The sequence below is a fragment of the Anomaloglossus baeobatrachus genome, chromosome 4 (assembly GCF_048569485.1).
Source record: "Anomaloglossus baeobatrachus isolate aAnoBae1 chromosome 4, aAnoBae1.hap1, whole genome shotgun sequence".
Taxonomy (NCBI): Eukaryota; Metazoa; Chordata; class Amphibia; order Anura; family Aromobatidae; genus Anomaloglossus; species Anomaloglossus baeobatrachus.
In genome coordinates this window covers 514,625,710-514,881,074 of record NC_134356.1, presented here as the reverse complement: position 1 = coordinate 514,881,074, position 255,365 = coordinate 514,625,710, and the positions used below count along the sequence as shown (strand labels likewise).

Below are 255,365 nucleotides of genomic sequence, written 5' to 3'. Positions count from 1 at the left end.
TGTCGGACGTTTCCAGACAGAATAAACATAGAGTTGTTTATATTACGGTAGAAGCGGGGGTAAGAGCTCCCGGTAGGGCGAAGTCCCCTTGCAAGATTACAGTGCACTGAAGGAAAAACCGCCACGCCTATGAAGCAAGTAGGTCACGCCGACTAACCTGGAAGCAGCCCATACATTCTAGGCTCAACCCATCAGAAAGCACTGCATGTCCAGGAACAGGGCCCGGCCCGGGAGTGTGACGTCAGGACCACGTGATTAGCCACATGTGTGGGAGGAGTCTGAATATGAATGGCGGATAGTGTATGTCACCGGGAAGAGGGAGATCTACTGGGTGTAATGTCTGTCACGTCTGGGTAGTACGGGTGTGTGTGTCACGTCTGGGTAGTACGGGGGGGTGTGTGTCACGTCTGGGTAGTACGGGGGTGTGTGTGTCACGTCTGGGTAGTACGGGGGGGTGTGTGTCACGTCTGGGTAGTACGGGGGTGTGTGTGTCACGTCTGGGTAGTGCGGGGGTGTGTGTGTCACGTCTGGGTAGTGCGGGGGTGTGTGTGTCACGTCTGGGTAGTACGGGGGTGTGTGTGTCACGTCTGGGTAGTACGGGGGTGTGTGTGTCACGTCTGGGTAGTACGGGGGTGTGTGTGTCACGTCTGGGTAGTACGGGGGTGTGTGTGTCACGTCTGGGTAGTACGGGGGTGTGTGTGTCACGTCTGGGTAGTACGGGGGGGTGTGTGTCACGTCTGGGTAGTACGGGGGTGTGTGTGTCACGTCTGGGTAGTACGGGGGTGTGTGTGTCACGTCTGGGTAGTACGGGGGTGTGTGTGTCACGTCTGGGTAGTACGGGGGTGTGTGTGTCACGTCTGGGTAGTACGGGGGTGTGTGTGTCACGTCTGGGTAGTACGGGGGTGTGTGTGTCACGTCTGGGTAGTACGGGGGTGTATATTATGCACTACGCTTGTGTCAGTCACAAAGTATCTTCCTATATATTAGGCAGAATTTGCTGATATATTATTGCCATGCAGTTATTAAAGAGGTTATCCGGCTTTTTTTTTTTAATTTACCTATTGGGCTCCATACGGCCATGTAAGTAGATACCAACTACAGTGCAACCTTGGTTTAAGAGCATAATCCGTTCTGGGAGTGTGCTTGGAAACCAAGTTACTCGTCTAGCAAAACAAGATTTCCCATAGGAAGTAATGCAAGCTCAGACAATTTGTTCCACAACTTGTTCAATGTCCCATCCTGGTCCCCTATTGTGCCATTCCACATATGCACAAAAACACACATTATGCTCACCTTACCGTCCGCTCCCTCGCCGGCCTCCTGGTTCTTGTAGTCCGCCGGTACAGGATGTGTATCGGGTAACCATCGCAACACAACCGATGCTGGACCTGCTGCTGCCAGAGCGCTGACGTCAAAGGCATGAGCCGCTTGCCTCTGATTGGCCAGCGCGCTGCCTTTGAGTAGCAGTTGACAGCAGAAGTTCCTCCATCATCGCGATAGTTACCTGATACACATCCTATACCGGCGGACTGCAAGAACCAGGAGTCAGGCGAGGGAACGGAAGGTAAGGTGAGCATAATATGTGTGTGTGCGTGTTTGTGTGGACTGCAAGAGCGGGTCAGAGCGCGGTAAAAGTACGGAACCGGAAGTGTGTGCGGTGAGTATTTGCACACCAAGTTACTCGTAAACCGAGGTTCCACTGTACCTACCTGCCCTGCTGTCAGCCCCTCTCCCCCGGCTCACAGTGGTCATGTGACTGCCCCTGCCAGGATTTTGCTACTTCCTGTGATGCATGTGAGCAAGAGCTTATCCCCCGCCTTGTTGATCGGCATCACAGCTGATGTCATTTTGATTGACAGTCTACTTCCCACTGCCTAACTCAGCACAGGCACTCTGGGTCAGTCAGTGCTAGGTACAGTGCAGCTTATGAATAGTAATAAGCTGGCATAAGAGAACAGTGACGTCACCTGCGGGCAGTACTGATCTCCTACATTGCCATATAGTGACACTGCTGCCAGCTTATTACTATACATAAGCAACCGGCAGTCCGGACACTGCGCTCCTCACACTGCGCTCCTCACACTGCGCTCCTCACACTGCGCTCCTCACACTGCGCAGGTGAGAGGCCGCACGTGAGAAGACTGTGGATGGTGGTGAGAGCGCATAGGGGAAGAGAGAGCGAACGGGGAGAGACCGTGCAATGCGGGGAGAAACCACACGGTAGAGTGACTGCACAGGGGGGAAAGAGACCGGAGAGTGGAGAGACCGCACAGGGGGAAAGGACCGCACATGGGGAGAGAGAGCATATGGGGGTGAGAGACCACGCGGTGGACGGCACAGGGGGAGAGAGATCGCACGGTGAAGGGACCGCACAAGGGGAGAAGACAGTGTGGGGGGTGAGAGAGCGCACAGGGGGACTGGAAGGAAAGAGTGTGTTAGAAAAAGGTGTACAAGAAACCGGGATAACTGCAGCCTTGATAGGATTGTTAAGAATGCCATTGAAAAATTTGAGGGAGATTCACAAGGAGTGAACTGCTGCTGGAGCCAGTGCTTCAAGAGCCACAACACACAGATGTATCCAAGACATGGGCTACAACTGTCACATTCTTTGTGTCAAGCCACTCATGACCAATAGACAACGTCAGAAGCGTCTTACCTGGGCCAAGGAGAAAAAGAACTGGACTTTTAAGGGGGCTTTACACGCTGCGATATCGTTAGTGAATTATCGTCGGGGTCACGGTGTTTGTGACGCACATCCGGCTTCATTAACGATTTCGCAGTGTGTGATACCTACGAGCGACCTTAAATGATCGCAAAATAGGTCAAAATCGTTTGCCGTGGACAGGTCGTCCTGAAACCAAAAATCATTGTCTGCTTATTAGTGATGTTGTTCCTCTTTCCTGCGGCACCAAACATTGCTGTGTGTGACGCCGCAGGAGCGACGAACATCTCCTTACCTGCGTCCCAACTTCAATGCAGAAGGAAGGAGGTGGGCGGGATGTTATGTCCCACTCATCTCCGCCCCTCCGCTTCTATTGGACGCCTGCCGTGGGACGTCACTGTGATGCCGCACGATCCGCCCCCTTAGAAAGGAGGCGGTTCGCTGGCCAGAGCGACGTCACAGGCAGGGCTGTGGAGTCGGAGTCGGAGTCGTGGAGTTGGAGTCGGAGCTCATTTTGGTGGAGTCGGAGTCGGAGTCGGTATAAAATGCACCGACTCCGACTCCTAAAATATATAATAAATTGGGGACAGGAGTGCAATGCAGAATGTGCTGAATATTTTACTAAATAATAACATTTAGTATAATGCTTATATTTAAGTGAAACATTTATTGTAGTACATGAATATGTGTATGTGAACATCAGACATTTAATTGTTTTTATGATACAATAATCAAGATATTTGGACAGAACATAAAATATTTATTGGAATACAACTTTAGAACACAAAAAACTAATAAATTGTAAATATGTAATATATATATATATATATATATATATATATATATATATATATATATATATATATATATACACACAGTGTATATACACACACAAGATATATATGTAATCTACTGTATATTACATAGTGTATTACATATTTACAATTTTACAGTTTTTTGTGTTTTAAAGTTGTATTCCAATAAATATATTTTATGTTCTATCCAAATATCTTGATTATTGTATCATAAAAATTATTAAATGTCTGATGTTCACATACACATATTCATGTACTACAATAAATTTTTCACCTAACTATAAGCAATATATGTAGGAGCCGGAGTCGGAGCCGGAGCCGGAGTCGGAGCCGGAGTCGGTGCAAGAGAATTTGAGGAGTCGGAGTCGGAGTCGGAGTCGAAGGTTTGGCTTACCGACTCCACAGCCCTGGTCACAGGGCAGGTAAGTCCGTGTGACGGGGACTAACGAGGTTGTGCGCCACAGGCAGAGATTTGCCTGTGTCGCACAACCGACGGGTGGCGGGTACTATTGCTTGCGATCTCGCTAGCGAGATCGCAGTGTGTAAAGTACCCTTTAGTCAATGGTCCAAGGTGTTTTCAGATGAAAGTATATTTTGCATTTCATTTGGAAATTAAGGTCCCACAGTGTGAAGGAAGAGTGGAGAGGCCACAATCCAAGCTGCTTCAGGTCTAGTGTGAAGTTTCCACAATCAGTGATGGTTTGGGGAGCATGTCATCTGCTGGGGTACGTCCACTGTTTTTATCAAGATCAAAGTCAGCGCCGCTGTCTACCAGGATATTTTAGAGCACTTCATGCTTCCTTCTGCCGACAAGCTTTTTGGAGATGGAAATTTCATTTTCCAGCCGGACTTGGCACCTGTCCACACTGCCAAAAGTACCAATACCTGGTTTAATAACCACAGTATCACTGTGCTTGGTTGACCAGCAATCTCGCCTGACCTAAACCCCATGGAGAATCTATGGGATATTGTCAAGAGGAAGATAAGAGACACCAGACCCAACAATGCAGACGAGCTGAAGGCTACTATCTTTTTGGCAGCTTATATCGGAACACTTTATTGGTGGGTATATGGTCCCATTCAGGGACATTTGCTTTATGTACTGATTCCTTTGTGCATTCAGCACTATACTACAGGGGATAGACAATATATATGTCATCTGTATAAAGGGGGCTTTACACGCTACGACATCGCTAATGCGAACTCGTTGGGGTCACGGAATTGGTGACGCACATCCGGCCGCATTAGCGATGCCGTTGCGTGTGACACCGATGAGCGATTTTGTATCGTTGCAAAAACGTGCAAAATCGCTCATCGGTGACATGGGGGTCCATTCTCAAAAATCGTTACTGCAGCAGTAACGAGGTTGTTCCTCGTTCCTGCGGCAGCACACATCGCTCCGTGTGACACCGCAGGAACGAGGAAGCTCTCCTTACCTGCCTCCCGGCCGCTATGCGGGAGGAAGGAGGTGGGCGGGATGTTACGTCCCGCTCAGCTCCGCCCCTCCGCTGCTATTGGGCGGCCGCTCAGTGACGTCGCTGTGACGCCGCACGGAGGCGGTTCGCCGGTCACAGCGACGTCGCCGGGCAGGTAAGTATGTGTGACGGGTCTGGGCGATGTTGTGCGGCACGGGCAGCGATTTGCCCGTGTCGCGCAACAGATGGGGGCAGGTACCCACACTAGCGATATCGGGACCGATATCGCAGTGTGTAAAGCCCGCTTAAGGCTTCTTCCACACTTCCGCCGGCTTGAGGAATTACGGCAACCGTTGCAGGAAACCGTTTATTCCTCATAGGCTTCTATTAAGGGCGGATTGCAACGGATGGTCTTGCCTTGCATCCGCCCCGCGGCGCATTAGTTGTTTTGTCAGTGACCGTCAGTGCCCGTCACGTGGAAGAAACGCTGAATGTAGCATTTTTTGTTACTGTAAAAAAACGGACTACGCAGGATTCCGTTGGGATCCGTTACGAAGCATAATGCATGTCTATGGTGCTGGATTCGTTCGCCATGTGTTTGGCGACGGATTCCAGTACAGGATTCCATCACGTTCTACTGAGCATGCTCACCATGTACAGCAGAACATTCTAAATCGTTTAAAAGCACTCCTGGTCTTTCTCTGTCGGTCGGTCTCTCTCGGTCTCTATCTCTCTGTTGGTCTATCTCTCTCTCTGTCAATGTCGGTCTCTCCCTCTCTCATACTCACCGATCACCGTCGAAGCACTGCACAGCTGTCACACTGCTCTGGCAGCTTCTCCACTTTTGAAAATGCCGACCGCTCATTATTCCATCTATTATTCACTGCTTTCCCCTGCCCACCGGCGCCTATGATTTGTTGCAGTCAGACACGCCCCCACGCTGTGTGACAGCTGTCTCACTGCAACCAATCACAGCTGCCGGTGGGTGGGTCTATATCGTGCAGTACAATAAATAAATAATAAAACGGCGTGCGGTACCCCCCAATTTTGATACCAGCCATAAAGCCACACGGCTGAAGGCTGGTATTCTCAGAATGGGGATCCCCATGTTATGGGGAACCCCCCAGCCTAATAATATCAGCCAGCAGCCGCCCGGATTTGCCGCATCCATTAGATGCGACAATCCCGGGACTCTACCCGGCTCATCCCGAATTGCCCTGGTGCGGTGGCAATCGAGGTTATAAGGATTTAATGGCAGCAGCCATTAACACACAACGCATTGTGACGGATGCCATTCAACGCAAGTATGAAAGCCTAAGAGATAACTGTTTTCTCTCATACACCTTTTATCCATATCCCCTGTTTTAGGAATCAGCTTTTCATCTGATATCTTCTTTAATGATATTAATTTATGTGCCGATTCCTTTGTGCACTTGTCACTTTACTATAAGGCATTGATTATGTGTATATCGTCCTTATGAAAAATAATTATTCTAGTTACATATGTCCACTTATATCCCCGGTTATAGGACTCATTTTACTGTATAACACCTTTCTTTTTTTTTTTTAAATCAGATAAATTTTTATTGCATTTTAAAATTTTCATAAACATAACAACAAATTGTGAGGGTAGTCCTCACACATACCCCCTCCCCTCCCCCACCCTCTACCGGTCGACAGTCTCACCCCTCCACTCTCTGCATCCCTCTTTATTCATATAATGACCTGCCCTCCTTATTTCTCAGCCACTGCGATCTTTCCTTTCCTACCTATAGTCTAAATATCCTATCTTTCATTAGATCAGATGACGCTAATCCTGGAAAGTCCAGCCACCTGCTCCAGATCTTCTCATATTGAGTTCTCCTTCCCCTTTTAATATAAACATTTTTCTCCATATAAATAATATAATTCACTTTTTCAACAAATTCCTTACGTGTCGGTGCTTTTTCAGATAGCCAATACAAGGCAATTAGTTTCCTTGCTGCATACAACAATCGTGCCACTGCCTGCCAGTTTCTCTTGTTCATCCCCCCCCACTTCATCCACATAGCCCAGCACACACACCAGCGGGTTTCCCACTTCATCCACATAGCCCAGCACACACCCCAGCGGGTTTCTGGGTAGGTCCACTTGCATCACTAATTGAATTAAATTTAACACTGTGATCCAGAACCCTTGTAAACACGAGCATTCCCACAACATGTACATGATCCCTGCTTCCTCCACAGTACATTTTGGACACTTGGAATCTGTTCTCACTCCCACTTTCTTCGTCCACACGGGGGTTCTATATACTCTGTATATAACATATAATTGCGATAGCCGTTTTGCCTCGCTCAGAGATATTTTGATGACATATTGCAAAATAGACTCCCATTTCCCCTCCCCAATTTCTCCCAAATCTTCCACCCACCTTGCATATGCCCCAATTTGTTGCCTCCCAACCGACATGGACAGAAGTCCCCCTTAGACCTTCGATATACATCCTGCCGTCCCTCTCTGCGTCCCTAATATATTAATTACACTATCTGATTGTATAACAATTGGTGTTATTCTGTTCTGTGATTCAAATGCGTGACGTAGCTGCAGGTATTTATAAAACATACTATGTCCCAGTGGGAAGTCTTTTAGCAGTACTTCAAAAGTCTTAAATATGTTTCCATCCATCACTTGGGAGAGGTACCAGATACCAATTCTCCTCCATTGCCCAAATTCTTTAAGGGATAAAAATTCCGGAATGTTGGGGTTGTCCCACATGGGGGTATATCTAGTGAACTCGGTTACCTGTCTCATCTGTTTGATCTTACCCCATACTTTATCTATCAACTGTATAGTAGGATATAATGCAGAGTGTGGACGAAACTTTCCCGCCTCCAGACTTGCCAGCAGAGGACCTTTTCCGATCACATACTGTAATATTTTCCCCGCCGAGGTCTCCAAACCTGTCACACCCCACCCCACCATGTGTTGGCTCTGGGCAGCTAAGTAATAGCACCAAGGATTAGGTAGAGCCAGTCCCCCTTCGTCTTTTGGTTTCTGTAAATATTCTAACCTCATCCGTGGGCGCTTCCTTCCCCAGATTAAGCCTCGGAAAATAGAATTTATTTTATAAAACCTATTTTGTGGTAGCCATACCGGGGCATTATGGAGCACATAGAGCAGTTGGGGCATTAGTATCATTTTAGCTAAGTTGACGCTCCCCATCACCGAAAGGTACAGTTTGGACCAGGCTAGAATCTTTTGTTTGAACTTAAGTAAAAGGGGGGTGAGATTAAGACGTTCAGTCAGTTTATTGGATATCATAATTCCCAGATATTTAAACTTTGACACCACCTGAACCGGAGCACAAGTCACCACTACATTGTAAGGCATTTCATCTAGTGGCATCAAAACCGATTTGTCCCAATTTATCGTGAGCCCTGATATCCTTCCAAAGTTAGATATGACCCTCATTACCGCCTCCAAGGAACTCCCTGCATCTGCCAGAAACAATAATAAATTGTCCGCATATAAGGCCACTTTCTCCTCCAGACTCCCATATCGGTAACCCACTACACCAGGATTCCGCCGCATTACCGCCGCCAGTGGTTCGATAGCGATAGAAAACAGGGGGGACAGTGGGTACCCCTGCCTTGTGCCCCTATAGAGAGAAAATCTATCTGACATGCTGCCATTTGCCCTAATTCTTGCCGTAGTAGCAGAGTACAACAGCTGCACCCACCTAATATACACTTCCCCAAACCCCATTGATCGTATCGTAGCCCATAGGTACCCCCACTCTACACTGTCAAAAGCTTTGGCCGCATCTAGGGAGAGAAGAGAGAATAACCCGCCTCCCCTTATTTTCTGCCGGTATCTGCATATTCAGGTACAGTCTCCTAAGGTTAGTTGCCGTGGATTTGTTGGGCATAAACCCTGCTTGATCTGGGTGTATTAGTGATGTAATGACTTTGGTGAGCCTATTTGCAAGAATCTTAGCCAGGAGCTTTACATCTACCAATAATAGTGAAATCGGTCTGTAAGAGGCTGGCAAACCCGGGTCTTTGTCTTCTTTAGGGAGTACCACAATTATTGCCTCCTGCATAGACGGCATAAGCTCTCCTCTTTCCAGACATGAATTATATACCTTAAGAAGCACCGGCAGTAAAACCTCCCTATGTTGCTTATATACTTCAGCCGGAAACCCATCTACCCCCGGCGCCTTATTATTCGCCATATCACTCAGAGCTAGCTCTAACTCCTCTAAGTCAAATGGCTCATCTAGTAACTCTCTAGATTCCCTTGAGAAGACTGGCACCTGAGCTCTGCCTAGAAATTCATTCACCTCCCCCGCCTCCGGGTGCACCTTGACTGAGTATAGATCAGAGTAGAATGTTTCTAGTACTTTTAGGATCCCCGAGGTGTCCGTGACAACTGCCCCATCTACTGACTGTAACCGTGCAATATATGTCGATTCCCTCTGTGCCGCAGCTATCAATGATAATAGTTGACCCGCCCGTTCTCCATTCTCAAAGGACTGCATGGTTTGGACCATTTTCTTTCTCTCCGCTGCCTGTATGGTCAATCTATTAACCATCTTTTGAGCTGCCTTCATCCTAGCTTTTGCCGCCGGCGTGGGGTCTGATATTAAAGCATCTTCCGCCTCCCCCAATTCCTGAAACGCAAGCTGATTCTGCCTTCTTGCCTCCGACTTTACCTTAGATATACCCCTTATATACAATCCCCTCAAGTACGCCTTCATTGCCTCACATGATACGTATATATAGCCTGGGTCTCAGCTTCCCATACACGGTAAGTTGTTAACTGCATGAGAGGACACACACAAGCTAGGGACCCCAACGTAGAGAAATACTTTGGCGTAGTGTTGGGACTCTATTGCATTGATCAATTCAGTAGCTAAATTTCTCTTTGTTCATATGTTCATGGCAGTAATGCAGGTTCCATTTTTCACATTTCATTCTCACATATAGCTATTTAATTTTTCATGTCAGTATTCACACAGCAGTTTCTGCTATTACATGTATTCCCCTTGCATAGTCACTGGTGTGCATACCTTATCTCCATATACTTCATTGCCTCCCAAACCATTCCAAGAGATGCTGATTCTTCATTGAACCTAAGGCGGGCTTTGCACGTTGCGACATCGCAAGCCGATGCTGCGATGTCGCACGCGATAGTCCCCGCCCCCGTCGCAGGTACAATATCTTGTGAAAGCTGGCGTAGCGAAAATTATCGCTATGCCGGCTTCACATGCACTCACCTGCCCTGCGACCGGCGCTCTGGCCGGCGACCCGCCTCCTTATTAAGGGGGCGGGTCGTGCGGCGTCACACGGCAGGTGGCCAATAGGAGCGGAGGGGCGGAGATGAGCAGGATGTAAACATCCCGCCCACCTCCTTCCTTCCGCATAACCTACGGAAGCCGCGGTGATGCCGGTAGGAGATGTTCCTCGCTCCTGCGGCTTCACACACAGCGATGTGCGCTGCCGCCGGGTCGAGGAACAACATCGGACCGTCGCGTCAGCGTAATTAATTATGGATTACGCCGACTCTGCACCGATGATACGATTACGACGCTTTTGCGCTCGTTAATCGTATCATTGAACCTTTACACACTACGACGTTGCATGCGATGCCGGAAGTACGTCATTTTCAATTTGACCCCACCGACATCGCACCTGCGATGTCGTAGTGTGCAAAGCCCGCCTAAGGTTAAACTTAAACTATCACTAATACCCCCCCCCTTCTTCCACTAATTGTAACCAAAAGGGATTTAATTTCCATAAGGGTCTATTTTGGTTTTGTTGTTCCCCCAGGTCTATTGCTACACACAGGGGCGAATTATCTGATACCGTCCTGGGGAAGTATTTAGTACCCACTACCAAACCTTGCATTGCTTCATTGCCCAAGGACAGATCAATACGCGACAGGGATGAGAACGTAGCCGAATAACAGGAGTATTGATACACTTCTGGATGCCGAATCTTCCACAGGTCAATCAGCGCCGTTTCTTTAAGTAAATTACCGAATAGTCTACAGTTACCCCCCATTTTTCGTACCTCATGTCTCCCTTTGTCCCAATGTGAATTCGGATTATTAGTAAAATCTCCCATTATCATAAAGGGAACCCCCGGAAAGTCTGCCAATAAATTTATCAAACTGTGAAGTAGTTTGCTGCAATATGGCGGAGGTATGTATAGGGATATAATTACTACGGCTCTTGTCCCCAGCCTACAGGAAAGACATACATACCGCCCATCTTTATCTACGATGACCTTTAGAAATTCAAACCGTGCGCCTGAGCGGACTAGTATACTGGCCCCTCTGGAGTATGCAGAATATGTAGAATGATACCCCACCCTGAGCCACCTTCTATCCAGTAGATGCAGCTTCTCCGGTGTCATGTGTGTTTCCTGCAAGCAAATTAGGTCAGGTTTTTCTGTGCGTAAAAATTGAAATACTGCTTGCCTTTTGATGCTAGAGGCTAAGCCCCTAACATTCCAACTAATTAGCTTAATGTGTCCCGCTATATGATTAATTGACAAATTCTCGTTCCCCCAGAGCGCCTTAATAGGCCAAATGAGACTGTCGACCGGCCCACCCTCCCCCTACCCCCCCAATATAAACACCCCCCACAACAATAAATATAGTAACACATCGTTGCCACCAGTCCCCTTTGTATCAGGGACGAAGGGCATATGTTTGCCTTGGCAAGTCTGCCAGATACCGTGTCCATCTTTTGTCGTGTTTCCTCTTTTACGACGGACAGGGTCCTATCAACCATCAATAACACCAGAACCAGGACCTCCAGAAGGAGGGGTGGACCCCGCCTGTTTGTCGTGCACGGTATCCGGCTGTCCATCTCATCAGTATTGCAGTCCTGCCATATTCTCGCAATGCCCCTTTTTTTAATATTAAGGGGGAAGAACGAAAGCAAGTTACGGGAAAGAAGGGAAAAAAAGGGGGAGAAAGAAAGGGGGAGGGGAAGTGGGTAAAACAAAGAAGAGAAAGAGAAAAGTAGTATAAGAAGAAGACAGAGGGTGGAATAAGAGGAGCGAGAGGGGAGAAAAAGAAAAACAAAAAAAAGAGGGGGGGGAGAATAAAAATTAATTCAGTATTTATGCATTGCGAGTCCAGTATGAGTTGGAAAGTCCCTTTCCATAGCCAGGATTCCATTTCCTCCCATCCTCAGTGGTGTTTGCAGACCCCTTTCCTCTAGAGTTCATTAAATGTAGATTTAAATTTAGATTGCCGAGGTAAACAAAAAAAAAAAAAATGTTTTTTAAAATTTTCAAACAGGAACTCCTCCCCGGCAACCATAGCATAGTATTTTTCCTCTACACCACTGCGTGCGATGAGAGGTAGGGTGTCCCCAAAAGTCAGTCTCTAGCTTCCTTCCCCTTCACGACCCTCCCGCCGCAAGCGTTGTTCATTGCTATCCAGCCATCTTAGCGCTTCCTTAGTATCCAGGAAAAAGTGCACTATTCCTCCAGCTACCACTCTGAGTTTCGCTGGGTACATCATGGAGTATACCAGGTTCAGTTGTCTCAGCCTTCTCTTGATGTCAATGAACTTGGCTCTTTGCTTTTGCACTTCTATGGAGTAATCTGGAAAAATGGATATCTTGGAGCCATTGATGATCAGGTCCGGGTGTCCTCTGGCATACTTCAGGATATTATCCCTGTCTCTGTAGTGCAGTATTTTGGCCAGGACAGGTCGCGGTGGGTGTCCAGGAGGCAGGGGGTGGGTGGGAACCCTATGGGCTCTTTCCACTGCATATAGAGGGGTGAGATGCTCAGATCCAATTTTACTTTTCAGCCATTCCTCAAAAAATTCAGTTGGGGATGTACCTTCCACTTTCTCTGGAATGCCAATTATTCTCAGGTTGTTACGCCTTGATCTATTTTCAAGGTCATCCGTTTTTGCTAGGAGTGCTGCTATTTGCTGTGCTGCACGCTGCCCGTCTCTGTCAGATCCTGCCATGCGGTCCTCCATGATACTGACTCTCTGCTCAACTTCTCCTGTTCTCTCTTTCACTTCATGAAGCTTGTGCCGCATGGATGCCATGTCTTCTCTCAGGCTCCCCAGCTGCTGGGTCACCTCAGTAATAGATGCTCTGCATAGCATTACTGCTGTGAGGATGTCTCTCAGTGTGGGCTCTTCAGGGATATTCTGTGTCAGCTCCCCTAGCTGTGCTGCCTGAGATCTGTGATTTGTCTCTGCCATGCAGGCCTGAGCTCCCTCGTTGCTCTCACCCCTCCCTCCTCCTGCACTCAGCACCATGCTGTCTGCAAGTCCCATATTCATCTGCAGCTCACCTCTCACTGTCTCTCTGTGATGGGCACCGTTCTCCTACCTGGAAAAACGCTCCAGCCGTGTTGCAGCCTGTCTTCTGGTCTCCTCAGCGTCTGCACCATTATCTTTTCTATGCTCCATGCTGCCCACGGCACCATCTTGATTCTGCTCCTCCACTTCTCCCACCTGCTTTTTCGGCCCCCTCCTTGTCATATCTATGCCAGTAAGCAATGCAATCAGGTCAGGGGGAGTCAGAGGGTCGTCCAGCTGCAGCCTGTGACTTCTGAGAGTGTTTTTTGGTTTTTTTCCCTAGGGATTTTCTAGATGCTTGGCAGGAGCTACAGGATCTGCTTCCACTCACATACTGAGCTAGCCACATCCATATAACACCTTTCTTATTAATATATATTGTGATATCTATAATTTATACCCACCAATTTTTTGTTTCTGTACCATCATGTAGTATGCTTTCACCGATGTCTCTTTTTGTATATTTTAACGTTGCTTATTTTATGTGTTATATCACCCCCTTTCTGTTAATAAAAACATGTGAACACATTTGAACTCCTTCTCCTGTTCTCATATTTAAATTATGAAGTTTGTGTATGCGGTGAAGTGACCCTAGTGTGGCACTCATCTGCAACTATGGTTTACATGGTTATATGGAGATTTGATTGATTATTAACAGAAATAAACACATGAAAATAGATCACTCTGTTTGTAATGACTCTATATAATATATGCATTTCTTTTTTGTATTGAATTACTGAAAAAAATTAACTTTTTGATGATATTCCAATTTATTGAGATGCACTTGTGCATGTATATATAATGTATATAATTACTCTATAGTATACTGTACAGCTCTGGCAAAAAAAAAAATAAGAGACCACTGCAAAATTGTCAGTTTTTCTGATTTTTCTCTTTATAGGTATATTTTACAGTAAAATATGTAAATTGTTCTTTTATTCTGTAAACTACTGACATATCTCTGAATTTCCAAGGAATAAATTTTGTATTTATTTTCTGAAAATGAGAAATGGTCAAAATAACAAAAAAAATGCATTGCTTTCAGACCTCAAATAATGCAAAGAAAACAAGTTCATAATCATTTAGAAATAACAATACTAATGTTTTAACTCAGGAAGAGTTCAGAAATCAATGATTTGTGGAATAACCATGATTTTTAATCACAGCTTTCATGCGTCTTGGCATGCTTTTCACCAGTCTTTCACACTGCTTTTTGGTGACCTTATGCCACTCCTCTTGCAACAATGTAAGCAGTTCTTCTTTGTTTGATGGCTTGTGACTAATCCATATTCCTCTTGATTACATTCCAGAGGTTATCAGTGGGGTTCCGAAATCAGGGGCGGGATAACATGCTAACTGGACAGACTAGTCGGGAAACCGCCATAGTGATTTGTCACAGCCCCTCATTAGCATCTCATAACCGATCTTTAGAACTACTTTTTCTAAAGATCTCTTTATCTACACTGTGTGCAGAATTATTAAGCAAATGAGTATTTTGATCCCATGGTAATTTTTATACATGTTGTTCTACTCCAAGCTGTATAGGCTTGAGAGCCAACTACCAAGTAAGTAAATCAGGTGATGTGCATCTCTGTAATGAGCAGGAGTGTGGTGTAATGACATCAACACCCTATATAAGGTGTGCTTAATTATTAGACAACTTCCTTTCCTTTGGCAAAATGGGTCAGAAGAGAGATTTGATGGGCTCTGAAAAGTCCAAAATTTGAGATGTCTTGCAGAGGGATGCAGTAGTCTTGTAATTGCCAAACTTTGGAAGTGTGATCACAGAATAATCAAGCATTTCATGGCAAATAGCCAAGAGGGTCGCAAGAAGCGTGTTGGGCAAAAAAGGCACTTGAGGAAAATCAAGCGTGAAGCTGCCAAGATACCATTTGCCACAAGTTTGGTCATATTTCAGAGTTGCAACATTACTGGACTAGCAAAAAGCACAAGGCGTGCCATACTCAGGGACATGGCCAAGGTAAGGAAGGCTGAAAAACGACCACCTTTGAACAAAAAAACATAAGATAAAACGTCAAGACTGGGCCAAGAAATGTGTTAAGACTGATTTTTCAAAGATTTTATGGACTGATGAAATGAGAGTGACTCTTAATGGGCCAGATGGATGGGCCAGAGGCTGGATCAGTAAAGGGCAGAGAGCTCCACTCCGACTCAGACTCCAGCAAGGTGGAGGTAGGGCACTAGTATGGGCTGGTATCATCAAAGATGAAATTGTGGGACCTTTTTGGGTTGAGAATGGAGTGAAACTCAATTCCCAGACCTACTGCCAGTTTCTGGAAGACAACTTCTTCAAGCATTGGTACAGGAAGAAGTCAGTATCGTTCAAGAAAAACATGATTTTCATGCTGGTCAATGCTCCATCACATGCATCCAACTACTGCACAGCGCGGCTGGCCAGTAAAGGTCTAAAAGATAAAAAAAATAATGACATGGCCCCCTTGTTCACCTGATCTGAACCCCATAGAGAACCTGTGGTCCCTCATAAAATGTGAAATCTACAGGGAGGGAAAACAGTACACCTCTTAGAACAGTGTCTGGGAGGCTGTGGTGGCTGCTGCATGCAATGTTGATCGTAAACAGATCAAGCAACTGATAGAATCTATGGATGGTCGGCTGTTGAGTGTCATCATAAAGAAAGGTGGCTATATTGGTCACTAATTTTTTGGGGTTTTGTTTTTGCATGTCAGAAATGTTTATTTCTAAATTTTGTGCAGTTATATTGGTTTACCTGGTGAAAATAAACAAGTGAGATGGGAATATATTTGGTTTTTATTAAGTTGCCTAATAATTCTGCACAGTAATCGTTACCTGCACAAACATATATCCTCCTAAGATAGCCAAATCTAAAAAAACCCATTCCAATTTTCAAAAATATTAAGCTTTGATATTTATAATTCTTTTGGGTTGATTGAGAACATAGTTGTTGATCGATAAAAAAAATCCTCTAGAATACAATTTGCCTAATAATTCTGCACACGGTGTATGCTACTAGATACAGGAAAAGTTTGGCAAGGATTACAGATATGCACCCAGAATTGGTCATGGTTCTGGGTGGACTGGGGACTTGACAGGTTCCCTTTAAAGTTCTATAATCTTTACATATTGCTAAACTAAAAAATGATATGAAATAATAATTTACTCTGTTGCTAATAGGTCCCCAAACTGCAATTCTGGGATGCAAAAGTCTTGGTTGACAATATTGTCTTAGGTATAATGTATGTTTCTTTATCAATTTCAGCCATGAACATGGCCAAGTCATAAGTAGAAAAGTATTCCCAAATCCACTTTTCCAACAGACATAGATGCCGATTCGTGACAGCTTTTATGCTAGACTGGAGTAGCAGTTTTGGCTTGGTGCACGGAGGCTCACGCCATACAGATAAGGCACCAAATTTAATAAGTGTCTTGCGCCTCTTAATGAATTTTGGTGTCTTCTCTCCCATCATGACTGTCGCAGCCCATGTGTGCACTTTACCAGTATTGATGATTCTCCCCATTGTCTCTAAAATAACTGATTCAAAACAAAATTGTAACAGATCCTATATTGCATAACTAGGAGAACTTTTCAAAATTATAGTCCACTAAAGGAAGTCAAACTAATAGAAAAAGGCAATAAGCTCTAGTATTAAGGAACATAAAGGCTAGCTTTACATATGATGCTCTGGTTAACTATATGTGTGGGTAGATTGATATCTACTGTGTATGAAAACACATGTAGGTGGCATGAATAGTTTTCTAAACATTTGAACAAATTAGTTCGTTAAATGCAGAGGGGTTTAAGTCTGCACCCTTAGACTTCTTTTTAGTTATCTTTCCACTTGTTTTGATGTATTTATCCTTATTATGGATGACCTGGATGTATTGGTCAGTGCTGCTGTTTTGCTGGTCACTGCTAGATGCATTAGATACCGAGTCAGACTCTGTAAGGCAATGTTCACGTTTGTGCTTTGATTTGACTTTTCGGTGGCGTTCCACAAAGTGTTCATCAATATCATAGTTCTTCATATTCATTTTCTTGCGGTGATGTGGTGGTTTGTCTGAGTCAAACTGAAATCCTCCTTCCCAGGATTTATACTGCATTCGTGCCAACTCTCTGCCTGATAAAATCTGACTGTCAGTACGGTCTCCAATGTAAAAACGAGGAGTATGACGGAGATCGGATAATGAACGGGGCCGGTTGGATCTACGGATCAAATCTCTCTGAAGTTCATCCTCTTCTTCCTCACTAAGGTGTGGTGAGTAGGATCTTCTAGGAGACTGAACAACATATTTCCTGACATTTCTTGGGTATAGCTCCACTATGTCACCAGACTCACTCATTCGGAAGTGTCTTGGAAGCCTAGTTGTTGAACGTAGGAGTTTCTTTCGAGACTCGTGCTCATTAACAAGAAAATACCTTGTGTGTGGACGAAGAGAGACAACACTTGGGGCACTAGATCCATGATTCTCAGATGTTACATGTCTAATTCCTTTTCTGAACAAAGGCTCTGATAAGGCATCTTCACTTTTCTTCTTGGTGACTACTGGATTGTAGTTTTTAATTCTGCAGGCATCATTCGAGCTTCCTAGTTTTACACTTGGCGGTCTGTAAATAAAACAACAATTATTCATGAGCATAGTTGGGTTCTTCCAACAACTATCTAAAACATTTATTCTACCTAATTTTGTGTAGAACATGGATAAGTTTCCAAGTGTTCTGACAGCTTAGCATTAACATTTTCAGCAATATTTTTGTAGTGTTTCTCCTCTGTGGAGTCAGACTAGATGGACAAGCCTTAAATACCCATATACATCAAAGAGCCTGAGTGTGCATTAATCTGTCACTTTTTCATCAGTTATCCCTTTTCAAAGTCAGTTTAGCAGGGCCAATACCCAAGGAATGAGCGTTCATAGGAACTCATGTTATCGGTCCATCTAAACAGGTTGTTAAACGCATAATAAACAAGCACAGTACTTGTTCATTAGCTGCAATTAATTTTAAGCTTGCTTAATGTCATTGTTATCGCCAGCACATTGTCCTGTGTAAATAAGAGATGCACTGCCCATAACACAATGTTATATGTAGTGATGGGCGATGGTCAGGATCGGGAGCCTCGCCCGATCGTTTTGTAAAGATCGAGATTGAGATAACGTGAATGTGCGTCAGATCACCGAACTCGAGCTTTACAGTTATGGGAAGGGGCGTAGAGGGGCTATAAAATAAAGAATATAGTTAATAATAAACATTTTCATTATACTTACAGGTCCCGCGATGAGTCCTGCAGACTCTGTCTCCCTGCTGCTTCTGCTTCCGAGTCCGATCATTGCTGTACTCTGTACAGAGTGAGAAGCAGGCTGACGGTGAGGGGATGATTCAAGTTAATAGGACCTTCCATAACGTCATAGCCATGTGACTAGTCTGGTGTGAATGTTGTACAGACATTGGCTTACAGACTGGTCACATGGCTATGATGTCATTGAAGGTCCTATTAAGTGAATCATCTCACTGTCAGCCTGCTTCTCACTCTGTATAGAGCGATGTAGCATAGCTGACAATGCTCTCTCTGCTTCTCTCTCTGTAGAGCCGCTTGTTACAGAGTGATGAAGCAGAGCTGACATTGCTCTACCTGTGGACTATGTCGGACTAAGGAGTTTTTTTTATAATAAAGATGGAGTCTCTAAATTTTTTTTGTTTTATTTCTAATAAAAAAAATGTTTCTGTGTTGTGTGTTTATTTTTTACTGTTTATTAGAAATTCATGGTGACCATGTCTAATTTGGCGTTACACCATGAATTTCGGGCTTAGTACCATCTGAGAATACAAAGCTGGTATTAACTCCTTTATTACCCAGCGTGCCTCCTGCTGTATTTTGATCGCCAATCAGGTAAAGCCAGGCAGTTGGGGGCAGGGATTCTCGGCAATCCGCAGCCACCCCTGGAAATGGCACATTGTGTCTTAGCGCCATTTCCAGGCGCTTTCCCCGCAACTCGTCCAGTAGCCCGGTGGTGGTGGCACGCTGGGTAATAAAGATGTTAATACCAGCTTTGTATTCTCAGATGGTACTAAGCCCGAAATTCATGGTGTCACACCAAATTAGACATGACCACCATGAATTTCTAGTAAACAGTAAAAAAACAACACAACAACACAAGTTTTTTATTAGAAATAAAACAAAAAAAAAATTTAGAGACTCCATCTTTATTAGAAAAAAATCCTTAGTCCGACGTAGTTCACAGGGACAGCAATGTCAACTTCATCACTCTGTACAAACAGCGTCTATACAAAGTGAGAAGCAGAAGGAGCCATGTCAGCTCTGATACATTGTTCTGTACACAAGCTGACAGTGAGGGTATGATTGCTCTTGCATCTCGCATTGCATCACTCCGCACGGTCTGACACTCTCAGGACAGAAGCACCTCAGCTGCATGGAAATACATGCAGCCGACCGCTGCTGTCAGGAGATTGTGCACTCTGATGTGATGCGACACTCGCACAGTGACAATCAAAGTTCAGTTAACAGGACCTTTGATGACTTCATAATCATGCGACCAGTCTATAAGCCAATCTCTGTACAACATTCACACCAGACTGGTCACATCGCTATGACGTCATGGAAGATACTTTAGGCATTGGTGCTTACCGGGGGGCACAGCAAAGATCGGATGCAGAAGTAGAAGCGGCCGAGAGACAGAGTCTGCAAGATTCGTTGCGGGACCTGCAAGTATGATCATAAATGTTTTTTTAATAATGTGCTTTTTTTTGCAGCCCCTGGACCCAATCTGTAACACGAGCTTCCCAGGAAAGCTCGTGATCTGGATCATGTACACGATCACTATGTGGTCGGTACGATCCCTGATCATTACAGTGTGGGATCGCCCATCACTAGTTATATGCACAAAGAACGATTTTTCAATGCACGTAGAATTGTGGTTGGTCTCTCTGAACACATACTTAAAGTGAACCTGTCAGGTCCCAAATGCACACAGAACCACAAGCAGTTCTGGATGCATGTTTCTAATCCCTGCCTAACAGTCCCTGTATATACTAACATACATAAAGAGATCTTTATAAAAGTATTTCAAAAGATCGGTTATGAGATGCTAATTAGGGCTGTGACTAGTTGCAGGGGCATTAGTTCCCTGGTTAGTCCACCCTCTTAGCTTGTTATCACACCCCTGTGGGCGTGATAACCTGCTTTACAATGCCCAGCGTCATGGTAGCGCGATACAATGCTGTGCTTGCACGCGGCTTTGTACTCATTAACATTGAGTTCCTCTGATGCTTCAAAGAAGTTCAATGCCCATGATCGGAAGTCACCCGCACGTTCAGGCATGCGCACTACTTAGAAGCTGGGTGTATGTGTCCCATCTTCAGAGCGGAGTAGTGCGCATGACCGGAAGTGCGAATGACTTCAGATAATGGGCAGTGAACCTCTTTGAAGCCAGGGTGCATGCATCCAGCGTCAAAGAAGCTCAATGCTAAATACTTTATATCATGTTGCCATGACACTGGGCATTGTAAAGCAGGTTATCACGCCCACAGGGTGGGCCAACAAGCCAGGGGAAATAACGCTCCAGTGAGTAGTCACAGCCCTCATTAGCGTCTCATAACCGATCTTTGGAAATAATTTTCTAAAGATCTGTTCATGTATGCTACTTTATTCTGGGACAGTTAGGCAGGAATTCTAGATGTGCACCCAGAACTGCTCATAGTTTTGGGTGCACTTGGGATTTGACAGGTTCCCTTTATATGAACATTGATTAGCTTACATGAAGCTGATCGATGGTTGTTTAATGGCTGGCAATATGTGATGCAAAACCTTCGCCTTTGGCCACTTTTGGGAGATATTAACTTCTGCTTACCAAGAGCACTCCATAAGGCCTGATGTTTTTTATAATTTTCAAGTTAAAAGCAAACAAAAACCCATTGAGTTCAACCAAGAACCCAACATGTTAATGCAGAGAAAGGAAGGGCCACAAGAGGCAGATGCTAGTTGCTCCATATCAGAGGGAACATTCCTTCCTAACATCAAAAATCACTTCAGTCTAGTGCCGCTAATCAATGTCCCATCTCCAAGATCCAGTACTGATAACCTGTAACATTATATTTTTTAAGAAGTCCTCTAAGCCATCCTTGAAGTTATTTAGTGGAGATGTTCTGATTTAGGCTAGGTTCGCACACTGCGTCTTTTTGACGCTGCGTTTTTGTGCGTTTTTGGCCGCTAAAAACGCACAAAAACGCACCTGCGTCGAAAAAACGCATAAAAAAAGCGTTTTTGCCGCGATTTGGTGTGTTTTTGGCTGCGTTTTGCTGCGTTTTTGATCTCTGCGTTTTGCTGCGTTTTTCCAAAGCATTGCATGGGGGGAAAACGCAGAAAAATGCAGGAAAGAACTGACATGTCCATTTTTTTTTTTAACTCAAAAACGCAGGTAAAAAAAACAGATGTGTGCGGACAGCAAAAATGAAAACTCATAGACTTTGCTGGGGAAGCAAAGTCCTGCAGTTTTGAGGCCAAAAACGCACCCGAAAAACGCACAAAAATGCCGCGAAAAACGCACTGTGCGCACATTAGTCTCATAGACATCACAATTTCGCTATCGTCAAAGTCCATTGTAACGAGATAAACAATGTTATCCATTTCACTTGTCAGTGGTTAATTGTTTTGGCTCATGTATGATTTATAATGAATTGAAGCATTTTTCTACAAGAGTCTGACATGCTCGTAAATTTTAGCATCCAGTTGCAGTGGAGGTGAACATTAATACACTTACACTTCGGTGATATCCGAAGTACTTGGCTAATAAACTCTTCTACAGTACATATTCATTAATGATCGCATTAATCTGTAATGTACACATGCTATACCTGCTTGAAATGTTCTCAGGGTGCTGTTGTTTTGCTCTGGACACAGAAGGGCTCAGGTTTACAGTGGGAATTTGGGGAACCACAACACGGGGGGCAGATTGACTTATAGTCTGTATTCGACTGTGTTTGCTCCCTGGGGATTCGAAGTTGACCACACTGCCATTCTTCCTTGGAGTTGACGAGTGTACAGATGACTCTTGGCTGATTATGTCACTGTCTTGTTCTCGCTTTTTATCTACTCCATCTTTCTTCTGAAACCGGGCTGAGAGCACAAAACCATAGCAATTACATAGGAAGGACACCACAAAAAAAGTTAATCAATATGAGATTCAATATGCAATGGGATTAAGGTTTGATGAAAGTAAAATATTGGATTAATCTATTTATAACAAATATAAAACTCAACAGGCATAAAGGATTGTTTTGTTTGACTTTAGAAGTCAGTGGTGCCACCATGACACCATGTCCACTGACGAGAAGGATCTGAAGCAAAGTCAGTTTATTTAGTACTAGAAATGAGAAAATTGATTTGTAGGACCTTGGTTTAGGGCCCTGGTCAGCACTTATTGGCCATTGGACTTAGGCCCTGAAAACCACCTCCTACCTGCTGTCAGGGAACAGATGATGGCAGGTAGGGAGCGATTCGCAGTGCTCCTGTCCAATGGCCATTGACTACTCACTTAGCCGCCAGACAAGGATCCTGCAAATAGATTTGCTCATCTCTATTTAGTATCAATTTAGCACAGAAGATGTGCTTACTGGTGCTCTGTTGCTTCTTGAACGTGTTTTGATGGCCTGTATTGTAGCTTAGGTAGTGCTTTTTTATGTGAGAAAAGTAGCAGCAATCACTGCTATATGTATCTGTACCTTTTTTCCCCTAAATGTTTGCCTTTTTCTATATAATTTAGCCCCAGTAACATTTTGTTACAGCTCTGCTTCAAATATAGTAAGGACCACGGGGGAACACTATTCTCCTTAAGGAGACTTTGCAAGCCAGTCTGGCTGCCAGGTAAGGGGACTTATAGCTGCAATGCCCCTCTGGGAAATATTCAAATTGTCTCTCCAGTAAAGGAGACAAACTCTAGCACAGCGCCACCTATTGGAAGTAGCGATCCTAAAAGTCACAAGTGGATTTTCGACAATCCTTTGCAATATGACTCAGGATATATAAGCCAGATCAGAATCCCAATTTGCAGACACGGTGTTTCGGGGTGCTTGCCCCTCGTCAGTGCAAAGTATGGGGGTGTCTGATCTGGCTCATGAGAAAGCTATGTGGGGACCACGGGGGAACACTATTCTCCTTAAGGAGACTTTGCAAGCCAGTCTGGCTGCCAGGTAAGGGGACTTATAGCTGCAATGCCCCTCTGGGAAATATTCAAATTGTCTCTCCAGTAAAGGAGACAAACTCTAGCACAGCGCCACCTATTGGAAGTAGCGATCCTAAAAGTCACAAGTGGATTTTCGACAATCCTTTGCAATATGACTCAGGATATATAAGCCAGATCAGAATCCCAATTTGCAGACACGGTGTTTCGGGGTGCTTGCCCCTCGTCAGTGCAAAGTATGGGGGTGTCTGATCTGGCTCATGAGAAAGCTATGTGGGGACCACGGGGGAACACTATTCTCCTTAAGGAGACTTTGCAAGCCAGTCTGGCTGCCAGGTAAGGGGACTTATAGCTGCAATGCCCCTCTGGGAAATATTCAAATTGTCTCTCCAGTAAAGGAGACAAACTCTAGCACAGCGCCACCTATTGGAAGTAGCGATCCTAAAAGTCACAAGTGGATTTTCGACAATCCTTTGCAATATGACTCAGGATATATAAGCCAGATCAGAATCCCAATTTGCAGACACGGTGTTTCGGGGTGCTTGCCCCTCGTCAGTGCAAAGTATGGGGGTGTCTGATCTGGCTCATGAGAAAGCTATGTGGGGACCACGGGGGAACACTATTCTCCTTAAGGAGACTTTGCAAGCCAGTCTGGCTGCCAGGTAAGGGGACTTATAGCTGCAATGCCCCTCTGGGAAATATTCAAATTGTCTCTCCAGTAAAGGAGACAAACTCTAGCACAGCGCCACCTATTGGAAGTAGCGATCCTAAAAGTCACAAGTGGATTTTCGACAATCCTTTGCAATATGACTCAGGATATATAAGCCAGATCAGAATCCCAATTTGCAGACACGGTGTTTCGGGGTGCTTGCCCCTCGTCAGTGCAAAGTATGGGGGTGTCTGATCTGGCTCATGAGAAAGCTATGTGGGGACCACGGGGGAACACTATTCTCCTTAAGGAGACTTTGCAAGCCAGTCTGGCTGCCAGGTAAGGGGACTTATAGCTGCAATGCCCCTCTGGGAAATATTCAAATTGTCTCTCCAGTAAAGGAGACAAACTCTAGCACAGCGCCACCTATTGGAAGTAGCGATCCTAAAAGTCACAAGTGGATTTTCGACAATCCTTTGCAATATGACTCAGGATATATAAGCCAGATCAGAATCCCAATTTGCAGACACGGTGTTTCGGGGTGCTTGCCCCTCGTCAGTGCAAAGTATGGGGGTGTCTGATCTGGCTCATGAGAAAGCTATGTGGGGACCACGGGGGAACACTATTCTCCTTAAGGAGACTTTGCAAGCCAGTCTGGCTGCCAGGTAAGGGGACTTATAGCTGCAATGCCCCTCTGGGAAATATTCAAATTGTCTCTCCAGTAAAGGAGACAAACTCTAGCACAGCGCCACCTATTGGAAGTAGCGATCCTAAAAGTCACAAGTGGATTTTCGACAATCCTTTGCAATATGACTCAGGATATATAAGCCAGATCAGAATCCCAATTTGCAGACACGGTGTTTCGGGGTGCTTGCCCCTCGTCAGTGCAAAGTATGGGGGTGTCTGATCTGGCTCATGAGAAAGCTATGTGGGGACCACGGGGGAACACTATTCTCCTTAAGGAGACTTTGCAAGCCAGTCTGGCTGCCAGGTAAGGGGACTTATAGCTGCAATGCCCCTCTGGGAAATATTCAAATTGTCTCTCCAGTAAAGGAGACAAACTCTAGCACAGCGCCACCTATTGGAAGTAGCGATCCTAAAAGTCACAAGTGGATTTTCGACAATCCTTTGCAATATGACTCAGGATATATAAGCCAGATCAGAATCCCAATTTGCAGACACGGTGTTTCGGGGTGCTTGCCCCTCGTCAGTGCAAAGTATGGGGGTGTCTGATCTGGCTCATGAGAAAGCTATGTGGGGACCACGGGGGAACACTATTCTCCTTAAGGAGACTTTGCAAGCCAGTCTGGCTGCCAGGTAAGGGGACTTATAGCTGCAATGCCCCTCTGGGAAATATTCAAATTGTCTCTCCAGTAAAGGAGACAAACTCTAGCACAGCGCCACCTATTGGAAGTAGCGATCCTAAAAGTCACAAGTGGATTTTCGACAATCCTTTGCAATATGACTCAGGATATATAAGCCAGATCAGAATCCCAATTTGCAGACACGGTGTTTCGGGGTGCTTGCCCCTCGTCAGTGCAAAGTATGGGGGTGTCTGATCTGGCTCATGAGAAAGCTATGTGGGGACCACGGGGGAACACTATTCTCCTTAAGGAGACTTTGCAAGCCAGTCTGGCTGCCAGGTAAGGGGACTTATAGCTGCAATGCCCCTCTGGGAAATATTCAAATTGTCTCTCCAGTAAAGGAGACAAACTCTAGCACAGCGCCACCTATTGGAAGTAGCGATCCTAAAAGTCACAAGTGGATTTTCGACAATCCTTTGCAATATGACTCAGGATATATAAGCCAGATCAGAATCCCAATTTGCAGACACGGTGTTTCGGGGTGCTTGCCCCTCGTCAGTGCAAAGTATGGGGGTGTCTGATCTGGCTCATGAGAAAGCTATGTGGGGACCACGGGGGAACACTATTCTCCTTAAGGAGACTTTGCAAGCCAGTCTGGCTGCCAGGTAAGGGGACTTATAGCTGCAATGCCCCTCTGGGAAATATTCAAATTGTCTCTCCAGTAAAGGAGACAAACTCTAGCACAGCGCCACCTATTGGAAGTAGCGATCCTAAAAGTCACAAGTGGATTTTCGACAATCCTTTGCAATATGACTCAGGATATATAAGCCAGATCAGAATCCCAATTTGCAGACACGGTGTTTCGGGGTGCTTGCCCCTCGTCAGTGCAAAGTATGGGGGTGTCTGATCTGGCTCATGAGAAAGCTATGTGGGGACCACGGGGGAACACTATTCTCCTTAAGGAGACTTTGCAAGCCAGTCTGGCTGCCAGGTAAGGGGACTTATAGCTGCAATGCCCCTCTGGGAAATATTCAAATTGTCTCTCCAGTAAAGGAGACAAACTCTAGCACAGCGCCACCTATTGGAAGTAGCGATCCTAAAAGTCACAAGTGGATTTTCGACAATCCTTTGCAATATGACTCAGGATATATAAGCCAGATCAGAATCCCAATTTGCAGACACGGTGTTTCGGGGTGCTTGCCCCTCGTCAGTGCAAAGTATGGGGGTGTCTGATCTGGCTCATGAGAAAGCTATGTGGGGACCACGGGGGAACACTATTCTCCTTAAGGAGACTTTGCAAGCCAGTCTGGCTGCCAGGTAAGGGGACTTATAGCTGCAATGCCCCTCTGGGAAATATTCAAATTGTCTCTCCAGTAAAGGAGACAAACTCTAGCACAGCGCCACCTATTGGAAGTAGCGATCCTAAAAGTCACAAGTGGATTTTCGACAATCCTTTGCAATATGACTCAGGATATATAAGCCAGATCAGAATCCCAATTTGCAGACACGGTGTTTCGGGGTGCTTGCCCCTCGTCAGTGCAAAGTATGGGGGTGTCTGATCTGGCTCATGAGAAAGCTATGTGGGGACCACGGGGGAACACTATTCTCCTTAAGGAGACTTTGCAAGCCAGTCTGGCTGCCAGGTAAGGGGACTTATAGCTGCAATGCCCCTCTGGGAAATATTCAAATTGTCTCTCCAGTAAAGGAGACAAACTCTAGCACAGCGCCACCTATTGGAAGTAGCGATCCTAAAAGTCACAAGTGGATTTTCGACAATCCTTTGCAATATGACTCAGGATATATAAGCCAGATCAGAATCCCAATTTGCAGACACGGTGTTTCGGGGTGCTTGCCCCTCGTCAGTGCAAAGTATGGGGGTGTCTGATCTGGCTCATGAGAAAGCTATGTGGGGACCACGGGGGAACACTATTCTCCTTAAGGAGACTTTGCAAGCCAGTCTGGCTGCCAGGTAAGGGGACTTATAGCTGCAATGCCCCTCTGGGAAATATTCAAATTGTCTCTCCAGTAAAGGAGACAAACTCTAGCACAGCGCCACCTATTGGAAGTAGCGATCCTAAAAGTCACAAGTGGATTTTCGACAATCCTTTGCAATATGACTCAGGATATATAAGCCAGATCAGAATCCCAATTTGCAGACACGGTGTTTCGGGGTGCTTGCCCCTCGTCAGTGCAAAGTATGGGGGTGTCTGATCTGGCTCATGAGAAAGCTATGTGGGGACCACGGGGGAACACTATTCTCCTTAAGGAGACTTTGCAAGCCAGTCTGGCTGCCAGGTAAGGGGACTTATAGCTGCAATGCCCCTCTGGGAAATATTCAAATTGTCTCTCCAGTAAAGGAGACAAACTCTAGCACAGCGCCACCTATTGGAAGTAGCGATCCTAAAAGTCACAAGTGGATTTTCGACAATCCTTTGCAATATGACTCAGGATATATAAGCCAGATCAGAATCCCAATTTGCAGACACGGTGTTTCGGGGTGCTTGCCCCTCGTCAGTGCAAAGTATGGGGGTGTCTGATCTGGCTCATGAGAAAGCTATGTGGGGACCACGGGGGAACACTATTCTCCTTAAGGAGACTTTGCAAGCCAGTCTGGCTGCCAGGTAAGGGGACTTATAGCTGCAATGCCCCTCTGGGAAATATTCAAATTGTCTCTCCAGTAAAGGAGACAAACTCTAGCACAGCGCCACCTATTGGAAGTAGCGATCCTAAAAGTCACAAGTGGATTTTCGACAATCCTTTGCAATATGACTCAGGATATATAAGCCAGATCAGAATCCCAATTTGCAGACACGGTGTTTCGGGGTGCTTGCCCCTCGTCAGTGCAAAGTATGGGGGTGTCTGATCTGGCTCATGAGAAAGCTATGTGGGGACCACGGGGGAACACTATTCTCCTTAAGGAGACTTTGCAAGCCAGTCTGGCTGCCAGGTAAGGGGACTTATAGCTGCAATGCCCCTCTGGGAAATATTCAAATTGTCTCTCCAGTAAAGGAGACAAACTCTAGCACAGCGCCACCTATTGGAAGTAGCGATCCTAAAAGTCACAAGTGGATTTTCGACAATCCTTTGCAATATGACTCAGGATATATAAGCCAGATCAGAATCCCAATTTGCAGACACGGTGTTTCGGGGTGCTTGCCCCTCGTCAGTGCAAAGTATGGGGGTGTCTGATCTGGCTCATGAGAAAGCTATGTGGGGACCACGGGGGAACACTATTCTCCTTAAGGAGACTTTGCAAGCCAGTCTGGCTGCCAGGTAAGGGGACTTATAGCTGCAATGCCCCTCTGGGAAATATTCAAATTGTCTCTCCGGTAAAGGAGACAAACTCTAGCACAGCGCCACCTATTGGAAGTAGCGATCCTAAAAGTCACAAGTGGATTTTCGACAATCCTTTGCAATATGACTCAGGATATATAAGCCAGATCAGAATCCCAATTTGCAGACACGGTGTTTCGGGGTGCTTGCCCCTCGTCAGTGCAAAGTATGGGGGTGTCTGATCTGGCTCATGAGAAAGCTATGTGGGGACCACGGGGGAACACTATTCTCCTTAAGGAGACTTTGCAAGCCAGTCTGGCTGCCAGGTAAGGGGACTTATAGCTGCAATGCCCCTCTGGGAAATATTCAAATTGTCTCTCCGGTAAAGGAGACAAACTCTAGCACAGCGCCACCTATTGGAAGTAGCGATCCTAAAAGTCACAAGTGGATTTTCGACAATCCTTTGCAATATGACTCAGGATATATAAGCCAGATCAGAATCCCAATTTGCAGACACGGTGTTTCGGGGTGCTTGCCCCTCGTCAGTGCAAAGTATGGGGGTGTCTGATCTGGCTCATGAGAAAGCTATGTGGGGACCACGGGGGAACACTATTCTCCTTAAGGAGACTTTGCAAGCCAGTCTGGCTGCCAGGTAAGGGGACTTATAGCTGCAATGCCCCTCTGGGAAATATTCAAATTGTCTCTCCAGTAAAGGAGACAAACTCTAGCACAGCGCCACCTATTGGAAGTAGCGATCCTAAAAGTCACAAGTGGATTTTCGACAATCCTTTGCAATATGACTCAGGATATATAAGCCAGATCAGAATCCCAATTTGCAGACACGGTGTTTCGGGGTGCTTGCCCCTCGTCAGTGCAAAGTATGGGGGTGTCTGATCTGGCTCATGAGAAAGCTATGTGGGGACCACGGGGGAACACTATTCTCCTTAAGGAGACTTTGCAAGCCAGTCTGGCTGCCAGGTAAGGGGACTTATAGCTGCAATGCCCCTCTGGGAAATATTCAAATTGTCTCTCCAGTAAAGGAGACAAACTCTAGCACAGCGCCACCTATTGGAAGTAGCGATCCTAAAAGTCACAAGTGGATTTTCGACAATCCTTTGCAATATGACTCAGGATATATAAGCCAGATCAGAATCCCAATTTGCAGACACGGTGTTTCGGGGTGCTTGCCCCTCGTCAGTGCAAAGTATGGGGGTGTCTGATCTGGCTCATGAGAAAGCTATGTGGGGACCACGGGGGAACACTATTCTCCTTAAGGAGACTTTGCAAGCCAGTCTGGCTGCCAGGTAAGGGGACTTATAGCTGCAATGCCCCTCTGGGAAATATTCAAATTGTCTCTCCAGTAAAGGAGACAAACTCTAGCACAGCGCCACCTATTGGAAGTAGCGATCCTAAAAGTCACAAGTGGATTTTCGACAATCCTTTGCAATATGACTCAGGATATATAAGCCAGATCAGAATCCCAATTTGCAGACACGGTGTTTCGGGGTGCTTGCCCCTCGTCAGTGCAAAGTATGGGGGTGTCTGATCTGGCTCATGAGAAAGCTATGTGGGGACCACGGGGGAACACTATTCTCCTTAAGGAGACTTTGCAAGCCAGTCTGGCTGCCAGGTAAGGGGACTTATAGCTGCAATGCCCCTCTGGGAAATATTCAAATTGTCTCTCCAGTAAAGGAGACAAACTCTAGCACAGCACCACCTATTGGAAGTAGCGATCCTAAAAGTCACAAGTGGATTTTCGACAATCCTTTGCAATATGACTCAGGATATATAAGCCAGATCAGAATCCCAATTTGCAGACACGGTGTTTCGGGGTGCTTGCCCCTCGTCAGTGCAAAGTATGGGGGTGTCTGATCTGGCTCATGAGAAAGCTATGTGGGGACCACGGGGGAACACTATTCTCCTTAAGGAGACTTTGCAAGCCAGTCTGGCTGCCAGGTAAGGGGACTTATAGCTGCAATGCCCCTCTGGGAAATATTCAAATTGTCTCTCCAGTAAAGGAGACAAACTCTAGCACAGCGCCACCTATTGGAAGTAGCGATCCTAAAAGTCACAAGTGGATTTTCGACAATCCTTTGCAATATGACACCGAAACACCGTGTCTGCAAATTGGGATTCTGATCTGGCTTATATATCCTGAGTCATATTGCAAAGGATTGTCGAAAATCCACTTGTGACTTTTAGGATCGCTACTTCCAATAGGTGGCGCTGTGCTAGAGTTTGTCTCCTTTACTGGAGAGACAATTCAAATATAGTATTAATTCTGAGCAGTGCTTTTTTTGCGGTGGTACGCGCCGGTACGGCATACCGGAAAATCTGAAGAGCGCCTCTGGCTCTGTCCACATGGTTAATTTGTAAACTATTCAAATTAGCCATGTGGAGTGGAGGCACAAGTCAGAGGCGTCTCTAGGGGGCGCTGTCGGGCTGCCTGATGCGGCGGCATGGAAGTCTGCTGGGTGGGAGCCGCTATTATCTGATCGTGGCTGTCATGCTGACAGCCGCACTCATAGAAAGTGCAGCACGCGGCTCCCACCTCACGCGAGGACAATTGGAGCGGTGACGCCGGCACTGACTTACGAATCAGAGCAACGGCTTTTATGTGATCAGGTCAGCTGATCAGACTGCTGACCCGGAAGCCAGCGCTGCAGCGCGGAGGTGGCAGCGAAACGCTGTTAAGTGCTCCACTGAGGAGCTGAAGACATGGACGGAGGAACATTATGGGGTAAGAGGGGAGTATTTATGAAACAGTATGGGGAGAGAGGGTGGGGGAGGGAACTATCTGTGGACACACTATGGGGGGACAGAGGGTGGGGAGGGGGAAATATGTATATACACAGTATAGGTGGGGGAGGGAACTATCTGTGGACAGAGTATGGGGAGAGAGAGGATGAGGTTTCATGCATGGGGAGAGAAATGATGAGGGGTGATGCATGGGGACAGAGAGGATGAGGTTTCATGCATGGGGAGAGAGAGGATGAGGTTTTATGCATGGGGAGAGAGAGGACGTGGTTTCATGTATGGGGAGAGAGAGGATGAGGTTTCATGTATGGGGAGAGAGAGGATGAGATGTAATGTGTTGGGAGAGAGAGGATGAGGTTTTATGTATGGGGAGAGAGAGGATGAGGTTTCATGTATGGGGAGAGAGAGGATGAGGTTTCATGCATGGGGAGAGAAAGGATGAGGTTCCATGCATGGGGAGAAAGAGGATGAGGTTCCATGTATGGGGAGAGAGAGGATGAGGTTTCATGCATGGGGAGAGAGAGGATGAGGTGTCATGCATGGGGAGAGAGAGGATGAGGTGTCATGCATGGGGAGAGAGAGGATGAGGTTTCATGCATGGGGAGAGAGAGGATGAGGTTTTATGCATGGGGAGAGAGAGGATGAGGTTTCATGCATGGGGAGAGAAATGATGAGGGGTGATGCATGGGGAGAGAAGATGACGTTTCATGCATGGGGACAGAGGACGTGGAGCGAACTGGAAAGAAATTTTGAGGACACAGAATAAAGAGTGACATGGTATGAGGAGCAAGTGGGCAGGATGGGGAGTGAGGAGGAAAAGTATATAGACACACAGGAGGTAGTGAGGAGACAGGAAGGGATGAGAAGAATGTGAGGGGCACAGAATAAAGACTGGGTAGTGGGGGTGGGGTGGTATGGAGAGGGGGCAGAATGGGAGGACAGTGTGAGGCCATAGCGAGGAGGGGGAGTGTGATGAAGGCACAGTATAAAGACTGGGCAGTATAAGGGGACACAGTGTAAAGGACACTGTAAACAGTAGACTAAGTTTGGAAAGAAGGAATATGGAGGGCATGTACCATAAGAGGGACAGTGTGGGTCATATTTTGTGCAGAGAATACTGTGAGGGGCCATTATTTATTCTGGGGCACAGTGTAGGGCACATATTTTTAAGTAGAAGTATTTTAATCATTCTGCTACTTTTAGGGGCATCGTGATGGGATGTGCTGCAGAAGACCGAAGAAGATGGAAATCTGCGGAGACGAGATGTGAATGTGAAAAGTCATCATTGCGTCAGGACAAGATAAAGAATAGAAAGAAATGACTAGAGACAACATCATCTATAAGGTACCTGAATGTAAATATTTATTTGTGATATTATGTCCCATCATTAGGCCTTGGTCCCACTTGCGCATTGCTTCTGATGTGAGCGCAATGGGACCCCCACTGAACAGCTGATTATGGTGCAGGTGCATATTTCTGGATCTGCTCCGTCCTCTGATGGTGTCCGCGGCTGGGTAATCCACATCCACCTCATTGATTTTAATAGGAACCTGCTGCCACTATCAGAAGATGGAGCAGATCCAGAACTGAGCACTTCCATCACCGACACCTAGAGTAGGGAATTGGCGGGGTTGCCAGGTGCCGGACCCTGACTAGTCAGACATTGGTGACCTATCCTAAGGAAAGGTCATTAATGTTAAAGTAGTGGACAATCTCTTTAATAAAGTCTTGCGCCGTCTGACAAGTTAAGGGTTACTATCTTTTTATTTATGTTGTTAGCAGCATTAAAGGGGTTGTCCAAATTTGTGATGAGTCTGCAGTCACTCCTTGTGTCACTCTGTGACTGCAGCCTTCTGAATTCTCACAGTGTGCACTCTGCACGCTGTCAGGATTCTCTGGTGCCGGCAGTGACAGTGGGAGGTTATGAAGCTGCAAGTATGCGATTTACATAGACGTGGTCATATGCTGAACAGACATGCTCAATGAAAATGAATTGACTGAGGCTGGAACATCAAATCAGAATGTGGCCAGAAGTGTACAAATCTCATACTTGTGCTCACATGATCGTCCACTCTCTCCACTGGCACCGGCACACCCCGCCGCAGCCCCGCTCCTCAATGTTGGCAGGCAGCGTGACTAATGGCACCCCCCCGCTCCTCGCCTCAGAGATGCATGTCAGCAAATATTTTTTTTTACAAAAAAAGCACTGATTTTGAGTAAATTAATGTGTTATAGTTTTATTTTTCATTAAAATTGAAAAATTCCAATTTCCGAGGCCTTCTATTAAAATTTAATTATTTAATTATTAACTATCCACCTGCCTCCTTTTATGTTGGTGACATTATTAAATTTCTTAAAACATATTAGAATGGAGTGTATTACATAGGGTTTGAAGTGCAGTATAGGAGGGCAACCAATAAACAGTGTGGTGAAGGGGGATGTTCTTCTGTGTCACACTGTTTTCATCCACCACTACTGACACTGCTAGCAGCTGATCGGTGTGGGTGATGGGTATCACCCCACTACTATCTTATATTGTTAATTTATCATGAGGATATTGTGTTAAAGGGAATCTGTCATATGAAAAAACACTATAAAACTGCACATATGAAGTTAATCTGCAGATTAATAGCATTTTGAACCTTCCTAGCCCCTGCACTTAGAGCTCTGCTGCCGGGAGGAAATTAACTTTTTTCCTCCTGACAACATTTGGCTTCCAGTCATAGGGGAGGCACCAGTGCGTTTTCAGTCACTTCTCAGTGTATAGTGAGCAGCTGCTGTAACCGTACCCCCGGCACTGACTGACAGCTAGTCCTGCATTAGAACAGGGTGGATTTTTTTTCTTGTTCCTCTTCATATTTTTTTCTTCTTCGTGTACTTCTTTTGGTTCTTATTCTTGTTAATCTTCTTTTTGTTGTTGTTGTGATTTTTGTTGTTGTTCTTCTTCCTGTTCGTCATTTGCCGGTTCTCTATTAATAACATTGTTGTTCCTTGCCATGAAATTCTGAGCTACGTTTCAAATCATCATAATCAAAGTAATAAAGACATGGAGGTATGTTCTAATGAAGATTTGTGAATAAATACAAGGTCCTCAACGTCTATCTTTGCAGAACACTTATTACAACTTGCATCAACCACATTATCTTGAAGGAGTTTTCTAGTTTTGGAAAAATCTCTCTTCTGCACCTACTTGTTTAAAAAAAAAAAAAAAAAATCTCTCTTCACTCACCCTCCTTGGGTCCAGCACTGAATTTCCGGCAATGCTCCCAGTATCTGTTGCTGTCTGCAGTGCTGATGTCATGTCAACAGCACTGCAGCCAGTAACTGGGCTCAGTGGTTCTGGCTGAGTTGATAGCACAAGCCGCTCAGACTTGCTGTTCTCAGTTATTGGCCCCAAAGCTGACAGCGCTGCAGGTGATAACAGTCCTTGGGAACAGAAGTAAAGATTGAGCACTTGACCTGGGGAGGATGAGTGCAGTGCAATTTTGTTTTTTTTAAACAAACTGCATCCGGAGAAAAGGTGTTCTCTAAATACAGAAAATTCCTTTATATTTATAAACCGATAGATAGTAATTAAAAATGATGTGAACATTTTATTGTCAATCATATGAGTGCAGATGTGGCACAATTTTGGATAGAAAATCAAGAGTTACATAGATAGTTGTTGTTATTAGCATTAACAATATGTACTGTATATGTAGAAAGTCAACTTTTTTTTAAAACCTACCTACAGCCATTTGAAACACTTTTTTCTTGTCTTCGGTTCTTTCCTGTACAAAAAAAAAATGTGTGGTGAAAAAAAGTCTCAGTACAGAATATGTCATTATGGCTCGGATTACTCACTGGAATCTACTTACAGTTTGGATCTGCGCTCTTAGCTGATTATTGGTGAATTTTAATGACCTTGCAATACTCTGAAGGTAATAAATCAGCATACTGTGAAAGAAAAAATACACAAATACAAAATATAATTATTCACAATGAGTGCACTTAAAGGGGTAAGAAATTATGTATGAGCAGGAGAAACGGTAATAGTAGGATGCACCTAGCCAAGGGGACCAAACCAGTGCAGTATGTAGGCTTATATCATCAATAAGATTGAATTAATTTTTTAAGCCTACATCTTCAAAAATCCCTAATTGTGCGATTATTTTCTGGACCTTACCAGTGTTCAAGACAGAGTAGTCTGCTATTATTGTAAGGGTTTTTAATAAAAAGATGCTTGTGCTGACGACATTAACTTTAATGGGGTACTCTGGGGGGATAAAAAAAGTACTTTCATGGACATACCTTCATAAACTATAAAGCGAACATCCATAGTGTTTGTAATCCTAAGAAAACCTACTACCTATTAAAGCGTACCTATCACCAGGATTTTCCTATATAAGCTAAAACCAGTGCTATACTGGCGCTATCAGGCTGATTCTATGCATACAGTGCCTTGTGAAAGTATTTGGCCCCCTTGAATTTGTCAACCTTGACCCACATTTCAGGCTTCAAACAAAGAAAAAAAATGTAAATTAATGGTGAAGAATCAACAAGTGGGACACAATTGTGAAGTTGAACGAAATTTATTGTTTATTTTAAACATTTTTAAAAAATTTAAAACTGAAAAGTGTGGCGTACAATATTATTCGTCCCCTTTACTTTCAGTGCAGCAAACTCACTTCAGAAGTTCATTGAGGATCTCTGAATGATCCAATGTTGTCCTAAATGACTGATGATGATAAATATAAGCCTCCTGTGTGTAAGGAAGTCTCTGTATAAATGCACCTGCTCTGTGATACTCTTAGTGTTCTGTTTAAAGCACAGATAGCATCATGAAGACCAAGGAACACAACATGCAGGTCTGTGATACTGTTGTGGAGACGTTTAAAGCCAGATTTGGTTACAAAAAGACATACACACATCAGGCTCTGCACCGCATACACACATCGGGCTCTGCACTGCATATACACAGGGCTGTGCACCGCATACACATAGGGCTGTGCACCGCATACACAAATCGGGCTCTGCACCGCATACACACATCGGGCTCTGCACCGCATACACACATCAGGCTCTGCACCGCATACACACATCAGGCTCTGCACCGCATACACACATCAGGCTCTGCACCGCACACGCATATCGGGCTCTGCACCGCATACACACATCAGGCTCTGCACCGCATACACACATCAGGCTCTGCACTGCATACACACATCAGGCTCTGTACCGCATACACACATCAGGCTCTACACTGCATACACACACGGTGCTCTGCACCGACCCCCCCATAGGGAACACATGTAGGGAGTACATACTCACCCGTCCTCGGTCCCCCCCACTCCTGCACGTTCGCGCGCTGTCTGTGCTCTGGCCATATCAGTACAGTAGTGACGTCACCGCTGTGCTGAAGAGAGCACAGACAGCCGGGCAGTGATGAGAAGCAGCGGTGCGCTCCCTCTCATCAGCGCTTTCAAATATACCGGCATCTGTGATCTGTGATGCCGGTACATTTGAATGTGTGATCCTGAGCAGGGGGTCCGGTGCTGGCGCTGACACGACGGAAGCCGCCGCCAGGCCCCGCCCCCAGGTCACGGGTCCCACAGAAGTGCGGGGGAATGTGTGGGAGGGTGCAGGGTAGGGGGCGGGGACTCCACGCACTGTAGAGCCCAGCAGGGAGGCGACATGCTGTTTCCAGATTTGCATGTCAACATGGCCCTGCCCATGTTGACATGAAATGACCGGAATCAGCAATATCGCGGCAGGAGCGATCACGTGACCACTCTGAGCCGGGGGAGAGGGGCTTACAGCAGGACAGGTAAGTGGTCACTATCTACTTACCTGCCCCAATGTAGCCCAATAGGGTAATAATGAAAAAAACTCAAAATAAGCCGGATACCCCTTTAACAGGGACTGGGAAGATGGTTAAAATTGATGGGAAGATGGATGGAGCCAAATACAGGACCATTCTTAAAGAAAACCTGTTGGAGTCTGCAAAAGACCTGAGACTGGGAGGGAGATTTGTCTTCCAACAAGACAATGATCCCAAACATAAAGCATAATCTACAATTGAATGGTTCACAAATAAACGTATCCAGGTGTTAGAATGGCCAAGTCAGAGTCCAGACCTGAATCCAATCGAGAATCTGTGGAAAGAGCTGAAAACTGCTGTCCACAAACGCTCTCCATCCAACCTCACTCGGCTCAAGCTATTTGCAAAGGAAGAATGAGCAAGAATTTCAGTCTCTCGATGTGCAAAACTAATAGAGACATACCCCAAGCGACTTGCAGCTGTAATCACAGCAAAAGGTGGCACTACAAAGTATTAACTTAAAGGGGACGAATAATATTGCACGCCCCAATTTTCAGTTTTTTATTTTTTAAAAATGTTTAAAATAAACAATAAATTTTGTTCAACTTCACAATTGTGTCCCACTTGTTGATTCTTCACCATTAATTTTAATTTTTTTTCTTTATGTTTTGAAGCCTGAAATGTGTGTCAAGGTTGACAAATTCAAGGGGGCCGAATATTTTTTGCAAGGCACTGTACCTTTAGTTGTCATCTAGGATGTATAGATTTTGAAACACAAGCAACTAAAGTTTGTAAAAATGAGCAGCATTTTGAATGACAGCAGCTGCCAATCAGCTGATAGTGATTCTCGTCTCCCTGCCTGTCGTCCTCCCCCTGTTATTCATGCAAATTCTATCATAGAATCGTGTTACTAAGTGACTAGAAGGATCTGTGCCGATGTCATACCCATGTGACCAGAAGGGGCGAGGCCTCAGCTAACATAGCTGATACCAGAATACAACATTTTTTTTTTCTGTTGGCTGAGGCCCCATCCCTTCTGGTCACATAGGTATGACATCAGCACAGGTCCTTCTAGTGACTTAGTAAAATGATTCTATAATAGAATTAGCATAAATAAAAGGGGGAGGAACAACAGGCAGGGGGGCAGGAACCACTATGAATACTCTCCCCTGCTATTAGCTGATCGGCAGCTGCTGTAATTCAAAAAGCTGCTCATTTTACAAACTTTACTTGCTTGTGTTTCAAAATCTATACATCCTAGCTGACAACTAAAGGTATGTATAAATTCAGCATGATAATGCCAGTATAGCACTAGCATATAGGAAAATCCTGGTGATTGGTGCACTTTAATTGTGACAATAGATGTGCTCATTGGTGCTCCCCCTCCTTTCTGGTACAGTACATCACAGACCAGGGTTTGGCCTGTTCCTGGTTGTGACGTAAGGTCCCTGAAGGGATCCATGCCTCTACTTATTTCACATCTTTATATATTACAGTCATAGCTTCCTCGACGCTAGTTACTAGTGAGAAAGTAAGGAGGTGCCATTGTGGCACCCCTGAGGGTCCAGTCGCCACAGAGGTACTGCACCTCAGCCAGAGATGTGGTATCTCATTCCCAGATAAGGGAAATTAACTGTGAGTAAAAGAACTTGTGACTGCATTCCAGTGTTGCCCAGTTATTGTCTGTGCCTCCAGCCCTGCACCCCGCCTTTACGTCCCAACACCATTTTCAGCCCTGGGGCTCAGCTCTACCCATGGAGGCAACCACCATGCCATCCAGCAATTCCATTGGTGCCCTTAATGATTGTCCAATTTATCAAGAATGGCTTTGTATATACCAATTTTAATAAAAAGTTGTAAGTTCCCCTTGAAAAAAAAAAAAGGGTTGGATAAGGTTCTCCTACCAACTAACCCGGCTGCTTTCATTTCCATAGGAAATTGTTTACCAAAAAAGGAGGGATCAGTGTGTGAAAATATCCAAATACATTTAAAAGATAATCCCATATCTGAAAAGAGCAAGCTACTAAAGTGCTATGAAACCTCAGTATAAGGATTACTGTACATGCTAGCAAAAAAAAGGGAGTAAATGTTAGAAAATGAATACTTGATGTACATGCTGGAGCCATAATCCACCCATCACTAGTTCTTAAAGCTCTTTCCTTTCAGTAGTTCTGTAATAGGGTTCAATGCCAGCTCTTTCCTCACCCATGTAGTGACTCCTTGCCTCTTTAGCTTTCCACAAAATACATCTTTAGCCAATATCGGTTTACGAACTATTTTTGAATAATGTCATCATTAGGACCATGGCCCAAAGATTACTTACAAGAGGAGAAGCAGAGCTGGAAGCACCACCACGGGGCTACTGACATAGCTCATGACCTTGTTGAACCAGACTGGAAAATCGGCTTGAATGGTTTCTGAAATGATGTCATAAATCTTCTCTTGTCCACTGTTGAGATAATTGTTGCAGAGATTTTTATGTGTAAATGAACGAAAACAATATAAGGCCTTGGTGCATATTTTCCATAAAAAATTGTTATTTTACTCTTTTGTGCATAAGATTAAAAATGACACAGGAAAAATATATTATTGACCTGAAAATGTATTATCCCAGATTATAAAACTAAATTTTCCTTCCAAAAATTTGGGAGGAAAATGGGGGATGTGTCTTCTAAGCTGAATGTAGCTTATTGAGGGATGGTGGAGAGGGGTCATGGGAGGCAGGAGCGATGCTGCGGGCTGTGCACTGCTCTCTGGGTGGTGCTGATGCTGGGTTGTGCTCACTGCAGGCGGTGAGGCAGGGTCCATCCTGAAAATGTTGGTGGTGCGGGCTTGAAATAATGGCCTCCGGATTCTGTGCATGCCCAGATTGCGCTCTCGGCTTAAGATCTCATCTGCGCATGCACCACCTCTGGTCCATTGATTTCCCAGCAAAGAATGTAAGGATAATGGTTCCCAGAAATGGCGTGTGCGCAGATAAAATCTTGGCTCATCTTTGAGCTGAAAGCGCAATCTGTGCACGGAAGCCATTTCTTTGAAGCCCACATCGCCGACAGTATTTGGATGCTCCTGCCTCACAGCCCCCACAGCGAGCATCTGGGACACTCACCACACTGCCTGCAGCCTCGCCCTATGCCACCACCGCTTTTGCCTCCTGTGACCTCACTCCACCACCGCTGCTGCCCTCCCCCTTTGGTAAGACACCACCAAATTATAAAACAAACCCCATGTTTTTTTATTCTTTTTTTTCCTCTAAATTTGGGGTGTCTCTTATAATCCGGTGCATTTTATAAAATGAAAAATACGGTACTTAAGCTCACAAATTGGCCAATTCTTGACAGCCTAACAGCCAGGGACAAGGCGTACCTCTTTGTTGGGACCCTAAACTTATACGCCTCTTCCCAGGCTGAAAGCCTACAATTTTAAAGGCAGGCAGGATCTATCCTATAAGCTTTCAGCCAGAGTAGAGGCATATACAGTGCCTACAAGTAGTATTCAACCCCCTGCAGATTTAGCAGGTTTACACATTCGGAATTAACTTGGCATTGTGACATTTGGACCGTAGATCAGCCTGGAAGTGTGAAATGCACTGCAGCAAAAAAGAATGTTGTTTTTTTGTTTTTTTTTTTTAAACTGTGAAAAGTTTATTCAGAGGGTCATTTATTATTCAACCCCTCAAACCACCAGAATTCTGTTTGGTTCCCCTAAAGTATTAAGAAGTATTTCAGGCACAAATAACAATAAGCTTCACATGTTTGGATTAATTATCTCTTTTTCCAGCCTTTTCTGACTAATTATGACCCTCCCCAAACTTGTGAACAGCACTCATACTTGGTCAACATGGGAAAGACAAAGGAGCATTCCAAGGCCATCAGAGACAAGATCGTGGAGGGTCACAAGGCTGGCAGGGGGTACAAAACCCTTTCCAAGGAGTTGGGCCTACCTGTCTCCACTGTTGGGAGCATCATCTGGAAGTGGAAGGCTTATGGAACTACTGTTAGCCTTCCACGGCCTGGACAGCCTTTGAAAGTTTCCACCCGTGCCGAGGCCAGGCTTGTCCGAAGAGTCAAGGTTAACCCAAGGTCAACAAGGAAGGAGCTCCGGGAAGATCTCATGGCAATGGGGACATTGGTTTCAGTCAATACCATAAGTAACGTACTCCACCGCAATGGTCTCCGTTCCAGATTAGCCCGTAAGGTACCTTTACTTTCAAAGCGTCACGTCAAGGCTCGTTTACAGTTTGCTCATGATCACTTGGAGGACTCTGAGACAGACTGGTTCAAGGTTCTCTGGTCTGATGAGACCAAGATCGAGATCTTTGGTGCCAACCACACACGTGACGTTTGGAGACTGGATGGCACTGCATACGACCCCAAGAATACCATCCCTACAGTCAAGCATGGTGGTGGCAGCATCATGCTGTGGGGCTGTTTCTCAGCCAAGGGGCCTGGCCATCTGGTCCGCATCCATGGGAAGATGGATAGCACGGCCTACCTAGAGATTTTAGCCAAGAACCTCCGCTCCTCCATCAAGGATCTTAAGATGGGTCGTCAGTTCATCTTCCAACAAGACAACGACCCAAAGCACACAGCCAAGAAAACCAAGGCCTGGTTCAAGAGGGAAAAAAATCAAGGTGTTGCAGTGGCCTAGTCAGTCTCCTGACCTTAACCCAATTGAAAACTTGTGGAAGGAGCTCAAGATTAAAGTCCACATGAGACACCCAAAGAACCTAGATAACTTGGAGAAGATCTGCATGGAGGAGTGGGCCAAGATAACTCCAGAGACCTGTGCCGGCCTGATCAGGTCTTATAAAAGACGATTATTAGCTGTAATTGCAAACAAGGGTTATTCCACAAAATATTAAACCTAGGGGTTGAATAATAATTGACCCACACTTTTATGTTGAAAATGTATTAAAATTTAACTGAGCAACATAAGTTGTTGGTTTGTAAGATTTATGCATCTGTTAATAAATCCTGCTCTTGTTTGAAGTTTGCAGGCTCTAACTTATTTGCATCTTATCAAACCTGCTAAATCTGCAGGGGGTTGAACACTACTTGTAGGCACTGTAAGGTTAAGGATCCCACAAAAGGGTACACCTTGTCACTAGCTGTTGGTTTTTCAAGAATTGGCCAATTTGTGCTCTAAGTACCTCATTTTTTAAGTTAATTTCTATAGCAGTAATTCAATTCCAATGTCATATATTTAATGTTTACATATTATTGCATTTCAGACTGCTACTCTATTTTTTTTGTTATATTGACTAGTTGTCTCAGCTTGCACCTCTTCACACTTGCCTTATTCTTGGAAGTGCTGGTCAGTTTTTTGATATCTGTAGCCAGTGGCGTAACTAGAGTTGGATGGGCCCCGGTGCAAAGTTTAGACCTGGGCCCCCCCTCCACATACACAGACACTTGGGGTAAGGCATACCTCCCAACTTTTAAAGAAGGAAAAGAAGGACAAAGTTTGCGGCGCGCGTAGCGCGCCGCGGCAAATTTTTAGGCCACGCCCCCTAACCACACCCATTTCACAGTCACGCCCATATCCACTCCCCATCCACACCCATTCAGCATGGACACGCAGGCAGCCGGCGGGCCTCCAGCATGGACACGCAGGCAGCCGGCGGGCCTCCAGCATGGACACGCAGGCAGCCGGCGGGCCTCCAGCATGGACACGCAGGCAGCCGGCGGGCCTCCAGCATGGACACGCAGGGAGCCACAGTGAGGCGGCCGGTCGCCCACACAGTGAGGTGGCCGGTCGCCTTCACAGACAGGCGGCAGGGGGGCGCCCGCACAGACAGGCGGCAGGGGGGCGCCCGCACAGACAGGCGGCAGGGGGGCGCCCGCACAGACAGGCGGCCGGGGGGCGCCCACACAGACAGGCAGCCGGGGGGCGCCCGCACAGACAGGCGGCCGGGGGGCGCCCGCACAGAAAGGCGGCCGGCCGACCGCACAGACAGGCGGCCGGCCGACCGCACAGAGAGGCTCCGGCCGGGGGTGAGGGGGGGGGAGGGAGGGAAATCAGCGCTGGGGAGATTTTACTGTACCAGCAGCAGCACAGGCAGCGCTCCTCTCTGTTATGCCACGTCTACTGGGATGGTAGGAGGGAAAAGCAGGGAGGCGGAGAGAGAGTGGGTGGGCGGAGCCCGGGAGCCGGCCGTCCCGATCGTGGCAACGGGACAAACAACGTAAAGCGTGAAAGTCCCGCTGTATCCGGGACGGTTGGGAGGTATGGGGTAAGGGATAATGACACTGACACTCGGGGTACAGGATAATGACGCTGACACTTGGCTCTCACCCACAGCACCCTGAAATCCCTCTATCAGCACCCAGCTTTCCTATGTTCTGATATTTATCTTGTCCTCAGCACCCAGCTTTCCCATATCAGAGCATGAGAAAGCTGGGTGTTGAGAGATGTATATCAGAACATGGGAAAGCTGGGTGCTGAGAGATGTATAGCAGAACATGGGAAAGCTGGGTGCTGAGAGATGTATAGCAGAGCATGGGAAAGCTGGGTACTGAGAGATGTACAGCAGAGCATGGGAAAGCTGGGTGCTGAGAGATGTATAGCAGAGCATGGGAAAGCTGGGTGCTGAGAGATGTATATCAGAACATGGGAAAGCTGGGTGCTGAGAGATGTATATCAGAACATGGGAAAGCTGGGTGCTGAGAGATGTATAGCAGAGCATGGGAAAGTTGGCTGCTGAGGGAAAGAGCCTTTTTCCCTCAGCACAAAACATTTCCATCCCATACTTGTATCTTTGTCCCCCCTGTATAAAGTTCTCAAAATACTATAACAGCCCCCACATAGCCTTCCAAATAATTGTATAAAGGGTCTCACATAACTCTTCATATATTAGAATGCAGATACATAGCCCTCCATATATTATAATGCACCCCCATAATCCTCCATGTATAAAGTAGCCCTTCAATTATAATGCATTTCCCATAGTTCTCCATGTATTAAAATTCACCCCATAGTACTTCATATATTATACTGCACCACATAGTCCTCCATGTTTTATAATGCACTTCCATAGTCCATGTATAAGGTAGCCTCCATAGTCCTCCATATATTATAATGCAGCCCCCATAGTCCTATATGTATTATAATCCAGCCCCATCAATTTTCATATTGTATTATGCAGCCCCATACTCCTCCATGTATAATGTACCCCTAGTCCATGTATAAGGTGTCCTTCATGTTTTTTATGCAGTCCCATAGACCTCCATGTGTCATGCAGCCAGCCACCCCAGGGCCTCCATGTGTCATGCAGCCAGGCCCCTCCAGGGCCTCCATGTGTCATGCAGCCAGGCCCTCAGGCCTCCATGTCATGCAGCCAGGACCCTCCAGGCATCCATGTGTAATGCAGCCAGGCCCCTCCAGGCCTCCATGTGTCATGCAGCCAGGCCCCTCCAGGCCTCCATGTGTCATGCAGCCAGGCCCCTCCAGGCCTCCATGTGTCATGCAGCCAGGCCCCTCCAGGCCTCCATGTGTCATGCAGCCAGGCCCCTCCAGGCCTCCATGTGTCATGCAGCCAGCCACCCCAGGGCCTCCATGTGTCATGCAGCCAGGCCCCTCCAGGGCCTCCATGTGTCATGCAGCCAGGCCCTCAGGCCTCCATGTCATGCAGCCAGGACCCTCCAGGCATCCATGTGTAATGCAGCCAGGCCCCTCCAGGCCTCCATGCGTCATGCAGCCAGGCCCCTCCAGGCCTCCATGTGTCATGCAGCCAGGCCCCTCCAGGCCTCCATGTGTCATGCAGCCAGGCCCCTCCAGGCCTCCATGTGTCATGCAGCCAGGCCCCTCCAGGCCTCCATGTGTCATGCAGCCAGGCCCCTCCAGGCCTCCATGTGTCATGCAGCCAGCCACCCCAGCGCCTCCATGTGTCATGCAGCCAGCCACCCCAGGCCCTCCATGTGTCATGCAGCCAGGCCCCCAGGCCTCCATGTCAAGCAGCCAGGACCCTCCAGGCCTCCATGTCATGCAGCCAGGCCCCTCCAGGCCTCCATGTGTCATGCAGCAAGGCCCCTCCAGGCCTCCATGTGTCATGGAGCCAGCAAAATAAAAAAACAAGTACCTCTCTTCTCCTTTTGACCCCTGCAACCACGGTAGTTATGACCCTGCACCCCCCATAGCACACACACTACACCCCCATATGTCACACACCCTGCTCACATATCTCACCCTGCCTGTACCCCAACTTACCCCTCTCAAACACTCTGCACCCCTTCACATCCTTCTGTCACAGTCTGCAGCCCTCATATGCCACTCACCCTGCACTCCCCTCCCCCTCGTGCCCCCTCTTTTCTCATTACCAGTCATCATGTGTCCATGTCTCCTTCAGGAATCCGTATCTTCTGATGCTTTCTCCCCGGCATCCTGTGTCTCCTCCCACACACTCACATGGGCGTGACATCATCGCAGGTCCTGGAAGGATGGATTTCGTCTGCTGTGCAGGAGCGCTTCTGCTCTGCCGCAGCTCAGAAACGCCTGGTGGGTCTCTCCAGGTCAGGGGGCCCCTCTGCCCCCTGCTGACACCGGGCCCCCTGACTCACAGGCCGGCCCCCTGGCGGTCGCGTAGTCGGCCACTACACAGCGCATCTCCTCTGTTACAGAGAGGAGCCGGCTGTGCAGAGCGGCTGCCGGGCCCCTAAAACCCTGCGGGCCCGGTCGCAGTGGCGACCGCTGCGACCGCGGTCGTTACGCCCCTGTCTGTAGCATATTCCTCCTGACGGGAGTTTTCAATTAAAATTGGATCCTGCCTGCCCTTAAAATTATAGGCTTTCAAACCAGGTAAAGACGTATAAGCTTAAGGTCCCAACAAAAGGGTATGCCTTGTCGCTGGCTGTTTGTTCATTGATCAAATATATCAGTAATTTCTTAGGCAAGTTTAAGACATGTAGGTTGTATAGGCACACATGTGCTCCCATATTATCCAGATCCAACCATGGGATCTGGGAGGCCGTCAGGTCGGATCCTTACATGCACAGTCAGGTGATCAGCATTTGACATAGGGGAGCATAAATGCATCCTTTATATGTTAGTTTTATATAGAGATGATAGAGTACCGTAATATTCATAATCGCTACACCCGTAATGAATACTTTGCATTATTCATGTATTCGTTACAAATAGCGAGTATAATGCATGTTAATGGGATATGCAAGTAATTTTCTGCTGGACCCAACAGAGAGGTCTGGGGGCCTGAGGAAAAGGCTGAAATGGATAGAAAAGTGATAAAAGTGAATGTGGAGTGCCTGGAGAATATGCCTGCATGCATTTCTGACTCACACATGGTTTCTCAGAATGAGGATGTCACAGTATTATGCCACTTATTCTCTCTCTGTCGCTCTCTTTCTCAGCTGCATAGTCACCAATCACGGCGTAGCGCGGCTGTCACACTGCTCCCGCTGCCTCTCTTCTTCTTTCCTACCTGCTCATTAGTCTCATTACATATTCACTGCACCCGCTCATTAGGCTCATACATATTCACTGCTTCACCCGCACACCGGTGGCTGTGATTGGTTGCAGTCAGACCTGCCCCCACGCTGAGTGACAGCTGTCCGACTTCAACCAATCACAGCCGCCGGTGGGCAGGTCTACACGGTGTGCAGAATTATTAGGCACATGAGTATTTTGATCACTGATGATAATTTTTATACATGTTGTCCTACTCCAATCTGTATAGGCTTGAGAGCCAACTACCAATTAAGTAAATCAGGTGATGTGCATCTCTTTAATGAGGAAGGGTGGGTGTAATGACATCAACACCCTATATAAAGTGTGCTTAATTATTAGGCAACTTCCTTTCCTTTGGCAAAATGGGTCAGAAGAGAGATTTGATGGGCTCTGAAAAGTCCAAAATTGTGAAATGTCTTGCAGAGGGATGCAGCAGTCTTGAAATTGCCAAACGTTTGAAGCGTGATCACAGAATAATCAAGCATTTTATGGCAAATAGCCAACAGGGTCGCAAGAAGCGTGTTAGGCACAAAAGGTTCAAAATAACTGCACATGAATTGAGGAAAATCAAGCGTGAAGCTGCCAAGATGCCATTTGCCACCAGTTTGGCCATATTTCAGAGCTGCAACGTTACTGGAGTATCAAAAAGCACAAGGCGTGCCATACTCAGGGACATGACCAAGGTAAGGAAGGCTGAAAACGACCACCTTTGAACAAGAAACCTAAGATAAAACGTCAAGACCGGGCCAAGAAATTTTTTAAGACTGATTTTTCAAAGGTTTTATGGACTGATCAAATGAGATTGACTCTTGAAGGGGCAGATGGATGGGCCAGAGGCTGGATCAGTAAAGAGCAGAGAGCTCCACTCTGACTCAGACGCTAGCAAGGTGGAGGTGAGGTACTGGTATGGACTGGTATCAAAGATGAACTTGTGGGACCTTTTCGGGTTGAGGATGGAGTGAAGCTCAACTCCCAGACCTACTGCCAGTTTCTGGAAGACAACTTCTTCAAGCAGTGGTACTGGAAGAAGTCGGTATCGTTCAAGAAAAACATGATTTTCATGCAGGGCAATGCTCCATCACATGCATCCAACTACTCCACAGTGTGGCTTGCCAGTAAAGGTGAAAAAGAGGAAAAAATAATGACATGGCCCCCTTGTTCACCTAATCTGAACCCCATAGAGAACCTGTGGTCCCTCAAAATGTGAGATCTACAGGGAGGGAAAACAGTACACCTCTCAGAACAGTGTCTGGGAGGCTGTGGTGGCTGCTGCGCGCAATGTTGATTGTAAACAGATCAAGCAAGCAACTGACAGAATCTATGGATGGTAGGCTGTTGAGTGTCATTATAAAGAAAGGTGGCTATATTGGTCACTAATCTTTTAGGGTTTTGTTTTTGCATGTCAGAAATCTTTATTTCTAAATTTTGTACAGTTATATTGGTTTATCTAATGAAAATAAACAAGTGAGATGGGAATATATTTGTTTTTTATTAAGTTGCCTAATAATTCTGCACAGTAATAGTTACCGGCACAAACAGATATCCTCCTAAAATAGCCAAATCTAAAAAAACCCACTCCAACTTCCAAAAATATTAAGCTTTGATATTTATGAGTCTTTTGGGTTGATTGAGAACATAGTTGTTGATCAATAATAAAAAAAATCCTCTAAAATAAAACTTGCCTAATAATTCTGCACACGGTGTATATCGTACAGTAAAATAAATAATTAAAAAAAAAACGACATGCGGTCCCCCCAATTTTGATACCCAGCCAAGAAAAAGCCTCACAGCTGAGAGCTGGTATTCTCAGGCTGGGGAGACCCATGTTATTGGGAGCCTCAGAACCTAAAAGTATCATCCAGCAGCCGCCCGTTAATGCCACATCCATTAGATGCGACAGTCCCGGGACTTTACCCTACTCATCTTGATTGCCCTGATGCAGTGGCATAATGAGGGGTAAATAACAGTGCACAGCTGTCATCTAGCCCAGAATTAGTGATGGGAAGTGGACTTCTATGAGACCCCCCATCACTAATCCTATAAGTAAAAAGAAATACCCATACATCGAGAGAAATCCTTTACTTGGAATAAAATACAAAACCACCCTCTTTCACCACTTTATTAACCACAAAATACCCAGGTCTGACGTAATCCACATGAGGTCCCACAACAGTCCTGACTCTGCTACATCCGAGCCTGGAGAGACCGAAAACATTTCCGATCTCTCCAGGCTGTGGGAAACACTGGTAAAAAGGACCCGGCTGGCAGCAATGACATCATTCAATTCATCAGCGGTCATACCCAGGTTCCCACGGTATGACCTCTGGTGACCTGAAGCACTCTGGCCTAAAGTGCGGGGTCATGTCCCACACCCCGCCAGTACTTTAACATTGACAGTGCCATCATGGAGGTGCGGGCTGCCCCACACTCCCCGCACAGCATTGTCAGTGTTTAACTACAGGGCCGTGTCCCACTCCCCACCAGTACTTCAACACTGACAATGCCATCTGGGGAAAGTGGTAATCACAGCCTGCAATCTGCTGTCAGCGTGGGGTGTCTCGGCAGCTCCTCCTGGCATAGCACACAGCTCTGACAGGAGGAACTGCTGAGGACCGAGGTCAGTACATACTGCGGCGAGTAGTGATCACAGCCTGCCATCTACTGTCAGCCTGGGGTGTCTCGGCAGCTCCTCCTAGCAGAGCAAACAGCTCTGCCAGGAGGAGCTGCTGGGGACTGAGGTGAGTACATGCTGCGGCAGAGCTGTTTGCTCTGCTAGGAGGAGCTGCCGAGATACCCCAGGCTGACAGCAGATGGCAGACTGTGATCACCGAGGTCGCTCGTCGTTATGACGTCAAACACAGCAATGCATGCTGACACCAACGATCAAAAAATGAACCAGGACGTTCAGGTACAATCGGCGATATCGCAGCGGGGGGGGGATCGCTGCTATGTGTCACACGTAGCGAGATCGGCAGCGAGGTCGCTGTTGCGTCACAAAACCTGTGACGTTTCAGCGATCTCGCTAACGACATCGCTATGTGTAACAGGGCCTTTAAACTAACCTTGAACTATAAATGTGCAATCATCTCTGAGTGAGAAAGTTATTCAGCATGTCAAATATGCAACAGGTAAAATAAGGAGGTGAGAACAACATTTCTGAGCACGTTGTGTATTTTTAGTGAGTGGCCATGCTTTTGAAGATGACATACCTAAAGGGTCCACAGTTAACGGATGGTTTATACCGTACGATTGCAAACACAGTTGGCAGCATGCAAAGAAAAAGCATGAAGAGAAGCATAGCCAGGTAGAAGTTGTTAGACCTGTAACGAAAGATAGACAATTTTGTGAGAGAGAGAGAGAGAGAATTATAGTTAATTATGATGCTCAAGAAATTAGTTAATTTATTTTTTATTGTGTTTTACCGCAATTTTAAAGTTTATGCTTTTTGTTAAATAAGTCTTCTAAAAACAGCAGAAATAATAGCTACATAGTCAATTACATAATTATTGAATTCTACTATGATCATGGATAAAATGTGTAATTTAAAAATTTAGATCTGAGAAGAAATATACTCTAATTACAACAGATTTACCAACTATCAGTATGTTCTTAAGGGGTTGTTCCTTAAATAAAGTACATTTTAAGGAATAGATCTTGGAATAATAATAACTTCCACAATTGAATGTGTTGAAGAAATGTTCCAGTGCGGAGATAATCTTATATATGTGCCCCTGCTGTATACTATTATTTGCTTTATCCGTCCATGTCGAGCTTATCCTGTTTACGGTGGGTACATACCACAGCTCCTGTCCATGAGGGAAACCATAAGTCAATTATGATAAGTGAGTATACAGACATATCAACTGGGGCTCACATCTGTTGCTTTTATGAGTTAATATATTTCTTTTCCTGAGGTAACACAGGAGTGAGTGTTTCTGCCAAGTCTCCAGCACTTTGAATTCATCATAAATCAAGTCAGTGACATAGGAGCTCTAGTGGCCACTGAGCTTATATGTCACGGACTTGATTTATGATGCGCTTACAGCAATCACATGATGTCTTGCTCACTGCTGGGGATGAGTCGGAGAGCACAAGGGATTGCGCATCCCAAAGGTGAGGTGGACCTACTGGACTACAGGGGGGACCCGGACCCACCCAGGCAAGAGAAGGGAAGGGCGGCATCCAGGGACTGTGGCAGTTGAGCCGGGATTAGGTGACCGCAGGACAGGAGGACAGGCAGGGTCAGAAAGGACTGGCACGTGAACACAGTACAGTTCAGGCTGGTCCCAGGACACAGGAACAGACCAGAAACTCAGGCAGGACGGATCAGGGATACTGGCTGGTCCCGGCCACGGAGACGGACAGGAACACAGGTGTGACGCCCTGGCAAAACCAGGTAGTCACAAATAGGCCCCCGCACAACACCTTCCCCCATTAGGAAACACACAGCCAACCAGAAACCCTAGTCACCCCACCTTAGGGAAAGATAGACACACCAGTGGGCAAGACTAGGCGGTTGGGACATGTCCACCCAGGGGTCCAGACAGCCCGGGATGGGAAAACAAAGCAGAGGAGTCTGAAGTTCAGTTTGGAGAGGAGTGTGGGCTGGAGCTAAGTGTAGCTCCAGCAGGAAAGTTCAAGTTGAACGGTACCAGGGTAGGAGCCCTGGTGCCACTGGCTAGGAGGCCAACAGTGGTCTCCGTCAGCAGGAGATGGGAAGACGGTTCGGCAGAACCGAGGTGGACCGGGACAGGGTTGTAGCCCACTGGTCTCGACACGGGGAACCGACCCGGAAACCGTAGCACAAAGGGGGGTACTCGGACTCTGAAGCCAGAACCGGAAACAAGTGGACTGGTTAATTCACCGATTGAGGCCAGGACTAGAGGTTCTGTCCCACCCAAAGTCCCTCATAGAAGACAACAGCCCACCGATAGGGATAAGAAGTCACCGCCAGGGCCCATAGATCCCACGGGCCAGCGTCTGTGGGCACGGCTCCTTTGGCTACATCCAGCCGGGAGCGGACTCCTGAGTTTCACGCTAGGAAGTCCACCTTACACAAAACAGTGCAGAGAAAAGGATAGAGACCACCAGCCGGGTGGGGGACCTGAATGCAATTGGCCGCGGCATCGTCCACCATCACCTTGGTTTACCAGAGACTTGTGTGGTTTATTAACCGTGAGTACACCAACACTCCCTGCGGTCGCTATCCCCTGCACAGAGACACCGGGTCCCGGGGCCACCATCCCTACCCACGGAGGGGTTAACAACTGGCTGCACAACATCTCCCCCGGGTGCCCTACAGCAGCAGCAGTGGTGCCCCATTTCACCACACACCGTGGGTGGCGTCACGAACTTACTACGGCCTAGCCCGTACATCTACGTCCTCCCATTTATTCTGCGTGTCCGCGAGACCCCCGGGTCCGGAGACCCTCAAGCCACCACCCCAGCAGGCCCGGACCCGAGCAGCACCGGCTGCTGGCACGGGGGCGGCCAGGGCCGGATTAAGGTTGGTGGGGGCCCCTGGGCAGAAAATCTGGTGGGGGCCCAATAACGTTAACATTTTAACCATAACAGTAGAGCACGAACTGTAGCATTTAGATATAAATACTGCACCTCAGTCTCACATTCCCCCTCCTCAGCATACTGTGCCCTCCATACTGTGCCCTCACACTGGCCCCCATGCTGCCCCTTCTCTATACTGCCTACCTCCTTCACTATCCAGTCACTATACTGCACCTTAGTCTTGCATTCCCCTCCGCAGCATACTGTGTCCTCCATACTGTGCCCTCACACTGGCCACCATGCTGCCCCTTCTCTATACTGCCTACCTCCTTCACTATCCAGTCACTATACTGCACCTTAGTCTTGCATTCCCCTCCGCAGCATACTGTGTCCTCCATACTGTGCCCTCACACTGGCCACCATGCTGCCCCTTCTCTATACTGCCTACCTCCTTCACTATCCAGTCACTATACTGCACCTTAGTCTTGCATTCCCCTCCGCAGCATACTGTGACCTCCATACTGTGTCCTCACACTGGCCACCATGCTGCCCCTTCTCTATACTGCCTACCTCCTTCACTATCCAGTCACCATACTGCACCTCAGTCTCACATTCCCCCTCCTCAGTATACTGTGTCCTCATACTGGCCACCATGCTGCCCCTTCTCTATGCTGCCTACCTGCTTCATTATCCAGTCACTATACTGTATCTCCGTCTCACTTTCCCCCTTCTCAGCATCCTATGCCCTCCATACTGTGCCCTCACACTGGCCACCATGCCGCCCCTTCTCTATACTGCCTACCTCCTTCACTATCCAGTCACCATACTGCACCTCAGTCTTACATTCCCCTCCGCAGCATACTGTGTCCTCCATACTGTGCCCTCACACTGCCCACCATGCTGCCCCTTCTCTATACTGCCTATCTCCTTCACTATCCAGTCACTATACTGCACCTCAGTCTCACATTCCCCCTCCTCAGCATACTGTGCCCTCCATACTGTGCCCTCACACTGGCCACCATACTGCTCCTTCTCTATACTGCACCTCAGTCTCACATTCCCTCTCCTCAGCATACTGTGTCCTCCATACTGTGCCCTCACACTGGCCACCATACTGCCCCTTCTCTATACTGCTTATCCCCCCTCCCCCACTACCCAGTCTCCATTCTATGCCCCGCACACTTTTCTTTCCCAATACTGTCCACTTACAATTTTCTCCCACCATACTTCTGCCTCACATTTTCCAATGGTGCCCCCCTGATTGCTGTGCAGGGACAAATATGCCGCATGCCCCCCAAAGGTACGCCCCTGTACAGTGTACAGGAAAATACATGACTGGTACACGCAGGGCCGGCTCCATGTTTTTGTAGGTCCTGGGCGAAAAAGTCTCAGTGGGCCCCATCCACACATAGACATGCACAGATACTGTACATACACATACAGGCATACGTACACATACAGTATATATTTAAAGACAAATTCACAAAAACACATATAAACAGACATAAATCTAGACACAGTCATACACACCGACATACATAGATGACACATAGATACGCATCACACATGCACACACAGACAAATTTTTATATTTTTATCTAATTTTTAATATTGGGAAGCCGGCAACAGCCTCATTCACCTCCCCGCTTGTCTCCATCCAGCTCCTCCTGGGCACGTGTCTGTGCCACGCTGATTGGTGGCTGACACTAACAGACATGGCCGCACAGAGAACACTAACACTGCTGTATATACATCACAAGAGAGGCTGGGGACATACACATTACTGGGGACATCCATATTACTGAGGAAAGGGGTACATAGCAATGGGGGGCATACAGCTCTAGAGGGGGGCAGTGGCTCTGAGGTGGGGGGGACAAAGAGCTCTGAGGTGGGGGATGACATGCAGCTCTGGGGATATACAGCTCTGTGGTGTAGAGGACATACAACTCTGGGGGTATAGTATTATGCAGCCCCCATATTCCTCCATATAGTGTTATGAAGCTCCCATAGTCCTCCATATAGTATTATGCAGCCCCCATGTAGCACTATGCAGCCCCCATATGGCACTATGCAGCCCCCATATGGCATTATGCAGCCCCCATATGGCATTATGCAGCCCCCATATGGCACTATGCAGCCCCCATATGGCACTATGCAGCCCCCATATGGCATCCTCACGTAGTATACATCCCCTATATAGCACAGTGCAGAGCCAGATAGCATTAGGCATCCTCACGTAGTATACAGCCCGTATATAGCAAAAAGCAGACCCAGATAGCATTAGGCATCCTCATATAGTGTACAGCCCCTATATAGCACAGTGCAGAACCAGATAGCATTAGGCACCCTCATGTAGTATACAGCCCCCATATCATTTAATGCACCCCCATGGTCGTCTGGCCACAGTGATTGTACATACTCACTTCTCCTCGTTCCCCCGCTCCTCCGGTCTCCTCAGCGTGTCCACTGCTGTCGCTTTCTCTGACCTCTCAGCAGGCGCGCAGTGATCACGTCACCACGCTCTGCTGCAGAGCTGTCAGAATGCCGACAGACACAGCGAGAATCATGAGAGAGAGCGCGCCGCTCCATCTCATCATTGCTCTCAATTGTATCGGCAGCTGCGATGCCGATACAATTGAAAGCGCGATCCTCGGCGGGGGGAGGCAGCGCGGGCACCGGGCCCCCCTTACTAGCGCTACGCCACTCCTGCCACCGCGAGTGGGCCCCCTGAAATTTGACCGGGTTTACTGTGATACAGACACCAGATGTTATAGAATATACACATTATTATATACCATCTGATGTGTGTACACAGTATATCACACTGCTCTGTACACTGGATGCGGTATACCATGTACACAGATATACAATCCTCTGCACTGATCACACCTGGGCCTACAGGACAGGATGTAACATATTCTAAATGTAATATGGGCCATATAGTGTAATGTGTGCTGCAGGCTCAGATGTGATCAGTGCAGGATTCTGTGTAGTGCTGTCTGTGCTGGAGATCAGTGTGAGTTATTGCAAGGGAGAGATGAGGCCGATGACCCGGCACTGACAGCCCGAGCTGATCTGCTGCAGTTCAGACTCCGGCAATAACTCACAATGATCCCGGGCAGAGCTGCCGCTGACACTATGGAACCGGTCTGGAGTTATCAGCGGCGTCCTGCTCCCTCCTCACTGCAGCCTCCTGCCCGGCCGGCACCATGATTAATCATACTTACCGGGATCCACTGAGACCTCCGGTCCTCCCACAAGCTCCTCTACGGCAGGAACTTAGAAGCAGCAACAGGTGCGCGGTGACGTCATCCTAGCAGACGCAGCCCACAGAGCGTGCAGTGGGCGTGTCTGCAGAAAAGTGACGGCCGGGATTGAAATTCTTTAAAGGTACAGTGCGGTCCTGAACCACACTGCGGCGTTAATAAAATGGCGCCCACACTGATGGTGGTGGGGGCCCCCTCAGAAGCTCTTGTGGTGGGGGCCCCTGGGCGGGAGCCCCGTCTGCCCCGCCTATAATCCGGCCCTGGGGGCGGCACACAGAACAACCGACTCAGGAATAGGACAGACACAGGAAGTTATCAGGCAGGGCTCCAGGCATTGAGCACAGGTCATCAGAAACTGGACATCAGTTAAGGCCCCAGACCGGGCAGAAGCCATCAGACACCAGACATCGAGTACAGCAGGCATAGACCGCAGCAGGGTGGCACAGGCACAATAAGTACAGATAGCAGAAAGGCGGTGTTGGCAACATCGGGCTTGGACCACAACAGGGCGGTGCAGGCACAGCAGTCTTGGACCGCAACAGGGTGGTGCAGGAACAGCAGGAACGCCGGACATGAGGCTTAAAACACCAAACAGAACTTTATTCACAGCAGAGTTACAAGAACAGGACACAGCAGGGTTTCAGGTACAGAAAAGAGCAGGAATTCAGGAACAGGTTACAGACTGGTACCAGGGCAACACATGGACAGGACAGGTCCGGGGCAGACATCAGAATACCAGAAATAAAGCAGTCAGGACTGAAGCTGGGTACAGGCAGACCAGATCAACATGGCAGGACCAACACAGAGCTAGATTACTAAACCTAAAGCTGTTGCTCGGCCACGCCCATCAGGGAAGGGGAACTTTTATACCAGATATCTCCCAGCCATAGGCTGGGGCCATCTTAGCAGGGTGCACACACCGCCCCAATATAAGCGAGGAAGGTGAGCATGCACGCACCCTATGCTTTAACCAGGAACCCAGCAGGGCAAGCTCAGGCCTGGGGCCTAGGGACCGAACATACGTAGATGATCAAGTAACATGAGTGGCAGTGCGGCAGAAAAGGGAACCGTGCAAGCAACCAGAAGGAAACTGCAACGGTATCCCAGCTGGATTAGGGGGGAGGAGAATGCAAGGACATTGGTGCTGGGACGCCGACATAAGTATGGAACCATAATACTGACGTTACACATGACTGGTGATACGGCAGAAATCTGTTTCTTCAGAAAGCAGCAGCTGCATGCCCTAGCTATTTCCTCTGTATACTCACTTATCATCAGTGAATAAGGCCCCTTTCACACATCAGTTTTTGCCATCAGTCACAATCCGTCGAATTTTGAACAAAAAACAGATCCAGCGACTGATGCCGTTGGATCAGTTTTTTTTCTCATTGTCTTGTATTAGCCACGGATTGCGACGGATGGCCTCACGTTTCATCTGTCGTTCGACGGATCCGTCAAAAAATGTTTGTCCGTCGGATGGAGACTAGTGCTCAGTAATGTTTTTTGTGTACGTCGAAAAATCGGACAGTGACTGATCCATCACCGTCTGTCGTTTGGTAGAATGGATGTCTATGGGTGCAGGATCCATCGTCATCCGTCAAATGACAGAATCCAGCGACGGATTCCATTTTTTTTAACTGCGCATGTTCCAATTATTATTTAGCCCCCAGCTAATCGGATCTGTGGAAAAATGGATCTGTCGCATCAGTTTAGCCACAATCTCCGGTGGATTTGTCAATTCGTCGAGAAAACAGATTGTGACTGATGACAAAAAACTGATGTGTAAAGGGGCCTTATGCTTGCACCATGACCAGGAGGTGTGAGCCCAAAAACTGGAGCTGCTCTACATGGTCGGACACAGCCATTACACAGTGCATAGCAGATATCAGGGGCACATTCATAACATTATTTTATCACTTGAACATTTTTGTTTACATATCCAATTGCAGAAATTATTATTTTTCCATGATCTCTATTAATTGAAATGTACTTTTTTCGAGCAACAAGCTGAATTTACACATCCATATTTCCTGTTTTGTGTACAAACGACAATGCCCGGACTGACCACAAGTCTTCTAACCCCAACTAAAAGTGTCATAGCCTCACTACGCTGCTAGATTGGGTCAAGACAGCCATAGTTGGTCTTGGTGTTGCGGTCCATACACGGATCGTGTAATACAGTCTTTTGAATTCAGGTTTACTTGACATAAAGTCCTCAAAAAACAACATGGCCTTCTAGTGTGACTTCATCTTCAACTGTAGGAAATGAGAGCCATACATTTGTAGCACTGAATAACCTTCCCAGGAAATGAGCTTCATTTATCTTTATAATGTAGTTGAGCGCTGCGATACTGTATTTTGCTTCTTCTTCTCACGAGCTACTTACTACTGACCTTGAAGCTCGGAAAACCTGCTGATGTGGAACATTGCATGTCAGCACTGCCCAGCTTCTTAAATACATCAGTCCTATCAATTTGAAAACATTGAAAGCAGGTAGACAAGGAGAAAAAAAGGCTCCCATCCTAGAAAATGATAAAAAATTATTAAAAACTTCAACAATTAGAAATAAACACACAAACATCATTTTCTCATTTTCCCCAGTAACCTTTTCTTTAAATCCATATTGTTCAATGCATTTGATGCTTTTCTTTTTACCATTTGTTAGAACCGAAAGTTTAAAAATAAACGTTCTCTGGTCACCAAAGTTTGAAAAATTGATTTAAGCGGTGAACACACATTTTCCTTGTTTATCGGGGTAACAGCAACATATTTACAGCGCCTGATTATCAGCATGTGAACGCAGCATAAAACACGTGAATCGTAATTACAATTGGCAAGTATAAATGTGTATTAAATTAGGGCATATATGGTATATACTTAGTGCCCAGGGTTACAAAAGCAGTAATAATAATAATGTAAGCTCAAGTAGGCACTTTGTGTGGTGAGGCACATGGCAGGCATTTTAAAGAGTGGGCAATATCAATAGTACTTTAGGTATTTTAAATGGTGGGTACATAGCTAAAACTTGTATGAAAGTTAATTTTGATGAACTGTATATGGATGGCATATGGTGACACTTAGTCGGTTAGGCTAATTTCACACATCCGGTTTGAGCCGTGCGGCTCAATCCGGCTGTGAAACCTATGCAATGGATGCGGCGAAAACACCGCATCCTTTGCATAAGTTTTTACATGCGGCCGGTCCATTTTTTTCCGGTTGCGGCACGCTACTGGGCATGCGCAGTGGAAGAAACTGCATGCGGCGGCCGGATGCGTTTTTTTATGCATCGCGCCACTTCCGGCGTCCATAGGCATGCATTGAAAAATGTGCCGCAGCGGCCGGATGCGGCGGGATGCGTTTTTTTTGCCGGAGCAAAAAACGTTGCAGGCAACGTTCCATCCGGCCGCGGCATCGGCTAAATCTGCCGCATGCGGCAAAAACCGGACTGAATGCAAGCCCATGCGGCACAATACGGCACTAATTTAAGTCTATGCAAAAAAACCCGCAACCGGCGGCAAAAAAAACAGTTGCGGTTTTTCTGCAGAGCGCCGTATTGTGCTGCAGAGCAAAAACCGGATGTGTGAAAGTAGCCTTATATTCGAAATGTACAAAGTATTCTTAATGTTAGGCAAGCAACTCGTACTTTACATGGCAAAGCAGATTCTGTATACAGGGGTATGCAGCTGCATGAGGTGATGTGGTATTCTCTTTTTTTGTACTTTGTTGCTTACAATGTTGAGGGGACTATGAAAAAAACTTGCAGAACTGGGTCCAAAAAAGTGCTGGCAGTTATTTGTCACAAGGAGATTTTTGCAGGCATCGCCAACTGTCATGGCGGCGTCAGGATCTGTGGAAACCACAGATCCTTGCACTCTGCCTGCCAACTTCTGTGAGGGCTGTGATCAGTGTAGGGAGATGTGGGCATCGATCCACAGGCTTAGACAGGCTAGCAAGAGCTAATCTGGGCTGGGCTACTAGTTTGGCTCTCCCACAGCATGTGATCAAAGAGACTATCATGTTCACTCACCTCCTATATTTACTGACTGGACTGTTTCATTAATGCCAGCTATAGTTTACCTATACTGGTCTGGTGAGGTGAGGTGATCATGACTCTTTGATGGCAGTAGTACTTTATTGCTGTGAGCGGTTGAAGTGTTAACCCTTGTTGTCTTTTTGTTGCTACCTTCCTGCTCTTGCTTTTCTCCTTAGTCTCTTATGGTTTGTTCTTGTGAGCTTGCAGTGTGTCTGGTTTTTGTTTTCCCTGTCTGTCTTATTTTGCATTTCTATCACACTCCTGCCCCTTCCTTCCCTGTGGGGTAGGGGAATGCAACAGTTTAGATCTGATCAGGAGAATAGCCAGGCACGGGACTCCAGCATTTAGTGGTAACACTAAGGTTAGGGGTAGCTTAGGGTAACCTAGCATGACGGACAGCATTAGAGCCTCCTTTTCCTGCAGTCTCATCATAACATTACTCTTTTTCATCACCCATGCAAAGTAGTGTGGCAATAAGCCAATAGAGCAAATCCCATAAATATATACTCACAACTTCAAAATATTTCTGCATTTATCACTGTACATACCATATCATCCCTTGGTTGTATACCAGATGTAAAACGTTCTCAGCAATTTTGAATTCTCCATATTCTGGCTGAATATATATAAAACATACATATAAATTCCAAAGGATCATTACATAATGTAGGTCAAAGTCTGTACAGGGTTAAATCCAAACCACAACAGGCAAATCAAATTACATCTCATTCCCTTGTTAAACAGCCAAACATAATTTAGCTAATAACTATCCAAACTCAACAGCGAGGACAGGCATGGGAAGATGAGCCCTCCACGGTACATCATCCTTGCTTGCATTACACAATTATAGAAAAACCATGTCGGTATGAATAAAATCTTATTGCCTGTGAGAGATACTGACACACCCCAGTCACATAATGCATGGACTTGTACATGACGTCGACCGCGCAATCGGATCATGGTCTCTGTATTGTGTAAATCCACAAGTTCGCAATAACCTCCTGCAATTACCATCCACATAATATAAAACGTGGCAACTGGACATCCAGTAATTAAAAAATCCATCAGATGGTAAAAAGAGTAGCAAATATATATATATATATACCCATTTCTAGAAACACTCATGAGGCCACCACAAAGTGTTTCTTGCTAATTAGAAATAATTTGTACCCATTCTCAAAATGTTTTCATTTCTTAAGTTGAATAAAATGTTATAACTTTACAAGTATTTTATATTATACTCACAAATTTGCTTTCAAGGTCCCAACAGCAACAGTCGCTCAAATACCGTACAAACAGGCCACGGAAGAAATCAATAAGGAGGATACTGGCCACTGTGAAAATCATATCAATAATGGAAAGCTTCAACATCTCCTGAAATAAAAAGCTTCAAGTCATAAATCTAAATGATCAAGACAAATTCACTAAAGTTCCCCATGTCCTAAAATAAAATTAAACTGGGTGTAAAATATAGCTGTTTTTCCAATTGATAAATATTTGCAAGATATAACTGAAAGCACATGTAGCACCCCAGGGGGTTGGGGGAAAAATAGTCGTCACCGGGCTGGTGAGGGTCAGGGGATGTCACGGGTGGCCCTGCCCGGTTTCGTGACCTTGAGGCGTACATGAAGGGAGAGGGGGAATAAGGATGATGGTGGAGGTTGTTTTCGTGACGCCACATGTGGTATGTGGCCAGGTAATTAGCCGCCGCTACTGTCGCTGTTCTCCGGGGCAGATGGTAGTAGCAGCCGAGATGTTTCTGCTCCCCACAGGTGGAGTGGGCCCCGGGGAGGATGATGATTGAAGTAGTGATGGTGGGCACCGGGACGGGAATGACAGGCGGATACAGTCTCTGTGGGTTCCAGGTGTTTTACTCACAGTTTATTAAGTAAACCAGTTGCCGCTCCCGAAGCACTGGTCACCGCTGTGATGGACCCCAGTTGATCCCGAGCAATTCAAAATCACCGACGGTGTTCCCACTGTGAGTCCTTTCTGGTCAGGGTCCCTCCAATCCCGGTGTATGTGGAATGTGGAATGGGTCGCGGGTGTTTCCGGTACTCACCGCAGACCCTGAAATCCCGTGTAGCTATAGAGAACCTGGGCTGAGCTGGATGCTCCAAGCCACGGACCCTATGGCGCTCCCAGAAGTGTGAGGTAGAAGAGAGTGGACTGAGGTCCTTAAGTGCGTCTCACCCCAAGTTGTGCCCAGGGCTAACTGACTATATGTGAAGACGCTCCTTCCCTTTTTGGCAAGTGGTGCCCGCCCCCCAGGTGGCTGTCCTGGTGACTGGGAAAGTCTCATGCTTCATAATGGCCACCCCTATCCACCCCAGGCCATCCCCCCAGTGGGAAGGCACCTAACTGTGTGTGGTTGTGAATGTGAGAATCACCAGGAATTAACCTCTCCTTACCCGGGATGAGTACTACATCTTAAAGGAGATGCAGTACCCTGTGGCGACTGAAGCCTCAGGGGCGCCACACACATACACCACCATACCCCTGCTGTACCTCCTGCTACAAAAAAAGGTTTTGAACTTGGCATTACTTGACTGTTTTTGTTTTCCCCGTTCACTGAAAAGAAGAATTACCGTGAATGTGCAGGTATTGCTCATAGCATGCTGCACATATTACCCATAAGGCCAACCTAGGGCGCAGCAGTAAGGCGGGCATATATACAGAAGAAATAACAACCAAATATTTATACATTTCTTTTTACATTTACATATTTACATCCATATAAATTTACTAAATTAAGCAGTACATTTACGTTGCCCATCTCAATTGCTCAGACACGGGGGAAGCACTGCAGTTACTACAGTTTCTTGAATCGCCGCCCCCTCTGAACACCTCCTGGATCCTGGATGCTAGACATTGTGGGAGATGTGAGTGCAGCGCCAGCTCTCTGCTTCTATCTCCACCACCTCTGCTTCTAACTGTGACAGAAGATGTCAAGAGGGAATGGAGTTAGTAGTAATGAGTGACACCAGTGCCAGGGAGAAGGAACCTATAAATATGTGCTTGGGCCAAAGGCGTAGAAATGTGTAAATCTGGCCCTGCACATGTGCTGTAGTCTTTAAATACATTTTAATAAGCGCATAACTAATTTGCCATGTAACACTGTTATTAACTAACCTGCCCTACATAGGTTTCCCAACATTCATTCTTCTGTGGTCGGATGATTGGTATGATAGACACTGTTGTCTGGTTGTCAATAAGTGCCAATGGCTTTGTCAGGTTCTGCTCAAATTCTAGAAGAAGTGTAGAGTTTGTGTCCACTCCAATAGTGGGAGTTGATATAGAAAACACAGTGACCGCTGTGGTAGCATAGAGGCGGGCAGCATCTTTGAATGTCTCATTACTGCTATTCTGAAACAAAACATGTTAAAAAGACAAGAAAAGTCACAAAATTGTACAAATAAGAAGCAATTCTGCAATACGACATAACAACATAAAGAGTAGAATATTACTTTTTAGTCTCACAAATTAGTTCCTACATTCAAATTGATAGATTTTACCTGCATATTATTACACAATAGCCAACTAGGTCATTGCTTAAAGAAAAACTGTCACTACATTCATGCTGTCCATACCACGGGCGGCATGAATCAGAGCCTGGCTGCGCGCGCACACAGTTGTCGCGGGCGGAGGAGGGGACACTGCGCTCTCCCACTGCTCGGGTCCGGCTGCTGCGGCTGCTCGGTGGTTGCTCGAGCGGTGTGCCGGATCCCGGGGACTCGAGCGGCGTTCCTCGCCCGTGAGTGAAAAGGGGGAATTGATTGTGGGGATTTGATATTGTCCGTGACGCCACCCACGGTTGTGGTGAGATTGGTGACACCACCGCTGCTCTGGACGGGGATCCCGGGAGCGATGACAGGGAGCAGCCTGGATGTTAGTTCTCCCCTCCGTGGGTAGGGGGTTGGTAGTCCCGGGGCCCGGTGATGGGGTAGGGATGGATTGCAGGCGGGTTACGGAGCCTGGCGAGGTGCAGGGTCGCGGGGGCAGCGCTGTGCCGCACGGCACGGTGGTACTCACTCAGCCAATGATGTACACAGAGTCTCCGGTAAAACAAACGGCTGGATGGACGGGTCCCACAGACGGCTGCGGTGTTTCTCCTCCCGGCAGGTTGATGGTGACTGCCTTTCCCTGCACCTGTGTAGTGTAAACGGTTCCAATGGGTTCCTACCGGTAACCCGCTCCCCAGCTTGAAGGTTGCTGAAGGAGCCCTTTTTGCCCGCAGGCTCTGGCCCTGGGACCTTTAGCCTTGGCGGTGACTGTGTTTCCCTCTCTTGGTTGGACTGTTGCCTTCAGTCGGGACTTGGCTGCTGGGAAACCCAGGAGGTTCCCTTCGCTAACGGATTTGACAAATTCACGGCGACTCCTAGCCTTGCCGGGGTCCGTAAGCCCCTGCCGGATGGTGCTGGCTTCTCTTTGCGTACCGGTCCGGTACCGCCGGGCCACCGCCCGTTCACGGTCCTTACGGCTAGCTCCAATAGGCCTCTCCTGCAGACGGTCACCATCGTCTGCCAACCTTGCTGATCCGTCCGGGACACACACCCGGACCACTTTCTGTCCGCTCCTTTTCCACTTTCCTTCCTCTCACTTTCACTTTCCAATGTCAGAGTTCCGGGATTTACAGTTTTCTTTTAAAGGATCTTGCCCTTTGTTAACATGGAGTTTTCTGTTCTGTTGCCCTACTTCCTGTTCATCTGTTTAAAAGCCCACCCCTAAGCTTAGTCGAGTTGCCTGAGTATACTGCTTCCTGTGTACTCCTGCCCTGCTGCTCTCATCTCCTGATTGCTGTTTGGATCCGGTTGAAACACCTGATACCAGCTCTGGACTTCACCTCTCATCCAACTGTGCTTGGACTCCGTCTGCCGTCTCTGGTCGGCACTTCTGCCCGGTCCCTTCCGTTCATATCCACCCTAGGACTCACATCACGTACGGACATTTTTTGGACTATATCTGTTGCCCTTTTTGTGTCCCGGCTGCTGTACATTTGGGCCTTCTGGGGCGATTGCCGGACAGCCCCTGTATAGGGGTTCGCTTCTGGCAGTCTCCCTGGGGGAGTCCAGTGCGCGGCCCTGGGAATTCCCCTTTGCTCTGAACCCGGCAGGTATTTACAGTGTTTATGTTCCACTGTGTATATTCTGTTCGGTGTACATATTGCGGTTACATATTACTGTGTATATTTTGTTCTGTTTACATATTGCGGTTACATATTATAAAACGTCTTTTGCACCAAGAACTCGTCTCTGGTTGTCATTGCCCTAACGCAATCGAAATCCTCAGTACATACAATAGTATTACACCCAACTCCACTCTTTTTCCCGCCTCCAGGACTGTGAACTCCTCGGTGGGCGGGACCATCTGCCTGGCCCACCCCCTGGTGTGGACATCAGCCCCTGGAGGAAGGCAACAAGGGTTTTTGTCTGACTTCGGTGTGCCTGACCAGGAGTGTGGGGTGTGTTGGTGTAGTGCTTGTGACGTCCTGGCTTGCCCAGGGCGGCACACACACACACACACACACATGAGACCTAGAGCTGAGCAGGGAGAAGCTGGCTAAGGGCTGCACTGGACTAGTAATATCTCACCCTATAGTCCCAAAAAAGCTCTTCAAGGTTTGTTTATCCTGAAATCCTAGAGCGTTTCAGAGAAAACTATACCTGGAATTGCAATGTGGCTCTGATTTGTGCTGCCCGTCATTTGGGCAGCATCAATGTAGTGACCGGTTCTCACTAATGATAAGATTTCCAAATATAAATAACCCTAATTACAAAAAAGTTACGTCACAGTGTAAAAGGTAAATAAAACAAGGATAAATGATTTGGAATATTTTCCATATTTTATTCACAACAGAGCACAGAACACATCAGAATTAAATAGTTAGACATTTTTACTTTTCAGTAACAAAAAAAATAAAAATTGATGGCAGCAACACATCGATAATGGTGTGATAGAGCTAACACAAGGTTGGAAGAGTAGATGGTACTACTGAAAAACAGCTGGAGGGTCAGATTTCAACTGTCACATGACTGTATATTAAGAGCAGTTAGAGAGGCAGAGTCTCTCAGAAGCAAAGAGGGTCAAAGGTTCACTAATCTCAAGAAAAAAAAAAGCGCTTGACAAAATATGGCACTCACTCAATGAATAAAAATTACGTTTTATTAGTACATAATTAAAACCATACAAAATACATAAAAATTGACACCACCATATAAACCAAGGGCCCCTTATGCACATAAGTTCCTTAAATACATAATGATATAAGTCTTGCCAGAACCAAATAGCAGAAAAAGCTCCTAATAGAGCACAAGAAAATATAGAGGAATATCTCAATACTATAAAAAAAATGCAAGGTTAGACAATGTCTACAAAACAACCATATAGACATATAGAGGTAAAGCACATCAAGCATATAATATAGATGATGTAAATTCCCACAAAAACCATATAAGGTATAGGAAAAGCCTAGCTTGTATCAAAAATAGCATAAGCATATGAGAATGAGCCAAATGTAGTACATGAATGAGAAAATGCAAATATCATTAAACAGCAAGATAAGGTGTAAAGGAGACCTGACCCAATGCGTGTCGCCTAGCACGGCTTCTTCAGGGGCAATAATGTGGTCCTCCCTCTTTTGCAGGTTTACTAATCTGTGAACTGTGTCTGAAAATTGTGGAATCATTTCACAAAAATGTTTCTCAACATAAAATTGCAAAGATTTAGAATATATCACCAACTACAATACATAATATCAGCAAAAGACTCATAAATTCTACAGAATTCCAAGTGCACAATGGACGTGGCTGATGTTCAATATAAGATGCTCATGATCTAGGAGCCTCAGGTGGTGCTGCATTAAAAACAGGCAAGATGCATACCACTGAACTGGCTCAGGAATACATCCAAAAATCATTGATTGTGAACAGTTCACCGTACAATCCATAAATTAGAGCTCTATCGTGCAAAAGAGAAGCCATGTATCAACACAATCCAGAAAGGCTGCTGTCTTCTCTAGGTCAAGGTTCATTTAAAATGGATTGAGGCAAAATGTAAAACTGTTCTGTGGTCGGATTAATCCAAATTTAATAGTATATATTTATACAATATACAATAGTTGTATTACTGCCAATAGCATGGGTGGCTTACACCTCTGAAAAGGTACTAGAAATGCTGAGCATTATATGTGTTAGAACAACATATACCGGTAGTATGCTTCCATGCAGATAATGTCTATTTCAGAGAAGGGCTTCCATGTTTCAGCAAGACAATACTAAACAAAATATTATATCTATCACATGGCTTCACAGAAGAAGAGTTTGGGTGATGAACTTGCTGCCTGCAGTCCAGTTCTTTCAGTAATAGAAAACATTTGGTGTATTATGATAGAAAAAATCCAGCGAAGAAGACCCCGGACTGATGAGCAGCTAGAATTCAATATCAGATAAGAATGGGACAACATTCTTCTCCAAAATCTTTAGCAATTGATCTTATCATTTCACAGACATTTATAGTCTCTGTTGTAAAAAAGAAGACAGGATGCTACTAGTGGTGAGCAAGAACTACCATGCCCTGTATTCGAAATGAGCCTGCCGGATGCTGGGATGGACTCGACTTGAGTACCGAGCATAATGGAAGTCAATGGGACACTGGAGCTTCCGGAAAAATGGTCTAGTTTCCCATTGACTTTCATTTTACTCTGTACATGAGTAGAGCTCAATTGAGTGTCTGACCTGCTTGTTTCGAGTACCAAGCACCTAAGCATGGTAGTGCTCACTCATCACTAGATGCTGCACAATGGTAGACATTGCTCTGCCCCAACTTTTGTGTGATGTGTTGATGCCATCAGTTTCTAAGTTAGGTGTTTTTTCCAAATGAAATGGAAAAATGTGTAACATTCACCATCTGATAGGTGTCCTACATTCTGTTGTGAATAAATATGGCTATAACAGACTTCCAAATCATTGTATTGTCTTCTTTACATCTTAAAAAGCATCACAACTTTTTGGGAATTGTGGTTGTATAAAAAGATGATGTAGCTGCCACCAACATGGCCGTCAGTGCTCTACATTTCTAGCATTGAGCCCCAAGGTGCTCTACATACTTTGCACAATGCTGACATTCTCATTCACAAAGTGAACATGCTCATTTGTCATTGATTTAATATTTTTTAAGGCCATAGAAAATATAACTGATCTGTAGCCATCTCTTGATATAAATACAGGCTCCCTGAACTGTAAAGTATATTCCGTCTATGAAGTTCTCAGGGAGATGTGAAGTTAGTTTCATGGCTCAATTTGTCTAAAAGCTTCACGTTTAACTTACTTCACTCATGCTGTTTACTTTGTCCAGTAGGGCAATGATTAAACTGTACAAGTTTCCTAGATACAAGACCAGAACCCTGAAGACAGAACAGATAAAGTGAGTTTCTGGATCGCAAGTCTCCATGATGTCAGTTTTATCTGAATTATGCTCTTCATTCTTACCTCGCCAGCTGGAATCGTAATGTTGTTCTCGGATGATACATTTCCAAGGCAGCTACAAGCTCAAATGCTGAAGGTGCAATCATGGTTATGAGTGAAACGACAACGCTCACCTGTGAAGAAGTATATAGTATCCAGATATATATATATATATATATATATATATATATATAGATAGATAGATAGATAGATAGATTTACTGCATATATATTATATCAGGCACAATATATTTACATGTAAGTGTTATTGATTCTCTTTCAAGTGTGTTGCCCTATCAGGACAATCCTTGGTTCTATGCCTTATTATGTCAGAGTCACCTGCTTAGGACCCCCATTTACAATGAAGAGCTGCCAAGTGTGGGTACCGCCTGTTCTGGTGAACACTATCGGCAAAGCATGTGTATGGCTGACCACAACTTCTCTCACAGCTGTTCATTAGAAAGCAGCTGATTTAATTCTCAGGAGTTGTAATGATGACACTTTTTTGGATGATCACTAGTGATGAGAGAGCAATACCATGCACCTGCGCTCGATACTCGTTAAGAGTAGTTGGATGCTTCAATGGGTGCAACTCGAGTACCCAACTATAATGGAAGTCAATGAGGAACTCGAGCATTTTTCCAGAAGAGTTCCCACAGTAATGCTTGAGTTCCCCATTGACTTCCATTATACTTGGTACTTAAGCCGTGCCCAACCAACATCCAACTGCTCGCATGAGTACCAAGCACCTGAGCTTGGTAGTGCTGTCTCATCACTAGTGATCGCTGATACACATACCTTCAAACTTTCACATGGCAACAACAGAAGCAGTATTTGCCTAATTTGATTAAAAAAATAATATTTTGGACCAAAAGGAATTGTTAACCAAAAAAAACTAGCAATTTTAGAAAAAAAAAAGTTTAACTATCATTCAATTAAAAACCAATCAATAAATCAGAAGGTGACTTCACAAAGCCAAACGTCTGATTGGGGGAACTGTCCATAATGTACGGAGCTTAGCCACACTATGTAGGGATGCGAGACATGTAGACTCTGGTCACAAACCAAAATATTACCTCCGAGGAAGGAAGCAAAGGAAACAATTTTACCTCATTTTTCTCCCAAAGCGATAGCTCTATTTTTGTACGTTCCAGTTTTTGAGATCTGTCTACCACAAAGTAGATAATATATATACTGCCGGCCAGTGAGAGCAGGACTAAGATGTTGGCAAGAATTCTTAGACTTATTGTGACGGCCCTAGAGGTAGAAAATGTTGTCAGGAGAAATTGTTTTCTTATTTTCTTGTGTTGCATATAATTAGAGATACAAAATGACATTATTACAAATTACCTTTATCTTAAAGTGGTTGTACAGGACAGAGATATTGATGACCAAGTCTCAGGAAAAGACATGAATGTCAGATTGGTGATATTCCGACCCCAATCACTCTCCCCAATTGTTTGTTTGCAGGTCCTGCGGCGGTTGGAAGTAACATACAGAGTGGGACACTACCTCTTAGTACACTGCATAGGGGTCATTCTCATCTACCACAGCACCTGAGAATGTCGAGTACTCTGAACAACGCTGTGGCATCCCAGCTTCAACTTTTTATTTTAAAGACACCACAGGACCTGCTACCAGCTGATTAGTAGGAGAGCCTGGTGCCGACGTCACCTCCCTCACCGACCTGATATCGATGACCTATTGTATGTATATGTCATCAATATCTAAGTCTTACACAGCCCCTTTAATAAAAATCACTATTCATATCAAACCTATGAAAATACTAAGCTACAGACCAACCCAGCTTTATATGTTCATATGTTGTATGGATTGTTACGTCCATCTGAACATATATCTGAATAGCTTATGCTAGGGTTAAATGAAATATTTGCATATTCTCATGCAAACAGCTTGTCCTAATATATTAACTGAAATCCAGTATATTCATCTCTGAGCCATTTTACTAAGTACATATTTTATTTCATATAGTGTTACCTGGTGCTTACCCTGAGCTATGGCCTATAGTGTATTCCAGAGATGAATTCACAATTGTTCTCAGTTAGTCTTTAGTGGTAAACTCTTATTATTGTCAGTGCATATGGAGCAATGAATGTGACTTTTTCATCTTAGGGCTCATGCGCACGTACCTGCTGAATATTCTGCAGCGATTTGACAGCACATGTGCGCTTCAAATCGCTGCAGAAACACTGCATAATGGATGCAGTTTTTTTGTAGAAAAAGCTGATTTTTATGCGCTATGGATGCTGCCCCCACCATAGACAGAGTGGGAGCTGCATCCATAGTGCACGGAATAATTGACATGCTGCTTTTATGAACGGCTGGGTCAAAATTTTGGCATCCAAATCGCTGCGTTCATAAAAGCAACGTGCGCACATATCATGCACAATCTACATAGATTGTTCAGGGGATGCAGGACGCATGCATTTACACTGCAGTGCTATACGCAGCGTAAATGCATGTAATTACACAATGTGCACACGAGCCCTTACTATGTAACAATATTTACCACAGGATGAAACTTCAAGTAGAGATTTGGTGTTCTACTTACAAATTCTTGCTTTTTCGCTTTTCCTGCTCTTCTAAAATTGCTTCCTTTAAAAAAAGTAAGAAAACTGAATAACCTGACTCCACAATCCATATGATCAATATAATCGTAACATCAGTGCCATCACAGACCAACCTGCCTCCTATATAAATCTTTACTATTAGTGTTTTGTGATATAGGGAACCAGTCGGCTTTCTCATGCTGCCCTAACCACAGGCAGTATAAAATACAGACAGGCTGCTTACTTTGAGCTAAATCCGATAAATGATAGCTTGAAAAATGAGTCAAGCACAGATAGAGTAGTCCTAGCACGAGGAGAGGAGTCTTCTGGGCGGAGTCTGCTTCTGACTTCTCTTCACACACCTTGGTTTAGTTGATTTCACTGTCCATATATTATACACATATGAGGAGACCCATGTCATTATCACACAATCTGTGGTTTGGGCAGTATGAAATTATTAATAGGAGCTACAGAAAGTAACAGGTAACTAATTTGTATGAGGGCCTTAAAGGGGTTATCCACTACTAGGACAACACTTCTGATTCCACGTTTCCCCAGATAAAATAATAAAGCCTATACTCACCTCCAGTACAGACGCCATTCCAGCGGTGTCCAGGATTGGCGGTGCCGGGGCTCATGGGTTGTGATGTCAAACAAGCCCCGTGTCCAATCAGCTCTGGCTTCTGTCTCACCACATATTGACACAGGAGCAATCAACAGGAAGTGAGCGGCAGCCATAGTGCTCACATTCTGTTGATTAACTCACTTTTTCCAATGACAGAACGAAGGACTCATGTGGCATCACAACCCCATGTGAGCCCTGTGTACTTAAGGTGAGGTGAGGTACTTGAGGTGAGTATTGGCTTTATTATTTTACCTCGGGGAAACATGTGGAATCAGAAGTAGAGTTGAGCGTGGTTCGTGGTTCTCCAGTTCGCAGTTCGAGTGATTTTGGGGGCTGTTCTAGATCGAACTAGAACTCGAGCTTTTTGCTAAAGCTCGATAGTTCTAGTTACATTCGAGAACGGTTCTAGCAGCAAAAAGCCAAGCTAATTACTAGCTGGCTTTCCGCTGTAATAGTATAAGTCACTCTGTGACTCACACTATTATGAAATTTCATCATATAGTGTGCGGGAACAGCGCATTCAGATCACTGCTGCTGGGATAATGGCGATCGCCATTTTTTTCCCCCTAGTCTTCCTTCCCTAAGCGCGCGCGTGTAGTGGGGCGGGCCAGCATGTCAGCCAATCCCAGACACACACACAGCTAAGTGGACTTTTAGCCAGAGAAGCAACGGCATGTGTGATAAGATGTCCATGTCACATGTCCATGCATTATAAAAACGGGTATCTGCCCGTCAGGACGCCATTATCTGCCTTCTGCGTCTGGGTGTCAGTCACCCAGTTACACACAGCGCTATACAGAATAGGGATAGAAGTTTCTTTTAGCCCTTGTAAGGGCTAATAACAGCAGGCTCAGAGCCATAGGTGACAGTCAGGTCCGCAGAAAGAGATTTTAACAGCTACAGATAAGAGCGTCTGTGTAGCTAAGCTCAGGGACTTCCTCGCTGCATTTCACCATTAGGAGGGATAGAAAGTGAGGCTTCCTTTCCTCTACACAGACCCACAACCATGCCACTGTACCCTCCAGCCCTTTGCACACTCAAGCTCATTGTTACTAAGCCATTATACTAGTAAACACTGAGGAATCTTAGTGGCATTCTAAAAGTGGCTGTTGTACTCCATTTGTGCCCCACTGGTGCCAAGCTATTTGCAGCACCACTGCATTGCACACTTAAACTCATTTTTACTAAGCTATTATACTAGCAAACACCGAGGAAACTTAGTGGCATCCTAAAAGTGGCTGTTGGACTTCCATTAGTGTCCCACTAGTGCAAATCTATTTGCAGCATCTCTGCATTGCCCACTCAAGCTCATTGTTACTAAGCCATTATACTAGCAAACACTGAGTAAACTTAGTGGCATCCCAAAAGTGGCTGTTGGACTTCCATTAGTGTCCCACTAGTGCAAATCTATTTGCACCACCTCTGCATTGCACACTCAAGCTCATTGTTACTAAACCATTATACTAGCAAACACTGAGTAAACTTAGTGGCATCCTAAAAGTGGCTGTTGGACTTCCATTAGTGTCCCACTAGTGCAAATCTATTTGCAGCACCTTTGCATTGCACACTCAAGCTCATTGTTACTAAGCCATTATAATACCAAACACTGAGGAAACTTAGTGGCATCCTAAAAGTGGCTGTTGGACTTCCATTAGTGTCCCACTAGTGCAAATCTATTTGCAGCACCGCTGCATTGCACACTCAAACTCATTGTTACTAAGCCATTATAATACCAAACGCTGAGGAAACTTAGTGGCATCCTAACAGTGGCTGTTGGACTTCCATTAGTGTCCCACTAGTGCAAATCTATTTGCAGCACCTCTGCATTGCACACTCAAGCTCATTGCTACTAAGCCATTATAATACCAAACACTGAGGAAACTTAGTGGCATCCTAAAAGTGGCTGTTGGACTTCCATTAGTGTCCCACTAGTGCAAATCTATTTGCAGCACCTCTGCATTGCACACTCAAGCTCATTTTTACTAAGCCATTATACTAGCAAACACTGAGTAAACTTAGTGGCATCCTAAAAGTGGCTGTTGGACTTCCATTAGTGTCCCACTAGTGCAAATCTATTTGCAGCACCTATGCATTGCACACTCAAGCTCATTGTTACTAAGCCATTATACTAGCAAACACTGAGGAAACTTAGTGGCATCCTAAAAGTGGCTGTTGGACTTCCATTAGTGTCCCACTAGTGCAAATCTATTTGCAGCACCTCTGCATTGCACACTCAAGCTCATTGTTACTAAGCAATTATAATACCAAACACTGAGGAAACTTAGTGGCATCCTAAAAGTGGCTGTTGGACTTCCATTAGTTTCCCACTGGTGTCAAGCTATTTCTAACACCTCTGCATGACACCCTCCTGCTCTGTTTTTAATAAGCTATAATAATAGCAAAAAATGCTGCCAGTTAGTGGCATCCAAAAAGTGGCTGTTGTACTCCATTTGTGCCCCACTGGTGCCAAGATATTTCTAGCACCTCTGCATAACACCCTCATGCACATTTTGCAACGCTATTTTTATAGCAAACTCAGGGAATTCCTTGCTGCATTTCATCATTAGGAGGGATAGAAAGTGAGGCTTCCCTTACTGTCCTGGTACACACAGAACACGGCCACTGTACCCACCTGCCCACTTTTGCCATGCTATTTAATTTGCCCAAAGAGCTGACACTTTTTCTGCCATCCAAAAATTGTCTGGAATACTAAGTTATTGTTCCTTTGCTGCCAAGCCAGGTACAACACCTGTGCATTCTACACTCCTTTGCATTTGTGGAACGCAATTGTCGCGGGCGGGGAGGAGGGTGTCAGCACACCGCGCTCACCCCTTCTGCTCGGGTCCGGCAGCTGCTCAGTGGTGGCTCGAGCGGTGGGCCGGATCCCGGGGTTTCTCGAGCGACACTCCTCGCCCGTGAGTGAAAGGGGGTGTTTGTTGGGTGAAGGGATTGTTATAGTTCGTGACGCCACCCACGGTTGTGGTGATTGCACCACCGCTGCTCAGTGTGGGGGTCCCGGGGATGGTGATGCGGAGCAGCCAGGTGTTGTGTTGCCCCTCCGTGGGTAGGGGTTGATTATCCCGGGGCCCGGTGATGAGATGTAAAGTGTAGGGCCTGGAGGGCGCAGGGACGCGGGGGCAGCGCTGTGCCTTGCGGCACTGTGGTACTCACTCAGCCTGAAACACGGACACAGTTTGTACGGTAAACCAACGGCTGGTAGGACGGTCCCACAGACGGCTGCACCTGCACTCCCGGTAGGTGACGGTGATGTCTCTCTTCCTTGCACCTGTGTTGACTGATGGTAGCGGTGGATTCCCTCCGGTTACCCGCTCCCCGGCTGCAATCTGGGCCGGAGGAGCTCTACACTTTGCCCGCAGGCGCTGGCCCTGAGAAACTTGTGCCGTGGCGGTGGCGGTGTCTCTCCAATACGGGTTGGGCTGTTGCCTTCAATCGGGACTTGGTTGTTGGGGGATCTGCGTCCCCGTCACTGACGGATTTGGCAAATCTGGCGACTCCTAGCCTTGCCGGGGTCCGAGAGGCCCCTGCCCTGGTGCTGACTGTCCTTCGGAACACTGCTCCAGACCACCGGGCACACAGCCAACGGGGTCCTTCCAGGAACTTCCAAACGGTCCCCCCTCCAGACAGTCACCGCCGTTGCTGACCTTGCTGTTCTGGCCCTCACAAAGCTGGACCCTTCAGGCTGTCCTTCTCTTCTGTCACTTTACTTGCTTTTCCTCCTTTTCCACTTCTCTACTTTCACTTTCTTAACTACTCAGCTTAGCTCCTCACTCCTGCTCCTCCCTGAGCTAACTCTCTTCCACTTCCTCCTCCTGGACTCATCTCTCTCTATCTGCCTGGTTTCTTCCTGCCTCCAGAGTTGTGAGCTCCTCGGTGGGCGGAGCCAACCGCCTGGCCCACCCCCTGGTGTGCATCATCAGACTCCTGGAGGAAGGCAACAAGGATTTTTAGGTTAGCTGTGATGTGCCTACCTGGAGTGTGGGGTGTGGTGGTGTTGTGACCTGTGTCCCCTGGCTTGCCCAAGGCGACACATTCCCCCTTAGCAAAATGCAGACCGTCCGCGGGCTGCCGTCCTACACCGGTTTTATTTTTCTGTAAAAAGGGGATAACAGGGTTAAGCAAAACATAAATACATTTTTAATCAAAAACTCTTCCCAAGACGGGAGGCACATTTACTTAAACGTTGCAACGGTGTACGGTCACGGTTTCCGCTCTCTCCCACCCAAGCAACCTGGCCCTGATGCTGCCCCTAAAACCCAGGCAGCACCCCTTGACCCACAGTCCAGCACAAGTCACCCGAGCGGGATCTGTCCTTCCCCTCCAGAGGGTGGCCACCGGTTCCTTTGGTGGCTGGGCCCTAGCCTGCTCTGCTCAGGGCCCTCCCTCCAACCTGCCTCTCCGGAGGCGGCATAGCGGAAACGGTAACGGTACCCAACATATTTACAAGCCACTTAACGTTTGTGGTGCCCTGCAAGTTCACGGGCTTGTCCATGGATAGTTCCCATGCAAATAAACTTTAAACGGTCCCCACGGGGACAACGGTGCCGGCTCCTGCCGGTTGCAAATCACAAAGCAAATCTGGTGAAGTACTCGGTATCATTTCACTTATCATTCTTTTGCAAACTTTCAAACAACAAACTCTGTGGTGGTCCCAACGGGGACGGTGCAACGGGCATCCGCTGCCCTACTCAGATTCTTCGGCTGCGGCGGACCCTTCCTCCTCCGACATGGGCTCGGTGTCAGGCCCGGAGTCACCATCAACAGCTTCCGCACCAGACGGGTAGCTTCCAACCGCCGTAGCTTCCAGGCTTGCTACTCCCTGGGCTGCAATCACAGGGGGGTGTACGCCCAACGGGCCAGGTGCTGTGCAGCATGCGAGCAAGTAGGACGGAGGCAACCTAGGAGCCAGGGTCTGACCGGGTCCCTCAGCCGCAGCGGCCGGTCCCTCCGGGACACAGGGGCGTGGGTCACTCTCCGGTTCCTCCATTCCATACACTCGCGCTACGACAACTAGCGCCTCCACCTCTGCGGCCCATTGCTCCATCAGCCCGCCGATCTGCCTCTGATAATGACGGCAAATCTCCACCGTTCGGGCCCTCAGCCATGCCGCTGTCCCGGGCACCGGCTCGGCCGCCTCCGCATAGCTCGGCGGGGCGGACATTTTCCGTTAGGGTCGATGGATCGGGGGTCCCAGTGTGTTTGTTGCGATGCCACACTTACTCGCGTCCAGCCGCCATCGCGTCCCCCTTAGCTCTTTCCGGCCCCTCCTCTCTCGGGGCGGGGTTTTGGCCTTCGCGCCTCTACTGCTCGAGAAGACGCTCGAGCGGGAACTTTTCGCGCCAAAGATGGCGGCTTCTTAAATTTTTCTGCCGGATGCCTCCGGCGGTAACAAGGCGCACCTCTACCTGACGGCAGAGCGGTAAGATCCTGTTCGTGACACCAAGTTGTCGCGGACGGGGAGGAGGGTGTCAGCACACCGCGCTCACCCCTTCTGCTCGGGTCCGGCAGCTGCTCAGTGGTGGCTCGAGCGGTGGGCCGGATCCCGGGGTTTCTCGAGCGACACTCCTCGCCCGTGAGTGAAAGGGGGTGTTTGTTGGGTGAAGGGATTGTTATAGTTCGTGACACCACCCACGGTTGTGGTGATTGCACCACCGCTGCTCAGTGTGGGGGTCCCGGGGATGGTGATGCGGAGCAGCCAGGTGTTGTGTTGCCCCTCCGTGGGTAGGGGTTGATGATCCCGGGGCCCGGTGATGAGATGTAAAGTGTAGGGCCTGGAGGGCGCAGGGACGCGGGGGCAGCGCTGTGCCTTGCGGCACTGTGGTACTCACTCAGCCTGACACACGGACACAGTTTGTACGGTAAACCAACGGCTGGTAGGACGGTCCCACAGACGGCTGCACCTGCACTCCCGGTAGGTGACGGTGATGTCTCTCTTCCTTGCACCTGTGTTGACTGATGGTAGCGGTGGATTCCCTCCGGTTACCCGCTCCCCGGCTGCAATCTGGGCCGGAGGAGCTCTACACTTTGCCCGCAGGCGCTGGCCCTGAGAAACTTGTGCCGTGGCGGTGGCGGTGTCTCTCCAATACGGGTTGGGCTGTTGCCTTCAATCGGGACTTGGTTGTTGGGGGATCTGCGTCCCCGTCACTGACGGATTTGGCAAATCTGGCGACTCCTAGCCTTGCCAGGGTCCGAGAGGCCCCTGCCCTGGTGCTGACTGTCCTTCGGAACACTGCTCCAGACCACCGGGCACACAGCCAACGGGGTCCTTCCAGGAACTTCCAAACGGTCCCCCCTCCAGACAGCCACCGTTGCTGACCTTGCTGTTCTGGCCCTCACAAAGCTGGACCCTTCAGGCTGTCCTTCTCTTCTGTCACTTTACTTGCTTTTCCTCCTTTTCCACTTCTCTACTTTCACTTTCTTAACTACTCAGCTTAGCTCCTCACTCCTGCTCCTCCCTGAGCTAACTCTCTTCCACTTCCTCCTCCTGGACTCATCTCTCTCTATCTGCCTGGTTTCTTCCTGCCTCCAGAGTTGTGAGCTCCTCGGTGGGCGGAGCCAACCGCCTGGCCCACCCCCTGGTGTGCATCATCAGACTCCTGGAGGAAGGCAACAAGGATTTGTAGGTTAGCTGTGATGTGCCTACCTGGAGTGTGGGGTGTGGTGGTGTTGTGACCTGTGTCCCCTGGCTTGCCCAGGGCGACACATTCCCCCTTAGCAAAATGCAGACCGTCCGCGGGCTGCCGTCCTACACCGGTTTTATTTTTCTGTAAAAAGGGGATAACAGGGTTAAGCAAAACATAAATACATTTTTAATCAAAAACTCTTCCCAAGACGGGAGGCACATTTACTTAAACGTTGCAACGGTGTACGGTCACGGTTTCCGCTCTCTCCCACCCAAGCAACCTGGCCCTGATGCTGCCCCTAAAACCCAGGCAGCACCCCTTGACCCACAGTCCAGCACAAGTCACCCGAGCGGGATCTGTCCTTCCCCTCCAGAGGGTGGCCACCGGTTCCTTTGGTGGCTGGGCCCTAGCCTGCTCTGCTCAGGGCCCTCCCTCCAACCTGCCTCTCCGGAGGCGGCATAGTGGAAACGGTAACGGTACCCAACATATTTACAAGCCACTTAACGTTTGTGGTGCCCTGCAAGTTCACGGGCTTGTCCATGGATAGTTCCCATGCAAATAAACTTTAAACGGTCCCCACGGGGACAACGGTGCCGGCTCCTGCCGGTTGCAAATCACAAAGCAAATCTGGTGAAGTACTCGGTATCATTTCACTTATCATTCTTTTGCAAACTTTCAAACAACAAACTCTGTGGTGGTCCCAACGGGGACGGTGCAACGGGCATCCGCTGCCCTACTCAGATTCTTCGGCTGCGGCGGACCCTTCCTCCTCCGACATGGGCTCGGTGTCAGGCCCGGAGTCACCATCAACAGCTTCCGCACCAGACGGGTAGCTTCCAACCGCCGTAGCTTCCAGGCTTGCTACTCCCTGGGCTGCAATCACAGGGGGGTGTACGCCCAACGGGCCAGGTGCTGTGCAGCATGCGAGCAAGTAGGACGGAGGCAACCTAGGAGCCAGGGTCTGACCGGGTCCCTCAGCCGCAGCGGCCGGTCCCTCCGGGACACAGGGGCGTGGGTCACTCTCCGGTTCCTCCATTCCATACACTCGCGCTACGACAACTAGCGCCTCCACCTCTGCGGCCCATTGCTCCATCAGCCCGCCGATCTGCCTCTGATAATGACGGCAAATCTCCACCGTTCGGGCCCTCAGCTATGCCGCTGTCCCGGGCACCGGCTCGGCCGCCTCCGCATAGCTCGGCGGGGCGGACATTTTCCGTTAGGGTCGATGGATCGGGGGGTCCCAGTGTGTTTGTTGCGATGCCACACTTACACGCGTCCAGCCGCCATCGCGTCCCCCTTAGCTCTTTCCGGCCCCTCCTCTCTCGGGGCGGGGTTTTGGCCTTCGCGCCTCTACTGCTCGAGAAGACGCTCGAGCGGGAACTTTTCGCGCCAAAGATGGCGGCTTCTTAAATTTTTCTGCCGGATGCCTCCGGCGGTAACAAGGCGCACCTCTACCTGACGGCAGAGCGGTAAGATCCTGTTCGTGACGCCAAGTTGTCGCGGACGGGGAGGAGGGTGTCAGCACACCGCGCTCACCCCTTCTGCTCGGGTCCGGCAGCTGCTCAGTGGTGGCTCGAGCGGTGGGCCGGATCCCGGGGTTTCTCGAGCGACACTCCTCGCCCGTGAGTGAAAGGGGGTGTTTGTTGGGTGAAGGGATTGTTATAGTTCGTGACGCCACCCACGGTTGTGGTGATTGCACCACCGCTGCTCAGTGTGGGGGTCCCGGGGATGGTGATGCGGAGCAGCCAGGTGTTGTGTTGCCCCTCCGTGGGTAGGGGTTGATGATCCCGGGGCCCGGTGATGAGATGTAAAGTGTAGGGCCTGGAGGGCGCAGTGCAGCGCTGTGCCTTGCGGCACTGTGGTACTCACTCAGCCTGACACACGGACACAGTTTGTACGGTAAACCAACGGCTGGTAGGACGGTCCCACAGACGGCTGCACCTGCACTCCCGGTAGGTGACGGTGATGTCTCTCTTCCTTGCACCTGTGTTGACTGATGGTAGCGGTGGATTCCCTCCGGTTACCCGCTCCCCGGCTGCAATCTGGGCCAGAGGAGCTCTACACTTTGCCCGCAGGCGCTGGCCCTGAGAAACTTGTGCCGTGGCGGGTGGCGGTGGCGGTGTCTCTCCAATGCGGGTTGGGCTGTTGCCTTCAATCGGGACTTGGTTGTTGGGGGATCTGCGTCCCCGTCACTGACGGATTTGGCAAATCTGGCGACTCCTAGCCTTGCCGGGGTCCGAGAGGCCCCTGCCCTGGTGCTGACTGTCCTTCGGAACACTGCTCCAGACCACCGGGCACACAGCCAACGGGGTCCTTCCAGGAACTTCCAAACGGTCCCCCCTCCAGACAGTCACCGCCGTTGCTGACCTTGCTGTTCTGGCCCTCACAAAGCTGGACCCTTCAGGCTGTCCTTCTCTTCTGTCACTTTACTTACTTTTCCTCCTTTTCCACTTCTCTACTTTCACTTTCTTAACTACTCAGCTTAGCTCCTCACTCCTGCTCCTCCCTGAGCTAACTCTCTTCCACTTCCTCCTCCTGGACTCATCTCTCTCTATCTGCCTGGTTTCTTCCTGCCTCCAGAGTTGTGAGCTCCTCGGTGGGCGGAGCCAACCGCCTGGCCCACCCCCTGGTGTGCATCATCAGACTCCTGGAGGAAGGCAACAAGGATTTGTAGGTTAGCTGTGATGTGCCTACCTGGAGTGTGGGGTGTGGTGGTGTTGTGACCTGTGTCCCCTGGCTTGCCCAGGGCGACACACAATAATTAACTGCAGGTAGTCCAGCCAATCTTTCACGAAGGTGCAGGTGTGGATATAATGTTTCCTTCATCCAATGGTGGTTCTCTCAATGTCTGACAGCTCAACAATACCATCTGTTTGCACTTAAAAAACAAGTGACGACCTGCCAACCACACTCCCGCTTACGGGTAACGGGGTGGAAGTTCAGTGTGAAAAAGCATGTGTGACTGCTGTCCCCATGGTCACAGAGGATGAAGAGCACGCAGATGCACGTGATGGGGCAGGCAGTGGTTGCACAGCCCCGCTAGGCTGCATTGTAGCACAGTGAAATTCCCTTTGCGACTTATGCTTCATTTTAAGTCTTGTATTTGGTGGGATCCACAGTATGCAGCAAAACCACGCAACATGAAAAGCACTGTTTGCAGTTGGGTTCATAAATGATTCTTTCACTTTCCCAAAACAAACAATAAGAACCATGCATTAAATTGAAATAATAGAACAATCTATTCAGTTGCCTACTGCTTGCTAAGCCCTCTGCGTAGCAGCAGTAATTGTGTGTTTGTGTGTGTTTGTGTGTGTGTGTGTGTGTGTGTGTGTGCGAAGACAACTTACTAGTGGCGCATCACAAGAGCTTCCCAGTTATCTACCTAAACATAGACAAAACACATCACCCACCCTGAATACCCTTGTTAGCTGAAGCCTCACAGATAAGGCAGATGATAACAGTGTGAATGCAAGCCACACAGCTCTGCAACACAGTCATGTAAGTATTGAAAAGCAACATTCAATGCAAACATGTGTCGCTGTCCCTCTATGATTTAAACTGTACGTGACAATTTGACAGTGCAGAGGCAGCAAGTGTGATTGTCTATATAGTCGTCCTACCCAGAACAGATATGTGTTTTCATAATAAAACAAAGTGTTGCGTGCACGCATTACTGTCTGGGCACAGCCTACCGTACCCGGGTACTGTGATGTCCAGTTGCCATAAATACATGATAAATCCTATCATGGTTAACAGTATAGACAGCACCGGAAGAATTTTGGTCTGTGGCACAGGATGCTGCTCACTGGCATTACGGTACTCCTCACCAAACTCCAAAATGTCTCCCCTCACAATTGAACGAAGTGTTTCCGCAGTTGCTCCTTCCTGTGTGTCATTCCTGAGGCAAAGTCTTAATTTTGGGCTACAGCGCATGCTCGTTTGGACTGTGCCTGAGTCATTCTGCGACCTGCGGCTCAACACACTTACACAGGGCCCTGGTGATTGACTCACTCTCGGGAGGCCACTAAAACTAACTGCACCCAACATCAGCCCCAGGTGTCCCCTTACACTGCAGTGGCGGTCCCCACTGACCGCAATACCGAGAGTGGCGTCACGAAAATACATATAAAGAAGCAACCTAAGTGTGACCAGACTCTTCCTCCACGTGGAGTCCCTGAAGGTAATGCACCAACACAACACCTGTGGGGCTTCACACTGACTGAGAAAAGCCTCTTTGCACAGGTACTTGCACTCCGTGCCGGGTCTAAGTCCTGTGTTGTGCCTAGACAGCATGCTGAAGCGGCTAGTCTTTTTTTCAGAAACTGTATTTCATGCTACTGAGCATGCTCAGGCACTTACTGCATCAGAGGCTAGGTCCGGTAATGAACTCTTTGGCCCTGCCCCTGATGTGGAGGGCCCATATAGACCACAGGGCATCAGGTGTCCTGACAATTTGGCCAGGCCACTCCTAACAGGCTTGCAGAGGCCCGCCCCTATGACTTGTCACCTCATTGTTGTTGGTCAGACGATGACTGTTGAGGTGTTTTGGCTGTGGCAGCCATGAGGTCATCATTCAAGTGGCGGTTCAAAATAGGACGCTAGTTATGCCACTCATGACGTGTCACTCTGCTTTTGTCTCCAGGAGGTGCATTGTGGTCCACCCTGGTTTGGGGCGGACCCAGGTTATAAAAGGGGCTGGAACCAACAAGAAGGTGCCCAGTCTTCTATTATGCTCCGAAAGAGCACACCTCCATGTGTTGAACCCATTGCAGCTTTAGGTCAGAGGTAGGCAGGGATAGGTCATCGATGCAGGCCGCCACCACAGTTGGTAACGCAGAACCTTTAAGAACAGCTCCTGTCCTACCAGTTCTGCTAGTGCAGCCCAGTGGCATAAACAGGCCTGCTGCTGCTGATGCGCCTGCTGTCCACAGGTGTGTCCCCTACCCACACGGACAGCGTAACCAATGGCCCCTGTGTTGTTAACAGGGAGTTCCGGGCTGGGTGGTCGTGTGGACCCTGTCACGCTAACAGGGCTCCAAGTCTCCAGATCCGAGTGGCGTCTAACTCGGTTCAGGCTACTATTTGTTTGAGAGTCAACCTGCTCTGTATCCTCCACCTAACCTTCCAGTTGCCAACCTCTCCTTTTCCATCTGTGAGCACGGTGGACAACGAATGGCGATTGGGATATCTATTTTTCTCTTTCTTTTCTTCTTAATATTTTTTATATAGCGGTAACATAGTATATACCACCTTATCCAAATCTGCCAGTCCCACCATACCAGATGTTGTTTCTTCAGCAAATGTTAATGTTGCTTAACCACCAAACCCACGGACACAAACTTTTTTCCCTTTCCAACACACTTGTTCCCCTTTCCACCAGCATCTGTCCTTTTTCAACTCAATTTGTATATGACCAAAAATGCAACTCTGCAGAGACACCGTACTCAACGCCGTCTCAGCACAGCAGCCAGCCCTCGGTCCCTCAGATGTGGACAAGTAAGACCATTTCCTCCTGTCGATGAAAAAGCGTTGAGATTCACTCTGTGCACCACTGGTGTTTAGTGGAAAAGCAGATGTAAGATTGCGTAACACCTTCTGCTGATACTCCTGCATACGTGCGTCCCTTTCTATGGCAGGAGTTATTTTGCAAAATTTTGTGTTGTACCGGGGATCTAACAGTGTGGCAACCCAGTAGTCAGCATGACTTGGAATTCGTACAATCCGAGGGTCATGTTGTAGGTAGTGCAGCAAGAAGGCGCTCATGTGTCTTGAGCATCCAGGAGGACCAAGTCCTTGGTGTGTTGGTGGCAGAGAGGTGAGAATCGTGCCTCCTTCCTCTGCCCTCTCCCCACAACCTCGCACAACCGAAATGTGAGCAAGCTCTCACTCATCTGCTGAGCCTTCCATGCCCATCGCCAGTTCGTCCTCCATTTCTTCCTGGGCTCCTGCACCTTCCTCAACTGTTTTGCTGATACTATGTGCCCTTAATAATCCCTCTCCCCCACCGTACCATGACTGCCGCCAAGGTGCCGCTGACCGTCTGGACCTTGTAGATCTTGTTATCCCTTCCGCATATGACTCCTCCAGTACTTCCTCCCTTCCTCTTGGACCAACACCTGACTCCGAATAATGCTACAGTGTGCTCCATCATGTAAATGACCAGAATTGTCACGCTGAGAATGTCATCGCCAGTGTTAAACATCTGCGTCGTCATTTGTAAACTGTGTAGAACGGCGCATATGTCCTTGATCTGACACCACTCCAGCAGCGTGATCTGCACCACCTCTGGATCAAGTTAGCCCAGGGTATATATCATAACGTATTTCAGCTGGGCTCTGCAGTGCTGCCACAGACGCTGCAACATGTGCAGATTCAATTTTCTGCGTGTCGGAACATCGCATTTCAGACGTTTAACCGCCAGACCTTAAGACTTCAGGAGCGATGAAAGTTGTTGCGCTACTGGGTGCGAACGATTGAAGTGAGCACATAGCGAGCGTGCCCGCTGTACAAGGCCATGAAGGCCGGGATGTTGTTTTAAAAATTGCTGGAGAATCAGATTAATTACGTGAGCCATACAAGTCACATGTGTCACATTGGCCTGATGAAGGCACGCTGCCATGTTTGCATCATTGCCGCACACGGCTGTTAAGTCACCACCGTAGTCCGCTACGTCAATTTGTACTCCTGTCGCAAGGTGACAACGTGTTCCTTTCGTGCATAGTTCTGATGATGGGAGAGGAGTTGACGCCAGCGGCGCAGGTGGATGCAGGTTATGCTCACCCACTGGGCTGCGTTACCTTGACATATGCAGAACCAATGGCTGAATGCAGGTGGTGGGTATCTCAGATGAAGTACCATCATTCAGCTACAACCAATGGGAAGACATAACACTCTTCTTTAAGTCCCTCCTGTCTGAAGACCACTGCCAGACATAGCTATGAACCTCTGGTTACTATTACTCAGCGTTTAGTTTTATGATTTTGTGTGCTTGTTGCCTGACTACTTTTCCTGCTTGCTGTTTAGGTACCTCGTTGGTCGATTCGCATTTCACCTCTGCTTGTTTTCTGATTAAATCCTGTCCCTCCCATTCTGTTCCTCTTCCTCAATTGTTGTTTTGACCCCGCATGACTACTATTCTCTGGAACTGCAGCCTTCCACAGGTATTGATCAACTTGGGCCCTGTGTCATTCAAAATCACTGTATAGGGGTTAAAGGGTTTCAGGGTTCTGGGGTCCAGCTTGGTGAGTGGGTTCCCTCTAGCCTATCCTTTACAGCCCGTCTGAGTGTGTCGATCCAGGCAGGCGTTACACCGTGCCCTCGACAGAAGGACATGTAGGCGGAGATACTGTTTTAAAAATTGCTGGAGATTCGGATTCAACACGTGAGCCATACAAGGCACGTGTGTCACATTGCCCTGAAGAAGGGCCGCAGACTGTTTAGCATCATTGTCACACCCGACATTCCCTGGCTGCTGGTTGAGTGGAGACAACCATTGATGAAACTCGGTCTCACTCTACAGAGCTAACTGTCCACAACTCCTCAGCGGTGTCTCACATTTCCCCTACATTTCAAAGTAAACATTTGACCGCCTGATGGCCTTGAGCTCTGCTGCCAGCATAGTAAGGAGGTGTGTGGGATTCCTTGAGCGCAGCTACAAGGAAGGGTGGCCTGACCACACAGGGTTTGGTCTGAGGTGCAGGAACAACATGAGGTCGATGAGGCAGAAGCAGTGGAGGAACTTGTACATACAGAGGAAGGATTGAAACACACAACTCGTGGGGACGGAAAGACTTGTACAGCAGACACTTCTCCATCTATCACCATAGTTACCCAGTGCCCAGTCAGCGACATGTAACGCCCCTGTCCATGCTTACTGTTCCAAGTATCTGTGGTGAAATGCACCCTGTCACACACAGAGTTTCTCAAGGAAGCGGTGATGTTGTGTGCAACCTGCTGTGTTAGCGCGGGCACCCCTTTCTTGGAGAAGGAGTGGCAAATGGCCATCGGCTCTTGGGGCACTGCAATGGGCATAAGGTCTCGAAAATCCTTGGTGACAAAAGGGTGTAAAGGCAGCCTTTCTGTAGCCAAAAAGTTTGAGATGCTGAAACTAAACCTCTTAGGCATGTCATGCACTTCGAAAATCATGTAAAAAACAGCGAGGGGACTCCGACCACAGTCTCCCTCGTTGCCACTAATTGGGCCACACACACCCCACTTGACTGTCATCAGTTGACCCCCCTTTTGAAAATGAAAAAGATGCTTTGCATGAAGCACTCTCAAAAATCCGCCTGCCTTTCACCTCCCCTGGATGCCCCAGGGGAAGAAAAGTCCTCTGAGAGCCATGACTTGTTCATCTTGGTTCTTTGAGAAACACAGCGAGGGGACTCCAAACACAGTCTCCCTCGCTTCCACTAATTGGGCCACACACACCCCACTTGACTGTCATCAGTTGACCCCCCTTTTGAAAATGAAAAAGATGCTTTGCATGAAGCACTCTCAAAAATACGCCTGCCTTTCGCCTCCCCTGGATGACCCAGGGGAAGAAAAGTCCTCTGAGAGCCATGACTTGTTCATCTTGGTTCTTTTAGAAACACAGCGAGGGGACTCCAACCACAGTCTCCCTCGTTTCCACTAATTGGGCCACACACACCCCACTTGACTGGCATCAGTTGATCCCCCTTTTCAAAATGAAAAAGATGCTTTGCATGAAGCACTCTCAAAAATACGCGTGCCTTTCGCCTCCCCTAGATGACCCAGGGGAAGAAAAGTCCTCTGAGAGCCATGTCCACATTGTCAGTGGACAGACGCGTGTGCTTATCTGTCAGCAGACCCCCAGCAGCACTGAAGACAGGTTCCGAGAGAACGCTGGCTGCAGGACATGACAAGATCCCCAAGGCGTACGTGGCGAGCTCAGGCAATTTATCCAGATTGGAAGCCTAAAATGAGCAAGGCTCAAGTTGCACAGTAATGGCATCGATGTTCCCTTGCATATACTCATATATCTGTGTCTCCTCTTTTTCCTCGTAACGCTGTTTTGTTTTCGCATGAGAATTTGTTCTTGTCACTTTCTCATGTGTTTGTGTTGTGTTGTGAGTTGTTTATCACCTTTTCGACACCTTTGAGGGTGTTTTCTAGGTGTTTTTATGTGTTTGTGATTGCCTCCCATTGTTTCCTATGCGGTTCGAGTGGTTCGCCGAACCGGTTCGCCGAACCAAACTCGAACGAGACCTCCGTTCGGCAAACCAAACTCGAGCCGAACCACGGTCTGTTCGCTCATCTCTAAGCAGAAGGAGTTGTCCTACTAGTGGACAACTCCTTTAAAGTGTAATTTTTTTTTATAAATGAATAATACACATGAAAATAAGAAGCTTTGTAATATACCTTCTTAGAGAAATCTACTTCTTTCTCCTTCTCGACGGATCATTCATTGTAAAAATTCTCAGTTCAAGGGTAAAATCTGTGTTCAGTGAATACGGCAATTTCTATTACTGAGATACAAGATGACAGTTGTTGCTCATAATGTTCTATGGGGAACTGTAACTGTACTTTGAAGAGAACTTGTGGCAGAAAGTCTGTGTCTTTCTGTAGCTTCTCCATCTCCATAGAAATTTTAAAAGCACCAACTGCCATCCCCAACCTCGATAATGAGGAAATCTGTGCTGAATACAGATTTTACCCATATAGAATGAAAGATCAGTCCAGAAGAAGAAAGAAGCTGATTTCTTTGATAAGATATGTTCATATGCATCAATATATTTTCATGTATACTATTGATTTATAATGAAGAAATTAAATAACGTTTACTCTTTAAAACTTGAAATATATAATGAGAGAACCATGATTTCACATACTAAAATCATGTATATCATGGTAATATCGGAGGAAAGAAAGATGATATTTACATCTTTACTGGGGAGATAAAACATTGTGTTTGGTATCGTGGACCTGTTGTGTTTGGTATTAGGACATGCTGAAGCGCACTTGTGCGCCAAATGGCTTTCGTTGGTAACTCCGTCCACCCGCTTCTACCTGCATCTATGTTTTTACAGGATTGTGAATAAAGGTTTTTAATGAGATGGAGAGGGCCACCTTTATTTTCTTCTTTTAACTTCATTACCCTATCACTGTTGTGTAAGGTGGAGCACCTGAATATCCCTTAACAAGTCGATATGTGTTTCTAGACCCAGATATGAGTTGTCATTCTAATGGTGCTGAACTCTACTTTTTACATATTTGGTAATTGTGTTACTCTCCGATTCCCATAGAGAACACAAAAGTGTTCATGTGTATGGGAAAGTCGGGAGAGAGAGGTTTCTGCCAAAAAAGCTATCTGCTGAGTTTGACTGACAACTATCCAAATAGCATGGTCACTATTAGGATGCATTACAGCATATTTATGCCTTTATTGATTTATCAATCCCTTTACAAGGCAATATAGAGGAATTTGCCAGATTATGGCATTAGTGTAGCAATATATAGGGAGTTAATACGTTATTTGCTGTTAATAGGATAAAGCATAACTTATTGATCACTAGGAATCCCAGAGTTTGGATCCCCAGGCATCCTAACAACAAGGCTCTGAAGATCCCCTTTTCAATTGAGCATAAGTTGAGCATGTGTACCTCTGCTCCATTCATTCTCTATTGAACAGTCATAGATAGGAGTACCGCATCCTTTTTCGAGGACCTGTCACTAAGTTAAAAGTAGACAGTTTATGCCCTTTTTTCTTTCCATCTACTACATTTGTTTTAGTCATAGTCATAGAGTCTCCCTTCAACCTTAAATCTAAGTCCATCTAGTTCAACCCGTAGCCTAAGATGTTGATCCAGAGGAAGGCAAAAAAAACCCCAATGTGTCAAATAAGCTCCAATGGGGAAAAAAATTCCTTCCTGACTCCACATACGGCAATCAGACTAGTTCCTTGGATCAACACCCTGTCATAAAATCTAATATACATAACTGGTAATATTATATTTTTCAAGAAAGGCATCCAGGCTCTGCTTAAATGTTAGTAGTGAATCACTCATTACAACATCATTTGGCAGAGAGTTCCATAGTCTCACTGCTCGTACAGTAAAGAATCCTCGTCTGTGATTATGATTAAACCTTCTTTCCTCGAGACGTAGCGGATGCTCCAGTGTTCCAGTCGCAGGCCTAGGTGTAAAGAGATCTTTGGAAAGGTCTCTGTACTGTCCCCTCATATGTTTATACATTGTGATTAGATCCCCCCTAAGCCTTTGTTTTTCCAAACTAAATAACCCCAAGTTTAATAACCTGTCTTGGTATTGCAGCCCACCCATTCCTCTAATAATCTTGGTCGCTCTTCTATCTACCTGTAAGATTATGCTATTTATAACCTTCTATACTTTTGCTATCAAGAAAAGCATCCATTCCTCTCTTAAATTCATTCAGTGAGTTGGCCATCACCACTTCCTCAGGAAGAGAGTTCCAGAGCCTCACTGCTCTTACCGTGAAGAACCCTCTTCTATGCTGATGTAGGAATTTTCTTTCCTCCAATCGAAGAGAATGCCCCCTTGTTCTTGTCATAGTCCTTGGTACAAACAGATCATGGGAGATATCTCTATATGGCCCTCTGATATACTTGTACATATTTATTAGGTCTCCCCTAAGTCTTCTCTTTTCTAGAGTAAATAGACCTAATTTTGATAACCGTTCCGTGTATTGTAATGCACCCACTCCATTTATTATGTTAGTAGCCCGCCTCTGAACCCTTTCAAGTTCAGTAATGTCTTTCTTGAGCACCGGTGCCCAAAATTGCACACAATACTCCAAGTGTGGTAAAGTGTGGTTTTCTTTTATAAAACCCTCCGCAAAGTTCCAGATATATGGGTCTTTGACTTTAGTCCACCTTACATGCTAAATATTATGGTGTTTAATAAGGAGGCGGTGCTCACGAGTTTCTCTGGCGTGTCTTTAGGCTCAGCTGCATAATTACCCTGGGAGCCCCTCCCTCGTTGTCAAAAACCTAAAAACTAACATATTGGGCACACTGATTAAAAAAGGCCAAAACGCTGGAAAGGTATGGGGATACAAAAAAGAAAAACAAACAGAGAGCTCAGGGGGCAGCGGGAATACAATAAAAGGAAAAACCTGACACTTTATAGCTGGTAGGAGGTTCCCTTTAAGTACAAAACATATTAGAGATATGACATATACTCTGTAGTATTTATGTTACATTCTAGATTTCACAAATGAGGATGAAATGATTGAAGTATGAGGTGAAGCACTCACTCTAATACTGTTCACGATCGCGGCGGTTTTGCTTTCCGAAGCCTCTGGATTCCCAATGAGATAATCCCATGCACAGAAGATTCTCCAGCAGAAGGTGTAGTTTTCATCGGATGCACTCGCCAGGCTCAGCCGTGAATTCTTTGCCATTCTGAGTAATAAATTAAACAAGTTTATCTTCCTACAGCTAGTCAGATAGAAATTATTACCTGTGGTAGTAATTACAGAGCTTAGCTACTCAAGACTACACAATGGATTTTATTTGCTGTCTCAAGCTTTTTTTTAAGGTGTACCAATTGCAATGTCTCTTTTTTCCGTTTATCTTACAACCCCACTCTGTATAAACCAGAGCCGATAGCTATCTAATCAGTAAGAAATGTTCTTCCTCAGGCTGACCCAGCCCATCCATGAATTATATGAAGCCATCCAATGTTCCTCAGTTCTGCTGTTCTCATGCTCTGTTAAATCCCTTCTTTAGGTAATTAAGAATCACGATATACACAATATTATACTGGCATAATATATCGTTGCAAATTACTTTCTTAATAGTGTGATGAAACTGTATGCAAAGACTGCCAGTCCAACAAGGAAATATGCCAATGGCAGACGATACCCAGCTCGTCCTATTTTTCTTTCCCGTCCATAGTAGCCATAAAATAGCACAGAGTATTGGAGATAACCCTGTTAGAGACAAGTATTTACATATTAACATCAAACACTTTAAAAAGGTTTCAGACACATAATATTTTTAATTCTGTATCTTAACCCCCTGTCCCCCAAACCACATTTATGGAATGGAGGTCTTTCAACAATAAATCCATGACACCTATACATCTGCTCTCAAAAATCAATGTTTTAATTTTTATGCAAATGAAGTGTTAAGTGCTCTTGGTGTGACAGAGCACTTCCTGAGCTTTTGCTTCTCCTGTTTGTTTCCACACTTAGCACCAGGTTCTTAAAGGGGTTGTCCACTGCTAGGAAACCTCCTTCTGATTCCACGTTTCCCCCAGGTATAATAAAAAAGCCTACTCATCTGCCACACCGGAGCCATTTCAGTGGTGCCTCAGTTCGCATTTCCGGGGCTCACATAAAGTTGTGATGTAACGCAAGTGTGGCGCCCCAGGACCTGGTCGCCACAACAGCATTGCCCCTCCAAAGGGTTAATGCTGAGCCTGGAGGTAATTGGGAGGTCTATTGGCCAGTAAGTTCAACATCCAACGCAGTTTCTCCCTCAGGCCAGCAGGGGGAGCTCTGAACCTGGAGTTCCAGGGAGCATTCCTTAAGTCTGACCTGAGGGAGGAGTTAGTGTTCAGTCTGTAGAGAGAAAGCAGACGCAGAGTGTGCTGTCCTGCGGACTGGGGCCTGGAGCTGGAGTAGCTTGGCCCGGTGAAGCAGGAGGAGCAGAGAGGCACAGAAGAGACTCGGACATCGGAGTCTGTGGTTGCCAGGTTGTAAAATCCTTCCCTGGTAGCCGAATCCGGAAGGCAGGAGAGCTGCAAGCCCCCTGGCCCAGAAGCAATCTGAAGGTACAGCTGCATCCCAAGGGCCCGGTGTGGACTCCAGCAGAGAAGCACCAGAGAGGGCCTGCGCAGCCTACCACACAGAAAAAGGGACAAACCACAGGTCCCAGCAGCAAGAGGGCCATTGCCAATCCAGAGAGCAGGGTCCCATAACAGTAAGGAAAGAACAGGAGTAGGCCTCATACTCATCTGGCCAAAAAGATACCTCAGTTACTTCTAGGCCGGCCGGAGCCCTCTACCACCTGTAACGGTCTCCCAGGACTAACCGTTTGCCAAGTAAAAGAGGAGAAGGTAAAGAGACTACTGTTTGTGCCTGTTTCTTTCACTGCCTGTCGGCCCTGCACCGTATTATTCACACAACATCACAACATAGACTCTCACGAGCACCAACTGTTGCCCCGGGGTACTGCTCCACCTGTGGGGAGCAGGACCATCCAAGCTGCCATACCATCAGCCCCGGAGGCCCCATACAGCAGCGGCGGCTTAATAGCCACAAACCACAGGTGGCGTCACGACAACCATAAACTTTATTCACCAGCCATATTTAATTGACACCCACCAGGGCCACGTAGTCGGGCCCCGCCACCACTGACGACCCCCGGACTTGTCCGGCCCGGCACCGGGTGTCCCATAGCCCTGGGGTGGGCGAGTCACAAGCCCCTCGTTCAATCAGCGCTGACTTCTGTCTCTCCATCTTCGGACCAAATGAGTTAATCAACAGGAAGTGAGTTCTGCGACTGCGCTTACTTCCTGTTGATTGCTCATTTGGTCCAAAGATGGTGAGAAGGAAGCCAGCGCTGATTGGATGCGCGGCTGTGGTGATGTCCCAACGTCACATGAGCAGGAATGCGAACAGTGGCACCGTTGGAACGGCACCGGTATAGGAGGCGGGTATAGGCTTTTTCATTTTACCTATGGAAAACATATGGAATCAGAAAGGGTTGTCCTAATAGTGGAGAGCCCCTTTAAAGTAGATTGATAAAGCTATCAATCAACCTAAAGAGGCTGGAGCTGGTAGGGAAACAACTTTTGGAGGCAGCAATACATGATTGCATATGGATTAAAATGCTGAATTCAACAGTAACAGAAGATACTAAAGTGTCGATGGATTTATCTTTCAAAGACCTGCATGCCCGTGCATATGGTTTCAGGGGGTTGACCTTACTGACAAATTCCATTTCATTGGCGCATATACATGAGCCACTTCATCCTAATTCCTCCTCCCTACAATTGTGTGTTGAGGAACTTGAGACCTCCAATCTAGTCATCGTGGGGGCCAAAAAGTCCACTTCACAGCAATCATCAGCTACCTATCCTGTAAATAGTTGACAAATGTTCACTGTAACATAAGTGGAATGATTTTCCTATGTTTATTTGAAGTCAAATAACATGTTATTCTATAGCTGTGACATATGAAGTATGTTTTCCATGTAAATTTTCATTGTATCGTCCCTAAATTAGATCTATCTACTGTATGTATAAAAATACACAATTTTGGAATAATTTATAACATTACAAATTTAAAATCAACATCCAATATTGCACAACATTATTATCATACTGTACTGTCTTACATTCATTTTTAGCTCTATGATGTTTGCAGTGTATCCCTGTCCTCCATGTTTTATTGCCCATGCCAAGTTAGGCAAAAATGAGGTTTTATTTAGATATTTCTCGTTGCCACCACATCACCTCTTACCAACCCACACGTGTTGTGAAATAACTCAAGTACTGTACAATGCATTCCCGTATACAGTATCTGACCACACTAATTAAAAGGGTTGTCCGGCCTTTGGCAACAACTCTGCAGTCACTCTATGTGGCAGTAGATAGGCGAATCTTTACAGTGCTCGCGGTGCTCGCTCTCAGGATTCTTTGGTGCCGCCGTCAGGAGCAGTGGACACGTGACTGCAAGCATGTGAATTGCACACATACAGTGACATGCCAACTAGATGGGGGCTTGTTTTTGGAATGTGGCGGTGGTATGAAAATCACATACTTGTGGTCACTGACAGCCTGCTCCCGCTGCCGGCACCAGAGAACCCTCACAGCATGCAGAGTGACTGCAAACTTGTAGCCTAAAGGTCCAGTCACACTAAGCAACTTACCAGCGATCCCAACAACGATAGGGATCGCTGGTAAGTTGCTAGGAGGTTGCTGGTGAGATGTCACACTGCGACGCTCCAGCGATCCCACCAGCAACCTGACCTGGCAGGGATCGCTGGAGCGTGGCTACACAAGTTGCTGGTGAGCTCACCAGCAACCAGTGACCAGCCCCCAGCGCCGCGTGGAAGATGCTGCGCTTGGTAACTAAGGTAAATATCGGGTAACCAACCCGATATTTACCTTGGTTACCACCGCACGGAGCTACACGTGCACAGAGCAGGGAGCAGCGCACACTGAGCGCTGGCTCCCTGCTCTCGTAGTTACAGCACACATCGGGTTAATTACATGATGTGTGCTGCAGCTAAATGTGCACAGAGCAGGGAGCAGCGCACACTGCTTAGCGCTGGCTCCCTGCTCTCCTAGTTACAGCACACATGGGGTTAATTTCCCGATGTGTGCTGTAGCTACATGTGCACAGAGCAGGGAGCAGCGCACAATGCTTAGCGCTGGCTCCTTGCTCTCCTAGTTACAGCACACATCGGGTTAATTAACCCGATGTGTCCTGCAGCTACATGTGCACACAGCAGGAGCCGGCAGCACAGGCAGTGAGAGCGGAGGAGGCTGGTATCAAAGGTAAATATCGGGTAACCAAGGACAGGGCTTCTTGGTTACCCGATGTTTACTGTGGTTACCAGCCTCCACAGAACCCGGCTCCTGCTGCCTGCACATTTAGTTGTTGCTGTCTCGCTGTCACACACAGCGATCTGTGCTTCACAGCGGGACAGCAACAACTAAAAAATGGCCCAGGACATTCAGCAACAACCAACGACCTCACAGCAGGGGCCAGGTTGTTGCTGGATGTCACACACAGCAACATCGCTAGCAACGTCACAAAAGTTGTTCGTTAGCAGCGATGTTGCTAGCGATGTTGCTTAGTGTGACGGGGCCTTTAAAAACGCTTTATCATGGACAAGAGGCCAATCTAGAGTTGACTCTCTCTCCAGGGATCTCATACCAGTTGCATGGGTTTCCACTATGGCCCATGCACCCTGTTATGAAACGTAAGATGACAGATGACATCTTGAAAAGTCTCATGTCTGAGATATATCTAATCCAAAAGTTAATTTAATAATGTGACATGGTGAGATTTATTTTTGCATGGACCATTCTTACTTAGAATCCATTAAGTGATGGAGGTCATTGACATTGCAGAGGCAGTGTTAACTAATGAACTGGCCACAATGTACTGGCTATAAAGTATATTGCTTAAGCAGTGATAAATAGCGTATTAACATATGAATTAGAGCCTTGCCCCAAGTGACCAGATGGTGTTCAGGTCCTGTGCTGAGGAAAATTCCTTTTCAGGGATTTTTTTGTTCACAGTGCTTCCAAATGGAGCTCCTGCTAAGATCTGTAAATGAGAAAGAAATATGTAAAGAACAATCAGAGTCAGTGACAGTTGTTTGGCTATGTTCTCATAAACGACAGATCTAGCAAAGGTTGCCTTGATCTGAGAATACACAGTGGTGAGACATCAACACAAAAAAAAGTAATCTGACACCAAACTTGACATCGGTCATGGCTTCTGCAATGTTGTCTTACCTCTTAAGGCTAGGGTGATACACAATCATTGATAGATTAGCCATTGTGCAAACTCTGTTCTGATGATGCGCAACGTTATGGAAATGAATGTGGTCACACTGCGACAATGCTGCAACAAGCAAGTTGCAAAAAATCCAAGTCTTGTTAGCGACTTGCTTGTCAATGTAAGTGTCACAATGCGGCCATATTCACTTCCATAACGTTGTAATGTAGCAGCAGCACCAAGCGACCATGAGTTGGGCAATGGCTGTCATGGCCAAAGTCGCCATGTCCCTTTAGCTTAAGTGAGGTAACCGTCTGTGACAAGTTATCAATCCGGTGCATTTTAAATCCATTTTGGGATGAGATTGTTCACAGTGCTCATTATTTGGCAATAAACACTATAATGTGGTTATTTTACAATTTGAGATGCAAAATGACGGATTTTGTGAACTTGATGTCCTTGTAATGTCAGATTCTTACCATTGCAGCATTGATTGTTTAGTTTTTCTAATCCTTTTTGTGGATATGTCTCATTACCTTCTTTTCCACTGTAAAATGTTCATGACCTTCTTACCTAACCCAAAGTAAAACATTTATATCCACATTAACAAACCTCAGAAACACAAGGACACAATTCAGCCAAAATGATCCATCCGCAGAAGGACTAAACAGTATTAAGATCTCGTCTGTCTTTTAGTGTAAAGCGCAGTGCCTCGTTCCGATGATGAATATCTCTTGTCTTTTATAGAGGTTACAAATAGTGGTCAGGAGAGAGGGTAATAAATCTGCTAGAGTTTGGGTCAGGAACATGGCTGTATATCATCAGGTAACTGATACGTCAAACCAGCATTAAATCATCTATGATTTCTTTTCCTGAGGAAGGAGACGGATGTCTCTGAAACGCGTAGGAACTGTCAAATAAAAAGGAAATCTTTTAATTTACACGCATCAGTGTTTTTTAGCGCGGCATAAACCCGGTCTTCTCTTCTACCTGTATGATACAAAATTCCTCTCCCGGGGCTGCAGCTAAACCACCGGGCACTCGCAGGCTGTCATAAGGGGTTGTGACTGGCACAACCTCACCAGGTGAGTGCTTCTTTGTCTTCTCTGTCTACCCTCATACTGGGTAAGACCCTATTGCGCTTTTTTCCCCCCTACAGTCAATGAAGGATAGCAGATGGTCAACTTTTTTCTCATCCAGATTCTGGATAAGTAAAAAGTCGCAGCATGCTGCGATTGTCAGCGAGAGACGTGTCACTCACACCCATACAAGTCTATGGGTGCGAGTGAAGCATCGGACTGCACTCGGATGACATCTTGAGTGCAGTGTGACATACGCATCAGCTAACAATGGAGGAGATTGAGAGATTACTCTCTCCCTCTCCTCTGCAGCTGTGATCTGATTGCAGGATCGATTCACAGTTGCATGACATTGGCTTACACTCATAGCAGAGCGGGAACCAAGGGTCATTAGTATATCACATCTGATGCACTCACATCAGATGCCATACACTCATGTGAATCCAGCCTTAGGCCCCCTTCACACGTCCGTGAAAATCATGCACGTTTTTCACGGACGTGTCAAAGGTGCGCACTGTCCTCCTTGTGCCGTGTTTATAGCACACGTGTATTCTCCGTGTGTTATCCGTGATAACACACGGAGATAGGGAACTTTCTGCTCACCTGTCCCTGGCATTGCTGTCCGTGGTGCTGATCTTCGGTCTCCGGTCCTGCCGACTCCCCGCTGCTCCTGCTTACGGCCCGCAGTGGAGTGAATATGCAGTGAGCATAATGAGCGGGGGTTGGAAGCAAGTGACAGCAGCAGCAGAGACAGCAGTGCTGGAGAAGGTGAGTACAGAAATTCTTTTTATTTCACAGGCACGTGTGTTTTCTCCGCTGCGTGTCACACGGATCACATTCGTGCAGTCCATGTGCAGTCTGGTTGACACTAATGATGCTGCAAAAAAAACAGGCATGTCTACGTGCTCCACACGGGCACACCTATGCTCCACACGGACACATGGTCCATGGTACAACACGCACGTGAGCACAGACCCAGTAATTTTAATGGGTATACGTGTGCCCGTGTCTCCGGCACGTGAAGAAATGGACCAAACACATACCGGAGACACAGACGTGTGAAGGAGGCCTAAGACTGTATTACATAGTCCGTAAGAGAGAAATGTGCACATTTTTCCTTTAAACATCATTACTGATATTTATGATGTTCTTTTTTTGTTTCCACATTAGTAAAACATCTACCAATTATTGTCTGTCATCATTAGTTTTTATCCATGAAAGCCATACCTCTGGTAACACTACAAAAGCTCCAGTCAAAATTGTGAGGACAATATTAATTCCAAATAACCATCGCAAAAAGATAAAATATGAGGCAACACCCGATCCAAAATGACCTGAAATAGCAAAATAAAGTGTTATATTTTTATTTCATTATATCACATTGCTACAATTCTGATTACATATACAGGAGCCTGCAGGTAGTATGTTCTCAGGCTTAGCATACTTGTATGCCCTAATGGCTATGGTATAGTATCTACTGCAAGCAATTGTGGCAAGTCCTTAGTATTTATTAGGATGTTGCCTATTGCTTTTCTATTAATTCTTATAAAAAAAAGGAAAAGTCATAATTCAAAATACTTACTCTCAATCTTCTTTATTCTCATTTCCCAGGGAATAAAGAGGACGACAAAGTTATAAGACAGGCGACTAAATTTTTTCCAAAGCTGCAGCAAAAAATAATTAATATTTAATGACTTGAATAAATGTTATGATAAAGTATCAATGGATTATGTGTTAACAATTGAATTTCTACAGATTCAATTAATAGATATAGTTTATAGACAATTTAGTTTAGGTGGTGAAAGAACAGACAATTGACCGACATAGAGGGGATCTGTATTACACTGTTCAAGGCTCCTCCAACTTCTGCTTTTTCTCCACCTGAACAGACCTTTCATTCTCAAAAATGTCAAGTCACAGGTAAAATCTATATTTCTCTGATAAGATATATTACAAAGTTGCTTATTTAAATATGTACTATTGATTTATGAGAAGTCAAGAGCATTTATAGCAATAACATATGGATATTTAAATGTATACATTTTGGCATTATTGAACCCATTTTTTGTGTTATGTCCGTCATATGATTTCATTGTGGCCCCTGGGAATTATATAACTTAATGTTCTCTTTAAGAGGTTCCCATCTCACACACCAAAAGCCCATGAATGAGGAAATTGCTTGGACTATACCAAAGAAATTCTCTCCAAAAGGAGTAGGAAACTTTTATCACAGAAAATGATGACGACTGTACAGATACTGTCACAGTATTAGAATACAGGAGATCACTGTTCAACCTGACTGCATACTGAAAATATATGTGCTCATTCAGGAAAATATAGAAGGAAAATAGTCACAGTTTTCTCGTAGCAGACAGAGATAGTACTGGCTCTAGCTGGTAAATTCCATGATACTTTGCTGATTAATCATAGAATTTATTGCAGAGCTCAAGGAGGATTTACACGCAACGACATTGCTAACGAGATGTCGTTGGGGTCACGGAATTCGTGACACACATCCGGCCTCGTTAGCGATGTCGCTGTGTGTGAAACACACGAACGACCACTAGCGATCAAAATTACTCACCTAATCGTTGATCGTTGACACATCATTCTAATCCCAAATATCGTTGCTGTTGCAGAACGCAGGTTGTTCGTCGTTCCTGCGGCAGCACACATCGCTATGTGTGACACCACAGGAACGAGGAACAACATCGTACCTGCGGCCGCCGGCAATGAGGAAGGAAGGAGGTGGGCGGGATGTTACGGTGGCTCATCTCCGCCCCTTCGCTTCTATTGGGCGGCCGCTTAGTGACACTGCACGAACCGCCTCCTTAGAAAGGAGGCAGTTTGCCGGCCACAGCGACATTGCTAAGAAGGTAAGTATGTGTGATGGGTGTTAGCGATGTTGTGCGCCATGGGCAGCGATTTGCCTGTGACGCACAACCGACGGGGGCGGGTGCTTTCACCAGCGACATCGCTAGCAATGTCGCTGTGTGTAAAATGGCCTTTAGAGGAACAAAATGCAGGATGAAAGCTAGGAATCAAAATAGAGGCTAAATAAAATAAATAGGGGGTTGTACTACATAGAAGGAAAGACCCCCATATGCATTAGACAATTGTTGGCGTAACCCATCAATATCAGTAGACAGTCTAATGGTTATGAGGGCCCACGACAGATGAATGTTGGGGGAGTTAAGTATCCAACATGCCCAGTTTTGAACTGCCGTTTCTTTTGTTATGAAGAGATAAGCTGCCACCAGAGATCTCTAGCAGCAGCTTTCTCATAAAGAACATAGGAACGCTCAGCAGAGCAAGTTCTCCTGTGTATGGGATAGTCGGTTAAACTTTATCAAACAATTTGTATTACTTTCTGGAAAATTGCTTTTAGCTAAAACAGTTGATATTCTACATACATATACAAATATTTAAAGGGAATCTGTTACCAGGATTTTGCTACTTCATCTAAGAGCAGCATAATATAGTCAAAGAGATTCTGAAACTAACCACATTTAACTTAGATTACTGGGTGCAGCTGTTCTAATTTTATCTCAGAATTGAGTGTAGTAGAGCTGGGAACTGTCTTCACCCACACCAGACTCTCAATAGCTCAATAGAGATTATGTATTGACTGTGAGGTGTCAATCACAGCAGGGGGCATGCCAGACTGCTCTGCCCATGATGAGTAAACAATAGCTCACACAGAGATAAGAAACACAGATGTTTTTTCTTTATTAACCTTTGCAGCATGCTGTCCTCTTATATTGCAAATCCTGGTGACAGATTCCCTTTGATGTGCATGGGTGCAGTTGTAGAAAAAAAAACAACTGGGATTGCTGTTTTAAGATAAGAAGAAAGTGGAAACCCAACAGACTGAATAATTATTGTAAAAATTACATAGACATTAAAGTCAGGTAACATAAAAGGGTCCAGAAATTGTATTTTGGCTAATATATGCTTTTACAAAATTGAGCATTTTGTATTAGTTTTCTTATCTAAATGCATCCTTTGAAACTTCCAAGAAATCTTGAGTATCCTGATAAGAAATTATTATACATCATTGTCATCATACTGCACTGTTAGCTGTCATTAATACCACGCAGCAGTAGGGCATACTTATTTCAGTTAGAGTATAGACCTTGGGCTTTTTAACAAATTAACCTCTGTGCCTACAGCCCATTGTATACATGACTTCTAATATAATTGCACGATAAGAAAAATGGTCTACTTGTTCTCTTAAGAAGCTTGATGAATTGTCTGCATTGTGGCCAAAAGGCCTAATTTGAGTTGATCAATACTTAATTAGCCATAATTGTTGTAATTAACCTCTTATTGAAATAACAAAACCTTCCTGGTATAGGCTGCAACATTTATAAATTAATCATTATCATTACAAGCTGTGAAATGATAATTGTAAGCTGTGCAAAAATGGCTTTGGGATTATCATCATTTAGGCCTGATTCATTATTGCATTTGCACTTGTTTTTTGTCAAGTTTTTAGTATCCTGCACCTTTTTTTTCTCTGCATTATATTAATATATTAATTTTTCCATTTTTTACTGTTTTTTGTTTTTTTTTAAATCAATGAGTACTTTGTGGGGGCATCATACTGTTTGGAGAGCCATGGGGAGGGGGGCATCACACTGGAGAGCTATGTGGGGGCCAATTACACTATTTGGAGAGCTATGTGGGGGCCATCATACTAGTTGGATGTCTATTTAGGGGGGCTATTATACTATTTTAATGGCTATTTAGCTGACTATCATATTATTTGGAGGGCTATTAAACTGTGTGGAGGGCTGTGTGGGGGGTCACTATACTGTTTGGAAGACTGTGTGGGGGGGGCTTATGCTGTGTGGGGCCATTATGCAGTCTGGAAAGCTGTGTGGGGTCCTTTATGCTATGTGGAGCCCATTATAATATTTAGAGAGCTAGTGAGGACCATTATATTGTACACTGTGTGCAGAATTATTAGGCAAATGAGTATTTTGATCACATGATAGTTTTTATACATGTTGTCCTACTCCAAGCTGTATAGGCTTGAGAGACAACTACCAATTAAGTAAATCAGGTGATGTGCATCTCTGTAATGAGGAGGGGTGTGGTGTAATAAGAGAGCCAAATCTAAAAAAAACCCCACTCCAACTTCCAAAAATATTAAGTTTTGATATTTATGAGTCTTTTGGGTTGATTGAGAACATAGTTGTTGTTCAATAATAAAAAAACATCTAAAATACAGCTTGCCTAATAATTCTGCACACAGTGTATGTGGGTCATTATAGAGTGTGTAGGGTTGCGTTCGGCTCATCATACCACGTGGAGGGTTGTGTGGGGGCCAACATACTGTGTGGATGGGTGTAGGGGCACTTATGCTGTATGGAAGCTTGTAGGGGCCACTATACTGTATGGAGGGCAACTATATTGTATAGAGGGCCAATATACTGAATTAAGGACCATCATACTATATGGAGGACTGTGTAAGGGCCATCATATTGTGTGGAGGACTGTGTGGGTGGCATCAAATTGTTTGGGGGTCACTGGTGGTATTACACTTTGCAGGGGAGTGTATCTTAGTGTTATTATCCTGTGCATGTGGAGGGAATTGTGGAGGAATTGACTGTGCGGGTGTCATACTGTGTTTGGAGGGCAAATTTGTTGGCATACTTTATGGGTGGACAAGAAAGGGGTATCTTAATGCATGGGAACACTAAGGTGCATCAATATGCTCAAACTTACTTTATAAGTGCTGCAGTTGTGAGATATGCTCTTCTGTGACCCCACTGAATATATTAAGCATTTTTTTGGTGGGGAGGGGGTCAAACTATGACTTCTGCTATTCGGCCCCATGATTTCTATGTATGTCCCTGTCCACAATCCTATGGGAATATTTTTTTAAGCCAATATGTATTTTTTGTATTACATTTCATATGAATATGTCATCAACATTGTAATTTCTAAGTCTTTTGAAGAATCATTATAGAAGAGTATGATACGTTTTATTACATATATTCCACTGAGAACTGCAGCTATCCTGTTTCTTTAAAAAGGAGGGTTCATATGAAAACTTAATAAAGGGTCCATTCTTTTTAGAATACAGGGTTTTGCATCTCTAAGGTCAGTCATATGATAGCACATCTTTTCTATACATTAATACACACATTTTCGTATTGAGTTGTGCGGTGCTTGTCATGAAAGGCTCAAAATGCAGTAAACACATAAATATACAGCAAAGATGAGCTTCTGGGATCTGGCTTGTAAGCAAACATGTGCGGTATGAATTTTCACTGCTTCAAACTCCATGGTATAAATTTTATCTATTTGTACGGGAACTCACTGTGGACTACATGTATGACTGCCAGATGGGGAAGGAGACTGACGGGACTTTATTTACAGCTTTCGGTGGAATAATAGATTGATTGGAAACTTACTGGAAACTATAATTACAGCTGAAGGGGAATGAAAGAAACAAGTGACGGCTATGTGGTGCAAGGGGTTGCGGCACTTAGGGCCCATTAAATGGTTTTTGAGAATAGTAGGTAGAAAACAGAGAAGTATGATGGAGGAATAGGGATATGTGATAAAAAACGGGCTCTGTCAGAAGACCAAGATGGTTACTTGCGAATGGATTTATTGTTTAAAAGCTAAGGAAGAGGATGTCATCCTTGAAACGCGTTGTATGAGAGTTTTAAATTATAATTTCATTCCCAAGCAACCATCTTGGGCTTCTGAAACCGCCAATTTTAAAATTGCATATCCCTATTCCTCCAGCATACAACAGTCAGGATCCAAGGCTTATTCCAGTGTTATGCCTGAAGAGCACAACTGCACCAGGTGAGCCTTTCCATAGAGCTCCACAGCACCTCAGCATTGCAGGTTCACCCATTGGAGCAACTCTGCTTTCTTGTAATGAAAACAGAGAAATGGGTGATCAGACATGAGTGAAGTAATGTAAAGGCTGCATCTGAATTACTTAACCCTTCTTCCTTTCATCAATCCCTTAATCCCCCCTTTCCTTTTACTCCCACTTTAATTCTCACCCCAAAAACAACACAAACCATATTTTTGTATTAAATAGGCCAAATTGGCTTTTATTATAACTAAAACATCCAGGTAATATAGACAAAAATACTAATGGCACTTCCAACATGCTGTTTGAACAGGTGCAAAACTGAATATGACATATAATAACAAAAAATAACAGTTGCACTCTGAAAGCATGTAAACCATGAATGTAAGAATATAGACATGCATTAATGCTAAAGGAAATCTAGGAAAATTGAGATATTTAGCATACCAAAATGGCCATTTCTATATCTGCCCAGTAGCCATGTCAATGCATATGACTAGGTACCTACTCTAATGCCTCTCTCTTGGTTAAAAACCTCTATGTGTATGGGTAAGTAGGAACCTGCTACTAGAGAATAAAATATAAAAATGGCCAACCCAGAGAGAGGCGTTAAAATAGGTACCCAGTATACAAAATATTGATGCAGTTACTGGGCAGATATACAAATGGTAATGCTAAATATTTCAATTTTTCCTAGATTTCCTTAAAGGGAACCTGTCACCACTTTTTCGGCCTTTAAGTTGCGGCCACCACCACTGGGCTCTTATATAAAGCATTCTAACATGCTGTATATAAGAGTTTAGGCCGCTCTGTAGAACATAAAAAACACTTTATAATACTAACTTAGATGGTTGCTCCAGTGCAAACCAGTCAGATAGGTGGCGCCGTTCTCTGGGACCGGCGCCTCCCCTTTTGGCCATCTTGGTCTTCCTTATTCTGAAGCTGCGGTGCATGATGCATCTATGTCATACACACGTGCCGGTCCTGCGCAGCCGCACTACAATACTTCAATCTGCTCAGAGCAGGGCAGATCAAAGTGCGCCTGCGTAGGACCTCAATGCCGGCGCGTGTGTATGATGTAGACGCGTCATGCACCGCGGCTTCAGAATAAGGAGGACCAAGATGGCTGAAAGGGGAGGAGCTGGTGTTTTTTATGTTCTACCCAGCGGCCTGGGCTCTTATATACAGCATGTTAGAATGCTGTATATAAGAGCCCAGTGGTGGTGGCCGAAGTTTATAGGCTTAAAAAGTGGTGACAGGTTCTCTTTAAGCAGTAATGTATGTCTGCAGTCTTACATTCATGGTTTGCATGGTTTAGCATGTCAGAGTGCAGCTGTCTTTTTTGTTATTCTACAGATAATATAACATTTTGGGTAGGGATGTTATTGAAGTTCCTGCTCAGTGGGGTGACAATGAGCCAATTAATAGGCCATCCCCAGCTCCCCAATATATGATGCTGCTCTTTTCCTACTCCTCCTTACAACCCCCCTTTTCTGAACTTTTCAGCCCGTTCCCCCAAATATCATTTAGGCTTTTAACCCCTGCCCTACATAGCTGAGTCATGGGATGACTTCGCCCATGGATCCTTTCTGCTATCTGCGCAAAATAGTACAGATTAAAAGTGCTGCTGAGTGGGGCACAAAGTGCTTTGTTTTCAAAGTGATGTAGAATATTGTTTTTTAGCCTTTTGGAATTGCAATTAATTAATTGGATATCCCCTATAATTGGTTTCTAGTCCTATTAATTTCAGTATGTAATGATAAAGCATTAAACACAGTTCTATTGGTGTAAGAAAATACCTGAATTATCTGCACCAGGTATATATTGCACACAGAGATGGTTGTATTATCCTATTATACAGCAGAGTTATGGCTGTCCAGCGTCTACATTACGTTTCATCTGGTCATTCATCTGTATGTCATTAACCCTTTGCTCAGATGTATATTATCTGCACAAAATGCATTTTCTAGAAGCATTTAGCAAACACACAAATTACAGCGATCTCTCCTCATACAGCAGACTTGGGAATTCCAAAGAATAACGGCTCCATAAATCAATATGGGAAAGTTAATTAATTTTTACAGAGCTATTTCACATTTTATTGCGTGACTGAAGTATTTTAATTAAACAAAGAATTAACGGAGGCCACTAACGGATCTGGAGTCGTCAGGACTGGCTTCTTTAATTTGAGAGCCGTCGTTTATTTGTACTAAGGAGCAGTCAGCTGGTTAAATTGATGGCATCTAAATTCCACATTGATGTCAGTGTAAAGTGCCTGGACCAGCACTGATAAAGCTGTGCTAAGCCTATATTCTGCGCTGTGTAACGTAGGGTCCATGCTTCATAACGTGAAGGGTTAGGCATCCTATATAATCTTCATGTAAAAGATGGCTATTATTACACCATAAATACCGAGGCCTATGCTGCACAGAGATAATGAAATCACTGCAATAAACCGATTGATGAGAGGCACAGAAATAACATTTACATCCTCTCACCAGGAGTCCATCATTATTTATGTATTTTTTATTAACTTTACAAGGTAATGTTATTTATCGCATTTGAGCCAGGAGGGTTTTTCAAGGCTTTGCTCGCATAACAAACTGTGCTTGCAGTGACAGATCCACTATTGATGGATTCTTAATGACACCGTTGACTTAAATTGGGTCCATCACATTTTCATATCATTGCCTTCAAAGATGTCAAATGCCTAAAGGAAACCTTGATGAAACATCTTAACTAGTAACGGGCGGACTTGCAGATGCCCTGGGTCAACTGGGTTTAAAAAAAAACAGTTTATGCCCAGAATTGATCCCGGATATCTGGCTGGACACCGTTCCCCATATAAGTCTATGGGGACTAAAATCTGGCGCCTTAACCCATTCAACCCCGGGAGTTTTTCCATTTTTTTTTTCCTCTCCTTCTTCTTAGAGCCGTAACTTTTTTATTTTTCTGGCAATCTTGCCATACAAGAACTTGTTTTTTGTGGGATGAGCTGTACTTTTAAATGAAACCATACGTTTTACCATGTAGTGTACTAGAAAACAGTCAAAACATTTCAAGTGTGGAAAAACTGCATAAAAAAAGTGTGATAGCAAATTCGTTTTTGGGATATTTTATTCACCATGTTCACTATATGGTAAATCTGATGTGTTGATATGATATCTCAGGTCGCTACAAATTTGTAGACACCAAACATGTATAGGTTTATGTGACGCCCTGGCCTATCAGGTCGTCACAAGGGTGCCGTGCAATCTGCCCTTCTGCATGGTACCCGCTCCTCCTTGGTTACGGGTCCTGTCAATTTGGTGTTGCTACCAACAGGTGTACATAAATCCTGAGGAACACTCTGCACCACACCCACCAATCACCCATTGGGCAGCCTGAGGGGAATAGGGCCCCTCAGATGGGGGATGGAAGAGGGAGGGCAGAGATGTCAGTAGTTGAGTTGAGTAGAGTTGAGCAGTAAGGCAGCGGTGACAGTGCAGGTCGCTCTGCGGAGCTGGGCTCCTGTACCCATCCCAGGTGCCAGACGTTGGCTTGGCCAGAAGGAGCTGGAACCCCGGTCACAGGGAGTAGTGACAGGGGGCACGGTGCTGCTACAGAGAGCAGGCCGGCTGCCTTGTGCTACAACTGGGCAGGGGCCAGGACACGACGGGGTACGTGGACCCAAGGCTGGGAAGTAGCTTCACGAAGCCCAGTAATTCACCCGATGGGAATGTAGTCTTCAGGAACCATTCCCCACCCGCACCAGAATCGGGGTACTAGGGCAACGAGGGGGATAAGACTTCCCAAAATCGTCCAAAAAATCCCAAGCGTGAACCCTGAGAGCAGGCTCACCTTGCTAGCCACGCAGGTGAATGGGACTCGAGTAGTCTTAGGCGAAAGGGATCCACCAAGTTACACACAGTGCCAAAGGACAAGGCTTCAGACCAACCAGCAACACCAAAGGGGCACGGACCCAGCGTGCTCAACCAAGAGAAGCAGAGTACTCAAGAGTTTGGTTTACCTGGTGTCAGCATCAGTGACTCTGGACTGTGTGAGTACCCGACTTCCCTTCATCCCCGACGGGTTCCCCACTCCATCCATCAACGGGCCCCGGGACACCAAACCCCCTACCCACGGAGGGGTTAAACATCCTGCTGCTCCAACATCATCACCGGGCTCCCCAACAGCCGCGGTGGTCTCTCCCATTACTACACACCGTGGGTGGCGTTACGAACATTATCCCATCGACCACCCCAAACACAAAAATCCCCCTTTTTATTTCTGAGGTAGCTGCGCGACCCCGCCTTGGATCCGGAGACCCCTCGAGCCACTGCGGATCCGGGTCCGAGCAGCCCGTCTGCTGTCGTGGGGTGGCACATTTACTTTTATGTAAGGGGTTAAAAAAATTCACAAGATTGTCCAAAAAAAGTGGCGCACTTTTTGGTGCCATTTTCCGAAACCCGTAGCATCCTCATTATTCGGGATCTAAAGCCTGCTTTACACGCTGCAATATATCTTACAATGTGTCGGCGGGGTCACTTCGTAAGTGACGCACATTCAGCATTGTAAGTTACATTGCAGTGTGTGACAGGTACGTGCGATTGCGATTGAACGTTAAAACGTTCATCGCATACACATCGTACCTGTCTCTAGAATTGCATGTCAGATTGTTCATCGTACCCGGGGTAGCACACATTGCAGTGTGTGACACCCCGGGAACGATGAACAGATCTTACCAGCGTCCTGTGGCTCCCGGCCCACAATGTGGAAGGAAGGAGGTGGGCGGGATGTTTACGTCCCGCTCAGCTCCGCCCCTCCGCCTCTATTGGCCGGCTGCCGTGTGACGTCGATGTGACGCCGAACATCCCTCCCACTCCAGGAAATGGACGTTCGCCGCCTACATCGAGGTCGTATGGATGGGTAAGTACGTGTGACGGGGGGTTACTCGTATGTGCGGCACGTTCAACAAATTGAACGTGCCACACATACGATGGGGGATTTGCAAATCGCATACGAAATCGTATGCTAAATTGCAACGTGTAAAGCAGGCTTAAGGCTCAGTGATGGCTTATTTTTTTGCATCTTGAGCTGACAGTTTAAACGGTACAATTTTTGCGCAGATGCTACGTTTTGATCTCCTGTTATTGTGTTTGCGTAAAATTTGCGGCGACCAAAAACCATAATTCTGGCATTTGGAAAATTTTTGCCGCTACGCCGTTTACCGATCAGATTAATTGATTTTATACAGTATTTTGATAGACCGTGCGTTTCTGAACGCCGCAATACCAAATATGTGTATACTATATTTTTTTTAACCCTTTAATTTTCAATGGGGGGTCATTTGAACTGTTAGATTTTTTTAAAAATTTTTAAAACTTTTTTAAAACTTTTTTTTTTAATTTCACTAGCCCCCTTAGGGGACTATAACGATCAGCAGTCTGATTGCTCTCTGCCAGCAGGGAGAGAAAGTGCCTCAGGATAGCTACAGGAGTCATCATCACATGACCCTGTGCTACAATGACAACCACCGGAAGTTGTGCTTATGGTGGCGCGCTGATACATCTCGCTGTCAGATTTTGACAGCAAGATGCAAGGGGTTAATAGGTGTGGGTGGAACACGATTCCACTCGCGTCTGGCAGGCACACATGTCAGCTGTTGAAATCAGCTGATATGTGCGCGGATCGCTGCGGACTACCCACGGCAGCACTCGGGAGTTATAGTGACACGATCCATGATGTAACCAGTACGTCATGTGTCGTTAAGAGGTTAAAATATTGGTAGAAGGGATAGGGGGATTGGAGCAGGCACGTTATACTTACCAAGTCTCCTGCACGGCTCTAAAGCTACTTCTGGGGCTGCTCATTAACCTCATACGTATACACTGCTTCCCCCTCCCACCGACAGTCCCCACGTTTGTGATTGATTGCAGTCAGACTCGCCCCCACCTTGTGTGACAACGTGTCTGACTGTTTTCAATCAGAGGTGCTGTGTGTGCATCTCTATTGCTGTAAAAAATAAATTAATTGGTGTAGGGTCCCCCCATAATATGATATCCAGTACATATAAAGCATATGGTTACAGGCTGCAGTACCCGTCGCATGCTTATCTTGGCTGTGTATCAAAATAAGAGTGACCGCATGCAGCTTTCTTTTTTAAATTATTTAAATAAATAATTTTCAAAAACTGGCATCCGGTCCTGCCCAATTTTGATACCCAGCCATGATAAAGTTAACAGCTCGGGCTGATATTCTTAAGCTGGGGAGACCCATGCTTATTGGGCCCCCCAGACTAAAAATAGCACTCTGCAGCTGCCCAGAAGTGTCACATCTACTAGATGCAACTATCCCAGAACTTTAACCGGCTCATCTCGATTGGCTTAGTGCAGTGGAAATTGCTGTAATAAAGAGTTAATAACAGCTCACAGCTGTAACTAAGTCCTAGATTAGTAATGGGAGACGTGTTATGATCCGATGTTCAATGACTACAATGAGCACAATCCACCAGAGTCGTAGGTAATAACGTACCGACCGCAAGTCCTGAACTTAACACCACACTAGAAGTAGCTGGGCAGCATACCCAGCCAGAGGACTACATAACCTACAAGGCAGAAAGTGAAAAGAAACTATCTTGCCTCAGAACAGATTTCCCCAAAGAAAATAAGCAGCCTCCCACATGTACTGACTGTGAGCGAAGATGAAAAGACATACACAGTAAGAGCAAGATGGAGCAAAGAGAGGCCACTCTGTACTAAATACAAAAGACAGGATAGGGAACTCTTGCGGTCAGTATGAAAAACCCCTATTAAAACTTCCTACACGGAATATGCAAAAAAGGAGGAGTAATCTAATACTTGCACGTTCACAATCCGTACAAGACTCTGGTGAAATTATAGGAAAAAAATAGCAATTACCCTGCTGACTAACCCTTGTTAAAATAAATAGCAAAGACTGACTAGGAAGATGAATCTTCCTTATCTGAAGGCACAAACAAAACAGGATACTAAACAAAAAAACCTTCAGAGATAATTCACAGAAGCATAAGCAAATAACACACAAAAAGTATGAAGCAAAACCATGAACTTAGCTTAGCTTGGTAGCGGGGGAGCAGAGGGACAAGAGACAGACTCCTATAGTCTCTGGAATTTCAGACAACTGGCAGAGATAAACAGCCAGCACACACCTATATCCAAAATTAAGATTTGAGCTGCAAACCAGGTGTGTAGAACTGGGGAACAGAATCTAACCACTAACCTCAGCGACCACAGGAGGGAGTCCAAGAGCGGAACTCCACCAGACAGTATCCACAACAGTACCCCCCCTTCCTTGAGGAGGGGGTACCGAACCCTCACCAGGACCTCCAGGACTATCCGGATGCGACTGATGAAAGACACGAACAAGCTCATCAGCATGAACCTCAGAGGCTAAAACCCAAGAGTTATCCTCCTGGCCATATCCCTTTTACTTCACAAGGTACTGTAGTCTACGCCTAAGAAGAAGAGAATCCAGGATCTTCTCCACCTCATACTCCAACTCACCATCGACCAACACTGGGTCAGAAGGGGCCACGACGGGAAGCACAGGCTCAAAGTCTCTCCTTAACAAGGATTTATGGAAAACATTATGGATCTTGAAAGTATTCGGAAGAGCCAAACAAAAAGAGACAGGATTAATCACCTCCACTATACGATAAGGGCCAATAAAACGAGGCTTAAACTTAGGTGAAGAAACCTGCAAAGGAATAAATCTGGAGGAAAGCCAAACCAGGTAACCCACATGAAGCCGAGAACCAACACACCGATGTCGGTTATCAAACCGCTGGGCGCTCTCCTGAGACTGAGCCAAATTACCAACCACACGGTCCCAAATCAGCTGCAAACTCTGAACCACCGAATCAACACCCAGGCAGGCAGAAGGCGCATTCTGCCCAGAGGAAAAGCGAGGATGAAATCCAAAATTGCAAAAGAAGGGGGACACCAAAGTGGCCGGACTGACCCGATTGTTAAGGGCAAACTCGGCCAAAGGAAAAAACTCGAACCAATCATCCTGATCGGCCGACACAAAACATCGCATATAGGTTTCCAAGGTCTGATTGGTTCTCTCCATCTGACTATTAGACTGGGGATGAAATGCAGATGAAAATGACAACTTAACCCCCAGCTTACTACAAAAGGACCTCCAAAACTTTGAAACAAAATGAGTCCCCCTGTCGGACACAAGATTCTCCGGAATGGCATGCAAACGCACAAACTTGCAGAAAAAACGAGGAGACCAACCCCGAGGAAGACTGCAACTTGGACAAAGGCACCAAATGTACCATCTTAGAAAACTGGTCACAAATGACCCAGATGACAGTCATCCCCCGAGAGACAGGGAGCTCAGAAATAAAATCCATGGATATATGCATCCATGGCCTCTCAGGTACAGGCAATAGCAGGAGCAACCCCAGTAGAACACGAGCAAGAAGTCTTAGCTCCCACGCAAGTCTCACAGGACTGCACAAAGGCACGCACATCACGGGACAAGGAAGGCCATCAAAATGATCTGCTAATTAGGTCCCTAATACCAAAAGTACCAGGATGACCGGCCAATGCAGAACAGTAAACCTCGGACACCACCCTCTTAAGCGGGCTTTACACGCTACGAGATCACTACAGCGATCTCGTTGGTGTCACGGATTTTGTGACTCACATCCGGCCGCTGTAGCGATCTCTTTGTGTGTGACTCCTAGGAGCGATTTTGGATCATTGCAAAAACGTCCAAAATCGCTCCTTGTTGACATGGGGGTCCATTCTCAAATATCGCTGCTGTCGCGTGGGCGAAGTTGATCCTCGTCCCTGCGGCAGCACACATCGCTACGTGTGATGCTGCAGGAACGAGGAACCTCTCCTTACCTGCCACACGCCAGCAATGAGGAAGGAAGGAGGTGGGCGGGATGTTCGTCCCGCTCATCTCCGCCCCTCCGCTTTGATTGGCCGGCCACTTACTGACGTCGCGGTGACGTCACTGTGATGCCGAACGTCCCTCCCCCTTGAGGGAGGGATTGTTTGGCAGTCACAGCAACGCCACCGACCAGGTAAGTGTGTGTGACGCTGCCGTAGCGATAATGTTCGCTGCGGTAGCAATCATCAAATATTGGCATAACGATAGGAGCGGGTGCTATCACGCTCGCCATCGCTAGCATCGGCTAGCGATGTCGCAGCGTGTAAAGCCCGCTTTAGTCCATGCCTCAGGAACAAACAATCTTCCCGCAGGACATCTCTCTGGCTTATTCGCCTGGAAGTTTTTAAGAGCCCGTCTCAAATCAGGCAAAACAGCAGAGAAAACGACTCCCTCCTTGAGGATACCAACAGGCTCAGAGGGTTCAAGAGAATCAGGGACAAAGCTCCTAGAAAGGGCCTCCGCCTTAACGTTCTTAGATCCCGGAAGATAGGACACCACAAAATCAAAGCGAGCAAAGAACAAAACCCAATGGGCCTGCCTAGAATTCAGCCTCTTCGTCAACTCAAAATAGATCAAATTCATATGATCCGTCAGGACAACAAAACGATGCCTAGCCCCTTCGAGCCAATGTTTCCACTCCTCAAAGGCCCATTTCATGGCCAGAAACTCCCGATCGCCAACATCATAATTCCGCTTGGCAGAAGAAAATTTCCGAGAGAAGAAGGCGCATGGTCTCAATTTAGAATCCTTAGGATCCCCCTGGGAACATCCCCGCCACCAATTTCAGAAGCATCAATTTCAACTTGAAAGGGGCAAGACAAATCCGGTTGACACAAAACAGGAGCTGAAGTAAAACGTCTCTTAAGCTCCCGAAAAGCAGAAACCGCCTCAGGAGTCTAGTTCTCCACATCAGCTCCTTTTCTGGTCAGGTCAGTCAGCGGTTTAACGATACTAGAAAAATTTGCAATAAATTTCCGATAGAAGTTAGCAAACCCTAAACATTTCTGGAGACCTTTGACAGAAGAGGGTTGAACCCATTTGTGAATAGCCTGAACCTTCTCCTCATCCATCTCAATGGTGAAAGAAGACAAAATGAAACCCAAAAAAGAAACCTTCTGAACCCCAAAAAGGCACTTGGACCCCTTGACAAACAAGGAATTATCGCGAAGGACCTGAAAAACCTTCCTGACCTGGTCCACATGAGAATCTCAATCCGGGGAAAAAATCAAAATGTCGTTCAGATAAACAATCAAAAAATTGTCGATAAAACAACGAAAAATATCATGCACGAAGGACTGGAAAACAGATGGGGCGTAAGTCCGAACAGCATCACGGTGTAGTAAAAATGGCCTTCGGGAGAATTGAATGCCGTTTTCCATTCATGACCCTGCTTAATACGAACCAGAATATATGCCCCCCTTAAATCAATCTTAGTGAACCAACATGCTCCCTTAATTCTGGCAAACAAGTCAGAAATCAATGGCAACGGATATTGGAATTTCACCGTAATCTTGTTCAACTGTCGATAATCAATGCAGGGTCTCAGGGAGCCATTCTTCTTAGAAATAAAAAAGAACCCCGCACCTAAAGGTGAAGAAGAAGGTCTGATGTGTCCCTTCTCCAAGGCCTTCCTAATATAAGCCCTCATAGCCTCGCCTCGTGTTCTGGCACAGACAGATTGAAAAGTCTTCCCTTAGGGAACTTACTACCTGGTATCAAGTCAATGGCACAGTCACACTCCCTATGCGGAGGAAGAGGACCAGATTTAAGCTCATCAAAAACCTCCTGAAAATCAGACAGGAACTCAGGCATCTCTGTAACAGATGCGGAAATTGTCCTCTAAGGCAAAGCATTATGTATCCCCTGACAGCCCCAACTAATAACAGACATATTTTGCCAATCCAATAGCAGATTATGAGTCTGCAGCCATGGGTACCCCAACACGACAACATCATGCAAATCTTGCAAGACAATAAAACTGACGCTCCTCAGAATGATCCGGAGCCATACGCATAGTCAAGAGCATCCAAAACTGTGGCTTATTCTTTGCCAAAGGAGTTGCATCAATCCCTCTCAAAGTGTCAGATATAATTTACAGTTATTTTTGAAACTCAAAAATTTTGACTGATCACTAGAAAACAGGTCAGGAATAGGAATGTTAGGTTCAGATACAGAAGGCTGAGTAACAAAATCTGCTATACCCTGAACTCTGGCCGCAAGCTGGTCCAAGCGAGCAGCCAAATCCTGTGCACTCATACTGAAGAAGTAATCATCAAACACCCTGATTATAAGAGGGGAAAAAAAATAAATTTCAAAACACCTTTTTTCCCTGCTTCTGTGGAACAATAATCAGTGGCCAGTTGTACTGTTATGATCCAATGTTCAATGACTACAATGAGCACAATCCACCAGAGTCATAGGTAATAACGTACCAAAAGCAAGCCCTGAACTTAACACCACACTAGAAATAGCCGGGCAGCATACCCGACAATCCTAGATGCCTCAAACCCAGACAGGTTTTCTGAGACTCGTAGTGTTCTCATTTTTAGGGATCTGGGGCTCAATGATGGCTTATTTTTTGTGCCTTGAGCTGGCGTTATCATTTTGGATAGATGGGACGTTTTGATCACCTGTTATTGCATATTAATGCAGTGTTGTAGCGACCAAAAAAACATAATTCTGGCATTTGGATGTTTTTTCTCACTACACCGTTTACCGATTAGATTAATTGATTTTATATTTTGATAGATTGGGTGTTAATGAAAGCGGTGATACCAAATATGTATATATTTTTTTATTATTACTGTTTTATTTTCAATGGGGCAAAAGGGGGGTAATTTGAACCTTTAGGTTTTGGGGTTTTTTCCAAGTTTTTTTTTTTACACTTTTCTGTTTACATTTTTTTTATTGATATTAAAAATACATCAGTCACTAGTCAAAGGCACTCAAAATCTGATTGCAGGAGGTATATTAAAACACTGTGTGTACTTTGTAAATGTAAATGTGGTCTAATAATTTTACGAATAATGTACAAGGCCCACCTTTATTGGAAAAATACTCCTCTAATATGAAATACTTTCATATAAAATTAAATTGTATAGTAAAGCACTGTAGAGTTTTATAGGTGCAAATATATAGGGTCCACTCAACATGATGTGCCATCTATATTGAGCCAGCAGAATAATTTATAATATTGCATGCAATTGTTAAAGATTTTGTAAGCAAATTAGCAAAACAAGCTGAGTTCCTTATTAAGATGTGAATAGTACTAAGCCTTCAGATTTGAAAACTGAACACACCAATTAAGAGGAACATGGAACAAACAATATATTAATGATGTCCAGTCCAGTAGAAGAAACTGGGAATGTTTCATTAAAACATGTATCATGACAAAGGTCGGATGGTCAGACAGGAGATGTAAGTGTCAACAGGGATAGTTAATTTATCCACATGTGTTTTTACCTCCAAGCATTAATTATGTGAATACATTTTACCTGTATCATGTAATATACACTGACGAGCAAAAGGGTAACAATGTTTTGAACTTTTGACTTTCAGGCTCCATATTTCACCATCCACTACAGCTTTGAGCGTGAGACTACCTTCATTTTATAGACAAACATCTTGGCTATCTCATACATAAATTTGATTTGCAACTATTTACCATATGATTAGTTATGGAGATTATTGTCATGTCACTGCATAGTTACAGTTTTGCTCCTAAAAATCTAAATTTAAATTTTAATATTTGTTATTATTTTGTAAATTCACCTTTGGCTTTAAACACAGCCTGAATCCTTCTGGGTATGCTTTCGAACAGATTCAAGCATGTCTCAACGTAAATCTAATCCCAGGTCTCTTCTACATGATCCCAATGTTGGTTCATACTGGTCAACTCACTTGGGTATGTATACAGCTTTCACTTCAACTCTACCCACAAATGTTCGATTAGGTTGAGGTCTGGAGACTGTGGGGGCCAATCTAGCATCTCTACTTCATTGTCATTGAACCATTTCTTTTACAAATCTCAATGTTTGTTTCAAGTCTTTGTTCTGCTGTAACACTATGTTGTCCTTTTCATACCCATTGTACTTGAGTATACGAAGTAAATCGTCTTGTAGGATCCTCACATATAACTCAGCATTGAGACCACCATCGATCCTGGTCAAGTATCTAATGCCTTTGGTTATGAAAAACCCCCATATCATCAGGCATCTTCCACCAAACTTGATAGTTCCTTTAATTTCTCTATCCATTAGCCACTTTTTCCATTGTTTCTTCCAAACCATTTGCACCCATCAAAGTTTCATCTCATTGCTCCAAATCACCCATTTCCAATCCTCTACTATCCACTTTTCGTACTTTGTAAACTCGAGCTGATGCTTCTTATGACAATATTGAAGTCGAGGCTTCTCCTTTTTCGGGGCACCGTTCCAGACTTGTGTAACGTGCACCTCACAGTGCTTGCATTGATGTCTGTGATATCACTATTACAAAGCATATGAGCAGCTTCCACTGCCATGTTTGCCGCAACAGAACTAATAGACCTTGTAATGAGAAAACTTGCTGAATCCAATATTTTGCCTGGACATCCACCTCTTGGATTTTGAAAGGGTGGATAGACTTTATTTCATATTCTTTCAACTGTCATGGTGCTCACATGATGCAGTTTGGCAATTTCCTCGGCCTAGAGACTGCTATCTATGCGCTGGATGACACTGTTTCTCTTTTCTTGTGAAATCTTCATGGCTGCTCCTCGATTTGAACCAGTGACATTTCACTTGAGAATCAACCTAATAAAAGACTGAGCTATTAGGAAATGTCAGATTGTAATTTGTAGTATACAGGAAGAAAGCATTTTTTCAAACACCAGGAACAAAACAGTAACAATGCATAACTAATCATATGCTAAATAGTTGCAGGTCAAATTTATGTATGAGATAGCCAAGATGATTGTCTATGAAGTGAATGTAGTCTTGTGCTCAAAGCTGTAGAGGATGGTGAGATATTGAGCTTGAAAGTCAAATGTTCAAAACATTGTTACCCTTTTGCTCGCCATTATACCAGAGGGTATCTGCTTTGTGTATTGATTTCTGTAGTAAAACATAGTACATAGCATGTTATATGATAGGATTGTGAAAATTTATTTTACTCTATAATCAAACTATCAAATATCAAATGCAATGTTAAATGGTTATTCCCACAATTACATTATTTTTCAAAAAGCATAGTACCGTAAATGCATATTTCTTGTTAATATTCAGAATAATCCCAACATAATGTTTAGTTAAAAATATGGAAGAAAGTATGGCAGAACCAGTGATGGATACAAAAATTAATTCATTCTCTATGTCTTTTTATTATTATCCATGTTTTAAAAAACAGAGAAATGTGGACATTATTGTTCTGACACGTTTCTGAGCCCTTAATCATAGATAATGTTTAAGGGCACATGGTGTAGCAGAAACGCGTCAGACAATGGTGTCCACATTATTGTGGTTTTTAACACATGAACTCTAATACAAATTGAAGAGAATTAATATTTTATCCAGCACTGGTTGTGCCGTCGTTTCTTCCAGGTTGTCATATATTTCTGTGGGTCAGCAGGTGGATGGCACCGATGCACAGCAAGACAGAGATTAGCCACTACTGTACAGTGAATGATAAATCACATGTTTATCTTTTTTGATAATGTTTATTTCTTTTACCTTTGTGTCTTCTTTTATCTCTATCTGTCCCTCAGTATATCAAGTTTCATCTCTGCTAAAACTGTAGGACTTTGCTTCTCCTTAGTGCTGCAGACCCTTCTCTCCCTCTTATGTATTTTCCACTTTTCTGATTTATCAAGCCATTATATGTTTAGAATTCCCCTTTTATGCACTGTCTTTGTACCGCCCCAGCAGCGGTCGAACCGCTCAGATCCGGATGTCACTGCTCGTGGCTCGAGGGTCTCCGGACCCGGGGGCTCAGGGTCACACCCGAAAGAAGAAGGGGGGTATTTACAGGAGAGATAAATAGTTTGTGATGCCACCCGTGGTGTGCGGTAATAGGGAGTACGACCGCTGCCATTGGGAATACCAGGGGTGATGGAGTGGGGCAGCTAGATGATGTTACCCTCCACGGGCAGGGAAAGGCCCCGGGACCCCGGATAGTGGTGTGGGGTGCAGGGTGAGCGCAGGCTCGCCTGTTGCAGGGGTTAATCAGGTACTCCCTCAGCAAGAAAGCAGACGCTGACAACGTAGAAAACCAAATCTCTGGGTGTCACTGCCCTCTTGGGGAGCTCGTCCGGGTCCCGTCCCCTGCAGTACTGCCTAGTGGTCTGTGGCCTGCGTCCTGGCACCGTATTTTCCAGTGTTCAGTTGGCCCGTCAGCTTGGAGCTTTCCGGGCCCCGCTCCCTGCTAAGGGTAGCAGAGGAGCTTGCTCTCAGGAGCTCACGCTTGGGATTTCAGTGGGCTGCTTTGCTTGGAAAGCACTATCCCCCTCGTTGCGCTAGTGCCCCCGATCTCTGAGCTTCATGGGAATAGTCCATATAGGCCCTGTTTTCCACAGGTTAATTGCCTAGTTGCTTGAAGCTTCTCCCCGACTTAGTGTCCATGTACCCCGACGTGGTTTCGGTCCCAGCCTGGCTATTGAACTGCTATTGCTGGCTATCCTTCAAGACTAGCCAAGCACCCAGTCCCAATCTCCCGCGACCGGGTCTCTGACTCCTTCTGGTCCAGACCACCATATGCGACCTAGTCTTCTTTCCCATTGGGAGCTCCAATTCACAGCTTCCTCTGAGCTACTCACAGCTTGAGGGCTACCACTGTTCTCTTTGCTCCCCTGGAGCCAACTGCTCTCTTCTCTCCCCTGGAGCTAACTGACTTGTCACCTCCCACCTCCCTGCCTGACCCCTAGGTGGGCAGCCTTATTCCAGCTTAGCAGCCCACTGGTGTGCCTGACAGGGTGTGGTGCGAGGTGTAACTAGGATTTATGGATGCTGGTGGAGGCAGTACCGCGAGAAGGGTACACAGAACCATGGGGGGTTGAGCCCTGCATGGGGAGAGAAAGATTGTGCAGAACCCTATGATGACCTGACTAGTCCAGGGCATCACATTCCCCCTTGGTTAAACATAGCTCGTCCCCGAGCTAAAGGACATCCAGAGGTTTATTTTGTTAACTGAAAAGAGAAAGATAACAAGTTTAATGAACAATTTATCTTCCCTCACAGGGGAGGCACATTACTTAAACGTTACATTTAAAACTTTTAGAGTTCATTTTTTTTAAGAACCCTGGGAATGCTACCAGTTGTAGCGGCAGTTGGTGGCTCAGCCTACTCAACTGCAGCACCTTCCTTCGACAGTCCATTCCCAATGTCCCTCTCCCTTCAACCCGCCACCCAAAACACTGCCGCTTCCTACTTGGTTCCGTGACAAGGTTGAAGTCCCGGAGGCTTAAGAGACGACTCTGGTGGGCGCATTGGGCGCAACTATATACAGTAGCACAAGTTCGTGCTGGCCGCTGCCAGTCCCGCAGCCATGGTCCATTTTAACTTTAAATAATTTGGCAGAAAATCAGGTGACTTTTCCGGATAATCAATATTTTCATTCAACATTAGCAGCATTTTCAAAACTTTACTTATTACTTTTCAGGAAAATAACAAACTAAGAAAAACAATCAAAGAAAAAACAGTATTAATACATTAGATAGCCGGGTACCGCTACCATTACTGCAGCAGACAATCGGGGTCTGCCTGCACCAGCGTCCCCTCCAGGGTACAACGCTGCATCGGGCCACAGCCCTGTGGGTCCCGGACCCAAACGGTACTTTCACTCGCAAACTCCTGATTGGCGATTCTTCTCCTACGCTGCTCCCTAGCAAGCACGTTTGCATGCAATCGCATCAGCCATCGCCAATGCCTTTCCCAGTCATGGTAGCTGATATCAGGCTTCACTTCAATCTCTGGCACTGGTTGTAAATGCACTTCTGTGGCCCCAGCAGTTGCCGAGATGCTGCGCGGCGGTGGAGCTGGTATCTTCACAGACTCCGCCTCCTTCTTAATAAATGAAGAAACCGACTGCTCCGCAGCCGGGGATGCAGAGTCCGGGTGCTCCATATCGGGGTACAGGCCCGTTGATGCGGCTGGGTCTGCTCGGGTCGGTGCTGGGATAACCGCTATCTTTCCATTTTCAAGATAAAAATGTTAACTCTGTTGTTTTCCACCAGGTGGCGCTATAGGTGGTTTCATTGCGTAGCGCAAGGATACTTTACTATACCTAGACACCACTTCTATGCCTATAGCTGTCGCCGTTCTCAAGTTAATGGCGGTGGACAGGATATGGGTGGACAGTCCACATACAGTATCTGTATATATACAGTCATATGAAAAAGTTTGGGCACCCCTATTAATGTTAACCTTTTTTCTTTATAACAATTTGGGTTTTTGCAACAGCTATTTCAGTTTCATATATCTAATAACTGGTGGACTCAGTAATATTTCTGGATTGAAATGAGGTTTATTGTACTAACAGAAAATGTGCAATCCGCATTTAAACAAAATTTGATCAGTGCCAAAGTATGGGCACCCTTATCAATTTCTTGATTTTAACACTCCTAACTACTTTCTATTGACTTGCTAGAGCACTAAATTGGTTTTGTAACCTCATTGAGCTTTGAACTTCATAGGCAGGTGTATCCAATCATGAGAAAAGGTATTTAAGGTGGCCACTTGCAAGTTGTTCTCCTATTTGAATCTCCTATGAAGAGTGGCATCATGGGCTCCTCAAAATAACTCTCAAATGATCTGAAAACAAAGATTATTCAACATAGTTGTTCAGGGGAAGGATACAAAAAGTTGTCTCAGAGATTTAAACTGTCAGTTTCCACTGTGAGGAACATAGTAAGGAAATGGAAGAACACAGGTACAGTTCTCGTTAAGCCCAGAAGTGGCAGGCCAAGAAAAATATCAGAAAGGCAGAGAAGAAGAATGGTGAGAACAGTCAAGGACAATCCACAGACCACCTCCAAAGACCTGCAGCATCATCTTGCTGCAGATGGTGTCAATGTGCATCGGTCAACAATACAGCGCACATTGCACAAGGAGAAGCTGTATGGGAGAGTGATGCAAAAGAAGCTGTTTCTGCAAACAGAGTCGCCTGAGGTATGCAAAAGCACATTTGGACAAGCCAGTTACATTTTGGAAGAAGGTCCTGTGGACTGATGAAATAAAGTTTGAGTTGTTTGGTCATACAAAAAGGCGTTATGCATGGAGGCAAAAACACACGGCATTCCAAGAAAAGCACTTACTACCCACAGTAAAATTTGGTGGCGGTTCCATCATGCTTTGGGGCTGTGTGGCCAATGCCGCCACTGGGAATCTTGTTAAAGTTGAGGGTCGCATGGATTCAACTCAGTATCAGCAGATTCTTGACAATAATGTGCAAGAATCAGTGACGAAGTTGAAGTTATGCAGGGGATGGATACTTCAGCAAGACAATGATCCAAAACACGGCTCCAAATCTACTCAGGCATTCATGCAGATGAACAATTACAATGTTCTGGAATGGCCATCCCAGTCCCCAGACCTGAATATCATTGAACATCTGTGGGATGATTTGAAGCGGGCTGTCCATGCTCGGCGACCATCAAACTTAACTAAACTGGAATTGTTTTGTAAACAGGAATGGTCAAATATACCTTCATCCAGGATCCAGTAACTCATTAAAAGCTACAAGAAGCGACTAGAGGCTGTTATTTTTGCAAAAGGAGGATCTACAAAATATTAATGTCACTTTTATGTTAAGGCGCCCATACTTTTGCACCGGTCAAATTTTGTTTAAATGCGGATTGCACATTTTCTGTTAGTACAATAAACCTCATTTCAATCCAGAAATATTACTCAGTCCACCAGTTATTAGATATATGAAACTGAAATAGCTGTTGCAAAAACCCAAATTGTTATAAAGAAAAAAGGTTAACATTATTAGGGGTGCCCAAACTTTTTCATATGACTACATATATATATATATATATATATATATATAAATAATTGCCTTATTCTGTCTGTCTGTCTGTCTGTCTGTCTATCTGTCTCTCTGTCTGTCTGTCTGTCTTGCTCCAAAATTGTGTCCTTACGGTGACACAAAGCTGATTGGCCGCTGGGCTCGCCATGGCCCCGCCCCCCCGCACGGATTGGCCGCTCGCCTCAGCTCCTCCCCCCGCATGGATTGGCCACTCGCCTCACCTCGGATCCGCCCCCCCCGCACGGATTGGCCGCCACTCACACTCAGACTCAGACGCACACTCAGACTCAGACTCAGACTCACACTCAGACTCAGACTCACACTCAGACGCACACTCACACTCAGACGCACACTCACACTCGGACTCACACAAACACACTCAGACTCATATGCACACTCACACTCAGACTGAAACGCAGACTCACACTCACACTCAGACTCACACTCACACTCAGACTCACACTCAGACTCACACTCAGACTCACACTCAGACTCACACTCAGACTCAGAATCACACTCAGACTCAGAATCACACTCACACTCAGACTCACACTCAGACTCACACTCAGACTCACACTCAGACTCACACTCAGACTCACACTCACACACACACTCAGACTCACACTCAGACTCAGACTCACACTCAGACTCACACTCAGACTCACACTCAGACTCACACTCAGACTCAGACTCACACTCACACACACACTCACACTCACACTCACACTCACACTCACACTCAGACTCACACTCAGACTCAGACTCAGACTCACACTCACACTCACACTCAGACTCACACTCAGACTCAGACTCAGACTCACACTCACACTCAGACTCACACTCAGACTCACACTCAGAATCACACTCAGACTCAGAATCACACTCACACTCAGACTCACACTCACACACACTCAGACTCACACTCAGACTCACACTCAGACTCACACTCAGACTCACACTCACACACACACTCAGACTCACACTCAGACTCACACTCAGACTCACACTCAGACTCACACTCACACACACACACTCACACTCAGACTCACACTCACACTCAGACTCATACTCAGACTCAGACTCACACTCAGACTCACACTCAGACTCACACTCACACACACTCAGACTCACACTCAGACTCACACTCACACACACTCAGACTCACACTCAGACTCACACTCAGACTCACACTCTGACTCACACTCAGACTCAGACTCACACTCAGAATCACACTCAGAATCACACTCAGACTCACACTCAGACTCACACTCAGACTCAGACTCACACTCACACTCAGACTCACACTCACACTCAGACTCACACTCAGACTCACACTCAGACTCAGACTCACACGCACACTCACACCCAGGCGCACACTCACACTCAGACTCAGACTCACACGCACACTCAGACGCACACTCACACTCAGACTCACACTCAGACTCAGACTCACACTCAGACTCAGACTCACACTCAGAATCACACTCACACACACACTCAGACTCACACTCAGACTCAGACTCACACTCACACTCACACTCAGACTCACACTCACACTCAGACTCACACTCACACTCAGACTCACACTCAGACTCAGACTCACTCACACTCACACTCACACTCAGACTCAGACTCAGACTCACACTCACACTCAGACTCAGACTCAGACTCACACTCAGACTCAGACTCACACTCAGACTCACACGCACACTCACACCCAGGCGCACACTCACACTCAGACTCAGACTCAGACTCACACGCACACTCAGACGCACACTCACACTCAGACTCACACTCAGACTCAGACTCACACTCGGACTCACAAACACTCACACTCAGACTCACATGCACACTCACACTCAGACTCAAACGCACACTCACACTCAGACTCACACACACACTCACACACACACTCACACTCAGACTCACACGCACACTCACACGCACACTCAGATTCAGACTCAGACTCACACGCACACTCAGACTCACACGCACACTCAACGCCGCAGACACACAACACCCAACACACAAACACCGCGGCACACACAAATATACCCACATACCGCACAACACACACATTGCACAAAACATACCTCCCCCAAAACACACACACACACACCCACACAAACCGCGCAACACACATACACAACGATACAGACACACAGCGCTCCACAAATAACGACACACAACGCAACACACAAACAACACCGCTCTCACCCCCCGCTACACCCAGACAACACCCAGAACATGTACAGCCCCTACACAAACACTTGGTAACTACACACAACAACATCTATATATATATATATATATATAACAAAAATCATACATTAACTATACAATACGTAAATTCTAGAATACCCGATGCGTAGAATCGGGCCACCTTCTAGTATATATATATATATGTATATATATATATATATATATATATATAATTATTTATTTACACACTGTATATATATACAGTTAGGTCCAGAAATATTTGGACAGTGACACAATTTTCGCGAGTTGGGCTCTGCATGCCACCACATTGGATTTGAAATGAAACCTCTACAACAGAATTCAAGTGCAGATTGTAACGTTTAATTTGAAGGTTTGAACAAAAATATCTGATAGAAATTGTAGGAATTGTACACATTTCTTTACAAACACTCCACATTTTAGGAGGTCAAAAGTAATTGGACAAATAAACCAAACCCAAACAAAATATTTTTATTTTCAATATTTTGTTGCGAATCCTTTGGAGGCAATCACTGCCTTAAGTCTGGAACCCATGGACATCACCAAACGCTGGGTTTCCTCCTTCTTAATGCTTTGCCAGGCCTTTACAGCCGCAGCCTTCAGGTCTTGCTTGTTTGTGGGTCTTTCCGTCTTAAGTCTGGATTTGAGCAAGTGAAATGCATGCTCAATTGGGTTAAGATCTGGTGATTGACTTGGCCATTGCAGAATGTTCCACTTTTTTGCACTCATGAACTCCTGGGTAGCTTTGGCTGTATGCTTGGGGTCATTGTCCATCTGTACTATGAAGCGCCGTCCGATCAACTTTGCAGCATTTGGCTGAATCTGGGCTGAAAGTATATCCCGGTACACTTCTGAATTCATCCGGCTACTCTTGTCTGCTGTTATGTCATCAATAAACACAAGTGACCCAGTGCCATTGAAAGCCATGCATGCCCATGCCATCACGTTGCCTCCACCATGTTTTACAGAGGATGTGGTGTGCCTTGGATCATGTGCCATTCCCTTTCTTCTCCAAACTTTTTTCTTCCCATCATTCTGGTACAGGTTGATCTTTGTCTCATCTGTCCATAGAATACTTTTCCAGAACTGAGCTGGCTTCATGAGGTGTTTTTCAGCAAATTTAACTCTGGCCTGTCTATTTTTGGAATTGATGAATGGTTTGCATCTAGATGTGAACCCTTTGTATTTACTTTCATGGAGTCTTCTCTTTACTGTTGACTTAGAGACAGATACACCTACTTCACTGAGAGTGTTCTGGACTTCAGTTGATGTTGTGAACAGGTTCTTCTTCACCAAAGAAAGTATGCGGCGATCATCCACCACTGTTGTCATCCGTGGACGCCCAGGCCTTTTTGAGTTCCCAAGCTCACCAGTCAATTCCTTTTTTCTCAGAATGTACCCGACTGTTGATTTTGCTACTCCAAGCATATCTGCTATCTCTCTGATGGATTTTTTCTTTTTTTTCAGCCTCAGGATGTTCTGCTTCACCTCAATTGAGAGTTCCTTAGACCGCATGTTGTCTGGTCACAGCAACAGCTTCCAAATGCAAAACCACACACCTGTAATCAACCCCAGACCTTTTAACTACTTCATTGATTACAGGTTAACGAGGGAGACGCCTTCAGAGTTAATTGCAGCCCTTAGAGTCACTTGTCCAATTACTTTTGGTCCCTTGAAAAAGAGGAGGCTATGCATTACAGAGCTATGATTCCTAAAACCTTTCTCCGATTTGGATGTGAAAACTCTCATATTGCAGCTGGGAGTGTGCACTTTTAGCCCATATTATATATATAATTGTATTTCTGAACATGTTTTTGTAAACAGCTAAAATAACAAAACTTGTGTCACTGTCCAAATATTTCTGGACCTAACTGTATGTGTGTATATATATATATATATATATATATATATATATATATATATATATATATATATATATGTATATATATATATATATATATATATATATATATATATATACTGTGTATACATATATATATATATATATATATATATATATATAGCCAAAACCTGCAGAGCATTGCTCCTAGTTACCAGCACACATACACACTACAGATTCCTGGTGTAAACTCAGCCCTACAATGAAGGAGGATTGTTCCTTTTAATGTCATCATCCCTCACAGGAGCCGCTCAATTCGATACATGTCCTAAAGAAAAACTATGACAGCAATAAACCATCTGAGGCCCCCTTCACACGTGCGTGTAAATCACGTACGTATTATGCGTACCGTATTTCATGTCCATGTTGCGTTTTTAACGTCCGTTTTCTGGCTCCGCGTGTGATGCGTTTGTCATCCGTATGTCCATATGAGATGTGCGTGTGTCCGTGTTTGTAGTCCGTATGTAATCCATATTCCATTCGTATGCATGTAATGAATGGGATAATATGTTACTGGTGTGTTCAATACACTTACCCTCACTGTGTCCTACAAGATAAATGCGATTTCCTAGGGACCTTTTCTAACCACATGCACCTGTTTCAAAAGGATACAATCATTGCCATATTTGTCAAAAAACGGACACGGACCATACGGAGATGCATCCGTGTCACATACGTGTGCTCACGGACCCAATGAGTTTAATGGGTGCATGTGTGCGTGTTCCGTGAGAAAAATGGAAATGCTTCCGTGTTTAACGCACAAACAAACGTATCACGCACACGGACACACGCTCCGTATGGAAAAGCGAACGTGTATCTCAGTACATTAATTAACATTGGAGTACGTGTGCCCGTGTCTCCGGTACATGCAGGAACGGACCTAACACGTACCAGAGGCACGTGCGTGTGAAGGGGGCCTGAGAGAGACTACACTGCGTATGATAGACCAGGAGCAGTGGAACTACACCAGGACTATTTTAATGGAACTGTAGGTTAAATAGAGTCTGGAAGGACATCTTAGGCGGGCTTTACATGCTGCAACATCGCTAGCAATTGCTAGCGATGTCGAGGGCGCTAGCACCCGCTCCCGTCGCACATGCGATATCTGGTGCTAGGTGCCGTAGCGAACATTATCGCTACGGCAGCTTCACACGCACATACCTGGTTGGCGACGTCGAGATGACCGCCGAACAATCCTTCCTTCAAGGGCGAGGTGCGTTTAGCATTACAGCGACGTCACCGCGACGTCACCGCGACGTCACTAAGCGGCCGGCCAATAGAAGCTGAGGGGCAGAGATGAGCGGGACGTAGCATCCTGCCCACCTTCTTCCTTCCGCATTGTCGATGGACGCAGGTAAGGAGATGTTTGTCGTTCCTGCGGCTTCACACACAGCGATGTGTGGTGCTGCAGGAACGACAAACAACATCGTATCTGCAGCAGCAGCAACATTATGGAAATGAGCTACGCGACACAGATCAGCGATATTTTACGCTTTTGCACTCGTTCATCGTCGCACCTAGGATTTACACGTTGCGATGTCGCTACCGGTGCCGGATGTGCGTCACTAACGAAGTGACCCCGACGATATATCGGTAGCGATGTCGCAACAAGTAAAGCCCGCCTTAGGGGAGTAAAATGTGAAAAATGGGGTAGATTTAAAAATGAGTTATATTGACACAAGTTAATAAACATATCTGTACATTATCATAAGACCGCATTGTGATTTCAGCAATAATCCTTCAACTCTGGATAATAACAATATTAGTAAAGCAATTAATCAAAATGACTGCATATATCTTCTGACTTTTTTGAAAGATTAAATCATGAATACATTTATGTATCGTATTTTTCGAATTATAAGATGCACTTTTCCTTTCAAAAATTTGTGAGGAAAATGAGGGGTGTGTTTTATAATCTGAATGCACCTTACCGGGAGGTGGTGGAGAGGGGTAGCTGGGGGCTGCAGGTGTGGTGCTGGGTCTTGCAAGGTGCTGTGGGCTGTTGTGCTGTGAGCGGTGAGGCAGGGGCATCCTGAAGATGTCGGCGGTGTGGGGTTCAAATAATGGTGCCAGAGTCGGTGCATTCGCAGATGGAGCTCTCGGCTCAAGATCTCACATGCGCATGCGTCACCTCTGACCCATTGATTTCCAAGCAGCAGACTTAAGGAAAATGGTACCCCAGAGATGGCGCGTATGCAGATGAGATCTCGGCTTGTCATTGAGCTGATAGCTCAATCTGTGCACGCGCCGACTCCGGGGCGCCTTTTATTTGATGCCCGCACCGCTGACACCTTTAAGATGCCACTGTCTCACCGCTCGCAGCACAACAACCCACAGCACTACAGCCCTATCTCAGCACCTTGTAGGCCCCAGCACACCGCCCCACAGTTTTTGGAAGCTGCCTACTTCACAGCATCTGGAACACCTGCCGGCCGCACCGCCCTGCCTTCTGTGACCCGGTTCAACACCGCTGCCGCCCCACCGGTAAGAGACCACCAGATTACAAGACTGACCCCATTTTTTCACCTTTTTTTTTCCTGTAAATTTAGGGTGCGTCTTATAATTCGGTGCATCTTACCGAAAAATACGGTATCTTCTGTACAATTTATAAACTAAGCTAAACTACAGATGGATCAGCTGATCATCATTTACTACATTTTTATTTTCTGTTGTAATTTTGTGAATCGCAACAGATGCAATTAGGAAATGGATTCTTCCAAATTAAACTTTTCATTAACAAAAATTAGCATGCTGCAGGGAAACAGACTCGTGCTTATAATTAAGAGCTGCGCCAGCTGCATTGGTAATTCATTAACAAAAAGTTGCTTAATTAAGTGATTCCAATAGTTTGCTGTCCCACACAGCTCACTTAAAGGGAAACTGTCAGTAGGATTAATCCTTCTAAGCCGTCTATATGGGCATGTAGGTTATAGGAAGCTGTTCCAGCCCAAAAACATGGATTTCACTGGAATAAGATTTCGGATCGCAAATATCAAGGTATCATTTTATTTGCCTTCCTATGACCTACATGCCCATATCGACGGCTTAGAAGGGATGGTCCTACTGATAATTCCCTTTAAATATATTCTACTATTTTACTTAGGTCTGGTGACCAAGATACTGTAACTTGAATTGCCAATAAGTCAACAATCCGTAAGGGCCTCCTGTTCTAAAAATCTTTTATCCTTTATCCCTTTCCAGGTTACTTCTCGAGCATTAATCAATCATGAATTATTCTTTATATATCATGAATGCCCCTAAAGCAAATTATGGTTAATTCTCAGAAAACAAGTCTGTAGCCCATAGCTATCAGCACAGATGTGAGACACTGTATATGAATATTTACAAAATTGTCTTACCTCTGCTCCAGCTGCTTGATATCCCCGTGTTCTGGTAAGTCGTCCTTCATATTTCAACACAATCTCTTTGGCTTGCCTATTAAACAATCGACAATCACAATGCACTGCAAGTTTATTACTAGCTCCTTTAGCAAATAATGCAAATTAGAGGCATTGCTAGTGTCAAAGATCTAGTGCTTAGCCCTGAACGTCTTGCCTGGGGCTCCAGATCTCCGGTGACATTGACCTATGTCAACATCAACATGTTGCTGAAACAGGTCAATCCAAATAAAAAGTCAGGTGGGTGTGTTATGGGCATATATTATATATAGGGGGTTGTGGGAACATCATACTAAATATAGGGATGTTGTGGGGCCATCATACTATTTATAGGGAGCTATGGGGTCCATCATATTTTATATAAGAAGCTGTGAGGTTACATCATATTATTTTTGTGGAGCTGTGGGGGAATCATACTATGTATAAAGAGGTGTGAGGGAAATCATATTAAATATAGGGAGGCTGTGGGGCCATCATACTATTTATAGGGAGCTATGGAGTCCATCATATTTTATATAGGGAGGTGTGAGGTTATATCATATTGTATATAAGGTGCTGTTTTGGAATCATACTGTATTTAAAGAGGTGTGGGGGAAATCACATTATATATAGGGAGAATGTTGCACAATCCATATGGCACACAGTCTGCATTTTTTTGAAGGAGTAACCAAAAATAGATACAATTTTTAAGTATTGTGGTCACAGTCAAATGCATCTTTCTTATAAACTCTGCAGAGGAGCTGTGTCTAAGAAGAAATTGTCATGTTGGTCTGAACCAGATGGAAAGGATAAGAAAAGTGATGGATCCCAATCTGAAAAGAATGACAGCTGTGACACCGAATGCACCTCCCCCTTGAAGGAGGGAGTTCGGCAGTCACAGCGACGTCGCCGACCAGGTATGTGCGTGTGAAGCTGCCGTAGCGATAATGTTCGCTACGGCAGCAATCACCACATATCGCATGTGCGACGGGAGTGGGTGCAATTGCTAGCGATGTCGCAGTGTGTAAAGCCCGCCTAAGTCTATATTGCACTTATATGTTTTCTTCAGGACACTATCAGTATGGTCACTGTATGGTGGAATTATCGGGGCTTTTTAATAGTGTGCTTTTTCTCCCCTCTTTTTATTCAGTAGTAGTTTAATGTAATTCAGGCATTATGTAGTGGAAGGTGTATGGCAGGATAATTTTGCTTTGCATAGTGTGTTTTTTTAAATTTAGGTAATGGTCATGTTATAATATTATGTATTCACTTTGTAGTGGTAAAAATAGTTGACAATGTGAAGCCGTATTAGTTGGACCTTGTATAGAATGCATTTTGGTAATATTGGTCTTTGTATGGTTTATTTTAAGGTTAGCAAAAGTGGTATATAATTGTCTTTGTATATATCTCATTTTAAGTGGTGGGGGGTGTCATATGGGGAGACATCTACTTTGGCCCCTGATCTTTTAAAGGGAATCTGTCATCAGGTTTTGCCACCTAATATGAGAGCAGCATGATATAGACAGAGATCTGGATTCTAGCAATGTGTCACTTACTGGGATCCAGATTCTAGTGATGTGTCACTTACTGGGCTGCATAGTGTAGTTTTGATAAAATCCCTGATTAATCAGCAGTAGATCATGATTAGAGGACTACTTGGTGTGCTGCCAGGTAGTCTACAATATTCATGAGCTGTGTATAACGCTAGATCTGCAGCAAAGAAAACATTGATTTTATCAAAATGACAGCAAAAAGCTCAGTAGGTGACACATCGCTGGAATCAGGGTCTCTGTCTCTACATTATGCTGTGCTCAGATGAGGAAGCAAAAACCTGGTAAGAGATTGCCATTGAAGACCCTAGCAAAGCCCCTGATGGAAACTAAACATTGTTTGCTTGTTGACAATATGAGAGGGAAAATCCAGGGTACTACTCAGCACCCACCATATCTGTATGGGGAGATAAGGTATGCACACCAGTGACTATGTAAGGGGAATACATGAAATAGCAGAAACTGCTGTGTGAATACTGACTTGAAAAATCCAATAGCTATATGTAAGAGTGAAAATGTGAAAAATGGAATCTGCATTACTGCCATGAACATATGAATCAAGAGAAATTTAGCTACTGAATTGATCAATGCAATAGAGCCCCAACACTACGGACTTAGAATGGTGTTCCAAACGTTATTCCTATTTGTTAGTATTTTTTCGTTTGTGAACCCTCCCCAACCACACCTATTGCCAATCCATATCATACGCATAAATAGCCTGGGTCTCAGCTTCCCATACACGGTAGGTTTTTTTTAACTGCATGAGAGGACACACACAATCTAGGGACCCCAACGTAGAGAAATACTTTGGCGTAGTGTTGGGGCTCTATTGCATTGATCAATTCAGTAGCTAAATTTCTCTTGATTCATATGTTCATGGCAGTAATGCAGATTCCATTTTTCACATATTCACTCTTGCATATAGCTATTGGATTTTTCAAGTCAGTATTCACACAGCAGTTTCTGCTATTTCATGTATTCCCCTTACATAGTCACTGGTGTGCATACCTTATCTCCCCATAGTGATGTTTTTTTAGGTTTTTGCACCCAGTTCGGACTTAGAATGGTGTTCCAAACGTTATTCCTATTTCCCACCACATCTGTGACGCCCTGGCAAAGCCAGGTTGTCACAGAAAGAGTTAATCCTCCTTGGTAACCTGATCCCACACCAGTGCAGCAGGACAAACCACCTCCCCCAGTGTAAGAGCAAAACAGAGCAGGAGGGGAGGGGCTGGAGCAGAGTGTGTGGAGAGAGAGACAGGAGAGGTGTCCGGAGTTGTAGCTCCCGGGCTGCTACAGAAGCGTGCTCCAAAAGGGCCGGGACAGGCTGTTAGTGAGGAAGGGGCCAGAGGTAGCTGGGGCAGGGTAGCGGCCCGCCGGCCAAGGGTGACCCGGATCACTGCAGGGGAGTGGACTCCCCGTTCCCAGCTGAGGAGAAAGAGAGAGTGGAGAAAGAGGCACCTGGCTGCAGGGAAAGAACAGGGGCTGCTGCACCGTGTGTGGGACACTAACACCCTCCGTACCGAAGGCTGCGGACTCTGGCAGTTTCTGGTTAATTCCTGACTCTGTGTGAATTTTCTTGCAAAGCAAACTGTGAGTAACAACATCCCCCGGTCCAACCGGACACACAGCTCTCAGACTGTCTCCATCTCCTCCCTGCACCACCTCACTGGGGTCCCGGGACACCAACACCCTACCCGTGGAGGGAAATCACCACCTTGCTGCCCACCACCATCCCCGGAATCCATTAACCGGCAGCGGCGGTGCTCCGTTACCTCACCGCACACCACGGGTGGCGTCACGGACAATCTCCCTTACCTAATCCCCTTCTTACTGTGGAGCCTGGGATCACAGACCGGGTCACGCCACCGTGATACCCACAGAAGTGACCCCGTGGCCCAGATCTGAGTACCCCTTATCCCTGTGCGACACACATCCATTCCAGAAAAAGTCTCGTACTTGAAGGCTGAAATCAGTACAGCTCCGGGGTGCATACATATAAAGATAAGATGCCATCCAATATAAGAAAGAGAAAAAAATATATAGCACCCACCGGATCTTTGCTGTGCAAGGTGCAGTTTATTCAATAGTGGAGGTTACATGTGTGGAGAGGGCTGGTAGGGGAGGGAGTATACGCCGTACGTGTCAGACCCGTACGACGTGTGCTCCCTCCCCTACCAGCCCTCCCCACACATGTAACCTCCACTATTGAATAAACTGCACCTTGCACAGCAAAGATCCGGTGGGTGCTATATATTTTTTTCTCTTTCTTATATTGGCAGCACATGGGGGCCCCAGGCAATGCACAGGGGCCCCAGGCAGCACACAGGGTCCCAGGCAGCACACAGGGAAGCAGAGACAGTGGACAGGACCTCAGGCAGTGCACAGGGGCCCCAGGCAGCACACGGGGGCCACAGGCAGCACATGGGGGCCCCAGGCAATGCACAGGGGCCCCAGGCAGTGCACAGAGGCCCCAGGCAGTGCACAGGGCCCCAGGAAGTGCACAGGGTCCCAGGCAGCGCACTGGGCCGCAGGCAGTGCACAAGGGCCCCAAACAGAACACAGGGGGGCAGAGACAGCGCATGGGTCTCTGGGGCCCCTGTGTGCTGCCTGGGGCCCTGTGCACTGCCTGGGACCCTGTGCGCTGTCTCTGACCCTGTGTGCTACCTAGGACCCCATGCACTGCCTGAGGCCCCCGTCTGTTTCCTGGGGGCCCTGTGCACTGCCTGGGGCCTTGTGCACTAGCTGGGGCCCTGATCTACAGCAGCTGGGGTATACGGAGGTGTATAATCTGGCCTAAGCCAATTTATACCCTGGGGTATAGTTTGGGCCAGGTCAGAATATACAGTATATTCTGGTCCAGAGGGGTATAATCTGGCCTAGGCCAATTTAACCCTGTGTATATTCTGGACAAGTGATTAGTCTGGCCTGTTACACCACCATCCGTTCTTCATAAAATTACTCTTTTATTAAATAATTGAAATCCAACAAGAAAATGAACGCATGCTCCGAGCCTTTGGACCCACTTACGCGTTTCGGACCTCAGTCCTTAAACATAGGCACAAAAATAATGACAAAAACATGGCCCCAGAAGTTTAACATTCAATCAGAAAATTAATTAGTTGGATGCATATCAGCTGTCATTCATTAGTATTGAAGGAGAAAAAGAAGAACCATAGACACATAAGGCCAAGCTTCTGAAATACATACATTATTTTTACAAAAAACAAACTACAAAAAAACAAAGGTCAACCATTTTCACATACATAAAAAAATCAGAAATGTTCAATAAATTTTGTTTGTATTATATCATATCACTTCTCCCCCCCAAAAAACCCATGTCATTCTATGTTTAAGTGAGTAAGGACTGAGGTTCGAAATGTATAAGAGAGGGCCAAAGTCTCGGAGCATGCGTTCATTTTCTTGTTGGATTTTAATGATTTAATAAATGAATCATTTTATGAAGAACAGATGCGGGATCTATTTAGCCATTGTCTGCATTGCCATAGTGGACGCCAGCCATTGTGATCTGGGCATCTGTGGATCCTTGGAATTGATGGTGAGCTGCCTTTCCTTTTTTGCTTTCACTAAAAGCCACAGGTAGATTTACAAAATGCTAAGAAAATTAAAATTTAGATTTTTAGGAGCAAAACAGTAACAATTCAGTGACATGACAAGAATCTCCATAAGGCTAGGGCCACACGGGAACTACTGAGATCCTCACATAACACTCGACTCACACTGGCAGTACAGCGGGAGCCGAGTGTCATGCGAGTGTCATTGCGACTGAGGTCCGACTGTGCGATCAGACCACAGCTGCGTGGTGTGGGCCGGCTCTGAGGAGGGGAGGGCCGGCGCTGCGGAGGAGAGGGAGGAATTTATCTCCCTCTCTCCTCCATTGCCGGCTATTGCCATTCTCGCACTGCCCTCACAGTACACCTGTGTAATGCGAGTGCAGAACGACGTTTCTCTCGCCCCATAGACTTGAATGGGTGTGAGAGAAACAAGGATTGCATTGCACCCACAGCATGCTGCGACTGCTTTCTCGGTCCAATTAGGGCTGAGAAAATAATCGCTCATGGGTGCTGACACATAGGCTAATATTGGTCCGAGTGGAATGCGATGTTTTATCGTATTCCACTCGCTCCGATTTTTATGCCGTGTGTCTTAGTCATATGCTTAAAAAGTTGCAAGTCAAATTTATATATGAGATAGCCAAGATTATTGTCTATAAAATGAAAGTAATGTCATGTTCAAAGCTGTAGTGGAAGGTGAGATATAGAATTTGAAAGTCAAACATTTAAAACGCACTTTTGCATGTCAGTGTAGGTGTTAGAAGCAGCATGGACCCAAGGTGTTGATGCAGCAGGTTGGACTTGCCAGACTTGATTTGAAACAGTAAGGAGCAATAAAGCTGGAGATGAAGGATGGCAGGTGAGGCTGAGATGGAAGAACTAGATGCTGCAGAGTCAAATGTATGGATAGCACAGGAATAGCACAGATTGCAATCAGGTTATTTTTTTGCTGGAGAGTGGCAGCATACAGGAACAGGAGTGTTGTGTAGGCAATCTGGTACCACGTCACAGAAGTGAATTAGCATACAGGAATAAATAGCAGAGTTGATTAAGTAATCTGTCGCTTAAATTGAGTAGAGTTGAGGATGAAGACAGTACCAAGATTAGCAGAGACAATTGGTTATCAGGTTCAGTCAGGTGCAGACAGCATCAGGAATATCAAAGACAAGATGGTTGTCAAGAACCTTGATAGCAGAGCTTAGGATGTGGACAGCACCCAGAATACTTGAGACAAGTTAATTATTAGGTATCTTGCTAGTAGAGATGAAGAAGTCAACAACAGTGGGATCAACTGGACTGAACTGGTAGGAGAAGCTGGTTATTGGATAGCTGAATAGTCAGGAGCAGCTGAGAAGATAATCACATCTGGCTGGAGCAGAGCCAAGAGAGAAACGTTGTTCCTGGAAAGCACATGGCAGCAGAGGGCGCTACTCCCTGAATTCTCGGGCAGTGTGCAGCCGCATTAAAAGACCTCAGATGATTATATCAGAAGTGCATGCCAGGTTTTCCTAATAACCTAGTGCGGGCTAGAGGAAGCCCACCATAGGGGAACGAAATAGAGCAAGCACTAGAAATGGACAGTGGAGTTACAGGAGGCTAATGCTGCAAAACTGTAAGCAGGTAAGATTCCTAATACTTTTAGTAAGTATGTATTTCCATCAAACATTGAGGTGAAGCTTTGTTTTATTTAACAAAGACAATTAAACAATTTGTTTAATAGATTCACTCTTCACACGAAGTTGCAATGAAGTTGTAAATAACTAGAACTGAAAGCAATGACAATGACTATGTCTTAAAGACAGGAACTGGAGTCAATTACCATAACCGCAACTGAATTACCAAAACCAGAAGGACTAAAACTAAATTTCATTACCAGAAATAACGAGAGCTAGAGAAATACAAGAGCTCTGGATCTGAGTTACAATCAATTACTTGATCTAAAACTAAATAACCAGAGTTAAGAGTTAGACACTAGAACTAGAACATTATGATTAACATCAAATAACTATAGTCAATTACTAGGATTAGAACTGAATAACTAGAACAAGTTATTTACTAGAATTATAACTGACTAAATCCAGACAATTACTAGAACCATAAATTATTAATGATTACTAGAGTAAACTACTAAAACTAGAAATATACCACCAAATTAGCGTCTATTGCTAGAACTAGATCCAATTATTGGAGCTAGAACAGAATGACTAGAACTAAAGGTAATTACTATAGCTACTACAGAATGATTAGAACTAGATCCAATTACTAGAGCTAGTACAAAATGACTAGAACTAGATCCAGTTACTAGAGCTAGAGCAGAATGAATATAACTAAAGCAAATTACTAGAGCTAGAACAGAATGACTAGAACTAAAGGCCATTACTAGAGCTAGAATGGAATGACTAGAGCTAGATCCAATTACTAGAGGTAGAACAGAATGACTAGATTTAGAGTCAGTTATAAAAACTAGAACTAAATCACCATCAGTCACTATATATAAACATACTTAAGTGAACGCAGCTTCTGCCTCATTGGCCAAGGTCTGCATCGGATATTTGCAACAATTTCCTTCTGGATTTGTATATTTTGGAACATAGTTTCTGGATCATTATTCTCTTCCTTTCCTTCACCATTTTCATCTTCATCTGAAATACTTACAAAACAAATAAATCATGAAATATAGCCTAAAAATTATAATTTATACCTTATAGATACTTATTTCCTCAAAGCATTCCAGGAGTCAAACCTTTTAATTTTCTCAGTGGTGCAGCAGTATGATGTATTATTTACGGCACCATTTTGGAGAACATATGATATATCAAATAACCTTTATTAATTTTTGGAGTTGAATAGAAAAAAATAACCATAATTTTGGAGGGGTGGGGGGGTGTTTTAAGGGTGTTCACTGTGTGGTCTAAGAATATAACTTTACTTTGGGGGTTTTATAATTCTAAATATGCAAAATATTTTTTTATACTATAGTATGTTTTAGTACTTTTGTATATAAACACTTTTAAAAAAGTAATCATTTGTTTTTGCGTCAATCTCATTCACAGAGTGACTTCTCATTTTACAGTCCATTGACTAAGTGTTTTTTTTTTTACCAGACGACTTGTAGTTTTCATTTTGATGAAAAAAGAAATCAATTCCATCTTTGTGAGTTTTTTTTTTACAATATTCAGCATAAAGAATAAATAATGAGGTATCATTATTGTATGAGTCGTAATGTTTGCTATACTTATCTCTACTGAGAGCTATGTATCAATGTACAGCACATGGCATTAAGGGGTTAAACAATTTTAGTTATTGTTGTTTTTTACATATTAATGTAGCAGACCTGTTTGGCACACGTCATGCTGAACACTTCCATGGGACCACCGGTAACTTTACCGAGTAATCTAAACTTGGCGTACCATCGAAGTGGTTAAATAATAAATTCAGCTCTGCTACATCTGTACATACACCTACAATCTACTGAACCATTACCATTTAATGATAAGATTTCTACAACATAGTGTAACTAACGATCATGGACATAGAAAACAAATCAATGCAGTTTTCATTTTATCAAATACCCAGTAAATGAACCATGTATTCTAGCCGCTGTCCATGGTGCTGAACTCATCAATTCAACAAATGGAATACTTCACTTTTTGCCAGTAAGATTCAGTTGAATTGAAATGAGACTGACTGCTGAAAATATATTTTCTATTTCCATGGTCAATATTACAGATTAAATATCAGTGTTATCAAAAATCCATGAAAATTCATGTCATATCCAATAAAAGGGTCCAAATGTGTGTAAGTATCAGCTTACCTCTGCGGGGGGACCCTGTAGATGTTGGTGTTCCTCCTGACAGTTTTATATCTCTTAGTGGACTTTGTGGGCTTCAGTGTAGATGTACTCGGTGTTGTCATTGCAGTATAATCCTTCCTCTGTCAGGAGGAGCTGATCTGTGTGCTTAGTAAAGAATTCTCCTCCTGTTTTATTGCCTGGAACGCCCACCAGTACGACAGGGCTGAGGGCTACACATTTCTAATGCAAGGTCTCATGCTTGAGAAAACACTCAATGAACTTACTATTCTATTTTATAATATTCTTGTATAGTATAGTAATATTATCTGTACTTCAAAAGGAGCTGCCTATACACCTTTATATTACGTCCATTTAATTACCAAATAATACTGCATAAGACACCAGTGAAGCACTTTGGGGTTTTTTAATTGCACCACTGGAGTGGTGCAAGCCCCCTGTCTTGTACTCACTTTCTGAAAGCTTCACCCACTCCGTCTGGCTCAGGCGATTTGTGACCTGACTGAAGGACACCAGAGGTCAGAAATCAATACAAGTCTATGAGATCATTGTTCTGTTCTAGTTCTGGTTCTCATAGACTTGTATTGAGACCTAGTGACGTAACGAAGACTACAACGGCGAGGACCGGCACCCGGATGCAATGTTGGAAAAGACCGTTGAATAAAAAGGAACTGGAACCCGCACTCAGTGACTTGTGAGTAAATTATGCCACCCTGTGCCCCGGTGCTCCCGTGGACTGCCACCCTTGGTTCTCACCAACCAAGTGGGGCTTCCCCGCTCCACCTGTGGGGAGAGATTCTATCTTAGCTGCCCGTAACACCTGCCCCAGAGAGAGACTGTGCAGCGGCGGCTAAACACTTGGCCGCTTACCACGGATAGTGCTGCGTGCAACCCCTGTCCCCATCCCATACTGTTCCTGTGGGAGAGAAGAGTTGCAGGGAGAGGGCATCCACGGCAGAGGAGACCGAGACCCCAGTCACCGCTGCAACCGGTGACATGCTCCCAGGAACCCCGTTACCCTCTTCCCGTTAACCCCCTCTTGTGGACTGTTGAACTTTTTAATGAAACCCGCCGAGGTCACGGACGCCGGGTCGGGCACTCACAGCTCGACCCCGAACACCACCGCCCTGGTGACCGTGCGAGCCCTGCAAGCCCCGGCGTGGGCGTTTCATATGACAGAGGGCAGGGGGCTTAGATTTAAAGTGTCGCTCCAGTGCTGAAAAATTAAAACCCTGGCGTGGTGCTTTAACACTGTAAGACCTCAATGTTTCTTTAAAAATGTTGTGTATCTTAGGCAGATCATGTGCCACACACTAAGATCTACTCCAGCCATGGGCATTTTTTTGTCAAAGTATAGTTTGCACAAAAACATGTAACTTGTTATCAGTAGAAGGTAAGTTGGGAACATGGGGCAACCTCCAGTGCACAATGCTAACTAGTAATTATGAATTTTACAATATCTTTCACTTACTGAGAAAATTGGGTAAATCCAGATAAACATCAAACTATATTACCAAAACTAAAGCTTTTTTTTTTAAAAAAAAATATCAAATGTCATTCACTTTTAAGGGACTAATTAGTCAGAAAATAATTGTACCGCACGCCAGTAATGAGGCAGCTTACCCAGATGTTGGAGGGGCTTGACTAAACACTTACCGGGTAGGCGCCAGGTGCCACTCCTAGAGCAGTGTTCAGGATTGTGGCAGCTGATCCCCAGGGCAGGAATGGGCTCAGGTACGGCCAGGCAGCGTCTGTAGTGCTGACAGGTGCAGGCGGGACGGCTGAGGCAGACAGGACGGAATATGAGGGCAGTTATAGATGGAATGGCAAATACTGACAGGTATGTGAAGGTACAGGTTAATGGGCATGGCTAAAGGTAACGGACAGTGGACAGACGGTACTTGATAACTAGCTAGCTAGATGGTCATAAACTGACTAACTGACCATGTTGCTCAGGCAGCTCCTCAAGTGGAAGGATGCCTTAACATTTAGTGACTCTCAGCCATTGGCTGAGAGGCACTTCTGGGTAAAAGGGCACTGGCCCTTTAATAGCATGGAAGTTGTGTCTATGTGCATCCTAAACGCAATCCCAGGGAACCTGTGCAGTGTGCACAGACTCCAAGAGCAGGAGGCATCAGAGACCCATATGGAGGACCACAGGGAGGTGAGGCAGGATGCAGTCCAGCTGCAGCAGTGAATGAGTCAGTGTCTCTGCTGGGGAGAGGCAGAGCAGTGCAGGGACGCTGGCACAACAGTACCCCCTCCTCTGCCCCCTCTTCATGAAGCCTGAAGGAAATTTGTTCTCCAAAATAATGTCCTTGGGGTTGACGGATGAGGAAATGGCCAGTGGAAGGGGTAGGCTGGACGGTCATTGCTTGAAATGCTTTCTCCCAGTTTTTGAATGACAGATGGTACAGTATTAAAGAACAGTCATCTCAGATGATTCAGGGACACATTGGGATTCCTCTCTCCTTTCGTCAAAGTCAACTGTATCAGGGCGGTAGGCAGGAAGCAGAACCGGATGGCTAGGTTATACCTTAGAAGACCTAGATGGATGAGCACAAACCAGACACATTTTGTGGCATTTCTGCCCCCAATGATGCACCTTTCCGGATTAATAGTCCAGAAATAGCTTATGAGTATGGAGCCAAGGCAGACCCAGGAGAAACAGGCAAAACAGGTTGGGTAGCACCAGGAAGGAAATCCTCTCCAAATGCAAAGTTCCCATGTTCAGTTCCACAGGTTCAGAAACAAAGCTTTTGGGCTCGGACAAAAGTACTCCATTGACAGATGAAACTGACAAAAGATTCTGCAGGTGTCGGATGGTAATCTTGTATGGATTACCACAGCCTGTTGAATGAAGTTCCTAGCACACCGAAATCAAGGTGGGCCATCTCACAGAACTGAGTTCTTCCATAAGATATGGACATGGACAGGGTCAACGAAGAAGAGAGACTGTTTTCACTGCGGGTGATCCCTCCTACCAGCCCAAGGGAAGAGGTTCCCAGTCTCACAGGACAAGAATGGATGAAGTGTTCTGCTCCTCAACAATAAGAAAACAAACACATGTCTCGGCGATATTCTCAACATTGTTCGGATACCCTCAAACAATCAACCTGCATTGGTTCAGGAGCTAAAGCAGGAACTGGAAACCGACGGCCTCTGGAAGGATGGAGCTAGGTACAATGATTTCCTACCTTGTGATACCCCCATGGAACGTTCCTGAAACTTGCAATCGACCCGGGCAGCCAAGGAAATCAAACCATCCAATGTAGCGGGAATATCATAGCTGGCCAGTTTGTCCTTAATCCTCCTGGATAGACCTTCCCAAAAGGCAGCCACCAGTGCCTGATTATTCCATCCCAGTTATAAGGTGAGGGTGCGGAACTGAACCACATACTGACCCACAGTCTGAACTCCTTGATGCAACTGCAAAAGAGAGGAAGCAGCATAAGCAACAATGCTCAACTCATCAAAAACTTTTCAGAAGGAATTTAGGAATTCCAAGACATCAGCGGTAAGTGGCTTATGTCTCTCCCACATGGGATTGACCCAGACGACAGCCTCCCCACTGAGGTGCAACATCAGGAAAGCCACTCTGACCCCGTCAGAAAAAAACTGCTGGTAAGCCAAAAGTTTGAAGTTCAAGGTGCACTAATTGATGAAACCCCAGCGTTGCTTTGGGCCACCAGCGAAATTTGGTGGAGCAAATACATGAGGTCCAGATACAAATGGAGTTGGACTACTCAAGCGGACATTCAAGTGTACCGCCCCGGGGCTCAGCGTCTGCCGAGCCGCTCGGATCCGTGCTCGTCGGTGGGTGGCTCGAACTCCTCCCGGACCCGGGGGTCACGTCACTCTGAAGGGAGGTTTACACTACGTGTAGGGACTTCAGTGGGGAAGGTTCACGGCCGGGGTCGTGGCGTTTAGGAATGTAAGTTCGTTACACCACCCACGGGTTGTGGTGAATGTGGACACCACCGCTGCCGTTGACTAGGCTCCCAGGGATGGTGTTATGCAGCCAGGTGCTAACCCCTCCGTGGGCAGGGGGTGATGGTCCCGGGGCCCGGTGGTTGTGAGGTGCGGGCGGGATGGTTCGGTGCGGCGTGCGGCCCGAGTGCACTGTTGTACTCACTATGACAGATACACCGGAGTCTCTGGTAAACCAAAAAGGATTGTGGTCGGTGCCCGCAGCCGCATGTGCTTTTCCCCTTACTCAGGTTGGTGGTTCCTGCTTTTCTCCTGCACCTTTGTGGTAGACCTTGACTGCCTATGCTTCAGCAACGGTAGTCCGCTCCCCGGCTTTATATGTGTTGGGGAACCCGTTTGCCCACAGGCGCTGGCCCGTGGGATCTCTCTGCCTGTGCGGTGGCTTTCTATTCCCTTCGGTGGGCTGTTGCCGTCTTTCGGGTCTTGGGACAGGAAAGGACCTAAGGTCCAGACCTCAATCAGTGAATTCGACATGGTCAAGTGGCTTCTGGACCTCGTTCTGGGTCTGAGTACCCTTCCTGGTGCTCTGGTTTCCAGTTGGTTCCCCGGTTCTGTACCGGCGGGCCACTACCCTGTCCCGATCCCTTACGGTTCCACCAGCCGTCTTCCCAGCTCCTGCAGGCGGCAACCACCGTCTGCCTCCTGGTCACAGGGTATCTGGGCTCCTACCCAGACCCCTGACAGACGTTTACTCTCCACTACTACACTCTTTCACCTCCAAAACTGATCTGCTTGCTTTTCCCGCCTCAGGCTAGCCGAACTCCTCGGAAGGCGTGGCCAACCGCCTGGCTCCGCCCCCTGGTGTGAACGTCAAGACCTGAGAGGGGTGACTCAAGGTTTTTAGGTTGGCTGGTTACACCATTTTAGGGGCTGGTGTTTGTTCAGGGGGTCTACCTGTGACTACCTGGCTAGTCCAGGGCATCACATCCCCCCTTGGTTTAATGCAGACCGTCCGCGGGCTGCCTGACCACCACCGGTTTATTTTTGTTTGCTGTAAAGATAAAACGGGAAAACAGAAATACAAGTATACTAAACTTTTTACAATTCAAGCAGGTTTTTGGAAAATCATCCCTTGCGGGAGGCACATTTTTTTTTAAACGTTGCATAATAAAACAGTTTTATTAACGGGAATGGGACCGGGTCCTTCCAGTTGCCCACCCAAACAAACCTAGCCTTGATGCTGCCTCTAAGAAAGAGGCAGCACCCCTTTTCCCAAGTCCAGTCCGTTGGTCAAGGCCCGGGTATTGCCCTTGCGGGCCGGGTAAAAAGTTCCTTATCCGGCAGTCTCTCAGAGGCCCCACGTCCAGGGGACCCCTGGACCCAGAGGGTTGTCAACGGTTACCTTGGTGACGGGACCTCAGCCTTCTCTGCCGCAGGTCCTTCCTCCAGTCTGCCTCTCCGGAGGCTGTGGGATCTGAAGGGCGGTCCAGGAATTATTTACAAATAGGACTTTGCTGCCAGCGCAGCCTCTTCCAGTTTTTTTTCCTTAGTCCACCACAGGGCAGCACGGGTCCCCAAAGCCACATCCACTCACGGAGACACTGTCCAGAAAGACCCCGTCCTACACTGCCTACGGTGCGGGTACGGTAGACCGGACTCTGGAACGGGAACTGTCCTCACTCCTTTAACTCCCTGCCGTCCTCCACCAGGGGCTCCGACCCTTAATGGCGCCCACTGGAACTCCAACCGCATCAGCGTTCAACAAGTCAGGTAGGGTCCTCTTCCTTCCACCCGTGTGCTGGATGGCGTCTCCCGGGAACATGGGGACGTTCAACAAAGGCAGGAGGTTTACGACAGGAGCGGGTCCTTTAAACTTGCAACTTTAAAACTTTAAAACGTTAGAACTTTAGGGGGTTACCTTGCGGCTCACCATCGCAGGGGCTGCACTGCGCCATCGTCGGACGAGTCATCGGGCTCCCCTTCCAGGTGCAGTATTTCCCTGGGATGTAAACTTCCAGCGGGAACAGCGGCGGTGGCAGCGTACACGGTACCTCTTCTTCCATGAGTTGTGCTACCCCAGGCTTGCTGGTCATGGTACTGGCGGGCTCCAGCTCCCAGCTGATGAGGGACAACATGGGGGTCTGCATGGATTTGTCTCGGCACTGCACGGCTGCGGCGGCCCTCTGCTCACGGGCCCACACCTCGGTAACCATCCTTCGGACCTCCGCCTTCCAGTCAAGCACCTGCTGCAAACTTTGCGCCCTCACCTTCACGCAGAATCGACCCAGCTCCCGCTCCAAACAAGCAGCAATTCCTGCAGGGAGCTCGCCCGGGCCGCGATCCTCATCATCAAAGGCTACTCGCCCTCTGCCGCTTCTGGGTCCCGCCACTCCGGTGACGGGCACCGCTCCACTCGCCTCCTGGAACGCCGACATCCTTGCCTTCTCCCGCGGTCATCAGCAGCTGCCAATTCACCCGCTCCCCCTTGGTCTTTTCGAGGCACTCTGCTTTCTTTTTGCTCAGCTTCACTTTCCAGCTGCATACTTTTCTGCACCGCTCTGTTCCCAGGGGGCGGGGCTTCAACTCTCGTGCTCTTTTCGCGGGGAAGACGGGTCTGGCGGGAAATCTCACGCCAAGGGATAATGACAAGATGGCGGATTCTGAAATTTTTCAACGGGTCACCGCTGACTTCTACTTCAAGGCGCACTTTCACCAGTAAGTGGATGGGTTCAATCCTGTTCGTGACGCCAGAAGAGTCGTTGTGTACCGTCCCGGGGCTCGGCCGGCTGCCGAGCCGCTCAGATCCGTGCTCGTCGGTGGGTGGCTCGAGCTCCTCCCGGACCCAGGGGTCACGTCGCTCTGAAGGGAAGCTGGCGCTACGTGTAGGGACTTCGGTGGGGAAGGTTCATGGCCGGAGCCGTGGCGTTTAGGGATGCAAGTTCGTGACGCCACCCACGGGTTGTGGTGAATGTGGACACCACCGCTACCATTGACTAGGCTCCCGGGGACGGTGTTATGCAGCCAGGTGTTAACCCCTCCGTGGGCAGGGGGTGATGGTCCCGGTGGTTGTGAGGTGCAGATGGGATGGTGCGGTGTGGCGCGCGGCCCGAGGGCACTGTTGTACTCACTATGACAGATACACCAGAGTCTCTGGTAAACCAAAAAGGATGGTGGTCGGTGCCCGCAGCCGGCTGCGCTTTTCCCCTTACTCAGGTTGGTGGTTCCCGCCTTTCTCTGTTGTAGAGCTTGACTGCCTATGCTTCAGCAACGGTAGTCTGCTCCCCGGCTTTATATGTGTCGGGGAACCCGTTTGCCCACAGGCGCTGGCTCGTGGGATCTCTCTGCCTGTGCGGTGGCTTTCTATCCTCTTCGGTGGGCTGTTGCTGTCTTTCGGGTCTTGGGACAGGAAAGGACTTAAGGTCCAGACCTCAATCAGTGAATTCGACGTGGTCCAGTGGCTTCTGGACCTCGTTCTGGGTCTGAGTACCCTTCCTGGTGCTCCAGTTTCCAGTTGGTTCCCCGGTTCGGTACCGGCGGGCCACTACCCTGTCCCGGTCTTTTACGGTTCCACCAGCCATCTTCCCGGCTCCTGCAGGCGGCAACCACCATCTGATTCCTGGTCACAGGGTATCTGGGCTCCTACCCAGACCCCTGACAGACGTTTACTCTCCACTACTACACTCTTTCGCCTCCAAAACTGATCTGCTTGCTTTTCCCGCCTCAGGCTATCCGAACTCCTCAGCGGGCATGGCCAACCGCCTGGTTCCATCCCCTGGTGTGAACGTCAAGTCCTGAGAGGGGTGACTTAGGGTTTTTAGGTTGGCTGGTTACACCTTTTTAGGGGATGGTGTTTGTGTAGGGGGGTCTACCTGTGACTACTGGCTAGTCCAGGGCGTCACACAAGGACTGTAGGTGGATCAGTACTTGACCTTGTAGTTACAGCATAAACGACATCTCATGGTATAGTTCGAACAGAGATGGAGCCTCGGAGGCGGCAGAGTCCATGGCCTGAGCAATCTGTAACGGATGCCAGTGATGAGGTGGCGAGCGTGAGTGGACTCAGTGAACCACAGAGGGGACCTGAACTTACCCATACATGGGAGGGGCTTGACTAAGTGCGTACTTGGTAGATGCAAGGTACCTCTCCTAGGGCAATGTCCGGTACTGTGGCAGCCCAGGGCAGGAATGTGCTTAGGTACAGATAGGCAGAGTCTCTAATGCTGACAGGTGCAGGCGGGACGGCTGAGTCAGACAGGACAGCAGATGAGGGCAGGTATGGATGACATGGCAGATACTGACAATTCAAACAAGATACTGGGAAGGTATAAGTTAGTGGGCACAGGTGAAGGTAATGGACAGTGGACAGACGGGACCTGAAAACTAGCTAGCTAGACTGACTAACTGACCATGTTGCTCAGGCACCTCTCCTAGTTGGAAGATGCCTTAAATAAATACCTAGTGTCTCTCAGCCATAGGTTAAGAGGCACTTCCAGGTAAAAGGGCGCCAGCACTTTAAGAGCAGGGAAGGTGCGCATCCTAAGCACACTCCTGAGGAACCTGTGCTTTATGCACAGGCCCCTGGAGCAAGAGGCAGCAGATACTCAAGTGAAGGACCGCAGGAAGGTGAAGCAAGGCACAGTCCAGCCACAGCGGTGAGTGGAGTGACGTCCCTGCTGGGAAGAGAAAGAGCAGTGCAGGGATGCTGGCGCTACAATGATCTATTGTTAAAATTGTGTTTTTGTGTTATATGTATTTTTTGGGAAAGTTTTGCCACATTTTTTTCTTCCATATCATGATATTTATTAAGAAAAAATAAAGCGTAATCCTGAAATTTTCACAATGGCTACTGGGGCTATTTTATTGTCGCGGGCGGGGGACAGATCACAACCGGGGGGCCGCTCGAGGCACTCGGGTCCGGGCGGTGGCTGTGGCTCAAGTGGCAGCCAGATCCAGTGCTCGCGCAGCCGTCCGTCGTCCATGAGTAAAAATGGGATATTTACAAGGGAAATTGTCTGTGACGCCACCCGTGGGTTGCGGTGATGGATGGTGACACTGCCGCTGCCTAGATATGGGGGTGCCCGGGGCTGATGAAGCAGGGCAGCAAGGTGGGATCCCCTCCACGGGTAGGGGAGGTGTAGTCCCGGGGCCCAGGGTATTGTGTAGTATTGCAGGGAACAGTAAACTCACAGTTCGGTTGTCCTGGAGCTGGATGAGGTTGTACTGATGTGTGGAGTCAATAAACACAGAGTCCTTTTGTAAACCAAAGCCGATTGCCGGGAGCCTTTTGGAGCGGTGTGCTGGTTTATGGTCTGTGTCACTTTCCTCTGCACTACTTTTGTGTTTGTGGACTTCCCGGTATGGAACACGGGAGTCCGCTTTCGGTACTTTGGTTGGGAGCCATGCCCGCTGACGCTGGCCCTTGGGATCTGCTAGGCCCTGGCGGATGCCCTATCCCTTGCGGTGGGCTGTTGTCTGCTTTTGGGACTTTGGTTGGGGCAGGACCTAAAATCCTGCTATCAATTGGTTAATTAGCTAGGCTGTTGGTTCCGGTCCTGGCTTCAGGGTCCAAGTACCCCCTCTGTGCACGGTTTCCGGGTCGGTTCTCTGGTGTCGGTACCGGCGGGCTCCAACCCTGCCCCGGTCCACCTCGGATCTCCGGCAGCCATTTTCCCATCTCCTGACAGATACGGACCACTGTCTGCCACCTAGCCCTTGTGCAAGTGCTGCTGTAGTCCAGAGGCTCCAACCCCTGACTACACTTCACTGATTGCTCAGCACGACACGACTGTCCCCTTTCCTGTCCAGCACTTCTCTGACTCTTTTCCCGCCCCGGGTTCTCTAGACAGTTGGTGGGCGTTCTCCAGCCTGGTCCCGCCTACTGGTGTGTCTTTCCTGCCCTGGGGGGGTGACTAGGGTTTTGTTGGCTCGATGTAACCCTGTGAGGGAAGGTGTTAAATCCCAAGGAGGAAGCGATTCCTGTATCCTTGGTGGAGGGCACAGTCATCTGTGACTCCCTGGTTTTTCCAGGGTGTCACACTATATTCATAGTTCTTGTCCATTCAGGAAGAGTTTTCACCTCGGTCCTCCTTATCAACACAGGTAGGATTACCTTAACAGATATTCGATAACTGTAGAGAGAAGACATGATTCACACATTCAAATATTATATACTGCTCAAAAAAATAAAGGGAACACTTAAACAACAAAATGGTATTTTCGTGTTCCCTTTTTTTTTGAGCAGTATATATTAATCTACCTTTACTAAGCAAAATTTTCAAAACTGTACATGGGTTTCCTTTGCAGAAACAAAAATTTTATTACTTCTCTGCTTTCTGCCAAAAGCAACAAACACAAAATTTTGAAAACATATATTTGACACGTAAGGCTTTCATGTGAGGTAGCATTTGTTATCATAGACACAAAAAAAATCACAAAACCAAACACTTAGCAGCAGTCCCTCGTATTGCAATGACCAGTAGCACCTTATACACATCTGATAACAGAGGATCCAATATTCAGAATAGGTGATTTATAAGCTGACCCTGGTGATGTTCAAGCTGAAATTTTGGTAAACATATTGCAAGTCTAGGGTCACACTATTGTATTTTTCTCATCTGAGAAATCAGCCCAATTCTGCTAATCACAGTCTAATCATACTCTGATTAAAATTTGATCAGAATGTGATCCGATTTTCCTGGATGTGGAGAAGAGTGTTAGAACAATTTCTCCATGTTCTCCATTCTGTCAGTCCATGAAAATCGGACCATACTCAGAGGCCAAGTGCATTTTTATTTTTTCCATAGACCCATTGAGTTGCATGGTCGAATGTGATCCAATGTACAGATGAAAATCATGAATGCTGTGATTTTTTTTCCCTGACACACTTAGGGGTACTTTGCACACTACGACATCGCAGGTGCGATGTCGGTGGGGTCAAATTGAAAATGACGCACTTCCGGCATCGCATGCGACATCGTAGTGTGTAAAGCCTAGATGATACGATTAACGAGCGCAAAAGCGTCGTAATCGTATCATCGGTGCAACGTCGGCGTAATCCATGATTACGCTGACGCGACAGTCCGATGTTGTTCCTCGCTCCAGCAGCAGCACACATCGCTGTGTGTGAAGTCGCAGGAGCGAGGAACATCTCCTACCGACGTCACTGCGGCTTCCGTAGGATATGCGGAAGGAAGGAGGTGGGCGGGATGTTTACATCCCGCTCATCTCCGCCCCTCCGCTCCTATTGGCCGCCTTCCGTGTGACGTCGCAGTGACGCCGCACGACCCGCCCCCTTAATAAGGAGGCGGGTCGCCGGCCAGAGCGACGGTCGCAGGACAGGTGAGTCCATGTGAATCTGCCGTAGCGATAATGTTCGCTACGGCAGCTATCACAAGGATATCGCTGCTGTGACGGGGGCGGGTACTATCGCGCTCGGCATCGCAGCATCGGCCTGCGATGTCGCAGCGTGCAAAGTACCCCTAAGTACGAGGGAAAAAAATTGCACATTTGTACAGCCCCATGTGCCCCATGAGTAGTGTGCATTACACATGATCCATCAAAAGTAATCTGACAGGTGCCCCGCCCCTATCAAAATGTGTCAAAGTTGTGCTGTAGTACGCCCCTTATCTATAAAAGTGTATCAAAATGTGTTTTCTTTTATTGATTCGTGATATATTTATTGGATTTTGATAAATCTTGGTGTTGTAATTCACAATCTATATTCGTGATATATTTATTGGCTTTTGATAAATCTTGGTGGTGTAATTCACACTCTATAATATTAGTTCATGGACTAATATTATAGAGTGTGTATTACACTACAGCATACAATTAACATTTGATTGGGCATATTATGTATATGGCCAAATATACTATTACCCCCGTCCTGTGCTAGTAATGAGTTTTTTTTATAACTCCCCGAGTATAAAGTTATACTGTTTACATAAAAGACAGACACATTAAAAGTTTAAATTCTTTATTGATCAAAATGTCAATTGCATTCAGTAAAATGTCAGAGGATTACAATTAATACTGTATTAAAACAGAACAATATAAAAGTATTACAAGCAATAGTATAATACACTATTTAATAAAATACAAATATATATTAATTCTCTTACATAATAATTTATTACATTACATTTCAGCATTCTGGCTGTTACATTGTGAGCCACATTGATTGTAGTATCGGGAGAGTCCTTTTTTTAGGCATCAAACTTGCTTGTGTGATACCTAATGGAGAATGTAGAGATTGAATTGGTCGGCGGGGTGATTACAGCCATCAATGTCAAATTTCAAAAACCTCTCTATAAAATTGCTGATTTGAGCGGTGAAGATGTACAGGGCTCGTTTTATAAAGAAGAGCTGCAAAAAATAGCAATGGATGAGAATCGCATCTACAGAATCGAAAAAATTTTGAGACGCAAGCGTAAGAGCGGTGAGAGACTGGTATTAGTTAAGTGGCTTGGTTTTCCTTCAAAGTTTAACAGTTGGATTAAAGAAGATCAGCTGACAGACATCTAAATCATGGAGGCGGAATCATTTTATATAACATTACCAAGCAATGCATCTTCTAGAATATATCCTGAGAACACAATATCATCTTATACCACCAAATTGGCAAAGCCTGTACACCTTTCTGGACCCTTTGAAGTTGCGCTCACCGAGATTCAATACCCGCATACATGGTATACGTTTGAGCAGAATGATGGAAATTTCTTTATAGGGAAGCGTGGTGAAGTTTTGAAGGAGTTCTATTTGAAACCGGGATTTTATTCAAACATCGCTGAACTCATAAGAGCCATTAATGAGCGTATTGATGCATTGAAGGTAGCACCCGATGGTTTTAAACTAAGATACGACGATGTGAAGAGAACTGTTACCATGTCGGATTCACCGACTATACATTTTGCACCAGGGCAGAAACTCTCGCATATTTTAGGACTACCACCCTATATTGAGGCCTCTGTAGATAATGCACATCTGGAAAGGAAAAAGACGTATGCAGATATAAAAGATGGGTTTTATACATAATATGTGTACACAGATATAATACAACACCAACTTGTGGGGGATAGTTATGTTCAGCTTCTGCGAACAGCGCAGGTAACGGGAAAGAGTGGCGAACTAACCACTCTCCAATACACAAGGCCCGATTATGTACCGCTTTGCAAGCAACATTTTGATTCTGTGACGATCTCTATATTATCAGATCAGGGTGTGCCTGTTAAATTCAAATACGGCAAGGTAATTATTCGATTACACTTTCGACCGAGAAAGGGCTAACACAGTAAAATGGTGTCTCAAAGGGTGTATGGCGAGCCAGCAATTTATGCAAGGTATTATATGGCTCAAACGGGCCATGGTTTAGAGGGCTTTCGCGGTGATGCGCACATGTATGGCGGGGGTCTTGCAGGTATTTTTAGAGGCCTTTTTAGGCGAGCCGTACCGTTGTTCAGGAAAGGTATAGAATTAGTAAAACCGCACGTAAAGACAGCTGTCAGAAACATAGCTAAAGATGCGGTCACATCCCTCTCAACAGCCGTAATGAATCGGATAAACACGGACCCGCAGGAGGGCTCTGGAATTATTTATGTTGCTAAAAAACAGCAGAAAAGAAAAAGGCAGGCTCGTTATTCACAACCCCCTATGCTCATGGTTAAAAATACTACCAAGAGACGAAACCGCCAGAAAAGGGTGAGACGCTCTCTCGGTGACATCTTCTAATCGCTTATCATGGCTTTCATACATGAAGCATCGATCGAGTGTGCAAAATCCGAACTGGATATTTTTGACCTCCCTCCAACACAGACAAGTATAGAGAAATTGCTTTTTGTAGAAGTTCAACCTATTGCGGCTCTGTCAGACAATGCACCCTTGGAATTTTTTATATCGGGCAGCGGTGAATATTATTATGATCTAAACAATACGCTGCTGTACATAAATTGCCGCATCGTCAAACAAGATAATACAGCTATCGGCGCTGACGCCAGAGTATCTTTTATAAATTACCCCCTCGCTACGCTCTTTAATCAGGTTGACATCACTCTGGGCGATCGCCTTATCTCACAGTCGGATAACCTCTACAGTTATAGAGCGTACATTGAAACGCTTTTAAATTACAGCTCACAAACATTATCATCGCAATTTACTGCTGGATTGTTCTATAAAGACACTGCAGGACATCATAATGATCGGACCTTGGATGGCGCAAATGCTGGTTTTGTCAAAAGAGCCTTTATATCAGCCAACTCTAAACCTGTAGATCTCATGGGGCCAATTTTTGGAGATATATTTAATCAACCAAAGCTCATACTTAACGGTCTTGACCTCAAGATCAAGTTGTCAAGAAATAAGGATAGTTTTTGTTTGATGTCCGCTGATGCTGAGCAATATAAAGTGCAAATCTCACACGCTGCTCTGTATGTAAAACGAGTGCAGGTCTCTCCAGCTGTACGAATAGGCCACAGTCAGGCCCTACTAGCTGCCACCGCCAAATACGCTATTGATAGGGCCTGCATGAAAGTATACAGTATACCGGCTGGTACACGTATTTCAAACCACGAGAACCTCTTCTTAGGCCAAATTCCTTCAACAGTAATATTAGGATTTGTAGATAATGAAGCATTTAGTGGCTCATATAATAAAAATCCTTTGTGCTTTGCTCATTTCAACATAAGCCAGACAGCAATTTATGTCGATGGCCAACAAATACCAGCACGGCCATACCAACCTAATTTCAATGTTGATTTAGCCGTTCGAGAGTTTATGTCGTTAGCCCAGATTTCTGGGAAACAAAGGTCCGATTCTGCTTTGGCAATAGACCGTGAAGAATTTATGGATGGATTCACATTATTTGCGTTTGATTTATCCCCCGATCAAGAGCCCGGTGGTCATTTCTCGCTTGTGAAAACCGGTAACCTACGCGCTGAAGTGCGATTTGCGGTAGCTACACCACATACTGTAAATATGATCGTATATGCTCTCAGCTCAACTATACTTGAAATCAACAACAGAAGAGAAGTATTATTTGATTATATCTAATTATGAATACCCTGCAACTCACAAATCTGCTGAAGTCCGATCGTTATACAGAACGTATATTTGCTGGTGTGTTTCCGTGTGATTTGCTACCGTCATATAGAGTGAATCAGAGACCCGCTGCTTACATCGTGAACACAGACACCGCCAGTCAAAGCGGCCGTCATTGGATATTAATTGTACTCTGCGATGATAAGAAGGCAATATTCTTTGATAGTTATGGCTACCCGCCTTGTTCCATAATTTTTCCTGCTGAGTTTGTAAGCTTCTTAAACAGAAACGCTGAACTATATTGTTATCAAAATAATAAATTACAATCAACATATTCACGTGTTTGCGGGCAGTACTGCGTTTACATTTTGTACCATTTAGCACGGGGTAAATCATTCGATAAAATATTACAATGCTTTACTACTGATTCAAACAGTAATGACCGTATAGTATCTGCTTTTGTAAAAGCTAAATTATCTAATCACACTGACTTTTCAATTTGTCTACATAAGCAGTTTTGCATAGCTCTTTGCAACCATTGATGAGCCTGTAGTATGGTATCTCTCAACACAGCTGTATGGTCATTTGTATGTAAGCAAAATTAAGCTAGTTAAGCAGCCTGGCACAGTATTGTATGGTCAGCAATATAGCTTTACAGAAGATGATATTTGACCCTATAAGCATAAATGATGTGTTCTAATGCTCTCATGATATTCTGTAAATGTATCAGATTGTTCTGTGACTGAGCCATTGAAAATGTATTTGGTTTTTATCTAAAATGTAATTGCTTTTTGGTCTCAATAAACTTTTTAAACTTTTAATGTGTCTGTCTTTTATACAAACAGTATAACTTTATACTCGGTGACTTATAAAACATGATTAATAGTCCAGGTCAGGTAATAGTGGGATTGAGCATGTACATAATATACCCAATCAAAATCAAATACACACTTGAATGATAGTAGATAATATTATATTAGCTAATATTACACTAGCAGAATAATATTATTATAGTAACTAATATTATACAAGCTCAATTACACTAGCAGCGTTTTGATATTGAAACAATAAATATATCAGTAGCAGAATAATATTATTATAGTAACTAATATTATACAGGCTCAATTACGCTAGCAGAGTTTTGATATAAAACAATAAATATATCACTGGCAATAAAAGAGAACACATGTCATGACGCATTACAGATTACTGTTTCAAAAAATCCTGACATATTATACATTGTGAAATACACTAGTAGAGTTAAATACAACTCTAATATGATATAATAGCAATATTCTATTAACTAATAGTGTGTATGCTATCCTGTTTTTCCTCTTTGCACACACTGCAGTTTCTGACCCTGTTAATTGTGACATGTAATCTCTGGACACAGCCATGGACAGCATTTCAGGCTTATCATTTCTTGTTAGTTGTGGTCATCACACAGGCTAAAAGCAGTTAATCAAACTCACACACTAATGTATGGTCATTCACATTTTTGCTAGATGTGGGCACACGCAAGATAAAGGGACTTAATCAGAGTGACACACGATCCTATGCTCAGCACTGTAGTTTCTAAAGAATATGCTATTTGAAACTTTTAAGCCCAAATGTAGAAAAGCGCTTTATAAGCAGTTCTCTACACCGTCTATTCAACTGCTGGTGTTAATTGTATGCTGTAGTGTAATACACACTCTATAATATCAGTCCTATGAACTAATATTATAGAGTGTGAATTACACCACCAAGATTTATCAAAAGCCAATAAATATATCACGAATATAGATTGTGAATTACAACACCAAGATTTATCAAAATCCAATAAATATATCACGAATCAATAAAAGAAAACACATTTTGATACACTTTTATAGATAAGGGGCGTACTACAGCACAACTTTGACACATTTTGATAGGGGCGGGGCACCTGTCAGATTACTTTTGATGGATCATGTGTAATGCACACTACTCCCATGACATTGGTCCAAGTGTGAAACAATGATTTGTCGAATTGCACTTGGACTGACACTATGGAAAGACATATCACTTTTTATTTTTGTGAAATTCCAAAATTAAACAAAAACAATTTATTATGCTGGTTATGTATCAAAATTATTTTATATGTCTATATGGTTGACAAAATTATATAATATCACAATCAATCCAGTTCCCTTACCTCATTTACACGGCCTGTACAAGACTTCTGCACATGGCAGAATCAAGTTAGCGTGATGTATACACTCTCAGAGGAGATGAATGTCGTGACCCTGATAATCACAGGCAAAGTGAATTAAGTGGAAATCACTCAAACATGATTAAAGTCTTTGTTATCAATTTAAAATTGAAGTATCACAAATAGCCTAATACACAGAGAGAAATAAATTCTGTAAGACTGATCTAATATGCAAATTCATGATCGCTGTAAAGAAAAAAATTGTTAATTAAGCTGCAAATTTTAAACATTTATACATTTACAAATGAAATTTGTGTAAGCTAAAAGCAAATATTGTAATGAGTTTAGTTTTAAAGGGAATTCCTCTAGAGACGCGCCTGTATTGAGCTGCAATTTAAATTGAACCTGTCTCCAGATTTTTCCCTATTAAACCAAAAATATCACCTTCTGCAGCTCCTGGGCTGCATTCTATGAAGGTGCACCTTGTTGCTGGCCCCCTTTTCAGTCCTCCAAAACAACTTTATAAAATGTTACCTATTAGTCTGGGCGGGCTCTATTTTGCCTTCTGTCCTCTCTCCTGCCGCTGTTCGCCGTCCCCCAGTCTTGATTTGTATGGATGACGATGGCCCCGTCATCCTCCATGCTGATGCCGAAATCTCACGCAGGCGCAGTTAGCAGAGGCCACTATCACGGGCCTGAGCAGAAATTATCCCTATCGCGCGCCGGTGATATATTTGCGCAAGCTCGAGATTATGGGTATTAGGATGACGCTGGTGAGGTCATGAACAGCGCCGCCCATAATCTCGAGTCTGTGCAAATACATCACCAGCGCATGAGAGGCCTCTTTTGTGCTATTGAATGAATTGGGGGTGGGAGACAGGAAATTATAATGAATTAAGGGTGTGAGAGAGGACATTACATAATGATTTCAGGCAAGGAGTCATGTAACTATAATGAATTAGCGGGGGATGTAGTTATAATGAATCATGGGAGCAGGAAATGTACAGTTGTGGGGCGTTGAGGGCACAGAAGAGTAGCTGATATTGAAGTAGGGAACGATTGGCTACATTGGCTAATTAATTGATAAATCTATTGGGTAGGGGGAAAGTGGCTAATTATTGTTAATGGGGGCACAGTTGTAGAAATGGTAATCTATTTGCTCATTTTCTATATTTCTGAGCTGACATGCTACGCAAAGTCTTGTTTAGTGAGAGGCTGAATTTGGTTTAGATTTACAAGTCAGTAATACCACAGCAGGTTTTGCTGCATGTGGATGCATCTGATCAGCAGCAAGATATTAATAGTTATTATGGCATTACGTGTTTGTACCTATAGATCAAAACAAAATAGAAGTGAGGTAGGAGGGCACATGTGATGAGATCAAGGGTCTAATAGAAATCCATAGCTGCACATGCTGAGTGTAACATCGCAATCAAAGCCTTTAATTTGCTACAAGTTATTATAATAATAATAATAAAGTTTTATTTCTATAGCGCCAACATATTCCGCAGCGCTTTACAATTCGATCTTATTATTGTAAGAAATACCAGAGAAAGTGTCAGTGAATCAGTGACAGCCTAATGACCCATTTACTAGATAAAAGGAATGATCTTCAAATGTCACTCAGGTTGTTCATCACATCTTTCCCTGTTGAAGACTTCACACTGGCCGCTTTCTGCAATTATTTTGAACCATCAGAATATCCTAGAATCTAAGGCCTAGACATACTTCTCCCCAGTGTCATTACCATGATGTGTTTGGATTACTTGAACATCTTATAAGTACCCTAATGCAAGTGTAGCACCCCTGAAGCCATCAGGGTGCTACAAGGATCTGCATCCCCACCAGGATGCAGGGCCTAACCCCTAGGGCCCCGGAAGACCAGTGGTGGTAACACACAAAAACCCCAGGTAATCCCAGTTTTCCCCAAATATCCCCCATATAATGGTGCAAAGCTAGGTTCGGACCAATGGATGGCCGCCTAGAGGTGGAGCCAGTCCAGTCCACTAGTTGGCCAGGTTGGAGGGGCAGACTGTGGACAGTGAGAAGAGACAGTAGTAGGAGTGAAGGTGGACGTGAGGAGACCTTCTGACGTGGGGTTTACAGTAACCTGGTACCCTGGTACCCTGGAGTTGCTGGTGGAGTACTCCGGAACTACGCACTGACGGGGTACAGGACCCTGGGACAAAAAAGAGCTCCAAGCCGACCTGTTAACACCTGCACAGCGAGGGGACCATCAAGGAAATCGCTGACCCTAAAAATCCAAAGACTCAGTAGCAATAGGAAAATCGGGAACAGGACTAGAGACTCCAACCCCACAGGGTTCACGCTACCGTCAGACGGACAGAGGTGGACAAACCACTGGACGGGGACCCCCAGTTGCTCTATGCCACGAGGACCCATCCACCAGAGACAGGTGCAGGGTAAGAAGGTACCAGATTACTACACTGGCACTGGGACGAAGGGGACCTGGAGGTGAAACCAGCCGGCCTCGGGTAACCAGTTACCACCAACCAGCAGTGAATAAAAAACAGTTGCACTAAACTTCTGTGTGGACTACCTTTTTCCGACGCCCGTCACATCACCCATCCTTTGAGGCCCGGCCCTGCTTGCGGAGGGCCTACCACCCAGGCTGCAATTAACACCAGCCCCAGTAGTGACATTCTGCAGCGGCGGCTCCATATCTATATAGCCACAACACGGCAAGTGGCGTCACGTATAAACACTAATCTAATCCCCTGTAAATACACCCCATTACAAAAAGGGCCCAGGGCACAGAATCAGGCAACGGCCACCACAGTGACATTCCCAAGATACACACTGCCCGGGACCGAGTAGCCCATGTTCCCATCCTACCCAGCCCTGTATAATGTTATTCACTAAAATCAATGTTTAAAAAAAGATTTTTAAACTCAGCTGTCCCTATGCCAATTTGGCCTTTGACTAGTCGATGGGGCGTTCATTTTCCCAGACTAGTATGCCCTCTTTCCATGGTATCCCACCCCTGTGGACGTGATAACATGATTTCCACAAGTCGGTATCACCACCATCTTTGAAATCTTGCACATATGTGTGGCTTGGTTCACTCGCATTGAACCTCTGAAACCGGGTGTATGCGTTCTGGCTTCAGAGTGGCGCACTGCTCATCATCGGGAGTGCAGAAGCTGTTCTTCTGATCATGTGCAGTCACCTCTCTGAATGCAGGATGCGTACACTTGGCTTCAGAGGCTCAATGTGAGTGAACAAAGCTCCATTCATGCGTGAGATTTCCAGGAGCTGTCAGTGACGCCGGCTTGTGGAAATCATGTTTATGCCCACAGGGGTGTGATACCATGGATAGAGGGCCGACTAGTCCGGGGAACTAACGCCCCATTGACAAGCCCCAGCCTAATTAGCATTAGAATAACAGAGTTTATAAATCCTTTTTTTAAACATTGATTTTAGTGAATAATGTGACGCCCTTGACTAGTCAGGTAGTCACAAACACATCACACCCCCCCCTCCCCTGGTTAGGCAACAACAGTCAAAAAAAATCCTTGTTGCCACCCTCCAGGCTTGATGTCCACACCAGTTGGGGCGGAGCCAGGCGGTTGGCCCCACCCACCGAGGAGTTCACAGGCCTGGAGGCGGGAAAAGTAGTCAGTTTGAGTTTGGAGTGGAAAGTGACAGGAGGAAAAACTGTTGGTGTTTGGGTAGGAGCCCAGGCACGAACAGCAAGGTCGGCAGATGGTGGTGGCCCTCTGCAGGAGTGGTGTAGGTCAGCGGAACCGTAGGGCCGGGGACGGGCGGTGGCCCGCCGGTACCGAGCCGGGAAGCAGATCTGTACCAAGCACAAAGGCAAGGCCATCAGACCCCGACCAGGCTAGGAGCCGCCGAAAAGGTCAAATCCGATAGTGACCGGCACCCCAGGGGTTCCCTCACACCCAAGACCCGACAGAAGGCAACTGTCCACACAGTGAGGATAAAAAGCCACCGCCATAGGCTAGAAATCCAAGGGCCAGCGCCTGCGGGCAAAACGGGCTCCTTTCGGTACATACACGCCAGGGAGCGGACTACCAGTGGGCAACCATCGTAGTCAATACATTCACAGTGGTGCAGGGAAAGACAGCCACCATCAACCTGTCCGGGGAGAGCAAAGACACTGCAGCCGGCTGCGGAACCCGTCCATCCAGCTGTTTGGTTTACCAGAGACTCTGTGAATCTGTGCCTGAGTGAGTACAACAGTGCCATCCGGCACCACGACGCGCTGCCCCTGCAACCTTGCACCCCGGCCTTCCTGCATCCCTGTACCACCACCGGGCCCCGGGATCAGCAACCCCTACCCACGGAGGGCAGAACCAACATCCTAGCTGCTCCCTGCCATCGCTCTCGGGATCCCCGTCACCAGCAGCCGTGGTGCCCATTATCACCACGACCCGTGGGTGGCGTCACGAACTATCTCCCCAAACAAACCATCCCTTTTCACTCGTGGGCAAGGAGCGCTGCTCGAGTACCCGGGTCCGGCCCACCGCTCGAGCCACCAAGCAGCAGCAGCCCCGGACCCGAGCGTAGCGAGCGCGGCCACTCCGCCCGCGACAATAACATTTTACAAGGTTGGGGTCAAATGGACGCTTTTACAAACATCACTGACTGTTATGGCTGCTTCAGGATCTGTCTAGACTACAGATTTTGACACTTCATGTGATAAATTTTCTGATGTCTGTGATCAGCGCAGACAGACTCGGATGTCGACCTACAGATTGGTAGTTCATATGCAGGCTAGCAAAAGTTAAATTCTGCTGGTCTGCTTGTTAGTGTTGTTTGATAATTTTTTGAGGTGTTTGATCTAGACTTTTTGCTACCTCCCTACTCTTGTTTTCTCCTTTGTCTCTCATTGTTTGTTCCAGTGAGTTTGCAGTATGTCAGAGTTTTGGTTTTCCCCTGTCTGTCTTTATCTGTATTTTCATCTCACTCCTGCCCCTTCCTTCCCTGATGGAAGGGGGGAATAAGATTAGTTCAGGTCAGGAGCAAAGCCATGCACGAGACTCAAGCATCTCCAAAATTATAGGTAACTCTGAGGTTAGGGATAGCCTAGGGAGTCCCTTAGCATGATGTACTGCATGGGATTCCCTGTCCATCGCTATCCTACAATCACATCATGACAGCTGGTTAGGTAGAGAATTTTATCATAAAAATATGAATGCTGCATGGTTGGAGGGCATAGGGCACTTGACAGGTTATCTTTAAGCCAACTAGCTTACGTTCATACTTCTCTTTCTATGACACTAAGTTTATTACTTTTGGGTGTCCTTTTTTCCTTTTTGGCTTTGTCTCAGGATTATTTTGGGTGTTCATATACTTTGTACATTAATTATTTTATCTCATTGCCTTTTTATTACTATAAAGACTGTTTCATTAGGGATTACTTAGTTTCTTGATATATTCAGTGAGGGAGATAAGTATTGAACACATCACCAATTTTCTATGTAAATGTATTTCTAAAGGTGCTATTGACATGACTTTCTCACCAGATGTCCTTAACAACCCATTCAATCCACACAGACAAATAAATCAACTCAGAGAGGTCCATAAATTAAGTTAATGACAAATGGCACAGGGAAAAAGTATTCAACATATGAAGAAAGAGAGGTGCAAAAAGCCATGGATAGTTATGACACCAGTTGAAATCTATCAATAATTAAAAACCAATCCTGCCGCTTTGTGAAAAATAATATCAACTGGTTCAACTGATAATCAATAAAAAAATACCAAGGTGCCATACAAGAAACATTGCATGATGGGTAAAACCAGTGAGCTGTCTTAAGACATCGAAACTTTATTATAGCAAAATATACTGATGGCAATGGCTACAGAAGAATTTGGACTGAAGGTTCCAGTGAACACTGTTGGGGCCATAATCCATAAGGGGAAAGAACATTATTTCAGCATAAACCAGACAAGGCCAGGTGCTCCCCACAAAACTTGAGTTGTCCAATAGCCAAGGACCACCTGTGGAGAGCTACAAAAAGATCTGGAATCAGCAGGTATAATTGTTTCAAAGAAAACAATAGGTAATGGACTTAACCTTCATGATCTATATACTGTACATGCTCACCATGCAATAATCTGTTGCTGAACAAAAAGCATGTTCAAGTGCTTTTAACATTTGCTCAAAAATATTTAGACAAGTCTGTGAAATACTGGGAGAATATCTGGTAAGATCAGACCAAGTTGAACTCTTTGGATGCCATAATACATACCATTTTTGGAGGCCAAAATGCACTACATATCACCCCCAAAACACCATACCAGCAGAAAAGTTTTGAGGTTGGTACATCCTGGTGTGGAGCTGTTTTTCAGCATATGGCACTGGAAAACGTCATATAATTTAAGGAAGGATAAATGGACAAATGTACCAAGACATTTCTGAATAAAAATCTGCTGTCATCTACCAGGATGATGAAGGGGAAATGAGGGTGGACATTTCAGGAAGACAAAGATCCCAAACAAACAGCCAAGGAAACTTTCAATTGGTTTCAGAGAATAGCACATTTCAATAGCACCTTTAGAAACATTTTTTTTTTTTACAAAATTAGCAACATGTTCAATACTTATTTCACCCGCTGTACTTTTTTTTTTGTGTGCATGACCGGAAGTACAGATGGCTTCCGATCATGGGCAGTGAGCCTCTTTGAAGCTGGGACACATATGTCAGGGCCGGGCGGTCGGGCAGACCCAGGAGGTGGATCCACTGGACCGAACTCTAAGATGGTGGTAGGGAGTCCGGTAGCTGAAGCACTGATGGGCAGCAGAACAGTCCGTGCAAGTGAAGGTAGCGAAGGAGTCCCTGGGACCACGGAGTCACAGATGGTAGTCCGGGTGACGTAGCTCAGGTTCGGAGGCCGAGATGATGTCAGGCGGGGTCCGGAACCTTGGGAGCGAGATGACAGGTCACCGCAGGGATCCGAGATGGTACGGACTGTCAGATGGCAGACGGACAGCGTGCGGGGCTCGGGATTCAGCAGGACTGGATGGCGAGGCGGGATCAGCTCTAGAAGAGAGATACGTAAGTATGGCAGGAAAACACAAGGAGACCTGACTCCTAGCTCAGAAAACACGAAGATCAGGCCCCGCCCCCTTGGACAAGAACTCCCTTTATACCCCGTACCTGTCTAACCTCATTTCCTGTTAATGGGCGCTGGCCCTTTAAGAAAGGGTCAGTGACCGCGCGCGCGCGCCCTAATGCGCGTGCGCGCGGCCCGGGTGCCAGAAGCCAGGGAAGGAGGCTGAGAGGAGGACGCAGGGGAGCCGAGCAGGGCCTGGGAGGCCGTCGGGCGCCGGGATCGGCGGCCAGGAAGCCCAGGAAGGACGGGCACAAGGGACTGGGACGCGGGGAGCGTGGCAGGTGAGCCGGGGAGCGGGGCAGGGGACCCGGGAAGGGGAGCCGAGGACCCGGGGAGCGTGACAGTACCCCCCCCCCACGCCCCCCTCCCCGCAACCGAGACATGAAGGCACGGATCAGAGGAGTGCCCACATTCTCCCTGGGTTCCCAGGATCTATCCTCAGGACCATACCCCTCCCAGTCCACCAGGAAGAACTGCCGGCCACGAACAGTCTTCATGGCCACGATATCTCTTACCGCGTAGATGTCGTCCTCAGCAATAGGAGGAGGAGCCGGGCTGGCAGCAGCGGAGAAGGGACCAAGGAACACCGGCTTGAGGAGAGAGACGTGGAAGGAGTTGGGTATTCTCATCGTGGCCGGAAGCTTCAGTTTGTAGGAGACCTCATTGATCTTGCTGAGGACCTTAAACGGCCCGATGTAGCGAGGACCCAGCTTGTAGGAAGGAATCTTCAGTCGGATGTACTGGGAAGCAAGCCAGACCAGGTCACCAGGAGAGAAACACGGAGGGTCTAGACGCCTTTTGTCAGCGTGTTTCTTCATCCGCTGGGAAGCGCGCCCAAGGGACGCCTTGACAGAGTCCCAAATGGTAGCGAAGTCACGGGCTACAGTATCAGCAGCAGGGACATCCGAAGAAGGGGATATAGGCAACGGGACGGAAGGCTGTAGTCCGTAAACGACATGGAAGGGAGATTTGGAGGACGACTCACTGACGTGGTGGTTATGGGAGAACTCAGCCCAAGGCAGAAGCGTGGACCAGTCGTCGTGATGGACGTTGACATAGTGACGTAAGAAGGATGTCAAGATTTGATTGACCCTCTCCACTTGGCCATTAGACTGAGGATGGTAAGCGGAAGAAAAGTCCAGAGTCACTCCCAGATGTTTGCAGAGAGCCCTCCAGAAGCGGGAGGTGAACTGAGTTCCTCTGTCGGACACGATGTGGGAAGGAAAGCCATGTAAGCGAAAGATGTGTTGTATATAGGCTTCCGCGAGTTCCTGAGCAGAGGGCAGTCCGGGCATAGGGACGAAGTGAGCCATTTTGGAGAACCGATCCACCACGACCCATATGACTGTGTGTCCGGAGGATACTGGCAAGTCCGTAATAAAGTCCATCGCTATGTGTTGCCATGGAACTGAGGGTATCGGCAGAGGCAGAAGACGGCCATAGGGCAGGTGTTTGGGCGTCTTGTTCCTGGCACAAGAGGGGCAGGCAGAGACAAAGGCGGCAACGTCCGTGCGAAGGGATGGCCACCAGTAATGGCGTACAATCGCACCCCATGTTCTCTTCTGGCCTGCATGGCCGGCTGTTTTCGAGGCATGACCCCAGTGTAACACTTTTTCCCTGTCGGTCTCAGAGACATAGGTCTTCCCGGGTGGTATCTGGGCCAGAGTGACAGGAGCCACCGGAACAATCTTGTTAGGAGAGATGATAGGTTGGATAGTCTCTTCCTCCTGCTCCAGGGGCATGAGAGACCTAGACAAGGCATCAGTGCGTATATTCTTGTCCGCGGGTCGGAAATGAAGCTGGAAGTCAAACCTGGCAAAGAATAAGGACCACCTGGCTTGCCGTGGGTTCAGTCGCTGAGCGGACCGCAGGTATTCCAGGTTCTTGTGGTCCGTGTAGATAATCACGGGGTACACTGCTCCTTCCAGGAGGTAGCGCCACTCCTCCAGAGCCAGTTTGACCGCTAATAGCTCTCGGTCACCGATGGTGTAATTACGTTCAGGTGCTGAGAAGCTTTTAGAGAAGAAACCGCAAGTCACCATCTTCCCGGAGGAGGATTTTTGCATGAGCACTGCTCCGGCTCCTGAGGAGGAAGCATCCACCTCTAAGGTGAACTGGCGGTTTAACTCTGGTCGGTGGAGTACAGGAGAGGAGGCGAATGCTCGCTTCAGGGAGCAAAATGCGGCGTCGGCCGCAGGTGACCAGTCCTTTGGATTAGCCTCCTTTTTGGTCAGAGCGGAGAGAGGAGCAGTCAGGGCGGAGAAGTGAGGAATAAACTGGCGGTAGTAGTTGGCAAATCCCAGGAACCGTTGGATTGCCTTCAGCCCAGAAGGGGGAGGCCAGTTGAGAATGGCGGAGACCTTCTTGGGATCCATCTGCAGCCCAGTCCCCGAGATGATGTATCCCAGGAAAGGAAGAGAAGACTGCTCAAAGACGCACTTCTCATATTTGGCGTAGAGACGATTCTCTCTCAGTCTTTGTAGAACCAGCTTTACGTTCTCTCTGTGGGTCTGGAGGTCCGGAGAGAAAACAAGAATGTCATCCAGATAAACTACTACACATACGTAGAGGAGGTCCCGAAAAATGTCGTTCACCAGTTCTTGGAATACGGCAGGAGCGTTACACAGACCGAAGGGCATCACACAGTATTCATAGTGCCCATCGCGAGTATTAAACGCGGTCTTCCATTCGTCCCCAGAGCGGATACGAACTAGGTTGTAGGCACCCCGAAGATCCAGTTTGGTGAACACACGGGCTCCTCTGAGCCGATCGAACAGTTTGGGGATGAGCGGTAGGGGGTACTTGTTTTTTATAGTAATCTGATTCAAGCCCCGGTAGTCAATGCATGGGCGAAGGTCACCCTCTTTCTTCTTAACGAAGAAGAAGCCTGCTCCCGCAGGAGAGGAGGATCTCCGGATGAATCCCTTTGCCAGGCTTTCCATGATGTAGGTGGACATGGCCCTGGTTTCGGCTGGAGACAACGGATATATCCGTCCTCGAGGTGGTGTTGTTCCTGGGAGCAGGTCGATGGCGCAATCGTAGGGACGGTGTGGCGGAAGTACCTCAGACTCCTTCTTGTCAAAAACGTCCGTGAAGGACCAATAGGCCGAGGGCAGACCCGGTAGGTTCTCAGGAACCGGAGGTCGTCGGACTGGTTGTATAGACTTTAGACATCTCTCATGACAGGCAGAACCCCAACGGGTGATTTCGCCAGTACCGCAGTTGACTGAGGGTTCGTGTGTTCGCAACCAAGGAAGTCCCAGCAGGACTTGGTGGGACATGTGTGGAAGGACGTAGAGAGCGATGTTCTCGGTGTGCAGAGCACCGATACGCAGTTCCACCGGCTTCGTGATCCAGGAGATGGTATCAGAGAGGGGTCTCCCATCCACCGAGGCAATCAGTAGGGGCTTCTCGAGTAGAGTAACAGGCAGCTGGTATTTGTCCACCGTGGCCTGCTGGATAAAATTGCCTGCTGCTCCGGAGTCGAGGTATGCCTCAGCCGTGAAGCGCGTCTCTCCTGTTGATACTTGTACCGTCCACATAACTGGGTCGGAGAGAGTCCCAGCACCTAGGGTGGCCTCTCCTACCAACCCTAGGCTTTGGAGTTTCCCGGCCTTTCCGGACAGGAGCGTAGGAGATGTGTGTCCCCTCCGCAGTAAAAGCAGAGGCCCTTGGCGAGCCGCTCTGCTCGACGTTGGTCAGACTGTCGTACTTGATCAACCTGCATGGGTTCGTGGACAGGAATCCCAGCTGTAGATGACTGTGGCACAGAGGACTTCTGTGGCGGAGAGGAGTGCCGTACCGCACGTCGCTCACGAACCAGCTCTTTGGAGCGCTCCTGAAAACGAATGTCCACTCGCGTGGCTAGGGCAATCAGGGCATCTAGGGTGGAGGGCATGTCACGACCCGCCAACTCATCTTTGATGCGACTTGACAGTCCTTCCCAGAAGGCGGCTGTCAGGGCCTCATTATTCCACCCGAGTTCAGAAGCCAAAGTGCGGAAACGGATGGCGTATTGGCCCACCGTCAGTGTTCCTTGACGTAGGCGGAGAAGTGATGAAGCAGACGCAGAGGCGCGTCCCGGCTCGTCAAAGGTACTGCGAAAGGCCTGCAGGAACTCTTGAAGATCCTTGGTCATGGGGTCCTCCTTCTCCCACAAGGGGTTCATCCACGCCAGTGCCTCGCCCTCCAGGTGAGACATTATAAAGGCGACCTTGGCTTGGTCGGAGGCGAACAGATGGGGCAGCTGCGTGAAGTGAAGGGAGCATTGGTTTATGAAGCCCCTGCAGGTCTTGGGATCTCCAGCATAACGAGGAGGTGACGCCAAACGGAGTCGGGAAGCATCCGACGCGGCTGCCACTGGTGCGGGAGCCGTGGATTGCCTAGTGGGAGACCTGGGTGCTGCAGGCGTCATTGATGCTTGTAATGTGTACAGGCGAGTGTCCACGGAGGTCATAAATTGCAGCATGCGGGTCTGGACTTCACGCTGGCGTTGGAGTTCCTCTTGCAGGGCCAATAGTGCTGCAGCGGGATCCATGGCCTGATCTTACTGTCAGGGCCGGGCGGTCGGGCAGACCCAGGAGGTGGATCCACTGGACCGAACTCTAAGATGGTGGTAGGGAGTCCGGTAGCTGAAGCACTGATGGGCAGCAGAACAGTCCGTGCAAGTGAAGGTAGCGAAGGAGTCCCTGGGACCACGGAGTCACAGATGGTAGTCCGGGTGACGTAGCTCAGGTTCGGAGGCCGAGATGATGTCAGGCGGGGTCCGGAACCTTGGGAGCGAGATGACAGGTCACCGCAGGGATCCGAGATGGTACGGACTGTCAGATGGCAGACGGACAGCGTGCGGGGCTCGGGATTCAGCAGGACTGGATGGCGAGGCGGGATCAGCTCTAGAAGAGAGATACGTAAGTATGGCAGGAAAACACAAGGAGACCTGACTCCTAGCTCAGAAAACACGAAGATCAGGCCCCGCCCCCTTGGACAAGAACTCCCTTTATACCCCGTACCTGTCTAACCTCATTTCCTGTTAATGGGCGCTGGCCCTTTAAGAAAGGGTCAGTGACCGCGCGCGCGCCCTAATGCGCGTGCGCGCGGCCCGGGTGCCAGAAGCCAGGGAAGGAGGCTGAGAGGAGGACGCAGGGGAGCCGAGCAGGGCCTGGGAGGCCGTCGGGCGCCGGGATCGGCGGCCAGGAAGCCCAGGAAGGACGGGCACAAGGGACTGGGACGCGGGGAGCGTGGCAGGTGAGCCGGGGAGCAGGGCAGGGGACCCGGGAAGGGGAGCCGAGGACCCGGGGAGCGTGACAACATACAACCCAAATCAAAGAAGCTGAAAGCTGACACGGCTTTGTATCACGCTGCCATGACGCTGGCTGATGTAAATCATGTTAGCATGCCCCTAGGGGAGGGATAACATGCTAAGTGGGACGACTAGTCAGGAAACCATTTCCACTGCGACTAGTCAGAGCCTTCATTAGTATCTCATAACTGATCTTTAAACATACTTTTTCTGCAGATCTGTTTATGTATGCTACTAGAAGCTGGGACAGTTAGGCAGGGATTGTAGTATGCACTTGACAGGTTTCCTTTAAGTTTCAAATAAGAAAAATTGCAAAGGAACATTAAATCCTTCAGACTGTATTTACTGTGACATTGCATGTGATATATTGTGTCTTGGAGCAGCCAGGGCTAGAGAAAGTCTAGTAAATTGTCTGTCCCTATGATCTCTTTTTAGTTTTACATATTTCCAGTTCTGAGAATCTCTTTAAGCTTTTACATACTGGGTAGTTTTTTATATAAATGTTTGATGTATAGTGTCCCTCTAAGGTATGTTCCATAAAGAAAACTTTAATTTTTTATATATCTACAATAAATCTATTATGTGCAATATTGTGTACTTATCAAAATTAGGGACCAGGGCCCGGGAATATTATTTCAGCAAAAAGTATATGCGTTATTCCCATAAACAAATTTTATTAAGATATAGAAAAACACACCAGCAGTGTAAAAAAAAGGTATTTTGACCATCAAGTCCAGTACTATCTCTCTAGCATTGTCTGATCGGCCGTGGATCCTGTTTGATGGGCGCCATGGATCTGCATATCTAATACCTCATCTCCTTGGCCTCCTGATGAACCACATGTATAGTATGTGGGGAAACGCGTCGAGGTGGAGACTGTTGTAAATCTACCATGAAATTGATGGCTCACTTCTGCCAAATTGAAGAATTTGATGTCTTATCTCTGTTAATATAAGAACCAAGGGGACACTTGGAGAGCATCGGTATACATTGATCTGGACTTTCATGGACAGCAAACCTCCTACATCTTTTTATTGTGTGGCGCTGCCTGAATGAACCTTAATATGGTCTCAAAGTTAAGTCCTGAGCCTCGATTTGATCCCCTATATGTGTAACCTCTCTCTTTTAAACATTTAATGTCTATTTTTCAATTGATATTGTATTGTATCATGTTTATTGTGACTTGATGGTCAAAATACCTTTTTTTTACACTGCTGGTGTGTTTTTCTATATCTTAATAAAATTTGTTTATGGGAATAACGCATATACTTTTTGCAATATTGTGTACTTAAAATACATTGTCAGTGAATTCTCAGCCTTGTCCAAGCAGTTATTAAGTACGATGAATACTACAAAGTTTTCTGTTTCATGTGAAGCATTCCTGGGATCGGGTTCATTTTGTAGGCTCCTTACAGGTAGAAGCAGAAATCGATTACTCTATGGAGTCCTATTATTATTAGCCATAAAATTCATTTCATGATATTTGGATTGATATGAGGCGATTCTCTTGTTCTTTACGGCAATTACTTTTATGTTTCCTTGGGGGACCATTGTTTTTTCTTTTCTCTCTGCCACTAAACTGATATATAAATCATGGGCACACATGCATTAAGGAAGGTGCAGTTCGCACTGTGGATATAACTCCCGTTGGCCTCTAAACCCCTAAGATTCATTTTTATAGATCACAATAAATTCTACATCTCCACATTTGATCAAAAACTTGTGCGTCCACGTGTATCTGCAACATATATAAGACTGAAACAATTCATTTGATACAAATCAGACGCATTTATTAGTTATTCCCTTATCTTCAAAGTGCAGACTTTCTATAAGCAGGTGTAATTTTCTTACCTTTGTGGTTTAACCTTGCTGTATACATCAAAGAGCTAACATGTGGATATTCTTTATGGAATAAATTGATAGTTGCCTTTGTAGGCTCCAATATACAGTACATATCTTTAATATAGCGCTATATAGCCTACAAGTTTTAGAGATCCATAACACAGCACCTATAGAAGTTTAATGAGCCTTCTATTGTACTTCCATATATCACAATTTGTGTAATACTTCATCGAAAAAAGTATTATGGAGGTAATCTTTACAAGAGATCTAGCACGACTCTGTACTACTATGCAAATCAACTATAGCACACACCTATCACCATGATATATTGTGCGGGAGCAGCTGAAGCAGAAGATGCATTCAGCTAACCTCCAATAATGTCTAAAAGGAAACACCGGCATCTGATGGCCGAACGTAATGAGCAGAAGATAATGCAAGTAAATAGGAACTAAATAGTATCGTGTGTATTTCCTGGAGTGAGGCATGTAGAGGAGACCCCAGGGCAGGTGACAGTTGTGTCACAGCTGCTAAATATAAAAAATCTGGCCAGGCCAAAAGAGAGGATTTGGTGCCAGAATCCTGTTTCTGGAATGTTGTGTGGCAGTAAAGAGGGGTTACAGCTCCATCACCACAAAAGGGTCCTAGAGCAGTCAGAATCTAAAGAAGACTTGAGGTGGGAGGAAGATACGTGACCTGAACCGAGAAGACGAAGATTGCTGACCTGCACCAGTAGAAAACCATGACCTGCACCACTAGAAAACTGTGACATGGGACAGTAGAACACCGTGATCTATGCCAAAAGAAGAACATGACCTGCACCAGTAGACGACTGTGACCTACACCAGTAAAATACCCATGAGCAGCGCTAGTTGAAGACTGTGACTGTGACCTATCCAAATTACTCCCAAGAAATGACTTGGCTGTAGCAGAGGGCCATTTCCATGGAACATTGGTTCATGTGTAGGGATACGATATTGAGTGGGGACTTAGGTTGCATGCATGAAAGCGGCTAGCAAGTGGAGGGTGTGTAGATTTCCCCCAATTTGAATTTGCGGCCTAACAAGTAGCATCTCCGACCCTGCTTGGGCATGTACATTGTATAGTATTGTTTAGATAAGTAGATGACAGCAATGAATAGAGTGACACTGACGTTTTCCTGCTAGAGGGATCTAGAATACGATAACGCCGATGGTGAGAGTTAGTTAGTAGTAAAAATATTACTGCGTAATAATACTGTGCAAAGAATATCGTGATTGTATTTTGTATACTTGTGCTGCTGATTAATCCACTGTGAAACAATCTCATTTACTACTGTTACTTGTGCTATAGCAATATCTCACATTTAAAATGCTAATTCTTGATTTGTAAATAGTTAATAAACCGTTGTTGGTTTGGTCACCACTGCCTCCTCATTGTCTGCATCATTGCATCCAGCCACCTGCATACAATATGAGGCCGTAGGGGCTGTATTCCCATTATCATATTCCTTAGTATTAGCATCCCTTCTATAACATATGACTGAAAAAATGGTTACCAGGCTTAGATGCCAAACTGGAAACACTAAATGCACTTCTCAACATTGATTTCACAACAAGAAAAAAAAGCCATGGAAGTATGTACATCCCAGGATTGATAGACATGTTAATAATTTGCAAATAGTGAAAAAATGGAAAGAGCCTGTGTGGCCTAAATGTTCTACCATGGTCTTCAGGGTCTCCGGACTTGTCTCACTCACATCTGGGACATCTGCGAGTAGTAAGTTTAGGGTAAGCACACACGGCGAGAAAAACGGTGTTATTGGAATGCAATAAAAAAATCACATTCCACCCGCACCCATCTTACTCTATGGGGCGGCTCCCATGAGCGATTTTTTTTCTCAGCCCCAATCGGACCGAGAAAACAATTGCTGCATGCTGCGGGTGCAGTCCAATTCGTTTTCACTCACACCCATACAAGTCTATGGGTGCGAGAGAAACATCGCATTGCACTCGCATTACACTAGTGTAACGCGAGTTCAGGCATGAGAATCGCATGAGCTGACAATGGAGGAGATGGGGAGATTACTCCCTCCCTCTCCTCCGCAGCGCCCACCCCCTCCTCTGCGTCTGTGCTGTGATCACAGGATCGCAGCACAGTGGCATGACACTCGGCTTACAGTTAAGCAGAGCAGGAGCCAAGTGTCATGCTATTCACTCACATTAACACCTTCACGACCAGCTGATTTTGCACTTTCCGTTTTTTTTCTCCAGTTTTCCTCCAAGAGGAGTAACTTTTTTATTTTTCTGTCTTGCCATGTGAGGGCTTCTTTTTTTGCTTAACGAGCTGTACTTTTAAATGAAACAATATGTTTTACCATATAGTGTACTGAAAAATGGCAAAAAAATCCAAAGGTGAAAAAATTGCAAAAATAGTGCGATTGCACGATTGCTTTTTAAGCTATTTTATTCACTGTGTTCCCTACATGGTAAAACTGATGTCAGTGTGATGTCTGAGGTTGGTGCGAATTTGCAGATACCAACCATGTATAGGTTTACTTTTATCTAAGGGGTTAAAAAAAAATCTGAAGTTTGTCTGAAAAAGGTGGCGCACGTTTTGCGCCATTTTCCGCAGTCATAACGTTCTCAATTTCTGGATCTATGGCTCAGTGATGGATTTTTTTTTTACATTTCGAGTTGACGTTTTTAACGGTACCATAATTGCGCAGATGCTACTTTTTGATCGCCTGTTATTGCATTTAGCGCAAAATTTGTGGTGACCAAAAAACGTAATTTTGGCATTTGGAATATTTATGCCACTACACCATTTACCGATCAAGTTAATTGATTTTTTATTTTCATAGATAAGGCATTTCTGAACGCGACGATATCAAATGTGTATATATTTTTTATTTTTTTAACCCTTTAATTTTCAATGGGGGCAAAGGGGGGGTAATTTGAACTTTTAGGTTTTTTTTATTTTTTAAAACTTTTTTAATTTTTTTTTACTTTATTTTACTAGGTCCCCTAGGGGGCTATAACGATCAGCAATTGATCGCTAATTCATTTCTCCCAAACAGAGCTGCATGGCTCAGACTGGATGAAATGATCATGTCTTGTGTCAAGCAGCACTCGGCTGTTTCTTACTGTTTCTTACAGGACCTGAGTCATGTGAGCACAGGAGTCATCACATGACCCTGCGCTACCATGACAACCACCAGATCCACATGATCATATCATGTGATTTCCGGTATAGGCCTGTGAGTAAAATTATAGTGCGATCATTATTATAATGGCGCTGTCACATATTGATAGTGCCATTTAAGGGATTAAGCAATTCCACTTGTGCCTAGCAGGTACACATGTCAGCTGTATATATCAGCTATGTGCGCTGATCGCCGCAGGCTGCTTGTAGCAGCTCGCGGGGATTAACACTATGACAGCTAGGACATAATATTTCTGCCTGCGGTCGTTAAGGGGTTAATGACCGTGTGTCCTCAGCCTTAAAGTGAGTTGCTATGTCTTATCTGATTGGCTGCATTGTGATAGCTGCAAGGCAGTATGGGGAATCACACACAGTCCTGCCTGAGGTCATCTGAGTCTTTTGTGGATGATGCAAAGTTCTGCAATGCATCGTTTTTGGATATATTTTTAAATAACAGTAATAACACTACTAATTTTTATATGGAGATAGATCTATCTTGGTTCATTAATAATTGTTTATATGTATTATTTACTGCGCTGCTGACTATTTCTGCAAAGTATTAAAAAAGCTGATTATCATCATGACAATGTCGCGGGCGGAGGAGGGGACGCTGCGCTCACCCACTGCTCGGGTCCGGCTGCTCTGCTGCTGCTGCTCGGTGGTGGCTCGAGCGGTGGGCCGGATCCTGGGGACTCGAGCGGCATTCCTCGCCCGTGAGTGAAAAGGGGAATGGTTTTGGGGATGGATATTGTCTGGGACGCCACCCACGGTTGTGATGAGATTGGTGACACCACCGCTGCTCTGGACGGGAATTCCAGGAACGATGACAGGGAGCAGCTTGGATGTTGGTTCTCCCCTCCGTGGGTAGGGGGTTGGTTGTCCCGGGGCCCGGTGATGTGGGTAGGGATGGATGGCAGGCGGGTTACGGGGCCTGGTGAGGTGCAGGGTCGCGGGGGCAGCGCAGTGCCGCATGGCACGGTGGTACTCACTCAGCCAATGACGAATACAAAGTCTCCGGTAAAACAAACGGCTGGATGGACGGGTCCCACAGACGGCTGCGGTGTTTCTCCTCCCGGCAGGTTGATGGTGACTGCCTTTCCCTGCACCTGTGTTGTGTTATGGTTCCAATGGCTTCCCACCGGTAACCCGCTCCCCAGCCTGGATGGAGGCTGAGGGAGCCCCTTTTGCCCGCAGGCTCTGGCCCTGGGAACTGTAGCCTTGGCGGTGACTGTGTTTCCCTCTACGGTTTGAGCGGTTGCCTTCAATCGGGTCTTGACTGCTGGGAAACCCCGGAGGTTCCTTTCGCTAACGGATTTGACAAATTGAACGGCGACTCCTAGCCTTGTCGGGGTCCGTAAGCCCTGCCGGATGGTGCTGGCTTCTCTTTGCTCTCCGATCCGGTACCGTCGGGCCACCGCCCGTCCACGGCCCTTACGGTTTGCTCCAATTAGCCTCTCCTGCAGACGGTCACCACCGTCTGCCAACCTTGCTGTTCCGTCCGGGCCACACACCCGGACCGCCTTCAGACTGCTCCTCTAACACTTCACTCCTCTCACTTCAAACTTCAAAACTCATCTCCCTCCTTTTCCCGCCTCCAGGACTGTGAACTCCTCGGTGGGTGGGATTGACCACCTAGCCCACCCCCTGGTGTGGACATCAGCCCCTGGAGGAAGGCAACAAGGATTTTTGTGTCTGGCTTCGGTGTGCCTAACCGGGGTGTGGGGTGTGTTGGTGTAGTTCTGTGACGTCCTGGCTTGTCCAGGGCGCCACAACAACACCAGGCCATATGCTGCTTCTGTTAATGTGAGCAGACTGAGTGGCCTTGAAGGGAATTTGCCCTGGGGTTTTTGCTATGTAATCTGAGAGAAGCATAACGTAGGGGCAGAGAGCCTAATTCCAGGGATGTGTCACTTGCCCAGCAGTTTGATGTAGTTTCAATACATTGTTTTATCAGCAGGAGATTATCACTACAGGACTAGGTTCTGCATGCCAGGCAGTCAAGCTGATATGTATAACCCTGCCCACACCACTGATTGGCTGATTACAGACAATGTGGGCAGGGTTATACACTCCTCCAGCTACCATGGCTTGCTGTGTTTCCAGAGTTCAAGCGCATCTGAGACATCTTTGTATGCCGATTGCAAATAGAGCTGCGAGCCGTGAATCTTTAGGATTTGCATGTTAAAGTGCACTTGTGACACCCCTGGGCTATTCGGTGTTCCGTGCAGTATTCCAAGTCCCTCTTGGTTCGGGGTCCCTATCTTATGGTGTTGCCTCCAACAGCAAATCAAATCCTAGATACACACTGCACCACACCCACCAGGCATACCAGTGGACGGCTTGAGTGGAATAGAGTCGCCCACCTGAGGGGTCAGGGAGGAGAGGTGAATAGTGTAGCCAGTTAGTGAGGAAGTAGCCCTCGAGCTGTGAGGAGCTCAGAGGAGGTTGGAAGTGGTGGCTCCCAAGAGAAGCTGTCTAGGTTGCAGACGGTGGTCTGGACCTAGAGGAGTCGGACCCTGGTCGCAGGGGATTGCAGCTAGGTGCTTGGACCTGTCAAGGAGGATGGTCAGCAGCCTGGCACTATCACTGGTCCGGGAGCGAAGGCACGGCAGGGTACATGGACCCTAGGTCGGGGAGAAGCTTCAGGCAACCCGTCAATTAGCCTGAGCAGAACGGAGCCTTTATGATCTGTTCCAACCCGCTCCAGATTCGGGGCATTTGCGCAACGAGGGGGATAGGGCCTTCCAAACAAATAGTCCAGAAAATCCCAAGCGTGAGCCCTGAGAGCAGGCTCCCACACTTAGCCACAATGGGGATCGGGACCCGGCAAGTTTCAGACTATTGGGCCACCACGTTGAAGTTAAACTTAGTGCCAGGAGGCAGGTCACGGATCACCAGGCAACACTATAGGGGAGCGACCCGTACGAGCTCCCGTCAAGCGGCGGCGATACCCCGAGATTTGGTTTACCCGTTTGTCAGCGTCTGCTTATTGACTGAGTGAGTACCTGAGTGACCCCTGCATCCCACGGCATCCCACCGAGTCCCGGGGCCTACCCCTACCTGGGAAGGGCAACGACATCTTTGCTGCCCCACTCCATCACCCCAGGCACTCCCAACGGCAGCGGCGGTATCCCTTCCTTACCATACACCACGGATGGCGTCACAAACTATACCTCCCCTGTAAATAACTTCACCCTTTCTGTTTAGATGTGGCCCCAAGCCCCCGGGTCCTTCGACCCTCGAGCCACAAGCCATCGCACGGATCCAAGCGGTTCGATCCGCTGCAGGGCCGGCACACACTCAGTTTGACAGAACCTTCCTCAGAAAATCATTAATAATATCATTGATAGCATGCCAAGAAATATATTATTGTGTGTATTTCTGTGTGAGGGGCTCATGTTCCATACTGAATAAATTGAACTGATTTAAACATTTTGGCCCCAATTCATCATTTACATTTTTTTTAGGTTACATATCTTTATTAAATTCTGGTTTTCGTGCAAAATTCATTAAAATAGTTCTTGGGATTCATGAATGTTGTGCAAGGCCCCAAATTGTTGGCTATATGATTTCAGCCATATACACTTAATTCTGAAATGCTATGGTGTTTTAGAGAAAAACATAGTTTAATAGCCACTGGGGACTAAGCTGCACTGGAGACTAGTTTTTCAGGCGGGTTCCCAGCGCCTTCTCCCCACCGACTGTCCTGGAGTGACAGCTCTCTCCCTGCATGACTGTATAAGGAGAATTCTGTTACTCCAGGGCAGCGGCTGTGGAGAAGCCACATTGGACTGAGCTGCATGGCAGATTAGTTGAACAGGCGGGTCCCCGGTGGCTTCTCCCCACCCGCTGCCCTGGAGTGACAGATCTCGCCCTGTACATGCACACAGGATGAGACCTGCCACTCCAGGACAATGGGCAGGGAGAGGACACTGCAAACTCCCCTGTTTGACTAGTCTGCTATGCAGCTCATTCCCCTGCAGCCATCAAACTAAAAGACGGCAACGTTTTAGCGTTAAACATATATAACTGAAATCATACAGTCATGGTCTAATACTTGCAGACTGTGGATTGGGCAGCATATATCAGCTGTCAGGTTCCCTTTAGCTGGTTTTGCGCAAAAAATGTGTTTAAATAACTGGTATACAGAAAATTACCAAGGGGGGACTGGAGTAGAATTGCGCCAAATTTTGCAACTTTTTTTTTAAAAGTTGCAATTGATTAATCAATTTAAAACATGTGGAAAAGCTACATTGACATAGAAATCAGAAGAAAACTTAATAAAAGGCGCAAATCATTTGTTATATGCCTGCCTTGTGGGTCGGACTCCAGGTGCCCTCTGTCTCTCCTTTGCCTGGGATTCCCTCTGTAGCCACTGCACTGCCTAGGTGCCAGTCTCAACATCTGGTTCAACCTCATGACATTCCGCATACTGAATCTGCTCAGCCTTAGTCTAAGTGCAGAAAACAGGCCACTGAGCATACTTGTGATGTGGCATCTTCTGATTGGATATTGGACGTTACCTGCCATGATGACGCGGCATTCCTGGATTGGCCGGTGGATGACACCCACGCTGACTGGACGTGTCCTAAGTCTGGGCGATGCTTAGGTTATATAAGGACGCCACCGACGCTGTTCAGTCTTTTACAGCCTTATGGCGTGAGGAGTTCAGGCAGGTCGCTTAAATTATGTCTTTATATAGGTAGGTGTGTGCCAGTTAAGCGTGATGTTCACTGTATCTATATAAAGTGAAAGCTGCACACCAAATTCAGAGTAATATGAACAAGCATAACTGCTTGATGATACATAAAGAATGAAAAATACAACTAGCCATATGAAAAATGGAAAATTTTTTTTTTTTTTTCCATTTTTCATATGGCTAGTTGTATTATTCATTCTTTATGTATCATCAAGCAGTTATGCTTGTTCATATTACTCTGAATTTAGTGTGCAGCTTTCACTTTATATAGATTATGTATTTTTTTGGCTAGTACCCTGTTCACATTTACAATGGAGTTCCAGCAGTCATTTTGATTGTTATGCAGTTTTTTTTCTGTCTGAGAACCCAGTCCCGCCCTTTAGCCATGATTATTCAACTTCCTATATAGCCAGGTCCCTTGCTTCCCATACACAGCAGGTTTCAGCCGCACATAGAGGTAACATTTGGTTAGGTACCCATGCACACAAGCAGGTTTTAACCGCATATAGAGGTAACAATTTGTTAGGGACCCCATAAAAAAGATATTACCGTGAAGTGGTATGGGGCAGTAATGAATTGATCAATACATTAGCTAAATATCTCTTTTTTTTCAAAATAATCCTCAGCAGTTATGCAATATCACCAAAATTTTTTTTTCCATTTTTCATATGGCTAGTTGTATTTTTCATTCTTTATGTATCATCAAGCAGTTATGCTTGTTCATATTACTCTGAATTTGGTGTGCAGCTTTCACTTTATATAGATTATGTTCACTGTATCTAGGCAGGTCGCTTGAATCTTGCGTTACTTTTCTGTTACTGCTTTTAATTTGTGTGCATTTTAACACAGAAACTAGTGCGCTCATTATTACCCAGCTTTACCTTCTTCTTCTGTTGTCCATCCAGCTCTCTGGGCTCTTAGCAGCTATATTCCACCTATAGCACGGTGGACATTGTGTTGTGCTTAGGGTTATACCTTCCTTCCTAAGCTGCCAACCCGTAACATCATTTTGATGAATTTATCTCAAAAAGTCTGTAATAGAGAGGTTGAGGAAGTTTTCCCTATGTTTAAATTTTTTTATCATTTGCATATTATTAACAAGTCTTCCAGTCCTGTAATATTCATAATTAATGTTATGCTCGCTGAGTGAGCAGAAATGTTAGTAAACCCACTGGACTGCAACACACAGTAAACCTAGAGGGGCTTGATTACAAACCTACACCTGATTTTCTCCAGAGCCCCTAATGGTGAGGGTGTTACACTGCAGGTGTGAGTCCAGGTGCACTCGGGAAGACTGGTACAACGACGGCTGGCCCCAGGGGTACGGGAGCAACAGTCTCTGATAGTAAGTTAAAGCAGCAGCAGATGTCAAGGTTTCGTCTGGGATGGATGGACAGACAGATGGATGAACGGCAGCAGCTAGTGACAATACCACGTCGCAGCGAGTATAGTGGTAGACAGCTGGAGTGGTGGATTGTAACAGCAGCAGCAGGTAGAGGTAACGGCAGCAGCACTCTGTAATACAAACAGGTATCAGCAACAGGACTAGCAGAAAGTAACAGGGGCAGCAGCACAGTGCTAGGGGACCTGGTAACTAGCAACGTAAACTCGTCCAGGCACCTCCCATAGGACAAGGAGGCCTGAAAGTTGTACAGACGCTGCGGGAGGCAACAACATGGGCCACTGATGGGACCACTGCTGCAGGATGACTGGACAGGTGAGCAAACTGACATCCTCGCTGGGTGAGGGAAGCAGGAGAGTGTGAGGACACCGTTATGGGCATTATAATTACACATTTTTTCTTTTTTTGGTGTAGATGTTTCAAAGTTGAAGAGTGGTAGGGGAAATGTGACGCCCTGGCAAAACCAGGTAGTCACAGAAAGAGTTAAACCTCCCTGGTACCACCTGATCCCACACTGGTACAGTGAAGCAGCCGCACCTCCCCCCACCCAGTGTAACTAAAGGAGCAGGAGGGGAGGAGTTGAGTCAGTCGATGGAAGGAGGGAGAGCAGTGCAGACAGGGGTTGTAGCTCCTGTGCTACAGGGGAAGTGAAGCAAAGAAAAAGCAGAAGTCTTGGCGCTGAAGTGGAAAGTAGGCTCAGGGAAACCCGTAGTGGACCGGGGTAGGGTAGTGGCCCGCCGGTAGTGTGTATGGACTTGTGCAAAGAGAGAACTTCCCCAGTCTGAAACAGAGAAGGTGACTTTTAGCTGGAGTGCAGGAGAGAGAGAAGGCCCTGCTTCTTGTACTGGGTGTGGGATCCGAACCCCCCCGTACCAAAGGCCTACGGACACCGGCAATTTCTGGTTAAGTACTGGACTCTGTGTTTCCTGACCCTCCACATCAATACAGCCTCATCCAACACCAGGACAACCGAGCTGTGAGTGTACTATTCCCTGCAATCTCTGCCATCACCACAACTCCCACTGGACCCCGGGGCACCCCTCCCTACCCACGGAGGGTTAACAACATCTAGCTGCCAGCCCAATGCCCCCGGGAGTCCCCACAATGGCAGCGGTGATACCCCATTTACCACATACCGTGGGTGGCGTCACGTGCAAACTTTCCAAAATCCCATACACCATAACCCGCTTTTCAATTGAAGTGACCACGAGACCCCCAGGCCGGAGACCCTCGAGCCACCCACAGAAGGACCGGATCCGAGCAGCTCGGCTGCTGAGAGCGGGACGGGACAGAAAGAGTTAATAGTTTGGTTGACGATATCAATGGTAATTAGAAGTATTTGTCACTCTTCTGATATTTCCAGCTGTGAGCCAGAAATCTATTAAAGAAAAGGATTTAAATTCAAATGTTATTAAAAGCAAGATGAATATTGCTGCGTGCCTGATCTACATAAGTGTGTAGCAAACATTTGGCAGTGGCAGTAGGGTCTAGCTCCAGCAGATGAATCATCTCAGTATAAAGTTTCATGTGCTGCTTATACATTAGTCGTGTGAAAAAGTGAGATTTACCAGGGGCTGCTGTGTGGAGCCATATAATGTCTAGAATAGCTTTCCTAGACATAATAAACCATATAATGCTCTGCTGAGATACAGTAATGATAATTGCAGAGCTCAAGGAAATCAGGTTACAAAGTCCAGCAGATCATTCAGTTTTAACTTGTACTGAAGAATAAATAATATATCTATATAATGTTCCCAAGGTCATAATCCAGAACAAAAGTGTTATTAGCTCTGGTAACTTCAAATTTAGAAAACAATTTTCCTATGATTGAGCAAAGGTACGAAATGAGAGAATACTGAAGGTGGAACATTTGTCCACATATTTGAGACATTATACATACAGTTAGGTCCAGAAATATTTGGACAGTGACACAAGTTTTGTTATTTTAGCTGTTTACAAAAACATGTTCAGAAATACAATTATATATATAATATGGACTGAAAGTGCACACTCCCAGCTTCAATATGAGAGTTTTCACATCCAAATCGGAGAAAGGGTTTAGGAATCATAGCTCTGTAATGCATAGCCTCCTCTTTTTCAAGGGACCAAAAGTAATTGGACAAGGGACTCTAAGGGCTGCAATTAACTCTGAAGGCGTCTCCCTCGTTAACCTGTAATCAATGAAGTAGTTAAAAGGTCTGGGGTTGATTACAGGTGTGTGGTTTTGCATTTGGAAGCTGTTGCTGTGACCAGACAACATGCGGTCTAAGGAACTCTCAATTGAGGTGAAGCAGAACATCCTGAGGCTGAAAAAAAAGAAAAAATCCATCAGAGAGATAGCAGACATGCTTGGAGTAGCAAAATCAACAGTCGGGTACATTCTGAGAAAAAAGGAATTGACTGGTGAGCTTGGGAACTCAAAAAGGCCTGGGCGTCCACGGATGACAACAGTGGTGGATGATCGCCGCATACTTTCTTTGGTGAAGAAGAACCCGTTCACAACATCAACTGAAGTCCAGAACACTCTGTGTATCTGTCTCTGAGTCAACAGTAAAGAGAAGACTCCATGAAAGTAAATACAAAGGGTTCACATCTAGATGCAAACCATTCATCAATTCCAAAAATAGACAGGCCAGAGTTAAATTTGCTGAAAAACACCTCATGAAGCCAGCTCAGTTCTGGAAAAGTATTCTATGGACAGATGAGACAAAGATCAACCTGTACCAGAATGACGGGAAGAAAAAAGTTTGGAGAAGAAAGGGAACGGCACATGATCCAAGGCACACCACATCCTCTGTAAAACATGGTGGAGGCAACGTGATAGCATGGGCATGCATGGCTTTGAATGGCACTGGGTCACTTGTGTTTATTGATGACATAACAGCAGACAAGAGTAGCCGGATGAATTCTGAAGTGTACCGGGATATACTTTCAGCCCAGATTCAGCCAAATGCCGCAAAGTTGATCAGACGGCGCTTCATAGTACAGATGGACAATGACCCCAAGCATACAGCCAAAGCTACCCAGGAGTTCATGAGTGCAAAAAAGTGGAACATTCTGCAATGGCCAAGTCAATCACCAGATCTTAACCCAATTGAGCATGCATTTCACTTGCTCAAATCCAGACTTAAGACGGAAAGACCCACAAACAAGCAAGACCTGAAGGCTGCGGCTGTAAAGGCCCGGCAAAGCATTAAGAAGGAGGAAACCCAGCGTTTGGTGATGTCCATGGGTTCCAGACTTAAGGCAGTGATTGCCTCCAAATGATTTGCAACAAAATATTGAAAATAAAAATATTTTGTTTGGGTTTGGTTTATTTGTCCAATTACTTTTGACCTCCTAAAATGTGGAGTGTTTGTAAAGAAATGTGTACAATTCCTACAATTTCTATCAGATATTTTTGTTCAAACCTTCAAATTAAACGTTACAATCTGCACTTGAATTCTGTTGTAGAGATTTCATTTAAAATCCAATGTGGTGGCATGCAGAGCCCAACTCGCGAAAATTGTGTCACTGTCCAAATATTTCTGGACCTAACTGTAGATACTATGGAATTTACAATGTCTGCTCTATGTTTTCACTGTATGTAAGGATGTTTTAAGGAGGGTTGTTCAGGAGTTTGCCTCTATGAAATGAGTTAGAAGAAGGGCAGATAATAAGGTCATGGCAGACTGGGTCATAATGAGTAAATACCACATGTGGCTTTTGCTCTTGAATTCGGTAATTTACAATACAATATATGACGATAGAATTTTCTCCACATGTAGTACACAGAATTAAAGCTGAAACCTCTAAACTATTCAGAGGTTTTTCAGTCCTGTGACTTGCTCATTGTTGTGTGGAATTATTGTGGATTTTTTTTGTTGATCTCACCCTTTGAATTTTGCAGATTTGGACCAAAATTTACCTATATGAAATCTATATAGAAGGGCAGATAAGAAAGTATCTCCAGTAGTGACACCTCTAAAGTGGTATCCCAGTGGTATAACAGATGGTTAAAAGTTTCCAAACATTGTATTTTATCTTAAAGAAAGCCATACTGATATCCTCTTTTGTTTCCTCCTTTGTTCTTTACATTAGCAAGATAGTTCAAGAATGGCTTAGGAATCTCTAATATTTCCGTGTTCTATTAACTTGTCCAACTGTAGAAAGGGCAAACAGTTAAAGGGAATCTGTCAGCAGGTTTGTGGTGCTTCATCTGAGAGCAGCATGTTATAGGCAAAGAGACACTGGATCCAATGATTTATCACTTAGATTACTGGGTGCAGCCCTCCTGACACAATCAGAATTTTTAGTTTTAGCCATGCAGTAGAGATAAAAGAGCTGTCCTGCCCACACTAGGCTCCCTATTGGGATTGTACATTTACAGTGAGATGTCAATCAGCAGAGGGGAAGGTGTTACAGACACTGTAGTCCAGCTGTGATAATCGCTAGGTGATAAAGTCTTCAGTTTAAGTAAACAGCAGCACACAGCCTAAAAAAAGAGAGGCATAGTTGATTTTTTTTTTAAACCACTACATCATGTTGTCATCATATTACAGAGCAAAAACCTGGTGACAGATTCCCTTTAAGTAGACAATTTATTTGTTTAAAATAGATTATGTTACGTTTAGAATTAGAAAAAAAAGTATAATTTATTTCAGTCCACCAACATGTTTTTTTAGAGATTTTCAGATTAAACGGGCGCATATTCGATTATTGTATGAAATATTTGTGTTGTAGCTTTGTCTTCCAGGAAATGTACATACTGTATAGTGTCCTAATAAAAAAAAATTGTTTAAAGAGGTATTCTCATAGCATGAAATTGGTATAATTAGATAACATTAAAATAAGTACATTTTCAATTAAATTGTATTTTCTATGTACTCTTATTCTCTTCCTGTGAGATTGTTTTTGTTAGTATACATCTTGTTGACAAGAAGATCGATGGCCAGAGCCTAGCTGATTGTACGCAGTAGTTACCTTTCAGGCTAAAGAGTTAACTCCTGCCTCTCTCCATTGATTTCTATACAACACTTAGCTGCTCATCTTTCACTCCTTCTTATTAAGCTGCAGTTATCAGTCCTGCAAAATCAAAAATCGCTAGCATTGGTAGTTTCTAAAGTTCTCCTAATCAATGCTCACATCACCCATGTGTATGGCCAAAGGTACTGTTATCGCTAAAGGCAAACAGCTTACCCCTCAAAATTATAAATTCCATAACCATCACAGAAAAAGAAAGCAGCCATACCATTATCAGGTCCCAATATGAATGCTTTAGCAGGATGAAGCAGCCCCACATGGTAAACGCAGGGGCAGCACGGGTGCAAATTACTGATGAAACTCACTGAGAAACCTACCATTCATGGAAGGGGTAGTTGCCTAGTAATAAAAATGCAAAAAAGATAAGACTTGCATAGAATGCGTAGGTTTGGCGTAGGTTTGTGAGTGGTTGTTTCATCAGTATTCTGCACCTGGGCTGCCCCCACCTTTATCATAATGGACTGCTTTATCCTGTTAAGCTGGTAAGGTGCTTTCTTTTTTTGTGATGTTCATATGTAAATACACTAAAACCATTTTTTACTTTTTAATCTTAACATTCTGGATCATATTACAGCTTTGTGATTAAACCTTTAAGCGGGCTTTACATGCTGTGACATCGCTAGCAATTGCTAGCGATGTCGAGTGCAATAAAACCCGCCCCCGTCGTATGTGCGATATATTGTGATCGCTGCCGTAGCAAACATTATCGCTATGGCAGCGTCACACGGACTTACCTGCCTAGCAACGTTGCTCTGGCTGGCAAACCGCCTCCTTTCTAAGGGGGCGGTTCGTGCGGCGTCACAGCGACGTCACACGGCAGCCGTCCAATAGAAGCGGAGGGGCGGAGATGAGCGGGACGTAAACATCCCGCCCACCTCCTTCCTTCCGGTGCGGGCAGGTAAAGAGATGCTCGTCGCTCCTGAGGTGTCACACACAGCGATGTGTGCTGCCGCAGGAACAAGGAACAACATCGCTAATAAGCAGAAAACGATTTTTTGTTTCAGGACGACCTCTCCGCGGCAAACGATTTTGGCCGCTTTTGTGATTGTTTTAGGTCGCACATAAGTGTCACACACTGCGATATCGTTAATGAAGCCGGATGTGCATCACAAACAACGTGACCCCGACGATAATTCATTAATGATATCGTAGCGTGTAAAGCCCGCTTTAGTTTCCTTTCAGAATCAACATTTTCTAGAGGATACCTTACTACAAAATACTCGGACAAATGTGGGCCATTGATTGCAAATAAGATTTGATATTTAGCCTACCCCCCAAAAGTAATTTTCATAACAAATTCATTCAAGTCTATGTTGCAAAAATTAGGACACCCCAATGAAAATCTTATGAGCAAAGCAAAAGTTTACAATACAAATTTCTTATTAACAAGTATTCAACTGCAGGCAAGTCTAATTATTCATTAAACAGGTGTCTATCAGACAATTCAGTATAAATGGCGTTACTGAACAAGAAAACCCTTTGCCATTTCATGCTGTCAACAATGGCACCACATGGAAGTGAAATGTCACAAGTTCAGAAAGAAAGTAACTTCTTCATACAAGAAAGATGAAGGCTGCAAGAAGATCAGCAAAGCTTCACTTAGTAGGAATACTTTAGTGAAAGTGATAAGATTTTGTAACGAAGATGGAACTGCAACCATCTCACATAGATGTCCAGGCCAACCATGGAAATTTAAGCCTAAACAGAATTGTCTTCCTATAAGAAGCGATAAAGAAAATCGGCATGCAAATTCATGTGTTTTCCATGACACAATGTGGTATACACTTCAGAGGAATGTCATGTTTGCAGTGGTGTAACTAAAGTCCAAAGAGGCACCTGTGAAACGTTTGGGGCCTGGTCCCCCTCCCCTGCACATTGGTCAGATGTATGGGCCCTTGTAGCATTCTAAATCTTTTAAAGATGTACAAGTTAACCCCTTCCCCCTTCATGATTCAGTAATGTCCCCCATCCTCGGCGACTTCCTAGTAAATATGTCCCTCATCCTGGTATATTTGTCCCCATCCTGGTATATATGACTCCCATTCTAGTATATATGTTCCCCATCCTTGTATAAATGTCCCCATCCTGGTATATAAGTCTCCTATCCTGGTATATATGTCCCCTATCCTAGACCCCATGCTGATAATTATGTCCCCACATCCTGGTATATATGTTCCCTATCCTGGAATATATATTTTCCATTCTAGGCCCTATTCTGCAGCTCCTGTCACCTGAATGTAGCAGAGCTGGACGCGACGCTGGAGGACTGTGGAGTACACCGGACATGGAGGGTTTGCCGAGGTTAATAAATTGGTGATGAGAGACTTTGTTAGTGTTTTTTATTTCTAATAAAGGATTTTTCGGGTGTGTGTGTTTTTTAACTGTAATTTACAGATTAATCATGGAAGGAATCTCGGGGAGACGCCTGACATGATTAATCTAGGATTTAGTGGCAGCTATGGGCTGCCAATAACTCCTTATTACCCCGATTTGCCAACACACTAGGGTAAATCGGGAAAAGCCGGGTACTGTCCCAGAACTGTCGCATATAATGTATGCGGCAATTCTGAGCGGCTGCTGACTGATATTGTTAGGCTGGGGGGCTCCCCATAACGTGGAGCTCCCCATCCTGAGAATACCAGCCTTCAGCCGTATGGCTTTATCTGGCTGGTATTAAAATTGGGGGGACCGCACGCCGTTTTTTTTAATTATTTAATTATTTATTTCACTGCACAGTATACACACACACACCGGCTGCTGTGATTGGGTGCAGTGAGACACCTGTCACTCAGCGTGGGGGCGTGTCTCACTGCAACCAATCATAGGCGCCGAAAAGCAGGAAAGCAGGGAATACGAGATTGTTTAATGAGCGGCCGGCTTTTTCAAAAGAGGAAAAGCCGCCGGAGTTTAGTGAACAGCTGTGCAGCGCCGCGGCAGTGATCGGGGAACGGTAAGTAAGAGAGAGGGGGGAGAATGACCGACAGACTGTGAGAGGGGGACAGACAAGACAGAGAGAGACCGACAGAGCGAGACCGACCGACGGGAGATAGAATGAAAAAAAAAAATGACCGACATCGCTAGTAAAAAGCACAAAACTTTCATGTATTAATCTCAAAAAGTAACATACACCAGCTCTATCTCACTATTGGGTATGTGCCTTTAACATTTCTGCCATGAAAATTCATTTTGGTATCATTTTGGAAGGTTTTCTAGTGAGTCCGTAAAAATGGCGTAAAACTCGGACAAAATTGTTCACAGCTGTGACTTTTGAGTGATAAATGCTTCAAGGGGTCTTCCCCATGCTGTTGCCATGTCATTTGAGCACTCTTCTGAGACTTTTGTGACATTTTTAGGGTTTCTACATGCTGCCGGGGGTGATTTCATAAAAATACTCGGGTCTCCCATAGGATAACATTGGGCTCGGTGCTCGGGCCGAGTACACGAGTATCTTGGGATGCTCGGCCCGAGCCTCGAGCACCCGAGCTTTTTAGTACTCGCTCATCACTAATGAAGACTAATGGGACTCTTTACTTTGGAGTGATGAGGCCAAGATAAGCCAAGTGAGCACTGCCAGAACTCAATCAGACAAGGGCCAGTGATAAAAGCCGACTATGACATTGTTAGCACAGCTGTAGTAAGTAGGGAAGTGCAGAACAGCTGATTGAGTTCAGCTTTGTCCATCAAGATATGACAATCCATGGTCCTGCCCCTCTGCATGGACACTGTAGCTATACTTACATAGTGTAATTTACATCTATGGTTGCTTCGTCTGTGGCTGCTGCTTGGTACTGTTCCAACGATGAGAGCGGGTGCAAAGGCTATGTGAGTGCAGCTACAGTGTACGTGCCGAGTCACTGATTGAGTTCAGGCAATGCTTGAGTGCTGTAAATCAAGATATATTAGTGCTCAGTATAGAAAAAGAGAGGTTGTAACAGTGCACTGAAGCCTTGGCCGTGCCAAGAGTGGAACGAAGCCCCCTAATTTGCAAAATAAATAATTATCACATTTTTAATGACAAACCACTAAAATCTATACTGTAGGTATATTTGTCGGGGCTAAGGCCTCTACACACCTGCATTTTACGGGTGACAGGCTTCCGTTAAATCCAACCTTTGGTTTTTTTTTTTCAGTTTTATTCTTTATTAAACAGTATTTTTTTCTTCCCTTTTAGTTTCTTTTCTTTTATTTCGAGACTTTTCACACACGTATTATGTTATTAGATTATGCTACAAACAGGGGCGTAACGACCGCGGTCGCAGCGGTCGCCATCGCGACCGGGCCCGGGCAGTTTGGGGCCCGCGGGGACCCGACAGATCAGCAGCCAGCTCCTCTCAGTGAGAGAGAAGCTGCGCTGATCTGTCACAGTGCACGCGCCCACTATATGACCCGCTGCCGCCCCCGACACCGGGCCCTCCTGCCCGATGTCAGCGGCGGCACCGGGGCCCCCCTCCCCCGTCACCGCGCACAGTAATAATGAAGCATAGAGCGGCCAGCGCCGCTCTGCATCATCATACTCCCCCTGTGCCTGCGCGGTGACGTCACTCCTGTGCGACTGCTGTGCTGAGTGCACACTGCGCAGGGAGGGAGGACGCCGACCGGAGCACCGGGAGAGAGAGGAGGACGAGCAGCAGTGGAAGGAGGAGAGCAGGGAGTACAGCAGCAGTGGAACAAGGAGACGTCAGGACAGAGCAGCAGTGGAAGGAGAAGATCGGTGAGTACTTGTTTTTTTTTTTTTTATATATATAAAGTGAGTACACGGTGGTCAGAGGCCTGGGGTGGGGAGGCTGCATGATACTGTACATGGAGGCCTGGGGTGGGGAGGCTGTATGATACTGTACATGGAGGCCTGGGGTGGGGAGGCTGCATGATACTGTACATGGAGGCCTGGGGTGGGGAGGCTGCATGATACTGTACATGGAGGCCTGTGGTGGGGAGGCTGTATGATACTGTACATGGAGGCCTGGGGTGGGGAGGCTGCATGATACTGTACATGGAGGCCTGGGGTGGGGAGGCTGCATGATACTGTACATGGAGGCCTGGGGTGGGGAGGCTGCATGATACTGTACATGGAGGCCTGGGGTGGGGAGGCTGCTGATACTGTACATGGAGAACTGGGGTGGGGAGGCTGCATGATACTGTACATGGAGGCCTGGGGTGGGGAGGCTGTATGATACTGTACATGGAGGCCTGGGGTGGGGAGGCTGCATGATACTGTACATGGAGGCCTGGGGTGGGGAGGCTGCATGATACTGTACATGGAGGCCTGGGGTGGGGAGGCTGTATGATACTGTACATGGAGGCCTGGGGTGGGGAGGCTGCAAGATACTGTACATGGAGGCCTGGGGTGGGGAGGCTGCATGATACTGTACATGGAGGCCTGGGGTGGGGAGGCTGCATGATACTGTACATGGAGGCCTGGGGTGGGGAGGCTGCATGATACTGTACATGGAGGCCTGGGGTGGGGAGGCTGCATGATACTGTACATGGAGGCCTGGGGTGGGGAGGCTGTATGATACTGTACATGGAGGCCTGGGGTGGGGAGGCTGCATGATACTGTACATGGAGGCCTGGGGTGGGGAGGCTGCATGATACTGTACATGGAGGCCTGGGGTGGGGAGGCTGCATGATACTGTACATGGAGGCCTGGGGTGGGGAGGCTGCATGATACTGTACATGGAGGCCTGGGGAGACTGCATTATACTGTACATGGAGGCCTGGGGAGGCTGGCTGCATTATTATACATGGAGGCCTGGGGAGGCTGGCTGCATTATTATACATGGAGGCCTGGGGAGGCTGGCTGCATTATTATACATGAGGCCTGGGGAGGCTGGCTGCATTATTATACATGGAGGTCTGGGGAGGCTGGCTGCATTATTATACATGGAGGCCTGGGGAGGCTGGCTGCATTATTATACATGGAGGCCTGGGGAGGCTGGCTGCATTATTATACATGGAGGCCTGGGGAGGCTGGCTGCATTATTATACATGGAGGCCTGGGGAGGCTGGCTGCTATATTATACATGGAGGCCTGGGAGGCTGGCTGCTATATTATACATGGAGGCCTGGAGAGGTTGGCTGCATTATTATATATGGAGGCCTGGTGAGGCTGCATAATAAACATGAAGGACACCTTATACATTGAATATAGAGGTGTAATATACATAGAGGTCTATGAGGCTGCATTATACTGGAGGTCTATAGGGCTGCATTGAAATGGAGGTGGGGGGGCTGTATAATACAAAATGAAGGGACACCCTATACATGGAATATAGGGGTGAATTATACATGGAGGAGTATGGGGCTGCATAATACCATCTGAAGTTTTATGGGGTTGTGTTATAATACATATAGGACTATGGGGGCTGCATTATAATATATGGAGGACTATGGAGGCTACCTTATACACGGACTATGGAAGTGCATTATAAAACATGGAGGACTATGTGGTGCAGTATAATATATGGAGAACTATGGCGTGAATTTTAATACATGGAGAACTATGGGAAATGCATTATAATTGAAGGGCTACTTTATACATGGAGGATTATGGGGGTGCATTATAATATATGGAGGGCTATGTATCTGCATTCTAATATATGAAGGGTTATGTGAGACCCTTTATACAATTATTTGGAAGGCTATGTGGGGGCTGTTATAGTATTTTGAGAACTTTATACAGGGGGGACAAAGATACAAGTATGGGATGGAAATGTTTTGTGCTGAGGGAAAAAGGCTCTTTCCCTCAGCAGCCAACTTTCCCATGCTCTGCTATACATCTCTCAGCACCCAGCTTTCCCATGTTCTGATATACATCTCTCAGCACCCAGCTTTCCCATGTTCTGATATACATCTCTCAGCACCCAGCTTTCTCATGCTCTGATATGGGAAAGCTGGGTGCTGAGGACAAGATAAATATCAGAACATAGGAAAGCTGGGTGCTGATAGAGGGATTTCAGGGTGCTGTGGGTGAGAGCCAAGTGTCAGCGTCATTATCCTGTACCCCGAGTGTCAGTGTCATTATCCCTTACCCCATACCTCCCAACCGTCCCGGATACAGCGGGACTTTCACGCTTTACGTTGTTTGTCCCGTTGCCACGATCGGGACGGCCAGCTCCCGGGCTCCGCCCACCCACTCTCTCTCCGCCTCCCTGCTTTTCCCTCCTACCATCCCAGTAGACGTGGCATAACAGAGAGGAGCGCTGCCTGTGCTGCTGCTGGTACAGTAAAATCTCCCCAGCGCTGATTTCCCTCCCTCCCCCCCCCTCACCCCCGGCCGGAGCTTCTCTGTGCGGTCGGCCGGCCGCCTGTCTGTGTGGTCGGCCGGCCGCCTGTCTGTGCGGGCGCCCCCCGGCCGCCTGTCTGTGCGGGCGCCCCCCGGCCGCCTGTCTGTGCGGGCGCCCCCCTGCCGCCTGTCTGTGTGGGCGCCCCCCTGCCGCCTGTCTGTGCGGGCGCCCCCCTGCCACCTGTCTGTGAAGGCGACCGGCCACCTCACTGTGTGGGCGACCGGCCGCCTCACTGTGGCTGCCTGCGTGTCCATGCTGGAGGCCCGCCGGCTGCCTGCGTGTCCATGCTGGAGGCCCGCCGGCTGCCTGCGTGTCCATGCTGGAGGCCCGCCGGCTGCCTGCGTGTCCATGCTGGAGGCCCGCCGGCTGCCTGCGTGTCCATGCTGGAGGCCCGCCGGCTGCCTGCGTGTCCATGCTGGAGGCCCGCCGGCTGCCTGCGTGTCCATGCTGGAGGCCCGCCGGCTGCCTGCGTGTCCATGCTGGAGGCCCTCCGGCTGCCTGCGTGTCCATGCTGGAGGCCCGCCGGCTGCCTGCGTGTCCATGCTGGAGGCCCGCCGGCTGCCTGCGTGTCCATGCTGGAGGCCCGCCGGCTGCCTGCGTGTCCATGCTGGAGGCCCGCCGGCTGCCTGCGTGTCCATGCTGGAGGCCCGCCGGCTGCCTGCGTGTCCATGCTGGAGGCCCGCCGGCTGCCTGCGTGTCCATGCTGGAGGCCCGCCGGCTGCCTGCGTGTCCATGCTGGAGGCCCGCCGGCTGCCTGCGTGTCCATGCTGGAGGCCCGCCGGCTGCCTGCGTGTCCATGCTGGAGGCCCGCCGGCTGCCTGCGTGTCCATGCTGGAGGCCCGCCGGCTGCCTGCGTGTCCATGCTGGAGGCCCGCCGGCTGCCTGCGTGTCCATGCTGGAGGCCCGCCGGCTGCCTGCGTGTCCATGCTGGAGGCCCGCCGGCTGCCTGCGTGTCCATGCTGGAGGCCCGCCGGCTGCCTGCGTGTCCATGCTGGAGGCCCGCCGGCTGCCTGCGTGTCCATGCTGGAGGCCCGCCGGCTGCCTGCGTGTCCATGCTGGAGGCCCGCCGGCTGCCTGCGTGTCCATGCTGGAGGCCCGCCGGCTGCCTGCGTGTCCATGCTGGAGGCCCGCCGGCTGCCTGCGTGTCCATGCTGGAGGCCCGCCGGCTGCCTGCGTGTCCATGCTGGAGGCCCGCCGGCTGCCTGCGTGTCCATGCTGGAGGCCCGCCGGCTGCCTGCGTGTCCATGCTGGAGGCCCGCCGGCTGCCTGCGTGTCCATGCTGGAGGCCCGCCGGCTGCCTGCGTGTCCATGCTGGAGGCCCGCCGGCTGCCTGCGTGTCCATGCTGGAGGCCCGCCGGCTGCCTGCGTGTCCATGCTGGAGGCCCGCCGGCTGCCTGCGTGTCCATGCTGGAGGCCCGCCGGCTGCCTGCGTGTCCATGCTGGAGGCCCGCCGGCTGCCTGCGTGTCCATGCTGGAGGCCCGCCGGCTGCCTGCGTGTCCATGCTGGAGGCCCGCCGGCTGCCTGCGTGTCCATGCTGGAGGCCCGCCGGCTGCCTGCGTGTCCATGCTGGAGGCCCGCCGGCTGCCTGCGTGTCCATGCTGGAGGCCCGCCGGCTGCCTGCGTGTCCATGCTGGAGGCCCGCCGGCTGCCTGCGTGTCCATGCTGGAGGCCCGCCGGCTGCCTGCGTGTCCATGCTGGAGGCCCGCCGGCTGCCTGCGTGTCCATGCTGGAGGCCCGCCGGCTGCCTGCGTGTCCATGCTGGAGGCCCGCCGGCTGCCTGCGTGTCCATGCTGGAGGCCCGCCGGCTGCCTGCGTGTCCATGCTGGAGGCCCGCCGGCTGCCTGCGTGTCCATGCTGGAGGCCCGCCGGCTGCCTGCGTGTCCATGCTGGAGGCCCGCCGGCTGCCTGCGTGTCCATGCTGGAGGCCCGCCGGCTGCCTGCGTGTCCATGCTGGAGGCCCGCCGGCTGCCTGCGTGTCCATGCTGGAGGCCCGCCGGCTGCCTGCGTGTCCATGCTGGAGGCCCGCCGGCTGCCTGCGTGTCCATGCTGGAGGCCCGCCGGCTGCCTGCGTGTCCATGCTGGAGGCCCGCCGGCTGCCTGCGTGTCCATGCTGGAGGCCCGCCGGCTGCCTGCGTGTCCATGCTGGAGGCCCGCCGGCTGCCTGCGTGTCCATGCTGGAGGCCCGCCGGCTGCCTGCGTGTCCATGCTGGAGGCCCGCCGGCTGCCTGCGTGTCCATGCTGGAGGCCCGCCGGCTGCCTGCGTGTCCATGCTGGAGGCCCGCCGGCTGCCTGCGTGTCCATGCTGGAGGCCCGCCGGCTGCCTGCGTGTCCATGCTGGAGGCCCGCCGGCTGCCTGCGTGTCCATGCTGGAGGCCCGCCGGCTGCCTGCGTGTCCATGCTGGAGGCCCGCCGGCTGCCTGCGTGTCCATGCTGGAGGCCCGCCGGCTGCCTGCGTGTCCATGCTGGAGGCCCGCCGGCTGCCTGCGTGTCCATGCTGGAGGCCCGCCGGCTGCCTGCGTGTCCATGCTGGAGGCCCGCCGGCTGCCTGCGTGTCCATGCTGGAGGCCCGCCGGCTGCCTGCGTGTCCATGCTGGAGGCCCGCCGGCTGCCTGCGTGTCCATGCTGGAGGCCCGCCGGCTGCCTGCGTGTCCATGCTGGAGGCCCGCCGGCTGCCTGCGTGTCCATGCTGGAGGCCCGCCGGCTGCCTGCGTGTCCATGCTGGAGGCCCGCCGGCTGCCTGCGTGTCCATGCTGGAGGCCCGCCGGCTGCCTGCGTGTCCATGCTGGAGGCCCGCCGGCTGCCTGCGTGTCCATGCTGGAGGCCCGCCGGCTGCCTGCGTGTCCATGCTGGAGGCCCGCCGGCTGCCTGCGTGTCCATGCTGGAGGCCCGCCGGCTGCCTGCGTGTCCATGCTGGAGGCCCGCCGGCTGCCTGCGTGTCCATGCTGGAGGCCCGCCGGCTGCCTGCGTGTCCATGCTGGAGGCCCGCCGGCTGCCTGCGTGTCCATGCTGGAGGCCCGCCGGCTGCCTGCGTGTCCATGCTGGAGGCCCGCCGGCTGCCTGCGTGTCCATGCTGGAGGCCCGCCGGCTGCCTGCGTGTCCATGCTGGAGGCCCGCCGGCTGCCTGCGTGTCCATGCTGGAGGCCCGCCGGCTGCCTGCGTGTCCATGCTGGAGGCCCGCCGGCTGCCTGCGTGTCCATGCTGGAGGCCCGCCGGCTGCCTGCGTGTCCATGCTGGAGGCCCGCCGGCTGCCTGCGTGTCCATGCTGGAGGCCCGCCGGCTGCCTGCGTGTCCATGCTGGAGGCCCGCCGGCTGCCTGCGTGTCCATGCTGGAGGCCCGCCGGCTGCCTGCGTGTCCATGCTGGAGGCCCGCCGGCTGCCTGCGTGTCCATGCTGGAGGCCCGCCGGCTGCCTGCGTGTCCATGCTGGAGGCCCGCCGGCTGCCTGCGTGTCCATGCTGGAGGCCCGCCGGCTGCCTGCGTGTCCATGCTGGAGGCCCGCCGGCTGCCTGCGTGTCCATGCTGGAGGCCCGCCGGCTGCCTGCGTGTCCATGCTGGAGGCCCGCCGGCTGCCTGCGTGTCCATGCTGGAGGCCCGCCGGCTGCCTGCGTGTCCATGCTGGAGGCCCGCCGGCTGCCTGCGTGTCCATGCTGGAGGCCCGCCGGCTGCCTGCGTGTCCATGCTGGAGGCCCGCCGGCTGCCTGCGTGTCCATGCTGGAGGCCCGCCGGCTGCCTGCGTGTCCATGCTGGAGGCCCGCCGGCTGCCTGCGTGTCCATGCTGGAGGCCCGCCGGCTGCCTGCGTGTCCATGCTGGAGGCCCGCCGGCTGCCTGCGTGTCCATGCTGGAGGCCCGCCGGCTGCCTGCGTGTCCATGCTGGAGGCCCGCCGGCTGCCTGCGTGTCCATGCTGGAGGCCCGCCGGCTGCCTGCGTGTCCATGCTGGAGGCCCGCCGGCTGCCTGCGTGTCCATGCTGGAGGCCCGCCGGCTGCCTGCGTGTCCATGCTGGAGGCCCGCCGGCTGCCTGCGTGTCCATGCTGGAGGCCCGCCGGCTGCCTGCGTGTCCATGCTGGAGGCCCGCCGGCTGCCTGCGTGTCCATGCTGGAGGCCCGCCGGCTGCCTGCGTGTCCATGCTGGAGGCCCGCCGGCTGCCTGCGTGTCCATGCTGGAGGCCCGCCGGCTGCCTGCGTGTCCATGCTGGAGGCCCGCCGGCTGCCTGCGTGTCCATGCTGGAGGCCCGCCGGCTGCCTGCGTGTCCATGCTGGAGGCCCGCCGGCTGCCTGCGTGTCCATGCTGGAGGCCCGCCGGCTGCCTGCGTGTCCATGCTGGAGGCCCGCCGGCTGCCTGCGTGTCCATGCTGGAGGCCCGCCGGCTGCCTGCGTGTCCATGCTGGAGGCCCGCCGGCTGCCTGCGTGTCCATGCTGGAGGCCCGCCGGCTGCCTGCGTGTCCATGCTGGAGGCCCGCCGGCTGCCTGCGTGTCCATGCTGGAGGCCCGCCGGCTGCCTGCGTGTCCATGCTGGAGGCCCGCCGGCTGCCTGCGTGTCCATGCTGGAGGCCCGCCGGCTGCCTGCGTGTCCATGCTGGAGGCCCGCCGGCTGCCTGCGTGTCCATGCTGGAGGCCCGCCGGCTGCCTGCGTGTCCATGCTGGAGGCCCGCCGGCTGCCTGCGTGTCCATGCTGGAGGCCCGCCGGCTGCCTGCGTGTCCATGCTGGAGGCCCGCCGGCTGCCTGCGTGTCCATGCTGGAGGCCCGCCGGCTGCCTGCGTGTCCATGCTGGAGGCCCGCCGGCTGCCTGCGTGTCCATGCTGGAGGCCCGCCGGCTGCCTGCGTGTCCATGCTGGAGGCCCGCCGGCTGCCTGCGTGTCCATGCTGGAGGCCCGCCGGCTGCCTGCGTGTCCATGCTGGAGGCCCGCCGGCTGCCTGCGTGTCCATGCTGGAGGCCCGCCGGCTGCCTGCGTGTCCATGCTGGAGGCCCGCCGGCTGCCTGCGTGTCCATGCTGGAGGCCCGCCGGCTGCCTGCGTGTCCATGCTGGAGGCCCGCCGGCTGCCTGCGTGTCCATGCTGGAGGCCCGCCGGCTGCCTGCGTGTCCATGCTGGAGGCCCGCCGGCTGCCTGCGTGTCCATGCTGGAGGCCCGCCGGCTGCCTGCGTGTCCATGCTGGAGGCCCGCCGGCTGCCTGCGTGTCCATGCTGGAGGCCCGCCGGCTGCCTGCGTGTCCATGCTGGAGGCCCGCCGGCTGCCTGCGTGTCCATGCTGGAGGCCCGCCGGCTGCCTGCGTGTCCATGCTGGAGGCCCGCCGGCTGCCTGCGTGTCCATGCTGGAGGCCCGCCGGCTGCCTGCGTGTCCATGCTGGAGGCCCGCCGGCTGCCTGCGTGTCCATGCTGGAGGCCCGCCGGCTGCCTGCGTGTCCATGCTGGAGGCCCGCCGGCTGCCTGCGTGTCCATGCTGGAGGCCCGCCGGCTGCCTGCGTGTCCATGCTGGAGGCCCGCCGGCTGCCTGCGTGTCCATGCTGGAGGCCCGCCGGCTGCCTGCGTGTCCATGCTGGAGGCCCGCCGGCTGCCTGCGTGTCCATGCTGGAGGCCCGCCGGCTGCCTGCGTGTCCATGCTGGAGGCCCGCCGGCTGCCTGCGTGTCCATGCTGGAGGCCCGCCGGCTGCCTGCGTGTCCATGCTGGAGGCCCGCCGGCTGCCTGCGTGTCCATGCTGGAGGCCCGCCGGCTGCCTGCGTGTCCATGCTGGAGGCCCGCCGGCTGCCTGCGTGTCCATGCTGGAGGCCCGCCGGCTGCCTGCGTGTCCATGCTGGAGGCCCGCCGGCTGCCTGCGTGTCCATGCTGGAGGCCCGCCGGCTGCCTGCGTGTCCATGCTGGAGGCCCGCCGGCTGCCTGCGTGTCCATGCTGGAGGCCCGCCGGCTGCCTGCGTGTCCATGCTGGAGGCCCGCCGGCTGCCTGCGTGTCCATGCTGGAGGCCCGCCGGCTGCCTGCGTGTCCATGCTGGAGGCCCGCCGGCTGCCTGCGTGTCCATGCTGGAGGCCCGCCGGCTGCCTGCGTGTCCATGCTGGAGGCCCGCCGGCTGCCTGCGTGTCCATGCTGGAGGCCCGCCGGCTGCCTGCGTGTCCATGCTGGAGGCCCGCCGGCTGCCTGCGTGTCCATGCTGGAGGCCCGCCGGCTGCCTGCGTGTCCATGCTGGAGGCCCGCCGGCTGCCTGCGTGTCCATGCTGGAGGCCCGCCGGCTGCCTGCGTGTCCATGCTGGAGGCCCGCCGGCTGCCTGCGTGTCCATGCTGGAGGCCCGCCGGCTGCCTGCGTGTCCATGCTGGAGGCCCGCCGGCTGCCTGCGTGTCCATGCTGGAGGCCCGCCGGCTGCCTGCGTGTCCATGCTGGAGGCCCGCCGGCTGCCTGCGTGTCCATGCTGGAGGCCCGCCGGCTGCCTGCGTGTCCATGCTGGAGGCCCGCCGGCTGCCTGCGTGTCCATGCTGGAGGCCCGCCGGCTGCCTGCGTGTCCATGCTGGAGGCCCGCCGGCTGCCTGCGTGTCCATGCTGGAGGCCCGCCGGCTGCCTGCGTGTCCATGCTGGAGGCCCGCCGGCTGCCTGCGTGTCCATGCTGGAGGCCCGCCGGCTGCCTGCGTGTCCATGCTGGAGGCCCGCCGGCTGCCTGCGTGTCCATGCTGGAGGCCCGCCGGCTGCCTGCGTGTCCATGCTGGAGGCCCGCCGGCTGCCTGCGTGTCCATGCTGGAGGCCCGCCGGCTGCCTGCGTGTCCATGCTGGAGGCCCGCCGGCTGCCTGCGTGTCCATGCTGGAGGCCCGCCGGCTGCCTGCGTGTCCATGCTGGAGGCCCGCCGGCTGCCTGCGTGTCCATGCTGGAGGCCCGCCGGCTGCCTGCGTGTCCATGCTGGAGGCCCGCCGGCTGCCTGCGTGTCCATGCTGGAGGCCCGCCGGCTGCCTGCGTGTCCATGCTGGAGGCCCGCCGGCTGCCTGCGTGTCCATGCTGGAGGCCCGCCGGCTGCCTGCGTGTCCATGCTGGAGGCCCGCCGGCTGCCTGCGTGTCCATGCTGAATGGGTGTGGATGGGGAGTGGATATGGGCGTGACTGTGAAATGGGTGTGGTTAGGGGGCGTGGCCTAAAAATTTGCCGCGGCACGCTACGCGCGCCGCAAACTTTGTCCTTCTTTTCCTTCTTTAAAAGTTGGGAGGTATGCCTTACCCCAAGTGTCTGTGTATGTGGAGGGTGGGCCCAGGTCTAAACTTTGCACCGGGGCCCATCCAACTCTAGTTACGCCACTGGCTACAAATATATCCCAATTAGCATTTACAGTGGACACCCTAGGGACATTGGTCAGCAGTTGACAATAGTTGTGTGATTCTTATGATGAAAACACATCATCGTCCTCCTGCTGGCTTCACTTATGGATTCAGAAGAGCTTCCTATATGATTTCTTTCATTTAGTAATGTAACTGCAAAATATATAGCGTACACACTTCTGATTTGCTAATGTATTCTTAAAAGTTGTACATCTGCAATCGTCGGATACTTTAATCTCTAATTTATAACAACAACATATTCAACATTTACAGTTTATAGGAACAGCAAAAGCAACAAATTCAGAACATTTTACAGAAAAATAACATTTTTCATTCATTATAAAAAGAATCACCTTAGTTACCTTGAATAGTTTCTGACTTTAAATTAGAACCGATCACATTGTGATAAAAGGAAAAGACTTGAGACGTCTGATGTATAAAAGTGTATAGGACAGACTTTCAACCCGGACCATGGAAAGGCCTGTAATAAATGAGTACAACTGGGAAATTATTGTTGCAACAGAGAGATCCAGGCAATGAAAGTAGTAAAAGGAGCAGCACACATCTGTAATATCCTGCTGTGCTTTAGTTATTAACTTTTTATTGCTGTGGCTGGAAAGAACAAATTCTTCCCCTGTTTTTGATTATCTATGCAAGCTGCTGGCCTTTATATATCAGCATTGGAACAGGAGAAAAAATAGTGCTTTGCTTCGTTGTCTAGCCATCTATCTATCTATCTATCTATGTATCTATCTATGCATCTATCTATCTATCTATCTATCTATCTATCTATCTATCTATCCTATCTATCTATCCTATGCATCCATCTATCTATCAATCTATCTATCTATCTATCTATCTGTCTGTCTGTCTGTCTATCTATCTATGCATCTATCTATCTATCTATCTATCTATCTATCTATCCCTATTACACTTAGGGCGGCTTTGCACACTACGACATCGCAGGTGCGATGTCGGTGGGGTCAAATCGAAAGTGACGCACATCCGGCGTCACTTGCGATGTCGTAGTGTGTAAATCCTAGATGATACGATAAACGAACGCAAAAGCGTCGTTATCGTATCACCGTTGCAAGCTCTGACTTTTCCATAATTTTGCTGCAGCGATGGTACGATGCTGTTCCTCTTTCCTGCGGCAGCACACATCGCTGTGTGTTACCCCGCAGGAGCGAGGAACTTCACCTTATCTGCCGCCGGCGGCTCTACGGAAGGAAGGAGGTGGGCGGGATGTTTACATCCTGCTCATCTCCGCCCCTCAGCTGCTATTGGCCGCCTGCCGTGTGACGTTGCTATGACGCCGCACGACCCGCCCTCTTAGGAAGGAGGCGGGTCGCCGGCCAGAGCGACGGTCGCAGGGCAGGTGAGTGCATGTGAAGCTGGCGTAGCGATAATTTTCGCTACACCAGCTATCACACGATATCGTACCTGAGACGGGGGTGGGGACTATCGCGTGCGACATTGCAGCATCGGCTTGTGATGTCGCAACGTGCAAAGCCCGCCTTATAGAGTACATATCCGCCTGCCAAAAATCTTTTTGGGTTGTGTTTCTATCAGTGCCTTCCTCACAAGAAGACAGTGGTGTACCTCCAATGGGACCCAATACTCGGTCACTATGGGGTTCCCTAATTTTTGGCTGAAGTTAGTTAGAAAAACTGTGGATTGCCCTATGACAAGAGGTAGTAATGGCAGATACTACCGTATAACAAATTATAAAAAAGGGCTGGATGATTTCCTCCGTACACACAACATTGTCGGTTATAAATGATTTAGGGACAAAATATATAATAGATGGAGGAAGGTTGAACTAGATGAACCTAGGTCTTTTTCAAGTTATGGTAACTATGTAATAATGACCCCCACAAAGCACTTATCTTAACATCCTAGTCTGTGTTTACATGAAGAGACAGAAGGAACTGTGCAAGCTTACACCCACAGATTTGTGGTTATTTCTCCAAGTTGGTACCTCCCTGCTGAGCTCCTTCAAAACCTTTATGGAAGTGCACCTAGAAGAACTGAGTCTTTTTTGAAGATAAGGAGCGGTCACAGCAAACATTGATTTGATTTAGATTTCTCTTTTATTCATTCACTTTGGATTTTGTTAGTTGACAAAACTAAATTATTAGCATTTCTATTTTGGAAATTATTCTTATTTTGCAGTATTTTTTTCAACACCTGCCTAAAATGTATATACAGTCCTGTATGTAGCAAAAAAGCAAAAAAGCAATGGCATTTACCAGCCAAAGTCACAGAAATGAATAAGGCTAGTTTCACACTTGCGTTGGGTGAAATCCGCTGTGTCCGTTGCTGCGTCGTTTTGACACATCCGTTATTTTTGTCATGTCAACGGATTCAACGGATCCGTTATTTCACAGGAATCCGTTAGCTGATTCCTGTGAAATAACGGACCCGTTGCATCTGTTGCATCCGTTTGGCGTCCATTAGGCGTCCGTCTAACGGAATGCGTTGGCTTCGCTTTTGATTTTTTTCCATTTTTTTCATTCTGGACATGCTCAGTAGAAATTAGTGGAATCCAGCAGAGGATTCCGTTGTAAAGCACTTTGCAACGGAATCCGCTACCATAGGGATCCATTATAATTTTTAACGGAAGCAACGGAATCCGCTGCTTGGCGTCATTTTAACGTAAGCAATTAACGTTACATTCAGCGTTGCTTCCGCTTGGCGGAAGCAACGCAGCGTCAGCCAGCGGAAGCAAAGGCAGGTACTTTTGGCACAATCCGTCATCCTTACAAGTCTATGGGAAACAGCGGAATCCGTTAACGGATTCCGCTGTTTTTCAAAAGGGCGGATTGTGACGGAAGGAAAAAAACGCAAGTGTGAAAGTACCCTAAACAAACAGGATGCAGCAGGCCTCCTTATTAACACTTTCATGACATTTGAGTTACCTATATGTCATGGTCAGATAAGGGTTCCTGACCAATGACATATAGGAATGTCATGGCGATAGTGTGGCCACAGGAGCTGTGCCACCACGATCTCCACCAACAGCTCGGTGTAAGTGATAGCTAATCTCTGGCCGTCACAGCAGAAATATATCAAAATTATAGCTCTCAAAATCTAGTGTAGTCAAAACCTATTTTTGTAAAACAAAAATAAATTGTTATTTAGTGTTTGACAGTTGCCAAACATAAAAAACAATATATATCTTGTATTGTTGTAAATTCTGTGGTGCACTGATAGAGTGTCGGGCAGACGCCTGATCTAAGAGTGTGGCCGTGGAATAGGCGGTTAGCTGGGCACTGTGCACATGTGTGTAACTTGCGTCCTATTGCAAGCCTCATATGTGTGCAGGTCCAATACTGGGTAATCACCCCCTACATGATTTGTTAGGTATCAGCATTTTGCACCTGTGCTGCCCCCTGTCTTTAATAAGGCGATCAGCTGCACCCTGTACGTTCATTATTTTCTGTGACTTTGGCTGGTAAATACCATTGCCGTTTCTGCTATATTTATAATTGAATCCTTTGGATTTTTTTAAATTTCCATTTATTTCTTTGGTTATGCTTTTGATTTAAACACAGTCCTGTATGTGCAGCAATCTATTGTGTAACTGCACAAACTTGTAACACGGAGCTGTGAATAATCTCATTATTTAATATAGAGCCAGTTATTGTAATCGTGGCCTTTTGAGGTAGGATTTACACATTTGTCCTAATTTATAATAATTATTATAAGAAAAGATGTCAATGTTTCCAATTGTATGAAATCCAATTCCAGCTTTCATTTTTACAGTTGATGATGAAACACAAAAGGAAAGCTTTATAGAGTGTAACACTAACAATGAGACTTTTGCTTTGAACTTTTTTCTGTTATCCAATGGCATTGAAATAATGTGAATATCATAAGAAGTATTATAGCTAATTGCCTCCTTAATTTAGGACTTGGTAGGGTCTTGTTCCTAACAAGTTGAGAATTTTGGAGAATTTGTCATGTCTACACATTGACATTATTGATCCGTTTCTATTATTTGTTGAGAATTCAAAATGGAGTAGAGAAGGAGTTAATGCCGCGTATCAGCCAAATGAAGATGTAGAAATGTTGATGATAATTAACTCTCTTTTTATTCCATAGGTCTACGCGTTTTGAGGTAAAAACCTCTTCCTCAGGACCAGTACATCAACAAAAAAACTTGTTTGTTGATGTACTGGTCCTGAGGAAGAGGTTTTACCTCGAAACGCGTAGACCTATGGAATAAAAAGAGAGTTAATTATCATTAACATTTCTACATCTTCATTTGGCTGATGCGCGGCATTAACCCCTTCTCTACTCCATTTTGAATGCTCATCCACGTGGGGCTGCAGCAGACGCCATTATCTCATGTGTACTAGTGGTTGTGACTGTCACAACCCGTTCAGGTGAGTGTATATATGTTTTGATATACAGCACTGGTCCATCTGGTATTACACTATCAGCGCTCCTTATTTTTAGATTTACATCTATTATTTGTTGGACGTTTTACTCTGACTTTATAATAAGTACAGTGGTACCTCGGTTTTTGGTTGATTTTTTCCACTAAAAATTTGCCTTGGTTTATGTTGGTCGGCATGCCCACGTGACTACGCTGCTAATTTTGCAACAAAAAAAGGTTATCCATGCACTCGCCTGCTCTGTGTGGCATTATGTATCAGCCCATCGCTCATCAGTTTAAAAATGTATATAAGAAATGTAAGATAAAATGTATTTATTCTTTACATTAATATTTTATATTAAATTTATATTAATCTCTTATTGTTTTTAGTATTGAACATTATTTTTATTCTCTATAAAATGTGTTTTTTTTGTATGTATTTTAGTGTGTCTAAAACAAATTAATTGGATTTACATTGATTCCTATATTAATAATTGCCTCGGTTTTTATTGGTTTCAGTTTTCATTAATTGCATTTAGATGATTTATAAAAAAAAATCGAGGTATCAGTGGTTGTTTTATCCTTTTCTCACTACTTTTATGTTTCTTGCATTTTTCTCTTATTCTCCTCTTTGCTTCTACTTTATCCCGTAGATAATACCTGATTTCTTTTACCTTTTAAGTCAATTATACGTTTCGCTAGCGAAGGACAAACAGTTTAATTTACTTTCTGAGAAGCAGAATCTAAAGTAAAAATCAATTTACTAATATAATGCAGTGTCAAGTTCTCATGTGTAAATGTGCCGATTCTGTAATATTACCACAAGGGATAGTTACAATAAAAGCAAATGTTCTCAAGAGAGCCAAAAGCAGTGCTTCACTTTAAAGTGGTTGTCTAGTTTAGAGACACTACAAAGGAGAGCTTTTTCTTTGGAGGACTTGCCTTGATATGAGTAAATATAAGTTTCCCATTGAACTTCTTACCACCACTGATAAATCTGCCAATTGCTCAGCTCCTATCTTCAATCCGACTATAGTAATTCCATGCTAGCCAGGGGCAGCGATCTGATGTAGTTGTTGTGAAGATTTCGAACAAAGAAGCAGAACTGGCCATTATAGGTAAAAACAGAATTCCATTCATTGTGGTTTTAAAAGATGAACCACCAAAACGGGCAGCAGACACAATACTTTATACATATGACATTGACTGGGATTTAAGATTTATATTTATCCAGGGTGGACTATCACATCATTTCTTCAACCTAATCTCACGGTGATACAGATCCAGCACCCACATATCACTTCTTCACATTCCTGTTACATTCCTAGTAATCTGTCTATGACAGCTACTCTCCCAGATGCATCCATAAGTCAAGATTGAGACTTCTTTCTATAAACTGCCACATTAAGCTGGCACCTAACAGTCCACCACTATTACAGTGCAACACTCTAAACCAACAGCAGTTTCAGGACTCCTCTTCAGTAGCTCTGTTGCAGTACTCCAGCTGGTGCTTCACTTGAGTCCTCTCTTTAAAGGGGTTGTCCACTAAATGGACAACCCCTTCTCATTCCCCATGTACGCCCACAGAAACATAAAAAAGTTTACTCACCTCCATTGCCGGCGGGGTTTGAGTGGTATCGGAGCTTATGATCCCGTGGCTTGCGTGACATTTTTAGGACATGTGAGCCTTGCACCCAATCAGTGCCAGCTACTCTTTCCCCATCATCTGATGGTTAAGTAACTAACAGGAAGCGGGAGCTGCTGCTGGCTGCTCACTTCCTGTTAATCACTTAAATGTCCAAAGGGGATAGAGTGAATCCAGTGCTTATTAGTTGCAGGGGTCAAATGTCTTAACAATATAACATGAGCCCTGGGAGTGCAGACTCTGACACCGCTCGAACCGTTCCAGCAGTGGAGGTGAGTATAAGCTATTTTATGGGGGCATACATTTGGAATGAGAAGGGGTTGACCAAGTAGTGATCAACCTTTTAAGCTTCCTACTTAAGTGTAATTATTTACTCACTTTATTCTGCATCTGGTTTTCTGCCACTCTGAATCTCACTGCTCTCTGCAAGACTTATTGTCACTAATCCTTCTCTGAACTCCCGGATCCAAGACTTCTTCCGAGCTGCACCAACCCTCTGGAACGCTCTACCCCAAGACGTTAGGACAAATCACAACTTACTCAGCTTCAGACGCACCCTAAAGATGCATCTTTTTAGGGCGGTCTATCACACTCCCTAATCAGATTCGATACACATAGCCCCTCTACAACTTCTCACAACATAACTCCACATAAAACTCCATGGCACCTAAATACATCTCAAGGCTCTGGCCCACTGGTCCAGGAAACCATTATCTATCCCCTATTTCCGTGAGATGGCTGGATTGTCATTGTAAATAAGCACGTATACCTTGCCCCCCCCCCACCACCACATCTCATTGTAGATTGTAAGCTCTCACGAGCAGGGTTGTCTTTTTTTTTTCCCTCTAAATATTATATTTTCTATAACTGTTACTTGTCTGTATATGATCCTCCTGAATTGTAAAGCACTGCGGAATATGTTGGCACTATAGAAATAAAGATTATTATTATTATTATGAACTTCAACTACTGGCACTGGTGTTTTCCAGCCCCTTATATCAGCTAATCCACTCCCCAATCATCAAGATTCTATATATCATCTAAAGGGGGCTTTACACGCTGCGATATTGGTACCAATATCGCTAGCAAGCGTACCCGCCCCCGTCGGTTGTGCGTCATGGGCAAATTGCTGCCCCTGGCGCACAACATCGCTAGGACCCATCACACGGACTTACCTGCCCTGTGACGTCGCTTTCTAAGGGGGCAGATCGTGCGGCGTCACAGCGACGTCACACGGCAGCCGTCCAATAGAAACATCCCGCCCACCTCCTTCCCTCTGCATTGCCGGTGGAGGCCGGTAAGGAGATGTTTGTCGCTTCTGTCACACATAGCGATGTGTGCTGCTGCAGGAACGACAAACAACCTCGTTACTCACCAGACAACGATATTTGGTGTTTGGACGACCTCTCCAAAACCAACGATTTTTACCACTTTTGCGATCGTTGTAGGTCGCTCGTACATGTTACACGCTGCGATGTCGCTAACGATGCCGGATGTGCGTCACAAACACCGTGACCCCGACGATAAATCGTTAGCGATATCGCAGCGTGTAAAGCCCCCTTAACCTTACCAAAACCCGCTCATAAAGTTGCCAGAGTTGTATAGAAATAAGATGACTGATCTGTTCAATTAACATGTACACCTGTTCAATCAACTATAAGAATGTTACTCAATTTGAATGTTTGTTATGCCTGATGAAGAGAGCGGTCCGCTCTAGAAGTGCATTGATTTGATGAAAAGAAAGTTGTCAATTCACCTGAGGCAGCACTTTTTCATTACCAAGTTTTTTTTTCACCTTCTATTTCAATCTTCAGAGGATGTTACTTCTGTTACACCTGTACAAAAGCTGTGCGTAACGGACAGGGCTGGACTGGAGTGTCTAAGGCCCACAGCAGGAGTTGACTGTAGGTTTTCACAATACAGCTAAAGTGTATGCAAGCACCTGTCAGCTGTTATCCCATTATATTGGATCATCTACTGGTAAATACGGACGGTACGTGGACCCTAGGCTGGAAAGTAGCTTTACGCGTTCCAGTAATTTACCCGACGGGGGTGAAGACTTCAAGTGTCATCCCCAACCCGCTCCAAAATCGGGGTACTAGCGCACCGATGGGATAGGACTTTCCCACTACAGTCCAAAGAAATCCTATGCGTGAACCCTGAGAGCAAGCTCACTCCGTTAGCCATACGGGTGAGCGGGACCCGGAGAGTTTCAGACCAACGGGTCCAATTGAGACTAAGGTGCCAGGGATAGGGCCACAGACCAGCAACAACACCAGGGGCACGGATCCAGGCGTGCTCTCCGCAGACTACAGTGGTGCTCAGAACTTTGGTTTACAAGCTGTCGGTGTGGTTATTCTGGGACTGAGTGAGTACATTGCAAACCCCCTGCACCTATCCCCCAATGGCACCCGAACACCATCCATCACCAATGGGCCCCGGGACACAAACCCCCTACCCATGGAGGGGTTAAACATCAGGCTGCAGCACCATCATCACCGGGCTCCCCAACGGCAGCGGTGGTACTCCATCTTACCACGCACCGTGGGTGGCGTCACGAATTTTCCAAAATCCCCCCTGTATATATCTCATCCCCCCCTTCTTCTTGATTCGAGTGTCCGTGCGGCCCCCTTGGATCCGGAAACGCCTTGAGCCACCGCGGCTCTGGATCCGAGCGGCTCGGCCGCTGGCATGGGGGCGGTACTCTGCATCCACTGTACCATCCATGCCTGCTGTACTAGCTAAATCTGCTGCACCCATCAGCTGCAACCTTCACTCCTTCTTTATCTGTCGAACCCTACATCTCGGATGGTCCCAGCCATCCAGTCTGCAACAGCCGTTCTGGCTACATCTGATCATAACAGGTTCTGTCTGTGTCCATACCCCCACCACTAGCGCCAGCTGTTGCAGAAGCATGTCTGCCTGAGTAGCACCTGGTGGCTACTGGCAGCTAAGCCCAACGTCACCATCAATGGCTCTGGTAAAAACCCGGTAAGTGCTTAGTCATGCCCCTCAGGTGAATTGGTGTTTCAGCTCAGTGGTTCTCCTTCTGCTCGCACCCACGAACATTACAGACTTCCCCACACTTCCTTATTCATCAATTTATTACTTCAAAATAAATCCTGGAAATCCTGATGTAATCCAAAGTGTAATGTCTCATGACGTCCATTGACTCTTATGGAGCATCATTCTGAGATCATTCAAAGGTCATAGGCTGGTCAGCGGCAGGTCCAGAATTTCTCATGCTTGTGCACTGTTCGGCAGTGACCTCTGGAACCTTGTTCTGAGAATTTTTTGTGAACAAGGCTCCAGAGGCCACTCCCGGTTAGTGGTAGGTATTGAATTTCTCACGAGAGACCAGCAGTGACCTATGGAGGGTCATTCTAAGAAAGTTCTCAGACCAATGCCCCAAAGAAATCGATGGGTATTGTGGGACATTACTCCTTAGATCAGGGGTCTCAAACTCGGCTGGGTGTATGGTGCCGCACAGAGGAAAAAAAATAATTTGGGGGACCGCATTCTTTGCAGGACAAAGTGACATTTTTATTTGTACCATATATATATATATATATATATAAAAATATATATACGGTATATACAGTACTGACCAAAAGTTTGGACACACCTTCTCATTCAAAGAGTTTTCTTTATTTTCATGCCTCTGAAAATTGTAAAGTCACATTGAAGGCATCAAAACTATGAATTAACACATGTAGAATGAAATACTTAACAAAAAAGTGTGAAACAACTGAAAATAGGTCTTATATTCTAGGTTCTTCAAAGTAGCCACCTTTTGCTTTGGTTACTGCTCTGCACACTCTTAGCATTCTCTTGATGAGCTTAACACTAGAACTACTGAGGTAGTCATTTTGACTACTTTGCACCATGTATTTCTATATAGGTGTCATGAGTCCAGTAGTTCTAGTGTTAATGAGGTAGTCACCGGAAATGGTTCTCACTTTACAGGTGTGCCCTGTCAGGTTTAATAAGTAGGATTTCTTGCCTTATAAATGGGGTTGGGACCATCAGTTGTGTTGTGCAGAAGTCTGGTGGATACACAGCTGATAGTCCTACTGAATAGACTGTTAGAATTTGTATTATGGCAAGAAAAAAAGCAGCTAAGTAAAGAAAAATGTGTGGCCATCATTACTTTAAGAAATGAAGGTCAGTCTGTCTGAAAAATTGGGAAAACTTTGAAAGTGTCTCCAAATGCGGTGGCAAAAACCAACAAACGCTACAAAGAAACTGGCTCACATGAGGACCGCCCCAGGAAAGGAAGACCAAGAGTCACCTCTGCGGCGGACGATAAGTTTATCCGAGTCACCAGCCTCAGAAATCGCAAGTTAACAGCAGCTCAGATTAGAGACCAGGTCAATATCACACAGAGTTCTAGCAGCAGACACATCTCTAGAACAACTGTTAAGAGGAGACTTTGTGTAGCAGGCCTTCATGGTAAAATAGCTGCTAGGAAACCACAGATAAGGACAGGCAACAAACAGAAGAGACTTGTTTGGGCTAAAGAACACAAGGAATGGACATTAGACCAGTGGATATCTGTGCTTTGGTCTGATGGGTCCAAATTTGAGATCTTTGGATCCCACCACCGTGTCTTTGTGCAACGCAGAAAAGGTGAACGGATGGACTCTACATGCCTGGTTCCCACCGTGAAGCATGGAGGAGGAGGTGTGATGGTGTGGGAGTGCTTTGCTGGTGAGACTATTGGGGATTTATTCAAAATTGAAGGCATATGAAGCAGCATGGCTACCACAGCATCTTGCATGCTATTCCATCCGGTTTGCTTTTAGTTGGACCATCATTTATTTTTCAACAGGACAATGACCCCAAACACACTTCCAGGCTGTGTAAGGACTATGTGACTAAGAATAAGAGTGATGGGGTGCTATGCCAGATGACCTGGCCTCCACAGTCACCAGACCTGAACCCAATCCAGATGGTTTGGGGTGAGCTGGACCGCAGAGTGAAGGCAAAAGGGCCAACAAGTGCTAAGCATCTTTTTTTTCCCTGTGTCTGTGTATTCTTTAACTCTATACTTGCCGGGTTACTAAAGGGGGTGTCTAATAGAGGTGCACTCTGTCTGCATCTACTCCGTCTCCAACCTCAATCTGGCTATTATCTAGACCAGCCACTACCTTTTTTACCACTTCACCACCTGGCTACATAATTTCCTTTCTCCTGACATCCCCACTATCACCCTCTTGGGAGACTTGAACATCCCCATTAACACTTCAGACTCAGCTGTCTCTAAGCTTTTAACACTCACTTTCTCCTTTGGCATCACACAATGGTCCTCCACAGCCACCAATAAAGTAAGCCACACACTGGGTTTCATCTTTACCCACCTTTTTTCCCTATCTAACCTCTCTAACTCACTTCTCCCTGTGTCTGACCACAATCAACTTACATTCTTTTCCTTCTCCTTTACAAATGCACAATCCCCACCCCACAAACTTACACACCCTCGCAAAAATCTCAAACACCTTCTCCTTCTTGCAGACATTGGTTCCCTACATGATACAGATGCTGCTACCGCTTTATGTAATACCACAATAGCTGCAGCTCTTGATTCGGTCCCCCCTCAAGCATACCAAAACTTGCACATTAAACAGGCAGCTCTGGCACAACAGCCTAGCTAAAAAAATGAGGTGGGCTTCTAGGGTTGCTGAGTGGAGATAGAAGAGATCTCATTCCAACAAAAACTTCATCACATACAAACAGTGTAGCATTTTTAGGTATCTGTGCCAGCAGTGGGGTCCTCTTGGGTCTCCTGCCATAGTATTTAATTTAATTCAAATGTTGTTGGAAAGTTTGTGCTGACACTAATGCACACTGAGCCTGCAGGACAGCTTGAATTTCTTTGCAACTTGACTGGAGCTGCTTAACCACAATCCGGACTATCCTGCATTGCAACCATTTTTTCTGCTGCCAACATCCAGGGAGATTAGCTACAGTGTCCTGAGTTGTAAACTTCTTGATAAAGTTGTGCTCTGTGGACAAAGGAAGATCTCTGGAGGAGTTGTAACCTTGCGAATGTTGATATTTTTCAACAATTTTGGTTCTTAAGTTTTCAGACTGTTGTCTTCTCTTCTTTCTATTCTCCATTCTTAAGCCTGCTTTACACGTTACGATTAAGCATACGATATCGTATGTGATCGTAACCGCCCCCATCGTATGTGCGGCACGTTCAATTTGTTGAACGTGTTGTACAAACGATTATTTGCTGTCACACATACTTACCTTTCCATACGACCTTGATGTGGGCGGCGAATGTACACTTCCTGGAGTGGGAGGGACGTTCGGCGTCACATCGACGTCACGTGGCAGCCGGCCAAAAGAAGCGGAGGGGCGGAGATGAGCGGGACGTAAACACCCCGCCCACCTCTTTCTTCATCATTGTCGGCGGGAGCCGCGGAACGCAGGTAAGCTGCTGTTCATTTTTCCCGGGATGTCACACACTGCGATGTGTGCTACCTCGGGAACATTGAACAACCTTACGTTCAATTTTTAGCAATTGAACGACGTGCGTGCGATGAATGTTTTAACGTTCAATCGCAGTCGCACGTAGCTGTCACACGTGACCCCGCCGACACATCGTAAGATATATTGTAGCGTGTAAAGCCCGCTTTAGTGTGGTGCACACAGACACACAGTGCAAAGATTGTGTCTACTTCTCCTCTGTTTATCTGGTTTCAGGTGTGATTTTCATATTACCTACACCTGTTACTTGCCATAGATGAGTTTGAATTAGCATTCCATGCTTGAAAGAAAGTTGCTTACCCACAATTGTAGAAAGGCACCAACAATTTTGTCCAGCCCCTCTTTGAGGTTTTGTGTGAAATTATTTCCAATTTGCCTTTTTTCATTTTTTTGTGTTGCTTCAATACACACAAAGGAAAAAAACTTGTATAACAAAAAATGAGTAATAGCAATAATTTTCTGGGAGAAATACTTCATTTTTTTAACAATTTCAAGATGCCAACACTTTCAGCCATGACTGTATAGAGTAAAGATCATACAGTGACCACCAGTGACATTATACACAGCAGCTGTGTAGCTTGTATGTAGTGTCTAGTGTAAGTGTGCCGCCCCCATACCAGCAGCTGGGCTGCTCAGATCCGGATCCGCAGTGTGGCTCGAGGGATTCTACCGCACCCGGGGGTCGCGCGGACACTTCAAATAAAAGGGGACATATTTGTATGGGATTTGCTGTAAACTGTCTGTGACGCCACCCACGGTGTGTGGTGAGATGTGGCCCCACCGCTGCTGTTATGGGGTACACGGGGGCGATGGGATGGCAACTGGATATTAACCCCTCCGTGGGTAGGGATGGATGCCCCGGGGCCAAGTGGTGTGCAGGGTTGCAGGCACCAGAAAACTTACAGTTCGGTTGTCCTGGTGCTGGATGAGGTTGCACTGATGTGTCGAGTCAATAAACACAAAGTCCTTTTGGTAAACCAAGGCGTTGGTGGCCGGCCACCGCAGACGGGTGTATCTGGTGCCACACCCAGGCTGATGGTCTGTGTCACTTTCCTCTGCACTCTGTGTTTTTGTGTTGTGGACTTCCCGGTGTGAAACACGGGAGTCCGCTCCCGCTCCTTTGGTTGGGAGCCGGGCCCACTGACGCTGGCCCGTGGGATCTACCGGGCCCTGGCGGATGTCCTCTATCCCTCGCGGTGGGCTGTTGTCTGCTTTTGGGACTTTGGTTGGGACAGGACCTATAATCCTGCCCTCAATTGGTTAATTAGCTAGGCCGTTGGTCCCGGTCCTGGCTTCAGGGTCGAAGGACCCCCTCCCTCAGTGCACGGTTTCCGGGTTGGTTCTCCGGTGTCAGTATCGGCGGGCTCCAATCCTGCCCCGGTCCTCCTCGGATCTCCGGCAGCCGTCTTCCCGTCTCCTGTCAGACACAGACCACCGTCTGCCACCTAGCCAGTACGCCGGGGCTCCAACCCCGACGCCTTTCCTTCCTGATCTTGAGCTTCACCTCCTCACTCCTCCAAACTCAAACTTCAACTTCAGACTACTGCTTTCAACTGCTGCTTTTCCTGCCCCGGGCTCTCCAGACCCCTAGGTGGGCCTTCCCCATCCATTTGGTTCTGCCCACTGGTGTGCCTTTCTTTCCCTGGGGTGGTGACTAGGATTTCAGGTCGGCTGTATGTAACCCTATGTGGGATGGTGTTACGCGGGGGCCTAAAGTGTGTGACTACCTGGTTTTTCTAGGGCGTCACATAAGCGTACAGATAATACAATGACTTACCAGTTACGTCTCTATATATCATTTCTTCCAGTCAGGAGTTCTCTTTGTAGGAAATAAGACACAGACATTTATAACTGATTGCTTCTAGAGCATTTTCCTCACTTTTCCCCCAACTTCTACACTATACCAGATAAAGAAAAAAAATGACATTGTGCCGCCCTCAACAGTAGCAGGACCTCCGTTTTGCCACCCCCTCCATGGAAGACAGTATCCTCAAAAGTAAATTATATTAAAGTAGTAATAATGTCCCCTAATTGGCTCCTACAGTAATTATATCCCCCACTTGCCACCATAATTCAATAATGTATGTTCCTCATTCTGCTCACCATACAGTAATTATGTCCCCCATCCTGGGCCCCTTTATTTAATAATATCCCCCATCCTGGGTTTGTTTATTTAATTGTATCCTCAATCCTGGACCCCTTTATTTAATAATGTTCCCCATCCTGGGCCCCTTTGTTTAATAATTTCTCCCATACTAGACCCCTTTCTATATCCTAGGACCCTATCTTCCCATTCCGAGATGCCTATGTTTCCCCATCCTGAGTCTATATTTTGTTCATCCTTGACCCTTATGACCCTCCGTTCTGGGCCCCTATGTTGATTTATCCTAGGACGCCTATGTTTCTCCATCATGGGCGCCTATGTTGCCCCATCTTTGGTCTCTATTTTCTCCAACTTGGACCCCTATGATTCTCCATGGGTTCCTCCATTCTGGACCTTATGTTCTTTCATTCTTGGCCCCTATGTTACTGTAACACCCCCGTGTCAGAAGCCAAGCTGCTCAGATCCGGATCCGCAGTGGCTCGAGGGGCGTCCGGACCCGGGGGTCTCGCGGCCACTCAAATAGAAAAGGGGGGTATTTACAGGGGGGTATTGTATGGAATAGTTTGTGAGGGAATGCCCCGGGGCTCGGTGATGATGACAGGGAGATGCCGTTGGGGGGGTAAGGATCACTTGCGTACTCACTCAGTCCAATAACGATGACACCGACAACTGTAATAAACCAAAGTTCTGGACACCGCTGCCGCTGAGGGGGAGCACGTTTGGGTTCCGTTTCATTGGTGTTGCCTGTTGGTCTGTGACCTTTTCCCATGGCACCTTGTTGCTTTCTGGTTGGTCCCTGTAGCCTGAAATTAGTCAGGTTCAGCTCCCCAGTATGGCTAACTGAGGCAGCTTGCTCTCAGGGTTCACGCTTGGGATTTCTTGGACCGTATTTGGGGAAAGTCCTATCCCTCTCGTTGCGCTAGTTCCCCCGATTTTGGAGCGGGTGGAGAGCGGATCTTCAAAGCTCCGTTCTTGTTGGGTGAATTGTCAGGTTGCCTGAAGCTACTCCCTGACCTAGGGTCCACGTACCCCGTCGTGCCCTGGTCCCAGCCCGGTGATGGTACAAGGCCACCGGCTGTCCTCCATGACAATGCCGTGTCCCTTGTCACGATCCCCTGCGACCGGGAGTCCAGCTCCTACCAGGACCAGACCAACGTCTGCTACCTAGTAGTTCCAAGAAGCCCAGCTCCTGACCTCCTCTCATTTTCACCTCCAACAGTACACTCTCCTCAACTCTGATTGACACTCCTGACACTCCTGACCTCCCCTTAACCAACCTCCCACGTGGGCGACCCTATTCCACTCAGGCCGTTCCCTGGTGTGTCTGGTGGGTGTGGTGCAGAGTGTTCCTAGGATTTTGATTAGCTGGTCTTTTGCAACACCATTTGTTAGGGACCCGTAACCAAGGAGGGGGTGGATATTGCACAGAAGGGCAGATTGCACAATACCCTGTGACGACCTGATAGGCCAGGGCGCCACATTCTCCCTTGGCTAAACGTAGCTCGTCCCCATGCTACAGGACATCACAGGTTTATTTTTTTTTTTTTCAAACTGTGGAAAATAGAAAAATAACATTTTTGTTAACACAGGTTCATCCCACAATAGGGAGGCTTGTCACTTAAACGTTATTTAACACTTTAAAGTTCATCTTTTTCAACGATGGGACGCTACCGGTTTCAGTAGTATCGGAGGCTCAACCTGCTCCGTTGCAGCCCCTTCCTGCTACAGTCCAGTCCCAATGTCCCGGATCCCATTAACCCGCCACCCAAACAACCTGACCCCCTGAAAACCTATGGTGGGTCTGTGACCAGGTTAACGTCCCGGGCGTTGCAATAGACGACTCTGGTGGGCAGAGGAGGTGCAACTATTTACAAAACACCAGTTCGTGTTGGTCACGCCAGTCCTGTGACCGTGGTCCATTTTTACTATATAAAATAAACAAAGTCCATGTACCGGGTGTGCACAATGTAAAGAATCTCTTTGTAAATCAGGTAACTTCTTCGTTCATTTAACTCTTATTAATTAGGCACTCATTCTCTAACATTTTCTATGTGAAAAATAATAAACTTAGGAAAGCAATAAACAAAAGCACAGATACCTAACGGTTTCTATTTAAAACATTGAGCTACTGGTTCTGCTCACTGGGAGGCTGGTAGTGGACAGCGGCGGCGGACACAACCTGCTCATTGACCATAGCAAGCCGCTTCACATCGAGGGCATACCAGCCCCGCTCACTCCAATGCCGCGTGTAACCAACCACCTCTCCCGGCTCCAGATTCTGACCTGGGTGGTCCATACCGGTCACTGTTCCGTCCCTTGTACACCTGTGTCCTCTTCCTCATCCAAGGGATGTCTTCCGGGCAGTCGGCCAGCTGGATTTCTCTCGACGGGGTGGTCTTTGACTTGAGTTGCATCGCTTCCAGAATCCTGGCGACGTTGTGACTCAGTTGCTGTACTTGGGCAGACAAATCACTCGTTCCGGCCCCGGGTGTCATTTGAGGAGCCGGCTCGGGCAGTGCTAAAGCAGGGGTCTTCACCTGTAATGGGGATGTACCTGCTTGCCAAGATGGGAGTGGGGAGTCAGGGGCCTCTGGGGGCTGTAAGGGTTTGATGGCCCTCTCCTTTAGGGTAGCAAAGTCCAGAGCGGGATACTTCAGGGCCCACAGCCGGAGCTGCTTGCAGTCCTCCACTGACCCCAAGCCTTGCAGGAACTGCTCCACCAGCATCTAGTTCCCCTCTGGCTCTCCAATATCATTGGTCAGTCTCAGGGTTCGCAGCGCCGCTTGTAACTTTAAGGCGTAATCCCTAATGCTGTCTTGGGGCCGTTGTTTGCAGCTGTAGAACCTCATTCTCAGTTCCGCCTCGGTGCGGGTCTCAAACGCATCCCCCAATCCCTTAAAGATGGAGGTTACCAAGGTCTGATCCCCTTCAGTCCACGTCTCCACTTCCAGTTCGGCAGCACCGGTCAGCTGATCCAGCACTACGGATGCCCGCTGCCTTCCAGTCAGGGCATACATGTCGAGAACGTTACATATCTTCCTTCTGAAGCCCTGCAGCGCATCTGGTCGGTCATCATACTGTAGGAGCCAGGCGGCGCCAGGCATGTAGGGCAGAGTTATTGGCATTATAGGCGCAACCGCCGCGGGCCCCGGTGCCGCTGCTTCTGCGGCCGGAGCGGCGGCCACCGCGCCATGGTTACCCTGGTCGAGTGGAGGTAGCACCACCACACTTCCATCGTTTGGTGCCGACATCTTTGCTCACCCCCTCAGTTTTCACTCAGCACTCCACTCGAAGCTGTGGCCCTCTGGGAACTTCCGGTTCCAGCCTCACATGCAGGACGAAGGGCGGAGCTTAGGCTTCACGTGCCTTCGTGGGGAAGACAGCGCCTTGGGCGCGAAAAAATGGCGGAAGATGGCGGAATTGGCGGGAATGGGATCTTGACTCGCAGATTCGGTCTTCAAGGCACACGTCACCGAGGTAAGTGGGTCCTGCTCGTATCCTGTTTGTGACGCCAGGTTTTTCGAGGTGTATCACCCCTGTGTCAGCAGCCGGGCTGCTCGGATCTGGATCCACGAAGGCTCGAGGGGTGTCCGGACCCGAGGCTTTCGCAACCACTCAAATAGAAAAGGGGAGTATTTCCAGGGGGTATTGTATGGAATAGTTTGTGACGCCACCCGTGGTGTGTGATAAGGTGGAGTACCACCGCTGCGGCTGGAAGTACCCGGGGGTGATGGAGTGGGCAGCCAGGTGTTTAACCCCTCCACGGGTAGCGGAATGCTCCGGGGCTCGGTCATGATGACAGGGAGATGCCGTTGGGGAGATAAGAGTCACTTGCGTACTCACTCAGTCCAATAACGCTGACACCGACAATTGTATTAAACTAAAGTTCTGGACACCGCTGCCGCTGAGGGGGAGCACGTTTGGGTCCCGTTTCCTTGGTGTTGCCTGTTGGCCTGTGACCTTTACCCGTGGCACCTCGTTGCTATCTGGTTGGTCCCTGTAGCCTGAAACTAGTCAGGTCCTGCTCCCCAATATGGCTAACTGAGGGAGCTTGCTCTCAGGGTTCATGCTTGGGATTTCTTGGACCGTATTTGTGGTTGCGCTAGTTCCCCCGATTTTGGAGTGGGTGGAGAGCGGATCTTGAAGGCTCCGTTCTCGTCGGGTGAATTGTCAGGTTGCCTGAAGCTACTCCCTGACCTAGGGTCCACGTACCCCGTCGTGCCCTGTCCCAGCCCGGTGATGGTATAAGGCCACCGGCTGTCCTCCACGACAATGCCGTGCCCCTTGTCACGATCCTCTGCGACCGGGAGTCCAGCTCCTACCAGGCTACCTAGTAATTCCAAGAAGCCCAGCTCCTGACCTCCTCTCACTTTCACCTCCAACAGTACACTCTCCTCAACTCTGACTGACACTCCTGACACTCCTGACCTCCCCTTAACCAACCCCCCACATGGGCGACCCTATTCTACTCAGGCCGTTCACTGGTGTGCCTGGCGGGTGTGGTGCAGAGTGTTCCTAGGATTTTGATTAGCTGGTCTTTGGCAAAACCATTTGTTAGGGACCTGTAACCAAGGAGGAGGTGGATATTGCACAGAAGGGCAGATTGTACAATACCCTGTGACGACCTGATAGGCCAGGACGTCACATTACTCCCTACTGGTCCCTTATGTTGCCTCATCCTGGATCTCTATTTCCTCCATCCTAGGCCACTATATTGCCCTATCCTGAATCCTTAAGTTGCCCCTATCCTGGGTCCTTACTTTCTCTGCCCTCGGCCCTTATATCCACTATCCTGCAGCATCCACAGATTCCTCTTACCATCCCACGCTTCACTGTCATCCTATTGCTGCTTCATAACAGGCACGGTCATTAAAATGGTCACCGACCTATTAGATGCCATGTGCTGACGTCACTAGACTACATGCTGTAGTTTTGCTGGAATGCCTGTTTTGTCTGATGTAGATGTAGATTATGTTTAGGCAGTATATCTGAAATGGGCTAAATTAATATATAGCTGCAAAATAAAATGTACAACATCAGTAGTTGATATGTTTATATCCTATACAAGAATAGTTAGAATTTAATTCTGATGTTCCTAAATCTGAGTACGATATATTAAATATCCCATTATGATGTTTAACTGTTTTTTTGGATGTAATGCACTTCTAACTTAAAGTATGACGCCCTGGCAAAACCAGGTAGTCACAGATAGGCCCCCGCATAACACCTTCCCTCACTCAGGTAACACACTGCCGACCTGAAACCCTAGTCACCCCCCCTTAGGGAAAGATAGGCACACCAATGGGCAGGACCAGGCGGTTGGACACGCTCACCTAGGGGGCTAGACAGCCCGGGGCGGGAAAACAAGCAGTTTTTAGCAAAGAGTTCAAGTTGAGAGGAGTGTGGGCTGGATCTAGGTGTAGCTCCAGCAGAGGAAGTTCAAGTTGAACGGTGCCAGGGTCGGAGCCCTGGTGCCTTTGGCTAGGTGGCAGACGGTGGTCTCCGTCAGCAGGAGACGGGAAGACGGCTCGGCAGATCCGAGGGGGACCGGGACAGGGTTGTAGCTCACCGGTACCGACACGGGGAACCAACCCGGAAACCGTAGCACAGAGGGGGTACTCGGACCCTGAAGCCAGGACCGAAACCAGCGGCCTAGCTAATTAACTGATTGAGGGCAGGATTATAGCTCCTGTCCCACCTAAAGTCCCTCAAAAAAGACAACAGCCCACCGATAAGGATAGGAGGCCACCGCTAGGGCCCATAGATCCCACGAGCCAGCGTCTGCGGGCACGGCTCCTTAGGCCACATCCAGCCGGGAGCGGACTCCTGAGTTCCAGACCAGGCAGTCCACCTTACACAAAAACATGTGCAGAGTAAAAGGACAGTGACCACCAGCCTGGGTGGGGGACCTGATTGCAACCGGCCGCGGCGGCCGGCCACCAGCACCTTGGTTTACCAAAAGACTCATGTGATTCATTTACTGTGAGTACCCAGACATTCCCCCGCATGCCCGGGCTCGCCAGCCCTTGCCATCGCTATACCCTGCACAAAGACACTGGGACCCGGGGCAACCATCCCTACCCACGGAGGGGTTAACATCCAGCTGCCACTACATCTCCCCCGGGTGTCCCATAACAGCAGCGGTGGTGTCCCACATCACCACACACCGTGGGTGGCGTCACGAACTTAATATGGCCTAGCCCATACATCTACTTCCCCCCTTTTTATTCGATGTGTCCGCGAGGCCCCCGGGTCCGTAGACCCTCGAGCCACCCCCCAGAAGGTCCGGGCCCAAGCAGCGGCGGCTGTTGGCACGGGGGTGGCACAAAAGCATCACTCCAGCCTCTTTTCTTCACTCCAGAAGTGGTGCTTGTAATCTAAGTTCCCTGCCCCTATTAATATACCCACTCTCCGGCGTCTTCACCTTTTAGAGATGGAGCTCCTGTTCCTCGACACCATCTTCTGACTACAACTTCTCACTGGCTGGAAGTCAGGAATTATATCACATCTTCTCAGTGCAAATCCATGAGAGCCCGAACGAGGCTCCCATAGACTTGCATTGAAGAGTGACCTCTGGTTCGCTCCATGAAACAATCGAGCAGCTGGTAGGTCACAAACTGCAGAAGACTGACCAGAGTGTCTGCTATAGAAGGTAAAGACGGTTGAGGGTATGTATAAGACTAGTGGCAGAGGAGTCAAATTAAAAGTAGCACTCCAGCAGTGAGAAAGCAAAAACTAAAATTCTAGAGTGATGCTTTAAGAACACAATTTATTTTTCATAGTTGATTATCAAATTTCTGAAGTATAAGTATCGCGGGTGGGGAGGGCGCTGCGCTCACCACGCTCGGGTCCGGCGCTGCTGCTGCTGCTCAGTGGCTCGAGCGGTGGGCCGGATCCGGGGACTCGAGCTGCGCTCCTCACCCGTGAGTGAAAGGGGGTAGTTTGGTTTGGGGATTTGGTCCGTGACGCCACCCACGGTTTGTGGTGAGGTTGGAGCACCACCGCTGCTGGTGACGGGGATCCCGGGAGCGATGACAGGGAGCAGCTGGGATGTTGTTTCCCCCTCCGTGGGTAGGAGTTGGTTGTCCCGGGGCCCTGTAAGGTGTGACGGGGAGGTACGGTTGGTGAGGTGCAGGGTCGTGGGGGCAGCGCGGTGCTGGATGGCACGGTGGTACTCACTCAGCCAAGAACAGATGCAGAGTCTCCGGTAAAACAAACGGCTGGATGGACGGGTCCCACAGCCGGCTGCTGTGGTTTCTCCCGGACGGTTGGTGTTGGCTACCTTTCCCTGCACCTTTTGTGTAACTTTGGTCCTGATGGCTTCCCACCGGTAACCCGCTTCCCAGCGTCGATATATGCTGGAGGAGCCCTTTTGTCCGCAGGCTCTGGCCCTGGGAATTCTAGCTGTGGCAGTAGCTGTATTTCCCTGTTGCTGTTTGGACGGTTGCCTTCAGTCGGGTCTTGGCTGTTTGGAAACCCCTGGGGTTCCGGTCACTAACGGATTTGACCTGTTTAACGGCGACTCCAAGCCTGGTCGGGGTCCGCAGTCCCTGCCGGTTTGTGCTGGCTTCTCTTCGCTCCCCGGTTCGGTATCGGCGGGCCACCCCCCGTTCCCGGTCCTACGGTTCCACGTCGATCTGCCTCTCCTGGAGACGGCCACCACCGTCTGCCAACCTTGCTCTCGGTGCCCGGGCCACGTACCCGGACACGGTCAGTCTGCTCCTCTACTACCACTTCACTCCTCTCTCTATCACCTCTCTAACTGTTCTCCCTTCCTTTTCCCGCCTCCAGGACTGTGAACTCCTCAGTGGGTGGGGCCAACCGCCTGGCTCCACCCCACCTGGTGTGAACATCAGCCCCTGGAGGGAGGCAACAAGGATTTGGTGTCTGGCTGATGTGCCTATCTTGGGGTGTGGGGTGTGTTGTTGCAGTACCTGTGACGACCTGGCTAGTCCATGGCGCCACATAAGAAACAGACATAAATTAATCTAATATTGTTTTCAAAGTTTTTGTATATTTTATTATACATGTTGTAGCTTTTATTATTAGGATGAATGACAATACCTTTTTTATATTTATCATACCAACTAAACTAATGTGCAAGAACATGGCTGTGATTGTATAAAGAAGTGTTAGCGGTATTACCAACTGATTCTGCCTATAAAGCTGTGGAAATGATTTATAGAACCTGTCTTGTAATCAATATGAAAGATGCTTGTGTGCAACATCTGTACTCTGCTATCAATAAACTCGGACCTCAGCATTACAAAGCTCAACACTCATGTATCTACCTTTCACACAGACCAATATTTATTCCTTTTGATTTTATCTTTTTATCTATATCTGAACTGACTGTGAAACCAAACACATACATGCCTGCTACTCCATCTTGAACAGTGATATTTATGTGGTTTGTGGATTTACATTCTGGATATTTATCGGTCACAGAATAATTTTAATGACAGTAATATAACAATCCTTATCTTTATATCTCTAATATAAGCGCAACACTTTTGTTTTTGCTCCCATTTTTCATGAGCTGAACTCAAAGATCTAAGACTTGTTCTATGTACACAAAAAAAGGCCTTTTTCTATCAAATATTTTTGACAAATCTGTATAAATCTGTGTTAGTGAGCACTTCTGTGCTGAGATAATCCATCCACCTCACAGGTGGGGTATATCAGCTACTCAAGCAGGAAGCTTCTCAGCTGCAGCAGTAACAACACTTCAGTTGTTCCAGAGCCAGGCTCCTTAAAAGTGGTAAGTTATAGAAAGAGCTATAGCTGACATAGGAAGGAGGGAGGAGTGAATTTATATAGCGGAAGGGTGTGGCTGCAGCTGAGATTAAACAGCTACAAATCAATTTCAGTAGGATCAAAAAGAGACCTTAAAGTGCACTATCAGGCTGATTCTCTACATACCTGTAGTGGTCAACTCGGATGTATAGGTTTTGAAATCTAAGAAAGTAAAGTTTATAAAATCATCAGCTTCTTGAGTGATAGCAGCTGAGGATCAGATAATACCTGGAGGGTATGCATAGTTATCTCCTCCCCCTGTTAGAATTAGCATAAGTATTATGCAATTGATTTTAATTTTGACTTGCAGGACCTGTGCTGAGGTCATACCCTTGTAACCAGAAGGGGAGGGGCCTCTTCCAACAAAGCTGATACCAGGAAGCAACATTTTTATGTTGGCTGAGGCCCCGCCCCTTCTGGTCAAATGGGTATGACCTCAGCACAGGTCCTGCAAGTCAAAATTTAAATCGATGATATAATACTTATGCTAATCCTCCCCCAGCTATTATCTGATCCTCCGCTGCTGTCACTCAAGAAGCTGATGATTTTATAAACTTTATTTTCTTGGATTTCAAAACCCATACATCTGAGCTGACCACTAAAGGTGTGTAGAGAATCAGCATGATAGTGCCAGTATAGCACTGGCTTTAGGTTATATACGAAAATCCTGGTGATTGGTTCCCTTTAATCCCTTCATCAACAAATTGAATTAAATATGCTCCTACTCATAAGTGATAGGTGGATTCTAAACGTATCTACAATCGATAAAACGCTGAGACCTTCGGATCCCCAATCCCCCCAAGGTCTCAACAAGGCATGACACACAGATGTGTAAGGTAGACAAGGCACTTTATCTGTTCAGTATGGGCCCAGAGCATGTGCATATAGCAGTGTGCATACAGGCAGCTATATTTAAATGGTCACCATCGTTTTTACAAACAAAAAACAAAATAATAGAATATAAGGAATGTATTTTAATGGAGATGAGTGAACCTCTGGAAGTTCAGGTTCGGCCGGTGCATCTGTACTTTTGAAAAAGTTTGGTTTGGGTCCCGGACTTGACCTGAACCCTAATGGAAGTGACTTATTGGGCAGTTCGGGTGTCTGCCTACATGCAGTCAGCCATAACCAGATCACTTCCGGGGGAGGGCATGCTGGATTTTTCCATTTTTTTTGGTGCACACTACATCAGATCACTACATCTGCTAACCCCAGTGCGAGCTGATCAAACACTGCATGCAGCTCGCACTAAGCTGAGTACTGAACGTATCTGAGCACAGCGATGCTCGTGCAAATGGTTTGCTTAAGTAAAGCACCTAAACTCCAAATTCAAACTCTTTTTGTTTGTAAAGTCTGTGTTTGGTTCCAACACCGAACAATGAACCTTGTGATCGCTCATCTCTATATCTTAACAATTTATATACAGTATATACATCTTTTTCGACTTATGATGCACTTCTTCCACCATGCCTCCTAATCTCATGATTTATTCTGAAAGACAGCAAAAATCCAGTTTGGCTAAAATAAAACAAACGGACAACTCACTGAAGTATCAGGTTACAGTTATAAGCAATATAAGTTCATATGCTAATATTTTACCTTAGCTTGATTTCTTTCATTTCTGCAGTAAATACAAGTAAGCAGAATAGATTCTACATCATATACTGTTCCAGTATTCTATATAGCGCTATTACAATAATGCTGAAGCCAGTCTACAGCCTTAAATCCTCTGTGATCAATAACCAGCAATGATCCGGACAAAACATGACATAATAGTGAAGGCATAAAATGTCATCTAAAACATCTACTGCTTAAACATATATTTTATAGCAGCAGTTCATATACATCATCATCTACTTTCTATAAACAATAATTTTTTTACCATTTTTCAAAAATCCATGGGGCAATACAGTCAAGGACGTTGCAGTGCCAAATAGCGTGCCTGTGCATTAATGCAGACTAATACCAGCCCTTATCAAGATATAGCAGGTATGATGTAGTAATAAAATGAATGATTAACTAAACATTCATTCTAATAGAAACAAATAAAGACAAAAATAATAATTTACACTCTAGTGATTAATATTATTTTAGCATAGATACTTTTCCAAAAATTCTCACGAGAAACTAGGTCTTTTCGTCAGAGTCACTGAGACCAGTGATTGACTGCAGCAGTGATGTGCGTTGTAATGGTGACATCACTGCTCCAAGCAGTACACAAAGACCAAAGCAGCAGCAGACAGTCAGTGCTGGACCCAAGAAAGGTATGACTCCTGTGTTTGTTATTTCATACATATAAACGCATTTGGGAGCATGGTTTTTGAAAGTGGAAAACCCCTTTAAGTGACAATATACAGGTACTTACTATTCTATCCTGCTCTACAGTTACCATCATGCACGCACAATTAGTAGTCACCTGGTAGCTCCAAAATGGCTAACTTGAACAGATGTGAGCTACTCCATTTCTCAGAATTCAGGGGTTACCCTGGTCTTCACTTTTTAACCCCTGTACAGTGATCTGGACTTAAACAGAGGTCCCTGGGTAAATGCCACAGAGTCAGCTGCTGTTCGGCGGCACAAGCTGTCAAGAAGTATAGTTAGATAGCCGGGTCAGATCCAGGAGTTCATGTTAGGAACAGAATAAAAAAACAAGGGAGTATTCAAGTGTTAAGCTGTGGTCTATGGTAAAATCAGGTCAAAATACAAACCAGGATAGAATCTCCACGTATGGATACAGGGAGTACACAGAGGTATAGTCAGGTCACAATCCAGGAGTCAGAATTCCAGGAAGGCACGTAATAGATTCAGGGAGTAAACTGAGACATGGTGCAATAATGGTTTGAGGTCTAAAGCTAGTCGGTCGTGACAGGAACAGGGAGCGGGCAGAGAGGAATCAAACAACAGTACTGAGTAAAAAAAACAAAGATCAAAGATCAAAACATATGCAGAAACACAGGCCAACAGCACAACTACAGAACCAGAATGTATGACTGGCAAGTTTGTGTGGGAGCATGCTCAATAAAGAAGCAGATCAATTACCAGAAAGATGAAACACCTGAGCAATCAATCAACCTGCCAACTCAGTAGCCCAGGAAAACACAGCAGAGCATCTCCTAGCGTGCAAGATGCTCTGCACAGAAGAATACTGACACTGCCAGCTCAGTAGTCTAGAAAAACCTAGCAGAGCATGTCTTAGTGTGCAAGATGCTCTGCACAGAGGAATCGTGACAGGTTATGTAGAACAGGCCCACCCAGTGCTGACAGCAGAATGAAATCAAGACAACAAGATTAACCCCATAGCTTCCAGACTGGACAGAACCAAAAAACCCAGGAAAAAAAATAGGATTGTTATATCAAACATCACCAGTAACAACAGTGTGGGGCTGCCTAGTAGCCGAAGCACAGATCAGCACAGATGTTAAAATTGCCTCTTCAGTAATGGTCCGGTAAGTAGTCACTATTCTCACGGTTGGAGATAAAGCTCTTTGCATAGTGACAAACAATGATAATTTAGGTGTTCCAAAAGCATAAGAAGACTTGGCAGGTTAATAAGAATTTTAGCTAGCTGATTCTTTAAAAATTATTGCCATAGCAGTAAGTGACAACAATTAAAGTGAATGACAATAATCTTCCTTGATACCTCACAGATGTAGGGGGGTCAAGGCTATGCCAGCCCCTGCAGAAGTAGCCGGCACACAGAAGGTTTATCTGATGTAATAAACTGTAATGTGTATTTTGTAATTGGCCACCAGGTGGTAGTGTGGTTCCTGATGGCTGCCCTGGCACCTATAAGGCAGAATAAGGGTTAAGTAAAGCAGGAGGATAGGGTATAAATAGGACAGGACATAGAAGGAGGGTAGGAGAGTCCCCAGTAGGAGATACAGAGAACAAGCCCAAATATATACTGAAATAAGACATCCTAAGGGTCAACCCTTTGATCCCGGACATGCGGGGTCCTGCTCTTAAGAGGACTGTCACAACTACATCCCCAGAAGAGGGGTTTAGTCTGGTCAGTCGGGGTGGTGTCCGTTCTTTCTGTATAAGAAATCCCAAAGAAATCCCCTACAAGACAGAAGATCAGTGGGCCCTTAAGGAGAAGGGTAGGTTCTGGCCAGGTGCATGAATGGAGGAGTGCTGTTGCACTGAGCCCTTCCAAAGCGCAAGCTAATCTCTATGGGTGGGACGGATAGGCTTAAGGATTATTTGAATCAGTTTGTGCACCTTTACGTCAGACGGGAGATTGAGGGGCCCAGTGGTGTCCGATAGAGCACAGGTGCCAGGAAAGCAGTCGGCCGTCAAATTAATTGTTGGATTGGAGTCTGGAGGGAACCCCATCGGGACCAGGAATGGTGCCCGTGTTATGCGAGTGGATAAAGTCCCTGTAATGAAGATCAGTAAAGTTTGTTTTTTTAAAGGAAATATAACGGTGTCTGCTTTATTGACTCAGAAAAAGAATGGACTGTGGCGAAAGCATCCCTGCAGTGGAGCGGCGACCGGGACACAAGGTGTTAACGAGTGGCTGTACTGCGGCCTGGCAACCCCTGCACATACGAATACACCTGCCTGCCCCGTCCCCTCCGCACAGAGACAGAGACATGAGACAGAGACATGTTGAGGCAGCCAAGCTGCACGGCAAACATGCCTAGGCAGTTGGCAGGTGCTGGGAAAGGGTCAAGAATGTTAATGGGTGAAATCTATCAAGCGCAATATACCAGAATTCTGCAGTAATACACTATGTTATACTTTTTATTGTTCCATACAGTCGTGGTGTGACTTACCTGAAAGAGGTGACCTTATGTGAAGCAAATTTTTGGCACAAAGTAAGCCAACTTGTAAGTGATGTACACTATTCAGTCTAAAAATACATCAGATTTACAGCATGAACCATTGCAATATATTTTATGCATTTTAAGACTTGTCCAGTTTCAGCATCCACTGTAAAAATTAGACTGTCCTGACCAATGTTTAGATAAATTTCAAGCAATTAATAGGATACAACAGGGATTGTGGCATTTGTACCAATGGTGAGTAAGTGTCTCTTGACCTCTGCTATCAAATTTGACCAGAGACCAAGGTAAACCTACAATGCCTACAGTTGTGTTACTGTTATCAGACTTTACCTTAGACTATAATTTCCAAGTCTCTTTACCTTATATTTTAACCAAAAGCTTTTATACAGTAAATCACAAAAGTGAGTACATCCTTCACATTTTTGTAAATATTTTATTATATCTTTTTATGGGAGAACACTAAATATCTGACACTTTAATACAGTGTAAAGTAGTCAATATACAGCTTGTGTAAATTTGTTGTGCCCTCTAAATAACTCAATACACAGCCATTAATGTCTAAACTGCTGGCCACAAAAGTGAATACATCCCTAAGTGAAAATGGCCAAATTTTGCCCAATTAGCCATTTTCCCTCCCTGATGTCATGAAACTAATTAGTATTACAAGGTCTCAGGTGTGAATGGGCAGCAAGTTTGTTAAATTTGATGTTATCACTCCCATACTGTCTCATACTGGTTACTGGAAGTTCAACATCGCACCTCATGGCAAAGAATTCTCTGAGGAGCTGAAAAAAACCCCATTTTTGCTCTACATAAAGGTAGCCTAGGTATAAGAAGATTGCCAACACCCTGAAACTGAGCTGCAACATGGTGGCGAAGACCATACAGCGGTTTAACAAGTCAGGTTCCACTCAGAACAGGCCTCACCATGGTCGCCCAAAGAAGTGAAGTACTCATGCTCAGCGTCAGATCCAGAGGTTGTCCTTTCAAAATAGACGCTTGAGTGCTGCCAACATTGCTGCAGAGGTTAAAGGGGTGGGGTCAACCTCTCAGTGCTCAGTCCCTATGCCGCACATTGCATCAAATTGGTCTGCATGGCTGTCAGAAGGAAGCGTCTTCTAAAGGTCATGCAGACTAAAAAAGCATACCTACAGTTTGCTGAAGACAAACAGACTAAGGACATGGGGTACTGGAACCTTGTCCTGTGGTCTGATGAGTCCATGTTAAACCTATTTGGTTCAGATGGTGTCCAGCGTGTCTGGTGGCAACCAAGGGAAGAATACAAAGGCAAGTGTGTCTTACCTACAGTCAAACATGGTGGTGGCAGTGTCATGGTTTGGGGCTGCATGAGAGCTGCCGGCTGTGGGGGCGCTACAGATCATTGAGAGACCATGAAAGCCAACATGTACTTTGACATACTGAACTGTTACATCTCGTGGCTCTCCTGAGGCAAGGACTGAGGCAGTCTCCCATTCCTTGCCTGCCACGAGCACTCCTGCTCAGCAGCGCCGAAGGTCTGCCAGACTGCGCAGTGTGCAGGAGATACCTTCTCAGAGAGGCAGCAGAAGGGTGACACCTAGTGGTTCTCCTGTTACAAGGAGTGAAGCGGTCTCCCATTCCTGGCCTGCCGCAGACTCTCCTGCTCAGCGGCCCCGAAGGTCTGCGAGGCTGCGCAATGTGCAGAGGTTTACTGCTCAGGGAAGCAGTGAGATTCCCGTTATCTCTCCACATTGTGAGACCGAGGATCCCGCCTCTATTTCCCAGAGGCAGGAGGGTGAGCATGTGCAATGCGTTGTGGGTCCTGATTCGCTCACTGACGTCACACGGCTTGATGACAAGGCTGGTGACGTGGTGAATCCTGACTGGCCAGGCTGGGACGTCGTGGACCCTGATTGGGTCAAGTCCGTCATCTCCGCCTCGCGCCCGCCCTCGGGTGGAGCTGCACCTCCTTAAAAGCTCCCCCTGCCATCATGGCGGCGCGCGACCGTCCTTCTATGTTTGGATGTCTGGCAGCGTGCTGCCACGCCACTGCTCAGGCATTACTGTCTCTTGTGGGCTTGGCCCTTGCTGCTCCGGCAGTACCTCGTTTGCAGGCCGTGTTCCTGCCTTGCTGCTTCGGCAGTACCCCCGTCAACAGGCCGTGTTCCTGTCCCAGGTGAGCTCCTCAAGTCTCCATTGGACTCACCTGGTTATTGAAAGCACACGTGCGTGGGCACCTCTGTGCTACCCTCGTGCCATATTCTCGTGACTTCCACTGGCACACGTGCGTGGGCACCTCTGTGCTTCCCCGTGCAACAGGTACACCGAGCCGTGAGATCTGTGCCATACAACCCTCACGGGTTAGGGCAGATCGGTGTACATAGATCGTCTGTGACATTCCAGACGATCGCTAGCAGCAACCCGCTCACTCTTCACCCACCATAGCGGCGGTCCCTTACACCGCACAGTGGACCTTGACCGGCGGAAGCAGTCCATTTCCCATCTTGGCACGCTTCCCCGGGTCCCCCTCGTAACATTACGGTCACGCCAAAGGTCTGGCTATGGCTGAAGAGCAGCAGCAGTTGCTGCGTTATGTGCAGCAGTTGGAGTCACGATTGGCAGCAGTGGAGCAGTCTTCCTCCGATAAGACTACTCTGACGACAGTCGCCACCCAGGCGGCTACCCAGGCTGGGCTATTGGGCGGAAGGTCTCCTCGCCTTGCGCTTCCAGAGCGCTTTAGCGGCAACAGCTCTGAGTGCCGTGGTTTTATAAACCAGGTTACCACCTACTTAGAGCTGTCCGCGACTCTTTACGCTACCGAGAAGGCGAAGGTAGCCTTCGTCCAGTCCCTGCTCACAGGGAGAGCGCTGAAGTGGTCCACGCCGTTGTGGGAGCGCGGAGATCGTGTGGTGAATAACTTAGCAGCTTATCTTGGGGCCATGAGAATGGTGTTCCTCGGGCCTCAAGTCACCCACGATTCCGCGCTGCGCCTCCTACGACTTCGGGAAGGGTCTGCTTCAGTCGGGGACTTTGCTGTACACTTTAGGACACTGGCCGCAGAGCTGGACTGGCCGGATAAGGTCCTTGTCCCTGTGTTTTGGGAGGGCCTGGCAGGGTTTGTCAAAGACGCACTGGCCACACATGAGGTGCCTGCCACTTTAGAGTCCTTGATTCAGGTTGCCTCTCGCATAGACATCCGCCAGGCAGAGCGAAGGCTCGAGGTCTCTTCAGCACCCACGTCTTCTCGGCCTAAAAAGCGTCTGACTCCCGTCTTCCATCAGACAGGTCCCCCAGCCAGTCCTGTAGGCGACTCCGTGGAGTCAATGGAGGTGTCCAAGGTGGTCTCCTCTGCCCCAGGTTCTCGGTCTTGTGTCATCTGCTTTTCCTGTGGGCAGAGGGGACACATAGCTACCCTATGTCCCAAACCGTCGGGAAAAGACAGCGTCTAGTTTCTATCAGAGGGGGGACTCTAGACGCTACTTCTCCCTCTAGGTTGACTATCAGCGCCCAGTTGCAGTTCGGCACTACTCTCTTCTCTGCCCTGGCTTGCTTGGACTCAGGCGCTGAAGGCAATTTCATCTCGACCTCCCTGGCAACCCGATACTCAGTTCCCCTGGTTCTGTTGCCCAAGCCACTCAGGGTCCGGGTAGTCGACGGGTCCATACTACTCGATCCTATCACCCAGATCACCATCCCTCTCAGGATGGATGTACCACCGGGACACCATGAGCAGGTGTCCTTCCTGGTGCTTCCAGGGGGGACGGATGAGATCCTACTGGGCCTTCCCTGGTTGAGACAGCATGCTCCTATACTCAACTGGGCAACAGGGGAGATCTCATCCTGGGCAGGATCCTGTAGAGAGCACCTCGTGACTACCGAACCACCCGCTACCATTAGGTCGGTTGGGTCCTCAGGGAATACTGAGGGGCCGGGTTTACCGACACCTTATGAGGCCTACAGGGATGTCTTTTCCAAAAGGGCCGCAGCTACTCTTCCTCCTCACCGGCCATATGATTGCCGAATAGACCTGAAGCCAGGCTCCGAGCCCCCTAGGGGCAGAGTGTATCCACTCTCTGCTCCAGAGACGGAGGCTATGTCCAAATATATTCAGGACAGCCTGGCGAAGGGGTTCATTCGCAAGTCTATTTCACCGGCTGGTGCAGGGTTCTTTTTTGTGCAGAAGAAGGAAGGGGATCTGCGCCCCTGTATCGATTACAGGGGATTAAATGCAATCACAATCAAGAACAAATACCCTTTGCCCCTCATTACTGAGCTATTTGATCGATTCCGCGGGGCAAAGGTCTTCACAAAGCTGGATCTACGCGGGGCGTATAATCTAGTGCGAGTCCGAAAGGGCGATGAGTGGAAGACCGCTTTTAACACCAGGGACGGTCACTACGAGTATCTAGTAATGCCCTTCGGACTCTGCAATGCCCCCGCCGTATTTCAAGACTTTGTGAATGACATTTTCCGGGATTTGTATCTTTCCGTGGTTGCATACCTGGATGACATTCTTATCTTCTCCCCCGATCTTACCACCCATCGGAGGGATGTCATCCGAGTACTTAAGAGGCTCCGCACCCATTCGTTATACGCTAAGCTGGAAAAGTGCGTTTTTGAACAGGAATCCTTGCCGTTCCTGGGGTACATAGTGTCCAGTCAGGGGTTAGCAATGGATCCGGGGAAGTTGGAGACAGTGATGAACTGGCCTGAGCCCCGCTCGCTGAAGGCGATCCAGCGATTCTTGGGATTTATCAATTATTATCGCCAGTTCATTCCCAACTTCTCGACGGTGGCAGCACCCATCATTGCCCTTACCCGCAAGGGCGCTAATCCCAAAGCATGGACACGGGAAACGGTAGAGGCATTTTACACTCTCAAAACTCACTTCTCCAGAGCTCCCATCCTTCATCGTCCAGACATCTCCAAACCCTTCCTACTGGAGGTAGACGCCTCTTCGGTCGGTGCAGGTGCAGTCCTGTACCAGAAAAACGAACGAGGAAGGAAACATCCGTGTTTCTTTTTCTCCAAGACCTTTTCTCCGGCCGAGAGGAACTACTCCATAGGGGATAGGGAGTTACTGGCGATGAAACTAGCATTCCAGGAATGGCGGCATCTCCTGGAGGGTGCGAAGCATCCATTTGAGGTTTTTTCTGACCACAAAAACCTCACATACCTCCAGACAGCACAACGCCTGAACCCAAGGCAGGCCCGTTGGTCTTTATTCTTCTCACGGTTCCGCTTTATTATCCGCCACCTGGCCGGTGAGAAGAACGTACGGGCCGATGCCTTGTCACGTTGTATGGTTGTGTTGGAGGAGGACGAGGAGGAGCCTCATCTTATACTACCCCCGGACAGCTTGAGGATGGTCACTCCCACTTCTTTGGACCAGGTGCCACCTGGCAAAACCCTCGTTCCCCCTGAACTACGGAACGAGGTGCTATCGTGGGCCCATGCCTCCAAGGTCGGGGGTCACTTCGGGGTCAAAAGGACCAGAGACCTGGTGACCAGGCATTATTGGTGGCCGAGACTACCCCAGGACATACAGGAATATGTGGGAGCCTGTATGTCGTGTGCTCGGAATAAGCCGTCCCGGCAGAGACCGGCAGGTCTTCTTCACCCACTGCCAGTGCCGGATCGTCCCTGGGAAGTGGTAGGGATGGACTTCCTGGGAGATCTGCCCAAGTCAGCAGGGCACAGGGTCGTATGGGTCATCACGGACCACTTCTCTAAAATGGTCCACTTGGTGCCTCTCCCACGACTCCCGACGTCACGTGCTCTCGCCACCTTGTTCATTCGGCATGTATTTAGGTAGCATGGCATGCCTGACAAGGTGGTGAGCGACCGGGGTCCCCAGTTCGCGTCTCGCTTCTGGAGAGAGCTCTGTAAGCTCCTGCAGATAGAGCTGAACATCTCCTCCGCATACCATCCTGAGACCAATTGACTAGTGGAGAGGACTAATCAGACCTTGGTAACTTACCTCCGCCATTTTATATCCGCGCACCACGACAACTGGGCTAACCTCCTTCCTTGGGCCGAATTTGCCATTAACAATTCGGTCCATGAATCCTCTGGCCAGACTCCGTTCCTACTCAATAACGGACAACATCCCAGAATCCCGGTTCCGATGCCCATTACGTCACCCGATACTAGAGTGGAGGATTGGGCGACCAAGGCCCGGGAGATCTGGGATGACACCCAAGAGGCTCTTAAAAGGGCTAAAGACCGGATGGTGACAACGGCTGATGTTCGCCGCCACCCTGCACCATCCTTCGCCCCTGGTGACCTAGTATGGCTGTCCTCTAATAATGTTAACCTACGGGTACAGGCAGCCAAATTCGCCCCTAGGTATCTGGGTCCGTTTAAAGTACTACAGCAGGTAAACCCAGTGGCATATCGACTCCAGCTCCCTCCACGCTGGGCTATAGCCAACACCTTTCACGTGTCCCTCCTGAAACCCGTACGACTTAATAAATTCTCGGGGTCCCTGCCGGCTCAAACCGACTCCCCGTCCGACGACACTGAGGTGGCAAAACTTGTGGAGACAAAAGTCATACAGGGCAAGAGGTACTACCTCGTGGAGTGGGACGGCCGTGGTCCGGAGCATAGATCCTGGGAGTTGGAGGATCATATCCGCGCCCCAGGTTTGATAGCGGCCTTCAAGCACGGACAGGGGGGGGGGCCTAGACGGGGGGGTAACGTTACATCTCGTGGCTCTCCTGAGGCAAGGACTGAGGCAGTCTCCCATTCCTTGCCTGCCACGAGCACTCCTGCTCAGCAGCGCCGAAGGTCTGCCAGACTGCGCAGTGTGCAGGAGATACCTTCTCAGAGAGGCAGCAGAAGGGTGACACCTAGTGGTTCTCCTGTTACAAGGAGTGAAGCGGTCTCCCATTCCTGGCCTGCCGCAGACTCTCCTGCTCAGCGGCCCCGAAGGTCTGCGAGGCTGCGCAATGTGCAGAGGTTTACTGCTCACGGAAGCAGTGAGATTCCCGTTATCTCTCCACATTGTGAGACCGAGGATCCCGCCTCTATTTCCCAGAGGCAGGAGGGTGAGCATGTGCAATGCGTTGTGGGTCCTGATTCGCTCACTGACGTCACACGGCTTGATGACAAGGCTGGTGACGTGGTGAATCCTGACTGGCCAGGCTGGGACGTCGTGGACCCTGATTGGGTCAAGTCCGTCATCTCCGCCTCGCGCCCGCCCTCGGGTGGAGCTGCACCTCCTTAAAAGCTCCCCCTGCCATCATGGCGGCGCGCGACCGTCCTTCTATGTTTGGATGTCTGGCAGCGTGCTGCCACGCCACTGCTCAGGCATTACTGTCTCCTGTGGACTTGGCCCTTGCTGCTCCGGCAGTACCTCGTTTGCAGGCCGTGTTCCTGCCTTGCTGCTCCGGCAGTACCCCCGTCAACAGGCCGTGTTCCTGTCCCAGGTGAGCTCCTCAAGTCTCCATTGGACTCACCTGGTTATTGAAAGCACACGTGCGTGGGCACCTCTGTGCTACCCTCGTGCCATATTCTCGTGACTTCCACTGGCACCCGTGTGTGGGCACCTCTGTGCTTCCCCGTGCAACAGGTACACCGAGCCGTGAGATCTGTGCCATACAACCCTCACGGGTTAGGGCAGATCGGTGTACATAGATCGTCTGTGACATTCCAGACGATCGCTAGCAGCAACCCGCTCACTCTTCACCCACCATAGCGGCGGTCCCTTACACCGCACAGTGGACCTTGACCGGCGGAAGCAGTCCATTTCCCATCTTGGCACGCTTCCCCGGGTCCCCCTCGTAACACTGAACCAGTGCATAATTACCTCCCTTTGTAAACTGGGCCACAGGGCAGTATTCCAACATGATAACTCCAAATGCACGTCGAAGACTCCCACTGTCTTGCTAAAAAAAAACTGATGGTAAAAGTGCAGGACTGCATCCTATTGAGCATCTGTGGGGCATCCTCAAATGGAAGGTGGAGGAGCGCAAGGTCTCTAACATTCACTAGCTCCGTGATGATGTCATGGAGGATGAAAGAAGATTCCAGTGGCTCTTGTGAAGCTCTAGTGAACTCCATGCCCAAGAGAGTTAAGGCAGTGCTTGAAAATAATGGTAACCACATAAAATATTGATACGTTGGGTATAATTTGGCCATTTTCACTTAGGGGTGTACTCACGTTTGTTGCCAGCAGTTTTGACATTAATGGCTGGGAGTTGAGTTATTTAGACTGTACACCAAATTTACGCTATTATACAAGCCGTACACTGACTACTTTACATTGTATCAAAGTGTCATCCCATGAAAAATATTTACAAAAATGTGATGACTGTACTTACTTTTGTTATACAGTCAGGGCCAGAAATATTTGGACAGTGACACAAGTTATGTTATTTTAGCTGTTTACAAAAACATGTTCAGAAATACAATTATATATATAATATGGGCTGAAAGTGCACACTCCCAGCTGCAATATGAGAGTTTTCACATCCAAATCGGAGAAAGGGTTTAGGAATCATAGCTCTGTAATGCATAGCCTCCTCTTTTTCAAGGGACCAAAAGTAATTGGACAAGGGACTCTAAGGGCTGCAATTAACTCTGAAGGCGTTTCCCTCGTTAACCTGTAATCAATGAAGTAGTTAAAAGGTCTGGGGTTGATTACAGGTGTGTGGTTTTGCATTTGGAAGCTGTTGCTGTGACCAGACAACATGCGGTCTAAGGAACTCTCAATTGAGGTGAAGCAGAACATCCTGAGGCTGAAAAAAAAGAAAAAATCCATCAGAGAGATAGCAGACATGCTTGGAGTAGCAAAATCAACAGTCGGGTACATTCTGAGAAAAAAGGAATTGACTGGTGAGCTTGGGAACTCAAAAAGGCCTGAGCGTCCACAGATGACAACAGTGGTGGATGATCGCCGCATACTTTCTTTGGTGAAGAAGAACCCGTTCAGAACATCAACTGAAGTCCAGAACACTCTCAGTGAAGTAGGTGTATCTGTCTCTAAGTCAACAGTAAAGAGAAGACTCCATGAAAGTAAATACAAAGGGTTCACATCTAGATGCAAACCATTCATCAATTCCAAAAATAGACAGGCCAGAGTTAAATTAGCTGAAAAACACCTCATGAAGCCAGCTCAGTTCTGGAAAAGTATTCTATGGACAGATGAGACAAAGATCAACCTGTACCAGAATGATGGGAAGAAAAAAGTTTGGAGAAGAAAGGGAACGGCACATGATCCAAGGCACACCACATCCTCTGTAAAACATAGTGGAGGCAACGTGATGGCATGGGCATGCATGGCTTTCAATGGCACTGGGTCACTTGTGTTTATTGATGACATAACAGCAGACAAGAGTAGCCGGATGAATTCTGAAGTGTACCGGGATATACTTTCAGCCCAGATTCAGCCAAATGCCGCAAAGTTGATCGGATGGTGCTTCATAGTACAGATGGACAATGACCCCAAGCATACAGCCAAATCTACCCAGGAGTTCATGAGTGCAAAAAAGTGGAACATTCTGCAATGGCCAAGTCAATCACCAGATCTTAACCCAATTGAGCATGCATTTCACTTGCTAAAATCCAGACTTAAGACGGAAAGACCCACAAACAAGCAAGACCTGAAGGCTGCGGCTGTAAAGGCCTGGCAAAGCATTAAGAAGGAGGAAACCCAGCGTTTAGTGATGTCCATGGGTTCCAGACTTAAGGCAGTGATTGCCTCCAAAGGATTCGCAACAAAATATTGAAAATAAAAATATTTTGTTTGGGTTGGTTTATTTGTCCAATTACTTTTGACCTCCTAAAATGTGGAGTGTTTGTAAAGAAATGTGTACAATTCCTACAATTTCTATCAGATATTTTTGTTCAAACCTTCAAATTAAACGTTACAATCTGCACTTGAATTCTGTTGTAGAGGTTTCATTTCAAATCCAATGTGGTGGCATGCAGAGCCCAACTCGCGAAAATTGTGTCACTGTCCAAATATTTCTGGACCTAACTGTATACTGTATATAGTACCTGGCTGCTCCATGTGGGATATCTCTTATTTATTGGAAATGCACCAAGTCTTTCTTAATGGCAAAATTATCTGGAAACGTTTTAAGGCTAAATACCCCAAATGACCATCTTACAACCTTATTTTATAAAAAAAAAGATATTTACCAATATTATTTTAAGGGTTTTTTTTTTGTATATTTTGAAAAAATATAAAAATACAGAAATTTGTGCCTGACTGCACTGAAAGTATTCTCAAGTATGGCATCTCATTTACTGTACCTGACATAAAAGCTGCACACAAAAAGAGATTCAGAAGAAAACCTTTTCCTAAATTCGGGATGAGACTTGCGCCCATTGAGCGCTGTCTCAGACCAATGACATTGAGATGTCCTGCTACATTTGTACAAGCTCGCTAAATCTTCTATGGTGTCACTTTCTTCATGCTCCCGTGTCACAGAGGGACCTACAGATAAATTATATCGGAAATGAGGCACAATGCAATTACACTGCTCCACAGATAAATAGTTTGAGCCTTATAAACCATTTAAACAGTAGGCTTCCTATAAAAGCCATAATATTACTTATGATTCAATGAGACATATATCAGGGTACCACCTAATCGGCACTTTTATTACACTATCTTGCCTCGACATGGGAAGGTTACAGACATTAGGAAGCATTCATATACACAGTATCTCATATTTTTTTTGTAACCTCATTATTAAAGCCATCCACCATTGACTCATCGGTATGTGTATCACAGAATGGTTTGTAAAATTGCATTTTACTGTTAGGAATTGAATTTACTGAAAATAATACATTTCCACCAGGGTTAAGCCCAGCATTTAATATTCCATTAGTGTATTTTAACATCCCGCTACATATGACATTGCTATGGAAAGAAAATGATTTGAGAATTTCTAAATTATCATCATTGGTTTGGATAAAAATGTTTGGACATTAACAGGAATTCACTTTGATAACAGATCATTAGTGTGGAATTGCAGAATTATATCTAATGATATCTAAATTGTTACAAAGGGCATTCTGTATATTACAAAAATACAAAAACGAAAAAAGCAAACTTTTATTAAGTTAATGTACAGGTGTGCAAATACGCTATGTGGCTAATATACAAACATACTGTCACATCGGGGTGAGGGAAGGCACGACATGCAACAAAACACAGAGGGAAAACTAGGGGGGAGGTAAAGGAAGGCCGTGGTGCTAGAGAGAGGGGAGAGGGGTCACCCCCTCACACTCACATGTGACTGATCCCTGAGCTCCCTAACATCCCTAGATGGGTCCTTTCCCTGTGCGCCATCACATGCCTAGGCCCTCGCTGATGCTGAACTTACTTTGACTAGTGAATAGGTCAGCAAAACACTAGTCCCACTACTATAGTAACACAACACAAGGAAGGTAAGACAAATGGCTGGGGAAAGACACAAAAAATAACAGTCCTTGGATTCTTCAGCAGGAAACTACACAGCTGCAACTAAAATGACACCTCAGCTTCTGCAGAGAAAGGCTCCTTTAAAGTTGTCAGTATACATGATGTATCACCGGCATGGAGTAAAACCAGGAGTGACTAAATATAGTGGTAGGGCATGATGACAAGATGCAGCAGCTGTGATTAAGACTATGAGTAATCTCAGCCAGAAATGAAAGAGTCTGTAACCCATTCATCATCAAATGCAAGTAAATCCACTCTAACAAAATATATATAACTGCAGATGTGACAAACACGTGACACATATATAAATACACTGTTGCTGTACATGTAAAAAACATAGGTTACTTAGTTAACATTTTTTTTTTCAAAAAGCATAAAAGACATCCAACAAAGCCAATGTAACCTGAATATGGGTGATCCTCATCTCTAATTATTAATTACTCCATGTCCCCAGTCAGGCCCAAAATGAAATGGGTAAACTCTAGAACAAAAAGAATGAGCAAATACCATGCAATAAGTAAATAAATACTTATAGTACATGTAAATAACATAGGCTTCTTAGTTGACACTATTTTGATCAAAAGAATTTAAAAGCCAACCAACCGCAACAAGATGCACCCAATCAAGATGGTCTGTCTCCTGCTCTTCTCCCAGCTGCATATTTTGAGCCCTGCTGGCAAAATGAGATTCTAGAGTTAGGGACCAACATGATTAGGCACAACTTGTCATGGTGTGATGACTTTTGATCAAAATAGTGTCAACTAAGTACCCTATGTTTTTACATGTACCTTTACTATTTACTTACTGCGGGGTATTTGTTCATTTGTTTTAATTTTAGGTTCTGCCTGTTAATGGCCTCAGTGCATCTACATATCAACACATTGCACTTCTACCAACAGGTGTTCTAGCCAGCCCCCTTTTTTTCAGTTTTACTTTAGTTCCTTGTACTTTGTACATATTGTACATATGTACATATGCGGGCATGCCTCCCCTCTTTTAGGTTGTGATGGTCAGGTCTAGGTCTTGCTCTGCCCCCATCTATTTTGAGGTCTGCTTTCAAAAAGCGACATGTGATGCTAGAGTTAGGGACTATCCTGATTGGGATGGCTTTTATGTTGTTTTGATCAAAATAGTGTCAACTAAGTGCCTTATTTTGTTTACATGTATTAAAATATTTACTTATTTATTTACTTACTGCAGAGTATTTGCTCATTTTGTTTTATTTCAAAGTTTTGTCTGTTGGAGGCCACAGTATTAAAGTGCACCTACACATTGAACTTATACTAACAGTTGTGCTGACTTGTGATGGACAAACCTGAACTGTAAAGTTCAAGGTCCATACCAAATATCTAGTGTCCATGCATGGATTCCAAACACGGAAAGTGTGTGTTACTGTTCTGGTTCAGCCACCCGGATAATGACAACAATTAGAAAAAAGAAAAATGAAAGTAAGGACTAAAGCAGGACTGTTATATTTACTGACCTTCCCAGCTGCTGTAATACTACTTTCAGGTCCAATCATTAGTTCTCATACATATTCACTGCCTCCCCCACCCACCATCAGGCCCAGCGTATGTAATTGATTGCAGTTAGACGATGCTTCTACCCTGTGTGACAGCATCTGTGATTGCTTGGAATGAAACAAGTTGTCTGCATCCCTTTAGTGGTGTAAAAATAAATAAATAAAAAAATGATATGAAATTGAGTGCAGATAAACCAGACAGCTACAGACTACAGTCCCCCTGGCTGTGTATCAAAATAGGAGGGATTCTATGTGTTGTTTTTATTTTTTTAAATGTAAAGAAATAAAAATATGTTGTAGTGTTGCTCCCCGATTTGATACCTAGCCATGATAAAGCCGATAGCTGGGAGCTATGTTTTCTCAGGCTGGGGAGGCCCATGGTTATTGGCCCCCAAGACTAAAAATATCTGCCTGCAGCTGCCCAAAAATTGTTACATCCCGATTGCCCTGGTGCGGTGGCAATCAGGGTAATATAAGGGGTTAATGACAGCTCACAGCTGCCAGCTAAGCATTAGGTTAGCACTGGAAAAATTCTTTATTTGAAATGAAGTATAAAAAACCCACCTTCTTGCTAAAATGTATTAACCCCAGGTCTGACATAATCCACATGAGGTCTCACGACAAGCCCGGCTCTGCTACATACTGAAGTCACAGCGCACAGGCACATTAGAGAACATGACCATCCTCGGTGTCTTCAGGCAAACACTGACTGTGAGTGGTGATGTCACTGAGTTTACCTGCAGTCACTGCTGGAGGTTCCCCCGATACCCCACCTGTGACCACAGGTAAACTCACCTTAGGTGAACTCATTCAACTCAGTGACCTTACCTCAGGTGAACTCATTGAGTTTAATGAGACCTGCATCCCCTGGCAGAAAACCACATTTTTTTGCCAAGAGATGCAGATTTGATGCTGGAATTTATATACCAAATATCTGCAACAATTCTGCATCTCCTGCAAAAAAAAAATGCATCAAAACGCGATGTGGTTTTTTGCTAGGAGATGCACATTTGGTGCAGGAATTTAATATATAAATTCCAGCATGAAATCTTCATCTCTTGGCAAAAAATTACAGCTGCCATCAAGCCCAAGTTTAGAAAGTGGTAGGGGTCTATGAGACCCCCCTTTACTAGAAATGTAGGTTAAAAGAAATAAACACAAAACCCACAGAAAATCCCTTATTTAAAAAACAAAAATAAAACAAACAAACAATCTCTTTCTCTAATTTATTAACCTCCAAACACCCCTGCAGGTCAGACGTAATGCACACAAGGTTTCACGATGATCCCAGCTCTGCTACATCTGAGGTCACAGTGCGTGGTCACATTAGAATACGTGACTGCTCACTGCGGCTTCAGGGACACACTGACAGAGCCGCAGCTGTGAGAGCAGTGACATCAGTGAGTTCAGCTGAGGTCACAGCTGGGGTTCCTACGGTACCCCAGCTTTGACCTCAGGTGAACTGACCTGAGATGAACTCATTGAACTCAGTGATCTAACCTCAGGTGAACTCATTAAACTCAATGCTGGATTAGGCAATGTGTGCCCATTGAGTATTTGATTGCAAATATTTCTACACCAAATATGCATCTTGTGGCAGAAAAATGCACTGAAACCACATAAACAATGCATGCGGTTTCAGTATGTGTTGCCAGGAGGTGCAGATTTGGTGCAGAAATGTCTGCAATTAAATACTCAATGTGCACACATAGCCTAATCTGGTAATCCAACATTGAGTTAAATGACTTTACCTAAGATAAAGTCACTGAGTTCATCTCAGGTCAGTTCACTTGAGGTCACAGCCGGGATACTATGAGAACCTCAGGTGTGACCTCAGGTGAAGTCATTGAAATCAATGGCGGATAACTGTATTAGGTTATGTGGGCAATTTGAGTATTTACGCAGTTAGTAATGAGGGGTTCTCATATACTTTTACCTACTACTAACCTTGGGCTTGATGACAACTGTTATTTCTTCACATATCACAGCTGTCATTAACTCCTTATATCACCCTGATTGCCAAGGCACCGATGGCAGCAGAGAATAGAGCGATTTTCGCCATTGCATGTCAGATTGCGCTGTCAGAATTTGACAGCGGAATCTAACTAGTTAACAGGTGCAAGTCGATCAGAGATCTGTTAGCTGCACATGTCTTCTGATCATATCAGCAGCCCACCACGTGAGCCTGCATTAAAGGGACAGATACAACCTTGGACGGAGTTAAATACAATATTTGATAATAGTCAAGTGGGTTCATTTCTTACCCTTAATGTATGGTATTCCTGTAAGTTAATTTAAATTTTAATGTCTACATGAGTCCACATGTTAATATATTTAAACTACGCATGAATTGATGCATGAAAATGCGGTCCATAGCACAGCTGTTTTATTCATTCCATTCCATTTTATTTTCAAAAACCAATGTAGTATACAAAAATAATTTCATTGGCATCATTCAGCAAACTGTACTGATTCATAAAAGTATGATATTAATGATTTGATTACATTAACTGAAGGTCACCCAATTAAGATATCGAAATGAAGAATATGGCACCTAACAGAGTCCGAGAATGAGCAATTCTCCAGTAAGTGAATTCAGGGTATCTAAGTCTAGTTCTCTCATCATGATTTCAATATTGCCTGATATATATCCCAAGAGCCAAAGTTGTAGTTTTCATTCAATCCCTGAAAGTTTACAGAGTTCATCTTTAATATCCATTCACTTTCCTGTTTTAATAAGATTGAGTCCAGGTTCCCACCTCTTATTCTTGTTTTGACCTAGCAAATTGTGCAACCGCTCAACTGGGTCCAGTCCAAATTGTGCGATATTTTAAAATGTTTAGCAATAGGGGTGTGACAAAATAGTTTGAGAAGAATCACTTTTCTCATAGTTGATAATGGAATTGATGTGTTTTGGGATTCTTGTTTTCAAATCCATAGTGGTTTTACCTACATATTCCAAGCCACATGGGCACTTATGGCAGTAAACTACACCCTCTGAGGAGCAGTTCATATGTTCAAGTACGTGGTATTTATTGCCACAGGTGTCCAAGAATTCTTTCTTCTTGACCAGGATCCTGCAATCATTACATAACTTGCATGGAAAAAACCAAGAGTCATAATTCTCGGTCGGTGTCTCCTTCCATTTAAAAGTGGCTACTCACCAAAAGGTTTAAGATAAAAGTTGTCTTTTGGTATCCTGATGAGGCTCGTGCTGTAAGATATTGACTTAGGTCTCAATCTGACTATAGTATAGGCCAGTATTTATTGAGAATGCATTCCATATCGTTCCAATTTTTGTGGTATTCTGTAATGACGCAAGTATTATTTTGTCCTGATTTCTACTCCTGGATTTTTGTACCAGGAAATCTTCCCTATCAGTTCTAATGGCATAATTGTAGGCTCTTTTCTATCAATCTCTTTGTGTATTTCCTTTCTTAGAGTCTACTCTTAAGTTCATCAGCTCTTTTTTAAAAACCTACAAAGGATGAGCAGTTTCTTCATAGTCGTATAAATTTCTTCTTAAGGATTTCTATGACACTGCTTGCTGACCAGGCACTTTTGGCATCCAAGACACTTTGTAGCAGTGTCTTTCCTATACAAGCCTGTCTATAGCTTGTTATCAATGTCCTTTTTATGGTAATATCCAGGAATGAAATAGAAGAAGGGACAAAAGAACGGTCAATTTGAAATTCAGGTCATTAGTGTTGAGTAAATTAATGAACTCACAGTTCCTAATAGTCGTAACCCCAAATGATAATATTGTCTATATAACGACGTTACTTGAGTGTTAATTTTGGTGACAAATTTAGTCATAGTCTCTAGAGAAACTACCTTATCCTCCCAACAACCCAAATAAATATTTCAAACAGTTGAACAGGAAGTAATTGTGTTTGAAAATAAATCTTACAAGACTGAGAACAAATTCTCGACATGATTGGTTGTATTCAACATTACATGAGAGAATTCAGTGCCGAAATGCTTTTGTTATGATTGATGCTTGTATAGAGGCTTTCAACATCATATGTAGCTAGAATTTTTTGATTCCCCATAGTATAATCCTATCATTATTTCAACACCTGCATTGTGTCCCTGGTGTAAAGGCCACGTCACACTAAGCAACATCGCTTGCAACATCGCTGCTAAGGAACCACTTTTGTGACGTAACAGCGATGTTGCTAGTGATGTCGCTGTGTGTGACATCCAGCAACAACCTGGCCCCTGCTGTGAGTTCGCTGGTTGTTGCTGAATGTCCTGGGCCATTTTTTAGTTGTTTCTCTCCCGCTGTGAAGCGCACATCGCTGTGTGTGACAGCGACAGAGCAACAACTAAATGTGCAGGCAGCAGGAGCCGGCTTCTGCGGACGCTGGTAACCACGGTAAACATCGGGTAACCAAGAAGCCCTTACCTTGGTTACCCGATATTTACCTTCGTTACCAGCGTCCGCCGCTCTCACGCTGTCAGTGCCGGCTCCCTGCTCTCTGCACACGTAGCCAGACTACACATCGGGTAATTAATCCGATGTGTACTGTGGCTAGGAGTGCAGGGAACAGGGAGCCGGCACTGGCAGTGTGAGAGCGGCGGACGCTGGTAACGAAGGTAAATATCGGGTAACCAAGGTAAGGGCTTCTTGGTTACCCGATGTTTACCGTGGTTACCAGTGTCCGCAGAAGCCGGCTCCTGCTGCCTGCACACGTAGCAGAGTACACATCGGGTAATTAACCCGATGTGTACTGTGGCTAGGTGTGCAGGGAGCCAGCACTAAGCGGTGTGCGCTGGTAACCAAGGTAAATATCGGGTTGGTTACCCGATATTTACCTTAGTTACCAAGTGCAGCATCGCTTCCAAGCGGCGCTGCTGGCTGGGGGCTGGTCACTGGTTGCTGGTGATATCTGCCTGTTTGACAGCTCACCAGCAACCCGTGTACCGACGCTTCAGCAATCCCTGCCAGGTCAGGTTGCTGGTGGGATCGCTGGAGCGTCGCTTAGTGTGACATCTCACCAGCAACCTCCTAGCAACTTACCAGCGATCCCTATCAGGTTGTATCGTTGTTGGGATCGCTGGTAGGTTGTTTAGTGTGACTGGGCCTTAAGACAGGAGCGCATAATCTGATTGGTGATTAGACCTGTCAATCAAGATTAGATCTACAAAAGAGCCTTATTACAAATGTGCGTTGTGATATACTGTAGTTCTGATAAAGGAGAGGGAGAGTTAGACTCCCCGCACTTATGCTACACACATGGTACCCCTCATTTAATGAAAGAAACACCCCACAATGGTCACAGAAATAACTTGAATCTAACAAAAGTAATAATAAATAAAACTGTCAATGCGACTTCTGCACCTCTCAACAGGTATTTTGGCCACTCTTCAAGAGCAAACTTCTCCAGTTGTCTCATGTTTGAAGATTGCCTTTTCGAGACGGCATGTTTCAGCTCTTTTCAAAGATGCTCAATAGGATTTAGGTCAGGGCTCATAGGCCTCTTCAGAATAGTTCTATGTTTTCCTTTTAGCCTTTCTTGGATGATTTTAGCTGTGTGTTTTGGGTCATTATCCTGCTGCAAGACCCATGACCTGCAACTGAGACCAAGCATTTTTGATGCTTGGCAGCACATTTCATTCTAGAGTCCCTTGATAGTCTTAAGATTTCATTGTACCCTGCACAGATTCAAGACACCCTGTGTCAGATGCAGAACATAACAGAGCCTCCTCCATGTTTAACAGTAGGAACAGTGATATGAATGATTCTTGATATGCTTCATTTTTCCGTCTGTGAACATAAAGCTGATGTGCGTTACCAACAAGTTCCATTTGTGTCTCATGTCTCCATTGGACATTCTCCCAGAAGGTTTGTGGCTTGTCAATATGTAGGTGGGAAATTCCAGTCTGACTTTTTTAAGTTTTTTTTTCAACAATAATGTTCCTTGAGCTTGAAAATCACCTTTAATTGCTTTAGAAGTTTTTCTGGGCTCTTTGGTTACCATTCGTATTATCTTTTTCTTTGATTTGTCATCAATTTTCCTCCTGCAACCACGTCCAGTGAGGTTGGCTACAGTCCCATGGATCTTAAATTTCTGAATAATATGTGCAACTGTAGTCACAGGAACATCAAGCTGCTTGGAGACAGTCTTATAACCTCTACCTTTATCATTCTTGTCTATAATTTTCTTTGTAATCTCCTGAGACAACTCTTTCCTTTGCTTCTTCTGGTCCATATTGCGTGTGGTACACACCATGTCACCAAACAGCACAGTGAGTATCTGTAGCCCTATATACAGGCCCACTGACTAGTTACAAGATTGTAGACACCTGTAATGCTAATACCACCTTGATTTAACATGTCTCTTTTGTCACATTATTTTCAGGGGTACCATCTTTTCTGTCCAGGCCTGTTTCATGAGTTTTATTTTTTTAAAAATTCAGTGGAAGCATGGTGGAAAAGCAATGTCTGACTTTCATTTGTTCATTTTCATAGATTTTTTGTATTTATTATTACTTTTGTCAGATTCAAGTTATTTCTGTGACCATTATGGGTTTTTCTTTCATTAAACAAGGGGTATTTCAAAAAAGTATTTTAACCCCAAATTTTTAAAAAAATGACCTTTATTTTAACAAAGCTAAAATTGACTCACAGACATAAATACATTCAATGTCTCAACTGGGTTAAATCAATTGAGGGATAGATATAAATATAGTGATGCATAATATTTGTTTTTCCCTTTGACACTCCAACAAACACAGCAAGAATTTTTTCTTCCTCCAGCTGTTGAAAAATAACTGTCTCAAGAGGATAATAAGGAAAAATTGCAGATATTATAACCATCAAGGGGTTTGTGTATATAACTCTTACTGATACTCATAATATTAACTCTCCAAAAGCCCCTTACTATATTCTCTGCCACTAATTGGTAAGGGAGCCGACCATGGAGACAAAAAGTTTTTATTTCGTCTTCATGTCCAGCTCCAAATCCCCACCCAGGTATTGACCAATAGTTGTGACCCCTAACAATCAAATATCACCCCCAATATCATGGAGTGCACAGAAGGGGTCATTCACTACAGAACAGTGACTTAAAGGGAACCTGTCAGCAGAAATGTCCCCTAAAACCTAACAGATTCCCCCTCTGCAGCTCGTGGGCTGCATTCTATAAAGGTCCCTGTTATGATTGTGCCCACTTTCTGACCGAAAAAAAGTGTTTATAAAGTTGTACCTTTTTGGCTTCTGATTCTGTAAATCCGTCACGGGGGCGGGCTGCCTGATGGCCGTTATTCTGCCCCCTGGTCCTGTATGCCGCCCCCATCGCTGATTTCAATACTTCTGGATGCCGCCCACTGCTCCAGCCATCCCCGCGCATGCCCAGTGCCCATCTCTCGGGGATAAGCACTGTGTCCAGCGTCACGTGCACGCAGGGTTAAGATTATGGGCGGTGCTGTGATGTTTATTCCTAAGCAACCGCCCATAATCGCGGGACCGCGCATTCGGTGTAGTCACTGCTCCGCGCTCTTCCCATCTATTTCCTGCCTCGGGGCAAGATGGGAAGGAGGCGAAGTGAGGTCAGCAGCAGCGCGCTTGCGCAGAAAGAAGCAGGCCGAGGGGGAAAGCGCGGTCCCGTGATTATGGGCGGTTGCTTAGGAATAAACATCACAGCACCGCCCATAATCTTAACCCTGCGTGCACGTCACTAGCGGTGACGCTGGGCACAGTGCTCATCCCCGAGAGATGGGCACTGGGCATGCGCGGGGATGGCTGGAGCAGTGGGCGGCGTCCATAAGTATTGAAGTCAGCGATGGGGGCGGCATACAGGACCAGGGGGCAGAATAACGGCCATCAGGCAGCCCGCCCCCGTGACGGATTTACAGAATCAGAAGCCAAAAAGGTACAACTTTATAAACACTTTTTTTCGGTCAGAAAGTGGGCACAATCATAACAGGGACCTTTATAGAATGCAGCCCAGGAGCTGCAGAGGGGGAATCTGTTAGGTTTTAGGGGACATTTCTGCTGACAGGTTCCCTTTAAGATCAGCAAAAACACATCATCTGAACTGTTATTTTAGAAGATTTCCATAGCAATACAATCCAACACACATATGGCATAGATAATATAAATTGAGATAAGGAATCCAATATCTATAACTCATTCCTTAATAGAAATTCTTGATAGATGAATCAGTTATCACATGTCCACTGAAGATTATCTTGAAGAGAAGTACTTTATAAATGTCCTTCTTCCTAAAAGCAGTTGCTTTCACAGATGTGATATGTCCAAGGTTCCTTTAGGTAATGGTTAGACACACTGTGCTTGATTGATAGCTTCACAATCCCAAGATACAATTTACACCTCACACCTCGACGCGTTTCCCCCCTTGTATGATAAAACCAAGAGGTTCATCAGGAGGTTTCATTGATCCATGAGTTTATTATCAACATTCAATATGGATCTAGAGAAAGGGAAGGAGAAATATATACAATCTCTCAGTATAGATACAGCACACTTCTAAACATATACATCAGAAAATTAATCCAATAGGGTTTTTTATATATAGAACTACCAAATGCTCCCACATGAAAAACATCCAGGGGGAAAGGGTATAGCCTCCTTACAAAGTAAGTCAATCCTCCAACCCCTCAGCGATCCTGTCTACCCCACTCCACAAATGTGGTCACTTCCCCAATGTAAATTTTCCCCTCAAGGAATAATACATAGTAGTAATTTTTGACCCCTATATATATATCTATCTGTATACGAAAAAGTCATTAAACGAGGGGTACTAACAATTTTGACCACGTGTGTATGTGTGGATGGTGCAGGGATAGATGGGCATGCTTTAACTGTGGCACTGCCTGACTCTCGGCAACCCACACATCGCCTCCTCTAAGAAGTGCAAATGACAAGAGTAATTCCCTCAGTTCTACAGCTACACACTCCGGCGTAACTGCTATGGGGCCCGTGAGTTGTGGAGGCCCTGGACCCTATGCTGTCCGGCAGCTGGCCAGTGTTTGCGCCTTTGACGATATGTTAGTGCCATGTACCTCTTCTGAGCTCTTTTGCTCTGCCACCGACTCCACTCTCTGGTAAATTTGCATAAGCACACCCTGCCCCCTGGCTGATGTAGGTAATCAGCCAGAGAGGAGCTATGCAGACTTGCAAGACAGCCATTGGTGGTTCAGTTGGTACTGCTCGCTCTGACTTGATTTTGGCAGGGAGCATTGCCTCTGGTAGTGGTGAGTCATGCCCAATGGTGGTACTGGTATAGTAGCATTAAGATTAACTTTATAATTAATTTTAATGTCCCCATGCCACCTTCTTACTTTTATAAAGATCAAGGCTTCAGGCCAGCTTTTTAAAAATGGGGAGATAGGGAAATGTGCAAGTTGACAATGAGTGATTTTGCATCCAGCTTAAGAGGAGGTAGATATTGGGTAATATGCAAAAAAAAAATGCATCCAGATACTTGGAAAAGAGGATAAATATCCGGATGCACAGCTTGCTCAGTTTGCAGGTTATTCAGTTTGCTGTTTGCACAGTTTGCACATTCCAAGGTGGGATGGATAATGTGCAAAAAGTGCATTCAGATCTTTACAATGGAGGGAGGGGGGACACTAATGTGCACCCACCTATTTAAAGGGCATAGAAGGGTGTAATGTGCAAAATTTGCATCCAGCTATTTACACGGGGTGGGGAAATGAGCAAAGGTACATCCAGCTATTGCTGTATTTTATATATGTATGCAAGCCCTTTTCACGTGTACAGCATCTTGGAATTAAAGGGGTTGTCCAGTTTTAAGCTAGAAGTCTGTAGTTTGCAATTTGCATACATGCGGCCACATGCTTATTAGATGGACTTCAACAGCAGGAGAGAAACGTACGGCGTGTACTCCCTCCCCTACCAGCCCTCCCCACACATGTAACCTCCACTACTGAATAAACCGCACCTTGCACAGCAAAGACCCGGTGAGTGCATTATTTTCTTCTTATACTGGATGCTTATTAGATGGGTCGGTTACTTGAGCAAAGCTGGATATAGTCTAGTTGGAATGTGGCCAGGACTATGCATAATGCATACTTGTAAGAAGATGACCACTGCTCCTGTCACCAGAGCATCTGCACATCGCGTGAAGTAGGGATTCTGTAGGCTTCCAGCTTAAAGGGAACCTGTAACCAGATTTGGGGTCTATAAGCTGCGGCCACCATCAGTGGGCTCTTATATACAGCATTCTAACATGCTGTATATAAGAGCCCAGGCCGCTGTGTAGAACGTAAAAAACAGTTTATAATACTTACCTAAACGGTCGGTGTGGAGCAGTTGGGTCGGTGTGACCGCTGGGACGTAATATTACTACCCGTGGTCGTTAAGGGGTTAATAATGTGCTTTTTTTTTTTTTTTTTACAGCCTCTGGACATAATCTGTAACATGAGCTTCCCAGGAAAGTTTGTGATCAGGATCGTGTACACAATCACTATGTGATCAGTACGATCCCAGATCTTTATAGTTCGGGATCGCCCATCACTAGTGGTTATTTCTCCAAGATATTTGGAACAAACTCCCTGCCAAGCTCCTTCTAAAACTGTGTGTTAGTGTACCTAAGAGAAATGATGCATTTTGAAGGCAAAGGGCGCTCACAATAAATATTGATTTGCTTTAGATCTTTCACTTGTTTACTCACTGTGCAATTTTTTTTATCGATTAGAAAAAATATCACTTCTATATTGGAATGCATTCTTAGTTTCCCACACCTGCCTAAAACATTTACACAGTATTGTATATAAATATATACAGTATATAGCAAAAGTGAGTACACCCTTCAATTTTGATTATATCTTTTCATGGGACAACACTGAAGATATGACACTTTGATACAATGTAAAGTAGTCAGTGTGCAGCTTCTATAACAGTGTCAATTTAGTGTGCCCTAAAAATAACCCAACACAGCCATTAATGTCTAAACTGCTGGCAACAGAGGCTGCAGTAAGATTTTTGGTGAGGCACATATACTGGCACATGCCACTAGGAGAATGCTTAATTCATTAAGAGGCATGTGTCTCTTATTGAATCAGAAGTGTCTGCTCTAACAGGCCCCCAAACAAGACCAGTGTATTTATTGTATCAGCATCCTTTCTAAAGGCCACTTTACTTACAGCGACATCGCTAGCGATGTCGCTGGTGAACGTACCCGCCCCCGTTGGTTGTGCGTCACGGGCAAATCACTGCCCATGTCGCACAACATCGCTAGGAACGGTCACACGTACTTACCTGCCAGGGGACGTCGCTGTGGCCGGCAAAACGCCTCCTTTCTAAGGGGGCGGTTCGCGCGGCATCACAGCGACGTCACTAAGTGGCCGCCCAATAGAAGCGGAGGGGCGGAGATGAGCGGGCGGAACATACCGCCCACCTCCTTCCTTCCTCATTGCCGGTGGCTGCAGGTACGATGATGTTCCTCGTTCCTGCGGTGTCACATATAACGATGTGTGCTGCTGCAGGAATGACGAACAACCTGCGTCTTGCAACAGCAACGATAATTGGGATTAGAACGACGTGTCAACGATCAACAATAAGGTAAGTAATTTTGATCGTTAACGGTCTTTCATGCATTTCACACGCAATGACGTTGCTAACAAGGCCGGATTTGCGTCACGAAGTCCGTGACCCCAACAACATCTCGTTAGCGATGTCGTTGCGTGTAAAGTGGCCTTTAGTCTTTTTGTGATGGCTTACAGGCCATACCTGGTCTACATTGCAGAGAAAAGCAAAACAAAAAGACACAAAGCATAAAAAGTTGCGATAAATTAATGTTCCCTGAGAATGGAAAAAAGGATCAAAATGTTTGTGTAATTGAAAACGTAGTGCTAGAATTTAAGTTGCTGCTTTTGCATATATTTATTGGCTATGACTGCTCACATTTGCTGGTTTATATTGCTGCTGCTGTAATTAAAAAATCCACTGTGTGGATTAGAGATGTAATTTACTATAATCCATCCCACTTGTCATTTTAGTTGAGTAAGAATAATTACACACTTAAGCCCAATAGCCAGGGCAAACTATTTCACGAAGCAGATGCTTCTCCAGCCTTTACACAAGCAATATGCCTGTATAGTTCTCCAAGGAATCTCTAATAACAAGTAAATTATGTTCACCACCAGGGCCGGCGTCAGCACCCGGCATACCCGGGCAAATGCCGGGGCCCTGGAGAGCCGGGGGGGCCCACTCGGCCTCGTCAGCTCTGGTGCACCTTGGCCGGGGCCCACTCTCCTTAGTTCTGCGGTCCCAGGGCCGAGTTCCGGGGACCGCAGTCCTCGGCAGGAATCTGCGGCGCCGTCTCTTTAAGGCGCGCAGACTTCCTGGTTTGAACTTCATCTGTGGGCGGAGCTACAGACCGGCATCCTGCTCAGTCCCACAGATGAGAGTTGCAGTGCCAGCCAGCGACCCCCAGCACAGCGTGTCCCTCCGGCGCTGTGTGGGCCCCCTCTCCACCGTGACCTGAGCGGTATGTGCCCTCCCCACCCCCCGATTTATGCCCCCCCCCGGAGCCGCGCGTGTCTGTCTCTGTCTGTATGTAGCAGAGCTAGGTGTGTATGTATATAGCAGAGCTAGTTGTGTATGTATATAGCAGAGCTAGGTGTGTATGTATATAGCAGAGCTATGTGTGTATGTATATAGCAGAGCTATGTGTGTATGTATGTGGCAGAGCTATGTGTGTATGTATATAGCAGAGCTATGTGTGTATGTATATAGCAGAGCTATGTGTGTATGTATATAGCAGAGCTATGTGTGTATGTATATAGCAGAGCTAGGTGTGTATGTATATAGCAGAGCTAGGTGTGTATGTATATAGCAGAGCTATGTGTGTATGTATGTGGCAGAGCTATGTGTGTATGTATATAGCAGAGCTATGTGTGTATGTATATAGCAGAGCTATGTGTGTATGTATATAGCAGAGCTATGTGTGTATGTATATAGCAGAGCTAGGTGTGTATGTATATAGCAGAGCTATGTGTGTATGTATATAGCAGAGCTATGTGTGTATGTATGTGGCAGAGCTATGTGTGTATGTATATAGCAGAGCTATGTGTGTATGTATATAGCAGAGCTATGTGTGTATGTATATAGCAGAGCTAGGTGTGTATGTATATAGCAGAGCTATGTGTGTATGTATATAGCAGAGCTATGTGTGTATGTATGTGGCAGAGCTATGTGTGTATGTATATAGCAGAGCTATGTGTGTATGTATATAGCAGAGCTATGTGTGTATGTATGTGGCAGAGCTATGTGTGTATGTATATAGCAGAGCTATGTGTGTATGTATATAGTAGAGCTATGTGTGTATGTATATAGCAGAGCTATGTGTGTATGTATATGGCAGAGCTATGTGTGTATGTATGTGGCAGAGCTATGTGTGTATGTATATAGCAGAGCTATGTGTGTATGTATATAGTAGAGCTATGTGTGTATGTATATAGCAGAGCTATGTGTGTATGTATATAGCAGAGCTATGTGTGTATGTATGTGGCAGAGCTATGTGTGTATGTATATAGCAGAGCTATGTGTGTATGTATATAGCAGAGCTATGTGTGTATGTATATAGCAGAGCTATGTGTGTATGTATATAGTAGAGCTATGTGTGTATGTATGTGGCAGAGCTATGTGTGTATGTATATAGCAGAGCTATGTGTGTATGTATATAGCAGAGCTAGGTGTGTATGTATATAGCAGAGCTATGTGTGTATGTATATAGCAGAGCTATGTGTGTATGTATATAGCAGAGCTATGTGTGTATGTATATAGTAGAGCTATGTGTGTATGTATATAGCAGAGCTATGTGTGTATGTATATAGCAGAGCTATGTGTGTATGTATGTGGCAGAGCTATGTGTGTATGTGGCAGAGCTATGTGTGTATGTGGCAGAGCTATGTGTGTATGTGGCAGAGCTATGTGTGTATGTAGCAGAGCTATGTGTGTATGTATATAGCAGAGCTATGTGTGTATGTATATAGCAGAGCTATGTGTGTATGTATGTGGCAGAGCTATGTGTGTATGTATATAGCAGAGCTATGTGTGTATGTATATAGCAGAGCTATGTGTGTATGTATATAGCAGAGCTATGTGTGTATGTATATAGCAGAGCTATGTGTGTATGTATGTGGCAGAGCTATGTGTGTATGTGGCAGAGCTATGTGTGTATGTATATAACAGAGCTATGTGTGTATGTAGCAGAGCTATGTGTGTATGTATATAGCAGAGTTATGTGTGTATGTATATAGCAGAGCTATGTGTGTATGTATATAGCAGAGCTATGTGTGTATGTATGTGGCAGAGCTATGTGTGTATGTGGCAGAGCTATGTGTGTATGTATATAACAGAGCTATGTGTGTATGTAGCAGAGCTAGGTGTGTATGTATATAGCAGAGCTATGTGTGTATGTATATAGCAGAGTTATGTGTGTATGTGGCAGAGCTATGTGTGTATGTGGCAGAGCTATGTGTGTATGTAGCAGAGCTATGTGTGTATGTAGCAGAGCTATGTGTGTATGTGGCAGAGCTATGTATGTATGTGGCAGAGCTATGTGTGTATGTATGTAGCAGGGCTGTGTCTGTATGTATGTATCCAGCAGAGCTGTGTGTGTTTGTCTGTAGGCATGTATAATGTGTATCTATGTTTGTCAGTGTATATGACTGTATAGATGTGTCAGTTCTATATGTATTTTTGTGAGTTTGTCGTTAAATATGTATATGTATGTGTACGTATGTGTGTCTGCGTGTGGATGGGGCCCACTGGGACTCTTCCGCCCGGGGCCCACAAAAACCTGGAGCCGGCCCTGTTCACCACATCTGGCACTGCCATTGATCTTGTGCTTGTAACTGTAGTGTCACACAAGTGAGACCAAGTTTGTTTGCCTGCTTTAGATCCTTATTCCCATCTCCGTCCATCTTGCCTGGTTTACTAGCTCTATAGTGCAGCTGTCCTTGAAAGTGAGATTTAATTTATCTCCATGAAAACAGCCAAGGGAACTCGCCAGAGTCCAATTTACGGCAATGCCAGTTTGTTTTTTTATCTTCTCGTTCCCATCAATCCCAGCAATATTACGTGTAGTGTTAGAGAATAAGAAAAATCCATTACAGTCATTCAAAGTAACAGGAGAAAATTAAGGATAACAGTGTGTCTAAACAACTGCTCAAAAGTAAGTATTAAAAGGGCCAATCCTGAAATTTCAGTTCCATCCTGAGACTTGTGTAGTTCTATCTATAGCATATGCTTCTTCCCAAGTGCAACAAGCTCATAGGCTACATGATCTTGTGTCAAGATCCAGCCACATTAATTTTACTGCTATATCTAGCAGAGAATAATAATGTCATTATCTATACTGAAAACTATTGGATTATTACATGACGTGCATGTGTTGACATTCTAAATATAAATATATATATTAGCTGCAGTACCCGGCGTTGCCAAG

At 46.8% G+C, this 255,365-nt stretch overlaps 3 protein-coding genes across 4 annotated transcripts in view; 1 reads left to right on the top strand and 2 right to left on the bottom strand.

Moving 5' to 3' along the window:
* LOC142301758 (pseudouridylate synthase 1 homolog) overlaps nucleotides 1-206 on the bottom strand; it is a 19,258-nt gene extending 19,052 nt beyond the window's left edge. The window contains exon 1 of one of the 2 annotated variants that reach the window (XM_075342778.1): nucleotides 158-206. The gene's annotated coding sequence lies outside the window, so the exon portion shown is untranslated. Of the gene's footprint in view, nucleotides 33-157 lie in introns of those variants that run through there. The other variant, XM_075342777.1, reaches the window with a different exon arrangement.
* A 14,026-nt stretch (nucleotides 207-14,232) lies between these two features.
* On the bottom strand, nucleotides 14,233-138,619 carry TMC3 (transmembrane channel like 3). Its single transcript, XM_075342776.1, has 22 exons — nucleotides 138,519-138,619; nucleotides 137,208-137,354; nucleotides 129,562-129,637; nucleotides 97,870-97,951; nucleotides 97,515-97,621; nucleotides 94,936-95,034; nucleotides 90,536-90,678; nucleotides 90,001-90,148; nucleotides 70,485-70,528; nucleotides 69,022-69,169; nucleotides 67,938-68,047; nucleotides 67,777-67,852; nucleotides 62,584-62,817; nucleotides 60,697-60,825; nucleotides 60,000-60,067; nucleotides 57,812-57,940; nucleotides 49,860-49,970; nucleotides 39,512-39,637; nucleotides 35,246-35,324; nucleotides 35,116-35,158; nucleotides 22,081-22,342; nucleotides 14,233-17,820 (listed from the first exon to the last, which is right to left on the bottom strand). Exons 1-22 carry the CDS (start codon nucleotides 138,617-138,619, stop codon nucleotides 16,971-16,973), a joined length of 3,312 nt encoding a protein of 1,103 aa, XP_075198891.1. The 3' UTR covers nucleotides 14,233-16,970.
* A 13,561-nt stretch (nucleotides 138,620-152,180) lies between these two features.
* Nucleotides 152,181-153,488, top strand: LOC142302578 (uncharacterized protein F54H12.2-like). The gene has a single exon (XM_075343680.1). The coding sequence runs from the start codon at nucleotides 152,181-152,183 to the stop codon at nucleotides 153,486-153,488; it is 1,308 nt and encodes a 435-aa protein (XP_075199795.1).
* Nucleotides 153,489-255,365: the final 101,877 nt, after the last annotated feature.

Excerpts from the sequence above, each read along its gene's own strand:
- TMC3 (XM_075342776.1), bottom strand. The coding sequence starts at position 138,619 with ATGACAACACCGAGTACATCTACACTGAAGCCCACAAAGTCCACTAAG. Across the intron at positions 69,170-70,484 it reads AAGCGAAAAAGCAAGAATTT|GGCCGTCACAATAAGTCTAA; the intron begins GTAAGTAGAACA and ends TTCTACCTCTAG. Across the intron at positions 62,818-67,776 it reads AAGTAAACAGCATGAGTGAA|AATAGCAGTAATGAGACATT; the intron begins GTAAGTTAAACG and ends GTTTTGTTTCAG.
- LOC142302578 (XM_075343680.1), top strand. The coding sequence starts at position 152,181 with ATGGCTTTCATACATGAAGCATCGATCGAGTGTGCAAAATCCGAACTG.